This window comes from Equus quagga, chromosome 4 (genome assembly GCF_021613505.1).
Source record: "Equus quagga isolate Etosha38 chromosome 4, UCLA_HA_Equagga_1.0, whole genome shotgun sequence".
Classification (NCBI taxonomy): Eukaryota; Metazoa; Chordata; class Mammalia; order Perissodactyla; family Equidae; genus Equus; species Equus quagga.
Genome location: NC_060270.1, coordinates 51,892,595 through 52,180,952, shown reverse-complemented (window position 1 = coordinate 52,180,952; position 288,358 = coordinate 51,892,595). Strand labels below are relative to the sequence as shown.

General features: G+C 36.7%; 1 protein-coding gene across 12 annotated transcripts; it reads right to left on the bottom strand.

Annotated features, from left to right (window-relative positions):
• Positions 1-163,927: 163,927 nt before the first annotated feature.
• ZBBX (zinc finger B-box domain containing) lies at positions 163,928-272,765 on the bottom strand. 12 transcript variants are annotated; one of them, XM_046657796.1, is made up of 22 exons: positions 272,714-272,765; positions 271,226-271,340; positions 270,814-270,894; positions 265,727-265,843; positions 262,185-262,298; positions 259,692-259,782; positions 253,361-253,409; positions 252,456-252,565; positions 245,656-245,751; positions 222,178-222,337; positions 217,132-217,302; positions 209,581-209,701; positions 202,994-203,103; positions 202,509-202,609; positions 201,266-201,345; positions 199,483-199,622; positions 194,007-194,314; positions 190,434-190,587; positions 189,554-189,670; positions 175,862-176,119; positions 165,969-166,107; positions 163,928-164,206 (listed from the first exon to the last, which is right to left on the bottom strand). In XM_046657796.1, the coding sequence occupies exons 4-22, from the start codon at positions 265,792-265,794 to the stop codon at positions 164,080-164,082; spliced, it is 2,514 nt and encodes an 837-aa protein (XP_046513752.1). In that variant the 5' UTR covers positions 265,795-265,843; positions 270,814-270,894; positions 271,226-271,340; positions 272,714-272,765; the 3' UTR covers positions 163,928-164,079. The 12 variants fall into 12 exon arrangements, with proteins under 12 accessions (XP_046513752.1, XP_046513743.1, XP_046513749.1 ...); XM_046657787.1 differs by having other exon boundaries at positions 217,132-217,306; positions 222,182-222,337; XM_046657793.1 differs by lacking the exon at positions 270,814-270,894 and having other exon boundaries at positions 217,132-217,306; positions 222,182-222,337; positions 271,207-271,340.
• Positions 272,766-288,358: the final 15,593 nt, after the last annotated feature.

Below are 288,358 nucleotides of genomic sequence, written 5' to 3'. Positions count from 1 at the left end.
ACCTTCCATTTACGTTTCCAATAAACTCATGTCATGGGAGTTGCCATGGTTCATAATCTGAAAGTTTATTAATCTGTAATGTCATGCAATTGATACATGGATCTCAAACTGCAAATGGAAAAGGGATGAGTTTAGTGTGTTAAGAAGCTCAAGCAACCTAGATTTGTGTTACACCAATTTAACACATAAACTACCCATCTCCCCACAGAGACAACTGTTGCACTGTCAAGCATTTGAAGTTTCTAGTGTATGCCCTTATGCAATTTCTAATAGTAAACAGAGTGTGTACAATATGCCAGGCACAATTCCAAGAAATTTGTCTCTATGAATTTACTTAGTCAGTATAATAATCCTATGGTGTAGCTTACTAATGATTTCTACATCAAAAAACTGAGTCACAATGACAGAGAAATTAAGTAATTTGCTCAGGTTCCCACAGCTAGTGATGGTAGAACCAGGATTCAGACCCAGCTTTTAGGAACAAAGCCTTTACCACTACCTTTTACTAATTTTCTGCATAGAGTGTGATAAACACATATTAACGAAGTAGTCTTCTAGCTGCTTTGTGTACTTCTTTTTTTGCATTAATTTCTCCTTACTTCAGCGCTTCTATGGTGCAGCTCAGGGACTCATCTTTCTAAAACACAGGTCTGAACACATAATTTTATTGTACAAAAGTAATCCGATGGCTCCTCACTAACTCTTTAAAAAGTAAAAAATTCTTCTTGCAACCTATCCCACTTCTCCCTCTGCCTTGCTCCATCTCTTTGCGATGTGGTGCTATTTGCTGTTCCAAGAACACATGAGGGCAGTAGACAATAATGGGCCCAGTGGATGGAGGATCTATTTTGTTCCAGTGCTGGGCTGGGGAGCTATAGATCTGAAGATATCCCAGCTCTGAAACTTCACTTTGATTATGTTACAAGGGAAAACACACAGCTCTCCTATTTCCTCCACTAGGGCAAAGGGCTGTTGTTCCTTCAAAATGCAGTTCAGTCCCTAATGATGTTTAAATAAATTCAGATTCTTGAAATTAACCAGACCCATGCAACCCATTACAGATAAGTTTTCCTGTGGCAGATTTCCACAAAGGGTATGTGTGTCTCTGCACACGTGTGTGTATGTGTGTGTGTGCATGTGAATGTGTGTGCACATGCGTGTTTGTGTTTGAGAGAGAGTCTTGTAACTATGGAGTGCTTGTTTTATTCCTAGTGCCCTGCTAAGGATTTACCTGTTCTGTGCCTTCACAGTAACGTGATGAAATAGGTATCAATATCCCCATTTCGTGAGTGAAAAAAATAAAGCTCTGAATATATGAGATAACAGAAAGAATACAAAAATGGGACTTGCCAAAGGATTAAAATAACTTGACAGTCTTTAAATTATACATAGATTCTTTAGTGATGACTTAAAATGCCAGATAATAAGTTATTAGCAACTAATAGTCTCTCTGAGACTTTCATTCATCTTAAAGCAAACACCTCTATTGCAAAATTTAAGTTTAATATAATTTTAAGGCAGCAATACAACACCCAAACAAATTATCTGAAGATATTGAGTAAACATCTGTACTTTAGGCGAGCTTGAGATTTGCCATTAATAATTGACAAAGCAAGTAATTTTATTGTTACGAATTTAATTTAGAGTACATTTATGTTTTCAGATTTTTCTACTTTGTTATGTAGTTCTGTACTTTTTTTAAAGACTTCCATTAAAATTATTTCTGTTTATGAGGTAGGCATGGGGTTTTTCGGAATGTGTAAGAGACAGCACCCCCTACCTGTTATTTAAGCCAGTGTGTTCTTAAGCACCTCCCATTCTCTTTGATGGTACACTGCAGTGTGTCTCATAGAACACCCTTTTTAAAAACCTTCAGTTTCTTTTGTCAGAGATTAGAGCATTTGATGTCACATATAGACAATAAAATCCTTTTTATCTCAGTGGTATTTCATTATACTTTGTGACTTAGAAACAAAACGGGCTTAAAGTCAAGCCAAGACACATCTTTAAGATTGCTATGATAATGCTAATATGCCCTTTAAAATTGAGGCTGGCTGGGAAATTGAAAGAGTGACAAGTGGAACCAACTTGCATCAAACTGGCATGACACCAGACATTGGCATGGCCTAAGTGACAGCTGCAGCATCTGGAGAGAGCTTGATAAGAAAATCCTGTTATAATACTAAGCTGGTTTTCCTTAAATTACATCTTACATGATTTCATAGGTGCCATATTTTATTTTAGAACAAAATGCTTTTCTTTTGAAACTGAAATACTCTCGTCCTTAAGCAAATGTGAAGGAAGTGGTATTTGGCTGTCCTTTGGCAAAAGAAAAAACCATGTATATTTAATTAGGCTCTTTACCTGAGGTATTTTTGTTATGAGAACAGTGTGTGAGACTATAACTTTAGGTAGCAACGTAAATGCTATGGAAGCATTCAAAGCAAAGAGTTTAACAAAAAAGCTGCTGTCTGTGACAGTTGTTACAACACACTTAGAAGTCCTGGATGGCAAGTGGATGAAGTCGAACCAAGTTTCAGTTTCACTCCCGATTTCTTTTGACAGAAAGTCAACGGGGTAACTACTCAGGTCTTCTGGGTTATGGAGTATGATAAGGAGGCTCCCCCCCACCCCCACTGCCACCCCTGAGAGCTTGACTTCATTGCAGTGGGAAATACGCTAGCCAAAGACTTCTCTATCATCATAGCAGCCTGTAGATTCAGGCTGTGGGTCTACATTGAAGGAGATGGCTTCTTTAAAGCAAAATGCCCCTCCTCCTGGGGACCAAAAGGACAAATGGTATCCCTTCTCTTCTTCATTCATTCAGTATGAGCTTATTAAACAACCACTCTATGACAGGCAATGTGATTCTGTGATTTCAACTTCTGTCATATAAAATTAGTATCATATGGACTCTCCCTCAGCTCACAGGCCACTAAAAAAGGAGCTACATAAATAGACAGTTGCAATACGGTGTAATAAGAGCATCAACAGAAACATGTACAAAGAGTTCCCACCGCTGCAGCCCTTCTTGGCTTTCCAACCATGTGGAAGATGTACATTCTTCATTTTTGAAAATTTCAGATCTTTTCTCCTAATTTAAGGGAAACTCTTCCTTAAAAATGTGTGAGCAGTTCTGACCTACAGCTCTTCTGAATTTTGATTCATCCTTTGTAAACACTAATATTTGATATGTCATTTCTATAGAAAAGTCCAAATTCAAGAATTAGATGATGTACAATCTAAGTGAAAATAAGATAGATCCTGGAAAATTTCTAGAAAGTGATCTGACATATTGTACATTTTTTTAAAAAATCACAAATATTGTTATAAGAGAGAAGTTATAGTGATTGGAGTATGTAAATTTATTACTTTAGCTTTCTTAAATATTTTCTGAAGTGAAGTAGAGTATACCAAAGAAATAAATTAATACAGAACTAAGATATAAAAAAATGAATACAGGATTATGATATGATCATTGTGCTCATAGTAAGAAGATAAACAATGAAAAGAATATAATCAGACAGAAAGCTAAAAATAAATTCTTACAGATGGCTTATCTGATACAGGTAACAAATTATTAGCCGCTGGCAACAGTTCATCCACAAACCAGAGTTGACAATAATCTCTAATACACATAATAATAACATTTAATAATATCAATATCCTAGGCATATTATCTTTCATAGACCCATAAGTGGAGAGAGTTGGTGTCTTGTAGGTGACTTATCATAAAGTCTCAGTGAGGATCCTAGAAAACGCTCACTTCAGAGATGAATGCCACTTTTTCTTCCTTGGTCCACATACACCACTCTACCGTCTTAGCAAATCTTATGCCAAAGTTCAAATACTTCTGTTCCTTGTGCTATATGTCCTGTATTTCAAGGGCGTTTAATGACGCTTGCTCAATCAACTAGTTGATCCAAAAACATTGTACAGGAATTAGAGGCAAGTCAGAAGGTAAAACTTCTACTCAAGCTTCTGCCTCCCACCACCATCTGAAAGAGGGCCCCTCTGTATTGTAGTTATACTCACAAAAGGAAAAGGGACGTTTTCTAGACAGCTTGCTCAAAGCCCTAATATTTAAACCTATTTCACTGACTACTGATTAGGAATACTCCCCTATAAAGTATTCATAACCTACTGCAGGAATTTATTCATCTTAGTATGTCATGAATGTATTGCAATTAGACATTTTTATTTTTACTAATACTTTCTGTTCCTACCTTGTGGTTTTGAAAAAAGAGAGCCAGACATAAAGAGCGAAATAGAGAGGCTTCTTGTCATCCCGATTTTCATAAATTCCTTACTGCAAATTTTGCTTCTGACTTTAATTAAGGTGTCTTGTAGTTCTCACGTTTTGTCAGCTAGCATGGACATCCTAGCTCTCTGCCACTAGGGGGTCATAATGCATCCCAGTGCTCACATTAAAATGCATTCTGAGAAAATGAAATTCCTGTCACCTGGAGTTTTCCCTCCCGCTCTCACTATTCCTGGGTTTTTTTTTTCCTTTGTGATTTTTATTGTAGAATCATCTTTTTATACCACCAATGGGACTGCTACATTGTGGCAACAAAGGAACTATCTATCAGATAATGCACACTGGCTAAGAAAGAAAAAAGCATCAGCTGAGTTGGGGATATTATCTATATCCTCTACCTCGACCCAGTCTCATCCGTTCTTTTGTCCTGAGCCAATTACACTCTGCCTGAACTTATGAACAGCTTCTTCTCTTGACCAAGCTCAATGCATATTGCATGACTCCAACCAATTTTAGCTGGTTGTGTCCCCAGGCAGACACACATATTATTTGTTCCTTTGGATGAATAGTCATTCAGCAACCATTACCCAGTGCTTTCAAAGTGCCTCAGGACAAGAATAACATCCAGAAATAAGTATGGACATCCACACACTGCCAGCTGTTTATTCACTACATGACTACAACACTGTGTGCTCTAATCCACCATGCCAATTCGAAAATAGTTTAGTCATTTTAACGGGGGAAAAAAATCTCATTGGCGATATATATATAGTTGCCTAATAACAACTATTCCCAATTCTTTCCCTAAAAGTCCCAGATTCTCTTCTATTATCAAGAATCCGTGAACTTATTAGAGTTCATGCACTTTCAAGACAGAGGACAAGAATTTGACTGGAGCATGCCAATCATGGTCATTTCATTTACCTTACTTGTGAACAGTTGAGTCATGGACATGGAACCCAATTCTGGTCAATGGACACAGAGTAAAATTCTCTGGGTTTTTTAGGAAAGGGCTACTGGTTAAGAAAATGAGATGTAAAGGATGAAAATCTTCTCTTCTTAAGTATAAGTCATCAAGTCTGCAAGAGATGCCTGGAAATACTAGAGCTATCACGTAACTATGAGGGGAAGCTTATTCACATGCTGAACAAGTCAGATTAGGAGCATGGATAGTGCCAGCACCAGCAGCCCTGATGAGGTCCTTGAACAGCTGAATTAACCAACCACAGATACTGCTTACCTCTGGTGTTCTTATCAGGTAAGCATATAAATGTCCTACTTTTTGTGAGTGATAAAAAGTGGGTAAATTTGCCACTTTTAGTTGGATTTTCTAGTACTTGTAGCTAAAAACATTTTAGCAAGCATAGCCTGCATATCCAGTTTACTATATTTTTTCTTCTGCTATTATCAAAATTTCAAAGTTCAACCATTCTCACTGTGATGGGAATAAGGATGAGCAATCACCTACTTCTCTAAATTTTATGAAGCAAACATTATATCTATGTCTCCTCTCCTATTATGACAGCTAAATAAAAAAAAAAAACATCTTATCTATGATAGAATTTTGTAAAATCAGAGTATTAAAACTAGAATAAGTCACTAAGGAAGATGCCAATACCGGGGCAGAAAATAAGTCACCCAGTACAGAAATGTCTGGAGCCATTGCTAAAGAAACCCTGGAGGGCTCAGAGAAGCCAGTAACAAGGAATAGCAAGGTGGAATTTGGGTGCTCTAACACTGGCATGGGGAACTGGGCAGGACTGACTACATTATTTCTGTGGCTCCCCATGGAAAGTAAAAATGCAGGGCCCCTTTGTTCAGGAATTGATAAGACTTTCAAGACAGAGACAGCAGAAGCACTAAACCAAGCATGGAGTCCTAGAAGGATCCTTAGAAAGAGTATGACCCTCAGCAACTTCATGGGTTGCACATCCATGCAGCCAGTCTGGAAGCGGAATATACCTAAGAAATATGACTCTTTCCAGTCCATATAAAGGGGTTGAGGTGGGGAAGACATGGTAATGAGGTTATTGGTACAAAATGGGAGTGAGCACCAGAAAAACTTTTTTAGCTAGAGTTTATTTCCACTCCAGAGCAAGGAATCTAGAGGGGCAGTGGTGCATAAACAGTTCTAGAGCTAACCTTACCGTAGACTCTTTCGCATTTTAGATGAAAAAATCAGAATATAAAATGTAATTCAAATAATGAGGAAATATTTGATGTATAACGTTAATTTAGACAGCTTGATGTAAAATTACATGTATCTATATTTTTGGAGTTTATATATAGACTTAAATGAAGTCTATCAAAATGTGTTATGTTATGTTACGTTGTTATGTATGTGTATTAGGTTACTAAGCTACCTTAAGAAAGTATCACTAACTAAGAGTCTTAAAAAACACAAATCCATTGTCTCACAGTTCTGGAGGCTAGAAGTCTGAAATCAAGATATTGGCAAAGTTGGTTTCTTCTGAGAGCTGTGAGGGAAGGATGTGTTCGGGCCTCTCAACTTGGCTTACAGATGGCTGTCTTCATATTCCCATGGCATAAGGAGATCAGGAGACTCAGAGGACACACAGCTAGGATGTACGGAGCATTCTCTCTGTATGCAGGTCTGTCTCTAAATTTTCCCTTTTATAAGGGCACCAGTCATATTGGATTAGGGCCCACTCTAATGACCTCACTTTACCTTGACTAAATCTGTAAAGACCTTATCTCCAAATAAGGTCACATTCTGAGGAACTAGGTTAGAACTTCAACATATGAATTAGGGCACAGGGGGGACATAATTTAATCCATATGATAGTTTAACGATACAATGGAATATCTTTTATTCTTTATGTATTTTCATGACTCGCGAAGGTTATTCAATCAGTTTTATAATAAGAAAAAATGTTATGAAAATACAGAGTTTAACGATGCTCTAAATAAAAGGCTAAAGAAAATCCCAATAATAGGATATCAACTAATTATAACAGAAAAGTCTTGGTGAGGAATATGAGGAAATAACATACGATTCGTAAGAAAAGACTATCACGTAGGATGAATCATTTTGTAGCTAGATTGGTAATTCATTGGAGTAAAAGATTTCTCTAAAAGATTTTCACACCCTTAATAATGATGCCAACTCTCAAACTTTATCCTCTTCTACACAACTTCTCTCCCCACTATGCTGATCCACGATTCCAGCTCTAGATACACAACTACACCACACAACTACCCAGTCCAACTTCCAGAATCCCAAACCAATTGCATCCAACACATTCTAAGGAACATCTTCACAGTCTACACAACACAATATAGGATATATTTGTTCATGGGTTTTTGAGTGGAGCAACCTGTGAATATATTCAAATTGGAGGCTGAATTGTTAGGAAACTAATTAAGCTTTGCTCTATTCCATTTGTACAGACTCAATCCACACCTCTCCATTTGACTATGTGATATCTTACAGGAAACAAACAACACGGTCCAAGAACATAAGCTACTTGATCAGCTAACCGATGTAATTCCTAGGAAGAATTAAACACACACACACACACACACATACGCACACAGCTACCAAACATATAAAGTTTCAACAAATGCCAAGATCACTAACAAACATTTTGGATACATTTCAAAAGAAGTTACAGGAACATGTCACCCATCAAAATCAAAACACTTAGCTGTCACTGAAATTTCACAAGACAAATTGGAGCTGCCAAAATCTTATAGAAATACCATCCACTTCCAGAATGAATATAGTCTTTGCACTGCTTGTTAGCTTAAGAACAACAAAAATATAGATGAAAACTATAAATATAAAGTTAGACTCTTCTAAGGGCTTAATTGCTCACGATTATGATTTTCTATATACTATCATATATTTTAGTTGACATTAACAACAGTTTACTTCAAACTGACACTCATAATATAAAGCAGCAATTATAGTTGGAGATATCATCTATTAAATCATATCCTCACAATGTCATTTGTTTGTTTGCCATTAGGGAAGGCCGCATTTGCTTGTTACATTTATTTTTTTTCAAATATCATATCCTCCATTACAATGTGACAATATGGAAGTTGATGTACCTCCTATATAGGGTTTCAATATTTATAAAGTCAGGAAATGCTAATTCTTTGGAGCCTGAAGTTGGATGACATCTTCATATTGAATCAATGTCATTTACTTTTCAATGAAGATTTGAGTGGCTACTATGTGTAAAGCACTGTTAAACATTCTGCACAAGTTAAAAATATACAGCCCTCTCCATTCTTGAAAACAATCACAATCTAATAGAAGCAATAAGGGATAGGAAAATTATGTTACCAAACAATGTCACTGCTTCATAATTGATGCAAATAAATAATTATAAGGTTTAAATGATGGGGAACATTTTTCTGTGCAGTGTGATTGTGAAAACCTTCACACAGAAAGTGCAAGGTCTTAAAGGATGGGAAGGATTTACATAGAAGCTCGTGAATAAGATGGAACTTCTGACAAATGGAGTATTTTCAGCCAATTCATAGGAGGAGCAAAGGACAAGAAGTATTTGAGAAACAACCAGAATTATAGTTAGACTGGAAGAGAAGGAGGCTGAAAATTAGGAGCGCCAAAATCACAAAATAGGAAAAGGAGAGAGATGGCAAAAGAGCAAGGTACGGCTGAAGCAAAGGAAGGCAAAAATGCATCTCCCACAAGGAGCCTTCACTCTGTAATTTGACGTTTTGTCCCTTGACTTTCAAGTCGGGGTGGGTTTGCTTGCAAGAAGTACTGTCGACAGTTATTTACACCGTCTGTTTTTGAAAGATAGAGAATTCACGTGCACACATACAAAACTTCTCCATTAGGTATGTTCCTCAGCAGCATAGAGATTTCTGAAATTTCACAATTTCTAATTCCTTTTCTCTGTGATGAAAACACTTTATAACAAAAGAACATTTTACGTATGGTAAAAGTGAGTTTACAGGTCATTTTTTTTTTGGAAATGGGAGTTTTATCTGGATTAGAAATAAGACATAATTATAGAAATAACACAAATTAAAAGAACTCCTCCCTTTTATTAGTCCAGGTTTTAGAGGAAATTCTTATGTCCAAACTTCTGGACTCAAAATTCGGGTTTTCAGCAGATTAATCAATTATGCTTTCACACACACAATAGCTCCATTACCGTTAATTTTAGCCATAAATTGAGTAAGTCTTGATATAGTCAACACAAATCAGCAGGCAACTCTGAGTTCCAATGAAGAACCAAAATTTACATTTATCTGCTATACTGCATTTGTCAGAATGATGAAATAGTTTGTCTTTATACTAACAGTTAACTCAATATTTTCAAAAGAGAACAGAAAACATAATTGGTAACTGACTAAGCACTGTTTTTTTCCCAAAATGTTTAAATTCTGTCTCATTTCCTCATCTTGTATTCTTAATAGATACCATTTCTACTAGATGTCTTATATTTCTAATACTACAATACTGTCTCTCTGATATCAAATTAGTTACTTAAAAATAGCTCTATGGGGCCTGCCCGGTGGCATAGCAGTTAAGTTCTGTGCTCCACTTCAGTGGCCTGGGGTTCACGGGTTCAGATCCCAGGAGCCAACCTGCACATCGTTTATCAAGCCATGCTGTGACAGGCATCCCACATATAAAGTAGAGGAAGATGGGCATGGATGTTGGCTCAGGGCCAGTCTTCCTCAGCAAAAAGAGGAAGATTAGTGGCGAATATTAGCTCAGGGCTAATCTTCTTAAAAAAAAAGAAAAGAAAACAACTCTATGACCTTCGGTAGTCATATAAGACTTCTGAGCCTCAGTTTTCCTATTAAGAAAAAAATGTAACACTATTTATATGAGCATTCCATGTATCATTCCATGATTCTGAATTTCTACATTTTAACTTACTTCTATGAAAAATGACAATCTTTTGTTGCTCCTTTGAGTGGCAGATTGTACCATTTATCCATCATGATAATTAAAGTGATGACCAAGACTAGATTTGCAAGCGCACATTTTGGTGTGAATACATTTCTCAGTCCTCACGCTCTGACCTGGGAGGATGCACCAGCACGCTCACGCCAGCCACTGAGTTTAGGATGTGTTCTGCCTGTAAGAATCCTAGATTTTCATTCACAATGGTTTTATCAGCTTCCACAGCTGCTGGATAATGCAAGCTCCTAAGAGGCTCTAAGAGGCACTTAGACACCTGTCAAACCAGGTGCACTGGGACAGCAATTGCCTAAGAAATATCTAGGTGGCATGGAGCCAACTCCTTCTCCACCTTAAAAAAAAAAAAAACAAAAAGGCTAATGTGATCACATTTAAGTAACAGACCCTTACCAATCAGGAATTTTTATGGGCACTGAAAAGACAGAAAAGTGTGCTTTTTAAAAATCTGAAGTGAGGCTAGGTCAGAATCCAGAAATGAAGCTTACTCAGCCTGTTCTGAAATGTTACCTAGTTGTTAATCATTAATGAGACTCTAAATTTATGAAACCTTGAAGTAAAGCAGAAGACTAAGATTTTGGCATCAAGCTTCATTTGAATCAACTTTCTGGAGAAAAAACAGCTCAGTAAGTTTGACTGCAGTCTGCTGGGGCAACCCCAGGGCATTGGCGTTGTTCTGTAAAATCACACTATATCATCTGCATATATGTGCACTGAGGAGAAAACACATTAGACTCTAAGATAATCGTCAAGCAGAGAAAATAAAATACACCCTCAGGTGTCCCATTTGTAATTCCCTTGAATCTATGCTCACATGGCTTTCTTTCCTGTACAATATCTCAAGGTAATGCAAACCACTTTATGAGTAACTACACGGCCCCAAATCCCTGAAGTTTCGTACGAGTAATTTACAGCCAGCTAAAGCGAATGCCTTAGGGCGGTCAATAAAAATTGCTCCTGTCACACAGTCTTCAACTATTGCGTCGGAGATACCACGGGCGCCACATCCTGGGTGATTGGTTCATGTAGAGCCTGACAAGAAAAGACTCAGCAAGTCCTTTGGTTGCAGATAGTTTGAAATGTATACATATACATTTTTCTCTTTTGAAACAGAATCAAAATACACCTTTGCTGAATCAAGTCTCTTAATTTCCTTTCTGTGGAGGTGAACCTCAGGGCCACATCTCCCAAGCCAAATGAGGAAAGATCTCAGAACAGAGGTACTTACCTCCACTGTGAAAGGACGTGCCAAGTGAAGAAATGTAGGCTTTTCACTGAGATTGTATCTCAATTTAGTGTTCACCAGGAAAAAATTCCAAAGCATCTAATGCATAAATCAATCTCCCTTCACCAAATAACCACAGTAACCATTCCCGTGTGCATTTATGAGCATGAAGTCACAGCCAACACCTTCACCAAAAGAGGCCATGGTGAAAGAAAGAACAATAATAATCTGGTGTTTGTCATCAGGGTTTACTGTCTTAAATGTTTACAGCTAACTATTTAAAAAGATTTTTCATATATTTATGAAAATATCTATATTGTTTAGTTATTTATCTCCATTCTCTAAGGAAACCTTTCCAGATAGTTCCAGAGATGAATTCCCTAGTTGTGTAAATATTAAATAGAAGAGCTGGCAGGTCTCAGTCTTCTGACCACAAACACTATGTGTGTTAGGATTTGCCAGAGAAACATAATCAAGAGGATACATATAGATATATATAAGGAGATTTAACATGAGAATTATGATTACGGAGGTCGAAATATGTCACAATATGCCATAGGCAAGTTGGAGAACCAGAAAATCTGGAGAGATAATTCAGTATGAGTCAGAAGGTCTGAGAACCAGGGAGCTGCTGGCATAAGTCCTGGAGCCCAATGACCCAAGAACCAGCAGCTTTGACAGACACTGTTATGATATGCAAAACACAAGCCACAAAGTAGAAGAAAATATTTGCAAAACAGATTATCTGAAAAAGAATTATTTTTGGGGGGGAGAGGAGATGAGGACTGGCTTTGAGTTAACATTTGTTGCCGATCTTCCTCTTTTTGCTTGAGGAAGATGATCCCTGAGCTGACATCCATGCAGTCTTCCTCTACTTTATACATGGGATGCCACCACAGCATGGCTTGATGAACTGTGTATAGGTCTGCGTCCAGGATGTGAACCTGGGAACCCAAAGCCACTGAAGCAGAGCGCATGAATTTAACCACTACCACTGGGCCAGCCCCAAGAATTCTTAAAATGAACAATAATAAAATAAACAACTCAATTAAAAAATTAGCAAAAGATCTAAACAGACATCCCACAAAGAAGGTATACAGATGTCAAATAAGCATGTGAAAGATGCTCAACATCATTTGTCATTAGGGAATGTCAAGTTAACATGAGATACCCTACATACCTGTTAGAATGGCTGAAATACAAAAACAAACAAATATCTGACAAAACCAATTGCTGCTGAGGATGCAGAGCAACAGGAATGCTCCTTCACTGCTGCTGATAATGCAAAATGGTACAGCCACTTTTGAAGATACTTGGACAGTTTCTTACAAAGGTAAAAATAGTCTTATTATGCAATCAAACATTCACACTACTAGATAGCTACCCAATTGATTTGAAAATTCATGTCCACACGAAAATCTAAACATAAAAATTCATAGCAGTATTATTCATAATTGGCCCAAACTGGAAGCAATCAAGATGGCTTTCAACAGATGACTGGATAAGCATGATACTGTAATGGTGAATACATGCTACTATGCATTTGTCAAATCCAGAAGAACTTTGTAGAATGAAGAATGAATCTCAATGTTTACACATTTTTAATATGATTTCAAACATTAGAGAAATCTTGTGATGGAAGACAAAATTGAAGAAACAATCTAACAGTATTAAATAACGTATGACACAACCTCACTGAACAGAATAGGGAATAAGGTGTTTACATATCAGACTTAGGAAATGAATAGTCTGAAAGACTAAGAGCAAAAGAAATGTACATAAGAATTGTGCTCTAGTTGATGAAGTTGTCCCCCATTGGGGTACAGGTTAATGATGCAGATAACATTACACATTTATATTGAAATTAAATTAAGTAAATAGATAGCGGATGGTGGGAACCAGGGGTCTCATTGTTGGAGGGGGAATTTACAGGTAAGCAAGAAGTAGAGGCTATAATGATCTAAGTGGTAATGGGTTAAACACATCAATATGAAATCATGTTTGTGCTAATATAGATAAATATAGAAATATTTATAGATATTGGGTTAGTATAGACGTATGTATTTCTTTTGCTCTTTCAGCTGAGAGAGCCTAGAAGCAATTACAACCCAGAAACAATGAGCACTCCTAGTGCCCAGATCTTTCTTTCTAATATCGTTTTCCAATATGAGGAACTGGGTTTTCTTAGAGAAATGGCTGATTTTAAGACTTGGCAGACAATACAAAAGATGAGCCTGAAGCATTTGGTAGTGCCAAAAAGTAAAAAGTGCTAAAAGATTCCCACAATGGTGGAGTTATGTCAAAGGGATATAGGACTCAACTCAAAGAGTTCCCAATGGCCAAATCTGGAGGAATTTAAGCCTCAAAATAAAGAAAGTAGTATTGGATTACAACCCAAATATAGAATAAATATCCATATGTCTATACCAATGTAAATGATTGAACAAATAAATAAATGGGTGAGAATAGACAAATCTCCCGAGAAGAATAATTCCAAAGATCAAGATGTTCAATTATTGAACAGAAAGGATAGTGCAATGGACTGAATGTTTGTGTCCTACACAAAATACGTATGTTGAAATCCTAACCCCCAAGGTAGGGCTTTGGGGAAGTAATTAATTCGTGAGGGTAGACCCTCATGAATGGGATTAGTGCCCTTATAAAAAGGACCCAAGAGAGCACTCTCTTCCTGTTTCTACTGTGTGAGGATGCAATGAGAAGATGGCACAATGCTCAACAGATTTGAATAGACATATCTCCAAAGAAGATAATAAATGGCCAATAAGCACATGAAAAGATGTTCAACATCATTAGTTATTAGGGAAAAACAAAACAAATCAAAACCATGATAAGATACCACTTTATATCCATTAGGATGCCTAAAATCAAAAAGACAGACAATAACAAGTATTGGCAAAGATGTGGAAAAATGGGAACCCTCACATCTCACTGGTGTGATTGTAAAATGGTTCAGCCACTTTGAAAAACAGTTTAGCAACTCCTCAGTGTTAAATGTAGAAGTGCCAATTGTCATATGCCCTGGCAATTCTACTTCTAAGAGTATACTCAATAGAATTGAAAAAAATACGTAGCACATCTGCGGATTTGGGTATTAGGAGTTTTATCTTTGGAGCAAGCTTAATTAAGAAAAAACTACATACCAAAGATATAGTATCTTGACATACTCCCCATTAGAAATGCCTTCACTAAAATCTAACTGTATTCCTTATGTTAACAGAGAAATTAAGGAACATCCAAAACTGAGTTCTAATTACATTAAAGACAATTAACTTATGGAACACACACTTGCACACATACCACTCTTAGGCAACCTAGAGTGATTTCACAAATAATACTTGAAAGTAATTTATGCATGGTTTTTTAGAAGACTACTCTTATATTTAAACCTGGTTATTTTTATTTTGATGATTTATAATATAAAAATCAAAATAACTTAAATTATATAATTCATAAATGTCTCAATGATCTGTGGTCATCATTAAAATTTATCATACTTCTTGCTGGAAGATGGTTAAATAAACTTTTAGACTGACGTAAGACCATTTTGAAACAAAGCTAGACTATCTATGGATATCGAAACGATTTCCTACATGGAAGAGGGAAAACATTGTTTTGGTTTAAATGTTATTTTTCTCCACTTCCATCAAGGTTGAATTAACAAAGATGCTATTTACAAACCAAAAGGAAAGCAGAATACACGCATGCTTGAACTGTCTACTAAATTTCAAATATATACTTTTAACTACCTGCAAGTTGAACGTATTGATTTGAGTATCAACTTTTACATATTCCAAACAAAATTCATTATCTTTCTTACAACATGTTCTTCTCTTATCATCCCTGTCTTAACTAAGAGCATCAAATTGGTTTAGCCAATTATCTGTGTAAGTCATAGAGTCTTTCTAGTTCATTCTGACATGTCTCTTGACCAATTCTCCAAGTCAGTAGCAAGGAAGGTTGGATAAAGTCATAGGATACTGCACATGATATGTAGGAAGAAATAGTTACTTTCTATATGGATAGTTCAAGGAATATAGCTTTATTTTCATGCCCATGAAAGTTGTGATTGTGTACAATTTTGCCACAGATTTTTAGATATCTGAACTTTTTTTAATTTCCTTTACTATATCAACAGATTTGAGTAGCCTTCCCTGCTTCCCCCAAGTTTTTCTTCTAAGAGTTTGGTCTCTGTAGATACAGGCCCAGGTGTGGCCTATTTTGCGAGTAAATATTAGTCTTAAAGATCAAACATGCAGTTTTAATCATAATTTTCTCTCTAATATAAATAAAAAGATGGCTTCTTCCATGTTTTAAGTATATGGTGTTTGCTATTTTTAATCTTACCAAAATATATTGAAAATAGCACACCTTCTTCAATTTCCTCATTTCAATCACTCTCTTATTTTATATATTCTTTTATAATTTCTACAGGGGGTTTAATTCTGCTAGAAACCAAGAATACATCAGGATCACCCTAGTATCCATAATCTCTTTTGGAAAAACAACTTGCCCACAATTAAATTGAATGTTAACCCTCCTCTTATTGTTTCAAGCAGCTAAAGTGTCCTTCCTATAAGAAAATGGAGAAGTGGCCATTTTCATGCTACAAGAAATATTATATCATCCAAAAAAATAGACAAGTAGTGAGTCCATCCATTTTTATTCTTAAGAGAAAGATAAATGCTATCAGATAAATACTATCATACAAAATATCTTTTCTTCACTAAAGTTGTAGCTTAGAGAACTATAAATGGGATAATGTTATTTTTAAATAGTAGACACCTATAATATTTTCAAAGTAAATATATAGTGAAATGGACAGCTAAACATATCATTACTAACCTCACAGAAATGTGTGCTGAAGAGAATGATAAATGAAACTGGGCAATATATACAGAGCATTTACCATACCAAGGCAATGTGCCAGGGATTATTGAGATGTAGACATCATCCATCTTTAAGACAACATGGAATATGATAAGAGTCGAACAGCAAAATACTTAAATAACCACTCAGAACAACTGTGGTAAGGATGTCATTTAAAATGCACTGATAAATATTGCCATAGGAAATCATAGAAGAGAATTATCACTTCAGACTAAGGTCATCAAGGAGAGCATCAGGAATTTAAATTTGAACTAACTCTTGTGCAACATTGGATTTACATAGGAACCAAAGAAATCAAGAAAATAGAAATTTAAGAAAATTGTTGCTATATACAAGTATTGAGCAACAAACAACAATGTAACATGACAGATGTAGAAATGGAGTGAAATTATAAAAAGAATATTTAGGGATGAAAATATCTGGTTATACAGTTTTAAACAACCAGTCACTCTTCCAGGTAAATGAAGTATTAGGAAATTTACAGCAAAAATTAACAAAAGAAGAATTTGAAAGAAAAAAAGACTTGATTGTTATTAATGATTTTAACAATTCACAGCCAGATCTCCTGCTCACATCTTCTTTTCCGTGCAGCACTCACAGACTCAGTGGGATTGTGTTGCCCATGAGAAGCAGAGGCTACAGATGGGAAAAAAATGCAAGCCACCTCTCTAAACAAGCATTGAATCAATTGCTCCTCAGCTGATATTTTTCCTCCTTGCTGTCTCAGGAACTTATTTCTGTACAGTTGAATGAGTAATTCTATCAGTTCAGCAAGGGCTCAACAATCTGACTTCTATTCATACTTCATTAGAAATAAAATACTAGAGCAACAAAAAGATTTTATAATTTTACACGTCTGGATGTTTCAAAGATAGATTGTCCCCTGGATATTCCTCTTCGACACTTTGAACAGCATGCTTTTCCAGAAGGGAACTTATTTTCTCAAGTTTCCAGTAATTGGTATTTTGAATCACAGGATGCCAGAATTCTCAAACTAAATATTGGAAATTGAAATCTATACACTGGTACTGACTTCTGCTGTAATCCTATAGTGCAGAAAATTTGTTGAAATTATCTCATAAAGACAATACGTTAAGAATTTGGGCATAATTTTCTTTTTTCTCCATTTATTTTATTATTTTTCCAAATAAATGATGTGTTTTTACTTTAATAAGATAATATCTCAGCACATACATGTATAGTTAAGGATTTCTCAACAGGCTTAAGAGAAAGAAAAAAGAAAAAAAAAGAAATTGACTCTTGAATATGCATTGCTTTCTATTAGTTTAAAGAAGTAAATTTTCAGCTCAAATTAATATGTAGAATTACCTAGGACAGAATCTTGAGTATATGTAAGTATCATAATGGGATATGCCTCATACTAAATTCAAAAACCAGTTCAGTTATGCTGAACTGATAAACTTTAAATCAGTTTATATTTTAAAATGCTACCTATTGTATTAAATTCAAAATATACAGTCAGATTGAGTGACCATAGTGATGTCTCAATACTAGTAACTAACATTTGGATAGCAGCTTTTGTTTTTGTTTTGTTGCTATATACAATTTTCAAAGCATCTTCCACAAGAAAATTTCCAACCAGTTCTGCCTGCTGTTTCGTTTCCATGTGGTATCTTCATCTAAAAGGATCTCACTGAAGAAATTTGCCATTTCTTATAGCCCTGATTCTCCTCTGCCATCAAAATTATAGATTTTAAAATGGCACAGAGATTTTTTTAAAAAAATCAGAATAACTAAGTACATTTATCTTGACTGGTTCCCTAATTTATTTTACTTTTTCACATGGGAAGTAAAGTTTAAATCTACTTGGACCTATCTGAAAATAATCAAAGCTTCTGGACCTCAGTGATGTAGGAAGCACATGTTTCAGTTCTTCACAAATATGATGACTTAAGTTTCTGTGAATGTGTTTCATGATACTCAAGAAATACCTTAAAGTGTGTCTGTGCCACAGGCAGTATGGCAAAGGTCAATACATCATACAACGAAAAATAAAAAGAGCTCTCCAAGCTTTTACTTTAAAAGATTCTACAGAAATTTAAGTTGAGTGTTAAGAAATAATGACTTTTAAAAGTTTGAAAACAAAAGCTTAGGAAACAAAATATTTACAATGCTTATCTAAATAGTTGTATCTGGATATAGAATGAATTTCATGGATAAGAAATATAGAGCATCCAAGACGACAGGAATGGAAAACAGAACAGTGATTGCCAGGAATCGGGGGTGGAATGAAGAGTTGACTACAGAAGGACACCATGAGGCAGTTTTGGGGAAATGGGACTGCTCCACATCATGACTGTGAAGACATACATGAGTCTATGTATTTGTCAAACCCATAGTATTGTACGCCGCAAACTGTAAATTTTACTGTATAAATGAAAAATAAAAATATTGATGAGAGGTTTCCTAAATGTAGAAAATCTGATATTCTTTGTTAGTGCTAGATATTAGTTAGTACTAGATACAAGTGGGCCAAATAGTCATTCTATTTGTTGTGCTTTGTCCCTGTTTTTCCCCACAGCCTCAGGATGCAACACCTTAATCTTCAGTGAAGACAGAAAAGCCTCAATATCAATGTGGATGAGATAAAAAAACAAAACTACAATTAAAAAACCCTCTCTAAGGGCCAGCATGGCGGAACAGCAGTTAAGTTCACTTGTTCCACTTCAGTTGCCCAGGATTCGCCGGTTTGGATCCAGGGTGTGGACCTACACACTGTTTGGCAAGCCATGCTGTGGCAGGCATCCCACATATAAAGTAGAGGAAGATGGGCACGGATGTTAGCTCCGGGCCAGCCTTCCTCAGCAAAAAGAGGAGGATTGGTGGCAGATGTTAGCTCAGGGCTAATCTTCCTCAAAAAAAAAAAAAACAAACAACCCTCTCATCATTCTCTTCATGCACCAATCTCCCGAAGATAATGGTGCAAATAATGACGTCATAAGAAATAAAAAACCTAACACTTGTTTGTTGTTCTTCTTTATAAAATGCTAAGTTATCTCACCTTCAGAATAAAATATTATTAGTTAAATCATGTATAAAAACAAAAACCACTTCGGAACACTCATATTTTTTGCTTGGAGCATAAAATGGCACAACCATGTTGGAAAGTACTCTGACAGTTTTTTAAAAGAATTAAACAAATACATGTCATAAGACCCAGCAATTTCAGCCCTAAAGTTTATCAAAAGAAATAAAGACTTGTGAACTAATATTCATCACATCTTTATCCGTAATGAACAACAATCCAAAGGCCCATTGATAGGTGAACGAATAAGCAAACTGTGGACTGTTTGTACAGTAGAATACTACCTAATAATAAAAAGAACAAATTACTGACACAGGCTTCTAAAATGATGAATTCTAAAAGCATTGAGCTAAGTGAAAGAATCCAGGTGCAAAAGCATACATACTATGTGGTTCTACTTATGGAAAATGCAAACTGATCTATAGTGACAGAAAGCAGATAAGTGGTTGTCTAGGGACTTGGAGTGAGGAGGTTGGCCTTAAAGGGGCGGAAGTATTTGGGGGGAGATAATGGAAACGTTCTAAATATTGATTTGGGTGGTGGTTACAAAAGTATGTAACCACTTGTTAGAATTAATTGAACTGCATATTTAAAGTGGGACCATCTTAGTGTACATAAACTATACCTCAACAAAGTTAATTTAAAAAGTTTAAATTAGATCTTGAAACTAGATCTACATTTCAAAATACCATTTTCCAACAAAAGGATTCAGAGCTCATGAAGAACTGGTTGATTCTAGGTCCTGCAACGTCCTGCAGTACCAGAAAATAAGAAAGTTCTAAAATGAAAGAAAGAAAGGAAGAGAGAGGCATAAGGACCGAGCTGAAAGAATTCACCACAATGCTCAAAGTCTGAACCTGAGAAACAAAATAACACAGTAGTGAATATAACCCAAAGAATTCTTTAAGAACGAGTCCACGCTGATATAAATAAAAAGTCAAAAAGCAAATGGCACATAAGTTGCAACCCTTTCCTATAGAAGAATTACAATTAATAAATATATAAGGAATCAAGGAAATAGAAAATATCCATTAGAATACCATAGTTATAATTGTCACAGATAATATACAATGATAAATGCTAAAATGAGCAGACAACAGTTTAAGCAAAAAGGATATTTGCATAGCTCCAAAGTATCTCTCGCAATATATTTAGTAATTCCAAAGGGAAGATTGCTAAATTTATGGCATGGAATCCTGGTAGACATCCCCTTAGCCAAAGGATGAAGAATAATATCACGTATGAGTATGAGTATAAAGACATTCTGACATCATATGCTTTCTGATATATTGCACTGAGACCTCTCCTCTGTGATATTCTTCCTAACACAGAACCTCAGTCTAACTATGAGAAAACATCAAACAAGCCCAAATTGAGAAGTATTCTACACAATAATTGACCAGTACTCTTCACAAGTGTCAAGATCATGAAAGACAGAAAACCTGAGGAATTGTCATAGATTAGAAAAGACTAATGAGACACGGCCACTAAATGCAATGTGGGATCCTGAAGTGACTCCTGGCACAGAAAAGGGACCTTAATGGAAAGCCTCGTGAAATCTGAATAAATTCTGTACTTCAGTTAATCGTATTATGCTAAGGTTAATTTCCTAGTTTTGATAAATTTTCTATGGTAAATTTTCATATCATGAAGTTTTTGCAACTCCTCTGAAAGACTAAAATTAAAGCAAAATATTTACTGTTAAAAAAATTTAAATATTATTGGTGATCCTCCATGTTTCCAAAAATATATAGAAAATTAGAACCTTAGCAAATATTCAGTGAATTGGCTTTTCTTCTTTGAACCAAATTAATCGATTAAAATTATACACTGAATTATTACTTTGTGCTAAACAGAGAGCTGGTTTCCCATGGAAAGGAAATAAAACATCTTGACTTATAAGAAGATTCCACTACAGTTTATTCATTCAAAAGTTATCTAACATCTACCATAAAAAATATCCTATGTGAAAATATTCATAAAAAAGCAAATTTAAAATGGTCAGCAAGTACAATACAGCTTGATAGGACCCACGGATGTCATTCAAAAGTGGCCATAAAAAATTTTGTTCTTAAAATTCTTTCCTGTTGCTTTAAGACAACTGGATTTAAAATTCATATAAAATGGTGTTATTAAAAATTATTGTTTGACTACATACATATGTCTGGTTATATATATGGTGACATAATATGCAATCATTATTCTCACCAATTTATACCACTTGAAAGAGTTTCCACTTGTTAGGAATTAAGTTTTAGAAATACCTTTACATTATACCTAGCTTTAGTTAGAAAACATCAAACCAATGACAACAAAAATAACTACAATTGCAGAAGAAAAAAAGTAGGACAAAGCTTGTGTATTATTAGCTTTTCTTTAATCAATAAACTTAAAAGGGCACAGAAACACGATTGCTTATTTTAAGTAGTGTTTTTGTTTGTTTTCTGTTTTGTCTAAATGCCTTTCTTATGTGCAATACATAGCTAGGTTTTATTTTTCAACCCAATCTGACAGTCTCTACCTCTCAATAGAGGATTTCAGACCACTTGTATTTAATATAACAATTAATCCATTTCCTTCAAGTAATAAAACACTTTACACTTTATCAATTGTTCCCTCTTTCTCCATTTTCCTTATTTTTATAAATCGTTCTTGAATGTTAAGTTCCTTGCCAAAGAAGCACGAATACAAAAAAAAAAAAAAAATGAAGAACTGCTTTACATTTATTCATCGGATATTCTGCAACTTTGAACGATAAGAAGGCTTGCATTAAACAGCCTGGAATTTCACCCCTTGATTTGTCCAAAAACAAAAACATCCTCATTGCAGTGTCCTGTTACATTGCTTATTCTACTATTAAACAAAAGAAATAGCAGCCAATGTTAAGTTGTGTACCCTGGGAAAAGTTGAACTCTTTTGTAGCTTTAAGCAGAGAAAAAAAGATGCAGCTATGTCACTGTAGAATGTCATCCACTTAAATATCTCTGAAGTTTCTTCTATAACATTGGAGCAAATTATCAAGGAAGTTGGCAACTCTGTCATTTTCCCGCAGAAGCAATAATTTGGAGCTATTGATTTCTCTCCATCCAGCCCCATCTTGTTTTAATGCATTATGTGCTGCTGATGGCATCACAAAATCCTTCCTGTTTTAAGCACTCCTTTTTGAAATTTCAGAGTTTGTCAAGTTCCTCAAAATTTTAAATTTTGTTTGTTTTAGCAGTCAAATTTGACTGGGAAAAAAACCCAGTACTCTGTGAAGATAAAGCCCCTGTGACCATATCTGCCTTTTCTACTTTGGTAAAGAAAGAAGATTCATACTTCATTATCTCTCTATTTTATGCTTTGGTACCAAAGACTCTGCCAATATTCCTGAAAGAAATTTATCAACTGCCCAGAAAGGGTTTAACTTTATCTGAAGAAGGGCCTACAGAAATCATCTTGTATAGTTTTCTAGAAAAGAAATCATAACATGAAGTTCTTCACTGTTACATAAAACTATCATTAAACTTTGATCAGAAATGTTATTGTAAAAAGAGAAAAAGGAGAGTTTAATCTCTAAACAATTCGACAGAGAGGAATGGATTCATAGCCTCATTTTCTTAGCAGATGTTGTTATAAGATCTTAATTCCGAGGTAAATCGTTGAATTAAGTCTCTTCTAAAACCATTAGAGACATCAAAAAAAATGAGGTTTTTGGCCACAGCGTTCCATTGTGTTGGATATTGAAGTCAGACAATTATGTGAACTTTTTCCCAAGCTTAAAAAAAGAGTTTCTGAGTAGCTGATGTGTATGGTGACAATGCTATGTCTATTTCTCCCCAAGTGGAAATCCACAGAACTTATAAACGCTGAAGAAATTTTACTTCTGTTCAGACAAAATTAAAGTTACAATATGGATTTAAGATCATTTTCTTATTGATCTAGATAACTCACATCAGTGAGACAAGTCTTTCCAAAATGATGTCACTGGTTTATAGACAAAGAAAATTGTTCAACATAAATTCATGGTTCAGAATTAGAGTCCAATGTTCCTTAACATAATCTTTCTTCATCTGATGAAGTTGGCCATGTGAAATTTGGGAGCTATTTGTTTGTTTTCCTCTGTGTGTAAGATTTTATGTTAGTACTTGCTATAATCGAAATGCAAACAAAATTTATGTGATATCAAAGATGTTATATAAGAAATTGGTCAATAATGTTTTACTCTTTCTTTCATTTTTTCCCCATCCCAGGTGCTCAACCTTCCCTGATGCCTCTGAAGAATGTGTTTCCTAATCTTGTCTAGTAATAATTTGCAGTGATACCACAGACAAAGTATTGCAAATCCTGTTTTATTTACACTGAAATGGCAAAGTAGTCAGTGGGAGAAACAATAGGAACCCAGAAGTTCTCAAATACACAAAATTGAATTTGCACACTTATACAAGTTTTTAAAATCTTCTTTACTCTCTTTTTTGCTAAGGAAGATTCACCCTGAGTTAACATTTGTTGCCAATCTTCCTCTTTTTGCATGTAAGCCACCACCACAGCATGGCCATTGACAGAGGAGTGGTGTAGGTCCGTGCCTGGGAAGTGAACCTGGGCCACCAAAGTGGAAAGCGCCGAACTTGAGCTGGCCCTACTCTTTTGATTTAAGTAAGCCACATCAGTAAAACCATATTTCAATCTTTTCTTTTTCTCTTCACATGCTACTTTCTTAGGGTGGTGTCTCCCCCACCACCACCCCACCACACATTGTCTCACTGTGCTCTAAAAGTCAATACCCAAGTGATACTTTGGGTCTATATCTTTGTCACCATGTGAATAAAGACATGAATGGTTTGCTGTCTTTCTCTTCTGTTTGACACCTGAATGATCCCTAATAATGATAACCCTAAAACTACTTGATTTTCTTGCAAGTGTATGAACAGCCTATTGTAGTTCTTTAAAACATAATATTCAAATTAAAACTTTATTTAAATTATAGATAAATAAATTTTTTTAAAGTATAGTATGCTTTGAGACAGACATTTATTTTTATCTAAAAGACATCAGTGTTAAACTGAGCTACAATTTTCTTCACTGTCATACTTTTAGCTCTGTTATTTTGTAAAAACAATGTCTACTTTTTCAGACATATTATATGAATATTGACATGCTAATACATTATGTTGTTCAATTATAATCCCCATAATTTTACCCACCCAAAATTTCAAATACATTTCATGCTGAACCAAAGCATCTCTATTATTGTCATTTACTTTTGAACAGAATTAAAGTTTAGGTTGGGGCTTATTTTCACAGTTTGAATTTCATTTTATTCAAGAAACTGCAATTGTATTTTGCTTGAAAAATGAGAGAGAGAAATCTAATCCCTTGTAAAGATTGCTTTTATACCCTACTTATATAAAGGGAAATATTTTTTATTTTTATGAAAACTTTCTATCAAATCTTTTAATTTCACATTCACCGTGACAGATTTGTCACTGTTTTAAAAAAATATCATTTTACTTGGACCAATTATCATATTCCTCTTAGAGAAAGTTGACCTGTCGTTGTGGTATATACTTTTAAAAGTAATTTAACTTGCATTATTGCATTTGATATTGACAATAAACCTACAATGGAGTGGATCAATCCTCACTAGCTAACTTTTTCAGCACCTTCCATAATTTCCCAATTTTACAAGTAATAACACAGAATTAATGAGAATAAAGAGCTTGCTTATAGGTGTACAGCTACGAAAAGAGGACTTTAGACTAATCTTTGTCTCTCTGCAACAAAATCTTCCCTTCCCCACATCCCTCTTTTATTGTGTGAGAGAAGGGAAGAAATGGGGTTCATTATCCATTAATTGTTCCAGCATAATCTCCCCACAGTGAATAATTTAATTACTTTTAATATCTACTTAAAATCTATCAATACTACAAATGAAGGAACTAGAAGAGTCATCAGATACATTTTACAATTTTATATAAATCCTATAGTATTTCATACATGAAATTAAATCAAAACCACTTACTTTTCTTTTACTATCCCTGAAGATAACAGATACTTTACATATAAATTATCAAAACCAGATCAAATCTTTCTTTCCCTAACCTACATATCTGAGTCAGTTGAGATAATGTTTCAGCCAGAAACATGCCATTATCTAGATAATTTATTTGATTTAAAGCATGCTATTGATTCTTAAACTGTACAAAATCACTAAAGACCAACCCAGAAAATCATTCTAAAAAGCTTTCTAAATTTCTGTTTTTCAGGCTGTATGCACATTTTGCTTTTTATGATATTTAATGCTTCTTTGTATCAATATGCAGTTCATTCACAGAGATTATTTTGTTTGTTTAATTGTTAAAGAACAATTGTTGGTGTGTTTTATTGGTTTGCTTAGTTTTGGAGGTGGAATGGAATGGACACTCAGAAGACCTTTATCCTATCTTTGTTACTTACTCTCAGAAAGGCCAACAAGAGGTCTGCAAACTTTTTCTGTAAAGTGTCAGTAGTAAATACTTTAGACTTTGAGGAAGGAAAGGGAAAATTGAAGATATTGTGTGGGTACTGACATAACCATTTAAATGTAGCCATTTACAAACATTCAGGTACAAAAGCCCACAGAGATCTGGATTTGGTCTCAGTCACAGATTGCTGGCTCCTGCTTTAGGCAATTGATTAAATCTCTTTGAGTGCCAGTTTTCTAATCTATAAAGTAAAAGGCTGATAAGAGCTCTCTGACAGGAAGATGGAAATTTGAAAAAAGCGTGAGATTCAGTTTTGAATCCTGCTTCTACTGGTTTCTTGCAAAGCCCATTCTCAATAAAGACTGCCAAATCTTCCTTGTTGCTAAATCCAGTGTTTGTTTCTAGTCCTCGTCTGATCCCTATGCAACCTTTGGCTCTGCTGATGAGCCTTTCATCCTTGAAAAGCACTTTTGTCTTGGCATCTAGGACAACATCTTCTCCTTATTACTTTCTTCCTACATCCCTAGAAATCCATTGTTCAACTCCACAATAAGCCCCTCTTCCACTATCCCTCTGTTAAGTAGTGGTGTTTCTCCATGTTACGTCCGTCCCAGATCCCCTTTGTATTTCATTCTTCCTCAGAGATCTCATCTACTCTACACAACTTCAATCATCATCTTTATGTCTGGTGACTCGCTCGTTCTAAACTTCAGTTAAATTCCCTTAAATTCCCTTGTTCCTGATATCCAGATGATTACCACGTCTGGAGATTCTTACTTCCTGAATACTACTCCATTCATCTCAAGTTTCTTGGAATCAGGGCACACCCTCCTGGAAGCTGCAGTTGGATTTTAGCTTGTACCTTTTGAGTTGCCAGACTCCTTCTACTTCCCTACAAATTCAACGCTGTGATTAAAGGACATTGATGATATTTTCTCCAGGTTTCCCGGGTATTTTGGAGAGAAAACATTTTTGTTTATTTGTTTTTTCCAGATTATTTCATATGCCAAATTGCTTGAAACAGAATCTCAACATTTATTTCCTAATCACTGAAAAGTATATTTCATTTGCTGCATATGAACAATTGATCATTTTTATCTCCTTAACTATTTATGTATGTATATTTGTATGTAGGTGTTTACTGATTTGGTAGAGTCTTTCAGGGAGGCTCAATCCCGGGGACTCTCCATAACTTCACTCAGTCCTTAGGAAAATTCACTATCCTTGACACTACAACCTGGTGAAGAGAAACGTGGGCTTCTCGCACTGCTGCCCTCTCTTTTCAGGCTGCCATTACAGGACTGTTTCAACCAGCCTGCAAGACTGAGATACAGGAACTCAAACTACAAGTACACACAAAGAACCTCTAGTCCTGTACTGACAGTAATAAAGAGCAGGTCTGAATTAGAAGTTCAGAAGAAAAGCATTTTCCATGCGAACTCCCCTTCAGTTGGGTCTGGGTACAGAGCATGCCCCATCCCATGCCCCAGAGCAAATTCCCTGAAAATTCCCTTCAAAGAAATCTTTCTGACCTATGAACTTTTCATCTTCTCTAATACAGGCTGCATATAGGGTTTTATGGTGATTCAGGATCTGCTTTATTATTTTTTACTAAATCTCATGGGGATCAAAGGCCTTTGAAACTTTGTGTCTCTCTTTTAAAGGGAGAAGGTAAGAATATCTTCATTTGCCATAGGATAGTTACATCTTGTTATGCAGGAGCTTGGCATTATAATTGCAGTTACATTGAAGTTCAAATATCTATACAAGGATGTTTATGGATGCTCAATAGCCAAACATTTCATCATTTCACCAACCTGGCCATTAATCTATTGTCTCTTAGCTCTAAATCCACCCATCTAGATTACGCTTTTTTAGGCTAGGACTGGGACTCTGCCAAATATATTTTTCTTTGGACTACTAGCTTTCGGTCAGGTTCTGACAGTGGAGGGCGCTAGAGGAAAATGTGAAGGCAGTAGCAGCACTTGACCGCATCCTCCAGCTTCCTCTGGACTCTCACAGCCAGCCTCATCACTTACCCTCTGTCACAGCAGCAGCGGCAGTTGGCAGCACCCTTCCTCAAGGTCTGAGTCCCAGCTTCATTGGGCTTCTCCCCAAGATTCCAGATTCTGAGAAAATCCATCTGTTCCCTGGGGGTGACAGCTGCTTCCTGCTACTGTTTCCCTAATGTTTCCCTTTTGCTGTTTCAGCCCACCAGACCTATGTTCCTATAGCTCCTTTTATCAAAATCCTCTGTTGAAATGTCCAGTGTGGTTTTTAGTTTCCTGTCAGAACCTTGGCTGATATAAAGGAAGGGCTAGATTTTACTTAAATTGAGGTTGTAAAAGTATTGTTAAGGAAAATATCAAGACAGTAGTAGATTTTTGAAAGCAGAGCAGGAGGCATAGAGTAATAATCATAATTTCAAAAACAAGGGCTACACGGTTGAGTGTCTACTGATGGTCAACATTGTGCTAAGAGCTTGATGTTTATTAAATCCTCACAAAAGTACTGCAAGGCAGGATCACTATCTCTACTTCACAGGTGAGCAAACTGAGGGTTAGAGAGGTAAGCGACTTGCACAAAATCACCAAGCATGTAAGCGGCAGAGTTAAAACTGAGGCCCAGTTCTATCTGACTCCAAATGATGCCACTCACCAAAGGAAGGCATCATTAGAAAGACAGACAGAAGGGCTATGAGTTCGCCTATTAAAAGGTGCCACACAGCTAAATAGGAATGAAAGAATTAAGAGAAATATTGATTAAAAGGTTTGCCTGTTTTTTTTTGAGGAAGATTATCCCCGATCTAATATCTGCTGCCAATCCCCCTCTTTTTGCTGAGGAAGATGCCCTGAGCTAACATCCGTGTCCATCTTCCTCTACTTTATATGTGGGACTCCTGCCACAGCATGGCTTGCCAAGCGGTGCCGTGTTTGCACCTGGGATCCAGACTGGTGAACCCCAGGCCACCAAAGCAGAAGGTGCACACTTAATGGCTGCGCCACCAGGCCAGACCATAAAAGGTTTGCTTTTTCGACAGTAAGTATATATTATAAGTTTGGAGAAAGCAAGAAATGTACCAGTTGGAGACTGTGAGAATGGAAGTCTGAGAGTGCAAGGAACACACTTGAGATCAAAGGGACATGTCTTACTTGGGGACACTTGTTTGAGTTCATTTGAATACATAATTTTGATTTAATAATGGCTACTTCAGGCAAATTCACTTCACATCATATATTCATGTTCCACTACAAAAGATTGTAAAGTGGAAAGAATTAATCTACTTCTAGGGAACTTCTCCAATTACTTAGAGGCCAGACTCTGTAGTTAGTCAAAAGAACTCAGTTACTTAAGGGAGGATGTAATTCCAAATCTGGGATCTGGGACTTGGAACCAGGGGCAGAATTTGGGCGTTAGTTGTGGCGACAACAATAGGAGAGCAAGCCCAGCCAGGACATTGGTTAGAATAACAATGGCATGGAAAAGCCATTGCAGAACCATTGGAAAGAGAATGGATCAGGGCATTTTCCATAACAGTAACAGCATTGGGTGACAGCATTTGTGATGTGCAAGTACTTCGTTATTCCAATGGCTGATGTGGATAGAAAGATATGATATAAGGGGAGTTATACTAGAGTCTAGATAAAGTGTATTCTACTGTCATATACCCTGCATTCTGGCCATATGTAACCTCTCTCCTAAGTATCCAGTGCATCATGGACACACCTTGAAGGACTATCTGAATAGAATGCTGTAACCAAATCCTCCATCTGATCAACATTTACTCATCCTCAATGCCAAATCAGATTTTTTCTGTTTGATGAAACTATTCTAGGAACTATCGGGAAAAATTTGTTATTCCTCCGTTTTCCCCTAGCAGTTTGTCAAAATCTCTTTTGTTCTACTTGTCATGTTGCACACACTTAATTATTCCTATTCCTTCCCCCAACATTCCAGCTACAGACAACAAATATGTCTTCTTCATTTTCTAAACTTACATAAAATAATGTCTTGCGAAAGATAGTAGCAAAATAAGATAGAACTCTTCCCTCACCAATAAGTACTTGTTGACAAATTAATAAAATGAGTTAATAAATTAATTAAGTACATAAATGTAAGTTGGTTATCTGATTACAAAGAACAAACTATTCTATTGCCAATTAAATATAAAGTCAAATACACAGAGGAATGAATAATCACAAAAACCCAGAAACAATTGTTCTAAATGCCTCAATTTTCTAATTTTAAAATATAGCCAATTAAAGCAGAGCTATACCTTAATGATTTCTAGTAAATTAAGCAACTTGGGTATTCAACCATGCTGTTTAATTACCTGTGTCCTTAAGTGTTACCAATTATCTATCCCCTTTTATATGAAAAATATGGCTGTAAGTCAATAAAGCACAACTCCTTCTCGACAAGGAAAGTGAACAGCTAATTAGTGAAGAGGATAAAACTGCTTTGTTTTGGATGAGCAAAGTGGCATTCAGCAGCACCTAGAATATGGATGGAGAAATAAGTAATTTGGGGTAAAAAGGTTCTTGAACTAATGACTTCTATGTATTACCACCAAAAAATGTGGGCTAATGTATCCTTTGGCAGGGAGTAGACAGCACAGGAAACTGAAAAACACTCAAATAAATGTAGTTTATTTGTATTGCTTTTGCTACAACTGAATTTCTTTCTCTCAAGTTTTCCACGATAGTGTCATTAGTGATCAAACAGGAATACTAGTGTTCTGATTACTCCAGATAACCAATGTGTCTGAACCATGAGGTTTATTCAGTGATGCTTACTCAGTTAATCCTTCTTCAGTTTTGAATAGTTTGGTCCTCTTCACCTGTCTGGCAATATCTCTCCATTTCTTAAAATCTCAAAATATGAGGTTGATCAAACACAAAGAAAAGAGGTTTTGTAAATAACCCTTTTGTTGGAAATTGTAACTGAAAATAAGTTTTATACTACCAACTCTTTCTTCTTCTTCATCCTCCTGTATCTTAAATATTTCGGTTTCTGACTTGCCAGTTGAAAGATTTGGAATATTTAATGTGTCCCTTTCATGATAATGAGGTATGAGTGAAGAGATAAATATTCATTCTGAAAACTAGTTATTTCCTGATGTTAGGCTAGAACTATGAGGTTCTCAGATACAATTAAACTATCACCCCTGACACTTGACCAGTGATTCATCTACTCAGCAAGCTTCTGTCAAGCATCTAAAAGGCTTAAGAGCCAGTCCCTGCCAGAAAGGAGCAGTGTCCTAGTGCAAGAGGAGGCATAAAGTGGCGGAAAGCACCAAGTGTGGGCTGAGGACAATGAAGTTATAGAATTATTTAACCTCTTCAAGGATGCTTGCCTCATCATCTAAAAATGAGAATATTAGTATCAACTTTACAGGGTGTGTTGTGAGGGTTAAAGATGATAATTTTTCTAAACCATTTGGTTTCGCAGCGATTGCACCTTATCATAGCAGCCATACTTTCCCGGGCATGCTACATTTCCCAGTTTTATGTGGAGTAAGTTGTGGCCACATGCCTAAGTTCTGGCTAATGATGTTAATCAGAAATATTATGTGTGATTTATGGAAATTATCCTTCCAAGGGGTACAGTCATCTTTTCCTTCTCACTTCCTTCTGGCTTGATTATAATCATGTTGGGTATAGCTCAAGCAGCCGTGTTGGATTGTGAGGGGCTCATGAAAGATAATAGAGCAGAAAAACAGAAAGAATTTAGTTCTCTGTAATCACGATGTTCTATACCCTATTCTGGACTCCTTATATGTGCAAGAAATAAAAATTTCTATCTTTATTTTACATGCCTTTATTTGTTTCTTTGTCCCTATGCATTCAACATAGCCTAGTACAAACTAGTAGAATTTACAACTCCTATAATCTCAGGGTGATTTTAAAAGAGCAGAAATTGAAGACAAGGAGATCAGCTATGAGACTCTTATACTTGCTATGACAAAATATCTTAAATACACAAATCAGAACAGTCGCAAATGGGATTGGAGATTACATGGCTAAATGAAAAAATATTGCAGAGGTAGAATAGACAGGCACAAGCCTTTCAAGAGGCTAAGATGGCGATATGGAGCAATATATGCCTGAGATTTTACCCAGAGTGGCAGGCAATATATGGCATTCTTCAGAAGAGGGAATTAAGAGTAATGAAGCTGTTGTGGAAGAAAATAGAAAGCGATTCTGGACACCTTGAGTTTGGTATGCTGGCACAGTATCTTGGTGAAAATGTGAAGCAGTTATCCTAGTCATACTTCTGCATGGTGTAAACTAAGGTTCCAGTCAATTTGTTATAATTATGCATTAATTCATTTAAAGCTTTTCTAAGCGCTTACTTTTTACTAGACACCATTTGGGCCCCTGGGATACAGCAGTGTCCTTGTCCTCAATATGGCTCATTCTAAGAATCAGCACATTTAACTCTCTTCTAGGACACAAAGAAGATAACTTCATTTTACAGAGTTCTTCGTTGTTATGAAAGCATAGTAATTGCACTGATACCTTACATTATCCAGTATCTTAGCCAAACTTTACTTTTTAATGTAATTTCATTTTTATTCTGTTATACCATGAAGGAGCTAGTTGCTTAACCTTGAAATTTTCAAAATGAAAGAGTAATAGAAATAAGATGCAAGACAGAAACTAAAGGAAACAGCCTTACACATTCCACTGATTTTAAGCAATAATTTCCTGAGTAAAATCTGGAGCAGCACTTTGAAATTGTAGACATTAATAAAGCCCATTTCTTCCCCTTGCTAGCAATTTGGAGAGTGTACCTGTATTATTGGAAGCATAAATTCAGCTAGAGAACCATGTAAACAGCTCTCTTAATATTTATTACCTTCTTTCTTTGTTTCATGAGGTTTCAGCAAAGGTCCTTATTTTGGTCAAGGGAAAAAAAACTTAAAAGCATATAATTCTGAGATTGTTGAAAAGTAAATGATTATTCTTCAGTAAAACACACGTTTGTGTTGGTTTTTTTGGTTTATAATGGTTTCATTAATCGCTTCCAACATTTTCCACGTTCTTCAACTATTTTAGCTATACAGTACTCTCCAAATTGAGAATCAGTAATACTTCATTGCTGCAATTGTATAACAGAAATATTAAACTATAGTTTAGGACTAGCTTCTGACTAGATAAATGGGTTTGAACCAAGTCATAAACTTCAGATGACTGAGCAGCTCAGTTCACTAAAATATTTATGTCTAGCTTTAAACATTCCATAAAAATACCAACTTTGGCTCCCTGAACCCTTCTAACATTTTAAAGGTTGACATACCAGTTGCTTTGGGAGGCTTTGAGTAAACTTTTTTATAACTACCTAAGTTGCTTATTTCACACACAAACCGTAGGTCACAAAGTCACTTGTATTGATGTGACGCGCCCAGTGCACTACTGGGTTGCCTGTTGTGCATTTAAACAATTAGGAGGGAAGCATTAGTTTACACATTGAGATCAATAGCCCATATTCACTGCTTCAGATTGGCCGATAGTCTCATCATTTTTTGAAGGACAACAAGTAAGCTTGAGGAGAATATTAATTACAACTGCAATACCTGCCATTTTTAGGACAAATTTATGCTTTTTAAAGTGTTTCCTCATTTTCAACCCTACAACATTCTGTGAGATAACATTTAAACAGAACCAAGTCATGGATATAATTGAGAACGTCATCTTAAAAAAATACATAAGAATTTTATTCATCATATAATATTTTATATTACTTATGGAAATAAGTGTGTGGGGCCTGTTATTTTGTACTTAAAATATGTTTTCTTGGATACATTATTCATGGTATAATATTCAGTTATGCCTTCCTGATATGTCTATTCAGCAGTTAGTGGCTATAAAGCAAGTGCATAAAATATGCATAGGTAATATTTTTTTTCAAACTCCAAGAAACAGGATCACAAGTTACAAATCATTAATTTATGTATATATTTGTTTCAGATTGATTTGCTTTTTAATAATTTACTGAATTTGAGAGGGCATGGTTATGATAGAATAGATTCTGATATGTTATGAAGTCTGAAAAGAGATAAGCAGCCTGACTCCGGCCTAGGTCGTGATGGCAATTAACAGACAAGGCAGGAGATGAGGGCTTTTGCCATTTCATAGCTGAATGACCTTGAACAACCTTTCCATAGTTAGAAGTATCAATTTCCTTCTTTGAAAATATATTCCTGCCGACATCGCAGGAAAAGTATGGGTCTCAGGTATGATAATTTATATCAAAGCACTTTACATTTCAAGCACATGAAAAAAATGCAAGTTATTAATACTATTGCTGTGTTGTTACTACATTTTTGTAGCTCACTGGAGAGTAATAATATGCTACTCTTCCAGAAAGGACAGTCAAGCTCATCTCTACTCATTGCCCTGTGAACTGAATTTCCTCATCCATGACATCTGATCCTATTTCTCTTCTGTCCACATATTCCTAGTCTGTCATTATAGTACTTGTCAGGGAAATGATAAGTTAGTTGACTTTGATGGCTCCAAAAAGTGATTTTACCCAAAACTTCGGTTCCGAGACTTTGGGTGGGGCTCTCTGAGCTGTTCCCTGGAATATGTTCTCTAGCATCTTATCAAGGAAGTAACAAATATACTTAAAAACTGAGAAGGGATTTACAACCCAGCTGTGACTCACCATCTCCTTTTGTCTTTTTCTACCCACCTCTTCTATCGTTGATAGAAGCTCCTCTTCTATCACTATTGTTTTTTGATATAGGTCTGTGCTTGAGTCAAGCTTGAAGGAAAAGTTAAGACATCCACAAATTCTAAAAACATTCCATGTGTTATTTGTCTCACTACTTTTGTCTAAAAGAAAAGTAATTTCAAGAGAATTGACCAACACTGTTAAATGACATTTGGTTAATGTTATATTTATTAGGAATGTGGCTTTTCCCAATTTTCTTTTTTCTCATCTTGATAGTTGAGAAAATGTCAGACTCTGAGGTCAAATTCAAACTTTAAGATCTTAGATTTTTCAAGGTATCCCTGTTCAGATTTCTCCTGAAGAATAGATTCATCAGTTAATTATTTAAGAAGAAATTAGTAAACATTGATATAAGCATTGAAACAAATAATCTTTTCAGTTACAATTTTACTGTTCCCTAAGAGCATATTTCTTTTAACATGGGTCTTCTTTTTCCTGCCTCAATTTTTTTCCTACTCAACTCTTTTCCTGAATCAAGAGATTTTTAAATTTATCCCAGCACCCATGTTATTATCATTTTCCTTAGGACTTTTATTCAAAATGGCAATGCCCATTTTAAAAATTAATAAAAGTGCATAGTGTATAAAACACTTTCCCTTGTTAGCACTGAAATAATTTGGGACTGCTGACAGATGATGAAAGGCTGATTTGTAAATTATCAGAGACATTCCTATCTAAACATATGGTCATATTCTTTATCTAAACATATAATGTGTGTTACATATCCATTTCAAAAGTGATCTAAAACCTGTTCATTCAATCTTTTCATAACATAATCATAGAACACTTACTAGTTTTATAGCACTGTACTACATAGAGGCTAACTGGCATATAGAGAAATTGCAAAATATGGCCTTTGCCGTTTCAGAATGTACCATATAAATGGAGAGAAGACACAAACAGCCACACTCACTCACGTTGGCTGCAGGAGCTATGACATTTTGCTCACTACTCCTCTACACGGTGCCTGACACATAGTGAACACTCAGTAAAGATTTTGAATGAGTAAATAAACAAATGACATAACAAAAAGAGTGAGGTTAATTGTGTGGGCTCTATGAAGAAAGAAAAAAGGTGATAGCTATGTAAGTTGGAGCCAAAAAATACTACATGGAGAAGACCCACAGATCGTATTTGTCTAGATGTGAAATGGGAAAATGTATTTCAAGTGGAAATTATTTCAGAAGATGGGAGATGGTGAAGTGTTTCTCTCTCTGTTTATGTCAGCCAACGAAGTGTTCACTACCCAGACTCTAGCCCAACAAAACTCTGCATGTGCTCTTTTCTGACCCCATTTGCCTCTACTTCCTGTCTCATGATCTTTTTCGGTGCACTCTCTGGAATTCACAGCCAAATCTCTTGTAACCTTAGTTTCTCTGGACGTTTTCTTCACGTTCTTGCTCTAACCAAACTGGTTCTCCCCTGGAGATGTTGCTTACCCAGAACCCCTCTTTCCATCATATTACTACAACCTCTCCTTGTTACAATCCCCTCCAGACAGCTTGGGTCACATCTATGAAGATTTTTAGCTCCAGTATAATAGTTGCTTTATTTGACATAGTTCTTATAATTAATAGTGACTCTAATATTAACATAGAGTATATTTCCAGCATGCTGGGTTCCAAGCTTACTGATTTCTTCTCTTCTAATAAACTGGTTCTTCACTTTTTTCTTAGCTTCTCACTCCCATTATCATACCCTATACTTTGTCATTAAGAGCAAAGTTAACATCTTTATAGCCTCAATTTCCATCAACCCATTTTCTCCTTTCTCACATCCTAACCTTTCTCACTGTTTTTTCTCGTTGATCCTCTTCTTGACCTCTAGATGCCAGAATGCCCAGAGCTTGGTCCTTATATATACTACCTTATCTCTCTATGCTTGCTCTCCAAGTGACTTCGTCCAATCTCACAATTTTTAATACTACTCCAAACTTTAGAATCAAATATCCAAGAGTCTTGACACGTTCACATGAAAGTCTAATAGATATCCCACAGTCAACATGTCCAGAACAAGACTCCTGGTTTTTTTTTATCCAGACCTTCTCCTCCCCCAGTGTTTCTTATCTCAATGGATGTCAATTACATCCTTCCAGTTGCTCAGGCTGAAAACGGTGCAGTTGTTCTTGATTCTTCTCCTTCTTTCACACTCCACATTCCAGCTATTGAATTCCACATTCAAACTATATTATTTATATTCCCAAAATTGTGTTTCTCTATTGCTCCCATCCTCGTCTGAGACAATATCTTTCCCCGGTATTATTCAAATAGTTCCCACATGGTGCCCCTGCTCCTGCCTCTGTCACTCTGTAGACCACATAGTATCCATAATGAGTCTTTCGATATTTAAGCCAGATCATGTTAGTCCTCTGCTTAAAAAAATCCAATCTTTTCCTATTTCACTCAGAATAAAGGCCAAAATTCTTACAAAGGACTATACGCCCTGAATTTTCTGACTTCCCTATTATTTATATGACCTAATCAACTAATAGCCCCCTGCCCACTCCCTTCTAGCCAAGGTGAACTCACTGCTGCTCTTCACCCACGCCAGGCCCATTTCTACCTCAGGGTCTTCGACTTGCATTTTTTTGGCCTGTAACACTGCTTCCCCAGATATCCACATGTCTCACTTCCACACCTGCTTCAGGCATCTGCACAAAAATCTCGTGAAGATATCTCCACTTCCCCCCAATGAGACCTTCCTTACAAACTATCTGAAATTCTACTCTCTTAGCACTCTTTATCCCCTTTCCCTTCCATTTCTTTTCTTCATAAAATTTATCACCTTTGACATGATATATATATATATATATATTATTTATTAAATTTCTTGTCTCTTTCTTCCAAGTTGGAATGTAAGCATTACGATGGACAAATTTTACCTGTTTTATTCTCCTGCCATATCCACAGTGCCTAGTACAGAATCTGGCATGTAATAAATGTTCTTTTTTAATTAATTATTTAATTAATGAGTGAATGGAAAAATAGTGAATGGTAAAAGGTGAGGATTACAGCAGAGTTAGATAGAGTCTTTATTACCAGGCTAAAGAACTAAGATTTTATGTCTTGCAAAACTATCCACTCCCCTACATCTCTAGTGCTTTCACCATTTCCCACTCTTAAAATTGTCTCCAGCCTTCTTTTTTTCAACTACCAAAGTCATTTTATTTCTAAAAGAAAAATGTTTCCATGTCACTCACATTCTTAAAGACTTTTATTGGCTTCCTATTTCCCAGTGGATTAAATACAAATTCCTTTTGGTATTTCAGGACAGAAATAAGACTGTCTCAGATAGCATCCTGGAAAGATATTTTTACCAAGTTTGCCACCAGTATATACCAGAATATTTATTGCATTAGCTAGGAAACTCTTCTTAGTCTAGTTAACAATAATGCTACCCTAATCTGTTCTTTAACTCATTTGTTTATCTTTACATGCAATAAAAATATAGTTGAGATTGATAGTATGGAATGAAAATTCTGTATAATTCTGTATAGCTAGCTGCATAATTGTAAAGAACCACTTGTACTATTGTGCAATTCTCATATTAATTATAAGAAATTGATGGAAACATTCCGCTCAATGTGGCTAAGGAAAGTTTCTATTCTGCTCCAAGATAGGTTTTCTTCTTTTCCTTCCTTTTTTGTTTTTCTTTTTTTGGCCGTTATTCTGTGTGCCCCTCTCTCTTAAGGCAACATTGTACTCTTTCTAGAGGCTCCTTCTCTGTGTCAGTATTCTTATTTCTATTTGCAGAATAATCTCGATTTTTACCCTAAAACACAGCGTTTTGTAATGGTTTGCTGAGGAGGATTTGCTTTCTTTCAGTGCCAACTATAAATATTTTACCACAAATTTTATTTACAATTTCAGACAGCTCTTGTAATTGCATGATACTCTGGCACTAATTTTTCTCTCTTTAATTTTAATTCATATTTCTTTATACATACTTCCTTATCATCTGGATACAACCCTTGCCTCAGGGACACTACTCATCTTTCCTAAAACACTGGACACTACTACACTTCATTAGCATCACAGTTGATTTTGTTTTTTATTTATAACTTATAATTTACTTGATCCTTTCTGGCTCAATTCCATTGAAAAAATAATGCTCAATACCTAGCTGACACCATTCTTACATTTTACCTGTTTTAGTCAATAGCTTTATGTTGGTACTATTAAGGATTATGCATATTAATATCTAGTGGTTGGCACCATACCAAATACAAAATAAGCACCTCAAAAATATTTGTTAAATTAGCTTGTAGTAATTAAGAAATGTGGAGTTTCTGTTACTTCTAATGGCTGACTATCTAATTGATACCAACATTCCCATTACGGATAATTAGAAAAGATGTCCAAAAAAGAAAGCAAGAAAATAAAACAAAATCGGATTAAAGGCATGAGAGTACTAACTGAGTACCAGGGAACTGAGCCAGAGAATTAGAGCCTCGTTTTTCCCTGAGGGCAGATGGGAATTCAGGAGGATGAAGCTGACAGGTCAAGAAGCTGAGTAGCTTCTTACATAGTTATAGGACTAAGCCAACTGGACAAGGTGTATAAAGCCTGCCAAGATGGGGAGAGACACCCTGGACGAGAGACTAGCATAGCTGTATCACAAAAGAAATTATTCAAGTTGCCAATGGGAGAACGAAAAGCACTATAAGTTACCACTACATGACATCTAGTTTGGCCAAAATTGAAAGGCCGAAACCAAAATTATTGACAAGAATGTGCAACAATAAGAACTTTCAAACACTCCTGCTTGAGGATATAAATTGCTGTAATTACTTTGGAAAAGTTTGAGATTATCCACTCAAGTTGTATATATATATAGATGCAACCCAATGACCCTGAGTCTGCTATTGGTATCTACACAACATAATACATGTACACAAAGAGGCATATAAAAGCATGTTCATAGCAGTATTATTTATACTAGCCTCAAACTAAAAACCACCGTAATATGCATCCGGGGTACAATGGAGAAACAAATTCTGATAGAGTGATAAAATGGACTACTATATAGGAATGAAAATAAATGAACTACAGAAACATTCAAGAACATGGATGAAGCTCACAATGTTGAGTGAAAAATATAGTCACAGAAGAATACATTCTATATTATTCTATTTATTGAATTTTCAAACAGCAGGCAAAACTAAATCAGAATGTTTAGGGATGCAATCAAAGAAATAGTAACTACTAAAGTCAAAATAGTAATTACCTTTATGTGTGGGAATTGGGGGTAGAGATTGCAAGGTTTCATGAAGGAGTCTTCTGAAATGCAGATAGATTTTTAGTTTTTAAACTGATAGTGGTTACAAGGGTGTTTGCCTTGTAACAACATTTTTGTTTTGTGAACCCTTTTATATCTGTTTTATACTGCAGCTGAAATAATTATTTTTGGAGAAGAACATGAGGAGTAATTGGAATATTTTATGGAAGCAATTATATATTGGAGAGACTAAGAATGGCAACCTATTTAAAAGAGCGTTGGCAACTCCCAGGTCATCACGAGAGTAAGATCCTTGTTTTTTTGGACTTCACTCTACTCTTTTCATGAAGGAAGGGAGAAAGAAAGAAAAGTAGGAAGGAAGGGGGGAGGCAGGAAGGAAGTCATATTCTTAAAGTACATGAAATCCTATGTATAGTGATTTGAGTCACAAGTGGCATCAGAATGGGGAAAAAGCATTATATTCAGAAATGTGTTAGAACTGTCAAAAAAGACATGAGCTATGTTGTGAAACAGATGTTACAATTCCGTGTTTTTTTATGGTGATGAAATCTCTATTCTCCCTTAAAAATAGACCGTTTCAAAGAAAAGATTGGAGGGGGCCCACATTGTGCCATCTCGTGGAGAAATTAACACAGTTCAGTCCAAGGTTTCTGTGACTTCAACCCCCTACACTGACCCACAACTATCCCACAAACTATTTTTCATAAATGCTGTGCCTATATTTTAAACACAGAGGAGTTTTCCTGAGTCTTCTCTAAAATGATCTGCATGACATTTTGGTGTAATCCATAGAAAAGTCAGTCAGAGCCAAGCGGGAGGGTCACATGTTTTGTTAGACTCTCCTTTCCAAAGCAGCAAGTGTGATTGGCACAATAGGCTACGCTCCCATGATATTAGGCTACGATCCACATGATATTTATTCCTCCAAAGATCACATGTTCAACAATAGCTAGAAGATAAAAAAAATTTTAAACTATGCAGATATTATTTAATAGGTCCTTTCCTCGATCTAAACACCCAAAGTATTACTGCTTAAAAACAAGAAATTTTATGTGTTTAAAGTTGGTACCATCAGAGAGTAAAACATAGTGCCCATAAAAACTGAGTGATTATCTTTATCTCAATTTCCTTCCACCATTGTGAAAAATAATATTGCTTTTCGGTAATCTATTTCACAATCACAGCAGGATATTGAAGTCCTTAATTTTCACTTGCTTTGTCGTGGCAGAAATTTAGTAACATGGGATAAATAACAATATGTAAATGTTGATATGCCGCTAATGTAAGTCAGGTATAGATGAAACTTATTCTCTTCTCATTCACAACAAAAGCACTTTAAATCTCCCATGCAGAAAAATTACAAATAAAGTGTATAGATACTTTATCCTTAAAGACGGAGAACATAACTCCCTATTCTAAGTGCATAGTGACTTTCTTCCAAAAAGTACAATATGGAAAAGGAGGGGAAAAAAAGATTAACCTTACAGAAAGAAATAGGCAAATGCTTCTCCAGCCAGGTGAGTAAGGTTAATATCAGCAGTCATATTGACAGTAGGCAACCTTGATATGATGTGATGAGAAAGGCACTTCGCCTCTGTGGTCTTCCTCCTAAAAAACATATACTCTAGTCTAATTATGAGAAATCTTAGAAAATCCCCAAAGAGAGATATTCTACAAAGTTCCTGACTAGTAATCCTCAAAACTGTCAAGATCATCAAAAACAAGGAACATCTGAGAAACTGTCACAACCAAGATGAGCCCAAGGCGACATGATTAATAAATGTAACATGATGTCCTGGATAGGCTCCTCAAATAGGAGAAAGACAGTAGGGAAAAACTGAGAAAATCTGACTAAAGTATACAGTTTACTTAATAACGATGTGTTGATATACGTCCATTACTTGTGACAAAAGTACTACATTAATAAAAGATGTTAATAATAGGGGAAACTGGGTATATGGTACCCAAGAACTCTTTGTATTATCTTTACAATAGTTCCTTTAGCCTAAAATTGTTCTAAAATTAAAAATTTATTTTAAAAATATGTATAGTTTATCCCAAGCCCAGATTAGTTATGAGAAAAGATCTAGAGACTGGTAAGTGAGGGTTGTGTTCATTGAATATCTAAAGATGAGATTATTTGGGTATATGTTATCTTTAAGGAATCATTAGGATATCTAAGTGAGAGTTCCAGGACAACATTAATAAATTAGGAGTAATGTGTAAAGTAGAGATACAGAATTTGGAATATTCAGAATAGAGAAGAATTAGGGATAAGTGAGAAGATAAAGGAGTTTAATGAGCAAAGAAAAGAAGGTGAATGACAAAGCTTGGGGATGGCTTTCATTGGACCAGTAGAAGAAACACTTGGAAGGATTCTAAAAAAAGAAAGAGGAAAGATGTAACTAGAATGATGCAGAGGCACAGAAGGCAAGAGAGAAAAGAGTTTTAAGAACAAGAGGATGCTAATCACTGCCATGAGCTGAGTGAGCAAGTAGTTATGATAAGGATTATGGAAAACTGGTCATGCAAAGGTCATTGCTTTGTTCAGTAGACTAGTGGAGTAGAAGCTTGACTCAAGGAAGTGAGGACTGAACAGAAAATGAGAAAGAGATAGTAATTTAGTAAAGTGATATGTCTTATAGTCAATTCAGGCTGCTACAACAAAATACCTTAGACTAGGTGGCTTAAACAACGACATTTATTTCTCACGGTTCCAGTGGCTGAGAGTTCCAAGATCAAGGTGTTAGCAGATTCAGTGTCTGATGTGAACCCTCTACCTGGCTTACAGATGGCCACCTTCTTGCTTTATCCTCACATGGAGAAGACAGAGAGTCTCTTCCTCTTTTTATAAGGGCATAATCGCATCATGAGGACCCTCCTGTTCTAATCTAACCCCAACTATCTCCCAAAGGCCCTCTGCCCAAATATCATTACGTCGGGAATTAGGGCTTCAAAAAATGAATTTTGGGGGAACAAAAACATTCGGTCCACAGCAAGTGCTGATAGTCTTGTAAAATGTAATTTGAATTTTTCCTACTCAAAGTGTACCATGGACCAGCTATCACCTGGGAGCCTCTCAGAAATGTGAAAATTCAGGCTCATCTCAGACATTTTTAATCAGGATGTGCACTGTAGCAAGATGTCCTGATGATCACAGTGTACTTTAAAGTCTGAGAAACACTGGGTTATACTATTATTTCAAGAAGTGTAGCAACATCAAGATGGAGAAAAAAATCAGAATTTAAGTGAGAAATGGATTTTAAGATTTTTTTTTACTGTTAGAAGAGAAAACACATAAAGCATATTTGTAGGTGAGAGGAAGAAACAAGTGTGGAGGCAAAGACATTAAAGAAATGAACACAATGCATAAAACACTGCCCATAATATTCCTCATCATAACTGTTCTTTCCCATCTTTATTCATCATCTCATAACCATTCTTTCCACTGGGGCTTTGCCATGTGCAGTAATTGAAAGAGGAGATTCTGAGGGAAAGGGGGGTTCACCTAATCTCTTGGCCTTGGTTATCCAAGGTCTTCTGTAAATTCCCTGAATTTCAACTTCTCTTTTGCTCTCCTGAAAATGAGGACACTAAAGAAACATCTATGCAAGGAAATAAAAGTTCAATAAGAAATGTTTTCTAACTTTAATGGCACCTAGTTAGCATTAAGTAGAGGAGCATAAAAAAGACAGCTATTCCATTTGAACTCTCCTTATAGAAAATGCTTTACAATCTAACTTTCCTAACTAATTGTAATCTCTTATGGATCCCCAGAGAGATTCACAGACCTGTCTTAATCTGCTTATTAGGAGGCCGGCAATGTGCTGCTAGGTTTTTTGGAGTGCCTTCTCTGAGAAAGTGTTTAATACCAAGTGTTTCCCTTAGGGTGGTCTCTAAATAAATTTTAATGAACAGGATAGTATATATAACATTCCTATGGAGACCTGATGAGCACTAAGATAGTTTAAGAAAAAACACATTGTCATTGATATCCATTGGCTTGAATTAGAAAAAGGAGCAAGAGTCTCTGCATTGGAAACTAGGAAATCAAAGTTATCAGCTTAATTCTATGACTGTGGACTTTTTATTTTCTTCTCAAAGATTCAGTGTTCTCATCTGTAAAATGGGAAGATTGAACTAAATATGAATTAGCAAACTGGGAACCCTGAGAGTAGATGTGTCTCACATGGGTGTTTTGACTTGTAGTATTTTATATTTGAGCAAGGATTTAAAATAGATAGATTCAACTCAATAATCTGAATTATAGGATTTTCTTGAAATAATAGAAGATATAGTATTATTGGCTTCAGTTTTCACATGACAACAATCAGCTGAAATTGATTACCGCTATAGAGGGGCTATGAAAATGCCCTGCTCAGATTCCCTCTTCAGAGCCAACCAAACCATCACCCTGCACCCAATCTCTACTGGAATATCAATACTAACAGGACATACCTGTGCCCCACATTGAGAATTGCCTTTAACCAGCTGCAAGGAACTATCTGACTCAAGACTCTATCCCTCCCAGTAAGGACCCTTAGCCATTGACTGAGGCCCGGTTCCTTTCCATCAATTGAGGACAACTCTGAAGGAACATCCCAGCTTTAGAGCTCTCCATGGAATCAGATGAGATCTATGCTCAATCCTGCCTTCCCCATTTTCTTACAAATGCATCTCCTAGGAGCCCATCCCAGAAAGTCTACATGTCATTCTTTTCCTCACAGTCTGTTTCCAGGGACCCAAGGTAAGGTGCACATCTCCAATTTGACCAAGCTGCCACCACTCATTAATTTTTCCTAGTTATAGAAGCTAAAGTTCCATTTCTATTTATGAACACTCTCCCACTGTTGTTTTCCTCATAGTAAAGAAAAATTAATCCTTATTCAAGCGTGTGTCACATATGGGACAATTGAGGACAGGAGGGTCACAGGACTCTTTATTCATCATTCTTTACTCATGCTTCCCCAGGAATTTGAATTTATGATCCCGGACTGGATTTTTCTAATCCTTTCCAGGATTCTAAGCTCTCATGTCATATCTGTCTTGTAAGTAAGAGCAATTTTAGTACAAAGAAGTGACTAGAACTGTGGATTTCCAAGATTCAGCAAGATGCAGCACTCTCTTCCAGCTAAGAGCAGAGTTGAGGTTAAGCAGTAGCATCTAAGACCGTAAAGAACAAGCACAAGGAATATTCTATATGACAATTGCTTCAGGACCAATTATGCAGTGCAGCTGGGACATGTTTTTCCCTTTCATCTAGATTATATAATGACCAGTGAAAAAGAGCAAACAACCTAATAATATAGTCCAAGGATAGAGACCCTTGCTATATCCAGTAAGTAGGTCTCTAACCCATTTACACTCACCAACAGTTTTGCAAATAACTTTCAAATATGAATGCTCATTTCGACAACATCCCTGTCAAGAAGATATTTTTAGCCCCATTTACAGATGACAAATAAGAAGTTTGGAGAAATCAAATCTTCTGCACAGCTGGTAAATAGCAGAGCAGGGGCTGCATGTGCATATTCCAAGCTTAGACTATTTGACTCCGTCTCAATTGTGGAAAATACAGTCCAGGATGCTAGTGTTCTTCAGAATCTCTCTGGAGTTGTCAGAACTTTCCAGACTTGGTGATTATATCTAGGTGACTAAATTGGCATCGTGGCAAATCTTAGACTTTGTGATTTTGTTTCTCCTCTATATGTCCAGTCTAGCATCTATCGAAGTATGGTTAGCCATATAAGATTTGCTTTATAATCTCTACAGTACTGTTCAAATATAAGGCATTATCATTACCACTGTTTCTAACCTGCTCAAAATAAATAAATAAAAGTCAGCTGCAATAATAATTTATTCTAGGAGTGAACTCATTGCCTGGAAAGAGTCCTATTTTCCCTGTATCTTTAGCAGGGAGAGGGAAAAAAGTTGGACCATAAAAGCGAAAATAAGAAACTCTCTGTACAACATATATACACATTTTTATCTATCTATATATGTAGTTATTATTATACATATAATTATTTTGAGTATTTCAAATTGGATATATGTATATATTATTTATGTGTATATATATGTATCTGAGTGAGCAAATCAGATTAGATAGTGCTACTCTCAAAAGGGTTTATCACAGTGTTATTGAGTAGTGAAAAACATAAAATGACCCAAATGTGCAACTTAAGAGAATCAGTTTGCGAAATTTTGTCAAGCCAACAAAATGGATTGTCATGTTGTCCTTAAAATTATATTTATGAAGCAACTTCATGACATGAGCAAAGAGAAAATGATAAGAGAAAAAAAAGCAGACTGTAATTTGGCACAAACGGGATTTCAACTTGTTTAAAGAACAATTCAGGGGCCAGCCTGGTGGCGCAGTGGCTAAGTGCGCACATTCCGCTTCAGCTGCCCGGGGTTCACCGGTTCAGATCCCAGGTGCGGACATGGCACCACTTGGCAAGCCATGCTGTGGCAGACGTCCCACATATAAAGTAGAGGACGATGGGGATGGATGTTAGCTCAGGGCCAGTCTCCTCAGCAAAAAGAGGAGGATTGGCAGCAGATGTCAGCTCAGGGCTAATCTTCCTCAAAAAAATTTTAAAAAAGAACAATTCAGTAAAAGCTGGAAAGAAATGTGCTACCTTTTATAACCTAGGTATCCTTTAAAATGCTGTGTCCTGTAAAATGTTATAATAACCTATTTACAGGGTTGCTGAGAGAAACAAATGAGGAGGGACGCAACACAGCACAGTGGATGTATCTTCGGAGTTCTAACAGGAAAGAGATGGCACTCTCAAAGCGCGTAATTGAAGATAATTTGATAAAGGAACTATTTACCAAAGTGAGGCCAGGGTATAGGAAAACACAAAGGAAAGCAGAGCAATGCAGGACCAGTAAAAGTCAGGGCACAATTATCTCCTCTGGAGACGAGGGTGTAGTCTCCAAAACCCTGAAGCAAAGAGATCTGTGTGCAAAGGATTGGTCCACAGCAGCTCTGGCCTTCTGTGAAGGAGGGCAGCCAGAAAGAAAGCTGGGGTACAAAACCCTGACAGCGCACTCTTCCTTCCCTCCATAAGGCGCTACCTCCCAGAGCAGAGAGCAGGATGGAGAAAAGTGGAAGGAGAACTAGGCGGATCAATGGAAGTTATTCCACGCAGTTCATCTTTTTTGCCCTTTCCATCCACTTTTGCCCTTCACTCAGTGAAAATGTGTGTCCCCAACACAGTGATAATACAAAGTCCCATCGACTTTATCCATGTGAGATTTGTTGTTTGAAATCCAGTGTGAAGGATGAGGTACTCTGAAAGTTCACAAATGCTTATACTGGAAAAAAACCCATGAACAGAAAAGGTACCTGAAAGATGTGTCCCTCCCTGAAATGATGGACAGGTTCCAGTATGATCAATGTGCCATCAGTTGTTTCTAAAATAAAAAAAGCTTGAAAATAAGTGGTAAGGGGATCTGAGAAAAGGAGAGGAGTTAGTTACCTTGATGCTCTCAACTGGATTGGCAGGGGATGGCTCAGTCCCTTGACCCAAGGCTCAGGTTCTGTCAGGTAGCTTTATCTACTCAGTTTCCAGGTTCCAGTGACCATTGCCTCTTCTTATCTCTTCAGCCCTAGTGATGACATGCACTATCTCTTGTGGGTTTCCAAACACCCTGCTCAGGTGATAGTAAATAGACCTTTTGTTAAACTCTCTTCAAATTACCCAATCTGAGTTTGATGTCTGATATCTTTTCCAGTACTGACTGATAGAATAATTGGAACCAGCACTGGCCTCAGGAAACATAATGTCAAATGAAATCCTGGGACCGAGTTGCTTATATATTTGAGAAGTATAGGGATAATCCCTTTGGCAAAAGGAAATGAGTAATGGGTAATCCATGGCAGGTGGTGGCATTACAATAAATCATATTACCACTGCTGGTGGCTTGGTATCTTATTCTGCTTGGCTGCCATAACAAAATACCACAGGTTAGATGATTTAAACAACAGCAATTTATCTTCTCGCAGTTCTGGATACTAGAAGTCTATGACTGAGGTGCCAGCACGGTCAGTTTCTGGTGAGAGCTATCTTTCTGGCTTGTAGACAGCTACCTTCTCACTGTGTGCTCACATGGCCTTTCTTGGTGTGAGCATGTGGAGAGACAGCTCTAACGTCTTTTCCTCTTCTAATAAGGACACTATCTCCATTTGATTAGGGTTTATGACTTCATTTAAACTTTATCACCTCCACACAAGCCCTATCTCTAAATATGGTCACATTGGGGGTTAGGGCTTTGAAACGTGAATTTTTGGAGGACACAAACATTCAATCCATGACACTTAGCATGCAGTGCAAAGTGAAGGCAAGAAGAAATCAAATAGCTGTGGTACTAGGTTGCAATTTCAATAATAATAACAAGATATCGATTACAAAATATGGTGGCATAATCTAACTTTTGAAGTCCTGGAGAGTGTACAAGAAGGAAAGGAGAAATTGAGAGGTATGACTGTTCAACAAGGAATGCAAGTGGACAATTAGAAAGCTTCTTTGGGAGCTCTGAAGAGTCTTCAATCTCAAGCTCAAGATCTGATTATAATAGAGATTTAGTGCCAATTAAATGTTCAATCCAGCCAGCTAAGAGCACTAGTAGGAAATGAACGGGATGCTGAGACAAGGATAGAAACATGTGGGCAGTCATAGACAAGGCTGAAAACTGAAATTATAAATCATTTTGAAACTCCCTTGCCAGATGAGGTATAACCAACCACTCTCCTTTTGTGATGGAACCAGCATTTTCTGAAATAAAACTCTTTCAGTGTTTGTAATTGGGACAGTTGACTCACTGCCTCTAGATCCATGATGGGAATCAGGTTCCTGAATAGCCCAGATATAGAAGTACAAAGTTTGACCCAAGAAGAGATAGCCTATATTAAGAAAGAACTACAGTAATTCACGAATCTGTATGGGCAGAAGTACACAGAGTATGCATGGGAGTAGATGCTAAGAGTGGTAGACAAAGCAAGATGAAATAAAAATCTTGATTGGTACAACTTAATTGACAAGAGTGGGCTCATCCAAGATTCAGGATTTGATATGTTGGCTTGAGGATTAAAATTCTCCAATGTTGGCTAACTGAAGCCTGGATTCAATGGAAGCTTATAGTTATGACGCTACAGTGCCAGAATTTTGGTGCATACTGTAGTCTTTCTATTTGAAGTGCTGTAAGCAAACCAGTAGAATAAACCTCACCTGAAATCTTGTGAAAAATGCAGAATGCTTGGCCCCAAATTCCATCTATTGAATCAGAATCTGCATTCTAACAAAATTCCCATGTGGTTTCTATGCACCTTAAAACTTAAGAAGCACTTCAGGTAAACAAAATAAAGGTTTAACCTGAGAAAACTCAGCTAATCACACCCTGTTGGGAGACAATTTTCCATCATTCTCTTGCATTTCTGAGTGTTTTGTGGACAGAGACAGTGACTGCCTTTGTTTCCGACTATTTTTCCAAGGATGTTTGTATAGTGAACAGCCTGAGGAAAGAGAGATATTGTTCCCTCTGGAGAAAAAGTCAGAAATGCTTACTATGCCATATAATAAAGTTAATGTCTCCTGCTGGAGCAAAAGGCAGGCAGGTTTCACTGTAAATGAGTTGGGTTCGCCAAGTTGAGTTCCTTTCCTACACCTCAACCACTGCACAAGCAGGTATCATCTGTTCCTCTTCCAATCACCAGGGAACTGGAATAAGAAAATGCTAATTCTTTGATTAGTGTTACTGTTGTGAGAAATAAGGCCTTTTGAATCTGACACAGGAGTCTCATGTCATCTGCCAGCATCCACGAGTGGGCTAACTTGTTAGCTTGCAAGTAGCGTAAAATCTCAGACCCTTCCCAGTTCTAGACAGTTATATCAACAAGAATAAGATGCTGATGGAGGCATGGCTTTCCAAAAGAGGAAAAATGAGGGACTTTCAAGTCAATAAATGCGATTTGAGGTAAGCCCATAGGAACCAGACAATAAATGATCTTCCAGTTTATTGCTTGTTTATGAGGAAGAATTGGAGAGGGGATTGTAGTCAAGTACAAGTAAATGTGTTCAAAGACGACTGACCTAATTGTTCTAACTGTCCTCTAAGTGGCAGTATTTCCTTGCCAATATGATGGTCAGCCTCAGGACCACCCCATTGTAACTAGTACTAAGATCTGTCCAGGCTGGCAGAAGTTTCTGACACCCTTCAGAAAACAGTTACAGAGAAACACGCTTAAACCGAGAGTGCAAGGAGGGAAATCTATGACCATTATTGGCTGAAATCAGGTGAATCATTGGAACTTTGGCTGCTTTGCTTGGGAGATGTGGTAGTGGAATGTGTAATGCCTATTAAGAAAGAAGGCAACAGCTGGGCCATCTTAGGATTCAGCCCCTCCTGCAGTCTATCATGCCAACCTTCAATCCACTTGATGAAGACAGTAAAAGTTCTTCAAGACTTTTGCAGTAAATATTGGCTGTTCTAAGGAAGCTTTGGCCTTCAGATTTCCCTGAAACAAACCCCTGTGGTAAACCTCAAATGAGGAATTGAAAAGTATTCAAGCTCTTACTGTCCTAGATTGAGTTTGACTGTGGATGAAGATGACCTGCTGGAGAATGAGAAACTGACTCAAAGAAATCTAGATAAATTTTTGCTGTCAGTTCTACCATCCTGAAAATCTTCCTTTGCCCTTATTTTAAAATTAGACAATAACTTCAAAGATGTTCTCGTGACACAAGGAAAGAAAATGCCTCACTTTTAAGGTGGACTGCTTTTAAAAAGTAACCACGGTGCAAATCAAGCCCAAGACAGACAAAGGACAAAGCCCTGGAGCCCCAGCCAGAGAGCAACTTGGCCGTGGCTGCTGAGTCAAGGGGTCCTCAAAGTAGTAATAATGACCTTGCTGCCCGTGTAGAGCTGTGAGTGGACTGAAAATATTGGCAATGTGTTTGGTTGAGCTGTAAGTAGCATCAACACTGCTGGAAATCACATGTCAATGTGCCTTGCTTACCAGCAAGAACTCCTCTCTCTCATTCCCCCTCTATTCTAAGGTGAGTTACTTTAAGAAGGAAGATGATTAAGGGTGGGGATGAAGTCTCTTATCCCAAGAGGAACCAGAGGCTCTAAGCACCCATTCGAGTATGATTGGGAACTTTGGTGAAGGGAGGAATTGAAACTTAACTTTCCATCACAAGATAGTTTAGAAGAACCCTGATTTTCATGATATTTAACATAGTGTTTAAGTTTGGGCTTTGGACTCAATCAGATCTGTAGCTAGCTGTTGGACCTTACATCAGATGTTAAACCCTACTACATCTCAGTTGTTTCATTATAAATTGAAAACATTAATAGTGCCTATTTTATGGGATGACTGTGAAGACTGTGCATAAAGTTCTTAGCATATTGTCTGCCTGGCACATAGTATAGTCTGTTCTCAATCAACACTGTCTATTATTTTCATATATATAAAATGTATTATGTAAAATGTGTTGTAGATCTGGCTTCATGATAATTTCGCCATTGATAAGTTATGGTAGACAAAGTCTCCTACCACTGCTATAGTAAAAATGCAGTTTGTACTGCAAATTATCATCATGCTATAAAATTAGTATGAATATAAACTCCAAAGATTTAGTGTAGACATTATATTTATGAAAGTTAACATATTAATAAATTTATAATCCCTGGGAATTAAAAATTATGGTGTAGATTGGTTTATATTGACATGAAAAGATGATTGTGAAGTATTGCTTAGGAGGAGAAAAGCAGATTGCAAATTTTCAATGATAATATGATCATATTTCTACAGATAGAGAATTGTACAGAGAAAGGGTGAGAAACGGTGCATGTCTGCATATCTGTATAGGAGTAGTCTAGAAAGATATGCTGTAGATTATAACTTTGGCTCTCCTTGGGGATAGAATTGAGAAATATTTGTATTTTCTTTTATGTCTCTTCATAACTGTTAAAATCCTTTACAACAAGCATAATTTATATACAAAAAAACTTGTAATGCTTTTTCATTATAGAAAAAGTAAATTTTTATTTAGCACACATCTTTCTGAAAGTCATACAGTAAGTGAGCTATGTGCACAATCTAGAATACTTCTATAATTCCTATTATTTTTCATATATTTCTCATATATGACTCCCCAAATCCTTCTGAATACACAGAATAAGCATAATCCCAATTTAACAGGTAAAGAAATGACTCAGGAGGGCTGGTCCCATGGCCATCAAGCCATGCTGTGCCAGTGATCTGTACAAAATAGAGGAAAATTGGCACAGATGTTAGCTCAGAGTGAGTCTTCCTCACCAAAAGAATGAAAAAACAAAAAAACAAATGATTCAGAAATATTTAGGTTCAATTTCTTTATTTTCTATTTTCCTCAAAAAGCCTCAATGCTTTTTAGTAACACGAACAAGGCCAGGACAAGCACAAGGAGTGCTGCATGCTGATCTAATACTTTTTCCATCATTTCACAAGCATTGGCTTATTAGAAATTTACACGAAGGGGCAGTCAGAGGACTAGGAGTAAATTGACATGTCTATGTACCATTTGCTGTGTGAAGCTTTTGTTAAAAAGAGAGAATATATGGAGAAGAAGGAGTTAAAGTGTCTGTGATCCACTCATTCCCATTACCAGTGGAACACTCCTGCAGAAAAGAGAAGAAGGCAGGACATAAGCCTAATGCCCTTGCTAACAACTTTCCAGACCTCTATGTAAATAGAATAATGATATGTGCTAAAAGGAGAATCTTTATCCATGGACTCTTTATCCATGTTCTTTACAGGATGCCGGTGGCTTAGGATTGCTCATAGTTCAGAAACTCGAAATCTATAGATGTATGAAGCTTGGCTTCATGGACGGTGTTACATAAACTATGGTATAAAATGGAGAGAACTACAATCCTCCTGTGTGTGAGGGGATAATCTCTCACTTGGAGACTGTGTTTACTCTCAGCCAGAGAGCACATGTCCAATGTAGGAAGGAAGGACCGAGGAAGCTGCCCTCAATGTCCCCGACTTCTCCCTACTCCCTCTTAATTGCCTTAAGATTGAAAATAGGCAATATTTTTGATTCGTGTCAGTCAGATTTGAAAATACAATCCTTTATGTTAGCTCAAAAAGAGAGTTAAAAAAGAACAAATGAAAATACATCCTTAGCAGTACATTTCTCCAAATAGGAGATGTGATTTAAAAATGCAAGAAAAAAATGGGTATTGATGTAGAACTTACCATGTGTCAGGAGCTTTCTCTATGTTGCTTCTCTATACTACCTACCATGCCAGGTAGGCAGAATCGTTCCCATCTTCATATAAAATTAATAAGACATAAAGAATTTTTTTTAAATGTACAACCTTTCTCAGCTACTAAGTCAGGGATCTGGCATTCTAACCTAAATCTAACGCTCTACCTCTTTTTACTGCCTCCTAGGAGGAAGGTAAGTCTCTGATCACCCTTTGCACGGGTTGAATTCAAGAACCAGTTGTCTACTTTAGAACCTGATGTGAAATCCCAAATGTGTTAGAAAGCAATATGTTTTGCAGCCCCGTACTTATCCCCTTCTAAGCTTCATATGTCCAACAAGTAACTTCTTTGCCTTTGATTACATGTCCAGCACTAGGGTCCAGGACTCAGGAAGATGAAATGATTCTCCATCTAATAAAAGTTCCTTCGATGACATTCAGCACCCACTCTTGAAAAAGGCACTGTAAATTACACTTTGACATTTCTTTTACTTTACACCAAAAAAATAAATAAATAAACCTCATGACTTTTAATGAAATGGATATAGGTTTTGACCTGGTAGTAGGTCAGAACTGAAAGAAGTCATCTACAAAGCTTTTGAAGGAGTTTGAGTGAAATTACTTCATGTTTCTTTCTCTAAAAATAGAGTCAAACTTCTGTGCTCCATAGGTAGAAATTTTTCCTCTTTTTTGACATATGATCCAGGGGGATTTATAATGCTTCTGTAGAAAAATTAATTCTGGAGAGGCTGAGATGATGAATAATTACAAGTAACAGAGTTCTCTTCTTTTGATGCTATTCCCAGTTACTTCTAATTCTGAATAAATAAATATTTCTGGGAACAGAAGGGCAGTTGAGGAGTAGGTGCAGGTAGGAGTGTGTCATGTTATACAACTGCAGGATTCATCTACAAGTGGGCGTTGTGCCACGAAACGGAAATCCACAGGTCAGCAGATGGCATCAATCTGTAAGCAAGGGCATTCAGGCCATATTATAATCACACTTAAAATATATGATATAATTCAGAGGAAAAAAAGATAATTCTCTTGTTCCTCCATGATTTTCACTATTTTCCAGCATTCGCAGAGCCTATGTGTGTTAAAAAAAAAAAAAAAAAAAAAAAAAAGAAGGAAAGAAAAGAAAAAACACACAGTGAACATATCACAAATGGCAGAAAATCTAAAGCAGTGATCAAAATATACAACTTCTGGATGATCTGGTCTAGGACCTTTTAGAAGAAATGTTTCTAATATGGCAAAACTGATTCTTTTTTGCTGTTGTTAACTGTTTTTTCATAAATTAATGGTGAGGTACTAGTTACCTCATCCAAAACAAGCTCATTTGATTATTGGTATGATTATTCTGGTGTGAAAAGTGGTAAGAGAAGAAGTTTCTGGTTTCACAGCCTTCTGCCCCAGTGTGGATGCATTCACATGCTGAGAATTCTTTCAGAAATATCAAAGTAATTGACTCAATTCACTATTATGGCATGTATGACTTGCTTTTTTGAATTGAGGAAAAAAGTCCTTCTGAGGCTCAGAAGTTGAGAAGAGCATTAGTAGGGCAGAAACAGAAGTCTCTGCTTGTAATAATCCATCTTCTGTAGGTTTTTCCTTGTATAGGCCCTTAAAGTGTGATATTTGCTCCAAAATGTTTTTCACATAATCCATTTTATAAAGTTATAAAATGACGGAGGAATGATGCGTTGTCCATGTTTGTCAAATAGATAGATGTGAAGTTAGGAAATATATATAAAAAGAGACAGAGAGACAGTGAGAGAGAGAAAGAGTGAAAGACAGAGAGAATTTTGTTTGGTGCTTCTCATGGTAAACCGAAGAGAATTTAAGCCATGCCTGAGTGATGTTTTCTCTGAGGCTGTGCAGTCATTATCCCAAAATGGCTTTTTTCCTTTCTCCCTGACTTTCTTGCTGCTTCAGTTCCTATTTGGAACTGAAATTAGTTATGCTATTGAATGTGACTATCAGCGACCAGATTCTCCCGTCTTCTCAATGCTTTTCTGGGGACCCATCTTAGACCAGATTCTTTTTGCTGTTGGAAACTGACACAGGCGCTCAAATAAAGTTCCTACCTAAGTTGTCTTATTTGAAGAGATCACGTTAAAAGACCACAGAGAGTGGGGACCAAGGAAGGGAATGATGGAAGAAGTATTTCATTATATCAAGTTTAAGTAGTCTACTCATTTTCTACAAAAGGAAAACAAGCAGAAAACCTTCATGTTTCTAATATACTAGTCAGTGTAGTCTGTCCTCTCTCATCCAACATCACTCCATTCTCTCTAAATACTTTTTATGAAATTCAGCTGGTTTAAAACTGATTCGTTGTTTATAGCCTACGTCCTCTCAGGTTATCCCAGTCTAGTGAAGGATGTAACGGTTGACTCAGACAGCCAACAGATCTGAAAATCCCTGACTCTTCTCTCTCCTTCATATGTGACATCTAGTCACCAACTAGGTCCGGTGGTTCTTGCTCCAGTATGGCTCTTTTATATTTCTCCTTTTAACCCCTACTGCATCAACTGCCTTTCAACCCCTATCATTTCTCACCTGTACAAAAGCAGCCTCTGAACAGGTAACTCTATCTCCTCAATCTTTTCTCTCCGTGGCGGCCAGAATGATTTGTCTAAAATCATATTCTGTTACTCCGTGTTTAAAATCATTTAGAAATACTAGGGCACTCTCCGCCTAAAGTGCAAGTGTCTTAAATGTTGTGCATTATCTTATGGGCTCTGCCTATACCCACAGGCTCCTTGCTTGAGAGGAAATATCACTCTTAATTGGCGTATCTTTCTAGCAATTGAGCACTGTAAAAAACAAAAGTGACTCACTATATGTGAATATTATCCCTTTATTATAGGTCATATGAAACATATTTTGGGACTCTAAGATTTTCATGCAGGAAGTACCAGGAATGAAGTAACAATACCCATGAAGGACTAATTAGGCAGAGGGAGAAGTTGAACTGTGAAGCATAGCAATAGAGCCTTGGTCAATCCTGCAGCAAGTTTTGAGCTGGGATTGCCTTCAAAGTTTTCCATAATGGAGGAGAGGAGCCAAGTGTTTGTGACCCCACATGTTCCGGGCATTAAATATTGGCTGCTTCTGGGGAGAAGTATGACCTGGGTGAACCAGCTTCCTTCAAGTGAGGGAAAAATTCCTAGAAAAGGATTTAGCTTTGAGTCATCTGCCTTCAATACTAACAGCAGCTGGGAGAATACGTACCTAGGTCATAAAGGAGCAGCTGGATATAGCATCCCATGGCCACTACCTCTAACCAGAACGTCTTTATTTCAGCAGTTATTGGGATTTAAAGTTGTTCCTAGCATGACCTTAAGGAGAGTAAAATTCTAAATTTAAAATGGGGATAAATGCTACAGATAATCGTCCTGAAGCCCTATAAAGCTTGATCATGATTTTCAACACAAATATTGAGAAAAATAGAGTGAAAATTGAGCTAACCATTCATGTCCAGCTGTGTTGACCTCATGAGGTAGATTGTTAGTAAGGTCAATTCTCAGATTTCCTTTTTTCCCAAGATTTCTATAAATGTAGAATGAGAACTTGGGCTTTCAAAGAGTACCTGAGAAACTGAAACATCCTTGTATCTTGGTCAATCCCATTAATAACACATTCCCCCATTATTGCTCTCTACAAGAGATTTTCTGCCATAGTTGATGTTACATTTAAATTCTAGAAATCAATCAAAATTTTAAAGTTTATTTTGAATCTATTTTCTGCACTGAAAATTGTCTGAAAATGTACAAATAAATATATGTTGCTAATTATTACTTATTATTAATAATTATTACACACCCTATTGAATAAAATGCAATTAGAATTTAGGTTGAATTACTCACTATCACTCACACATCTTAAGTCAAGCATACGTACAAACAAAGAATGCAGAGAATTGTCTCTCAATGATTGTGTGAAAGACAGTGTGAATTAAGGATGCCCCTCACCCAACATACACATCTTTCTCCACAAAGAGGAAATGCATAGTCAGTTGCCTGGTACTGAGAGTGCTATAGGAGAAAGACACTCCTTAGAGTCTATATGTAAAGACAGCTACTAATAAGAATGAATGCAATAAAACTGCAGCAAGGGAATTTTGGAAAGCAGAATCAGCATGTAGATTCTTTTGAGCACTGAGATCAGAGCTAACAGGATATTCTCAAATTTTTAAATAAGAACAAGGAGACACTTTCTTAAATTTTTCAACCTCTTTGAAGAATAACAATCACAATAAAACCTATATTTTCTTAGCAATATATAGCTTCTAATCCTGTTGTAGCCTGCTCAGACAAAGCTCCCTAAAACTCTTCAGACAAAGATTACCAATGACCACCTAACTTGCAAATGCAATGGACTTTTCTCCATCCTCACCTGATTTTACCCCTCCACTGATTTCAATACTGTGAATGAATATGTAAACAAATACACACAAACACCTGCACACATGCAGACATGTATTTTTGGTTTTGAGGTGATTTTTGTTTGTTTTTTAGTTAAAGTTGGAGCCTTTATTTAATCATACATGTTAAAAATGACTGAAGCTAATATAATTAAAATCAATTGTGTTCCAATATATACACGTATTTTTGGAAGAACATATAACAAAGGGACTTTTAAATTTAATAGTGAAGCATAAGTATGTTTTACTTCTATAATTTAAAAAGCAACCCAAACAGATTTCAAACCCTGGAAAAATGTGATGCACTCATGGTCTTCTCTGCAGGCTGGACTGGTTTATTACTCTATTTAGTTTCAGCTGACCCCCACATCTTTCATGATTGACTCAAACTTTCAAAGAAGCCTACACCACAGTCAGTAATGAGAAAAGAGAAAGCCATTAGATTTGATGTTATATACCAGAAGTTCTTATTCACTCTATGGATCACTGACCAAAGGCCACAAAATTTCCAAATTGAAACCATGAATGAGAAGAAAAGTTAGCCGCTGACTGGGGCACCTTTGTCCTGATACACAGCAGCCCCTTCCTCTCGGGTTTGATGTGCCTCGGCAATGTTATTTTGGGTTAGTTACTAGGCAACTGTCTATGAGTCATGGGAGAGCACTCGGTGGCACCATCATCCGTGTCATCTTTCAATAGACCTCACACAATAACTAAACACCAGTCACCTTTTCTCCACAAAAGCCCATGTCAAAAATCAAGAAGCTGGGTTGCGTAGGATGGTTTTATATCATAGGAGTCATAATTGGCTTTCATGTAATGTTAGAAATATATATCAATAAGACTATTATGGAAATAAATGGCTTACTAAAAGGGAGTCAGCAATAAGGCGTATGAAGTAAAAATAAATAGAAATCCCTAAGATGAGGTGGTCAATAAATAAGGTACCTCTGGAAGATTAGTATCTCAAGTCTCCAGGATACAGCCAGCGAAATCAGTTACTGTCTTCAGTGCACTGAAATAGTCAATTTGATTTTTCCTTCCCTGATGTTTAAGACAACATATCCTATAATCTCAGTGGAGACAAACACCTTCTCTCTGTCACTTTTAAGCTGACTCAATTATTCCTTTGGTTTAAAATTTTGTTCCATCCTAAAAGATAAAAGTTACTAAGAATTGTTCATTTGGGGTCTGAGAGGGAGCAGGTGGGTAATGAAGGAAATAAAAGCAGACATTTCACAAACAGATATTCAGTTGCCCACTGGACAGTGCCCAATCAGTGTGCCACTGTAAGTGACTTTCAACATTTCACTCTGCTCCTCTTTCCAGATCAATTTTCTCCACTATGAGTACCTACTGCTGTCTAACTATTCTTGCTGAAAATAACCCTCATCTCCTCTTTATTAAGTCCAACCTCATGTGTATGTGACCTGCGCAGTTGCACAGCGTCCCATTCATAGAAGGACCCCACACTTGGTCAAATGCTTCAATATTACTGTTTGAAATTCTTAATAATTTATAAACAATGTGCCCTGTGTTTTCTTTTTTCACTGGGCCCCACAAATCATTTAGCCAGCTCTGCCTTTCATTCCTCACGTGAAATTAGTCACCACTGCTGCCCATTCTACCTCCTAAATTAACCTAAGAACACATCAGTTCTTTACGCCACTTTCATGGTTCAGACCTTCGGCATCCTAAACAGGAATCTGACTGTGACAAGGATTTCAGGGAATTTTTCTCCTTGGTAGTGAACAGAGTCAAGAGTAGGAGGTAGCAGAGAAGAGTTGGAGAAAGAACATTCCAGGCAGCAGAGACAGCCGTGGACAGTTCTGAGGTGTGAAAGAGAATTCAGCTGATGGAGAGAGGCTCCAAAATCCTGGATGCTCCTCTCTATCCCCTCTCCTCTTCTTTGAGTCTCCCCAGGCATGTTATCCAGATCTAGAACATCCAGTTAGAATTTCTCACTCCTGGTCCCATGTACATCTGGATCTAACATGAGATTTTATTATTATTGTTTTTAATCTGGGCACTGTCTCTTACATATAATTTAGTACCTACCTTTGGAATAGCTATTATACATCTAAATGCTCTGCTGTTAGGCCTATTCTACCCCATATAATGGGGGGAGGAGGTCACATAGAGCCTTGTCTTTTAGCATTTTTATGTACATTATTGTGATCTAACCACTACAGACTATGTGTCTCTATTCCTCTGCACAGGCTGCTCTTCTGACCTGTAACTCCCTATCTACACAACCCCCCAAGGAGTTTAACCACCAAATTTCTACCCAACCACTATCTTCTTGGAAAGGCTGAGAGGCATTCCTCTTCTCATTCATGCAACTGTTTTCACATTTCTAGTATAGAACCAGCCACATTTGTTGGATGGTTAGAGGGAGGAAACAAGAGTTCTGGATTCCTAAGGAAAAGGTCTGCAAATTAGCAAGTGAAGGCATTTGAAATGGAAATGCCATAGCCACAAAAGACAACCCACCTTCTTCTCAATTTCCCCTCCATCTTTTCCCCCCACTAGAAATCACCAGGGTACCCTAAATGGGTTGGTGCCAGTCTGAATTGGGCCAACATTTCTCAGGAGAAAAGCCTGAGAGCTCTGCTTCCAGCTCTATGAGAGGAAATTAACCAGAAGTCAGTGAGGTCAGCCACCCCAGCCTCCTGCGGGCCTATCCACTCCCTGCATGTGTAAGGAAAGATCACAGGGTCATCCCTTCCTTTCCCAGCAGAAGCAACAAATTGGTATTTATGCTGGTTCACTGATTCTAAAGGGTCAGGACGAGAGAGCCACAACTCTTTCCAATTACCCAGAATAGCTGAACTCAGCAGACACCAAGAGGGTTCCTCCACAGACCTTCTACAAACAGTCAGCTGTAATGCCGTTACCTATGTATGTACAAAAGACTAAAAGACTAAGTCATTTTCCAAAAAAAAACCAACTTAGATCACACATGAAAGATCTCCTCTTCTCCGTCTTCCTCTCCAAGTGAAATAATTCCCACTAGATCAGCTGTTCTAGAATTAGGAATTCAGAGGTACAATTAAACAAAACCTCAAAATAAAATGTTATAAATTTACTCGGTAAAAGTCAGTGCATTAGTGATTTTATTTATAATCAAATTAAAATATGAAAGAAGAACCATTTTGCATTATTTTTGCATTTTAGTTTCTAACAACATATATGAGAATGTTCACATTACCCCAGGGAACAATATGGGGAAGAAAAGACAAGAGAATCAGCCCTCTCCATTACCCATTTAATCTTTATTCTGAAATTATAAATATATAATGTGAATACATCCAGCAAATTGACATTCAGTGCCAGTAATAACATACCTGATTTCTGTTATTTTGCTGTTTACTTTTTATTTCTATTATATGTTCAAGTTTCTCCTAATTTTTTTATCTCTTTTGAGGTTAAATTCCTGATTCTCACTTCCTGCTTTTAATTTGTTCCCTTTATCAGACACTTTTTTTTTAAATTGATAAACCATGGCATTCTGTAGAAGATGAGAATGTACGGCCATGAGCCAGTTTTACCTTTCAGAGATGAAGTAACATGCTTATTACCACGCAAAAAAAGATCTTGATCACATTATTCTTTTTCTTTTATGGTCATACCACCTTCAACAATGCAAAGTGCATTAAAATACAATTGCATTATGTGACGCCATTAATGACTTCATATTAGAAATATATTCCAAGGAGGCAGGAATACCTTACTCAAGTGCAACTGCTTTTCAAATTCCTTGACATTGAAGATGTCCTAGTACCTTTTGTGGAGAAAATTTATGCACCATATTTAATAGCATCACTTAGTCAGGATGAAATGAACTCCTCTGTGTTGTTCCATACCCAGCGCCTAATGGTGTGCGCCCTGTGCTATCTCCCACCTCATTCACACAGGGAAGCATAATGTCTATATTTTCTAAATTCTCCTCAAATGAGTAACTTAATTATAGCTTACAATTTTTATAGAGAATGTGTAAAGTTGGGTTTAAATAACTGAGATATAAAATTTCTATCCTTATTTTTTACTTTACAATTCCATGCAGAAAAATGACTTCTCTATACTAATTTCTTTATTACTAGTGGTCATTCAAGCCCATCCACAATGCCCTAACTCCCAAAGGCTATTCATTTTGCCTTTATTTTACTTAGAAACAGAATGCTAATCTTAATTCTAACGTATATAAAAATAAGATGACGATGATACTGGAAACACAGCAATAATAATACCAATAGTAACAATAAGAATATAGTAACTAACATTAAGATAGCATTTACTATGTGCCAGGCATTTATATAAGCCTTTTATACATATTAACTCGTCTGCTTGTATAAAGTTGGTACCACAGATCTTTATAGAGTCTTCTACTCAAATTTCATTATTTGTGAAACAATTGAGAGCTCACAACAACACAGGGTCTGCTCTTTCTTCTATGATCTGAATACTTAAAGTAATGCCTACAATGGAAACTTCAAATGGTTCTGCAGTTCTAAGAAGGTATCACTCCATCTGTGGCCACAATAGTACTATTTCCTACTAGCTAATGGCTAATCCCTCTGGGTACCACTCTCACCCTCTCTCCACCTCTCCAGGCAAGCACTACTTCTCCTGTGTACAGTTACTTCCACTAAGACTATCACCTCTGCCAGGCACCAGTGGCCCTGTGTTGGCACTGCTGGCTCCATTAGAACCTTAGTGGGGGCATATCACGTGGAACTACATGAACTGCTGGAATTCATGTGTTGAATGTGGGTCTAATTATGTCTGCATGTATATTATTCTGAATATAGGGTTTATTACTTTTCTTAAAGGTTAAGAACTGCTGCAGAGTTATATGGCAAAGTGGGTAGAACTCTCTTCTCCTGTTCTGCAGTACACTCCCTTAGCAGGAACCAAAGCACCATGGCTTGTGCCCAGTATTTTACAAGGTGTTGATACAAAAAAGTGTTTATTGGTTTCTATTTATACTTCTCCCTCCTTTCTGCAAATCATAAATATGAGTTCAGGCAAGGCTGAGATGGCAGTCCTAGCTGAGAAACAAGCCCCTGTTCTTCCCCAAGAAGCTCCTCCTTTGGAATCAAAGATTTCTTTATTTGACCAAATGTGTAGACTTATTCCCTTTTCCCTTAGGATAAGTTCTTTCTCAGAAGCTCTCAGGTCCTTCAGAAAACATCATTCCAGCAGACCTGTCTCATCAGTTCAGAGCACATGACCAGCCATCTTCACCCAAAAGGTAGCTATGAATTAGGTCTCAAGTAATTTTACTGCATCAGGATAATAATTACTGATTATTAGCAAAATGGTTTTCTCAAAATCAGTAGAATCTATAACTAGGAATTAAGGGTTATTTAATTTAATATTTAACCACTGTCCATGGCATAAACTATAGTACTCACAAAACATGGCTTCCGCCCCTCATCATTCCCTTAATCTCTTGCATCTAAGCTCAGTCATTTAATTAATTCTGGGCAGTGGCTATGATTGGAAGCCAATGCATAGAAGAGTAATGTACAACCTCCCAGTTGCTCTTTCTCTGCCATGACTCAGGTACCATGGTGCAGGTACAAGACGGTAGCCTGGAATCCTGATTTGTAGTATTTGCTGATTTACATGGTGTGAATATTCCCAACATGGCCAATTTCAAGCTATTAATATGAAGTGACTGAATGAGGTCTTGGGAAGACATGAGCAGAATTAGATCTTGACCAGGATATACCAAATCTAGCACACCACTCTAAGCTCCAAAAAGAAGACATACATAATTTTAGGGACAGAGGCAGAAAATATAGCCCTGTAAGACTGAAGTAAATATTCATTATAGATTTGGTTGAGCTTAGACATCTACATAGGTAGCACTGTCTAAGGAATTGAGACGATATCAAAGTACGTTGCATTTGAGATAGTGAATCTATCAAGGGGAGAAGCTTTCATAAATACATTAAAGATAAAACAGGGTGTCTCCCACATGCTGCAAAGGTGTGAACTGAGATTCAGTCAACATTCCACTGAATACGCGTTATGTGCCGGGTAACGCTAGTTATTTTTACATACGTTATCCCATTTCACAGAGAACCCCTTTATCTTATCTCTATTTTGCAGATGAGAAAAAAATGAGGCATAGGCAATTAGCAAGAAATACAAGGGGGATTTGAATTCACCCACTCTGGCTCCAAACTCCACATGCTGCTTCTGGGATGAGACTGTCTCTACAGGCTCAACAAAACAAAACAACAACAACAACAGAACAGTGATTAGAATGTAACTGAAGGAGATCGGGTTTTATTCTGCTCAAGCGTATCTCCTAACACTCAGAAACAATTAGGTAATCACAGTCAAAGAAGCTAGAGACCAAAAAAAGGAAAGAAAAGATTTGGAGTTTCTCATTTCTCTCCCTAACTTCAGTACAATTAGTAAACATTTAAGAAGCTTAAATTGCTTTACTGTTACTTTGTCCATGTGAAAAAGGGAGTTGACTCTAAAGAATCAGTATTCATTATTAATCATAAATTTCTCTAGCATGAAATTTATGATGTACTGTTGCTTTTTTCCAACTACTGTAGTTTGATAGAAACATCCCTTTAAAAGAAATCTCAATTTGCTCTTTGCCCACTCTAAACTCATGGGCTCATGGGGTCCTGAGCATACTCCTCTAACAGAAGGGAGATTTCCTTAGGAAATGTCAAATAGTGATAATTTTGTAAGATAGATCTCCCATTTCGATCTAATAATTTGACATTGTAGTTTATAAATCCGTCCATTTTAGGATGTTTTTGTTGTGTGGATTCAGAAACTGATACCATCTAAAATACTTAAATAAAATAGATTTTCTGATCCTGCAAATTTGAGAGGAGTTCTGGAGCCATGGTGGCCCACAAAGTCTCTGACTCTCTCTCTAAACATCTCATTAGCAGCAACTACAGTTTAGCCATATTTAACTATGAAGACGTGCTAAAAGTTCATTTTAATTTAATTAATTTCCTTATTTTTAAGTTAAACATAGCTAAAGAATTGAATTAACAACTGAATTAAATTTTCTGGAAGAATAGTCGATTTTATTCTCTCTCATGGCATTAGAGACATTCTTCACAATGTCTACCAAGAGCATCATTTTACAATTTGCAAAACTGCCTTGAATTAGTTTCATTTTCAAATGCAAACAGAAGAAGTTTTCTTATTCCCAAAACTCTTTTTAACTTCAGCACGCTGAATAGCAAATTAGTCTCACCTGTGGGTAAGACGACAGGCTGAGCAATGGAAAGTTCATTAAATTGTTCTTTTTGAAGTTCTTCAAGGAGAAGATTACATCCAGCTGCCTGAAGATGGTATGACTCGGCATAAGGTTGAACATGCATTTAACAAATGAGTATAATATCCTTCTTCTGTCTATTCAGAGTTTATAGCGAATGTTGTTGCTTCTCTGAGTTTCTTTTACAAATTTTTTTCAGGCTTTAAGCATGCTAATCTACAATGCCTTTCAGAATGCTACTCCCTGGGTAAATATTTTATTTTCGGAGGGTAACTTACACTTTGTATATTTCACTCTGGGACTTCCCAGACTGACAAACAATTGGCCTAGAACAAGACTGACATTCAGCTTCTTAGGTCCCTAGTCAAATACATCTTAACATCTTCCTATCCTGTACAGAGGGTTTTACTCCTTAAATGGCTTTGAATAATACCTTATGCCATGAGAGCAATAATGCTGCTACTGTCAAGCTATCCTATAAGGTTATGTATAAATGAGAACGTACACTTCCCAAATGGGGTCAAAGTGTTGAGATTATTGGAAATATTAGGATTTATAATCAGGGGTTCTTTATTTTTAGACTCAGCCTTACCACCATTTGTTCTCTGGGCTTATGTAATTCAGTCATCTCTGTAGGACTCAGTTTCCTGACATATAAAATAAGGAGGTTGAATTGAAGTTTCTTTTATAACTGAAACACTAGCAGTTCAAAAATGATGAAACAAGAAGAGATGTGTCTAGGAGTAAACAAGACCAAAGAATTCTAGCTATTTTGACAATTGAGAAAGAATGCCAGCTACCAATGTGCTCTTCAACCATATACTCTTCAGAAAATCTACCTGTAGATACACTCCATTCACTCACACCAAGCCCACAGTACCCCTCACATTCAAAGGAAGGGCCCGTTAGAGAAACAAATCACCATGATGCACAGGAAAATCTTACACATACTTGTCAAACTAATGAAAAATAGAATGGACAAAAAAAATTTCACTAGACATTTGAAGTAAATCCATACCACGTTAGTTAGTGAAAGACCAAGATGAACAAACAGCACAGTTCATGACACTAAAGGAAACAATGCTAATTTAGGGAGGAGAAAGAGATGTTCATACGTTTTAGTTTACTGGCCTTAAAGATATTAGAAATAATATTCTATTCACAAAAGCACAAAATTTAAAAGGGGATATCATATAAGAGAAGCAATTTGTTAAAAGAAAGAATTATTTTCTCCCTCTCTTCCACCTCCCTGCCCCCTAGAATAATTCTTTTCTACCTAGTTTTGAATATTTAGTAAATGTATCTTATGCCTACTTGATATGAATCTCCAGGGATGTTTTCCTAGACATCTTTTTACCTCATTTTCTGTCTCCAACCCCAGCAGGCAGCAACAGTTTAATCTATAATGGGAAAAAAATATTTAATGAATGATAATTAAACCATTTAAGAAAAATATTTAGAGCCAAAAAAGATGTGTTCAGATTGATTAAGCCCACTTAATACCAGACAGAATAATTGAGGGAAAAAATAACAAAACCAAAATAAAATTATACCAGGAACTATTCTGGTAAAATTTCATAATTCAAAGTACAAAACAATTTTTTTAAATAATTAACTCACCCTTATTGCATATCCATTAACATCCTTCAAATTGTTAAATAAAATCAATTTTGTCACTAGAATTCTATACCAGGGAAACTGTCAAGCATATGCGAGGGCATTGTCAGGCATACAAAATAATCCTAAGATTCCCTGTAACAATAAATTGTTCAAAGAGATGTTCCAGAATAAAGAACAAGAAATTCAAGAATAGGCATGACATGAGACACAAGAATCAGTGGCAATAAGGCACTGCAGAAATGTAGAAAGTTTCATTTCTTTGGAAATTTTTTTCTGATCAACAGATTGTTAGAACAATACTTAGAATATTACTTTGAAGAAAAAGAATTAGCACAAGAATTCATTTTCTTATATGTGTGTCTACTTGTTCTACTAGAGTGAATATTTATATAATCATAAGATTTCAGATGACGTATTGGTTTTTTTTTTTTAAAGAATCTATCCATTAGCAAAGGACAGCATAATTAATTAGAGTTACAGAACAGAATGCAAGTCTTCAACTTTCACCATGTAAAAATAATAATATAGTAAAATTCAGAATAGGAAGCAGAAGAGGTGAAAAAAAGGTAAATATGATAATTTCCTTAAAGACTGTCTAAATTTGATAGGTCAAGAAACAGATTTAAGAAAGGTCAAGTAAACCACTACCAAAAACCTAAAAGTAAAAATAAAATTATTAAAAAACATGTAATGAAGAGGAGGGCAGGGTCTAAGATAAAGATACCAAATTTCTTGGACTTCAAGGTGAGGAGTCAATAGATACGATCACAGTTGATCAATCTAGGTGTGGGTATATTGCTGATTAATGATAATCACTAGAAAGACCAAATTCAGCAACCCTTACTTGTTGTCTCTGGGCACTGGGGAAAAGGAATTATGAGTGGGAAAGTGGGAAGTGAGATCATTTTAATTCATACACTTTTATACCATTTGATATTTCTTTAACATAATTTATTTCACAGTATTTTTGAATGGAATACTTATGCAATATTGTGATGTATGAGAAATATACATTTGGTCTTCTTCCTGATTTCTGGCTCACAATTCCTAAAACCCTTGGAATTTCCTGAGAAAAGAAATTGATTGAGGTGTCTTTTGTTATGTTAATGAGGTGACTTTTGGAAAGCACCTAAAGATTGGGGCTGGTTTCCATGAAGTCAACCATTTAATTAGAGGGTTAGAACTTCCAGTCTTACCTCCAGAGAGCAGAGAGGGGTTGAAGATTGGGTTCAAATCCAAAAGGAGAGAGTGTGGAGAGCTTTCGAGTTGGTGAACAGATGGAGGTGCTGATGATGCGGGCTCAGTGAGTCAAGGAGTTGAAAGAAAGATTTCTTGGACTCTCAAGTTCTGGCAGTAGTGCTCCTTTATTCATAGAATTGTATGGAATAGCATGGGGACAGGATCCATGGGCAGTGAAGAGCTGCAATGTGTTGAGAGTTGGGGCTAAATTTATAAGGCATGGGTAGGTGACTTATTTTACTAGACAAAGAAAAGATGATGTAAAAAGTCATTAAATGGTTTCAGTGCAGATGGGGTCTGGTTATTGTGTGGTTGTATAACTTTAGATATAAATCTGGTCATATAAATCGGCATGTAGGCCAGGATGCCCTGGTCTCTCCCTGGGGCAGCCCTAATCCATACCATAAAATCCATTGGGTCATATAGATCAGCATATAGGCCAGGATACCTTGGGCTTTTTTACCTGGGGCAGTCTTGATCCACCTCACTGAGAGAGTGGCACACTGAGAGAGAGCATGACAGCACCATGCCCCTTCCTTTGCTCTATGCAGCTCTCCCATTTGGCTGTTCCTGAGTTATATCCTTTTACAGTAAACTGGTGATCTAGTAAGTAAAATATTTCTCTGAGTTCTGTGAGCAAATTAATCTAACCAGAGGATGTTGTGGGAACGTATGATTTATAGACAGTTGGTCAGAAGTACAGGTAACAACCTGGACTTGTGACTGGAGTCTGAAGTCCAAAAAGGAGGTTGTTGGAACCTCCAATCTGTAGCTGGTTGGTCAGAAGCACAGATAATAGCCTGGGCTTAGAACTGGCATCTGAATTTGGTGGGGGGGAGGTGGTCCTACAGGACTGAACCCTTAACCTGTGGAATCTAATGCTACCGCTTGGTAGAAAATGTCAGAATTGAGAGGAATTTTTAAACACTCTGCTGGTCTGAGAATTGTTTGTTGGTGTGGGGAACCCTCCCCCACAACATTGAAAATTGGGTCTCAGAACACAAAAAGACCTTGGGATGGGAGAATGTCTAAAATGATTTAAATAATATTAATAGCTTATATTGGTGAATTACTTACTTAGTTTATAAAAATATATTCATGTAAATTGTCTTATTTATATCTAACAATTCTTAAGAAAGTTAAGACTCTGGTCACCAATTCCAGTGTCGGCATTTTCCCCACAACACCATGAAATTCTCCAACACTAGCTGGGTGTCCTACAATGCAACTCAATTCTGATGCTATCTACTCATAGATAGCATCAGATACCTTAACCTGAGGCCTTAGTCCTACAAGACTACCCCCCCCAACTTCAGCCCCAAATTACAAGTCCAAGTTGTCACCTGTGTGGCCATAGATAGGAGGTTCCAAGGACTCCCTTGGGTTTGATTAATTTGCTAGAACAGCTCACAGGACTCAGGAAACCAGTTTACTCACTAGATTAATAGCTTATTTATAATAAAAAGGATATCAAAGGATATTAATCAACACCACATGAAGAGGTACATAGGACAAGTTCCCAAACAAAGGGGTTTCTGTCCTTGTGGAGTTTGGGGCCGGGAACAGTGGCTGTGTTCTGGTTCACCAACCCAGAAGCTTTCCAAACCCTCTTTGGGTTTTTATGGAGACTTCTCCACATAGGCACAATTGATTAAATCATTTCCTGTTGGTGATTGGTTCAACCTCCAGCCCTGTTTCCCTTCCCTGAAATCAGGGAGTGGGGTTGAAAGTTTCAACCCTCTGTTCGTGGTTGATGTTCCTGGAAGCCAGCTCCCACCATTGGGTGGTTTCCTGGTCACCTCATTAATGTAACAAAAGACATCTTTATTGCTCTCATCACAGGAAATTCAAAGGATTTTAGAGCTCTGTGTCAGAAATAGAAATAAAGACCAAATACATATATTTCACAATATTACAGAAAGTTTCTATTATTCTTATGTACAATTGAAAGAAAAAGATGACAAGTGTTGGTGACAATATGGAAAAATTAGAACACTTGTATACTGCTGGTGGGAATGTAAAATGATGCAGTGACTATGGAAAACAGAGTGGAGGCTTGCCAAAACATTAAAAATAGAACTATCATATGATCCAGTAATCCCACTTCTGCCGCTATATCCAAAGGAATTGAAATCAAGATCTCAAAGAGATATATGCACACCCATGTTCATCACAGGATTATTCACAATAGCCAAGGCATGGGAACAACCTAAGTGTCCATCAACAGATGATGGATAAAGAGGATGTGGTATATATGTACAATGGAATATTGTTTAGTCTCTAAAAGAAGGAAAACCTTCTATACACAACAATATGGATGACTCTGTAAGACATTATGCTAAGTGAAATGAGTCAGATACAGAAGAAAAAATACTGCATGGTTCCACTTATATAAGATATGTAAACATTCAAACTCATATGAACAGAGAATAAAATAGTGATTACCAGTGGTTAAGGAGAGGGGAAATGGGGAGTTGCTCTTGAAAAGATATAGTTTCAGTTATGCAAGATGAATAAATTCTAGAGATCTGCTGTATTACTGTACTGTATACTTACAAATTTAAGAGGGTAAATTGATGTTGTGTCCTTACCACAGTAAAAAAAAAAAAAAAAAAAAAAAAAAAAGAGTAAAGACATGGGAAAAAAAGATTAGAGGAAAAAAATTGACTTGCCCAAAGTCACACAGCTATTAAATGACAAGGCTGAAGCACAAACCCAGGTCTCTTGTCATTTTTTTGGGCAATTTTAATTTTAGTCAAACTAAGTACCATTGAAGCAAGTTGTCTTATAGTTTTTGTTGTTTTGCTTCATTTTGCTTCAAATTTTCAAGATAATTTGGTGGGGTTTTTTTTTGTCTTTATACAGCACATGTGGATGTGCTTTTTTTTTAATTTTTATTTTTTTCGATGTACATCATATTTCAAATTCTGGATACATTACATCATGTTCACCACCCGAACACTAATTATAGCGGGTCCCCTCACATGTGACCCTAATCACCCCTTTTGCCCTCCCCCCTCCCCCTTCCCCAATGGTAACCACCAGTCCAATCTCCAATGCTATGTGTGTGTTTTTTTGTCTTTTTTATCTTCTACTTATGAGTGAGATCATATGGTATTTGACTTTCTCCCTCTGACTTATTTCACTCAGCATAATACCCTCAAGGTCCATCCATGTTGTCACAAATGGCTGGATTTTGTCGTTTCTTATGGCTGAGTAGCAGTCCATCATGTATAAATACCACATCTTCTTTATCCATTCGTCCCTTGATGGGCATCTAGGTTGCTTCCAAGTCTTGGCTATTGTGTATAATGCCGCAATGAACATAGGGGTGCAAGTATCTTTATGCCTTTGTGTTTTCAAGTTCTTTGGATAAATACCCAGCAGTGGAATAGCTGGATCATATGGTAGATCTATCCTTAATTTTCTGAGGATACTCCAAACTGCTTTCCATAGTGGCTGCACCAGTTTGCACTGCCACCAGCAGTGAACAAGGCTTCCCTTCTCCCCACACCCTCTCCAACATTTGTTGTTTCCTGTCTTGTTAATTATAGCCATTCTGACCTGAGTGAGGTGATACCTCATGGTAGTTTTGATTTGCATTTCCCTGACAGCTAATGATGTTGAGCATCTTTTCATATGCCTGTTGGCTATCTGTATATCTTCTTTGGAGAAATCTCTGTTCAGATCTTTTGCCCATTTTCTAATTGGATTTTTGGTTTTGTTGTTGTTGAGCTGTATGAGTTCTTTGTACATTTTGGATATTAACCCCTTATCTGATATGTGGTTTGCAAATATCTTCTCCCAATTGTTAGGTTGTCTTTTCGTTTTGTTGATGGTTTCCTTTGCTGTGCAGAAACTTTTTAGTTTGATGTAGTCCCATTTCTTCATTTTTTTTTTTGTTTCCCTTGCCTGGTCAGACATGGAACTTGAAAATATGCTGCTCAGACCAATGTCATAGAGCGTACTGCCTATGTTTTCTTCTAGAAGTCTCATGGTTTCGGGTCTTACGTTCAAGTCTTTAAACCACTTTGAGTTGATTTTTCTGCATGGTGCAAGGGAATGGTCTACTTTCATTCTTTTGCATGCAGCTGTCCAGTTTTCCCAACACAATTTATTGAAGAGACTCTCCTTTCTCCATCGTATGCTCTTGGCTCCCTTGTCGAATATTAGCTGTCCATAAACGTTTGGGTTTACTTCTGGGCTCTCAATTTTGTTCCATTGATCTGTGTGTCTGTTTTTGTGCCAGTACCATGCTGTTTTGGTTACTATGGCTTTGTAGTATAATTTGAAATCAGGGAGTGTGATACCTCCAGCTTTGTTCTTTTTTCTCAGGAATCCTTTGGCTATTCGGGGTCTTTTGTTGTTCCATATAAATTTTAGGATTCTTTGTTCTATTTCTGTAAAAGATGTTGTTGGAACTTTGATAGGGATTGCGTTGAATCTATACATTGCTTTAGGAAGTATGGACATTTTAACAATGTTAATTCTTCCAATCCAAGAGCATGGAATATCTTTCCATTTCTTTGTGTCTTCTTCAATTTCTTTCAACAATGTTTTATAGTTTTCGGTGTACAAATCTTTCACCTCTTTCGTTAAGTTTATTCCTAGGTATTTTATTCTTTTTGTTGCAGTTGTAAATGGGATTATATTCTTAATTTCTCTTTCTGCTACTTCGTTGTTAGTGTATAGAAACACAACGGATTTTTGTACATTGATTTTGTACCCCGCAACTTGACTGTATTCCTTTATTATTTCTCAAAGTTTTTTAGTGGACTCTTTAGGGTTTTCTAGATATAAAATCACAAGATAATTTGTAATAACTCTGTCTTATTTGAGTTGCCCCAGAACAAGATTCTGAGACAAAGATTCAAGTACAAGTAGCTTCTTAGAGAGGATATTCCAGAAAACAGCAGTATTAGATAGCAGGGCTGAAATAGGGAAAGGAAACAAGAAGACAAAAGATGTGTTGTCAAGGAAGTTACCACCACAGAAAACTGGAGTGAATTCCTCGGGGCACCCAGGAAAGAATGTGAAATACACACCTCAGGGTATTCTGCAATGGGCAAAGGAGCTGAAGTATTTATTTTCTAAATGCTCCTGGTGAGGGGAGATTCAGTTGGGGACATTTACTACTTGGCATTTCCTGTCGACCCTGCAAGACAGGGCAGGGGTCAATGGGAAGTCGGGCCTGTCAGCACAGAAATGGCAGTACCAAGGACTTCTGGGTGGAAATCTGCTTCAAACTCCCAACTAAATTGTAACATTCCTTGTGAGCAGAATCCATATCTTGTTCTTTATTTCCACCACCTAACATGGGACTGACATTGAATAAATATGTTATAATTCCTCGGGTTGAGAATACTGAAGCATTCTGAATATACCACTGGTTTAGCAGACAGTCTTATTTTACCCAAAGTGAGAAGAGATGTGTACATGCTCTGCTAAAAAATGCAAAAGTTTTCTCTGTTTCATCGATTCCCAGATGCTATTTCACAGACTAGTGCTGGTCCAGAAATAAGTTTTTACCAATCTCTGGCAAACAAGAAAAAAAATGATATTTTCATAGTTTTGTGAGATTTGTAATATTGGACTAAAGAACTGTGACTTGAAATTATCTCTGTCCTGTATTTTTGGTACTAAGATATCATTTTTCTTATGAAATTATAGTGGGGGTAAATGATACTCTATTTTTCCCTTATAATACCTATAGGCTCCTTTCATTTTCCTGAACAAATTTTTTTAAGTGTGGTCATCTGTTATGTAAACCAATTTTTAATTAAAACTGTACTACTTTATAACATAAAAAGTTCTAGAAACCACTGATATATAGGCTATTCCTTAAAAAGACTTTATATACTCATATTACTCTGTTATTTTCCAAATCTAGAATACTTGATGTGATTTCACAAGGTAAATATAGTTATCAGCACCTTTAAAGATGATAAATATGAAATTTGTTTATTCATAGAGAAATTAAAAAATGGACATTTGCTTTGCTATTTTAAGATTATATGGTTAAAAATTAATACCGAGTTTACATCATGATTAATTACCTTTACTTCTATAGGAGGTAAATAAAATGTTTCATTTTAAACATATTACATATGGATTTATTGAGCAGATGGTATACAAAGTAAAATATGCATTTCTTTGAGGAAAAATGATCTTCGTCACATAGTCTTAGTTAAAACTCTGGTGTATACGAGATTAAAATAGACAGATTTTCTAGGTATGAGAAGACATTCAACGAGCATTAATATGAAATCATAACCTCCTTGACTCTTTAAAACAATAACTATATGTAGCCAAAAATGCAGTTTTGTCCACATTGATTGATCTTCCTATATATATAGTTGAATTCCTACCGAATTCCTTTTTATTTATGGAATGTTGAGGACAATGTAAATAATTTAGTGGAAAAATTTGTAAAAATGGTTAACAACAATCTGCATGATATTAGGGAATCTGGCAGAGCTCTCCCTAAGTAAGAGATGGAGCCAGGGCCACCTGGAGATGCAGGTAGATCACACTGTGAGGCTCTAGCCCAATACAGGGAGGCAGAACTGGGTTAAAGTGAACACACACACACACACACACATACACAAATGAAGGAAAAAGAAGTCACCATAGGTTAATTTTTACCTCAGAAGTATGTCTTAAAAGGCAGCTCCAACTTTGTATTTGTAAAGGGACATACTCAAAATATCCTTTCCATTCGTGGATAATATTGTTGATTCATTACTTAGTACACATTCCAGATTTTCTTGTCTTTCAGCAGCTCTGTTTTGGAACTTACCAGATACGTCTTCCTTAAACTTCTCCTGTGTCTCTGTAAGTTAACGCACTCATGAGACAGTGAGCAGGGACTGTATCAGGCAAGGTTTAAGGGCATTTGATGGTTTGGCATCACCTCTGTTTATCTTTCTCAGAAATGTGGCACTCCTTTCCCTCATAGCTAATATTTCTTATGAAATCACCAGAATATGTCAGAGCCTGAGAAAAAGATTAAAAAACCTTGTCTCTAAGCCACATCCACATAATAATGTGAATATATAAATGCATGTGTGGGGGTTTAGAGAGCACTATTATTATTACTCCTATATTATTTGGCAAAGTCATCCAAAAGATTTAATTATCTTCCTAATACATAACTTGCTGTCAAAGATTAAGAATTTAGAGCCCATTTAGTTTTGAAATAATAGATTTTTAAACCCATAAAAGGTACTTGAATAAATAGTTATTTCTTATGAATATTCTCATAAGAAATTATGCTAATGGCAATTGCTAAAGCTAAAAATGGTTGAAAAGAGATTAATTACTTTTAATATGCCATGAGCAACATGGGACTAAAATAGACGATTTTTCAATCTTTCATGCTCAAAGTTTTTATTGATATATTCTTGACAAGAAAGGGAACAAAGAATGACCCTCAGAAGTTTAGAAAAATGTCTTAAGAAGAAACAAAGAATTTTTCAATATGAGTATAAATATTATCATTTATCTTCAACAGGTGCTATGTGAACAAGTGCTCAACAAGTGTGCTATGAAATGCTTTTCTGAAAAATAATTACTTGATTGTAAGCCATCAATATTAAGAAGAAATAGAGCACTTATTCCACCAGATATCAAGGTTTGTTATAAAAGCTGAAGTAATGTGTATGGTATTGTTGCAAAGACAGACAAATAAACCAGTGGAACAAAAAAGAAGGTCCAGAAACAGACTCAAACATGTATCGATACTTCATTGATGACAAGGACAATATTTGATTGGAAAGACAATGGCAAAAAATGACTTCTTCAAAGGATAGTATTGAGTCAATTGTAAAAGAAAAAATAAAATTGACCACTACTTTCAAATATGCTCAAAAATTAATCCCGGGTGGATTATCACTCTAAATGTAATGTATAAAACATGAAATCTTCCAGGGGTAGCATATAAGAATATTTTCATGAACTTGAGGTAAGTAAGAATTTCTTTTTTCTTTATCACTAACCATAAGAAAAGATTGGTGATTGGATTACGCTAAGTCAGAACATCTGTTTGTCCCAAAACACCATTAAGAAAGAGAAAATGCAAACCACAGAATAGAAGAAAATATTTGCAACACATGTAAGTAACAAAGAGCTTGTATATAGTATATATATATATATATATATTGAAAACAACAAACTCCTACAAGTCGATAAGAAATGGTAGATAATCCAATAAAATGAGTAAGAGACTTGAACAGGCATTTCACAAAAGAACATATTCAAATAACCAATAAGAATATAAAGTTGTGATTGATATCACTACCTATCTGAGATATGAAAATTAAAGTCACAACTATATATCATTATATGTGCCCCAAAATGTAAAATTTTAAATCAACAATAGTACCCAAGATTGGAACAGCTGGAGTTATCATACCATGCTTGTGAGTGGAGGACGAGGAAGGTGAGTTCCTAAAACCACCAAATAAAATTTTTTGGTAAGATTGGCTAAAATTTAACACATGCAATTCCTAGAGATGAGCAATTCCAATCAAAATTAAATATTCAAAATTACGTGTGTGTGTGTAATCAAAAACACAAATGTTTATAGCATCATTATTTGTAACAGTCAAAAACTGGGAACAATCTAAATGTATTTCAATTGAAAAATAAAAAAGTCATAGCATTTTCATACAATGAAATACAATAAAACAGTAAAAATACATGAACTGTTATAGGCAACCACATGGATGAACATCACAGCCATACTGCTGAGGAAAGAAGGCAGACACAAAAGAATATATATATGTATAAATGTCATTTATATAAAGTTATGATATTAGAACGCAGAATATTTATTCTTTTGTTTTGCTTTGTTTATGGAGGAGTAGGAAGGAGAGCTGTTAGGTGTTGATAATGTTCTTTATTTTGACTGGAATAGTAGTTATGTGTATGTGATTATATGTTAACTCAGTAAGCTGTACACTTACTATTTTACACTTTTCTGAATGCCTGTTACATTTTAACAGTAAAGTTAATTTTTTAAAAACTCAAGCCTTTGACTACTGCCTCTGGTGAAAGTATAGCAACAAGGATTGCATTTACCCTTCCACCTGAAACAAACGAAAAGAGACCAAATATGAGAAAAAACAACTTTCAAGTCACTGCACATTAGGTAATGAAGGACAGTGATCCCTGAAAGATAGAAAACAAATGAGTGAGCTCTACAATAGCCCCAGCTTACTAACTAAAGAGAGCTTCCAGGAAGAGGAGACAAAGCTGAGAGTAAGGGGACCCTGAGAGGGCTAGAATTGGCATCCAGAGTACTAAACAGGAGAGAGCTATAAAGAAACAGGACCACATTCAGCAGAGTATGGATTGGTGAATGTTTGTGAGGAAACTACCCAAGGCCAGGAAAAGAACCACCTGTAAAGATTAGAGTCAATAGTGCCTGGTGTTTACAAAGGGCCAAAAATAGTGCCTGTTCCAACCATTCAGAATGGAAAATGTCATACTTCATTGGGTGTTTTAGAGTATTGAAAAGGTCTTGCCTCAGGTTTTGTTGTTAGTGTCATCAAGTGGATTTCAAGTCCTAGAGACCTTGTGGACAACAGGAAGGCCTTAAAAGTAAGACCCGAAAGAATTAAACTATTTCCAAGTAACTTAGCTACATCGAAAAACAAATCCCAAGAAAATTTGTAGGAATACTGTAATACTCAGTAATAAACCAGGCAAAAAGCAAAAAGTTTGACATCCAGTCAAATGCAAAGAAGCAATAATGCAACTCATAATGGGGAGAAAAATTAACCTATTTAACCCACTCAGAACTGACCCAGATGTTATAATTAGAAGACAAGGACAATAAAATAGTCATGACTGCATTCTATTTGTTTAAAAAGTTAAGCATAAACGTGGAAGATATAGAAAAGACACAAATTGAACTTTAATAGATGAAAACTACAATACACTGGATGGTTTTGGATTAAAAATAGAGTAGAGGAGAGAAGAAAGTATTAAAGAACTTGAAAACATAGAAATTATCTAAAATGGGGGCCAGCCAGTGGTTAAGTTCGTGTGCTCCGATTTGGCGGCCCAGAGTTTCACCGGTTTAGATCCTGGGCATGGACATGGCACTGCTTGTCAGGCCACGTTGAGGTGATGTCCCACATGCCACAACTAGAAGGACCCACAACTAGAATATACAGCTGTGTACTGGGGGCATTTAGTGAGAAAAAGCAGGGGAAAAAAAACAAAAGAAGATTGGTAACAGTTGTTAGCTCTGGTGCCACTCTTAAAAATAAAAAGAAACTATCTAAGATGAAACAGAGAGAAAAATAATTGATAAAAATGAAAAGAGCACCAATAGCCTGTGGGACAATTCTAAACCTCATAAAATATGTGTAACTGGAGTAGTCAAAGGAGGCAGGGACAGAGAAAAACATATATATAAAGAAATAAAGAATAACATGTTTCCAAATTTGATAAAAATTATAAATCCACAGATGCAAGAAGTTCAAAGCTCCCCAGCACAAGAAATATGAAGAAAATTACAGCAAGGCATATAACACTGAAATTGTTCAAAACCAGTGCTAAAGAGACTATCCTAAAAGCAGTCATAAAAATAAGCAGTGTATACACAGAGGAACAAAGTTAAGAATGACACATATTTCTTGTCAGAAACAATGCAAACAAAAAGATAGTGGAGCAACATTTTTAAATAACCAAAAGATAAAACGTTCAACTTAGAAATATATAGCTGACAAAAACATCTTTCAGAAAAGAGGGCAAAATAAAGACATTCAGACAAACAAAAGCTGAAAGAATTAATCAAAAGCAGACCTACACTATAAGAAATGTCAAAAAAAAGTCCTTCATGCAGAAGGAAAATGATACAAGAGGGAAATATGGATCTATAAAAAAGAATTATAAACAATGGAAATGGTAAGTAACTAAATGGGTAAATGTATAAGGTCTTTTTTTAATAAAATGTAAAAGATAAAAATACGTTTTTTTTTCTTATTGTCTAAACGTCTTTAAAAGAAGGTTGATAACCAGGAATATTGAAAGTGTATATCACAAAACTTGCACACAAATATTCCTATATTAACTAAGTGTGGAAACCCAAATAGTCAACTGAGGAATAACTAAACAAAATGTAGTATATCCGTACAATGGACTATTATTCAGCCATAAAAAGGAATGAAATACTGATTCATGCTACAAAATGGATGAATCTTGAAAATTTTATGCTAAGTAGAAGGCAGACACAAAAAGCCACATATTGTATGATTATATTTATGCGCAATATCCAGAATAGACAAATCCATAGCAACAGAAAGTAGACTAGTGGTTGCCAGGGGCTAGGGTTTGGGGGAATAATGAATGACCACTAATGGATACAGGGTTTATTTTCAGGGTGATGAAAATGTTCTGAATTAGATTTCAATGTTTCCTCAACTTTGTGACTATTCTAAAAACCACTGAATTACACACTTTAAAGGGGTGAACTTTATGGTACACAAAGTGCAGTGTGTTGATAGTGGCTCCCCCAAAATATATTCAAGTCCTAACCCCTGGTACCTGTGAATGTGACTATATTTGGAAGTAGGGTCTTTGGAGAGGGAATTCAGTTAAGGATCTCAAGATAAGATCATCCTGGATCTAGAGTGGGCCCTAAATCCCATGACAGGTGTCTTTATATGAAAAAAGAGAGGGAGATTTGAGACTCTCCCACACACAGGGGAGAAGGTCATGGGAAGATGGAGGAGGAGACTCGAGCTATGCTGTGTCAAGCCAAGGAATGCAAGGAATGTCAGTAGCCACGAGAAGCTTGAAACAGATTCGCCCTCAGAGCCTACAGAAGGAACCAACACTGTTGACGCCTTCATTACTGACTTCTGACTTCCAGAACTGTGAGAGAATAAATTCCTGTTGTTTTAAGAAACCCAGTGTATGGTAATTTGTTACAGCACTCCTAGGAAGCTAAGGCATGAACTATGTGTAAATTAGAAATATTATGTTTGGAAAAAAGATAATTTTTTAAACTAAAACAACAATATAGTGTGGATTATAACATATATACTAGTAAATGTATGAAAACAAGAGCACAAAGTTCTACAGGGCAGAAATAGAAGTATACTACTGTAAGCTTCTTGTATTAGTCTGAGTAGAGCTCCCCAAAATTTCACATCCTTCCTAGAACCTCAGAATGAGACTTTCTTTGGAAATAAGGCTGTTACAGATTTAATTAGTTAAGATGAGATGAGATCATACTTGAGTAAGGTAGGCTCTCCATCCAGTATGACTTCTGTCCTTATAAGAAGAGAATAGACACAGAGACAGACATGCAGGGAAGATGCCATGTGGCAACAGAGTCAGAAATTGGAGTGATACAGCTACAAGCAAGGAACACCAAGGGTTGCCAGCCACTACCAGTAGCCAAGAAGAGGCAAGGAAGGATTCTTCTCAGAATCTCAGGGAAGTATGGCTCTGCTAACACCTTGATTTAGATTTCCAGCCTCCAGGGCTGTAAAAGAAGAAATTTCTAATGATTTAACTCCCAAAGTTTATAGTACCTTGTTTACAACAGTCCCAAGACACTAAATACAGTTCTTACACTGGATGTAAAATGGTATATCACTCGAAGGTAGACTGTGATAAGTTAAAGATGCATTTTAGAAATCCCAAAGCCACCACTAGGAAAAGCACTTGACAAAATCCATATCCATTTCAACTAAAAACCCTCAGAAAACTAGGAATAGAAGGAAACTTCCTCGACATAATAAAGGGCATCCATGATAAACCCACTGCTAACATCACACTTAGCAGTGAAATACCTACAACTTTCCCTCTAAGCTTGGGAACAAGGTAAGGATGTCTGCTATTACCATTTCTAATCAACATTGTATTAAGAGGTCTAACCAGTGTAATATGTAGGGCAAGAAATAGCAATAAAAGACCCCATTTATATAATAAAGGAAGAATTAAAAATGTCTTTATTCAAGCATAATCGTGTGTTAGAAAAACTGATTAAAACTATCAAAAAAAGCCACTCAAACTAAGAAGTGATTTTAGCAATATTTATTTAGCAAGGTTCATTGAGCCTTCTGCTTCCAGATACAAGATCAATATACAAAAATTACCTGCAATTCTATATACTAATATTGAACAATTGAAATTGAAGTTAAAAGAAAAAGTAGTGCCATTTAAAACAGCACTAAAAATATGAAATATTTAGGAATAAATTGGACAAAATATTTTACAGATATGGATATTGAAAACTACAAAATATTGCTGAGAGAAATTAAAAACCTAAGGAAATAGAGAGATATACTTATTCAGGGGGTTTATCACAATATTAATTTCAATATTAATTCCATTAATATACTCAATATTAAAGTCAGTTCTTCCCAAACTGACTATAGATTGATTATAATCCCAATCAAGGAATCAAGTAGTGCTGTATTGGTGTCAAGATAGAGGTTTATCATCCAACAAGTTAAGGAAAAAGAATAGAGTTTCTAGACTCACACGTATATGGACAACTGATTTCTGACAAAAATGAAAGATAATTCAGTGGAGAAAGGATAGTGGATTTTTTTATGCTGGAATAATTGGATATGCATATGCAAAAAAATAAACTTTGATCCATACCTCACAATATATTTAAAAAGTTAACTCAAAATCGACTATAGTCTTAAGTTAAAAATAAAAACTTCTAAAAGAAAATGTAAGACAAAATTCTTGTGAACTTGGTAAGATACTATAAGCACAACCCATAAAAGAAAATAATTGCTATATAGTACTACAACTAAATTAAAAACATCTCTGCTCTTCAAAAAAACACTTTTAAGAGACTGAAATGACAAACCACAGAGAAGGAAACAATAGTTTCAAAGCATACATCTAAAAAGTGACTTTTTTCTAGAGCATGTAAAGAACTTTAAGAACTCAATCCTAAGAAAAGACAATCCAATTTTTAAAAAGACCAAACGGTTTGAACAGATACCTCACCAAAGAAGATGTTTTGATGACAAAGAAGCACGTGAAAAGATGCTCAAAATCATTAGTCATTAAAGAAGTGCAAATTAAAACCATAATGAGAGTTTACTACCTACCTATTATGTACGTCACTACATGTCTCTAATGTTAGAATGACTAACATTACAAACACTGGTGAGTATGAGGAGAAACTGAAACTCTCATACACTATTCATGAGAATGGAAATTGACACAACTGCTTTGTAAAACAGTGTGGCACTTTCTTAGAGTCAAATATATCCCTACTTCATGACTCATCATTTCTCTCCTAGGTATTTCTTTACTCAAGAGAAATAAAATCCTGTGCCTGTGCAAAGACTTACACATGAATGTTCATAGAAGCTTTATTAGTAAAAACCTAAAACTGGAAACAACCCAAATGTCCCTGAACAGGTGAATAGATAAACAAACTGTGGTGCATCCATACAGGGGAATATTACTCAGCAATAAAAAGTGAGGAGCTATCAATACATACTACAACACAGATAAGTCTCAACAAATTATGCTGATTTCTAAAAAAGACAAAAGTGTATATTCTATTATTCCATTTATATGCTATTCTAGAAAATGCAAACTAATTTTGAATGACGGAAAGCAGATCAGCATTCGCCCAGTTGGGGAGGAAAGAGGAGGAATGGATTACATGAGGAAACTCCTGGTCGTGATCAGTATGTTTACTCTGTTTATTGTGGTAAAAAGTTTTGTAGGTATACATAAGTCAAAATATGTTAAATTGTGTACCTTACACATCTACAGCTTTGTGTATGTCAATTTTATTTCAATTTTAAAAAGGCTTTGTACCTTACTAGGTTCTATCCTTGTAATATCTTAATATGTATTCTAGAGAGTTAACGTGTTCACTGGGACCATATCTTCTGAGACTATATGTTCAGCTGCAGAAGATAATGTTCTTATTTGTATTCCTCTTCAATCAGTAAGAAGTAACTTTTGTCTTCAACCAGAGACTGCTCAATCAAATTATGCTCATATGCAATATATGTAACTTCGCTATGGATTGAGAATCTTATTATTGGGTCCCTCAGTCTCTATTCTCAACATCTATACAAACTAATCTCAGTGGGAATAAGTTATTCACTCTGACAAGCAGTTGAGGTAACAGAATACACATTACATCAATCAGCCAAGGTTCCTCATTTCCTCAGCTTCGTTTATTAAGTGACTATGGACAGCCCCTTAACCTCTTTGAGCCTTGGTCACCCACTAGAAATATCAGGAGATTAATTCCTGTCAGAACTATTGCTAAAGCGGATGATTTGTGGGGACACTTCCAGTTCAAACAGCCACAACACTATGTATATCACCAGAATATAAAATTAGACTTTTTAATAAGTCAAGATGATGCAAACAATGATTTTTAGAATAATTTACAGTAAATAGCAGAATTATGTAAGCATCCATAGGAAATTCTTTCTATTTAGGAAATATCTTTCTTTGAAAGACTATAGTTTCTCTTTTTTATTTTTTGAGGAAGATTAGCCCTGAGCTAGCTACTGCCAATCCTCCTCTTTTTGCTGAGGAAGCCTGGCCCTGAGCTAACATCCGTGCCCATCTTCCTCTACTTTATATGTGGGACGCCTGCCACAGTGTGGCCTGCCAAGCGGTGCCATGTCCACACTCAGGATCCGAACCAGCAAACCCCAGGGCCGCTGAATGGGAACTTGTGCACTTAACCGTTGCGCCACTGGGCCGGCCCCTATAGTTTCTCTTAATGTTTATTTTTATGCATCTTTCAGTGAAATTATATAGGAAATATATGAATTTTAAAAATATCGATTTAGAAATTTGCCTAGGTAATATTTCTAAAACTCACCATCCTAACCAGAAAACACACACGTTTAGCAAACACTTTCAGTTGATATTCACAGATTTTATAGCCTTTTGGGGCAGTAAAGGACTTTAGAGATCATACTGTTTTAACCTCATTTGAAGGAGAGAAAAGACTGAATCCCAGAGTGGTTAAACAACAAATCAGACCCTCCACTCTATAGCAGAATTTGCTGTGATGTTCTCATCTACAGAAAATTCATAGAGCAATGAAAAACCCTATTTGTCCTGAAGAAATGTTCAGATAAAGATGTTAAATTCTTACTGTCTCTAAAATAAAAAATTGTCTTACAGAAATTATCAAAATAGACTTGTTCCTGTGGCCATATTTGTCCATTCAACACAGATTCACATTGGAAATATATGATTTGGTGTGCCATCTGCCCAAACATAGCAAGTATGTTCTGAAGGCATCTTTTCGCTTCTGTCACTGTGAATAGTGCAAGCCCATCTATTTTTATCTATGAGAGAGAGGTAACACCCCTATCGACCCCATACAAGCAGATAATCTTTTAAATGAATACTCTACTTTGTATCCAATAATATCGCATGTGTTTCCTGGAAGCTGTTAGTAATTACAGTATTTTATTCTGTCCCTTTGGGAAAAGCATTTAATGCAAACACTAAATGTATTAATGTGCAATAAAATACTAGGATTCATAGCTAGCTCAGTTTGTCTAAGGATATACTTATATTTCCAATTAATAACTCTAACCTGACTAGTAAGTATTTAATGCCATGCTGGGATGAACAGAGACAAAGTAATCATGTATAACCATTCATTGCTCTGTTGCTTTCAAAAAGGAGAAAAATCCCATCCTTGAGCCCCTACTTCTCTTAAATTTTGTTCAACCAAAAAAGTCTAGCACAAATTCAGTACATAATGCGAGGTCAATTGTTAAATATAAAAGTTGTGCATTTCTTAATCCCTTAGAAATATTGTTGTCCATCAGATATGAGTAGTCTAGCAGATGCTGCGTTTTTTCACTGTGCTGTGCCAGTGTAAGTACTACAAAGAGCTCAATTTGTGACTTTCTGGAACCATGTCTGTTTCATTCTGTCCAAGTTCAACAAGAAGAAAAGTTCTGATATTACGAGAAGGGGGGATAGTTTTCTCCTGAGTGCCTTGAAGATCATCGGTCTGTCAGGCCTGATGCAATTTGCTTTGTCAGTGATCCACCATAAAGTCCACTACAATGAAACTGTGTGCACCAACAACCGGGTGGTGTTAATAGGTAAATATACCACATGACAACCATAACCTGAGCCTACAGAAACCTTATATTTCAAAATAAAATCAAATCTAAAGAGAATTAACATAATAATGTGCATTAATATTTTCAGAAATAGTAAGCATATTTTATATTGGCATAGTTTTACCAGTGTACAAAAGGAATTTCCTAAGAGTTGTTCAGCCTGCTATTACCAGTTTTTCTTAGTTTATTATTCCTATCTAATAATATTCTATCCCAGTTTGAATTAATATAAAAGCCAAGCTATTTATGATTTTTTACTTTTCTTTATTTTTCAGTATCTATATACCACATAAGGATAAACAGATTTGTCTAGCCCAAGGTTTTTTTTAAACCTCTATCTCTATGAAGATGGATGCACAAATTCGCAGGTGTTAAATGCATGTGATGTTATTCCTAAGGACCATGTTTCCCTATCAGGCTTTGTTTTCTCGTGCTTTACCACATTTTCCCTTCTACTTCCTTCTGTTGTTTCATACCTATGAGGTCTTTGGTAAACACATCCATCTCTTTCCTGCTCCCCTCTTACTTTGCAAACAAATCAATCTTGGTTTCCTAGGAATCTGCAAATGCCTACATCCCTATTGAGGAGTGGGAAAGAAAGAGGCAGTTTGGAGGAGGGAAGGAGTGGCCCCAGCCAGATACATTGGTTTGGAAAAAGAAAGAACCTCCCGACATTTGGAGGAAGACGGGAACTTTTCAGATAAGAAGATATCTATTTCTTCATGTGTCAATCACTGGGACTTTGAATTAGTGATAACCCACAACAGATCCCAAGAGAAGACCCCCATCCACCTAGATAAAGATGCATACTCTCACCCTGAGTGGAAATAACTCCTTGTAGAAAATCAAAGATTCTATGGAGGCAATCATATCAGAATAGTAGGGGGAAAAGGTAGGGATGAAATGAAAAAAATATATAAATTAGTAATATCGTTAGTCTCTTAGCCAAGACTAGAGTATGCAATAGTTCTTTAATGAAATAGAACCTTACTACGTGCCATTTTTAACGTGTTTTATTTAAAATTTTCAAGGTATATGTAGCTACTTTTGATAAATTCCATGTTATGTGACTGTGGGTTCAGTTATGCTCAAATAATTCTTCTGTTTCATATATTTCCCAAATCTTTGACATATCACCATTGGTAGATATCAAGACTGAATGCATACCACCTAAAAATTTAAGATTCTGGTGCTCAGAGGAGGCAAAGACAGGTAAAGAAAAACTTTAAAGTAAAAAGCAAATGAAAATGGTATTTAAAAGAGCTTTGTATTTCATGAATTAGGCACATTGGAAAGTTAAAAATTATTTATACCAAGGCGCTAATCAGCTCTGCTATATCTTGCCTCAGTTACTTAGAGGATCACTGATTTGTAGAATGGTATAACAAAAACTCACTAGCAATAACAAAATCTATGACATTTTAAAGCATGTGTTTTTTTCAAAATATGGTCCATGAATCACTTGCATAAGAATCTCTGATGTGTGTGTGTGTTTTGTTTTAAAGCAGAGCTCTAGGCCGCCTTCCCAGAGATTTGAAGCGTACCCAGGAAAATGCTCAGGAATCTTCTATTTTAACCAGCTTATCAGATGATTTTTAGGTACCCTTAAAGCTTAAAACTCTGTGCCCACCTAGTTCAGAGATCTTCCTTTGAAAATATAGGAAGCATCCTCTATTTTTGGACTGTACAACTTCACTGACATGTCTTTTAAAAATTGTCTAAATCCATCTCCTAACTCTCTCTCCATCCCCAACTCTCTAACCTAGTATTGTGTTTGTCTTCCTCCACAGTAGTTATTCTTACAAGTCTTTTCTAACTAAAAGCTAAGGTCTGTGAGAGTAGACATACACCTGGCTTAGTCATCTATATCCCCAATACCCCAGTGTAGGTACTGAAAACTTAGTTGTTGATTGAATGAATAGATGAATACACAAAAAAGACAAAAGGATCCATTGAGCATAACTGAGATGACACTTTAGTAATATGCATTTTATTATGGAGTTAAAATAGATATGTGTGTATTTATATGTATATATGTGTGTTTACATATATAAATGACATCTTCACTTTGTGAATGAGAAAATTGGAACACAAAAGCTCATCTGGTTAATTCCACTTCATCCCATGAAGATGGCAGCCTTCTGGGTGCCATTTCCATTGAGGATCTATTGTTCAGTCAACTCCATAATCATCACTCATAACCTCAGGAAGAAAGATGACCTTGGTGCCCTTTTCATAGATTCAGAAACAGAAATATGAAAATTTGGTAATCTATGAGAGAAACATAAGCATCAAACAGAGAAATAAAGAACACACATTGTACATGGTGATCAAATGCTATTCATTCTCCAAACACTAGCACAACTCCTCACTAATTCATGGAGCCACTCCACAGAGTTCCAGCACTGCTGTGAAATCCCATTACATTTTCTTACTGTAGCCAATATGACAATCATACACTTTCTGCCACATATTGTATTTAACATATGGTGTTCTCCATAAATAAACTGCAAGCTGCTTCAGAGGTGAAGGAGTGCATTGTACTTATTGGGATGTTACTTTCCATACCTGCTAGGGTGTAAAACAATGTTAAGTTTGTAGTTGGCTCTCAAGAAATAAATGTTGAAGAAATGAATTGATAAAAGGACTGCACTGGGTTGAGCCAGGCAGAAAGAAACATAAAACATGGAGTGGATTGTCTATAAATAGAGCTATTAAAAACAAGAAAGAGCTTAATTCCTTTCTGTCAAATTATTCAGCTAAATCAGGGTAATTAATTATAATTAGAAAGAAAAGATTATATCTACTCAAAACTATATTTTACTTTCTGTTTTAATTTTTCTATGCTAATGCCATGTAAGTAAAAGTTCTGCTTCTTGACTGCAGCAAATTTACAGGGACAACATGTAAAATGGTTTATATTCTCCACATTTCTAAAATTTATACTTCCATAGAAAATATTTTTAAATAAAATTTCTTAATGCTGAACCGGCTTATCTTAAGTTAAATAGATAAGGCTCAAGACCTCAGGTACAAAGTAAAACTCATCACTGTAAAAGAATAAGACATGTTTCTGTCTGCATTTCCTTGCACAGAAGGATAATCTAGAACACCGAGTTAAAATACATCTGGGGTCAATGAGAATTTCTTCACCACCTCCTGTGAGTTAATGCATTTAACTATAAGGCATTGGGCCTTAATTTTTTGTATCATGAGCTCCTTTAAGAATCCATTGAAAATTACAGATTTCTCCACAGCAAACTGCATGTATACATACAATATTTTTTTAATTGAAGTAACAATGGTTTATAACCTTAAATAGGTTTCAGGTGTACATCATTGTAATTTGACTTCTGTATATACTACATTGGGTTTACCACCAAAAGTCTAGTTTCCATCCATCACTGTACAAAAGACCCCCTTTACTCACTTCACTCTCCCTTCGCATCCTTCTGCCTTTGGGAAGCACCAATCTGTTATCTGTATCTATGTGTTTGTTTGTTTCTTGTTCTCTTTCTTTTATCTTCCACATATGAGTGAAATCGTAACAGCATCTGCCTTTCTCCATCTGACTTCTTTCACTTAACATAGTACCCTCAAGATCTATCCATGTTGTTGCAAATGACAAGTTTTTATCTTTTGTATGGCTGAGTTGTATTCCATTGTACTTATATACCACATCTTCTTTAACTATTCATCCGTTGATGAGCACTTGTTTCTATGTCTTCACTATTGTGAATAATGCTGCAAAGAACATAAGGAGGCAAATATCTTTTCAAATTAGTGTTTTCATATCTACTAATAACAAACAAGCAGAAAGAGAAATCAAGAAACAATCCCATTTTCAACTGCAACAAAAAGAAGAAAGTACCTAGGAATAAATTTAACCAAGGAGGTGAAAGACCTGTACACAGAAAACTATATGACATTGTTGAAAGAAATAGAAGACGACACAAAAAAATGCAAAGATATTCCATGCTTATGGATTGGAACAATTAACATATTTCAAATGTCCATATTACCTAAAGCAATCTACAGATTCAGTGCAATTCCTATTAAAATTCCAACGACATTTTTCACAGAAATAGAACAAAGAATTCTAAAATTCATATGGAACAACAAAAGACCCTGAATAGCAAAAGCTATTGAGAAAAAAAGAACAAAACTGGAAGCATCACACTCCCTGATTTCAAAGTATACTACAAAGTTGTAGTAATCAAAACAGCATGGTACTGGCACAAAAACAAATAAATAGATCAATGGAACAGAATTGAGAGCCCAGAAATAAACCCACTTTTTTATGGACAGCTAATTTTTGACAAAGGAGTCTAGAACATACAATAGAGAAAAGAAAGTCTCTTCAATAAATGGTGCTGGGAAAACTGGACAGTCACATGCAAAAGAATGAAGGTAGACCACTGTCTTATATCATACACAAAAATTAACTCAAAATGGATTAAAGAGTTGAATGTAAGACCTGAAATCATAAAATTCCTAGAAGAAAACTTAGGCAGTATGCTCTTTGGCATTGTTCTTAGCAGTATCTTTTTGAATATGTCTCCTCAGGTGAGGGAAACAAAAGAAAAAATAAGCAAATGAGACTACATCAAACTAAAAGCTTCTGTATAGCAAAGGAAACCATCAACAAAACAAAAAGACAATCTACTGATTGGGAGAAGATATTTGCAAATCGTATAGCTGATACGGGGTTAATATCTAAAATATATAAAGAACTCATATGACTCAACAACAAAATCAAAGAACCCGATTCGAAAAATGAACAGAGGATCTGAACATTTTTCCAAGGGAGACATATACAGATGACCAATAGGTACATGAAAAGATGTTCAACATCACTTATTATTAGGGAAATGCAAATCAAAACCACAATGAGATATCATCTCATGCCTATCAGAATGGCTATAATTAACAAGACAGGAAATAAGTGTTGGTGAGGATGTGAAGAAAAGGTAATCCTTATACATTGCTGTTGGGAATGTAAACTGGTGCAGCCACTATGGCAAACAGTATGGAGATTCTTCAGTAAATTAAGAACAGAACTACCATATGATCCAGCTATGCCACTTCTTGGTATTTATCCAAAGAATACACACAATTTTTTATACAATTTGAGGATATTTTCTGATCCCTTTGACACTCAACTTAAGATTCCCCCTCTGCCTTAGGCTAACCATTCACTTGTAATTGTTAAATAAGGGTGGTTCAACATCTTCTTTTGGCAGCTGAAAAGGCCCTATTTTAAAATTTCTCTCTTCTCTGGTTTCCTGTTCCTACTTGGACAGCCTACTTGAGCATTGCGGGAAAGTTCCCAACTCAACTTTGCACTGCACCTCATAGTATTTCTCTGTATGTCTTGGTTCCTACTCACCAAAATTCCTCTTTTTCTACCATCATTGCTCATGATCCTACTTGACCCAAGTGCATGAGAGTTTTATTCACCATGTCAAACAAATGACTCACCTTGGAAATTTCAACCTCTTATTGATTTTCATTTTTAGACCTAAGACTGTCAGTGACTGATGAATGGATATATGCCAACTACCAAGGTTCCCTGGATGCAAAGTCCTAATGTACTCCATGTAGCGTAGCTAGAATGGGAATTTCTACTTCACCTGAGAAACTTTGTCACCATTGACCAACCATGTTCCCAAGGGGATTTACATTGAATAACATAGAATAAGGGGACATTTGCCTAATCACAACAGAAAATATTAGAGATAAGAAATGGTGTTAACAGCAAATTCTCTTCAGTTCAGAATTTTTTTTTATTTTTTAAATTGCAGAGTTTTCTTTAAGTTGACAAATAGAAATGGCAAGCAATAGGATATATTGGAGTATATGAGGAAGCCATTTGGTGTAAACCTAATTTGGCCTGACATTGTTTTTCCAAAAGAGCCTGACCCATGGCCGTTGAGCATGCATTGTATATCTGCTTTAGACATTCCCTATGGCAAGAGCAAAGGACCTTGAGATAAAGGTGCAACTTCCCTCCCCCTCCCAATATTGGCATTTCCTTAAGGATTAAGCATCTTTCCTTAGGCTAGGAACTGATTGCTGCGCTCACCTGTGACCACCCAGCTCAAGACAATAGACTTGCCTCCTGCTATGCCCTCCAAGATAGCAGACGCCCTACTTGCTGTGTCCTTCAAGCACTATGCCAACAGGGCAATCTTGTGACTATTGTGAGAGGGACATTTCAATCATATGTGAAACATTCTGCTTGGGGGTATATAACCACTCTGTATACCTCACTTCTTTGGTGCCCTTTCTTCCTTTGGGGAGAAATGCCTCGGGCCATGGTCCTCAGATTTTAGCTCAGAATAAACTCACCCAAATTTTCATTTATAGACTGGGTATGGATTATTTTCGTCGACAAAGTGACACTGAGAATAACATTCATGCCTTTAAATTACTGGTTTTTTCCTGCCAACAAAATGAATCATCAAAGAAAATTAATTGCTACACCATCAATGTCTTATTCCATCTGTTTTATTGCATTTATTTTACTGTTGGAAAGTTTGTATTAAAAAAAAGCTTATTTTAAAACATAACAATGAATTCTTGGTATTAAAATATTCCTGCCTTTGCTATCAAGTGATTTGTGAATACTTGAAGATAAATTTGCCTATTTTTCCCAAGCACTGTCTCTCCAATTAAAAGAAAATGATAGTTTTGAGCTTCAAAAGTATTATATTTCAATTTTCTTCAATGTCAATTTTATTGATGAATAAACACGAGAGCATTCATGGTGAGGAAAGAATCTTAATTTTACATATATACAGAGAAAGGGAAAATGGAACTGTTTCCAAGCATAGGAAAATTGGCGTCCACTCACCTCTTCATGTGACAAGTACGGAAAGAGGAATAGCCTTCCTTTCTTTGGGACGCTGAAATTCTAGGTTGATTTAGTAATAAACGGTAAAAATAAATTTGGTATATCCACTCAGGACTCTAAGCTTCAGCTTCTTCACCTGCAAGGTAGAAATGTTCTAGGACTTTGCTACACCATGTGTGGCCTGCAAATCAACATCCCCAGCATCATCTGGGAGCCGGTTAGAAACAGGACCATTCAGGTCCCAGACTCCCCAGAAACATCCAAAATCAGAATACAACTTGTAACAAGATCCCCAGGTGATTGAGATGTACACTCAAGTTTGACAAGCATTGATCAAGATGGTTTCACCAAGACCTGAGGGAAATCAGACTGGGAAAAAAAGGAAACTACCTCTGCATTTGCAAATCCTCCAAGTATTTGACAGAAGTAATGACAGACTCACATTTTCTGTTTATGAGAAAGCACATGTGGCCACTTGTGAGTTCAATTAAGAAATCAAAGACATGGTTTTACAAACAAAAATTTTATATAAAAAAGTCAAGAAAAAAAGAAAAAGAGCTGGACTGAATAAAGTTCTTTGAAAATTTGCCCATTTGTTTTCTGTGACAGGAGAAGATGAAAATAGATTGACTTCTCCAGAAAGATAATAGGGAAAATTTGCCTAAGAGCATACTGATAAGATACGAAAGGAATGAACTAGAACATGGACAGGTAATAAGCAAACTAGCACAGTATAGGAAGGATGTTTCTTTTAATGCCTGAGCATATGTAGCATTGTTATGAATCTCAAAATAGATTTTCCTTTCTTCTGAGGCAATGGCAACTTGTGTAAAACAAAATAAAAGGGAAGAAAGAGCCCATAGTCTAAGGCCAGACTAAGATGCAGAAGCTGCGCTACTTGGCAACTGTGTCGCAAGAATAATAACATTAGGACGATGTCGTCTAAAGGGAGAAATATTTTCTTTCCACTTGCTGACTCTCTGAAACATCTATGAGGGCATAAAGGATGCTGGTAACAATGGAGCAGATGCATCTGAATTGGTCACAGAAAATGTCCCCCAACACGTACCTCAGAAAATTAGCTATATTTTTGCCAAATGTTTCAAACGTGAAAATCTAGTTGAATGCTGTGGTTTGCTTAGTAATTTTTCAATATAAGTGCTTTTTCTTGATTCTTTGGCTATGTACAGCCTATGGGCTTTTGAAAAAAACAATATTTCCGGAAGAAACCAAACAAAGTGAGAGAAAAAATAATTCTTAGCAAAGCAAAGGAAAAGTGAGTGCTGGCTATAGACAGTAATTTCCATCAACAAATGTGTCTGTGCCAGATGGAGACAAAATATATTGTCCCGGGACGGCATGACAGGTTTTGCTTCCCTTGCCTAAGCTGAGAAGTTTGGTATATCTTTATTTAATATCATCAGCAATTTGAGAAAATCAAAAATCTTGGAGAAAGTTCTAATAATAGAAAAGAGGAGGAAAAAAAGACTATCTCTGTGACATTCAGATCAGACTTTCCTAAAGTAGAGACAGAAGCAGCTCAAAAATAGCAATGAAAATGTTTAAACTACACAGGGATGTTTTGGGAATATGGACTGCAAATGTCTAACAAGTCTTGAACATCCCCAGGGCAATCGTATAAAAAAAAGTCAATGCTTCATTTTCTAATATGCTCAGTAACTTTTTGGAAGTCTTTTAAGAACTGGCACAGGCTATTTGCATATGCAGAGGACTCGAACACACTCTGTGTAATAGAATGAGCACTAGGGTTCTCTGACGAGGTCCTTCTGAAGAGCGTTTAAAGGGCACAGTAGTGTGGGCTGCATACGATAGCCTCTTTGAGGAGTAAATTTGGAACAACTTTACACAAATCATGGTATAGACCTGGGAAACCAATTATTGAAAATATATAAACATAGAACAACAATGGTTCCTTGTAAGCAGCAAATCTTCATTACGTCTTTTGGCATTGATTACAGTCACATGATTCATTTTGAATTCTTCTTAGTAATGTGAATTTAATGCATAATTTCTGTGTAATGACTTTTTTTAATTACCACATAATCACGGGTGAAAAAAGTATCTTCCATTTGGTCCATTTTATGAGGCTAAGCGAATAAATCTATAAAATAATTTATTCTGCTAGTTGCTTGGAAACCGTATTGTTGATATGACAACCCTGGCATAATAAATCAAATCACCACTTTCTTTCATTTGCATGTAGAAGTCATATATTTTCGGAAGAAAAGAAGTCCTCTTCCTTTTTGTTATGCTATAGTGACATCTACAGAAAGAAATGAAGAAAAATTGAAAGGACAGAGCTCTTTTGCTGGCTTTCTTCTTTTTTTTTAAATACTCTAACATAAAGTACATTAAAGCTCCCAGCTTTAAGACGTAAATCTAATGTTTCCAACATGGAATCTTTTATAAGTACGCTAAAAATCTCAGAGGGCCTAATTTATAGTAGCTTATAAGTTGTGCTTCCTGAAAATCTAGCTCATAGCAATTTTCTAAATAAAAGTTAGTCATGGTAATTCCAAAAAGAAGTAATTATCTCCTTCATGAGGATCACTGAATACTTGAAATTTTAGAAGATGAGCCTTTGTAGTCAAGTGTAAATAATCACTTATCTTCACAGCTTCAATTAACGTGCTTTACCATACATTTTGCAATCTATTACTATAGATTTAAAAAAAATTTTCCTATACACTTTAAAACTGTTTGAACAAGTAAACCTTTATGCTTAAAGAAAGCAGGAGAGATAACATGTGTACCAATCTCTGTATCAAATAAATTATAAATGAGACTGTGTTTTATTTCTAATCCACCAAACATCTATCTCCTCTGACTACAGAGATTGATCTGAAAGGGAAAAGATCTTAATTCCTATGTTCAAGTGTCCGTAAGTTACTCCACCTGCACCTCGTTAAAAAGAACACGAATAGAAATCATCCTTCTTTTTCTGTCAGGGTCTCTACTACAACAGTGATGTTCAAGAGAAAAATGTCACTTTGAGCAGAACCTATGAAACATCTCTCTTTCCTACAAGGCTTCAGTACAGCCCATGATGACAGGTCTCATTGGGGCTTTTAAGAGGTAGCAAAGTTATACAAAGCAGTATGGCAAAGTCTTTTGTATTAGGGAAAAGAATCTTTCAAAGATTCTGTGTCAGGAATACTTTCTCATTGACTTTATTTCCTTTACCAAACAAGTCAAGGGGAAAGGAGGTGATGACATCGTCCTCTCATCATCATCATTATCATCATTATCATTATGTTGTTATGTATGGGAGAGAATGTGACTGCATGCTCTGGTAGAGATTTATGGCTCTAAAATGGAATGGGGTTGTGAGGAGGCTGGCAAGTGTGAGAGGAATCAGCTGAGAAAGGAAAGAATTTCAGTTCAAGAAAATGAATTAAATTAATTCAACCGGCACTTATGAAACACCTGCTATGTACCTGGCTCTGTGTTCACTGGCAAAGATACAAAGGAAAGTGGAAATGAGACATTCAAAACATGGAAATGATTCCCTGGAATGGTGATGCCCTAAAGGAATCCGTATAGATTTGTCTTAAAGATAGCTAGATATAGATAGATAGATTAGATAGATGATAGACAGATAGGTAGATAGATAGATAGATAGATAGAAAAATAGAACATTTCTCCTCCACAGAAAAAAGTATTTTTGTCCTGGATTTTGTATTTAGCTTTGCAAGAACAGATTTAATTCTTAAAAACAAGTATGATTTAATTCTTAAAAGCAAGTATGATGCAATTTATTATTGTAAATGTGCAGAATTGGTATTTATTAGGGAGGGTTTTGCTTCACTAAAAGCAAAACCCTTGCTTTTCTGCCCCTGGCTTCACACATTTCAAAAGGACACGATTCAATATGTCAGAGGCTTTTTCTTTTGAAGAAAATCTCTTAATCCTGCCTTCATCTAAGCGGCAATGTGCTCATTCCAGTAAACCCCTCTGGAGCATTCTGCACAGCATAGAAAGAAGTCTCCCTTTCACAGGGCTCCTCCGCTCACATCTAGCATTGGTCAGAGCAAAGATCCCAACGCAATTCCAAAGAAATGCTAATGAAAATATTAAATGAAGCAAGAATTGTGGGATGTCAATAAGTGTTGGAGGATGGATGTTGAAGGGTCCGTTATACTATAGTGTACACTTTACTACTGAAAGTTTTTAAAGGAACATTAATTTCACAAAAGTGACTAAGATTCTGACTTTACAACAATTGATCTACTCACTGTTCACCACCAATTTCAAAACCTGTTTACAATGAATTTATACCATTTCTTTTTCAGACATCACTAGATAATAAATCCAATCAGAGATTCTACATCGGGTTTACTCCTCTGAGAGAGGAGCTGGTCAATCATTCAGAAATTAGGAATTATCTATGTGATTGAACTTCTCTCTTTTCAATGACTATCCAACATAACCTGGAAATTGGGCAGTATTATAGCACCTGGCTGGGCTCCTTAGAGTCTGTGCATGGCACAAGTGTGCGAAAAGTCAATACCCAGAATAATCCAACGCACTGGACCCAAGGAGACAAAAAAAGAACTTTCAAAAACCGACTCTGACCTGCCTCTTCCCCATTGACTGTATTTAGACCCTTCTTTCCTTATTTCCTCAATTCTGTCTCTTCTGGCACTCTAATTGATCAGTTATTCTGACTCTTGAACCTCCTATTTCATTTCTTATTTATGGACTGACCTTGCATCTTTGCCTCATGCTTGGAGTTTTGCTTCCTCTGGGGGTGCCTGGGGCCCCCTTCTCTGAGATGCCTTTTGCATTTGTCTGGAATGAGACCCTGCTTTCTGGGCCCTGCCCCCAACCCTGGCTCAGGCCACACTGGTCTGGCTCTGCTGGGAGTTGCATAAGTCAGCAATGTAAACTAACACAGGGAAGCTGGGTTGCTCTCTCACCTCTGCCCTGGAGATTGTTGGTTTATCTGGCAAAGTCAGTGAATTCCTCTGAATATCAGACCTTAAGTTGTGACCCAAAAAATCTATTTTACTAATATTTCACAGGTATTCAAAGAATGAGAGAAGAGCTTTGAAAGACGTAAAAGCAAATGCAAGTTACCAACAGTAGACATTGTGTGGGAAGCCACTCTTGAATCCTAAAGAGTTCCTGTTCTGTTTGTGGAATAGTTACGGCCTCTGAATTCACTTTGCTATTCCTCAGTTTGAGGGTTACAATCCATAAGTACTGTGTGACAGTGTGCAGGAATACAAAACACCATCATATTAAGGTATTCAGATGTCACAATTAGTTTGGACTCTAGAATTCATTCATACAGCTATCCAGCAAATACTTATTCAGTGCCAGTTATCTGCCAGGCCCTATGTGCTAGGCATCTAAGATAGAGGCCCTGCCTTACCAGAGCTTTCTGTCTTTCACAGAAGAGAGGAAAAGAGAAGACAAGTGTGGCTGGAACACCACAGGTGAAGAAAATGTCTCATCAGGGATACAAATTCTCAGGCACGACAGCTGTAAAAATGATTGAGTGACCAAAGAAGCACTGGTTGCATACAACCGATGACTATCTGTAAATAGTTACTGATTTTTTTAATATCTCTCCTATTCTAACATTTAGCTATGTATCAGGTTAAATTATGTGATCTAATTTAATTTGTCTATGAGCAAAATAATTCTCTCTTGTTCATTTTGTGATTGATTTTCAAAATCACCTTGAACTGACTGAAGAATGTTTCATCCTGTTGACCACTCGTCAGTAAGTGACAAGTTCTCTAGTTGTTAATACGCAGCACCATTCGCTTACCCCTAACAGGCTCCTTGATTTATTGGCAAGACATAAGAGCATTTTAGTCATTGAAGTAAAATTATGCAGACAAGTAAAATTATACTTATATTGGATAATTATAATTCATTTCTTACTTTGTGTCAGCAACTGTAATAAGTGTTTTATCAGAGTGAACTTCCCACAGCTAGACCTGGAACCCAGGTTTTCTGATGGTCGATTCAGTGGTCCTACTACCACATCATGCTCCTCTCCCCACCATTTACCATGGTGACATAGACACTTAGTATTTACTACAGCAGGAACACGTAGGAGACCTAGGGATTTTTTGGGACCCACTCGTGTGAAGTCAGGGATAAAGCAGAGGACCACAAGTACAGGCTTATTGGTGAGGAAGACTTCTTGGGGCAGGGCAGCTGTCTGTTCTACGATTAGGACCACTGAAGAGAGAAGTTCTAGACAAAGAAAGGAAATGCATCCTCTGAAAAGCAAAATTGAATTTCACCATGGCTGTCAGCATCCCAAGAGCCTCTCCAAGAAATATATTCCTTCTTAAAAGTCAGGAAAAAAAATCACCATACAGGACCAAATAATTATTCAGTAAATTTGAGCATCAATGAATGATTCAAACTAGGTTGACCATGAGGGTTTAGGAGCACATGGTCAAGGTAAATGATTCCTCCAAATAACTCCTCTCTCTCGGGACTCTGGTTACCACTGGTGACATCTTTGCTTTGTAAGGTAAGGCAAGGGATAGAAAAGAAATCAGTGCCATCTTGTCTCTGTAACAAAAGGAAACCACATTCCACTTGGCTGAAGAAGGGAGGGGTATATTTATTCAAGCAGCAAACCACATCTGCCACTGAGGGAAGGTATTTTATATGTATTGCACAGTTGGTGTCTGAATTGTCATGTGTGTTTTAGATATATCCAGCCATACAATTCCTACAAGACAGAACACCAAACATGAACCATTTTCTGTTTCTACTATATGATGTAGTCTGGAGAAAAGATGAAAATGGGCTGTAATATTCTCATTACATGTACATGAAGTATTTGAGGGGGAGACAGGATTTTTTTTCTAAAGCAGGTAACGTGCCCTAACACTGCCTATAGATTTTAGCTTGATAAGCAAGAATTTAGCTTCCTCTTCTGCACTAGCTAATTAACCATATATCAACTGGAAAGTAGAATTATTTCTAAAGAGGTTCTTCCAAATCATATGTTTATAGTATCATTTGTATAATTACTATTCTACGATCCTATTTGCATTTTATTCAAACATACCATATTACACTTGGCTCTATTCATTCATTCATTCATTTTCCACCCAATTTTCTTTTAGTAACATTGAATAGGCAGTAGAGACACAGTTCTCACAAGAGCTTAGAATCTAGAGGAGGATTAGAGATATTAATTAAATTAATTAAATAATCATGCAAATAAATTTCAAATAACATCCAAGGGAAGTATTTCCAACTGTTAAAATGAGAGATTTTGAGAAAATAGATCGACCTTAGGTGGCCAGGAGAAGGCTTCATCTTGTGTTGGGCAAGAGCAGAAAATAAAATGTTTCTGGTAGAGGAGAGAAGGAAAACGATGAAAGACCAAGAAGTCAGAGTCGTTGGAAAGGGAAGAGGAAGAGGCAGGGACAGTCTAGTCACAAATGAGAATGGAGAAGAAGGTAGGAGGAGGCCAGGCAGGGCTCTGTAAGCTATGATAACCAGGTTCAATTTACCTCCTGGGAAGCAAGGAAATGACATAATCAGATTTGCATTTGCAAAATTTGACTTATCCGCATGTAGAGTATAAGTTGTATTCGGGACAGAGTAGTTGCAAGAACAACTGTGGCTTGAACCAGAATGGTTCTTCCCATGAAAAGAGAATGGAAATCGAAAAGGATTGTATTTGGGAATCTATGAATTTCTTTATCATGTTACTCGAAACTAGTACATTATGATCTCTCAGGAACTCTTGAAATATTCCTGAGTTACCACCAGCTTCCCATTTCCACATCAGCTTACATTGGAACTCTCAGCCCAGAGAGGTGGCTGCCCTGAAGACAAAATTCTTTCCTGTTTTTTTCCTCAGAGGATCTCTGGTTGGAATCACATGATTCAAATTGTAGGTGCTATTACGATTTCTGTCCAGTCTGGGATTTCACTGTCAGCCTCTTCTAGGCCTCGAACACATGTGATTTGAATTTCCAATGCCGTCAATGATTTTTCTCTAATTATATTCACTAGACATTCCAGTGTTCCCAGTGTAGGTATGAGAAAGATAAGAGCAGCAGGATTTTGTCATATGTTGATGACAGACTTTTCTACACTGGAATTGTGTTTGTCTTTGTGATCTCTTTGATATGTAAACGCAAAATTCTCTTAAAGTTGTGTTGTTGAAAATAATAGGTTTCCTTCTTTTTCTGTTTTATTTGCTCCTTTTTTTCCCTTGTTAGGGAGTACATTTCTTAATGATTAATAGCACATAATTCATTTTAAGTGCCTTAACTGTTATTTTTTCCATGTATGTTAGTGTGTGCTAAATACCACCACAAAGAAAGTTTATAGTAGTACAAACTTAGCCCCTCAAAAAAAGCCAATGTTAAACAACACTTATCTTACTAAGAAGCTCAAGAGAAAAAAGTCATGTCTATGAGTTACAATTGCCAATATGTTCAAATTATTGCTATAAAGAATTTACAACTTCTTTCTCTCATGTATATACATATGTATATATACATTTTTTTTATTTTAATTTAATTTCTCAACATGGGACAAGACTGAGTCTTGACAGGATATTTCAAAAGTGTACGCTCTTCAACAATGTTTTGTAATTCATTTATTTAGGAAATCGCAGCTCAGATGCAGCATCTGGTTTTCAGTGAGTTCTGGCTTTTTCCCCATCTTTCCATCTGGATCAACTGAGGTATAAGTCAATCAAGTGTGGAGCCAAAGTTCTCACAGCAAGATAGTGTCTAGTCCTGCAATAAAGCCCAAGATTTCCTATTGCAAGCAGTGTGCCATGAGCCTTCTTTATATAGAGATCTTGTTTTACTAATTCTATTTTTAAAGTATATATTTCCACAACCCTGCCACTGTTAGAATTGCGCATTTGACTGAAGATTGCAGTCATAATAGCCATCATTTTAGAGCATCTGTCACACCACACATCCAAGTTAGCAGTTTTAATATTCAGCAGCATGGCTTTCTTTGAGAAGCATACATCCTGTTTGGAAGACCTCACTATCTAATCCACCACTAAAAAATTGAACAGCAAATGAATCCCTCATAAAGAAGAATGTACAGGATTTTGAGGAAAAGGCCCAAGTCCAAGAACCAGTTCTGGCTCTGTGATCTGAGCAAGGTTTTTAACGCTTCCAGGCTTATGCAACTTCTAAAAAATTGGTGAAACCACTACTGTGCAACTCAAAGTAGTGCTATAAGGGAATAAAATTAAAATTATAGTTTGTTAATAGATACAGAAATACTTTAAATATCGTATGCAGATAATGGCAGTCATTACAGTGGGTTAACTTTATGATGTTGCTGAAAATAGACACGATAAAAGATCGTTGGCTAGTGATTGTATCAAGTTCCTCTTAAACAGTTACATATGGGGTTAAGATCCGACCCAGGATAAACTCATTAAAAATGCAGTGTGTGGGGGCTTTCCTGTTATCTGTGACAGAGAGAGCATTGCCCACCAGACATCCTATGGGCTTACCTACGTTTCCTAGCTTTCTTGCAGTTAGGCAGGTCTTTGTGACTAGGTTCTTATCTACTCTCTCAGTGATAAGGTCAAATGTTTTTGTGGGGCTAATCTGGTAGGTTAGATGATTTTCAAGCAGAATCAGAGATTTAAGAATGGTAAATGACCATCAAATGACAGATAAGAATCCTTCTCACTCTTGGAATTTCCAGCTAAGGAGATCCCTTTGTGTCCTACAATATCCTTCAAAGGGAAAGTGCACTATTTACATAACTGACTGATTTTCTCTTCCAAAATTAGCAAAGATGTAATATTAGCCTCATAATCCCTATATAACATTCTTTCATAAGTGATGATATGAAAATGTAATAATAAAAGTAACTGGAAATAATAATAGCCAAGATTTAATGAGTGCTTATGATTTGCAGGAACCATGCAAAGGATGTTACACGTGTTATTTAATCTCCAAGATGTAGTCTTAATATAGGAAATGTTGCCAGATTGGGAAGAGTTGGATAACTTGGCCTAGGTCAAAAACACAGCTTTTATGTGAAATTATGACTCAATCACTGGCTTTCTGATTCTAAGTCCTAAGTAGTTGCTCTGCTATACCACATTTTGAGTAAAATAGACATTCAAATTTCATGTCATTTCCAAAAATATTAGAGCCAGACTAATATTATGAGCGCAAAGGAGATCACGTGTTAGAAAGAGAGCAGAGATCCTCCTAATTGCTCTCCTTGCTTTCTCCCTCCACTGCAAATGTGTCGTTATTGTCAACTCAGCAGCCAGAATGATCCTTGTAAACCTGAGTCTGGACATGCCACTCCTTTGGCTAAATACTTTCAATGTCTTCTCCTTCAGAATAAAAGTCAAAGTGCTTACAATGTCCAAAAAGTTCTACCTAGTTTGCTCTCACCTTCTACCACTCTCTGAACTCATCTTCTACCTCTTCCCACCTTCACTCCACAGAGCTCTACTGGCCCCGAACACACTCCGCCTCCTCAGGGCCTTTGAATTTGCTGTTCCCACTCTGACTGATATGCTTTTCCCTTGTGATCACATAGCTTGGTTTTTCAACTCCTTGAGGATTTTGGTCAAGTATAACTTTCTCAATGAGACCTTCTCTGACCCCCTATTTATTTACTTATTTCTGCTTTATCTCCCCAAATCCCCCCGGTACATAGTTGTATATCTTAGTTGCATGTCCTTCTAGTTGTCTGACCCCCTATTTAAAATCACAACCCCTCTCTGACTTTTCTTGGTACTCGCTGCACTCTTCTTATAGCATTTACGACCATTGGACGTAGTAGATTTCACTTATTATCTATTTCTTGCTATAAGAACCAAGATCTATGAAAAAAAGGGATTATTTTCTGTCTGTTTTATTTGCTGTTGAATTCCTACTACCTAGAAAGGTGCGTAGCACATAGTAGGTGATAAATAAATACTTGTTGAATGAGTAAAAGAGAATAAATGAGTGAGTGGTGTTCATAAGACCACAATGCACAACATAACACCACTTTTGACTATATTCTATTTTCAAACTGAGAAAAATACGTATTTGAACTGTTAATTGGAAATATGGTCTACAAACCTATGCAAAAATGAACAAAGACTAACCTCAAGGTAATTTTAAATAAAAAAGGACAGAAAGACCTCTCAAAATCACATTTTTAATTATTAAGTGGACAAACTGAGAGTTTACAAAAGAACAAAGATAAAAGATGAACCACTCAGATACCTCAAATATGAAGTGTTGCAAATAGAGCAACTAATAAAGTTACCAACCCAAAATGTCATGTTCAGGAAAATCAAGATTAGTGTCATGCCTTCATTGTTCCCATCAATTGAGAAGTGCAGGAAATGAAGTAAAATTTAACCAGCGACACCAGTGAACAGAGTGACAAGAAGACAGGGGAATAATAGCTCCACAGTCATGACTCATGCACACTTTAATTCAAGCCCATTCTTTACCGGTTTCACATTAAAACCCGAAGCAGAAAGACAAGAGTGAAACACAGATCCTGATGAGTTTTTAACGTGAACATCAGAGAGATTGGAAGTCAGAATGAAGAATGATCCTTAAATAACTTTTGAACAGTCATAAATTCCTCACATTGCCATAAATAGAAAGGAAGGCAAATGAACAAAGTGAGCTGGGGGCTGGGAAAACATTTTTGAAGCAGCATTGTTTTCCCCAACCTTCGTCGACTTGCTTTTCCACTACCTTTCCTTGGCACCCAAACCAACCAAACTTTGTGAACCTGGCTCTCTCACCAGATGGAGTGTTCTCAAGTTCCTCTCTACTACTATCTTCTCCAAGTATAGTTGAGAAAGGCAAAAAACACAGAAAAAAAAAATAGGAAAAAGCATTCCAAAAGCTCGGCAGAGGGAACGGTTCCTTTTATTTTGGCAGTGACGTGCAGCTCCTTGGCAGACGGCACTGCCAGTTAACGTTGTTAGCACTTTGGAATTGTCTATGACTTTTGTCGTGTGTTTAAGCTGATTAGCCCCCTGGGTGACTTTGGCTTCCAAGGCAGCATTTCTTTTGACAGCTTGCTGAGGGTACAGATGTCTGGACAACAGATAAAGGTCTTAACCCTTATTTCTCATTTGGTTTCTGCTCAACTATTTTAATAGCACCTGTGGACTTATAAACAGAAGACAGTGGTTTACAAGGTTTCAAGATATTCATTTACGGGCTAACCGCTATTGGTGAGGGCAAATTTACATCAGTAGATGCACAGCAAAATGTGACTCTTTCTTCACACTCTAACTCCTTTCACATGCTAACCTCTGCAATCTCAAATGGGCTTTAGCCCTTTTGTTTACATTGCTACTGCCCATTCTCCAGCCCGATTACTTACGCCTGAAAACAGAACGAGACTTTTGCCTCATCCCTCATGATATGTGATCATCTTCAGCTTTATATTCTATTGGTTCCCTCTAAATGATAAATACTCCATCCAAACTGGAATGCTTTTTACTTCCTGGTTATGCCCACCACATTCCAGCCTCTGTGCTTTTGTTCATGATTAATCCACCTAATGTATTTATATATAACCCATTGTTCAAAATCAATGTTTTAGCCACAGCTGGCCATTATGAAATATCTAATATATTCTCATAATTTTGATAATTTAACATATCAAGTCCTAGTTCTGTTTTTCAAACATCTTAAATTATTTCCTATATATATTCTCCATCAAATTAACCTTACACACTGCTAACATCTATTTTCCTGAAGGACAAATTTTAACTAGCTATCAAATAAGATTTTAACTTTCATGCCTATAGTCTATAATTGTTATAATAAACTCCTTATTCTCATAATACTTTTGGTGGCTGTGTTTTCCTGACTGAATTATGACTGATACAATATCCAAAGTTTAAAAGCACAAATTCTTTGACCCAATTATTTCTCTTTTATTTATCTATTATAAAAAATATCCATCCAGGGGGCTGGCCCTGTAGCTGAGTGGTTAAGTTTGCGCGCTCTGTTGCAGGCGGCCCAGTGTTTCGTTGGTTCGAATCCTGGGCGCAGACATGGCACTGCTCATCAAACCACGCTGAGGCAGCATCTCACATGCCACAACTAGAAGGACCCACAACGAAGAATATACAACTATGTACTGGGGGCCTTTGGGGAGAAAAAGGAAAAAATAAAATCTTTAAAAAATAAAAAATAAAATAAATATCCATCCATGTACAAAAAGAAAATGGGAGCATTGTGCAACGTTTCACTGTAATAGCAAAAATTAGAAAACATCGAAATATCTATCAAAAATGAAGTGGTTAAATATGTTAGGAAACACTCCTGTTATAGAATACTATGCAGCAATTACAAATAGATCTAGACCTGTCACTGGCAATCATCAATATAGAAAATTTTCAAATATATATTAGAAGTGAAAAATAGCAAGTTGCAAAAAATACATACCATGTGATACAACACAATAAAAATAAATGCATTGAAAAATGTCTGTCAGGCTTTTTGGAAGATGGCAGCATGGGAGAATCCTTAGTTTGCCTCCTTCCATGGACACAACAAGCCTACAACTATCATGGAATAATTTCCTCTGAGAGAGATCGAAAACTGGATGAAAAGAACCTCCACAAGTGACAACACAGAGAAGGGTGGAAGAGACAGGGATACACTCGTGCTAAGGAAGAAACTCACTCTAGTGGCAGTACTTTGCAGTCAGGAGCGATCTCAAAAATACCAAACTTTTCCCAGAGGAGCGAGAGATTCAAGCTCCACGTTAGGCACCCAAGCCCTTAGATCCAACACTAAATAGATGAGACCCCCAAACACCTGGCATTGAAAACCAACGGGGAATATGCCCAGGAAAACTATAGAACTTCAGGGAAAGGAAAACTAGCTCTTGAAGTGCCTATGCACTCAGGGGGCACTAAAACTAGCACAAAATCACCAGATAAAAAGTACATAGTCCATTGGTAAAAACGACTCAATTTCTAAGCTTGGAGCACATCCCAGAGAAGCAGGAGGTTGGTGGGCCCCCCCTTCCAGGGACTGAAACACTGGCAGCAGCTATATCTGTGACCTAGTTCAACTATGCTGACAAAGATGCTGTTAGGTGCCATTTTGGAATTCTTCCTCTAGCCTGTCAGCGTGGAGGCCTGTCCCACCCACTAGTACACCCAAGGAAGTCTTGTGCCTCTGGACCTCACAAACAGCCACACAGGGGATCTGCTCTACCCACAAACATGCCTGAAGTAGTTGCACACTACTGCTCCTGGGGCCTGCTCTGCCCACCAGTGCAACTGAGGTAGTTGCATGCCTCTTGGTAAATGGCTGGCTCACCACTGAGCCAGCAGCAGGCCTGAGCTGCATAGCAAGCTACACCTGGGGCCTGTCCCACCCACCAGCAAACTCACAGCAGTTGTGCACCACCAGGCCTCACAGCCAGCCTCATCAGGGGCCTGTTCCACCCAAGCAGTCACACATCATGGCTGGGCCACATGTCACAACCAGCCAGCTCAGAAACCAGTCCTGCCTATGTGTGCACCTATAAGAATTAAGACCCCACCCCAACATAGGGCACACACAGCCCATACAGGGGATATCTCTGGAGCATTTGGCATGGGTGATGAGAGGGGAGCACACTGCTGGGCCCCATAAGACATCTATTAAATAAAGCCACTTTTCCAAGTTTGGGAGATGTAGCTGGTCTACATAATACATGGAAGTAAGCACAGAGAAGCAGGCAAAATGAGAAGATGGAGGAATACGTTCCAAATAGAAGAATAGGACAAATGCTCAAAAAAAACAAACTAAATGAAACAGATAATTCACCTGATAAACAGTACAAATTAACAGTCATAAGGATTTTCACAGATCTTGGGAGAAGAATACATAAACATAGCGAGAACTTCAACAGAGTTAGAAAGTACAAAAAAGAACTAATCAGAGCTGAATAATGCAACAATTGAAATAAAAATTTCACTAGAGTGAGTCAACAACAGAGGAGATGACACAGAACAGATCAGTGATCTGAATGACAGTGGAAAGGAAATCACTCAAGCTGAACAGAAAAAAGAAAAAAGAATAAGGACAGTTTAAGGGGCCTAGGGACACATCTAGCATACTAACATTGGTATTTTAGGTGTCTAAGAAAGAGAAGAGAGAGACAAAGCAACAGAGAATTTATTTGAAGAAATAATAGCTCACAACTTCTCTAACCTGGGGAAAGAAACAGACATCCAGGTACAGGAAGCACAGAGAATCCCAAACCAGAGGTACCCAAAGAGGCCAGATCCAAAACACGTTATAAGTAAAATATCAAGAATTAGAAATAAAGAGAGAATCTTAAAAGCTGCAAGAGAAAAGTAACAAGTTACGTAGAAGGGAAACCCCATAAGGCTGTCAGCTGACTTCCCAGCAGAAACTTTACAAGCTAGAAGAAAGTGACACAATATATTCAAAGTGCTGAAAGAAAAAACTCTACAACCAGGAGTGCTCTACCCAGCAAGTTTATCATTTGGAATAGAAGGAGAGATAAAGAGTTTTCCAGACAAGCAAAAACTAAGGGAGTTCATAACCACTAACTGTCCTTACAAGAAATGTTAAAGTGATTTCTTTAAGTGGAAAAGGAAATGCCAAAATTAGAAATAAAATAATTATCAAAAAAAATCACTGGTAAAGGTAAATATATACTACAGGTGGTGGATCAACCACTTGTAAAGCTGGTATGAAAGTCAAAAGATAAAAGTACTAAAATCATCTATATTTACAATAAAAGGTTAAGGGATACACAAAATTAAAAGAGGTAAAATATGGTGTCAAAACATAAAACATAGTGGAAGGAATAAAAATACAGGGATTTCAGTACAAGATCAAGCTTAAGAGACCATCAACTTAATATAGATTGCTATATACATGGGCTGATATATATGAACCTCATGAAACCAAAAACCAATAATAAATACACACACAGAAAAGAGAAAGGAACCCAAACATAGCACTAAACAAAGTCACCAAATCACAAGGGAAGAGAGCAAGAGAAGAAAAAAGGAACAGGGAAAAACTATAAAAAGATCCCCAAAAAAGTAACACAATAGCAATAAGTACATACCTATCAAGAGACATAAAGTGCCTGAATGGATAAAAAAACAAGACCCATTTAAATGCTGCATATAAGAGACACACTTCAGATCTAAAGATACTCACATACTGAGAGTGAAGGGATGGAAAAAGATATTCCATGAAAATAGAAACAAAGAAAGCTGAGGTCACAATACTTACATCACAGAAATAGACTCAAACAAAAACTGAAACAAGAGACAAAGAAAGGCATTGCATAATGATAAAGGGAACAATCCAACAAGAGTCTGTAAGACTTCTAAATATCTATGCACTGAACACAGGAGCACCTAAATACATAAAGCAAATGTCAACAGACATAAAAGGAGAAACGGACAGCACACAATAATAGTAGGGGACTTTAACATGCCACTCACATCAATGGATAGATTATCCATACAGAAGATCAATACAGGAAAGTTGGCCTTAAATGACACATTAGAATACATGAGCTGAATACATATATACAAAACATTCCACCCAAATGGCAGAATACACACTCTTCAAATGCACATGGAATATTCTCCAGTGTAGATCACAAGTTTAGCCACAAAACAAGTCTCAATAAATTTAAGAAAATTGAAATAACACTAAGCATTATTTGATACCACCATATTGTTAAACTGGAAATCAACTACAGGAAGAAACCTGAAATGGTGAGATGTATGTGGAGATTAAACAAAATGCTACTGGACAACCAGTGGGTCAATGGGGAAATCAAAGCAGAAACCAAAAAACACCTGGAAGCAAATGAAAATGAAAAGATGACATACCAAAATCTATGCAATACAACAAAAGTAGTACTAAGAAGGAAGTTTATAGCTATACAGGCCTACCTCAAGTAACAAGAAAAATCTCAAGTAAACAATATAACATTTCCCCTAAAGAAACTGGGAAAAGAAGAACAAAGCCCAAAATCAGTAGAAGGAAGGAAATAACAAAAATCAGAGTGGAAATAAATGAAATAGAGATTAAAAAGACAATAGAAAAGATCAGTGAAGCTAAAAGATCCTTCTTTGAAAGATCAACAGAATTGACAAACCTTTAGCTAGACTCACTAAGAAAAAAGAAAGGCTCAAAAATAAAATCAGAAATGAAAGAGGGGGAAATTACAATGTATACCAGAGAAACATAAGGGATTATAAGAGAATACCATGAAAACCTATATGCCAAGAAATTGAATAACCTATAAGAAATGAATAAATTCTTAGAATCATACAACCTTCCAAAACTGAATCAAGAAAAAATAGAGAATCTGAATAGACCAATCACAAATAAAGAGATCAAAACAGTAATCAAAAACAAAAGTCCAGGACCCAGATGGTGAATTCTGCCAAACATTCCAAGAAAGATTAATACCTATCCTTTTCAAACTCTTCAAAAAAATCAAAGAGGCGGGAATACTTCCTAACTCATTCAACTTGTTACCCTGATACCAAAACTGAACAAGGACAACACAAGAAAAGAAAACTACAGGCCAACATTACTGGTGAACATAGATGCAAAAATCTTCAGCAAAATATTAGCAAATTGAATACAACAAAACATTAAAAGAATCATACAGCACAACCAAGTGGCATTTGTTGCAGGAATGCAAGGGTAGTTCAACATCCACAAATCAATCAACGTGATACATGACAGTAACAAAATGAAGAATAAAAATCACATGATCATATAAATAAATTCAGTAAAGGCATTTGAAAATATTCAGTGTCCTTTCATCATAAAAATTTTGAATAAAATGGGTAAAAGGAAAATGTCTTAACATAATAAAGGCCATATACAACAAACCCACAGCTAACACCATATTCAACAGTAAAAAACTGAAAGCTATGACTCTAATATTAGGAATAAGACAAGAATGCTCACTTTCGCCACACATTCCATATAGTATTAGAAGTCCCAGCCAGAGCAATTAGGCAATAAAAAGAAATAAAAGGAATCCAAACAGGAAAGGAAGAAGTAAAACTACACTATTTGCAGATAACATGATTTTATATACATAGAAAACCCTAAAGAGTCCACCAAAAAACTTTTAGAAATAATAAACAAATACAGTAAAGTTGCAGGGTACAAAATCAACATGCAAAAATCAGTTGTATTTATACACTAACAATGTAAAAGCAGAAAGAGAAATCAAGAAAACAATGCATTTACAATTGCAATGAAAAGAATAAAGTATCTAGGAGTAAATTTAACTAAGGAGGTAAAAGACCTGTGCATTGAAAACTGTAGATATTGTTGAAAGAAATGGAAGAAGACACAAAGAAATAGAAGGATATTCTGCGCCCATGGATTGGAAGAATTACTATAGTTAAAATGTCCATATTACCTAAAGCAATCTACAGATTCCTTGCAATCCCTATCAAAATCCCAATGACATTTTTTGTGGAAATACAACAAAGAATTTTAAAATTTACATGGAACAACAAAAGATCCTAGCTAGCCAACACAATCCTGAGGAAAAAGAGTAAAGCCAGAGGTATCACACTCCCTGACTTCAAAATATACTACAAAGCTATAGAAATCAAAACAGCATGGTACCAGCAGAAAATCAGATCAATGGAACACAGATCAACAGAACAGAAGTGGGGGGCCAGCCCAGTGGTGCTGCGTTTAAGGGCACACGTTCCGCTTCTCAGAGACCTGGGTTTCGCCAGTTCGGATCCCCGGTGCGGACATGGCACCGTTTGGCATGCCATGCTGTGGTAGGCGTCCCACATATAAAGCAGAGGAAGATGGGCAAGATGTTAGCTCAGGGCCAGGCTTCCTCAGTAAAAAGAGGAGGACTGGCAGTAGTTAGCTCAGGGCTAATCTTCCTCAAAATAAATTAATAAATAAATAAACAAATGGGACTACATCAAACTAAAGAGCTTCTACATGGCAAAAGAAACCATCAACAAAATGAAAAGGCAACCTTCCAATTAGAAGATATTTTTAAATCGTACATCTGATAAGGGGTTAATATCTGAAATATATAAAGTAGGCATACAACTCAAGAACAAAAAAACAAACAACCTGATTAAAATACAGTCAGAGGATCTGAACAGATATTTCTCCAAAGAAGATATATGAATGGCCAACAGGCAGAGGAAAAGATGTTCACCATCTTTAATTATTGGGGAAATGTAAATCAAAACCACAAAAAAAAAAATCACCTCATGACCATCAGAATGGCTATTATTAAAATGACAAGAAATAAGTATTTGAGGGGATGTGGATAAAAGGGAACACTTGTTCACTTCTGGTGGAAATGCCAATTGGTGCAGCCACTATGGCAAACAGTGTGGAGAGCCCTCAAAAAATTAAAAATAGAGCTATCATATGATTCAGCTATTCCAGTTCTGGATATTTATCCAAAGAACACAAAAATACTTATTCAAAAAGATATATGCACCTCTATGTGCATTGCAGCAGTATTTACAATAGCTAAGACTTGGAAAGACAAATACCATATGATTTCACTCATATGTGGAAGATCAACAAACAAACAAATATAGACACAGAGAACAGTTTGGTGGTTACCTGAGGGGAAGGAGGGAGGGAGAGGGTGAGAGGCGTAATGGGACACATTTGTATGCTGACAGATGCAACTAAACTTTTGGTGGCGAACACGGTGTAGTCTATACAGAAGTCGAAATATAGTGATGTACACTTGAAATTTATATAATGTAATAAACCAATGTTATCTCATTAAAAGAAAAGAAAAACATCTGAAAGAATTTGCCATAAATTGTTATTTCCTGAGAAGAATGTATATTTGAATAATGTAGACAAAGGGATCCTTTCTTTTTTATTTAGTTTACCTTTGTATTTTTGAATTACTTTAAAGAGAATGTATTAAAATATTATGCACTTTTTAAAAACTATATGAAGAATGGCAAATATCTGGCTTTACAGTGGATTGCCTAATGGAGAGTAGATGGATAGACGTGTTATGCTTTGTGTTTGTTTGTCTTTTACTTTACAACCACATCAGAGCAAGGAGCTTATTGGAGTTGGCTAGAATGCTAATGTAATTTTACAGAGCACTGGCAAAAATAGAAAAGTCCTCTCAAGCAGCCCTGATCAAGTCCTGTCTAGGGTATAATCTTCAATTTTGGTTACCACATTTCATGAGGGAAATTAATAACCAGTGTGACTCTGGAGTAAAATAGTAGAATAATCAGTGTGATGGTTAATTTTATATGTCAACTTGACCTAAGTGATGCCCAGATCTGTGCTAAAATATTATTTCTAGGTGTATCGGTGAGGGTGTTCCCAGAAGAGATTAGCATTTGATTTGGTAGACTACGTAAAGAAGATGCCCCTCACTGATGAGGCGGAGTTTCCTCCAATCTGTTGAGGGTCTAAATAAAACAAAAAGACAGAGGAAGGGCATATTTGCTCTGCTCTCCGCTTGAGCCAGGACACCTGTCTTCTGCCTTCACACACCAGCACCATAAAGGGATTTATACCATTAGCCCCCTTGGTTCTCAGGCCTCAGATTTGGACTGGAGCTACAACACCAGCTTTCTTGGCCCTCCAGTTTGCTGATGGCAGATGATGGGACTTCTGAGCCTCCATAATTGTATGAGTCAATGCCTCATAATAAATCTCTTCTATATATCTATATATATCCTGCTGGTCTGTTTCTCTAGAGAACCCTGACTAATACAATCAGGACCTAGAATCCACGTGATATTAAAAACTTTAAACACTGGGACTATTTACACTAAACAAAAGAGGGTTATATCATTTAAGATGTTAGATAGAAAGCAGACTACTTGCATAAACAAACTTCTCATATAACAAGGTAACACAAGGGAGGCAAATTCAGGATTGGCTACTTCAGTCAGCTGTCTCTGATTATCTTAGATTTTCCTCTCGTAGTTGCAAAATGACCCCAAGAAACATATGCTTTGATGGAAACTTTAAAGGCCAGGAAGAAGAGGAGGAGGGTCATTTTTCTTGTATCACTGGTTAAGAATTGTCAAGCAGAACCTCCGCCTGTCCACATGTCAGCCCCCTGTAGAGCAAATGGCCACCTGGTGACAGCATATGAACTAAAAACCTCTAAAACTTATTCCAACTCTAAGGTTCCAGACTCTCCAAGTACCTCCACAGACGTGCTAATCCACACAGGAGAAGCAATCATCAAGTACTGTTAGAGAAGCAGAGTATAAACTTATTTTTAAAGGACCCAAATCCACAACTTGAAGTTAGGTTATCTAGCTAGTAAAAATAAAAACAAAAAGCAGGATACATGCAGTCATGGAATCAAAGTAACATACCAATTTACTAAGACACCTGTAATTGTAGTGATGTCATCTTCAAGGTAGAGAAAAAATAGTCATTTTGCACAGTTACATATGTCACTTAGAAAAGTGATAAAATCTTCCCATGTAAATTTTTTGATAAATCAATTTAAATGTACTATTACTATACCTTGAGATATAAAGCATATCTTCACAGACATTTTTAACTTATTATTTTAAATTCTCATTTTTAAAATTCAGTAGTGTATTCTCAGATTCTCTTATTTCTCCATGTGCTCAGCCAGTTCTTTCCTGTCACCATTATCTACTAAGCCTCCTGACTGCGTGGATCTCATCATTATTTCCAAAGCACATCCACTGAGAAGATGGATTTAGGAGCTAGATGGTGATTATACCACAGTAATTTATAAAGGTCTTTTAAGAATTGGTTCATTTTACATGTGATAATGACCAGCCCACTGAGTTTTACATTATCCACTGTTACCAAACCTGCAGAGATGCTTCACAGGGTTTCAGCCTTAATGACGATGGAAAGGCAGATAGACAGTGGGACGTGTTTATAAAACCTCGACATCTAGTTTATTTACTGAGCTGTAAGCAATGGCCATTACATTGACTTACTCTCCTTCACTTTACCAAACACCCAAAGCTATTTAGTAGGTTCTTCATTATTTCCTTATTAATTTTAAATCCAAGCATTAGATTTATGCTGCACCTCTTAAATATAAAATGCTCTGTTTATATCTTATCTCCTCTATTGACATGTGCTTTATCTATCAGCTGTAAATTGTCATTTAATTTCTAATACATTCTTTATTAAGTTTGACCAGCTTTCTGCTATAAAAGGACACATCTATCCCTCAGACATTAACAGTAATCAACAGCTAGCCAATGACAATAAGCTTGACTTAAATGAAGCTTCTGAGTGATATACGGAGAATACGCAGGGATGAAAACTATTTCTTTGATATCTAAGGCCTGCCAACAAAGTATGATTCATAGCATAATTTTAATTATATTTTTAAAAATTAAATGAATCTTCTTCAATTTTACAAACTTTATCCAAAACTGTATATTATTGAATGTGTCTTTGCTCTTGCATTTTCATTATTAAGCCAAGAGTTGATTCAGGGCATGCAGTGAATTCTGACGCCAGCTATCCAGAATCAGGCCAAACTTCACAGGTTAAGGGCACAATCTTCCATAAGACTGCCCTTACTTCAGACACCAGCCACAAGTCTGGGAGTCCCCAGAGAACCCTCACTTCTGACCGGCTGGCTACAAATTTGGAGTTCTCATTACCCCCTCAGGTTTGATAATTCACTAGAAAGACTCATAGCAAATCACTATACTTAGTGTTATGGTTTTATTACTACGAAAGAATAGAAATCAGAAACAGCCAAAGTGAAATATGCATAGCGTGAGGTCCGAGAATGTTTTAAGAATGAAGCTCTTATTGTCCCCAGAGATGTATTACCCACCTGGCACACTGATGTATGATAATATGCAGAATATTGCCAACAGGGAAGCTCACCCAAGCCTCAATGTCCAGGGTTTTTATTGGGGTTTCATTACATAGACATAACTGATTAAATCATTGGCATTTGGCTGAACTCTATCTCCAGCCCCCCATCCCTCCCCAGAGGTCAGGCTAATAGCACATGGCTCAAAGGCTTAACTCTCTGATCATATGGTTGGTCTTTCCAGTATGGCTAGATCTGTGTCATCTTGTTGGCATAAACTATCTAGGGGTCTACCACGAGTCACCACAACAGCATAAACTGTCAGGTGTAGTCCAAGGAGCCCACCGTGAATAAGACACTCCTATGATTCAGGAAATTTCAAGGATTTAGAAGCTACCTCTCAGGAACTGGAAACAAAGTCCAGCATAATTATTTATTCCAAGGGTTTAGAGGTTAGTTCCCAGGAACCAAGGACCAAGGCTAGCCACATTCTTTATTACAAAGGGCATGGACAAAGAGAGAGATTTTGTAATGTATGTAATTCAAGAATTCTTGGGTCCGTAGAGAAAACTGTCAGCATAGTACACTGAGAACAATAGAATAGACTTCATGTTCAACATTTATCACTTTTTTTTCGTATATCACCTCTCCTCCCATAGCCAGTGGCTTAGTGGGAAGGAAGAATGTTAAATTAAGGGAGCATGTGTCCAATATGCATTTATTAGTTTATAAACCATCAGGGTACAATATTAGTTCACCATATGCAGACCTGGAAGAAGTTTCCTTCTACTGGCTTAGCCAAGCCCAGCTCTTCTTAGGACTTATACTTTGATAGACCATGAAGATTTTTCTTATTGTGACAATAAACTATGTTTTTAGCCTCTAAAGGAACAAACGTCTACTTTTTTTTCTTTTGGTTGTGGTTTTCATTTAATGTATTTTCTTTCTACTTTATGTAAACATTTGAAGCATGTCTGTCCTAAACAGCATGGCCCATTTCTCCTGACAGAATAGTCTGAAGAAACATCATCAAAACAACTAGGAAAAAATAATATTCCAAATAGAAAATACATAGTTTCACGAATATATACCTATCAACATTTTTTTCAGAATCACCATGGAGCTATGATTTTGCATTTGGTCTGTTGTTGTCTAAAAGTAATCCCACATTTTAGAGACAGCTTTCACTAAAGATAAGACCTAGATATTGAAAATCTTGGAATTAGCTTATTTAGCCAGATGCTCTTTATAGCTGAGCTGGATGAACTAACAGGAGTGTTACTTTCTACAACTTCAGGGATAGAGAACACAAAGTCAACCAATGATTTACTTGCTTTTTCATTTGAATATCCATATTTCAAAATCAACCAAAGAACTTGGAGATATTTATAACTCCAATATTAGACCACCTATAAAAAGGCTCAAGAGTAAAACTAATTATGTTAAACTAACTTTTCTATTGAAATGTGGTCACTTAATTAAGGGACATAATTCACAAATCTGCCTGCTTTTTTTCCTAAAAACTGAGACCCAACTCTTGACAGAGTCAGGCAAACAATGACTCTTATCTGAGTGACTGAGAGGCACACCTCATACACACACACACACACACACACACATAAACATATCTATCAGGCAAATGGAAATGCGTTAACGTGGTTCCTCAAGTTGCCATCTTACATTCATCATCAACGACCCATCAGTCATTACCCCTTACAATGTCACTTTAAAGATGCAAGATGCAATCTTGTTTACTGAATTCTTTGAATAAAGTCAATTCTAAATAAAGTCATATAAAATCCCAAGCTGGATCTCTCCTTTGAGGGTCATTACTCTCCTTATTAGGTCACTACAAACAGACCTATTGGTAGTACATAGTGAAAGTAATAATATATTTTTTATTCCACATGTTTGTGCTTCATGGACTCTCCATTTCACTTTTTTGCATTTTCATCCTAAAGTCCAAGACTGTAATGAATGCTATGGTGATTTGTACATACGAATACCTAGAATAGTATGGTTGCTAATAAGTCACAAAAATCATATAAATATGGTCAACATTATTAAAATTATAGAACCAAATATCTTCCAGGTGAAGAAAACTCATCATTCAAAATGCACAGTAGGTAAAGTGATTTTTATGTTCGAAACAGACACGTTTCATTTGAAAATGAATTTTAAGTTGGTGATTTCTATCTAACACAGTTAGGAGAATTTTAATTTGCATTCAAAAATGAACTGCACTTGCAAACAATGCTATACATATATATTGAAGTCTTGTACATCATAACTGTCTTTTAAATTGTCAGAAATGCACTACTTGAGAATTACTCAAAGCAATGTGCAACAATTACCTTATATTAGATTTTGATCAATTGTACAGCATATTTTCCCAAAATTATCAGTCATAAAGAAAAGCCTTCAGCAAAGATTAAACCTAAAAATAGTTTATTGCACCCAAATGTAACCTACAAAAAATAGCTCATTTATGTTTTTCATTCCTCTATATTCAGATGGTTTTCTTGACCTCATTTCTTTTATTGTCTCTAAAGCAGTATACTTGAATATTTTCTGATGTTTTACTTAATTTTTGCAAGACAAAGCTTTCAATGCTGAATAAAGATAGGTAATTATCTAAAAGATATTTTCGCATTTATTTGCCAAAAGTCATTTTTCAGAAGTGCTTTGTTGTTGCAAATGATAACCTGTTGGAATACCATTTCCTTTTAATTAAAGAGCAGTCTGAGTCTTGTGAGAGTTTATGATAAGCAGAAGTAAAATAAGACTATACCTCAAATCTTTCTCAGCCAAACTGATAATAAAATACCTAAAACTCTGAAAGATTAAAAATTGTTCCCAACCAGCCCAGTGGCGAAGTGGTTAAGTTTGCACATTCAGCTTTGGTGACCCAGGGTTTGCCAGTTCGGATCCCGGGTACAGACCTATGCACCGCTTGTCAAGCCATGTTGTGGCAGGTGTCCCACATATGAAGTAGAGGAAGATGGGCATGGATGTTAGCTCAGGGCCAGTCTTCCTCGGAAAAAGAGGAGAATTGGTGGCAGATGTTAGCTCAGGGCTAATCTTCCTAAAAAAACAAAAAGGAAGAATGTGACCTAAATAAAATAAAAAGAATAAAAATTGTGCCAAGAATGAAGAATCAGTTTTGTGGAGCCTCAAATTTATACAATTTGGGGAGGAGGGCTCTAAAAAAAATACATTACGAATACAAAATTAGTCCAAAGAAGGAGTCAGTGAGGGGCCCTCTAGTTTTAGTATTTATTAGGTTCATGGCAAATTCACTCTGATTATTCACTAAAAACATATCGATTTACTTCTTTTTAAACCAGTAAAATCACCAAGTCTACATTATATCTTCTATCATATTTCAACAGATTGAAAATTAAGAATTAAAACCAATTCCAATACGGAAAATGGGCCAAGTGCTGCCAGAAGTAAATATCTTGAAAAATAAAGCTTTGCTATGAATAAAAATATTCTGAGCATTAAGATAAAATGTGATCATTATAGAACTCTAGCCTTCACCTCCCTCCTTTGGAATCCAGACATTAGGGAAGATTGAATGGAAATTTTTCTTCATTTTGTAGGTGGTGTTGTTTGTTTTATTTTGTTTTAAATCCAGCCAAAGAAATTAAAATCCACTGGCCTTTCCAAGTGTCAATAAATCTATGATCAAAATACAGTGAAATCTGAGGTTTCACAAACTTTGAAGTTAAAAGGATAAAAACGACTTGTTTTGGAGCTAAGGTTACAGTCAAATTATGACTCTGCCTCTTACTTCCTCCGTTACCTGAGGATGTAATTTAACCTTCCTTAGATTGAGTTTGTTCATCTGTAGAATGTGGACCATAACCCCTACCTGAAAGTAGTGTTGCAACAATTAGAGATAATAAATGCAAAATTTTTAACATGTGGGAGATTAAGGAAATAGTCATTTCTACTCCTTTAACAGTCAGTAGTATCCTGTAACACTGTCTATAGATAGTTTGACTTCAGCCACATATTTATGTACAACTGATCAAAGCAACTGAAAACACTAGATATGACTCACTCCTACCATTAGCGTTATACGGCTACAGATACGGTGTTTGTAGCTATTGTTTGTCCATGATTCAAATCAGTTTGGTTAGACAGCTTAATTCAAAGTCATATGCAGGTGAAACTTAAAATTCTACTCAAACATTTTGCCATTTTCTAGAAGAAACTAGAGAGACTTATGACTCCTCCTTAAGATGCAGAAAGCTGGGAAGAGATTTGCTTCCACTGTTACAACAAACACAACGAAAAATGCCAGAAAATCAAAAACTTCAAAGCTTTCTTGAACTCGTCAGATAGCTCAGGTCTCAGAGCAAACAACTGACCTGAAATCTAAGGAGAAAGCTGCCTCCAAGAAGAAAAGAGATATGAACGTTTCTTTACCTAGCAGAGAATCTACCTGTTAACAAAGAAGATAGTCAGAAGAATTCAGGTAAAAATTTTAACCCATTTCTAAAGGCCAAGAATGGGCAGGAGTGAGAATATAGAATCCCTAGGAGCCACAGACACAAACTGAATTCACACCTACTCATGGATTCTTCAAAGACCTCAAGTGATGCTCACAGGAAAAACTAGGTAAGGACACAAGGCCTGGGAAGACCTCCAACACCATGCAGATGTTGGAGAGGAAAACAGCAGCGCTGTGGAAAAGGCACAGAGTCCTGGCCAGACTCATCTCATCAATCCCCCCTGAGGATAAAAGACTTAAACATCCGGGGTTAGGGCAGCAAGAACCTCTTGCCTTTAGAGTACTGGTGAAGAACCCTGCAGCTGGGGGAAGGGAACAGAAAAATGACCCTCTATTTTGGGGGGTGTGTTCTTGGACCATACCATTAGATAGTTCAGCAGGTACTTCTTTTTTTTTGCAGAAATTGACAAGATGATTTTAAAATTTGCATGTAAAAGCAAATGAACTGAATTAGCCAAAACAATTTTGAAAAAACAAAAAGTTCAAAGTTCACACTAATTGATTTCTAGACTATAGAGGCAGTCAAGATAATTCCAATGTGAAAAAAAGATAGACCTATGGACAAACAGAACTGAATGGAGAGTGCAGAAATAGAAATAGACCTACACATATATGTTCAACTGATTATCAATAAACGTGCAAGGAAATTCAATGCAAACGATACTGAAAAATTGCATATCCACAGGTAAAACAATAAAGAACTTTCATTTATGCATCTCACCTTTTATAAAAATTAAAAATTGATCATAGAAATAATCCATTGAAGAACAGATTGATAAATTGGTCTTCATCAAAATTTAAAACATCTTCAGGGGCCAACCCCAGTGGCCTATAGGTTAAGATTAGCACATCCTGCTCTGGCAGCCCAGGTTCGGTTCCCAGGCATGGACCTATACCTCTCCGTTAGTGGCCATACTGTGCTGGTGGCCCACATACTAAAATGTAGAGGAAGATTGGCACAGATATTATCTCAGGCAAATCTTCAGCAAAAAAAAAAAACAAAGAAAAATTTAAAACATCTTCAAAAGACAAGGTTAAACAATAAAATGATAAGCCATAAACTAGAGAGAATATTTGCAAGCCACTGATTGAACTGATAAAAAGCCTGTGTCCAAAATATATTAACAACTCTCAAAAGCCAATAAGAAAACCAAATGAGTAAAAGGCTTGAATAGAAATGTCACCAAAAGAGATAGAAGAATGTGAAATAAACCCTTTAAATGATGTTCAATGTCATTAGTAAGAAGGGAAATAGAAATTAAAACTAAAATGAGATACCACTATGCCCATATTACAATGGCTACTGAAATGGATACAAAGTGCTGGTGAGGATGCAGCACCACTAGAACTCTCATACATTTCTGGTAGGGCTAATCTTCTTCAGCAAAAATAAAACAAACAATTTAAAGAGGACCCAGAATCATTGCTAATATATTGGTCATGCTATTATACTATAGTTTTGTAAAACATTACCATTAAGGTAAACTGAACATCTCTCTGTAGTATTTTTTTACAAATGCATCTGAATTTAATATTATGCCATTTAAAATACACAAGAGAAAACCTATACATAAATGTTTATATAGCAACTTTATTTGTCATTGTCCCACACTGAAACCAAACCAAAAGTCCTTCCCCTGGGGAATGGATAAAATAATGGTGGTATATTTATACAAAGGGAAAACAATTAGCATTAAGTAGGAAAGAACTACTGGTACACGCAATAGCATTTTTAAATCTCAAATGCATTGCACTGAGTGAAATAAGCCAGACTCAAAAAACTACATATTCTATAATTCCACTTACGTAACATCATTTCAGAAGAAAAACTACGAAGGAATAAAAAACAAGGCTGGAGATGACGTAATGGTTGACTACTAGGGGCCCGGTGGAATTCCGGGGGTTAGAACTTTTTCTATGTTTTGTTTCATATCTTGACTGTGGTTGTGGTTATACGACTGTATACTTTTTTCAAAATTTCCAGAACTGTAAACTAAATGGGTGGATTTTGCCAGATGTAAACTTTATCTTATTTAAAGAAAATGAACAAAAAAGAAGAAGCCATACCAATTTGACCCTTGGATACTCAAGACTGATTGTGATTATAAAAAGCAGCCCCATTATATAGCCCATAAAAAACATTGAAACCGCAATTACAGCATTCTTTGAAATCACCCACAATCCTGCTATCCAAAGATGTCACATTCTTTCATTTTTCCATGTAATAGCTATATATAATATAATTCTACAACTGAATTCAACACATTTTTTCCCATTTAGAAATAAGCATTTTAAATAGAAATATAATTTGTGATCATCATTTTCCATCTGCACATTATTCCACCTAAAGTATAGTTGACTTAACCTTTCCTCAATAATGGACATTTGGGCTACATTAAAATTGTTCAGTATTATACACAAAACTCCACTGAATATCTTGATACACATAATCAATTTTTCTTTTTCTTTTTCTTTTTTTTTTTACTGAGGAAAATTTAGCCTGAGCTAACACCTGTGCCAATCTTCCTCTATTTTGTCTGTGGGTCACCACCACAGCATGGCTGCTAGTGAGTGGTACAGGTCCACACCTGGAAACAGAACCTGGGCTGCTGAAGCAGAGCACACTGAACTTAACCACTAGGACACGTGGCCAGCCCTTCAATTTTTCTTTTGATTTTTTTTCCCTTGGGGTAAATTTAAATGCATGAAATTATAGCAATGAGCACTTAATTTTCCTTCATAAATATTGTCCATTTTATCTAAAAAGATTTTTGCTTATTTTACTAGCTGCCATGGAAATTGGAACAATTTTATTTTTTTATTTTATTTTGTTTTTTTAAGGTTGGCCCTGAACTAACATCCATTGCTAATCTTCCTTTTCTTTTTCTCCGAAAGCCCCAGTACATAGTTGTATATCCTACTTGTAAGTCATTCTGGTTCTTCTATATGGGATGCCTCCACAGCATGGCCTGATGAGTAGTATGTAGGTCTGTGGCCAGGATCTGAACCAGCGAACCCTGGACTGCCAAAGCGGAGCGTGCAAACCCAACTACTTGGCCATGGGACTGGCCCTGTGGAACAATTTTATAATCTCATATTCACTAATATAAATAAATGTTATATATATAATATTTTTAACTTAATATGTGTGAAATGGGATATTTTACTTTAATTTTCATTTTTCTTGTGTATTACTGATTACATTATTTAAACTTTTATTTCAAGTGTCATATCCATTTGAGGCATGATCTCTCCTCGTCCTTTATCCATATACATTTTTTAAAATATAAGCATAGCAATTTTGTCATGGATAAGCAGTCTTCCCTAAATGTTCTTTTCTAGATTTATGACAAATTATGTTGGGAAACTCTACTAAGTAAAATGAAGCTAGAGACCACGTGTTGTTCATCAGTCACCTGCACAATTGCTACGATATACTAGTACTATAGATACTCGAAAAATACTTATTGGAAGGAAGGAAGGATGGGGAACTGATTCCCCAAGGGAAAAGCAGTTATAAACAAGGAGTAATAATCTTAACAGGCAGGTCTGGGAGAATTGTGTCTGAGATAACCTCTAACATTGATAAGTTATGTGGTCTTTATTCCCTCTTGAATCCCTGTGGCTTAAATCCCATAACACTTCTATTATGTTGCTACAACTACATTGCTGCCTTCTTCTGCTTCAGAAGAACAATTACAAAGAGAAGCACAGATTCAAGATAAATTACTGACCTCAGTAAATTTGTATTCTAACAGCCTAAACAGTTTCTTCAACCAACAATATCAATAAAATGAAGCAGATAATTTTGAGCTGAAGAATCTAAAATAAGCACCCACTTTCGAATATGTTGCTGGTATAGATAAAGGAGTAAAGTCACATTGAACAGGTTGCCATAGTCACTAAACTTTCTCTAGCTTGTCCTATTTTTCTCATTTGAGCTGTCTTTTTGTTACCGAAATTAGGATGTTGCCGTATTTTCCTCCTTTTAAATTTTTACCTATTCAACTTTAAAATGTACTTTCATTTCTAAGGTGAGGATGAAGTATCATCTGTAACTGGAGTACTCTATTTCTATTCAGCAAAAAGTGACAACTCTCAATGTATTTGGCTTTTGGGGTTTTGATTGCTTATTTTGCAGAGAGGAAAAAGTGCTAAAGCAGGGGAAGTTCCCTGCTATAGACTCAACTGCTCAGTGTTGTTTTGTTTTGTTTTGTTTTGTTTTTTAACTTCCCCTCTCCTGTCATTATACCGTACATGCCACAAATCTTACTCAGATGTGGCATTTTTGTTTGTCAAGTGAGATGGTAAATGTAACAAGTACATTTCTGGTAGAATAGTGGGAATAGTGAGGAATCTGTCTTTGACAGGGAGTAGCCAAATCACAGATTGGTGGTTCCATGTGAGAAGTGTACCACATGAACTTACCTTCCCCCACACCACCCCCAAAAGAATAACCCATGGGATATTGGTGGCCCATCTGGAGTGCTCAGAGCCATTTCTGCTTATGCAGGAGGATGGCATGTGTATCAGAGCAAAGCAGGAATAATCCTGGCAAGTTGGAAAATGATAACTGACACTGAAGGTTTTCAGGGAGGCCAGAATCAAACAACATCCCTCTTTTTACTGCGAATGGTAGAGCTCTGCATTCCATTGTTACCCTAAATTCCCTTGGGCTGTAGCTTAGTAAAATGAAAGCAAACATTATTTGCAACATTAGCTATAAGTCATGCAAACTTCAGCAGCTCTGATTTGCATTTGAATAATAAATTGAAATGAGCCCAACAAATACCGAGTCTGCAGCAGACTAATAGTGGAAAATATATACTTAAGGATATTACTGTCGAAGGTGGCAAGGGATACAAATGAATGCTAGAGTTGAGCATAAAACTGTCCAGTATTTCATTTATCAATATTTATGAAAATGTACAACTGATTTATGATTTCTATTTCCTGCATTGAATCACATAAGCGGAACTTACCAGAGAAACCAATTAATATTGAAAATATATTTCATTGTTATATTAACAGTTAGAATGGTGCAAAATAGCAAAATAGCACTCTAGAATTCAGGGATCTCCAGAATGACATACTTTCCAAACTATCTCAAAGACAAAGGAGAGACAATTTGGGATGAAAGGAAAGAAATCATAATAGAGAAAAAATCTGACTCAGATTAAAGACAATGTGGTTAAACTGTGTGAGATCAGTGGACCTACGATAAAAGCAATTATTTGGAGTGAAAACATGGGGAAAGAGACCAAGAAATTTCTTGACATAAGAAAGTAGAGGGTATTGGGGAGAAATTAGTTTATTTGTTCATTCACAGTTTCATTTATCAAAACATTTATTGAGTATCTAATGCTTCTGAGCTGTCTGGTAATATCTTGAGATAAAAAGATAAATATTATAACATATTCATTTTTAAAAGATCTCACAAGTCGGTGGGGAAGATGACATGTAGAGAGATGGTGTAAAACACTGTGGAAAGTCCTGTAACGGGATTATGCACAGGGAAACATTAATAAGGCTTTCAGAGGGACACTAAACTCTTCTGGTCAGCTCTGATGCCTAAGCTAAATCCTAAAGGATGAATAAGTGTTATAAATTATAAATGTTATAATTGTGATCAGTGTTGTCAGCATAAGAAAAACAAAATCCACAATGTAACTTTAAATGTCCATTGTTATGATACCAAGAGTCAGACACACATCTAATATTTATAAGAGATGGTAAGAACACAAACCTATTTCCTTTTCTTTCTGCTGACTCTGAAGACTTGATGACTTTGCTTCAACGTTCATCCTCATGATGGCTTTCCTTCGCTCATTTGCTGCCCAGATGTTTGAGTTAGAATACCTGAATAAACAAGCCTGATTCTCGACCTTGGACTCAGGTAGAGCCTCCAGGTAAAGAAGGCTGTGGTGGGAAAGGTGAAGTGTGTGTGCTTCTTGCTATCAGGCATGTAAGGTCAAGGCTGCTGATTTTTGGCAAAAGGCCCCAGAGGAGGTTGCTGAGGAACCCCTTAAAATTTTAAGGAACAAAATAATTTTCTAGACAAAGGTGAATTTCATACTTTACTCTGTCAATCTTATGAAGGTGATTTCACTTTTTGGATTGAGAAATGTATCAAAGAAATGAGAGTGAGCTTGAAAAATTACTACAGTTTGGGAAATTATAAGAAATCTGAGAATGTCTCTTTCTCAGAATTAAATTTGGTCTGGGTGTCATCTGATATGCAAATGTCATGTTGTGAGTTTGATTACATTGCCAAAAACTCTGACAGGGCAAAGTCCCTGTCCCTTATATTCTCAGATGACCTTATTCCAGAAGGCTGAAAGTCATTTAAAATCCTCACATTTTAGAGAAGAAAACAAACTCCTGTGATGTGAACACAAGGGAGCCACTTGAGAAAATTTCTCTTTCTATGTTGGCATCTAGAGAGTCTTCCTTATGCCTACCCCAGTTAACAGGAAAGTATGTGCCTTCCAAGCTGAAGGATGTCAACCAGCCCAGGAGGAGTGTGTCATACTCTTCAAAGTCTTCAAAATTAAACATTTAAAAAAAAAAATCACCCATTACTTCACCATAATTTTGAAGTATGCTAATAAGTGATTGCCAACAACAAACACAGACCATGCACACACACACACACACCTCAAGTTCCCCTGAAATCCATATTCCAGCGCAAAAACTATAAATAGGTGCAAAAACTATAAATAGGTACAAATCTTCCCAGAGTATTGCCCACTTTATAGAGGCATACACTTTTTTAAAAATTAGACTTTATATTTTAGAACAGTTTTAGGTTCACAGAAAAACTGAGCAGAAGGTAGACAGTTCCCATGTACCTCCTGCCCCCGCGTCTACACAGCCTCTTCCACCATCAACATCCTGCTCCACAATGGAGCATTTGTTACCACTGATGACCCTACAATAACACACCCTTATCGCCAAAAGTCATGGTTTACATTAGGATTCTCTCTTGGTGTTGTACATTCCATGAGTTTGGACATATAAATAAAGACATGTGTTCATCATTATAGCAGACATACACTTTTATTAGATATTTTCCTATTTTACATAGAGATCAGTAATTTCACTTTTCACTGAATATCCATCTGTTTGGGTCCGTATAGACCTACCTTACTTTTTGGTAATGTCATAAACTCTTACAAATATATGTACTTTAATTTATTTAGAAATATTTTATTGATAGACATTTAGGTTTCTAGTAAAGTTTTTTTTAATCACAAACAAGGATCTAGTAAATATTCTTGCTTAAATATATATATATTGGCATTTCATGTATAAAGTTATAGAGATCATGTGCATAAAGTTTAGGTAGTATATAGGGAAAAGATCATGGTTTTGGAACATAAAAAAAGTTCTTTCAATCCCAGTTACATCCATTTGCAATTAAAGCAACTTGGTCAAAAATAATCCCTTCACAAGATTGTAAAGATAAAATACATAAAATTTATTTTGAAAACTGAAAATAATGTATGTTTTTATTACTGGAAGTTCTGTGCAGATTTGAGATGATCAACTTGGTCTGTGGTTACCCCTTCTCTGAAGCAGGGACGTTACTTGAAATTCATACCAAAAAGAGTTGGAGTGGAGTCACAGAACTTCTAGCAACTGGCAAAGGAGGATGCCAGTGAGCTGGACAGCCTTTGAAGTCAACGTCAGAACATCCTCGTGCAAACAATCTACTGGGGTTCCTAAATGAGTTACAGGCATTAGAGTCTGTGCTTCTCTTCATGAAGCCATGGCTCAGTCTGAAATCAGAGCAGACAGCAGAAAAGCTCCAGCATTGTCCTGGAAGCAATGGCTGCCAAGATGAATAGAGTGGCTCCATCATGACAAACTGAAGGAGCAAGAGCCTTGCAGAGACCTAATGAACTTTTTCTATTTTAACTGGAGATCTAGGAGTATCCCTCCTAAAAGTTAGGATTAGGGAAATCCCAAACAGGTTTTGTCACCCAATTTCTGAAGTTCAAGAGAAACAGGCTGCCCCTGCTGACAAGGGCACACACATATTAATTCAGGCTGCATGTGTTGTTCAATGCAGAGGAGACAGAAAATTCATAAATTAGGAAGCTCCACAGGCTTTGCCACTCAAGGGGGAACCTTTCCCTCTCCATCACCGCACTCTTACATCTTTCTCCCTCTCAGGAGTATTAGGAAGAGATCTTGTGATCTTATTGCACAGGCATTCATTTACCTCTCCTCCAAAGAGAAGCAGTGGCTTTTCTGGTTGGTGAAACTGGTGCACAGAGCAGAGAGCCATCAAAGCCCAGTCCACATGCGCCTCCACTTGGTACCCAGTCTGCCCCATATACTGCTCACTCCCCCACACTGTAAGTAGCCTGTGCAGGGGTGGAAGGGAGACCTGCATTAGCTGGCTTCTCGGCCTATGACTGCATGAGTGAATCAATTCATGGAAAAGGAAGCAGGATCCACTTTGATCTCAAGTCCAAGATTGGTTCCCCAAACTATTTGGAAGAGAGTAAAAGTGGTGTTTTGCTCTTGGACTCTTGTGTGTATTTCTCAACTGGTTCAGAATTTGGAAGTGAGTGAGAGGTATGTGAAACTGAACAACTGCAAAGGATGTGGCAATGATCAGCCAGAGAGCTGTCTATGACCAAAATCATTTAGGCTGAAGTGGAAGAAAAGCCATGACTTCATCATCAGACTTAACTGATTTCTGCTCTAGCCTCTAGCACTCATTTCCTTCTGGTGGACATATTTTACTATTTCAACTGCTGGCTTGGGCTCCACAGAACCACAAGGACTTGTTATCACCTTAGGCAGCAAAAATTTAAGGGAACCTGAGTCTAACCCTTAGAACTAGAGGCAGGTTCACCATGGAGCTAATGAAGCTCAAGCTCCAGGCCCTTCCCTTGCACAGGTACTTTCCAAGGCTCAGTGCATTCCCCTTTTGAAACAGTGAGAGGTAGCAATGACCCTGGCCAAGCATCAAAACTTATGGGACACTCTTCCCTTCCTGGGGATTACCTTACCAGGTCCTGGGCAGCAGGAAGTGTCAGCGAGCTTTTAGCACTATCTCCACTCAGTCCCCCGCAAAACCCGCCCCTGCAGTTTTCTTTGAGCAACCATACTCCAACTTTGATCCCAAGGAGAAGAATGTGAATTAGATTCTGCTTGGTCCATGGCAACCTCCTCCCTAAAGAATGGCCAAAGATGAGGAGGTGATGATTTTGAGAGAGTTACCAGAGACAACAAGGACCTAGTTGAGCTGGACCAGCTGTAGCATCAGAGGTCATTCCAAGGAAGAGTGAAGGCTTGGAGTTCTCTAAGGACTTGCCCTAGACAAGGAGTCCAAGAGCAACCAACTACAGAAGTCACAGTTGTGGGATTATCAATAATGAAATGTGAAAATAACAATAAACACATTTTGATTAACCAAGCTATAGTAAATTCTTTTCTTTTCTCAATAATGAAAACAATATTTTAAAAAATCATTGTCGTATGAACAGGCAATCATAGATTATGCCAAACAGTGTAGAAAATATATTATAGAGATATAGCAAGTAGTTAATAAGATTTTATGTTAATAAATATCCATTTTACTGGATTTGCGGCAGTTTTGATATTTGTCAGCTTTTTAAAATTTGTAGTTTGCTTTGATTTCTTCTCATTCTAATAAATTTTCATTTTCCAATCAAATTCTATATTGAAAAATATGCATTTTTAAGAAGGGCTTCAAAAATTGTATAAACTTTTGATACCCACAAAATCTGCATCTACCTCTGCTCAGAACTAAGCATAACGATACCTCTGATGCTAGATGATCCATGGCTTAGTAATCTACTCTTATTATTTATTATTTCTCTATATCCTCATTAAAAACTGAAAACTACCTTTGGATACTCACCTGTGAGCCTTGGGATACAATTGTCTCTGGATAGCTTGTTATGTTAATATAAATGTAAATAGCAACTATTTCGGGCACCTATTATCTCACGTTAGCCATTCTTGCATTGTTATAGCATGTGCTTCAGATGCTGGGTGCTGGCCAGCCGATGACCTGTTTTCAGCTGTTGCAGAGTTTGTTGCTCAGTACACATTTTAGGGATAAATCTAATTTCAGGTCCCATCCCCTGCACCTTGTTCAGACACAAATATCAAGACTTCCTTCTCAGATATGAAAAGAGAGCTTTGATTATCTATTGCTGTGTAACAAACTACCTCAATGCTTAGTGCCTTAAACAATGTCCATTTTATCTTTCACCCCATTTCTGCGGGTTTACTGTGCTCTACTGGGTGATTCTTCTGTACCAGATGATGTGAGCTGGGCTATAATCATCTGAGGGTTTGATTAGATTGGATCATCTGAAATGGCTCATCACATGGGCTCCAGCATCAACCAGCAGCCCATCTGGCCTATGGACCAGAACACCTTCACACAGTCTCTTGATATGTTCCGGGTTCTAGCAGTGTGGTGTCCAGAGTCGAAGGAGTATTCCAAGAGTGTCATTCTAAGATTAAGAAAGCAGAAACTTGCAGTCCTCATAAAGTCTAGGCCTAGACCTGTCATATTCTAAGGGGAAATAAAGTCAACATCTCAATGGAAAGAGTGACAAAGAATTTGTAGCCATTTTTAATCCACCAGGCAAGGACATATAGTAGCCAGATCCCAAAAATTTACCATTAAAGCCCCAACAGCAGTTTTTATGTAATTTTAGTGGCTACTAGGTGAATATTTTTCTCTTTTGTATATTTGTCTTTGAATTCTGCCTGAAATTGTGTAATCTTGGAATGGATTAAATTAGAGTAGATTTCCCTGTGCTAAAGGACAATTTGATGACTCCTTATCCTCCCAGCATCTATTTCTCCTGTCTAACACAGTATTATTTTCCTAATGAGAAAAGAAATGTTAAGAGTAAAGTTAATCAATATCATTGAATGTAAATTCATTATTACCTCTTGGGTTAATCTTTCAAATTGACTTGACTCCAGTCAATAAGAGATTGATGTTAATAAATGCGATTTTGAGTAACTGTGAACTGAAGAGTTTCCTTCCTATCTAGAATAAAATAATATGAAGAATCCTAAAAAGAAATATAAATGTTCTTAATAACCTAGAAACAAAATATATGCCAAACTAATCCTTTTCCAAATAACATTTTACATAGAAATTCAAGATGTGTGGCTTTGTTGAAAGTATACATTTAATCAGCATCACTCTTAATCACAATGAAATTTAATAAAATAAATTTCCTTCCTGGTAGATGTAGTAATTCTTATACTGCAGAGTTGCACCATCTGTTCTGACATTAACATTTGGGGAGATTTCTTAGAAAACAGATTTACCAAGTCACCATATATGCTGTTAAAAATGAAGCCACAATGGTAGCCTTTAAATGCATCAAATTTGATGTTTATAACAGCCTAAAGAAAGCCCCAAGCCATCTCTACATGCCAAAGAGTCTGAAGCAGCAGTTTCCAATATAAACTAATCAAGAGCTGTCACAGGAGTTCATACCACCTGGCATCACATAAACCCATCTTCACTTAACGCTGAAGTTCAGGAGTTTCACCATCTCTAGATTAACTCGTGTTGGGGTTCCACGGTGTAAGCAATCAAATGACACATGCACACTGCAAGACGTGGTATGTCTGAAATCACTGAAGACATTTCCAAATGTTTCCTCATCCCATTGTTGTTAAAGTTACTACGGCTGCTATATATTCTTCTGCATGACATCGATCACATAGTGATGTTGCTGAAACCTGTCATGAGGAGTGTTGCCTTCCCATAGGCAGTTTCTTTAGCCATTGCAAAAACACCTTTGTCTGTGGTATAACTGAGAGAACAACTCATTAGAACAAACTGGGAACCAGAATGTGGAAGCTGCACAGGGACTCAATTCTGGTTCACCAAGATCCAGATATTACATTGATTCTGAAAGTCATAAATGTAAATTTCTGGACCAAGCAGAAAATTTAAAACAACTCTAATCATCTTGTAAAAAGTCCTTTTACTACTAAGTAGGTCATTATACCACATCAGTTTGCTAGTATTAGAGACACTGCTGAGATATGATCCCACCCTTGCTCTATCTAAAATCAGCTTGGGATTTGTATCCCATATGTTTTTGAATTAAGCAGGAGATTCTGAAGTAAACACATAACAAGTGGACCCTTATCCACAGCCCAATCTTACCAACAAGTGATGATGACTAAGGTGGCAATATCAAGGATAGTAAAATGATTCTCATTCAATAATAATTCAATTTCAGCATCACCATTGACAATAGAAGCTCCTAGGGTATCAGGATTCCAGGTTATGTTAGAATATTTTGATCACTGACTGAACAGGAGGCAAACATTTAAAACATATTTAAAAACGTAAGTTATGCTTGGGTTTTTTTTTTTTAAAAAATGGGAAATTGTAACTTTCAGTATCACGTTCTGAAGCTAACACACCGATGCTATTGAATCATCCAAGGAAAAACGTCTTTGATGAAATAGCCCCAGTGAGTAGCCATGCCAAGCCTTCCTAAGGTTACATAATTTCTCTCATTATTTTCTTCCTTTGAAGACAACCAAAGCAAAGCTGTTTCATTGACTATTGACATTATAAGAAAATGCCAGGGGCTGACCCGATGGAGCAGCAGTTAAGTTTGCACATTCCGCTTCAGTGGCTCGGGGTTGGCCACTTCAGATCCGGGGTGCGGACCTATGCACGGCTTATCAAGCCGTGCTGGGGTAGGCGTCTCACATATAAAATAGAGGAAGATGGGCACAGATGTTAGCTCAGGGCCAATCTTCCTCAGCAAAAAGAGGAGGATTGGTGGCAGATGTTAGCTCAGGGCTAATCTTCCTCAAAAAAGGAAAGAAAGAAAATGCCAAAACACCAAATAGGCACTGATATAACTGTAAGAGCAGAAACTGCTGGTATATTGAAATGAATGCAATGCACTATTTCTCTCCAGAGATCCTTTCCTTTCAGTGCAAGAGGAACATTCAGCCAAAGATTGCCCGATGGCATTAGTTGCACACTACTCAAGAAAAATGATATCTACGGAATAGAAGTATACAAACATGGACAGGAGGTAAGAATTTCCACAGTCAGGTCTACAATTCAGCCTTTAAAATCAGTGTGGAATGCAAACCTCTTTGTGATTTATTTTCTAATCTCTTTGTTAGGTCACCATCTATCCACTGCTGGAATTTACTGCCCAGTATTTATGTCCACATGCTCTTCTCATGCATGGAAGACCAGTCTCTAATGTTGAATCCTGATTCTTCTATCATCTGGCTATGTCCAGATTATGCCATGCAACTCCCTTAGAAGTTCTAATTCATCAATTTCAATCTATTAAATTACATAGTTAACTACATGGAACCCCAGATTGACAGGTGTCTGAGAGTATATACAACAGGGAAAATTCCAAAGAATTTTCTGCTGTTAACAAGCTGTCCAAATGATTTATATTACCAAGAAAAGATGATTTTATTTTAAAAATTAAATTGTTATCAAAGAAAATGGTCATTAAATCTTGCTACACTATAGATATTACACTCTATTGTTTACACAAAAATTATAAGAAATAATACTGACATATGAGGACTACAGTTTTGTCCAGATATTTTATACGACGTTGTATAGTCCTTGTCTCTACATAGGAAATAGGTAAAAAGCCTCAGTTATGTATTTGTATTTGATTTTGGAGGACCATTAGCAAAGGAAAACTTTTTTATGCCATTATTTTCTTTGACAGCCACATTTTGAACAAGGGAGTCAAGTAATATCATTAGAGGGTTTTTTTTTTGAAGATTGGTACCTGAGCTAACAACTGTTGCCAATCTTTATTTTCTTTCTCCCCAAATCCCCCCCAGTTCATAGTTGTGTACTTTAATTGTGGGTCTTTCTAGTTGTGGCAGAGTTTTTATATTTTTTATATGAGTTGCTATTTTCAGGTATCTCCTAGCCCTACCTATAAAATGCTTAATTTTTTAAATGTGTATAGAGACAAATATATTTAATAGTGACTATTTTCATTTTCTTGGTCTTGGACCATCATCCCAGCCAACTTAAGTCTGTTTTCCATTTTTTTTTTAATTTAACTTTCACTATCTTTTTATCTTTTTATTTTTTCTTTCACTTTTATTGAGATATAATGATGTACATCACTGTATAAGTTTAATGACAGTGTAATGACTTGACTTACATATATTGTGAAATGATTACCACAAGTTTAGTTAACATTCATGACCTCATAGAGATACAAAAAAAAAGAAAAGAAAACACTTTTTTCCTTGTGATGAGAACTTTTAGGATCTACTCTCTTAGCAACTAAGAAATACAGCAGTGTTAACTACAGTCATCATATTGTACATTACATTCCCAGCTGTATTTATCTTATAACTGGAAGTTTCTACCTTTTGGCCACCTTCATTCAGTTCCCCCATCCCCACCTCTGGGAACCACAAATCTCATCTCTTTAAGAAAAACTTCTTGAGTCTTGTAAATATTTTATGGTTTTCTACACATTATTATTTCTAATAACGCTGCTTTTACCACAATTACAGTGTGGACATTTTTAATATAAGAAATCTTACCTGAGCTATCACCATCAGGACTCATTTATATAAAGCAGTCTACAAAGGCAAGGCACATTGTTGGATGAAATAAATAATAATTATTACCGTTTCTCCATCTCTCAACATGTCATTCTTTGTTTAATTACCATCATCAGTCCTACTAAGTTACTAATTAAGTTATACCTCAAGATTTGCCTCAAACATCTTCACCCAGACTGAGCAGGCTTTAGAGAAATATGTAAATACCTATGCACATGTGCATGCACACACACACATAATCTGGATATTTCTGTCTTTACCTCCTTGTCATAATCCTTTTTGCAATAAGCATTCATCTTTTCTAGTTTTCTAGTTCTGATCAAACTGGTCCAAGGTAAATGTCTGTGTCCATGGTACCAGTCTTGCAGCCTGATCTGTGAGTCCCCTGTAAGTACCAGTGTACTCATGGGCTATTGTAGAAGAATTTTGTTAATCAACCATGAGGGAATTAGTCCTAAGATTCATTGCTTAATAAAAACAGGGCCATTTGAAGGATCTCTTCTAGAAGATTGACATTGACTTTCCTATAATATTATTTGAGAATTAGCCAAGACCCAAAACGGAAAGAAAACATTGCAACCCTTCTCCACACATCTCGGTTACCTGAAAAAGAGCGTCCTGGTACTGTTATATCTAGCATTATAGAAGCAGTTTCTCAGAATCATCCTTATGCTTTCTCCTTTGGGTTTGCTGTATTGTTTTACATGCTTAAGTGAATGTGGGTAGAGTTGGTATAAGAGCATTATTAACCCTAAAGAGGTCTCCTTTCCTTTGTCTGTTTTATTGTCACAGAAACATGGCTATCATAATACAATAATTAAAAAAAAATATAATATTCTTTTTTTTTATCCAATGAGCCACCCTATGCCTTTGATTGGAGCATTTAGTCCATTAACATTTAAGTAGCTATTGATAAATATGTATTTATTGACATTTTGGTACTTTTTTTCTGAGTGTTTTAGTTGTTCCTCTCTGTTCCTTTCTTCGTCTCTTGCTCTCTCCCCTTGTGGTTTGATGGCTTTCTTTAGTAATATGTTTGATTCCTTTTCTCTTACTTTTTTGTTTACTTATTATAGGTTTCTGGTTTGTGATTACCATGAAGTTCCTATATAACATTCTACCCATATAGCAATCTATATTGAGTTGATAGTCTCTTTAGCTTGACCTCTTTCTAAAAGCTCTACACTTGGGCTGGCCCGGTGGTGCAGTGGTTACATGCACACGTTCTGCTTCGGCGGTCTGGGGTTCGCCAGTTTGGATCCTGGGTGCGGACATGGCACCACTTGGCAAGCCATGCTGTGGTAGACATCCCACATATAAAGTAGAGGACGATGGGCATGGATGTTAGCTCAGGGCCAGTCTTCCTCAGCAAAAAGAGGAGGATTGGCAGCAGATGTTAGCTCAGGGCTAATCTTTCTCAAAAAAAAAGTAATAATAAAAGCTCTACTCTTTTACTCCCCTCCTCCCACATTTTGTTTTTGATATCATATATAACCTCTTATTGTGTGTTTGTCTATCCATTACCGTCTTATCATGGAAATAGGTAATTTTAGCACTTTTGTCTTTTGACCTTCATGTTATCTTCATAGGTGGTTGATCTGCTACCTTTACGATACTTTTGCCTTTACCAGTGATTTTATTGCCTGGTTGGGTTTTTTTTTTTATAGTTTTCTTATCCCTATTTGTGGTCTTCTCTTTTCCACTTAAATAAATCCCTTCAGCCTTTCTTGTAGAACTGTCTTCTTGGTGATAAACCTCTTTAATTTTTGCTTATCTGGGAAGCTGTTTATCTCTCCTTCCATTCTGACAGATAACTTTGATGGATAGAGTATTCTTGGCTGTAGGTTTTTCTTCTTTCAGCACTTTAAATATGTCATGTCTTTCCCTTCCAGCCCATAGGGTTTTGCCCAAGAAGTCCGTCAATAGCCTTATGGGTTTTCCTTTATATGTCACTTGTTACCTTTCTTTTTTTTCTTTTTTTTTTTTTTTTTAGGATTCTCTCTTTATCTTTAATTTTGAACATTTTAATTATAATGTGTCTTAGTGTGGGCCCCTTTGAGTTTATTTTGTTTGGTGCTGTCTATACTTCCTGTACTTGGATGTCTGTTTCCTTCCTTAGGTTAGGAAAGTTTTCAACTAGTATTTCTTCAAGAAGATTCTCTGTCCCTTTGTTTCTCTCTTGTCCTTTTGGGACATCTATAATACAAATGTTAGCGTGCTTGATATTGTCCCAGAGTTCTCTTAGACTGTTCTCATTCTTTTTAATTCTTTTTTCTTTTATCTGTTCAGGTTGGGTGATTTCCTCTAGGCTTGTGTCCAGCTCACTGATCTGTTCTTCTGTATCATCTACTCTACTATTGAGTCCTTGTAGTGAATTTTTCATTTCCAGTATTGTATTCTTCATTTCTGATTGGTTCTTTGCTATATTTTCTAATTCTTTGTTGATGTTCTCACTGTGTTCATCCAGTCTTCTCCCAATATCAGTGAGCATCCTTATGAGATTTTGTTTGAACTCTTTGTCACATAGATTGCTTATTTCTGCTTCATTTAGTTCTTTTTCCGGGGTTTTGTCCTGTTCCTTTGCTTGGAATGTATTCCTTTGCCTCCTCATTGTGTCTCTTTCTCTGTGCTTATATCTATGTATTAGATGAGTCAGCTATGTCTCCTGATCTTGGAGAAGTGGCCTTATGTAAGAGATGCCTTTTGAGGCCCAGCAATGTGCTTCTCTCTTGTCACCAGTCCAAATGATCCAGATTGACCCCTTTGTGGGCTACTTGTGTCCTTCTGCTGTGGCAGGGTACTCCTACTGCAGGTTTCTCTTACTGCAGGGAAAGAGTCTAGTCTTTCCCTCCCTGACCGACTGTTTGTAATCAGCTTTGGGGAGCCCCAGCCCCATTGGATATAACGTCTAATAGCACACTCCTGTTGCAGTTTTCCTATTAATTGGGTAGGTACCCAGTGTAGCTGGTTGCTAGGCTCAGAGGCTTGCAAAGCTGTTGTCAGCACCATCAGGATTGCAGCTGAGTGGGGCTGGCCCCAGGCATGGGCACACCCAACTCTTTTCAGGCTTTGGTAGGTAGGGCTGATACTCTTTGTGGCTATTTGTGAAGCACAGGTCTTCTGCCACTAATATGCCCCCCCAACAGGTCCACACACACTGTCAACACAGTCCTGGCCCATGCACACTTCTTGGCCCCCTGGAGCATATCCAGTTGCTCCACTGCAGAGGCCCCCACCTCTCCACCATGCCCCCCACAGTTCACCTGGTCCTCATACAGACCTTTCCACACAGAGACAGAAACACTCACCTGCTTGTAGAGGATCAAGGCACCCAGTCTATGCAGGCCAACAAGTAGCCTGGGGGCTTTCTGTTGGATGGGGCCTGTCCCTAGGGTGGGCTTCCTGCCCTGGTTGAACTGGATTAAATCTGGCTCTAATGAGTGTGGCAGACCCTTGGGCTAACAGGCTAGGGGAAGAACTTCAATGATGTCTGCCAGCATCTGTGTCAGCATGCCTGCATTAGGTAACAACAATGGCAGCCACCAATGTCTCAGTCTCTGGAGAGGTCTCACCTCTCACTGAGATTCACCCGGAGCCTGCTGGGTGAGTCTGTTTTCACCAAAGGACTGTGCAGCCTTCTTTCTGGTGATTTTAGGTTGCTCTCTTACATGGGTGAATTTGTGCATGGGCCCTTTAAGAGCCAGGTTTTTTCAGCTTTCTTCCAATAGCTTTTCTGGGGATATTCTCCACTGCAGTTAATAGCCAGAGAATCCAGATAGTAGGACACTCATCTCCGTTGTGCTGAGACTGAAGGATGCTTATTGCACTAACAGGCCCCTGCTCAGGACCCCACTCCTCAAGGAAGAGCTGCATACCTTAGGATGGCTCCCACTTGGCCAGCTGAGAAACTGTGGCTCACAAAGGTGGCTTTTTTTCTCTCCAGAAGGAATTTCTGCCTCTTCCGCCTCAGTTAGGACAGTCTCTTGTTGTGGGGGCTCTTTTTATTCAGATTTCAGTTTTCTCTCCAGGGTAATTTTTCCAAAAATAGATGTAATCTGGTTGTATTCATGGGAGTGATGCAGGATCAATGAGCCGAGGAGTTGAAAGAAAAATTTCTTGGACTCTCAAGGTCTGGCAGTAGTGTTCCTTTTATTTCAGAGAATAGCATGGAGTAGCATGAGGACAGGACTCATGGGCAATAAAGAGTTGCAAGCATGGGCGTGGGACCCATGGGTAGCAAAGAGCTGCAAACATGGGCTGAGGGTAGAGCTAAATTTAAGGCATAGGTGTGTGAGTTATCTCTTTATAAGACAAAGGGAGGATTATGTGAAAAAGTCTTTAAAATGGTATCAGTGTAGGTGAGGTCTGGTTATTGGGTGGTCCTATAACTTTTGATAAGAATCAGATCTGATCAGGTCAGGATGTCACATGCTTCCCAAGGATGATATAGATCAGTATATAGGGCAGGATGCCTTGGGCTTTTCTCCCTGGGACAGCCTTGATCCTCATCAGGAGGAGGTGAGTTCAGAGTCTGCCTACACTGCCATCTTGATGAGATCTCTATAATATTCTTGAAACATATTTAGTGGAATGGAGATATTACCAAAATTTTGGTCTCTGACCCCAATGCCGATCCAAATAATGATAACAGAGTTTTGAGCATAAAAGGAAAGTCTTTAGTTTGCCAGGGAGAGGGAGCAGAGCAAGGGCTAGTCCTCGAAAATTTATAGCTCCCCCTTAAGAAACGGGTAGGGGTTTTTATTTGGCATTTTAGGTAGGGGACAGGGGCCATGGACTCCTTGGTCAGTGTTTTCGCATTGGTCTGTATCTTGGGCTGCTTCCAGTGGAAGAGACAAGGGATTTCTCAGATGAGTGTCCTTGGCTATTTATCTCCATGGTGAAAGGTAGACTCTGACATCAGGCAGCTGAGGAGTGGGGCCTGGAAAGCTTTGGCTTCTTGATATTCTCTGGACATTAGTTTCTCTGTAAAAGAACTTCAAGTTCCTGTGATTAGTTACAACTTTAGTGGGAGCCCAGCATGAGGCCATCTGGACTTTAACCACTTTAATTTCTATTTGGTTATAAAATTCAGAGAGTCACAGGTTAAAGAAACAAACATTTACATATGCGTGTAACTAAAGACCCAGGGAACTGGGAATGTGTGCTTTTAGTTTTAACCCATACATGCTGGGTTCACTGTAGGGGAGCCAATGTCAGGGCTGATATTAATGAAGAGCCGGTAACAGAGACAAGAAAATCAACAGTACTTACTTATTAGATCTGAAGGTGATATACCTCTTTTAAAGGTCAATTAAAAATTTGTTGGCATAGATCCTAGGACTATTTCGAGAGATGAAAGTTAAAAAAAATGAAAGCCATAAAATAGTAGAGGTTATGTTTTAGGAATTGGAAGATTAAATGGAAAAGGTCCTGTCTAAATGGTCCCATTTAAAATGATGTCAGGTTTCCAGGCAAATAAAAAAGATAAAAATACTTATCAGATCTGAATGGAAACACAAAGCTTTAAAAACCACTGGGCAAAAGCATAACTGGTTCTTGAGTTAGGCATTTTGAGCAATTCATTAAAACTTCAGCTGCTGGGTTTGTTAATGACATAATGTACCTTCAAAAGTGATCTCTACCTGTCAGGCAGGCAGGGGTTATCTTTGTCACACAGGATTCAAAAGTTTGGGCAAGTCTTTAATTCAGTAAAAAATAAATGAAAGCGAAGGTCATTTGGCAGGAGTGCATGCAGATCTAACCTTTCTGGAAAGCAATTTAATGACATTTATTTTAAAATGAAAAGCTTTTAAAATATGCATTCACTTTATTTTTGTTTCCACTTTCCCAAAAGCAGTGGGAGAGAAAGAAAAGAAAAACCATGAGATAAAGTTTGAGGCACAAATAGTTTGTTTGGGAGGTGATTTCCGGAAGCATGTTAGAAAGTGGGGAAGTGTGTGAGGGAAGCAAGCGAAGCCGACGAACAGTGAATTAATGAGTAGGTTACCTCTGTGGGCAAGTAGGTCCCAATCCTGTTGGGGACCATCTGAGAGACTGGAATATGCCTCATGATTGTACCACTGAGAACTGATGAAGCTGGCAGATTTATCCACCAACTCTCATGTCTTGTTGATTTACGGTCATTCCAAGGACATGAACTTTCTGGTTCATCTGGCTCTGTGATGCCGCATAGTCTAGCTACAGCATCCAGAGAAAACTATCAGGCAGAGAGATACAGGAAACCATCAGGCCATATAAGAATTGTATACAGTTGAACTCCTGGTAGGCAAAGAGGATATAGGTGAGGCATTGAAGCCATCTTCTCTGTTCTTTAACCCAGGACTTGCATGTAGAAGTTTATTCTTCCATCACGCTCTCACAGTGGGTAGAGGAACGCTAGCAGTAGAATTCCTAAAAGCTTTTGTTATATGCACACAGTTAGGTAAGAAACAAGTTGATCTTTGTTTAATGTTAGATTCTATCAAAAAGCCATCTCTTCCCACAATCAATTCAAATTTCTGTTGGAATTATGGTCAATTAAATAATTTGCTTTACAAATATATAGCTATAGTCACAACACATTCTGCTGTCATGAAATGCCTGATAATATGACCAAAGGACTATTCTTAGGAGACTGAAGAGATCCTCCACACAGTTGCCAGATTTGGCAAAAAAAAAAGTACGGGACACCCAGTGTGTTAGTCTCCTGGGCTAACAAAGTACCACAAGCTGAGTGGTTTAAAACAGCAGAAATTTATTTTTTCACAGTTTTGGAAACTAAAAGTTTGAAATCAAGGTATCAGCAGGGCCACGCTCTCTCCACAGGTTCTTGGAAAGAATGTTTTTTTGATTCTTCTAGTTTCCAGTGGTTGCTGGCAATCCTTGGTGTTCCTTGGCTTATAGAGCCAAGGTAAAGACTCCAGTCTCTGCCTCTGTCTTCACATGGCCTTCTCCCCTCAGTGTCTGTATTTCTTCTTATAAGGATAGCAATGATTGGGTTTAAGAACCACAACTATCCAGGATGATCTCATCTTGACTTGATCATATCTGCAGACTCTATTTCCAAATAAGGTCACATTCACAGGTTCCACGTCGCATGAAGCAGGGGGGATCACAATTCAATCCAATACACTCAGTTAAATTGGAACTTCAAATAAACAATGAATATTGCCTCAAATATTGCATGAGACACACTTATACTAAAATTATTTGGTTCTCATTTGAAATTAAAATTTAATTGGATGTCCTGTTTTGGTTTTATTTGGTGAGGAAAGTTGGTGCTGAGCTGACATCTGTTTCCAATCTTCCCCTTTGTGCTTGAGGAAGATTGTCTCTGAGCTAACATCTGTGCCAATATTCCTCTATTTTGTATGTGGACACTGCCACAGCATGGCTTGGCAAGCAGTGTGTAGGTCTCGCCCAGGATCGAACCCACAAACCCCAGGCCACAGAAGTGGAGCACATGAACTTAACCACTACACCACTGGGCCAGCCCTGGATGTCCTGTATTTTCATCTGGAAAGCTTATTCCTAGAAGGCATTCAGATTCTTCAACATCACCTCATTTCTACATGCCTTTTGAAAAGGCTCAGTTTCTGAAACTGGAACTGAAATTAAAGAAACGTGTCAAAGATTCTCAGGTTGTCCCAGGGCCTGAATTCTAATCCACCTTCTCTAAATAATTGCATAAGTATATGGTTCAACCTTTTCATCCTTTGCTTCACTTTCTCTTGGAGTCTGAAGTTGTAATGAATTCCACTTAATAAATATTTATTGAGTTATTCAAAATATATGAGAATATATGCTAATTATGAGTATAGACACTCAGTCAGATGGTAGAGAAAGAAAAGTTAAAGGTGCCTCACCTACAGAGAACCTACAAGTTAGTTGTAGTGATGAGGAAGACATCTCCTAAATAACTCTTTCAAGGCAGAGTATGTGCCACCAAAGAAGTATAAGCCAAGTGGAAGGAACCTCAACTAATTGTTATCCCACCCATTCTGGAAGTTTTAGGTCAAGTTTTACCGAGACGTAGCCTTGCAATTAGGCCTTAGAATATGAATAGGATGGAAATATGAAGGTAGGTGGGAGAGAACATCCTAGGTATGGAGAAAAACTTGACCAAAGGTAGGAGTCATTAGCCTGTTTAAGGATGAATGAGTCACCTAACACAGTGGTTCCCAAACTTCATTGTCTGTGAGAATTCTCTGTATTCTGAATTCTTGTAGTTCATCCCAAAAGGTGTTGATTCAGTGGTCCAAGAGGATGCAGTTTTCAGAAAAGCACCCTGGGAATTGCAAAGTACAATATAGACCCAGATGAGCAGTGGCTTAAACACAATCTAATTTTTATGTTTGGTTCACATAACAGTCCAAGGTCAATGTGGTAGGCTAGGCTGGATTTGGTAGGAGTAAATTAAAAGGGGAAATCTATTTTGTATTTCCATAACACAAGTTATTTTTAGATCTACTGAGTGATCTGAGAATTTTATAGTCAAGAAATTTTCCATTAATACAAGTTCCCTTTTTCCTTCCTTCCACAAATACTAAAAAACTTTTCCTGTTATGTATTCTTCATTCAACAGTTAAAAAGTCAAAGAATAATCCCCATTCAAAACTAATTTGTAAGTGCCCCATGACTGATGGTTTCCAATTAGTAACATAAAATGAAGAAGATTTAATGTTCACAGGTCTAAAACATGAAGAAAACTATACTAATTGGTTATTTATTTTAGGGTACTGATATAGATGAGTCAGGAACACATGAAGTAAATTTCACTAAAATAGAGGAACTGGCTAACTTTCCATGTAAATCACCAAAAGAAAAAGTCTAAAAATAACAGTTTAAATAACTAAAAATAACAGTGTGAGTCAAACTCCGGGAAATGTAGACTGTTGTTTGTTGTGTCTCTGCATTTCAAATAATGTTTAGGAGAAAAAAATCTTATTCCTCATAACAGAAAAAATATGCAACTCTGCACATAGGAAAGTGAACTTTTAGAGAGACGTTCCCTGACAGTATGGAAAATGAGTAAGGTCTTTAACTGGGAAATTTCTTGTTCTCTTTATTTTAGGAAGATCTCACAACATTTTCATGCCAGGTGTGATGTTCGTGTAAGCAGAGGACCAAGAAGGTATTATCTGTTTGAAAACGTCAATGTAGTTCTCATCTACACATCAAGTGATAATGATAACTAACATTTGCAGAATATGAAGCACACGTGCCTGCTCTGTTACATTTGATCCCTAACAGACGTGGTGGGTGGGGAGAGATGGGGGCTACTGTTAGCATTACCTTTACCATACAGGTAATCAGTCTGAGGATTAAGAAGGTCACTGGAGATATCCAAGGTCACTTGACTTCTTAGTAAGAGAAGCAGGGCTTAAACCCGATTCTCCTGATTAACAATCCAGTGGTCTTCCTACCACGCTATGAAGTTCTATTGTTTCTGGAAAAGCTTATCTTTATGAAATAATGTACCAAATAATGTACCAGACCAGAGAATGGGCAATTGTTCTCTTTGCCCCAGATTTCTGAGAAGTATTATTGAGATGTGGGTTAAATAGCTGAGGAGAAGCTGTTGGAGAAATGCAACTTTTATGAGGATTTAATATCTCTGTGGTTTTGTTTTAAAATAACTTAGTAAGCTGCACTAATCAAGATAATCAAGTAATGATCTATGAAATTCTATTTTAAAGCAAACCTGTTAAAGAATCCAAAGATAAAATCTAAGACTAGTAAACTCCAGCTAGTAATCCTCCCTATAGTTTTAATGAAATTCAAACCAAGTCAGAAATGAAGGGTTTAAAGAAGAAAGCATAAACGTTGATTCTGCTGAGTTTCATTTCAAATCAAGTCTTGCTAGCAGTGTTTTAAAATCCTGAAATTGGAGGTCCATATGACAGGCCTTTAACTGTCATCGAGATAATGAGGCACCGCTGCACTTAAGCAACATTGTTCACTGTGGGAGGGGTGATGCCTGTTTACCACTCTTAGTTGGAATAAACTGTCAGTGTTATTGTACCTCAGATAATCAACCCAATAGTTTCATAGTCAGACCATCTTAAGGGACCCATGGTGTCATTAATTCTCACCTTTGAGAGTTCTTTAGCAAACAGGAGTAAAAGTTGAACGTCTAACAATAGGGAACAGTTAATTAAATTATGATGTGTCCCTATAGTGGCATATTGTCTCATGAAGAACTTTTATTGACATGGCAACGTGTTTTGATCTAATATTAATTGTGGAAAAAACATTATACCAAAGAATTAGTTTGAGAAGTGTGCCTTAACAAAATACCTCAGACTGAGTGGTTTAAGTAAGAGAAATCAATTTTCTCACAGTTCTGGAGGCTAGAAATCCGAGATCAAGGTGTTGGTAGGTTTGGTTTCTCCTGAGTCCTCTCTCTTAGGCCTGCCGATGGTGGTCTTCTTTCTGTGTCCTCTCATGACCTTTTCTCTGTGCATGCTCACCCCTAGTGTCTCTTTCTTTGCTTATAAGGACACCAGTCATAGTGGATAAGGACCCTATATTAACAGCCTCATTCAACTTAATCACCTCTCTAAAGACTATCCCCAAATAAGGTCACATTCTGAGGTAATAGGAGTTAGGACTTCACCATATGAATTTGAGGGACACTATTTAGTCCATAACACCAATTATATGCAGAATGGTTTTTCTCTGGCTATCTGTGTGTATATGTTATGACAAAAATTAAAATGAAATATGACCAGAAGTTAACAGAAATAAATGAGTGAGGTAAGTAAAGTTAATTTTATTTTCATCCTTATGTTCTTCTGAATTTTAAAGCAATGGATGTTCATTTAAACAGGAATGAATCAAACTGCTAGTCATGAAATATCAGGGCATCTGATTTTAAACCATAACGGTCAACCAAAGAACTTTCACACTAATCTGTTTATATCAATGATTATCTTTTCCTTTTTTTCTTTCGTTTTCTTTTTTTTAAACTATAAACTATTTCTTCAACAAAAGTCTTAGACAGTAGCCCTAGATGTAACGTTGGCAAAAGCAGAACTACTCTAGTTGATACAAGGTCATTTTCTTTGTAACCTGTAGAGAATTCTGTGTTACACACAGTAAATTTTTAAGTACCTTGAGGGCATAGACTCTTATTCATCTTTGAAACTTTTAATCCCTAGCATAGTGCCTTCAACTGGACACATACTCAATAAATATGTCAAAAGACAAGGCACTCAAGTATCTCATAGCTATTCCTTAACTAAGAAGACAGAAAGTGTACTGGATTTGAATCAAAGCAATTTGGTTCAAGTCCTTGTTCTGCTGAATATCGCAGGGGTAATTTTTAGCAATCCACGTAATTTCCCTGTGCTTTGGTTTCCTCATGTGTTTGTAATGCAGGAGAAAAATCAATTTTCTTAACAGCTGGTCCAGGTCCAGAGAGAGAATTGCCTTTGTTTAGAAAAGGTCTGTGATAAGACACTTGGGATAGAAGATAAGATCTTGAGAGCAGGAGCCAAGACCAAAAACAAAAAGGAAGGCTTAGTTTCTTTGCACAAGAAAATGAGATAAAGTTGGTCCTTACTATTAAAGGGAGAGTGAAAAGAGAAATAAGAATCAAAGAAGAAATATTAGGGGAGAGAGAGATGACAGCAAGACGACAAGCGTATGGGGGCAAAACACAAGATGTTGCAGGCATTAGAAACCTCTGTGGCAGGGTGGGGGAAAGGTTTAATATATAATTTTAAGTTGTTTGCTGTATAAGGTGAAATTTGATCCTTCATTAAAATCCTCAAATTTCAATAGAACTTCTATTACACTAAAAAGTTTTTTCTTGATGGTTGATGGTAAATAGTGGGAGTTGTGGAAGGAGGAGGGATGACTCAACGAGAAAGGGCAAGTCCTTCTCAGGAGCAGGGTGAAGGAGCTAAAGCCACCATGAGGATGCAAGCCATGAGGAATTTGCGAAAACGTTTAAGAAGGGCTTTGGGCTTCCACAATCCATGATCGATCTTGTCAGATCTTAAGTGTTTTTGAGATCTCAAGTAAAATGTGGGTCATGTTAAATGGGATAATTATGTACCACTGCTGACTTGATAGAATTACTGTGTGAGTCAAATGAGATAATAATAAGAGTTAACATTTATACAGGACTTACTATATGCCAAGCACTTTTGGAAGCACCCTAAATATTTTTACTCTTTAAGCCCTCACAAGAATGTCACGAGGTTCCTACTGTATGTTTTGCCTGTTTTTGTAGAACAGAAGTAACTTGCCCTCATTCGCAGAGCTAATAAGTAATTGGTGAAGCCAGGATTCAAAACCTGTAATAACTACACTACTGTAACCCAGAATAAAATAGAAATTTATATAAATAAGTATCTTGTAAGAAATGTAAAACATGACTCTCTGATTTTTAGACAGATTGGGCAGTTAGAGTTAGGAAGAGAAAGGGTGGGAGAAGTACATAGGACTTGTTCCACCTCTCTTGAATTAATAATGACCTCCCAGGTGTAAGGTCATGTGGTTTTCCCTAACATGGCCCCTCAGCTTGGAACATCCTTCTGCTTGTGTTATGGAGATCGTGTCAGACATAGGAATTGAGACACAGGGAGGGATTGTGTGTGAAATTCAGTCCTATATTCATTATCCAAGCCATGTGTCCATTGGGCTGTAGCTACTCAATGAGGATACCTTTTTAAGTCTCACACAAAGGTGCTTATAGTCCAGCAGTGGGTCCTCCTACCTCTCCTTCTTAACCTGACAATCATCTACTCATGATTAGAGACTCCCTCGCCACCCCTCACCTGGCCCTCCCCTCAGACTCCTCACCACATGCCATCCCTGACATTCTGCTAGAGTTGACAGCTATGCTATCCTCTCCCCCAACCTTTGTATGTAAGCTCCTTGAAGCCAATAGCTTATTGGTTCCTAAGTCCAAAATGCCCATCAACGTGCTATGAACACAGTTGGTCCTCAATAAGAAGGTTTTTTGAATAAAGAACAAAATATATTTTTCTTGGGAGAGACATGCTAGGAAACCATAAGTCACACATCCTGAAAGGGATATTTTTGTGTGAAAATCTGGAGTTGAAATTCAGTTTTATCTCTGACTCTGAATAACTCAATGACTTTGGGCCAGTCACTTAACCTTTCTGGCTCTCAAGTTTCCTTTACAAAATTATTGGTTTGGGTTAAATTGATCTTTCAGGTCAATTCTAGCTCCTAACTTTCTAACACCCTTTCTCTTCTGTCAGAAGTATGATTGATGAACAAACATCCCTTATAACCCATTGATCAACTTGGAAATTCAGGCAATGTGTCTACCTTTAAATTATTATTTTATTTTTCTTAAGTTCAAATATTCACAGTCTTTGAGAATTCATAACTCCTCTTCTGTTTTACTCATGCTAAATGTGTTCCTACCCAGCTCCATGATCCAACATGTATGTCCTTATTACTAATGGCTCCACATATAAACTATGTAATATTAAAAGATAATGATTTCTCTACAACAGCTAATTGTTCCAATTATTCGTTTTGAAATACTAAAAAAAACTTTAGCAGTAGATGAGAGTGAAATGGCTGGAGATTTTAATGCCTTAAGCACTTTAACCTTATCCAATAGCTTAGGTCGATCTGTTTGGCAGACATGCCAACAGGAGGGAACATAGCCGTGGGAAACAAGATATTAACAGGCTCAAATGCATGGCAATTAGCAGTCCATTATCTCCATATCAGGGCTAGATTGGTTTCCCAATAAGCCTCTTGATTAGCCAGCCATCACATTCCAATGCAAATCAACTAAGGACATTTTACTGTATTATTTCCAGACTTCTTAGAAATAAATTGATTTATGTTTGCTTAATTCCATGTATTTTTGATAAACTGGCATACTTTAAGTTCTTGTTGTTCTATAGATATGATAATATCATTTCTGAACGATATCAAACCACAAAAGAAAGCAATATAAATCTCAGATTAATCTAATTTTATAGTTAGTAAAAGTGAAAAATCATCATGAAATAGTGGGAGTAGGTAGTTTTAACCCTGGCAAAAAATATACTTGGGAAATATTATGGCATAAATTAAATGTAGAATTATATAAAATGTTCTTTTTTAAGTTTGTCACTTGTTATAACATCCCTGTAAATGACAGCACCATCTCCCAATCTGACTTAAAACAAGAGAGCCATCTTCCCCTGCTCCCTCGCTCGTCCATCACATCCAAGCTGTAGCCAGTCTAGTCTAGCATTCCATTCTTTCCACCGCCAGAGATATGATGTCCTCCACAAAACTTACATCCACTTTTCCCCTGAAAGAAATCTTTAGAAAAATGGCAGCCTTCAAAGTAAGTCCAGATGCAAGAAGACTTCGTGTGGAAGCAGTGTGGTTCTTCCACAGTTGCAACTGAGTAAGTGGAACTGAAAGGATATATGTTGATATGGAATAAACACAAAGAGAAGGATGAGGCAGTAAACTCTAGGAGACTGGAGAAACTGTAGGCTCTCATAAAGATGAGGGATTGGGATGTAAACCAAGTTTAACCAGCTATCAGAGAGAAAGGGCCCCAGCTGAAAACCAAGTTTCATGATATGATTATTGCCGCTGCCACTACTGCTTCTTTTCCCCTGCATTATGACTACATCATTTTGTAAGTTTTTTAATGCTTGTCATATATTGAGTACTTTGCAAAACACTGCGAAAATAGTTTCTCTTGTTTTCACCATCCTCACAAATGGTAGGCGTAACTGCTCCTATAGTACATATGGGATAAAAGAGGGTAAGAAAGACTAAGATGGCTCTAACATATTCCCCCTCCAGCCCTAACACAGACCCAGAAGCCCTTGCTGATAGGCTCTCACTTGTTTTGCAACTGCTGAAAAACACAGAGACCGAGCCCTGACTATGATGAATAACCGAGCAATTAATCTGGCTTGGACAATAATCATGTCACTGGTCGTCTAGACTGACTTGACTATCAGAGTGGCTCTGAAAGTCTTTCATCTCTCTCTACACCATGCATCTTTCTACTCAAAATATCACCTTAGTCAAGATCAATTTCATCAAGGCATCAGGAACTCTGTGCTGTCTTGAAACCCACCCAAATGGAGTCACTCTGTGTCACTAACGTACCTAAACATCTGGAATCCTGTTCTGAGGATTGAGGATCCAGAAATTACATTGGGGATGTCATGGGACACTAGAGTTTTTCAGGTGCTTTATTACTCAGACTAGGTGTTCTTCTTGCTGCCTGAATTCAGGTGAACAGCATCCCAGTTACCTAAATGACACCTTTCAATTACAAAAAGATATCCAGCTGGATGTAGAGCCCTCATGAGGGCCTGTAGCTTGTCAAGTAGAGTACAAGTTGGATTTTAACCCCTGTTCCTCCCCTTGATCCAGCAGAGATTGCACAACCATACATAACAATGCTGCCAGTGAACTTGGTGAAAAGCCCATTAGAGGGGCCAAGCATTGCTATATACTATCAGTAATAACAATAAAATAATAGTAATAATGAAACAGTTAGAGCCAGGTCTTTAAAGACTTCCTGATTTTTCAATATGAGATGGCTTTCTACAACAACAATACAACCAGGCCCAGATCTGGACATACCACACACAACTATAGGTCTTTTTTAATCTCCACATAAATACCTTTTTTTTCCTGTTATCGGCTAATAAAATGCAATCGTAGCAATTTTCTGGACTCCTGGGAATAATCAAGTGATGACACCATGTTTCTCTCAAGAATAGTAAGAAAAGGGTAGCTAATCTGTAGTATTCTGAGAAGGCTCAAATCCTGAGACCCATGTGATCCTAGGAAGGCTGGAACCATTGTTACACCTAACAAGTGAAGAGCACTGGGAAAGAGTTAGCATTTAGCAACATAATCTCTTGCCAATTTATTAGAAAATCTGTTGAGAATGATAAATCTAATCTAGAAATATTTGTCATTGTCTTTTCCTTTGTTTTTCTCTTTCACACACACTAGACTGTAAGATCATTGAGGAAAGGAAAGTATTTTCTTTATCTTTGGGCTATCTGTGTCCAGAATAATGCCTCGGACATCCTAGGCTTTTAGAACATAGAGGGCAAATGAATGAACAAATAAATTAATAAAGGCCATGATATTATTTGAAGTAAAAGAAAGAACAGAGTCTATAGGATTATTTTAGCTCATCTACTCCAGATTTCATGGGAAGAGCCCCCTTATTGCTAGTACTTTTTCTTTATTGGCAATTAACTCAAAAAAGCATGAGTTCATCCCACGTACTCAGTGTCCTAAAAAGTGGAATTAAAGATAGCTGTGTGTGAGAACTGGGAATCCAGCCCTGCCAGGCTTTAGAAGTGGTTGTATAGAGAAATTATTGCAACCATTCTGGGATTTAAACAAGTGCCATAAAGTCTTAAATAAAGTAACCCAACTATATTTTTCTCTAGATCCAGCAAAGCCCACCATAACCTCTTCCCTGGACTAGTGTAGCTATATAGACTCTAAACCACTCTCCCACTTACAATCTTGCTCCACAATAATCAGTTCTCCACAGAGAAGCAAGACTGAGGTTTTGAACTCTAAATTCAGTCATATCACTTGACTCCTTAAAACCCTCCAATGGCGTCCTATTGCCCTTAAAATGAAATGTAAATACCAGCCTACATTTTTGGCCTCATTTACAACCACTCTCCTCGACTCTCCATCATTTTCAGGTGACACCAATCTTCTGTATGTTCCTAGAAAATTCCAAGCTCACTCTTGTCCGTGTGTGTTGTTCTCTCTGACTAGAACCTTCTTCCTCTCATCTCATTCCCTTATTCACATGGCTAGCTTTTTCTCATCCTTCAGATCTCAGCTAAAATATCACCTCTTCATAAAATACTTTCTTGATTATCTAAATTAGCTCCCTAACTCTTCTTTTTCTTTGTTTAGCCAAAGAAATATGAATAGAAGTGACATGTGTCACTTCTGGTCAGAAGTCTAAAGAGGAAGTATCTGATTGCCTCATCCTCCTTTTCTGTGCCATAGTAACTGATAGTGTTCCAGATGGGGGAGATTTCATCAGCCTACATCCTCAAATGACAGTGATGTGGAGCAGAGCGTTAGCAAAGCAGCAATGGATATACAGCCCGAGTTGTATTAATCCACTAATTTTCAGGGCATGTTTGCTGTTGCAGCATAATGCAGTTTGTCCTAACAAATGCACCTTGGAATCCTGCTTACTTTTTTACGTCTCTAATCACAATCTATAATTACTTGTTGTTTTTCTTAGAGTTAGACTACCCTGTCAGAATGTAAGTTTCATGAGAACTAGAACCTATTATGTGCTTACACAAGATTGAATACGATGTACATGCTAAATAAGTATTTGATGAATATAGGAGTGAATCCAGGTCCTGTATTACTGTAGATGCTGCTCACTGGAAAGGAAGCATACAGATCTCCACTCACAAGGCTAGGAGTGGCACTTTTTGTTCATTGCCTTAACTCTGGCTAGAGAGAAGCCCACAGGAATGACAGAACTACATTTTGCGTAATTTCTTCTACTTCTAACCAAAGCAGGGGACAGCTAACCCTTCTGGTAGGTTAATCCTACACACATTCTGAGTCCCTTCCTGTCCTCCCTTTGGCCACAGTTTGTTATTCAGATATCTCAGCATCAAGTCCACCTTGACCTTAGTCCAATCTAACCTTGGGTCTCATGCAGCAGCCTTGAAACTTGTTCATGTGTGGACTCATTTAAAACTCTAAAGAGAGCCATGGACTCTTTCCACAGTACAATATTATGCAAGTTTACAATTTCATAGGATTCACAAACTCCCTGAAGTTTCTCAGGGAGAAATTTCCTGCATATTCTGAAGACCTCAAGCTAAGAAATGGAATTCAACCTAATTCTCTGACCAAGCCTCAATGTATCCCATTTCCTGATCCTGTTTTGATGATTTGTTCAGTCTTGCCATGGTCCTGCCTTGATGTTACTCTATTTACTGTACTGAATACCAGACAGAAGGCAAGGGCTCAGCTAACTGCTCCTCCCATTCATTTCCAGTGTGTCTGCTGTAAGGCTGGATCACTCTCCTTGCCTATAGCTGGATGATGGCCCATTCCCTGTGCCCTGTGCCTGTCGTACCAGGAGAATAAATCTTCAATCTAGGTCCTGGACTCTCCTGACCTGTGTAAGTCCACCCCAAAAACATCTTCAAACTCTCTAAAAGTGAAAAACTCATCTGATACTGAGTACTTCTTAAATGAAAAGACTTTTAAAACCTCTTATTTGTTCAGCTTCTTACAATGAGTGAATGAAAATAGGTTTTAGAGTCACTTCACACATTAAGAGGTTACCTCTTAAACTCTTTTCAGCAGAACTAGAGGCTACAGACTTAAAGTGCTTCTTATATTGATAAAATGAAAGTGCACTATCAGAACAATGACTCAGCTTCTGAGTCGAGCTGAGTTTTTCCAAAACAAGGTACTCCGCAGTCCATCTTGTGCACTTGTGCATTATGCTGCACTAAGCATGTACACAGTGCTATTCCACTCAATTAAAATAATAGTCATAAGGACTCATTTCTCATTATAGCACACTCATAATTGGAATAGCGCTATTTAAACATTTTAGATGAGAAAACTTTGGTGAGAAAAATCATATACAAAAGAGTATAAGGAAGATAGAAGGAGAGTTTCTGTGAACGAAACTTGGGTTGGGATTGCAAACCTACTCTCTGATGCCCTCCACCCTGACAGGTCTTCTTGGAACCACCAGTGCTTCATGGAGCAGAGTTTGAAGCAAATTAAAGTAAAATATTTTTCTCTCTGTTGAATGTAAGCTGCATACGGTGACACAGGAGATAAATATCTCCACAAACAGTGCAGATAATGCTTCCTATCTTCCACAAAATCAAAAAAGAAGACAACCCATGACCTTATCACTCATTTTGCTAGAGGTCTCTGGTGATGACTGTTTTCCCAGCAATTTGAGAAGCTAAATAATCACATTGTTGTTATGCTGAATGACATACCCCTGGCCATGTATGGCTGGCTTCAGCTCTTCTATCCTAGAGGGATATCCCTTGTTCTTTTTCCATCCTGTCATCACTACTTAATGTATCACTTGACAAACAGACTCTATAGCTTTCTGTTCCTCTGGGATACACTGTCAAGTCCCTAGAGCCTAGAAAAATGTACTGATCCCTGATGTCAAACCTTAAGACGTAGGCCTGCCTGGTGGTGCAGCAGTTAAGTGTGAATGTTCCGCTTCGGTGGCCCTGGGGTTTCGCCGGTTCAGATCCCTGGTGTGGACATGGCACTGCTTGGCAAGCCATGCTGTGGTAGGTATCCCTCATATAAAGAAGGGGGAGATGGGCACGATGTTAGGTCATGGCCAGTCTTCCTCAGCAAAAAGAGGAGGATTGGCAGCAGATGTTAGCTCATGGCTAATCTTCCTCAAAAAAAATAAAAGTTAAAAAAAAATCTTGAGATAACCTAAGCACGTGGAAATTTAGATTCTTCCATCTTCAGGCTGTAAATTGCCTGAATACAGAACTGAATGATAATTAATGCACTTATTAATAAGAAACCCCCAAAGACAATTTTTGCCCTCTGTTTATGGGTTATTTCTGCCACATAAGTTTTGCCAGGAATGCTTTTCACCCTTCACCCAACTCTCTTAGTTAAATGACTAAAATCTAACTCTCTCCCAAGACCCAAATTGAACATCACTTCTTCTGTGAAGACTTCCTTAACACAAATCTCACAGAGGTGAGGTCAATCTGCATTCACAGTGCAATTATTTGTCTGTCAGTCCTATCAGACCATAAATTCCTTGAGGCGGGATTCATACTTTATTCATTTATGTCCCAAAGCCCACCTGAGGGCATAGCGTATAATGGATTGTCAAAAATGTGTATTAGGTGGATAATACTATTGATATAAATGAGGTGCCTCACAGAATTGTTTTGCGGGCAGATGATGATGATGACCTGATGATCCAAGTGGTAGCTAAGCCTACAGCCAAGGACAAAAAGGGCACATGCTAGATTTAGCATCCCCACCTGCCACCTCCCATGCACTAACAAAACTATATATTCCATCTTTTGAAGAAAAATGGCCCTGTAATGCTAGGAGTAAAAATATTATCGCATATCTAGATTTTGCTTTTGATATTCTATTTAACCACAAACTATTGAATATCTAATAGGTTCAAGACAATGTAGGAGACTAAAAAAATTTTCCTCCAGGAAACACGTTTTTAAGAATTAAACAATGACTTACCTATAATAAGGCTATATTCAGATATTTTACCTCAAAACCCCTAGATCCAACCCTAACACCTAAAGTTAAGATCTGGCTCATAAATCAATGGTAAACTACCTTTTAAAAGTTCACTGAAGTGGGAAGAAGTAGAAAGGGTGTATTGTAATAACATGTTGACCAACAGGCTCTGGAATTAGAAGGCCTTTTTTTTTTTTTTTTTTGAGGAAGATTAGCCCTGAGCTAACTACTGCCAATCCTCCTCTTTTTGCTGAGGAAGACTGGCCCTGAGCTAACATCCGTGTCCATCTTCCTCTACTTTATATATGGGACGCCTACCACAGCATGGCTTTTTGCCAAGTGGTGCTATGTCTGCACCCAGGATCCCAACCGGCAAACCCCAGGCTGCTGAGAAGCTGAATATGCGAACTTAACAGCTGCGCCACGGGGCCGGCCCCATGAAGGCCTATATTTGTAATCCACCATCCTCACTTACTAGCCTGGGAACTTTGGGCACATTATTTAGTCATTTTGCCTCTGTTTCCTCACACATAAAATGGGGGCTACGAATAGTACTTACCATGTGGGGGGTTGTTGTGAAGCGATGAAAGATGCTTACAATACATTCTAGGTGCTCAATATATATTATGAAGTTACTGCTGACAGTTTTCCCTATCAACTGCTCTGTCTACAGACTTTTGCAAAGAAAACATTCCTTCATTCAATCAATATTCACTAATGAATAATGATATTCACTAATGACTGTTCTCTGTGCCAGACACACTCTGGTACCATGGTTACGAGTGAGAGAGCCTGTGCGTTCAGAAAGCTTACATTCTAATGGAGGATCCTAGTACAAAGGTGAACAAATGCTTTCTGTAGAGTATTGAGGGAAAAGTTAATGTAGAAGGGGATAGAGTGAAGAGGTGTATGGCTTCTTTCGATATAGTGGCCAATGGAACTTCTCTGAGAGATATTTGAAGTGATGTCTGAAATTGAAGAGGGGGAGCCATGCAAGGATCTAGGGGGAAAGTGTTACAGAGGGAGAGTGAGTGCGAAGGTCCTAAAGCTAGAACCTCCTTGAGTTCAAACAGCTCTTAAAGCTAGAATCTTCTTGAGTCCAAACAGCAGCAAGCAGGCCAGTGGGCTCAGAGCAGGGTGAGCTCAAGGAAGACGGGCAGGCATTGAGGCCCTAGAGCTAGGTAGGGGCCTGATCACACGAGGCCTTTGTGGCCATTAGGAAACTCTGGCTTTAGTTCTAACTGGAACATGAGGCCAGTGGGGGAGTTTGCACTGTGGAGGCATGTAGCCTAGGCCGCCAAATTGGAGCAAGCAAACTTAACCGCCACGCCACGGGGTCCACCCCTGATCTTCATTTTTAAAAGACAACTTCAGCTGTTTCATGAAGTAGAGATCTTGGGTCAAGTTTGAGAGGAGTGAAGTGGGTTAGGTGGGAGTGGTGGAGGCAGTTAGATGGGGCAATTTTCAGGGTATATTTTAAGATGAAGTTAACAAGACTTACTGCAGAATGGACATGCAAGGGAAAGGAAGGTTCAAAGGTGACTCCTAGTGTCTTTGGCCCAAGCAATTAAGTAAACAGCCCTGTCACCTAAAAAATGGGGAACACCAAAGAGGAGCCAGTTTGTGAAGAAAAATTCACAGTTGTGTTTTGTGCATGTCAGTATCTCACTTTGGAGGTAAGGGGTGATTTTAAAGGTGAAATTATGTATTTCAGCTTGGAGACGAGCACTCAGAGTGTAGATATAAAGGAGGTCACAAGATTGTGCCCTGAGCACATTGACATTCAAAAGCTGGGAAAAGGAGAAGGAATTTCAGACAACACTGTGAAGGAGCACTCAGCAAGATAAAAAGGATATCAGGAGAGTGTGGTGTCCCCAAGGATATGTGAAGAAGAGTTTTAAGGACCATGGAGTAGTCAACCACCTCAAACGATGCTGCGAGGCTAAGATGAGCTCTGAGAAATATGGAGGTCACTACTGAGAAGAATATCACAATCAAGTGGTGAGAACAAGAGCCTAATTTCATAGGCAAAGAGAACACAGGAGGTGAGGAAATGGAAGTGGTGTATAGACATCCCTTTTGAGGAATTTACTATGGAAGGAGCAAAAATGATTGCGAGGGGAATGGCTAAAGAGGATATGGGTTCAAAGATATCTATTTTTGAATGGAAGATATAACAGTACGCTGTCCCCACTCTAAGAGGAACTTTTGGATTGAACAAGAGATGGGAATTCTATCTCCTTTATAAACGAGTCTCCCACCAAATCTGGGGTGGTTATTTGTTCCAAGAAATTAGATAGTTAACCTGGATGTAAACTTTGCACAGTTGAGATTCCTTAAAGAAAATGAAAAAACACATTTCCTCTTCTGAGGTAACGGTTATGTTGACCGGTATTGTGGAATCAAGGAGAATAATTTCTCTAAATCTAATTGAAGAACTGAAGCATTTCTAGTTTTACATTCTAGAACAGGAAATACCATGCAATAAAGAATTGGCCATTTGGTATGGTTATAGTTTATCATTTTTGTTTATAGAAAAATAAAATTTCATCTATTCAAAGAAGTCTCAGTGAATCAGAAACTTTAATTCATGAAAAGACAGAAAGTAATTTTTAGAAATATGGAAAATTAAGTCGAGACTGTTTTTGACTAGCTTTATGTCAAAATTGTCTTTTACATAATAGTGCAATGATGTGTTTCACTAATACCAACTAAATGTGTTTTTAATGATGTTATAATAAACCTAACATCTTGAGAGGAGAGTGATGCTGTCAAAGTATAATTGTTTCAAACTTGCAGAATAAACCATGTACCCCCAGCACAATGTTTATTTGCAGATAAATGGCTCATTTTCACCTTGGCATTTATCTGATAGCGGAAGGAGAGATATCCTTGTAAAGTTCCATTATCATTATCCCTATTTTAATCACAAGCATCTGGTTGAGGTTTAGTTTCTCTTCTATAAAGAAGAAAATGTGGCCATTTCAAGAACGAATCAAGGGGAATCTGTGTGAGACAGGCTTGAGCTCCCATCAGAATCATCTCGCCCTGGATGCTGGACAAGCCAAGGCAAGTCACCTGCCACGTTTGTAATACTACTTTTGAAAGTCTGCTGGGACCTCCAGAGAAACTTGCCCTGAGGGTAATTCGGTGTGAAATTTCCCTTCACAGCTGTCAAGTAGATCAGTCCTGGAAATGAAAAAGTGGCTATGATGAGGACATTAGAGAACAAAATTAGGACGAAGCTCCAGGTTACTCATTTCCAGCAATGGCTCTTTGAGAATGAATTGATATTTACACTCGAGCCACATGTGAGAGGACCGCCTTGAGGAGGTCTAGTGAGAGGACCTGCGTTTCAGGTTAATGCTGTGTGAGCCTGGAGGTACTACCTGAACTGTTCCCATACAGTCACGCTGGTCCTGATGTACCACCAGCCCTTAATACCCTTTCCTGTACTGTCCCCCTCCTCACACCCATCCCAACATTTAGAACTCTGTCCTACAAACCTTCTCCCTTGACACTGAGTTTCTTCCCTGAGCGTCTTTCAGAGAAGTCTGTGGCATATCAGATCCACTTCACTTTTTAAAGACTACCTTAAATCATAGCCCTGGGCCTGCTGAGATACAGAGGCCATGTTTTACAAGAAATTGTTCTTCCCTCTCTCCACTTCCTCCCTCGCCGTGGGCTGGCAACAATTGCTTGGGTCCCAACCCAGCCCTGGGTCCTCCTTAGGTTATCATGTTGTGTGGCTTGAAAAATATAAACTGGACAAAAACTTCTCTCTCTGGATTTAGAATTGAAAAACCAATTCAAGGGACTGAAACAGGTAGTTGTCTGAGTAGAACTGAGAGGAAGGCTATGAGGCAGTGAGAGCCCTGAATGAACCATAATAAATGAAATCCTTGGGCATAAGTGGAAATTATGGGTGAACACAAGACACCAGTCAGTAGGGGAAAAAATAGAGCTAATGCTCCCCAAAAAGCAAGAACCTATGAGCATCCACAGCCACCCTGAAGGAGAGCTGCCTCAGGTCCAGGAAGCCTCAATTCCTGTGAAGTCAACTCTTCTATAGTTCCTGTTCTTGGATTTTTACACAACTCTACTTATCACTAAAATAAACGCACTTTACTTTCAGTATCTTGAGTGGGTTTCCGTACTTGAAGAAAAAAATATCTTACTAGAAGTCAGGAATATAGACAGCTGCCTAACGTTGGATAATTTTTGGATAACTTTCAGTGAATTGAAGAGGAGAAACTATCTTCTCTTTCCATGGTTCTCTGGAGTCTGGTCTTACAGCAAAGAGATGTAAATCTAGTCACTTATCTTAACAACATAACATTCTGTGAGAACATAAAGCTAAGAACATGGGCCTGAGAGGAGGCCCAGAGTTCTTCTAGGACTCTAGGCCATAGATCTCCAACTTTTGTGGCAGAATTTTCTTCAACCTTACAAATAACCTGATATAAAAAAATTCAAGCATAAAAGCTTTTGTTCAGCAATTCAGCCCCCGATCATATTCCTCCCCCAAATCAAGAAACCCTAAGAGTTCCCAGAACTCAGTTTGAAAGCAATTAATGTCCCATCTTATACATGGACTGTAAAGGATTTAAGCACTGCTATATGAGACTGTAACCATGGGGTTTTATCTCTGAGACCATCTGTCATCTCTGGCTCTACTGTCCTAATCAATTTTCCTATAAGAAGAAACTATTTTATATTTGTTCTCTATGTATTCTTGTGAAAATTTGCAACATCACAGGTTTCAAAATACCCTAATATTGGAACATTCATTTGATGTAAATATTTCATATCGTAGTATTTTTAACAGAGTGTATTGAAAGTCTTTGCCAAAGCAGATTGAGTTTGGACATCAGCCCAGAGACTGAACTTTAAAGAGAAGTCCTAAGGTGAAAACTTGAAGCTGAATAATGATGAGGTCTATGTTTGCGTAACTAAAGTATGTCTTTCAGACTAAAAAAGAGGAATGGTCCATGTAAGAAATTGAGTGATTTAAGTCTAAAGGTGTCTCTTAAATTTGACTTATTTAAATCTCAAAATGTTGGTTTCTACCACATATTTCCAACCACATTAACTTCAAAATGCATATATTCTGAAAGCAAGCAGCTGTGGATCAGTACTGAGGATAACGTGACAGGCTAGGATAGAGACACCAGTTGCCTTCAGTATCCACTCTCCCCATATTCCCCGGCAACACAACCCCAATTTTATTCTGAGCAGCAATGTGCCCCCTTAAGCAACTACATTTCCAAATTCCTTTGCATCTAGACTTGGCTAAGTTCTGGCCAATAAGATGTAAGCGGAAGTGATGTGTGAGACTTCCAGGAAGACTGGTTTACAGGAAGCTGCCTCAGCTGGGAGGTACCTATTTCGCTCTCCCCACTTTTCCCCTTCTTGATGACTTGAACCCAGATTGTGATGGCTGGAGATCTACAACCATCTTGGATGATGAGGTGACCCAGAGGATGGAAACAACATAGTAAGAGGTAGTTACCATACTAACTCTTGACTGCCTACTCCCAGACTTTACATACAAGAGAAATAAATTTCTATGTTATTCCATGGTTATTTGGTGTTAATTGATTCAGTAGACTCACTTACAAGGTATTCTTCCAGGGCTATGGCATAGGTGATCAGAAGAGAAAGTAAATGTGATGAGTACTTTTGAAAAGCAAAATGGGCATCTGTTCATCTCCCACCTGCACCTGCAGGTCTCATTTAATAAGTCCAGAAGCTGTTTTAGAACAGTGACATTGTTTAAATAAACAATAACAAAACTGTTATCCTATAAAAATATGACAATTACCTAAAAAAATGTGAAATTATATCAAAATTTACCCTAAAACATCACTTTCATATTTATGTTGAATATATAAGGTTTGGTTAATTGTAAAATAGGGAGGAAGTACATTTCCCCTCTTGGAAATCTTTCTAAGCATTTGCATTTAGAATAATGTATACTTGTTTTCTGGATAGAAAGCAGTACATATAGTTTCCTTCTAGAAGTAAGAGCACATAGACAGCCCTTTCAGAACTATGTTTCCATAACTGTTAGTGTCTATAAGTATTTGAAAAAAGATACAGAAGATAACTCCATCAATCAATTAATTCTTTTCATTTTAAACATAACTGTCACTTCATGGAGAACATTAGGAATATCCTCTCCTTTCCCTTAAATATGGAAGACATTTGCATTAAAAGAGGAGAATTTTTATTTCCTTAGAGTTAATCTATGCCTCCTGGTTATTCCTCAGCTCAAGTCATAATCCTGTTTGCAACATCATAATCATTTACCCAGCAAACAATCAGGGTGTCACTAACAAAGAATTATGACTTTAGGTGGGGGATAAACTACAGGCACAGATGAACTCTGAGGAAATAAAGATTGCTTTCATGCAAATGTGGCTAGTAATAAATAACCAGGGATGAAAATTATGATGAAATAGAATATCCTATAAAAACAGATTTGGGGAGGTATAAACAGTATGTTTTTAAAATGTCTCCTCTCTGGAAGTATGATGCACAGCGTGTTTATAAAGTACCAGAGCAATTTTAATATTTAAAAACTCTGAATTTGCACATGATAGAAGAAACCTATAAAAATAGGGAAGAATGTTTCAGAAAGATTTTTAATAAAATAAATTTACATATTTAGGTTGCAACATAAATACTAGCTTTATACATCTTTCAATCTAATTGTCCAACTCACTAAAAGTATTCTCCACTTTTAATATTGAGTGATTTTTGTGGACCATTTATGTCAACTTGATCCTAAATTCATTAATGGATCCATCCATTAATTTGTCTGTATGTTCAATGATTGTAGCTTAAAGTTATAAAAGTCATGATAATAAGCATGGCACAGCACATTCCAGTTCCAAATGTACTTTTGCGTTCACTACTGCATTTGATTCTCCCAACATTCCTTTGAGCTAAGTAAAGTCAATATTGTTTTTGTCATTTCATGATGAGGAAACACATTCAAATAAGTGATCTGCCAGTTAGTAAATAGTGTAAACTGATATTCTGTTCTTCTCTCACTACATGTGTCATACTGTCTCCCCTTGGGAAGAGACAGCTTATCAGTTGCATCCTGAACATTCATTCATTCATTTATTCATTCATTACTAATGACCAGCCAGTCTGAGCTCAGCATATGCTAGGGGCCAAGCGTACAGTGCTGAACAAATAGACATAATCCATGCTATACCGAAATTCACAGTATGGTTGAGAGACACACCTTCAAAAAACACACAAATAAGTTAATAACTATAAGTGCTATGAAGTAAAAAGTAGGATGACATGAGAAAGAAGATAGGAAATGGGGCAAGGGGAGTTAATTTAGATAAAACTTAGAGGAATCTCATTGAGAAGGTACAGTCTGAGACCTTAGAAATGAGAAATAGCATGTGGCCAAAATCAAGATGAGATAAGCTTTACTCAAGATCTTTCCAACAAATGAATCATAGGGACAAAGAGAAATGTTTTTTCTGAACCTTCTGCATCAAGGCATTATTTAAAATATCCCAGTGCCCTATTACAGAGAGGGAGCCATTTTGTGACATTCATTGTTGTGTTGTGTGACATACTCAGAGTGTGCAAGATGTCAATGACTTCAATGAACGTCAAACAACATATTAAAAGTATAAACTATAATGTCAATTTGTTTTCATCATGTGTATGTCCAGAGCCATAAAATTATAAAATTTCATATGGCTGTTACACCACCAAACTACTAAATCTCAACATGCATGGAAAGTCATGTGATCTTTTGTCCGATAGTTGCTAGAGACACACTGCTAACTCTAGTACTAGGAATATGGCCGTGATTCCTCTGGACTGTCTGAAATTCTCTCAACTCCACAGTCAGAACTAGGTGCATGCCTTTGAGATTTTAAGCTTGAGCTTCAAAATGAGAGAACACATTGAAGCTGCTTCAGGCAAAGGCTCTAATCCTATTTAGTTCTTATCTCCTCGTTAGACTAATGGCAAAGGAATTAAGGAAATTTTCTAAATGTGTGGTTACGGGAAGCAAATAAAGGCAAAAGGGGGTCTACTTTGCTCTGCCACAGGGGACCCTCATATTTAATTCTGAAGTCATATTGGAAGTCAAATGACAATGTCAATAGTACACTCCTTATCTCAAAGTCTTGCCAGAAATGCACTGATGACACTAATTATCAGCTCAACTTTTGTTTAAAAATTCTTACATTGTAAAAGGTAATGGCATCTTCTGAAATCTCTTTCTGAGCTAGCTCATAAAAGACTCAAGCTATGACTGAATACACTGAAGAAATAATAGTGGTCCTACTTCCCTAACAAGAATAGGGCAACACTCCCTTCCACTTTGTTTAAGAAACACACTGGAGTTTTATAAATTGTACCCAGAGAAACAATTTTCTTCTTCATCAGAAGGGAAAAGAAAGATGCCTTAGAGCAAAAGAGGGTAGGGAGAGTCAAGAAACTTTAAACTTGAGCAGACATGCTGGAAAGGAAAATAAGATCTTTTCCTATCCTAAGAGGTGAACAGCAAGCCCCATTTTAACTACAGATACTAAAATTCAGAAAGCTAGCAGCCTCAGGATGGGATGCCAGAGGGCTTTTGACACAAATGATGAAGCTTCAAGGGTGACTCACCCTCTTCTCTGTGGGATTGTGACAGAGGAAGTGCTAAGAGGATGGTAAAAATAATTGAGGAGTCACACTCTTAATTTTAAGGTATTTATTTCTTTTGAAAATTCTGATAATATGATTGGCTTTTCTGATTGCTTATTGTTCACTTATGTTAATCATTTTTAACAAAGAGCATTTTTATATTAAAAGATATAGAAATGGCCATAGGTCTCTTCATCATTTTCTAGCATCAGTAGAGGATGTGGGTATGATGCCAATACAATTTACTGATGCAATGGACAAAGTATCAAAGATAAATTTACACTAAACTACCATCAGTCTTGTAAAAGGGATTACTACCCAGAATTATGGAGACGATGAAAGAGTTTGAACCCTAAGATATGACTATGCTGTGGTGATGGCATAACCAACCCGCAGGGATGTTTTTCTAAGTCAACAAATTCCTTAAGAGGTAATTGTCCTAAAATGTCACAAAGTGACATCTATAAAAGTGTTCCACCCCCCATGTCTTCTTCTGCTCTTTTTTAAGCCCTTGAATTACAAGATCATGTAAAACCTTGACCACCACCGACCCCAGGATCTATTACTACCCAAGACTAGCAAAACACTTCCAAGTGTGTTATTTTCTTTGGCTGTCACAATGGTCCTTCAAACTGACTGTAGTAGTCATGGTTCTCCAGAGAAACAGAGCCAATTGTGCAGGCTAGCAAATCCAAAATCTATGGGCAGCCGAGCAGGCTGGAGGCCCAGGGAAGAGCTGATGTTGCTGTTTGAGTCCCAAGGCAGTCTGAAAGCAGAATTCCTTCTTCCTTGGAGTCCTTCAGTCTTTTTTCTATTAAGGGCCTCAAACTGATGGGATGAGACCCTACCCACATTGTGGAGGGCAATCTGCTTTACTCAAAGTCTATTGATTTAAATGTTAATCTCATCTAAAAACTATCTTTGTAGAAACATCTAGAATAATGTTTGGCCAAATATCTGGGTACCATACCCTAGTCAAGTTGACACACAAAATTAACCATCGTACTGACTCACCCAAAATAAAACTCTTTTGGGGCCTTTTCCATGTTTTACTAGAACAGAGAATTACAAGTATTGCAGCCACTTTATTTGGGCTCCTCTTTTTCTCTTCTAGCAGCAACTTTTGAAGCTACCAGAACTTCTATAAATGTCAAAAACACTAACAGAAAAGAAAACTGTAATTACCAAAGTAAAAAATGGATGCCAAGCACAATTAATGCTACTGCCAAATATGACTTGGCCATCAAATGTACCCTCTTATTGATGACATAATTATTTAAAATATAATTTAACAATTAAATATCACTTCAAATGTAATCATGTTCTATCCTATGGTAGATTCTAGAGACACAGCTATAACTGTTATTTTTTAAAATTCACCAAATTTTACTAATATGATCTGCAATATAGATTAGTGTTTGACATATAATATATCATTTGGAAGAAAAATCCCTTAAACTTATAATTTCAGTAACTTTTATTAGTCTGTAAACCTGGAAATATCAGAGACATTAATAATCAAGATCTCTTGGACAGGTAATCACTTGGTTGCATTTTCAGTTGTTTGTTTTACTCTGGGTGTAAAATGGAAACAGTAGTGAGCAAATATCCTTAGGTACTCTTTGACCATGGAAGTGTGATGACATGTTGCTTGTCAAGAAAATCTTCTTCCTCCTCATCTGTGCTGCTCTCAGAAAGTGTCAGCGAAGACTGAATTTCGGTATCTTTTTCAGAAGAGCTGGAAATACATTGAAAGATCAATACACAATATACAGAACCAAATTTCAACTCTTCATTTATCTTCTGATCAATACTCCATACATTGAAGTCATTGGAGACAGGCAGATATGTGCAGGCCATCTCAGACCGGGGCCATCATTTTCAATGTGTCCAATATACCAAGCCTCCTTTTAATGAAAAATTATCATCATTCTCCCTCTCCCAAGAAATGAAGCCACAGTGGAATCAAGGAGAGAAGATTTTATGGTCTCTGGTTGTGTCTTTCATTAATGATTCAGAAGGCACTTCAGAAACTTGCAGAGCCTCAGGGTCATCATTAAGAACATTCATCATTACCTTCACTGTTTAATACAATCCCAATGAACAGACTGCCAGATAAATCACCTCTTTTGTGTACAGTAAATTAGGACGTTGTGGATAGCCAGTGAAGATAGGTCGAAACCAAAATTAATGACAGCAATTATTTGTTTTATTTTGTTGTGTTTCATTGTGGAGAGGAGCGTTGGAACCTCTAGCACACAGGTGTCTGGAGTTTGGGAAGAGGCAGCGTGGGAGAACAGAGAGGAGCCTGCATAATTTCAGATTCTTTGGTACAAGTTATCTAGATTTTCAGCCCATGTACGCCACTAAATAATATAAAATACTTCACCCCGTGATGGATATAACTGCTGTTTGAGTCCTTTTTTATCCCTAACACAGGCTAAACCAGCAGTTCTTTAAACGCTGGTCTGTGGACCAGTGTATATCCGTGATAGAACATTTTCCCTGGTCTAAGAAGAGAAGAGAAAATAAGGACTTTTTCATGATATTTTTAATTTTAAAGATCTGTTAGAATGTTCCCCTTATACTTTTAATATTAAATGTCCTTTCTTTAATGAAACAATGGTGAGAGGATGTGGAAGGTTTAGTTACTTTGTTTTTAATGACATTTTAAAGGAAAAGATAGCAACTTTATATTGATCCCTCTTTTTTAAAAATGTAAGTGGAGTTAGAAATGCAAAAATCCAAGAACCACAGCTAAACGGTTTCCTCTTTCAGAAAGGCAGACTAAGAGACTCTTGATTCCCTTTTACTGCAATATTAGACTAGAAATGAAAGGAATTTACAATCCAATGGATTTTTATTTTACATTTATGTTAGTCCTTCTAGAAGGGACCCTTCTCCTCCTTTTTCAAGAAATGCCAGTATGTCAATAGTAGTCTGACATGGTAGACTACTTTTCTGAAGCATTTATTACTATAACCTATGTTCCTTATAAACCAATCAGCATCCCTAAATGTTCTCATCTTTTGTGAGGAAAGAATGAAATGATACAGATTAAAATACCCTATCATTAACAATCTAGACTCGATTTCAAGAAAGAAACTTCTCAATATTCTATTCTGAAAACTTTATTCACTTTACGATTTCATTAATGCATATTTATGGGACTTATTAGCTTAATTAATGCAAATAAGGCAATTGTTTTTCAATATAAGAAGAAATGCTGAAGGATTATTAAATTCCAAATGTCTTTTCATTTTTCTGTCACACATTGTGCAGCAGAGAATTATCTCTTTACATTAAAGTAACACCCTCATAAGCCTTTTACTAAATCCTGATAATAGGTCAGCAAAGGACCCAAACATTTTACAAAGAATGGCCATATAAAGTACACACATGAGGACAATTTTTCTTCATATAGTAAAGATAACTAGTTGGGGCTTGTCAAAATTTTTACTATCTACTATCTTTACATATAAGCTGCAGGCCTAACCTACCTCAGGTCCTCAGCTCCACAGGGACCCCTCGCACGTGATGTCTTAAGGAAATCCAGGGTAGTCTGACTTATATTCAGCGAATTGTTGTTGAAGGCTGCTAACTCTTCTGAGGTTAGGCTGTGAAGTTTTTCTGAAGGATCTGAAACATTTTATTTCATGCATCATCAGCACATAAATTCAAGAAACAAATGCACAGTACATGGTGCTGAAAGTTTATCCAGAGGAAACTACAAGCAGCATGAAGAAAGTGAGCACAGATTTTTAATCATCACTCAATTTTCTAATGTTTGTGGGGTGGGCAGAGTGTGAGGTAAATTTGATCTGAGATTCCAAATTAGAGTATGGATATCAAGTCACTTTAATCATGTGGATTTTTTTTGGTGAATTCCCCAATTATTTTTTTCAGTTTAATAGAGATATAATTGACATGCAACATTGTGTAAATTTAAAGTGTAAAATGTGTTGATTTGATACACTCAAATATGGCAAAATGATTACCATCACAGCATTAGCTAACATCTCTATCACATCACACAATTACCATTTCTTTTTTGTGGTGAGAACATTTAAGATCTACTCTCTTAGCAACTTTCAAGTATGCAATAGAATATTATTAACTATAATCATTATGCTGTATATTAGATTCCCAGGACTCATTCACCTTATAACCGGATGTTCGTTCTCTTTGAACATCTCCCCTTCTCCCCGACCCCCCAGGCCCCAGCAACCACCATTCCAGTGTCTGTTTCTATGAGTGAGTTCAGCTTTTTTTAGATTCCACACATAAGTGATACTACATGGTATACATTATATTTAAGAAATATGTCAAATGTCCTGAGAATTCACAAAATTCCAAAGAAAATCAAGTGATCTTCTTTAAAGTTAGAATAGTGCACAACTCAACTTGTCTGAGTGTTAACCACTTTATTATCTCTTTTGTCTTCTAAGAAATAAAAGCTTTACCCCAACACAGTCTGAGGCAAAGGTTAGTCTTGACAAAGCTGCCCTTTCTTTTTCTGCCTCCTTGCTTTGTTTGGGCAGAAAATAGCCATTTGTATGTGAAAGGGGGAAGCCTTGATCCTCTCCCTTCTCCTGGAGCTGGCCTATGAGTCAGCCTAGGTCAGGACAAAGAGTGCAAGTTAAGGAAGCAAATGCACAGATGACTTAATGATTGTTTGACTTTACCATGGTGTGAAAGCAGTACATACTCAGTAGAAACTACACTTTGAATTTTGAATTTTGATCTTTTCCCAGGCTAAGGATCCTCTCTTGTGATGCTGGGCAGCGGCCGTGAGCCGCAGCTCCCAGTTAGCCATGTGTTTACGAGGGTAAACAACTCATATGCTTCCAACCATTCTGTTCCCAGACAGCCATTCTGTTGTTCACGTTCAGCACATTGTTTAATAAACTACATGTGATATTCAACACTTTACTATAAAATAGGCTTTGCGTTATAAGATTATGCCCAACTGTAGGCTAACGTAATTGTTCTGAGCACATTTAAGGGAGGCTAGGCTAAGCTATGATCTTTGGTAGGCTAGGTATATTAAATGCATTTTCAACTTACAATATTTTCAACTTATGATGGATTTATTACTACGTAATCCCATCATAAGTTGATGAAGATCTGTATAAGCAAACATATCTTTATATAAACTACCAATACGTCAAGTATAATAATAAATATGATTACTGTATTAATGCCTTCTTTTTGTCATTGACAAAGTTGCAACAGCCATCGAACTTATACATAAGATTATGCCATGATGACTTTACAACTGTTAAAATTACTGGGTGCTACTCTTTCCTTCACTCTTATGAAAGTGCCAAGTAAATAGCCTCCTGATTAGAAGGACCAAACACCAAACTACATGCATTCTACACTTTACTGAAGAGTTGGGGTTTTTTTTAGTGCTTAGTGTTAACTTGAAGTCTTTGAGCAAGCAGATTTCTCTTCTCAAAGTAATTTAGATTATTACTCCTGCTGCAAGAAGGCTTCGATACATTTACAACCGGAAGTGCCCTTTAAATTATTTATCCCAGTGACTTTCAAATTACGATACACCGATAAATTCGGTACTCAGAGATGAGGCTCCTGCTCCCACCACCCCAAAGCAATCAAGACAGCTTAACTTGGTCTCATTTAACTTTGGGAGCTCTATAGAAGATTAATTTTGGGAAAAACCAGATTCCTCAGCCAGCATTTTTGTTCAGTTCCCACTTGTGGGAGATTAGGAAACTGAAGGCCCACAGGAGATCGGTAATTTGTTGAAATTCACACAACCACATAGTAGAAGAACTGGAATTAGACCAGAGCTCTTTTAGTTCACCGATATCACCAATAACTATGCTCCAGGATCTAATTCTTTAGCTTTAGGCTACTATCTTCTCTGCTATTTTTCCACAAGGTAAAAGAAGATAGTTATGCAAAGTACCTTAACATGCCCCAATGACAGGGAACTTTACCTGTTGGAAAGTAGTCAGTTCAGGCTTTGGAAAATCTAGAGTAGAACTACAGTAATGAAACCCAATAGCGGTGCTTAGACCTAAAGAATACCACCAGGAGAGGTATCCAACCTCTGTTAGCCTTTGAGTCCTCACTGAATGAGCACAGAGTTAATTCAGATTGTACAAACAGAATGGGGCTATTTTTGTATAACTGTTAATTCTCAAAGTTATATTTCAGAATACCTTGGGAAGTTAACAGGAGCAAAGGTGACATCACTTGATTTTCAAGGCACAGAAAAATAAAATTGCTTACAAAAACCTTATTGCAGGTTAGTGTTAAACCTAAAAGGCCAATTGTCCAAAAACTTAAGTCTCCTGATTTTTTTCACACAGGACTAGGGAAGACTGGATTGACATTTATACTGGAAATTTTACTTTATAACTGTCGAGTCAGTTTTCCATCCCTAGAGTAAGACTGTATGTTCTCGGATCATTGATGAATCTCTTAAATACAATAATAATGAATTAGACAAAGGGGGAAAGTTGACTAAAATGCAAAGTTCTAAGGTATATTTCTAAAACTCAAGTCATTTAAAACACATACATAAAACTTTATCCCACAGGGAAAGAACACTCATATAAATAAAGAAAATGAAGGAAAAATGAAAGGAAGAACCAGAGAAACAGGTTAAAGATTTCAAAGAATGGAAACAAAGCAGATAGGTGATTTCCCAATAAGGAACCAAAAGGAAAAACAACGACGACAAAAATTTCTAAAGGACTATCTAGCGTAGCAACAGACAAATGATGTACCGATATTTAGGAAGTGTGACAACCAGGACACTCACCCTGTAACCTGTGAGCCCCACCCCAGCCCTCAGCCTCTTGTTTTCCTTTCCTTTCCTCTATCTTCCTTTTACCTTCATTCTGCCCACATCTTCGCCCTTTCAAGTAGTCACAATAGTGATTTGAAGTAAGGATTTGGCAGTGAGACAAAGGAGTGGGGCCAACCTGCCTGGACTTGTGCCTGGCTCTTCTTTGCACCCGGGGGAGACGGGGGCAGTTTCTGCGCCACCCAGAGCCTCAGATACTGTATCCACAAAGGGGAGATTAAGAGTAGCACCTGCCCCTACCACCTCCCAGGGTAGCTATGAAGAGCAAATGGAGCAACCTCATATCTAAAAACAAACAGTGACTATTATTACTCATTGAGTGGTTTCATATTCCTTATATCAGAATTTTTTTTTAATATGTTGACTTTCACTTGTATGTAGCACTCAACTTTTTCCTGAAATTCAAAGGCACAAAAGATTGCCATTCTAGCCCATTTTAACCTGTCTTTACAAGAGTTATTTAGTTAATTTGCTAACTACAAATCCTGAATTGCAGTTTCACAGTTGAATATCTTACTTGATGGTCAACCTCTGAACAGAGGCTCTAACCACTCAGGAAGCCACTGCCTCACTATTCCACTTCACAGACAGCATGGCTACGTCTGCTAGGACCGGGGAGATTTTTTTTCTTTTTTGTTTAAGAAAAAGTACTTTCCTCTCTTTAATTACCTGGCTCAGTTAACTACCTATGGACCCACACAAACACAGGATTGCTGTGGGAATTTCAGGACCACAAAGACTCTTAAACCACAAATCAGAACAAGTTGGAAACAAATGAGTCATTTTTAACTACTGAAAAGCTGAATGCTTTAAAGTGCATCATTACTGATACTTTCTCATAATGCATATCTTCTGATATTTTCCAAATTTCTTCAGGTTAGAACAATATCTGAGAACCGACAAAGTGCCTTAGTAATTAAGTTATACCTGGTATGTTGAGCTTTTTAAGGAAGTGACTGTAGTGTTATTTACAAAGATATTTCTGGAAGGAATAAGAATATGGCAAGAACTATAGCTAACTGTCATCCTCAAAGTGGTCTAGAATAAGACATAGTTTTAGAATGGAAACAGCTTTTAGATGTTTCTGACTAAAAACTGGACTTACCATGAGCACATTACCTTACTGTATGTAGAAAGCTCCACCCACTGGTTCCTTATATAATTTAACAGATTTTTCAGGACTTATTATGCTAGGCACTGTTAAGAGTGTGTGTGTGTATGTGTGTGGAGAGAAAGAGAAATAAATTTTCATAAATACAATATTTAGTACATAACTGAGTTCAGTCACCAATTTTATGATACAGCCTATTATTATCCCCATCTTTCATATATAGAAACTGATGCAAAGTGAGGTTAAGAAAGTAAGTCATCCAACATCACGAAGCTAGTAAGGGTTGGTTTCAAGTTCTAAAACCGGACTCCTGCCCCAGAGCCTGGCTCTCAACCACCTGTTTTGTTGACCCATCTCCTGACGCAGCAGGAAGTTGTGTCTGCAACCTGCACACACAGGTCCCCTGCCCTGCCCACCCCGCCTGCTTCTGACATGGCTGCAATATCAGCCACAGCAATCTGAATCAAAGGAGAGACACTTCATGTAGTTATTTCCTGTCTTGTCTTCTCCCCGCTCCTTGGCACGGCTGTTTTCCACAGAACTTAGAGGAAGTGGACGTATCCTAGAGCTAACAGAAAACAAGTCAGAAAGGTTGCTGCTAACAAAAATGCAGCTTTCACAGCGATATAAACACATTTACATTTGTATAAGAGTCGAATTGCGTAGCTGTGCCTGTGTGAGACCAAACTTCATGAAGCGATTTTCCAAACGGCACCGTTAAGTAGTGAAATGTGGTGCAATTTTTCTGCCCATTGATGCTAAACAGAATACAAAAGCCTTGTGCAGATTCAGTGAATTTTCTAGAATAGGGCCTGATTTCAACACAGCATCTGTCGCCTCACTGACTGTTGGGTTGATTCAGTTGATGTGCCGTCCTCTTTCTTCCTCAGCTCCAGGTGAGTGTCTCAAAGCTGTGCCCTCAACCAAAGCCACTCTTTCCAAACAGAAAGAGAGCCATCCCCAGTCAAGTGTGTGGAAGTGATTGCGTTCTATTCCTGGACCATCAGAAAAGCCATTCACAGAATCCGCAGTGTGTGCCCACTTTCAGAAACAAAAAGTGATGTATTCTAGTAAAAATACTGGTGTTGGTGTATGAGAAAATGGGTGACATAGGGAAACAATGAAGCATGTTAGATCAAAAGTGATAAAGGAAATGGGAAAGCTGAGTGGTTGGAAACAAAAAAAAGACTACTGTTTGTAAAGTACTGTATTTCATTTGTAAATAATGGAACTCATCAATTTATCAGAATAAGAAGTGCTCATTTTCTGATTAAAAACTGTATGCTTATCCTTTTAGATCCAGTTCAGGCTTCATTTTAGAATTGATCTTTAATGTGAGAATTACCTCCAAGGAGATTTACATTTAGTAATTTAGAGTAAAGCAAAGGAATGATGGGTGGGTAAAGATGGGTCATATACTCTCCTCCTTCAACCTCTAATGAAATAAATAGAAAAAGCAGAAAAATAAAAAGTCAAATAAAATAAAATCATAAAAGGAACCAAATGAAAAAAGGATACAAGTTCACATAATGAACTTTGACAAAGGGCAACCAAAGAAATAAACAGAAGATTCACTGAGGTGTACTGCTGTCCAACGCCCCCACCCCACCCAATACACACACCAAACTAGTAATAGCAAAAGGCGAGTCATCTAAAGTTCTGACAAGTCTCACCAGAAACACATTAATTTGGAGAAAAGCAGGTGAAGGGGAAGTAAGGAGAAAATATTTGAAATATTTTTTAAAGCCCCTAAATACCCACCATAAGACCTTAGCGGAGGCAAGAAAATTGCAAACTCGTAGGTGTCCCTACAGGGACAGAACACACTGGAAACCAGGTCCAGTGAAGTTTGGCATTTAATAAAATCTAGAAAAAGACAAGAGAGCCCAGATCCTCCAACAAAGGAGGCTGAGCTCCCAGTCCTTCGTCTATCCTCCCCATGCCTTCGAGCCAGCAGGATACAAAAAAGAGCACATTACCCAACCCGCAAAGGTGGCTCCAAAGAGAAGACTGACAGATCTCAGGACAGGCGGAGAGCATTTCAGGGAGAATGCAGGCTCACTATCCCAGAAAAGACGGAGGATAAGAGCAGAGCCACTCACAGTAAGGCTGAGCACGTAAGATACAAAGAAAGGACAGTAACTAGCCATGCAAACAAACGGACTAGAATCCAGGAATCCATAGCACGCAAAACCTGATTGAACAAAAGACCAATCTGGTAGAAAACAGATCAAGACCATAAGAAAATTTCCCAGAAGTCTCTCGGTTACAAAAGGAATAACAAAAGCAACATTTTTAAAAACAGTAAAACTAATCTCAAAGATCAACCAACAATACATCAGACATCACAAAGGAAAATAGTAAATGGTCACCTGTTCCTGGATTGGCTCCTGTACCAGAAAAAAACAAGCTATAATGGACTTCATTGAGACAATTTAAAAAATTTTGATATGCACTATAGATTATATTGTATCAATGTTAAATTTCCTGATTTTGATCATCGTACTATGATTATGTAGGAGAATGTCCTTGCTCATGGGAAATACACACTGAAATATATTTTGGGGAAGGGTCATGATGTTTATAACTTCCTTTCCAATAGTTCAGAAAAAAAGAGCAGTGTGTGTGTGTGTGTGTGTGTGTGTGTGTGCACGCCCATGCGCGTGCGTGCATATATGTAAATAGGCCAAAAGACAAACAGGTAGTGAACTGGTAAAGTGTGCATTGGCATTTTTTGTACTATTCTTCCGTTCTTGCAAATTTTCTGTAACTTTGAAATTATATCAAAGTAAAAAATTACCAAAAAACATGTCAAAGCAATACCTGTAGAGAGCTAATTTATTGTCGATCAATAAAGAATGAACTATAACCAGCTGAAAATTGAAATTCTGATATAATAGTCAAGCTTGAGATAATCATAGTAAATGCAAAAGAAAATAAAAACTGGTTAAAACAGTTGCAGAAAATATAACTAAATACATTGTACAAAGAGGATCCAACATAGACAAAATAGGTTTCTCAGCAGGAGAAAGCCAAATGGAACAGAAAAGCAATTCAAATATGCGATAGAAAATTTCTCTGAAAATAAAGAAGAACTTATTTTGCAGACAGAAAGAGAACCCTATGTTTTAAGAAATGCTTAATTATTGACATGGAAACACAATCCTGGGTCCATTTATCAAATTTCAAAGATTCAGAAAAAAAATTTCAAATATCCCATCAGGAAAGAAGCCTGTCACATACAAGAGAGAGGAGGAGTCAAAAATCAAGGCGACCTCAAACTATTCACAGTAGAATGCAGATCGAGAAAACAACAAATTGGGACATACAAGGTTGAAGAGAAAAGTGACACAAAGAAATTACCCTCAGCCCCTTTGTCATTCCTGCCTTCCCAAACAGCAAAGCACTCAAGGAATGGAGCACCCATGAGCCCTACTGGGGGGAAAACACTGACAATTAAATTCAATCAAACAAAAGTTAAATGGAAAAACTTTGGCCTGGGGTCCACCAGTTCAGATCCCGGGTGCAGACATGGCACTGCTCATCAAGCCATGCTGTGGCAGGCATCCCGCATATAAAGTAGAGGAAGATGGGCACGGATGTTAGCTCAGGGATAGTCTTCCTCAGTGAAAAGAGGAGGATTGGCAGCAGTTAGCTCAAGGCTGATCTTCCTCAAAAAAACTAAAAATAAAAACTAAAGGACTAATAGCAGCATATTCATGGACCAAAGACAATAGAGAAAAGTCTACTATGTGCAGAGGAAAAAAAATGAGATCCACTAAATTAATCTAGCTAACTTGTCAATCAACCACAAAGATAAAAGACAGATGTTCTCAAGAATGCCACAATCAAACCTTCTAGAGATCAATCTAAATAAAAAAATTCCCTAATTGCGAAGTCATAGTAAAAATGCTGGTGCTGATTACTTAATCCATATGCATTTTCACTAGGAAAAAGAAAATAAAATGAAACCTTGAAAAAATGAAAAATTATAACATAACTATAACAGGAATGTATTTAATACTATCTACAATCACATGTGGTTAAAAACAGTAAGAAATAAGTCCTTGTCTTTTACCATAGGGATTTAATCATTACTGTCTAAAACTAAGTCATGTAGTTAAAAATGGCCTCAATTGCTTACTGTTTCTTTTCATCTTTTTTCTTAGTTTTTAAAGGGATATTTGCAAAAATTACAGGTTAGACCATATAAAATTAACAATATTCCACTGTCTTTTGTCTACAAAAGGGCAATTTCATATGGTTTAACTTAACAATTTTGCAGTGAAAAAATACTTATCTAAAATGTCCAATTTCCTGTAGTTTCATTTCAACTTTTAAGTTGGATAAATATATATATAATTTTAAAAAAATAGAGAGCATGTCTATTTTTTATAAAATTATTACTATTTTTCCTTCAATCTATTCATCCTTCTAACTATATAGTCTTATATGTATACTTAAGATATAAACAGATGTTTGAAATGCTGCTTATCAAATGTTAATGGTTGTTTTCGGAGTGGTAAGACTTTGTGGGGATTTTGGCTTCCTTTTTTGTGTTTTTTTGTGTTGCTTGAATTTTTCAAAACCAAGATGTATTCTTTTCAGGAAAATAGCAAAGTCACTATTCTAAGGTGAAAAAGGGAGGATATTACTAAAAAAGAACAAAAGCAAAAAAAAACAAGGGAGGAGCATGTGTGGAATACACAGGCCTAGAGGTTTCTGGCCTGCCTCTTGGATCTGCAGCTGGCTTCTATCAAATTGCATGAACAACTTTCTGATGAAAATTAAGAGGACTATTTCCCCTGACGTTCTGTTACTGAACCAGATCTCTACATGTTCAAGAATAGGGCTGTGATTTGCTAGACTTCATCCTTTGAGGTTTAGGAAATAGAACGCATGAATATAATTGCTCTTCAAACAGGTCTGCCAGCCAGCAGCACTGGCATCAACTGGGTACTTGTTAGATGTGCAGAATCTCAGGCCCCACCCATGCATAGTGAATCAGAATCTTCATTTTAACAAGATCCTCCGGGGATCTGTGTACACACGGCAGCTTGAGAAATATTTCTTTAAAAGATCTGACAGCTCAATCTCCCAACAAGGGTCTTGAGCAGTAGCTTTCATAAAGCTACAGGGATTAGCTACTCAGTCGGTTTGTAGAAAGGAGAAAAAAAATTTTATCTGTCCACACAAAGGTCCTTATGCCGCAATTTAACTGCGTACCATGTGGGCTAAGGGGACTACCTCTGGTGTGGCTGGGCATTCACATATTTTATGACATTTTCAGGGTGATATCACAGGATATCCAAGAAAACAGACAAAAAAAGTTGATGGTATGAAGAGAGAAAGAGAAAGGCTTGTTTTTTTGGAGCACAATATGAAGAATCAGGCAGAAGACTGAGTTAACATTGTGTACACTGAAAAAAAAATAGTATTACCTGCAAGATTTCTCATCACATTTAATTCTTTTTCCAAACTGTCTAAGGTTTGTTGATCAGCAGTGCCATCTAAGAAAGGCTCATTGTGGTCAGTAATATCAATGTATTCAATTTCCGAAATTTCAGAAGCAGCTCTAGATAATGATGGAGCAGCTGCACTTCTTGATCGAGGACGAGGGGAGGAAAGGCAGCTGGAGCTTCTTTTAACAGAGTTGGAAAGTGGTAAATTTGCCATTGAAGGTCTCTGTGATGTCTGACCTAAAATGAAAAATGAAAAAATTGAAATCAACTGTTTTTAAAACTCTGAACGAGTGCTTAAAGATACAAAATACCAGTCTGTGAACTTAGATCAGTAAAATTCATGCAACAGAGTTTATGAGAAAGTGAACTTTACATTATCATCCATTCTGGTTTACCACAATTTGTTAATCTCAAGTCACTTTTGCTATGTCATAAAGAACGGTTCTGGGTTATTTTCCCCTAATTTCTCTACATTCAGAAAAAGACAAACTAATTTTAATATTAACTAGAGCAAAATCATCTGTAAACCAAGTCAATTCCAGAACAATTCAACACTCAATCTTATAATCTATCCCATAGCCAACCACTGTGCCAAGTTTCTTAAATTCTAGGACGATACCACACTGTGCCTTGTTAGAGAAAAAACCTTTAGGATAAACATGGTACCACTTCTTAGTGAACCAATTTACTTGATGATATGTAATATTTTTCTATTAAAACAAATATGGAGAAAAAATAGGCTAGTATGCAAAATCTTTTAGAAAAACACAAGCTTTAAAGGAACTGAGATCACATCTCTCATTTTCCTGAGTTGACTCTCTGCTGCTTTATAGGGTACTTTACTGGAAAAGTTCCAGAAGCACACATCTAAGCCAGGTTATTACTTTGTTTCACTAAGGCAGTCATCATTTTGTCTTGACCTATTTCAAAGGTTGATTTAGTTGGTTTCTTCAGCATGTATGTTTCTTTCATAGTAGGAAAAAGAAATCCCTTCAAATCTTACTCTAACACAACATAACTATATATATATGTATATATACATCATTTGGTATTGCTCACAAGATCCTTTAATAAAGGCCAAGGGAATATTTAAGGTACAAATTTAGAAATTCATAGTGCAGATATATTTTTAAATGTACTGAATCATTGTTCTGATTTAGCTAAGTATATATATATTAAATATAAATAATTTATAAGATAACCTTGCATTCCCTTAACACAAATTTACTTTGTATAAAATATTGGATTCTTTAAAGAAATGCATTGTCATTAACATAAAAATCATCATTTGACTGAACATACGCCGTATAATATTATGCCCACTCTATTGACTCAGAGGAAAATGTAAAACTCAGAAGAGTAGCTACAGACAGCTGTCATGTCTCAATATTTAATAACTACTGAGTTTGTCTTTTTTTTTTAATGTAAAAGATCTCCTTTGAATGTAGCCAGTACCCAAAGAAGAATCTTAATGCAGTATGTAATTATTTAAGCAATTAAAACTGACTAAGGTAAGTCCCAAAGGGCACCAATTTTAATGAACATTTCAGAAATCAATTTTGAAAACAACTTTTGTTGGAATGAAATTATGAATAAATTAAAATAAGACTCTGACCTTTTTGTGTCTATTTGCATTCAGAGACAATTTTGAAGAAAAATAACTGATAAAAATGTGCCTATGCTTTAAGAAAAATAAATGTAAATATCCCTAAGAATTATTATTATTTTTTTTAAGATTGGCACCTGAGCTAACAACTGTTGCCAATCTTTTTTTTTTTTGTTTTATGCTTTATCTCCCCAAATCCCCCCGGTACATAGTTGTGTATCTTAGTTGTGGGTCCTTCTAGTTGTGGTATGTGGGAGGCCACCTCAATGTGGCCTGACAAGTGGTGCCATGTCCTCACCCAGGATCCGAACCAGTGAAACCCTGGGCTGCTGCAGTGGAGCACACGAACTTAAACACTCGGCCACGGGGCTGGCCCCCCTAGGAATTATTTTAATGCTAAAATTTGGAATGATTTCCCTCTTGTAGTATGTAAATAATCAATATTTTATTCACAGCCATCAAAAAAAGCAACTTTCCATTTCTGCATCCTGAAGCAGTGGTCAGAACAGCAATAGTCAAAACACAGGTCAGTGAGTATAACAGTGGTTCAACTATATAAATTGAAACTTTCAGATCTATGGAGAAAATCATACCCTTCTACCTGTATTGTGCTTTGTCTCAGTCAAGTAAAAATAAAAGAAACTTAGAACTCCTATTAAAATAAAACAAACACATGGAAGATGAAAGAGCTGGACTTCTGCCAACACAGGCAAATATGAGGTGAGAAAAATTTGACATAATGCAGATGCCCTTCGGAAAATTCAGGAGAGTACAAACACTTGCTAAACTCGTCTAACAACATCTGGTTGCCACAGTGTTAGAGGTTAATTGATCCCAACTGACAAAAAAATGTACACTGGGGATGGGTTGGACTTATGATTAGCACACAGCAAAGAGACAGACCATCTTTCTTACTGGAAAGAAGTTCAAAGTGTAATTGAAAGTACCTAAAACATAGAAAGAGACAGAAGAGCCTTCAGTTTGGTCCTTGATCTGATTTATTTATTTAGTTCATTCAGGAGAGTATGTCATTCCCTCTAATGTTTCCTGTATAAGCTTATTAATGTCATTGCTAGGGTTAAGATTTGAAACACAGTGAAGGCTGGCACTAATGAAAAATTCCAGGATTGAAGGGATCATTCTGTAATTTTTTAAAAGTCCAGTTTGTAGATTAAAAACATAAATTCATTTTGGAGTAACTTGTGCCATCACTGGCAACGTAATCTTAGGAAATTATAGGTTAACATTGATCACAGTTACACTCTAAATATAACAAAAGAAATTGTCCTTGGTATTAGCTAAAGAATATATGTGCTCTATGATTATGAGACCAAGCCAAATATTGGGAAAATAGAATAAAAGGGTGCCAATGGACACAAGAATGCTGATAAGGACATGAAAAATATGAATCACTCACTGAACAGTATTTAATACAACAATAATTGTTATTGCAATTCTAAGTATAAACATTAGAAGTGGATGAAACATAAGCAGAGCAACACGCTTTTTACATAGTGTTTCAATAACAACGTTCTGATCAAAGGACTCAATATTTTATTCCTGAATAAAAGTTGCAAAACATTTTTCTCTTTTGATATTCTTGCTCCACTGTGTGATTTACTGAGAAGTTATACATGAAAAAGAAAAATGTATTTTCTAAGAGTTCTTGAAACATACATGGAAATTTTATTTAGCAGCATGGTTTAGTAGAAACTTATTGTCTAGTCTTACTGAATTAGAAACCAGCCTGTGACCTGAGATATAAAAATTCATATTTCACCTGTAAAATTAAGGAGTTAGAATGATGTCTCAAATCCCCTCAACTCTAAGAACCTATGAATTAATACCCAATCCAACTTAATTTTCAAATCATTTTGAAATCCTAAAACTGCCAGGCACTGTGTTGGGATCAGCGTATTCAAAAGTGACTAACGAGAGATCTCATCAAGATGATGGCGTAGGCAGACTCTGAACTGACCTCGTCACACAAACACAGCGAGGTTACAACTATTCTTGGAAAAATTACCCTGGAGAGAAAACTGAAAATTGAATAAAAAGAACCCCCACAACAAGGTACAGTCATGACTGAGGTGGAAGAGGCAGAACTTCCTTCTGGAGAGAACAAAGCCACCTTTGTGAACCGTGGACCTTCACAGCTGGCTGGGCGGGAGCTGCCCTAAGTATGGAGAAGTGGGGACCTTAATGGGGGTACATTACTGATATAAGCATCCTTCAGACTCAGCACAACTGAGACGAGTGTCCTACTATCTGGCTTCCTGCCTCTTAACTGCAACTGGGGATACCCCTAGAAAAGCTATCAGAGGAAAGCTAGAAAAAACCTGGCTCTTAAAGGGCCCGTGAACAAACTCACTCATCTCAGAGAGCAACCTAAAATCGCCAAAAAGGCAGCTGCACAGTCCATTGATGAAAAGAACTCACCTGGTAGGCTCTGGGTGGATCTCGGTGAGAAGAGAGATCTCTCCAGAGACTGAGACTTTGGTGGCAGCCATTTGTTGAGACCTAATACAGGCGTGCTGACACAGAGGCTGGCAGATGCCATTGAAGTTCTTCCCCTAGCATGATAGCCCAGGGGTCTGCCACACCCACTAGAGTGCAGATTTAATCCAGTTTAGCCAGGGCAGGAAACCCAGCCTAGAGACCAGCCCTACCCAACAGCAAGTCCTCAGTCTGCTTGTTGGCCTGCATAGACTGGGAGCCTTGATCCTCTACAGGCAGGTAAGTGTGTCCACCTCTGTGGGGCAGGGCCTGTGTGAGTACTAGGTGAACTGTGGGGGCCATTGGTGGTGAGGTGGAGGGCCTCTGCAGTTCGACAACTGGGTATGCTCCAGGAGGTCAGGAAGTGTGCACAGACCAGGGCTGTATTGACACTGTGTGTGGACCTGTGGCAGGGTGGGGCTTATCAGTAGCAGAAGACCTGTGCTTCACAATCAGCCACAAAAAGGATTGACTCTACCTTCCAAAGCCTGAAACAATTGGGAGCTCCCATGCCTAGGGCCAGCCCCACTCAGCTGCAACCCTAAGAGAGCTGACAATAGCCTTGCAGGCCTGAGGCCTACAGCAACTGTAAGCCCCTGAGCTTAGCAACCAGGTAGACTGGGTAAATACTCAATTAACAGGAAAACTGAAACAGGAGTGTGCTATTAGACCTTTCATCCAACGGTTCTGAGCCTCCCCAAGCCCAAGTCACAAACAGCTGGTCAGGGAGGGAAAGACGAGACTCCCTGGGTGCCTGGAGTAAGCACAACCCTGCCACAGCAGAAGGACACAAGTAGCCCAAACAGGAGAGTCACTCCTGGATCATTTGGACCAGTGATGAGAGGGAAGCACACTGCTGAGCCTCAAAAAGCTTCTCTTACATAAGGACACTTCTCCAAGATCGGAAGACATATCTGACTCACCTAATACATAGCTATAAGCACAGAGAAAGAGTCATAATGAGGAGGCAAAGGAATACATTCCAAGCCAGGGAACAGGACAAAAACCCAGAAAAAGAACTAAATGAAAGAGAAAGAAGCAATTTACCTGACAAAGAGTTCAAACAAAAACTCTTAAGGATGCTAGCTGATATGGGAAGAAGACTGGATGAACACAGTGAGAACATCAACAAAGAATTGGAAAATACAAAAAAGAAACAATCAGAAATGAAGAATACAATACTGAAAATGAAAAATTGACTAGAGGGACTCAATAGCAGAGTAGATGATACAGAAGAATGGATCAGCGAGCTGGACACAAGACTAGAGGAAATCACCTAAGCTGAACAGATCAAAGAAAAAAGAATTAGACAGAATGAGAACAGCCTAGTGGAACTCTGGGACAATATCAAGTGCACTAACACTTGTATTATAGGTGTCCCAGAAGGACAAGAGAGAGACAAAGGTGTAGACAAGCTATTTGAAGAAATACTAGCTGAAAACTTTCCTAACCTAAGGAAAGAAACAGACATCCAAGTACAGGAGCTCAAAGAGCACCAAACAAGATAAACCCACAGAGGCACACACCAAGACACATTATAATTAAAATGTACAAAAGTAAAGATAAAGAGAGAAACATAAAAGTGGCAAGAGAAAGACAACAAGTGACATACAAAAGAAAGTACATAAGGCTATCGGTGGACTTCTCAGCCAAAACCCTACAGGGTAGAAGGGAGTGGCATGACATATTTAAAGTGTGAAAGGAAAAAACCTACAGCCAAGAATACTCTATCCATCAAAGTTATCTGTCAGAATGGAAGGAGAGAGAAAGAGCTTCCCAGATGAGCAAAAATTAAGAGTTTATCACCAAGACACCAGTTCTACAAGAAATGCTGAAGGGACTTATTTAAGTGGGAAAGAGAAGACCACAAATAGAGATAAGAAAATTAAAAAAAAAAAAAAACAGGCAATAAAATCACTATCACTGGTAAAGGCAAAAATACAGTAAAGGTAGCAGATCAACCACCTGTGAAGATGATATATAGGTTAAAAGACAAAAGTACTAAAGTTACCTATTTCAATGTTAAGAAGGTAATGGATAGACACACACAAAACAAGAGATGAGATTTGATTTCAAAAACATAAAATGTGGGAGGTGGGGATTAAAAGAGTAGAGCTTTTAGAAAGAGCTCAAGCTAAAAAGAATATCAACTCAATCTAGACTGCTATATACATAGAATATTATACAGAAACCTCATGGTCATCACAAACTAGAAACCTATAATAAGTAAACAAATAAGTAAGAGGAAATAAATCAAGCATATTACTAAAGAAAGTCATCAAACCACAAGGGAAGAGAGCAAGAGAAGAAAGGAAGAGAGAAGAACTACTAAAACACCCAGAAAAAAGAAAGTAACAAAATGGCAATAAATACATATTTATCAATAGCTACTTTAAATGTCAACAGACTAATTACTGAATCAAAAGACATAGGGTGACCGACTGGATGAAAAAACAAGATCCATATTTATACGGCATACAAGAGACACACTTCAGCACTAAAAACACTCACAAACTGAAGGTGAAAGGAGGAAAAAGATACTCCATGCAAATGGCACAGAAAAGAATGAGAGGGTAGCAATACGTATATCAGACAAAATAGACTTTAAAACAAAACCATAACAAGAGACAAAGAAGGACACTACATAATGATAAAGGGAATAATCAAACAAGGTGATATAACACTTGTAAATATGTATGCACCCAACATAGGAGCACCTAAATATATAAAGCAACTATTAACAGACATAAAAGGAGAAATAGACAGTAACACAGTAATAGTAGGGGACTTTAACACTCCACTTACACTGATGGATAGATCATCCAAATAGAAGATCAATAAGGAAACACCGGCCGTAAACGACACCTCAGACCAGATAGACTTAGTAGATACATATAGAACATTCCATCCAAAAACCACAAAATACACATTCTTTTCAAATGTACATGGAACATTCTCCAGGATTGATCATATATTAGACCACAAAACAAGTCTCAATTTAAGAAGATTTAAGAAATTTTCTTGAATTTAAGAAAATTTAAGAAGAGTGAAATAATACCAACCATTTTTCTGACCACCAAGGTATGAAACTAAAAATCAACTACAGGAAGAAAATCAGAAAAGCCACAAAAATGTAGAGATTAAACAAAATGCTACTGAACAACGATTGGGTCAATGAAGAAATCAAAGGAGAAATCAAAAAAATACCTAGAGACAAATGAAAATGAAAATATGACATGCCAAAATCTATGGGATACAACAATAGTGGTTCTAAGAAGAAACTTTATAGCAATTCAGGCCTATCTCAACAAACAAGAAAAATTCCAAATAAATGATCTAACAGTGCACCTAAAGGAACTGGAAACAGAAGTACAAACAAAGCCCAAATATAGCAGAAGGAAGGAAATAATAAAAATCAAAGCAGAAATAAATGAAATAGAGAATAAAAAAACAATAACAAAAATTAATGAAACCAAGATCTGGTTATTTGAAAAGATAAAAAAATTTGACAAACCTTTAGCTAGACTCATCAAGAAAAAGAGAGAGAAGGCTCAAATAAATAAAATCAGAAATGAAAGAGGAGAAATTACAATGGACACTGCAGAAATACAAAAGATTACAAGAGAATACTATGAAAAGCTATACTCCAACAAATTGGATAATCATGAAGAAATGGATAAATTCTTAGAATCATACAGACTTCCAAAACTAGATCAAGAAGAAGTAGAGAATTTGAATAAACCAATCACCAGTAAAGAGATTGAAACAGTAATCAAAAACCTCCCAAAAAATAAAAGTCCAGGACCAGATGGCTTCCCTGGTGAATTCTACCAAACTTTCAAAGAGGACTTAATGCCTATCCTTCTCAAACTCCTCCAAAAAACTGATGAGGAGAGGAGGTTTCCTAACTTATTCTACAAAGCCAACATTATCCTGATACCAAAACCAGACAAGGACAACACAAAAAAAGAAAATTACAGGCCAATATCGCTGACGAACATCGATGCAAAAATCCTCAACAAAATACTAGCAAATCGAATACAACAATACATTAAAAAGATCATACATCATGATCAAGTGGGTTTTATTCCAGGGATGCAGGGATGGTTCAAAATCTGCAAATCAAACAATGTGATACACCACATTAACAAAATGAAGAGTAAAAATCACGTGCTCATCTCAATAGATGCAGATAAAGCATTTGACAAGATACAGCATCCATTTACGAAAAAAACTCTAAATAAACTGGATATAGAAGGAAAATACCTCAATATAATAAAGGCCATATATGACAAACCCACAGCTAATATTCTCAATGGAGAAAAACTGAACACTATCCCTCTAGGAACAGGAACCAGACAAGGATGCCCATTGTCACCACTCTTATCTAACGTAGTACTGGAAATCCTAGCCAGAGCAATCAGGCAACAAAAATAAATAAAAGGGATCCACATTAGACAGGAAGAAGTGAAACTGTCACTATTTGTGGATGACATGATTTTATATATAGAAAACCCTAAAGAATCCACGAAAAAAATTTAGAAATAATAAATGAATACAGTCAAGTCACAGGATACAAAATCAACATACAAAACTCAGTTGCCTTTCTATACACTAACAATGAAGTAGCAGAAAGAGAAATTAAGAATACAATCTCAACTACAATTACAACATAAAGAATAGAATACCTAGGAATAAACTTAACCAAAGAGCTGAAAGATCTGTACACCAAAAACTATAAACCAATGCTGAAAGAAATTGAAGAAGACACAGAAATGGAAAGATATTCTGTGCTCTTGGATTGGAAGAATTAACATCCTTAAAATGTCTATACTTCTTAAAGCAACCTATAGATTCCATGCAATCCCTATCAAAGTTCCAATAACATTTTTCACAGAAACAGAACAAAGAATCCTAAAATTTATCTGGAACAACAAAAGACCCCGAATAGCCAAAGGAATCCTGAGGGAAAAAAACAAAGCTGGAGGTATCACACTCCCTGATTTCAAAATATACTACCAACCTCTAGCAACCAAAACAGCATGGTGCTGGCACAAAAATAGACACATAGATCAATGGAACACAACCAAGAGCCCAGAAATAAGCCCACACATCAACGGACAGCTAATTTTAGACAAGGGAGCCAAGAGCATACAATGGAGAAAGGAGAATCTCTTCAATAAATGGTGTTGGGAAAACTGGACAGCCACATGCAAAAGAATGAAAGTAGACCATTCCCTTACACCATGCACAAAAATCAACTCAAAATGGATTAAAGACTTGAATGTAACACATGAAACTTCTGGAAGAAATCATAGTCAGCTTGCTCTTTGACATCGGTCTTAGCAGCACATTTTCAAGTACCATGTCTGACTGGGAAAGTGAAACAAAAGAAAAAATGAACAAATGGGACTACATCAAACTAAAAAGTTTCTGCACGGCAAAGGAAACCATCAACAAAACGAAAAGATAACCTAACAATTGGAAAAAGATATTTGCAAACCATATATCAGATAAGGGGTTAATATCCAAAATATACAAAGAAGTCATATGTCTCAACAACAAAAAAGCCAACAACCCAATTAAAAAATGGGCAAAAGATCTGAACAGAGATTTCTCCAAAGAAGATATACAGATGGCCAACAGGTACATGAAAATATGTTCAACATCATTAACTATCAGGGAAATGCAAATCAAAACTACAATGAGATACCACCTCATTCTGGTCAGAATGGCTATAACTAACAAGACAGGAAACAACAAGTTTTGGAGGGGAAGCGAACGCTTGTGCACTGCTGGTGGGAGTGCAAACTGGTGCAGCCACTATGGAAAACAGTATGGAGTTTCCACAGAAAATTAAGACTAGATCTACCATATGATCCAGCTATTCCACTGCTGGGTATTTATCCAAAGAACTTGAAAACACAAATGTGTAATGCACCCCTATGTTCATCCCAGCATTATTCACAATAGCCAAGACTTGGAAGCAACCTGGGTACCCATCAAGGGATGAATGGATAAGGAAGATGTGGTATATGTACACAATGGACTACTACTCAGCCATAAGAAAGGATGAAATCCAGCCATTTGTGACAACATGAATAGACCTTGAGGGAATTATGCTGAGTGAAATAAGTCAGAGGGAGAATGTCAAATACCATATGATCTCACTCATAAGTAGAACGTAAAAGCAACGACAAACAAACACATAGAAACAGAGATTGGATTGATGGTTACCAGAGGAGAAGAGGGGAGGGAGGAGGGGGGAAAGGGTTAATTAGGCACACATGTGTGGTGATGGATTATAATTGGTCTTTGGGTGGTGAATATGATGTAAGCTACACAGAATTCAAAATATATTACGATATACATCTGACAATTATATAATGTTATAATCCAATGTCACTGCTATAAAAACAAAAATTAAAATTAAAACAAAAAAAAACAAAAACAAAAACAAAAGTGAATGAGACTTTGCTCCTCCCTTCAAGTTGCACTCCAAACACCACACAGCCCTGCCATCCTGCTTCACTCATTCACAAACACTTCCTAAGCGCTGACAATGTACCAGGCTGTTTTCCATCACTGAGAATACACCAATGAACAGGACAGGTTAGGTCCTTGCTTTCTTTCTTACCAAGGGCAGGGTGAGCAGAAAATAAACAAGTAAAATAATTTCATCTAAGGATAGGTTCTATGAGAAAGATACAAGAACGTAAACATGATCCAGGTACTCAAGAGGTGAGCATTGGATACCGTGGTTTCAGAAGGCCTCTCTAAGGAGGCAGCATTCAAGCTGAGATGGAATAATGAGAAAGAATCAATCATACGCAAAAGGGTGTGAAGATGGAGAGAGAAGCTGCAGAGCATTCTGGACCAGAGGGAAGAGCAAATTCTAAAGCTATGAAGTGAGTAAGGGTAAAGCCTAAGAACAGAAAGAAAGCCAGTGTGGCTGTAATGTGCGAGAAGATGCGGTTAGGAGAGAGGGCAGGGCCAACTCAGGTACTGCTGTGTGATGCATGATAAGGAACATAATTTTTTTCTATCTTATATAAGAAGCTATGGAATGCTTTTAAGCAGGAGATTGACAAGACACAATTTATGGTTTAAGTTTGCAGAAAATGTGATTCACTCCTTATAAACTATAAACAAATTTATGACTATAAATATAAACAATTCACTCACTAACTAAAAGCAGTAGAATAAGACGGAAATTAATCATAGCAACATATTTTGGAGAGAGGCATAAGAGAAACTGAGAGACTAATGAGAGATGATGGACAACTGGCTTGGGCTCATCTTGAGCAATAAAGATAGAAGTGGTTAGATTTGGGATCAGTTTCAGAACTGAAATCAGCAGGATTTAGGAGTGAATAGGATGTGGTGGGTAAGAAAGAGTCAAGATGACTCCAGGTTTCAGACTCATCAACGTTTGCATGACTGTGTTATACAGAGACAGGAAAATGGAGCAGGGGAGGAGTAGGTTTTGGCAGGGGGCAGGGAGAATCAATGGATGCTGCTAAACACACGTCTTCATAGCTGTCATGTTTTTACATTCACAAACTTAAAAATCTTACAGAGATAGGAATTCCTTTATAAACTGGCATCAGTTCAGAATATAAGATTTCTATAACTTGTGGCATAACCAGGAAAGTTTTATTTTCATTTCAGGCCACTACCTCTGTCCAGAAAGTCATTTCCTCTGCTCCTAACTGGTAAATCTTATTAATTCTTTAAGATTCAGCTGAAATGTCACATAGTCTCTAATATTTGCATATCTACGCTTTTCAATGGCAAAGCAATTATTCTACCATCTCCATTCCTAAAAGACTGAAGAAGTAACTATCTCATGTACTATCATTAATTACCTATCAATTTCCAAAATTGATAAGTAATCTACATTACTCCTAGTCCTTTTATACAACTTATATAAGCGTAATTTAAGTGTTTCTATATATATAACGGTTATCTCAAATATGATCTTTGGACTGTCTACATCAGCACAACATGAAGTTGTTGATAAAATGAATGCAAATTCCTGGACCTTATCTCAGCCTGAATGAATCAGAATCTCTAATAGCGAAGGGGAGAGATCCACATTACAACAGCCTTCCCCAGTGATGATGCTCACACTGGCCTTTGAGAACCCCTGCACTGAACTCTAAGCTCCTGGGCTACGGGATGGGGCCTCATTTTGTATCATCAGTGTCTGGCCATGCCTGGCCTAAGATAGGTGCTCCTGCAAATGTCTTTTATAGTAAACTGTTGATTTCAACTGATCACTCCAAACTGATACTTAAAGGCATTTGGCTACTTATTTATAAAGATCTGCCGTAGTAACAAATTTCTCATAGCATAAATGTGAACATGTTTTCATCAGTATACAGTGACTTAAAACAGTTCCTTTGACTGCCTCAGAAGAAGCATCCAGAATTTCTGAAGCTGCTCTAAACACTGATGTGAGAATAGGTACCTAATTATAGCGCCAAAAAACATTCATCATAAATGGATTTTTTTTTACTAAAAAACAACCTTTTAAATCTGACAGTGTCTCAACATAAATGCATACGGAAAGGATCTAAGCTAGCCAAGGAGTTTTAATCATAGGGTTCAGGGCAAGAGAGAAATATAAATCTTACATATTTGGAAAAATCGTATGTAGTTAAATTTCTGGCTTGAAGATGGCCTTCAAATGCAGACAAATAGCTTCCTTTATCAAGTGTTCCTGCTAAACCGTGAGCTCCTAAGTTCAGGGAACATGACTTACGCTTCCCTTTTCCCCCAGGGCCCAGCACAGTGGCAACACACTCAACACATGTGTGTTGAATTGCCTCAATTCATTAGTCATCTACGGCAACTTCATACAAAATTCAGCAAAAAGTAAATCTACTTTAGTAGATATTATCAGATAACAATAATGACCTAATAATACTGCTGATTTTAATGATGTCAAAATTGTCTGCATACACTCACTAGAAAAATATTACAACGAGCATTCAACATGTCAAATAGTTACCCTATAGACAATCTTGCAATTATTTTGGTTAGAGAATGGAGTTAACTGAAATCAAGATTCCAGGGTTAACACACTCAGCATTAGTTTTAGAACAGAGGTGTCTTAACCACGGCTACAAGTCCCAATTTTAACCTAAGCCATTCATTTCACAAATGGCTACGTCTGATCGTAATATGAACCAAGTGGAAGAGTATGCAAACTCTAGGATAAATACACTGTTTCTTGAAAGTGTAATGAAACCGAGTATGTATTTTATAAAGGTTGTTCAAAATATACACCATTATCTTGAGCTACATTTTAAAAATATTATTTCCTATAACATTGTTACAGAAAATAACTAAGACTGTAACTCATGTTTTTGAGAAGAACACAGTAATGAGCGCTGTTGTTTTTTTGGTTTAGGAAGAAAAGTCCAGGACAGTTAGTTAACATGAGTAAGTTTAAATTATGAAAGTGTGAAAGCTCATTTTCAGGTGCCTAATAAACTGCTAAGCTACAAACTAATAAACAAAGTAAGCCATCAATGAGCACTGCGGCCTCTGGCGACTCTTACCCGTCTTCTGCTGAGTACCGATTGATGACGGGGTCTGGGCTCTCTGCAGAACACCCAGGGCAACTCTGTCATCAGCATACGCGCTTATGCTACACTCTGGGACCCATTCTCTGTCCCCTAAGACAGAAAAATGGCAAAATAATATACATTTGAAAAAGGAGAAAACTCCCTGCTGTTGCTTTATTATGTTTATTGTCTTACTGGATAATATTCAGCTAAAAGCAACATTTACAACAGTGAGGTATATATTATAAAATACAAAATCTCATAATTATCCAATAAAAACCATTAGATTCACCTAGCTTAATAAAAAGAAAAATAAACTCTGCAAAGATATTACACACACACATTTAGATGGAAACAAATCATTTTAAAAGTATATGACAGTATAACATAAAGTATACTAGTTAGTACATGAATAGACACATTTGAATACACAGGAAATCTAAGAATATAGGTGACACCAAGACCTAGCTTTCAAAAGGAATTTATAGGTATGTCTCAGAAAGCTCACAGACCCTGAAATTTTGAGATTTGCTTTTAAGATGGCATTTAGGAGTTATCATACACTACTTAAAAGTTAATAAAGTCATTCAAAGAATTTCTATTACACAATTTAGTAAGGGCTACATTTCTAAAAGTAATTTCTCCCCAGTCTCATTATAGTTATGTTCTCTCACATTCTGATAGTAGCCTTAGACATAAATATGTGGCAACTCATACAGGGCTAATAATTTCAGCTAGGGAAGTAGAACATGATTTTATTTGTTGAACAGAATTGCCCAGTATTTCCTAAGATGAGGATGAACTGTTTTAAAAAAATGTGTGGGAAAACTATTAAGTTGGTCCATGGGCGATCTGATTTCATGTCTGAATTTACCTGCAATTGTAATCCTAGCACTGGAATAGCTGCGTTCTAAGCTAGGAGAAGGAAGTAAGTTGAGTCTTTCACTTTTATCAAAAACAAAGAATCTTTCAAGTCCTTGATATTGTTCACTTATAGGCTTACTTCTGAGGGCTATTTCTTGTAACAACTAGGAAACAAAATATTCAACAGAATTACGTTTTTTATCTCATCAAGGCGAAGCAGCACATTCGTTCATTGACACCTACTGTGTTCTTGACATGGATTCTGCCCTCATCAGGTTTAGGTTCTAGTAGTGGAGACATAAATAACACAACATTTATATAGAGTAGGTTCTGAAAAATGTGTAAAACTCAATTATTACGGTAATTATCTAAAAGCTGCCATCAATCTAAGGAGGACAGAAGTTCATGAAACAAAGGTTTTCTTTTTCCTTTCTTTCCTTTATTTTCTTCCCTCAGTGTCTTTGCATATAAATTACTCTGAAAAATAGAGTCTCTCTCATATGCTGTGCTTTTGAACTAGTGTCTTTGTCTATACATAAAATAATCTCAAAGATGAAAGTAAAATACTGATGGGAATAAATCTGATCTGACCATGGTCATAAATCCAAGTTAACAAAGTACTCATCGTGAAGCAAATATGCAAGTAGAAAACAGACAAGAGCGAGCTAAGTAATTTGTAAAGTTTATAGAGCTAGACGCTAGCAGACCTCGGTTTTGAATATAGATCTGTCTGATTTGGAGTCTAGGCTGATTCCACCACCCTATGAATTCATGTTTTGATGTGCTTTCATCTTAGGGAAGAATTTAAATGGGATTAAAAGCACATGAGTCTAGTAGGAAACAGATTAGAGACTCAGTCACGAGAGCTTTAGATGGACTTAAAATATAACCAGAGTGGCTATAAGCATTTAACAGTTCCCTAATGGATCTAATTAGTGCCCAAATGCAGTGTTTCAAGGGGGTAACCAAAACAAAGAAAATTACTATAACTCTATCCAAATTTATAAGTCATATAATAGATAAATTACAAAACCAAGCTGGTGATCAATAAAGCATTTCTTTCAAAGACAAATCTAAGTCCTCTCTACTCTTGACATCTTCACTGGCTCTTCTAGACGCTGATTACCAATTCACAGAACCCTTTCAGCTCCAGTGGAGCCCATATTTGGTCTAGACAATTGCAAATCTGAAAAGGTGTTTTAAAGCCTTGGTTGACAGATAAGAACAACGAGAGTGGGTGTGTTTGTTTTTTCCAAACTCACAAAGTTAACTATTAGTAGTTTCACAACCAGAACCAAGTGCCCCTGACTTGTCCATGTTCTTCCTGGCACGCGACCCTACCTCACTGCTGCTGCTCGACAAGTTAGTACTTAATTCCACAGGCAGTGCCACCTTTATGTAGGACTCAATTTCTGAAAAGTGAAGCGCAAAATGAACTTTCTTACACTCCATTTGGAAGTCAAGAAACGTCATTGCTGAAAATTGCCCCTACTGCTCACTCTTGAATTTTTTACTGGAGCACAACAGATTTCTAAGGAGTTTCTGCTCAGGGAATGACTTTGACTAGGAAAGGAGGAGAATAAAAACAGTTCTTGTCTAGTCATTAGGGATGAAAAGAAAGTAGATTCTACCACTATATATAAAGCACCGGGCTCCATGATGTAATCATTTACACTTACTTTTTACATTAATGGTAGAAGGGATCAAAATATGATTAGCAGTTTTTTAACATTTCAATGTTGATTATGCAATATGTAGATATGTACAACACATAACTTGACCACACAATTTAATGTCAGTAATTTAAAAGACTTGCTTCAGATATCTATATATTAGACTTTATGAGCTAATTGTATTATTGCATTGAAGTCTGCATATTCTATTCCAGTACAGGTTTTAGACTTTTGTTATACCTGAGTGTATCCATAAAAAGTTACGATTGTCTTAAATGTTTCCAAAAATGCTACCAGACTCATACTCCATGTGTTCTTTTACATTTAAATTTTAACATGTTTTTAAGATCTATCCATGTTCATAAAAGTAGCTCTATTTCATTCATTTTAACTGCTACATTGCTTTCCATTATATGAATTACCATAGATTATGTATCTGTGAGTTTTTTCTAAATGCCTTTTATTAGATTATAGAAGATAAATTCTCGCCCTGGGGCAAAGGTCAGGAAGGCTGACGTCCAGTATAGAAGAAGTGGGTTCACCGTGCTCAGGATTCTTCCTCCTATAAGCCAGCACCCTGCTTGTGCAGATGGCACCTCACCCTCTTCATGATGCCCTGTGGAACCTGAGAAATTAGAGTCCCTGTTGTTCTGTTTGCAGAAAGTCCTTCTAGGATCAATTGTTTTCTCCATTAGAGGAGGGGATAGAAAAGCCCATGTGCAGTGGGGCTTTATTTTGGGGGATCTAATATCGGCTAAATTGTGGGAATGTCTTTCTAGGAGGGATTGGGATTTACTTTTGCCAGACACATCAGAATATCAAAAGGCATGGATGAACATTGTGAATTTCCTGGCTTGGAGATTCTGAGCAAGAAATGTACATTCAAATTCTATACCTATGCTAAAGCAAGGCCCAAGATATCCATTTTTCGGGTAAGATGTTTATTGACTTGGCCCAGATCCCCTGCAGACATCCTTTTCCTTTCATCTTGCTGCACCTGTGAGAATGTTTCCTAGTGTATTCCTCCAATGACTGAGCAGACTTTAGGGATCTAAGGTTTTTGCAGAGATCTCAGTTCCAATTTCCCACTTCAAAAACGGAGAATACCTGTCATGAAGTGGGCTCAGAAATCCAATGCCCCAGACAGAAGCAGCAGCAGCTCAAGTATTCATTCTCTTACTTTTTTGGTCCCACTTTCAGTTCAGTCATCAGAGAGATTCATTTCAAATAACTTTAAAGCATTGTTAAAATATTTGACTGGCCCAATTTCCAAAAAATTTAACATTTGAATTACCCAATTTCCAAATCATTTATTATTCATAATCATGATTACCTAAGATTTTTAGTATATAGAACAGAGATTCAAATATAATTTTAAAGTTTGGCAATAGTGCAATAATGAGTTAATTTACCCTTTTTTTCCTCTAAGAAGAAACAAAAACTACACCCGTTTCTTTATTAGCAATATTCTTGAAAGAATTATCTTTTAAACCTTAAATTGACGTTAAGCCACAAAAACTGATTCTATCTACATATCTGTATTTATTTCAGTTTAACCAGTGAATATACAGTAAAAAGCTAGATGGAATTTCTTATACTAAGTTAATCATAATAATGAATTTCATTTAGAAAGTAAAAGCACTCTTAGCATGGTGCATGAGATGGGTCTTAAAGTATTATTTGTCATAGAAAACTATATGTTATAACGACATTTACTTTATTAGAATTTGTTTCATAGTCATTAACATTCTTTCCCATATGAGTCACTCTTCTATTATCTTGTGATAATACAAGGTAACATATTTTAATTTCAACAGGAAGTAGCATTTAAGAATACATTGTGTCAGTATGAAATTTTCTTATGATGTTTCCTATAAAATTTTCAATATAATAACATAATAGAGATTTACCAGTGGTGACTCTGTAGGTTTAGAATCTTCAAAGTTTGGCCTCTCATGCAGATTGCTAAATTCCAAGGATTCTTTGATGTCTTGAGATAATTTCTCCTTACTGGAAGGATTTTCTAAATCTATATTTGGCAAAGAATCCTTGCCCCTAAGTGATATGCAGGAGTCAACAGATTTTTTATTACTTTCTGTATCTATACTTTGCTCTCTGAAAGTTCTTTCCAAAAAGCTGCTTTCTCCTAATTTTTCAACCGCAGGAGAATAAACATCAGGATCCACAATGATGTCACAATCTGTATTTGAAGTTCCTGCTATTGAAAACACACATTTACAGAAGTTAAATAAATTTAAGCAAATAAACTGATTAAACTGTTCATAAACAAAAAGTTCTGTGGTGTCAACTTTTACCAGTAAACACTTTTATCAACATTTCTTTTTTTTTTTTTTTTCTGCTTTATTTCCCAAACACCCCCCCGCCCGCCCCCCGTACGTAGTTGTATATCTTAGTTGCAGGTCCTTCTAGTTGTGGGATGTGGGACGCCGCCTCAACGTGGCCTGACCAGCGGTGCCATGTCCGTGCCCAGGATCTGAACCCTGGGCCGCCGCAGCGGAGCGCGGGAACTTAACCACTCGGCCACAGAGCCGGCCCCTCAACATTTCTTTATTGAGTTCTCAGTGTTAAAATACTTTTACTCTGTTTATGTTCATAAATGATAATCATAGTTTACTTATATATACATTCGAACCTGAGTGAGACCAATGAAGGGAGCTAAGATTTTGTTTTGTAATGAAATCTTGAAATTGAGGCAAACTTTTATTTCAGCCTGTAGTTCAATTCCCACTTTCCTAGCCTCTCACCCACTCAAGTTTTACAATAGCAATTTATGAGACAAAATGCAGAGGGAACCTTATTTCCACGTTTTACTTCTTTTCCTTAGCATGCCTAGTGCTGAGCAGAGGGCAGAGGGAAATCTGCCAGATGAAAGAGCAGCAGCAGTTAGGGGCACAGAAAATGATTAAGCTGGGACACCTGCCTCTGGAAAGCCACAAAATGAGCACGATTATATTAGTCACCTACTTCATTAAGTCTGCTTTAAATAAATCACTCAGTTTAGATCACTGGTTTTCAACCTGGCGGCACAATGGAATCATCTGAAGGTACTGTTTAAAAGTGTCAGGGTATGAGCCTGACCCCAAACCAATTAAATCAGACTCTGGCAGTGGGACTCAAGCATTGTTTTGGTGTTCTCCCCCCTCCAGCAAATTCTCCAGGTGATGATAATATGCAGCCAGGGTTGTGAAACATTGGGCTAAATTTTCTGAAGAAGGAAAAGTCTTTAAAAAGCTTGCACCATATTGCTTTCAATCAAAATAAAAATGTGTATACCATTATCAAGATTGAATACTGCTTCATCTGATTATAACTATTCTCTTTCCAATATAAATATCTCATCTCTATAAATAGACCATCTAAAATAGTAGAGGCTATGACTAAAATAGTCTCTAGTGATGTAAATTCTGCCTTGCAGCCTAAAAGACCTGTTGCAATCAAAGGTTTATAAAATTCTGCAATTATACATAGTATTTAGAACTTTCACTTCTAACAACTATCACCTCTTAAATTCTGTGAGAAATGCAATAACTTATAAAAACTTTATAAAGGGTACTTAATGAAACTTCCATAATAATGATGTACTTCCCTTCTAAACTTGAATAGAAATTATCTGATTTTTTTGGTAGAAATGGATGCTGTTTCCTATATTTAAATGTCTAAAACTAACCACCATAATATTTTTTCAAGATTGCAAACTTCCACTATTAGGATCTATTGCTGCTGAAAGTGACGAAACAGCCTGTTAATAATGTTTAAAATGCAATGCAGAAAGTATAGGTATGATTTAATTTAGTCTAGTCATTGGAAGCCCTGTTAAGTCATAAAAATTAGATATCTTGGCTCAACATCAAAAATCAATTAATCTAACGTCACATCAACAGGCTAAAGAAGAGAAATTAGAAGATTGTATCAATAGATGCAGAAAAAGAATTTGACAAAATCTAACACTTACTCATGATAAAAAAAAATCTCTCAGAAAACTAGCAATAGAGGGGAACTTCCTCAACTCAATAAAGACTACCTACAAAGAACCTATAGTAACATCATACTTAATGGTGAGAAGCTAGACGCTTCACCCCTAAGATAAGGAATGAGGTAAGGATGTCCCCTCTTACCACTCTTTTTTCAACATCCTACTGGGAGTCTTAGCTAATGCAATAAGACAATAAGAGGAAATGAAAAGTATACAGATTGGGAAGGGAGAAATAAATCTGATTTTGATGACATGATTGTCTATGTAGAAAATCCGAAGAATCTACAAAAGCAAAACAAAACTCCTGGAACTAATAAACAATTTTAGCAAGTTTTTAGGATACAAGGTCAACATACAAAAATCAATCACTTTCCTATATGCCAACAATGAACAAGTGGAATTTGAAATTAAATACGCAATACCCTTACATTAGCATTGAAAAATGAGATACTTAGGTATAAATCTAACAAAATACATACAAGACCTATATGAGGAAAACTACAAAACTGTGATGAAATAAATACAACAAGAACCAAATAACTGGAGAGATAGTCCATGTTCATGGATAGGAAGACTCAATATTGTCAAGATGTCAGTTCTTCCCAACTTGATCAGAAGATTCAATGCAATCTCAATCAAAATCCCAGCAAGTCATATGGAAAGTTTATATGGAGAGGCAAAAGACTCAGAGTAGCCAACGAAATATTGAAGGAGTAAACTGAAGTCAGAGGACTGACACTATACTACTTCAAGAATTACCATACAACTATTGTAATCAAGACAGTGTGGTATTAGCAAAAGTACAGAAAAATAGATCAATGGAACAAAATGGAGAATCCATAAATAGACCCACATAAATGTAGTCAACTAATCTTTGACAGAAGAGCAAAGGCAATACAATGGAGAAAAGATAGTCTTTTCAACAAGCAGTGCTGGAACAACCAGACGTCCACATGCAAAAAAATGAATCTGGACATAGACCCTTTATCCTTCACAAAAATTAACTTAAAATGGATCATAGATCTAAATGTAAAATGCAAAACTAAAATCCCTAGAACACAGGAGAAAATCTAGATGATCTCAGGTACGGTGATGACTTTTTCAGTTACAGCCCAAAAGGCACGATCCATGAAAGAAATAACTGGTAAGTTGGATTTTATTAAAATTAAAAACTTCTGTTCTATGAAAGACACTGCCAAGAGAATGAGAAGACAAGCCACAGACTGGGAGAAAATATTTGCAAAACACATATCTGATAAAGTACTGTTACCCAAAATATACAAAAGAATTCTTAAATATCAATAGTAAAAAACACAACCCAATTAAAAAATGGGCCACAGATCTTAACAGATACCTTATCAAAGAAGATAGTACACAGTAAACAAGCACATGAAAATATACTTAAACTCATATGTCATTAGGGAATTGCAAATGAAAACAACAAAGAGATATCACTACACAATAATTAGAACAGCAAAAGTCCAAAATATTGACAACACCAAATGCTGGAGAGGATGTGGAGAACAGAAACTCTCATTAATTGCTGGTGGGAATGCAAAATCATACAGCTACTTTGGAAGACAGTTTGGTGGTTTCTTATAAAACTAAACATACTATTACCACACGATCCAATAATCATGCTCCTTAGTATTTACCCAAATTGAAAACTTATGTCCAAACAAAAACCTACACGCAGATGTGTATAGCAGCTTTATTCATAATTTCCAAAACTTGGAAGCAACTATATGTCCTTACGTAAGTGAATGTATAAGTTAGGGTACATCCAAACAATAGAATATTATTCAGCACTAAAAGAAAATGAGCTATCAAGGCATGAAAAGACATGGAGGCACTTTAAATGCATATTACTAAGTGAAAAAGGAAAATCTGAGACGGCTCCATACTATATGCGTCCAACTATATAACATTCTGGAAAAGGGAAAACTATAGAGACAGTAAAAAGATCAGTAGTTGCTAGGGGTGAGAGGGGACAGAAACTATAAAAAGCAGAGCCTGTGCTCTGTGAAGGTAATCTAGGGTTTTTAGGGCAGTGAAACAATTTTGTTTTGTACTGTAATGGTGGATACACGTCATTATACATTGTCCAAACCCATAGAATGTATAACACCAAAAGTGAACCCTAATGTAAACTATGGACTTTGGGTGATAATGATGTGTCATGTACATTTGTTGATTGCAACAAATATACTACTCTGGTTTTGGGATGTTGATTGAGGAGGAGAAACTATGGCTTTGTTGGGGCAGAAGGCATATGGGAACTCTGTACTTCCTGCTCAATTTTGCTGTAAACCTAAAACTTCTCTAAAAAATAAAGTCTATTCGAAAAAATTAAGTATTTTTAAAGTAACACATATAGGTATTTATGTTCGCCATTTTCTCAAAGGCAACTGGGACACCATACACCAGGTGGGCGAAAAAAATACCTTCTGGATTAGAAATACAGAGCCCTGTAAAGTCCGAAGTTCCCATGTGGGTATCATTCATAGTCAGTCATAATGATTTACAGGCTTAGTATTTGAAGATGTCAAAACCAGCAGGATTACCACAAATCACTGTTCTCTACCATCTGCTACCCAATCAGAAGGTAATCACCAATTTTACAAGTATTTTAAACAACAGTCTTAGTATCTCTCACATCCTTCACATAAGATATATTTATTGTTTTTTCTGAAAATCCTAAGTAGATCAAGCATAATATTTGAAAGGCAAATTGAAAGTAATCTAGTTCCTATATTTTAATTTAGGAAAATGAGGTCTAAGAAAGGAAGTGACATATCCAAGGTCACACAGCGATTTAAGACAGAAATGGAAACAACATCTGACTCCCAGGATACTTTGCTGTGACTGTCTTTAAACGATGATCTTACCATCTGGAGATTGAAAACAGACAGTCGCACACAGCATTCTAATCTATAGATCCCAAGCGAATGACCAGTAATAGCAATGTAGGTAAACAAACAAGATGATTTGTTTTATTTTGGTTTTATCACTTATGTGAAACTCTACATCAAATCTGAATATCTTGGGAAAAGATTTAACACAAGGGAGAACAACAGGGGGCCAATCAGACTTTTGTCACTAAAAATTCATCCATATAACCTTTTAAATGCTAGCTCCATCCATAATAACTTTTAGAGAGACCTATATTGGTGCTTTTTCTTCCAAATACAAACACTGTTGTCTATTGACTGAAAAGAGTATTTTCTAGAAAACTATATATTTTCAATAAATTTTCTTCTGAGTAGTAAATTTTCTGGGTTTACAATGAACAGCATTATAGGCAAATCTTTTGTATACTGCAATACTCAATTGGTTTTATTAAATTACCAATGTTCATTGTTAACAATATTAAGCAAAAGAAAAAAACTTACCTTTTGAATTATCTTTGCCATAAGAAGAGCTATTGCTCAAATGAAGACGTAAGAGGTCTGTTTTTCCCTTGGTGAAAACATGATGTTGATGGATGTCGTTTTCATACAGAAAAGTATTCTGATAATCATGAAATGAGCAACTTTCATGTTTAGGGACAGGCAAAATAACAGAATTTAAAGAAATCATATTAAAAAAGAAAGAAAAAGTACAAGCTTATTAAAGCAAATATAGTAAAACCTTCATGGAATAGAGTTATTCATATTAACAATATTTATTTTAACCTTACTGCGGACACATTCTAAACTACAAGTAACTAAACAGTGTGATGGATGTAAAAGAAATAAGCAACTGGGCCAAATCTGATTAACTGCAAAATTTCAATTGAAAGTTTCTTTTTTAAATCATTCTGAAATACTTTTTGCTCCTTGTATTCTTTCTTCTAAAAATGGAGTTATCTTTCAAGCTCATTAAAATCCAGGTTGTGTTACTTACATAAACTTTTTATTTGTTCATGAATGAACTAAAAGAGCTAAAAAGCCGTATATGGTATTTATGTTTAAATTTCTCATGATGATTACTATATACTAGCATAGTTATAATTTAAATAATATTTTCTATGAATTGAATAATATATTTAAAAATACCTAATAGTTACGTAAGCTCTATATAGTACTATCACAAAAACTCATGGATTTTGCTTAACCAGAAGGTCTCCTTGTGTCACTTATGATCCTTTAAGTCTCTTCTTAGAAAAGAAGCTCTATGGGCACCTCCAAACCTGAGCTGCAAAACTATTGCCACACCATGATCAGTAGCTTTTTCTGCCTTCTCTAACACCATACATGGTGAGGCGGTCAAAGCAAAGACTTCAGATAAGATATATAAAAGTATGAAACTAGAGAACAGGAATGCCGTTCATTTCCTTTGGGATACAGTAGTAGATATAAACCTCTAATCTACTGACTAGAATGTTGTCTCCTGCCAAAAGCAGTTTGCTGCTAGATGTCTGGGTCTATTTGTCCAAACATGGGGCTTTTCGAGTCCAAGGGCATCACTTACGCCTGTTGCTCTTACAAAATGCTGACAGGGGCCTACGTTGATGTGAATATATAAACAAAGAATCGGTCTAGGGGCTGCTTAACAGGAACCTCATTTTGGTGTTTACCCAATTTAATGCTCTGTAGTCAAAACACTTGAAATCCTAGCTAAAGTTTCAACATCAAAGGGGACTTGGAATAATTTTTAACCTTACTAACAGACACAACCAGATACTATTTTTTATTTGGAAATGACAAAATTCTACAAAACAGCTACAAAGTGAACCATTATTCTTCATGTATTTGCTTTATCACACAGTGAACATAATAGGAAGTAATCTATAGTTTCGTAGCTCTTTTTGTCTCTCAACCTAATTATACCTGTTTTTATTTAGGGTTCATAACAAAGCGAAGTAAGGAAAATCCACGGAGTATCTTTGGAGAAAAGAAAGCTCCTACGAAATAAGACATGCTCAGCCATTTCAAATAATAATCCCTAAATTCAGAAGCATCAATTAAATAATCCAGATATGGAGTATAAATCTATTATAGAAAATATTCCAACTATTGAATGCCAACAAATATTGGCACTATTGTACACAAATTGAAACATGGCTTAAGTAAAACATATTCTAAACATACTTTAAAGTCACATGTTTTTTATGTATGAATTTCTCATTTAAAGAGACAGCTGATTTTTTTCTTGGTTTTTAATACACATCAAAGCACGTTAGAAATGTCTTACCTTTGCTGGCTGTCTGCATCAGCTAACTCAACTTTGTAAGGCACGAAGTTCCCTGGATCTTCAATGTCCTCTTCGCAAGTCTTATTAAATGCATGTTATATAATGTTAGTATGTTCAATAAATTTACTATACATTAACCAGCTAACTTGTGGGTAACATTTAGAGAATTTTCCTGCTATAAATATTGTCATGAGCTCTCTGACCATATGCCATAGAACACGAGTTCTAAGAGAACTAAATATATTCATCAGATATTTGTTGAGGGCATTTGCAGTCAGTCACTTTATCATTACTGTCATATCTAGAACCAACAATAACAACTTATGTCTCATTATGTAACTACTAAGTGCCGAGGAGATTAGTGACTAAGATGTTGCTACTTCTCTGGCCAGCATGTTGTAAGTTTACTCTCGGCATCAACACTTTAATGACAAGCACATACACATATATATGCATGTGCAGATGTATTTATTTGTTCAATATCTTGAATTTATCCAGAGGAGAAATAAAAATGTTGCTAGGTACACACACAGAGACACACACACACAAAGCGGAAGCTACTAACATGAAGAAAGTAGTATTAAAAAGGCATTTCCTCCAAGCTGGTCTTTTTCTGTGACAATAACAGTAACAGCAATATTGAAGAGAAGTGGGCCATTCAGCTACTGGATAACTAGACAGAGATGTACTGAGTTTGTCACAATTTAAACCTTTTACCTGGAGCTCTAGCACTGAGCAGCTCCAGCTCTAGCTGGTTCTACCTAGCATCTACTAGAAATTTGTATTCAAGTCATTGTTAGACTAAATCCCTTAAATCTTAATACTGTTTTTCCTTTAAATAGAAAATAATATTAATTGACATTCAAGAAACTAAATGTATACAAATTTTGTTAAACAGATGCCATATAATGAGACTAATCTCGTTTAAAAGCCTGATAACATAAAGAACTAAATAAAACAAACACTAAACTACTTTTCTATAAAAGAGTGAAATGTCTTTTCATCTCCCATACCACATGCTTCCTAAAAGATGACACAGTAATCAATTCAGCTCACAAATTTACTGTCTACATTAAAAATAATACTCTATTTTTTCCTATTAGAGTGTTTCAATTTAAACAGTTGTAAATTTCCTATTAAGCTATGTTGAATTATGAAAGAAATTTTGTTGAAAATAGCATATAGTTGTAACTATATGAGTTTCCTGTTTGTTAAGTAATATGAATGGTCATTATGCACTTACATCATCTAGTTCGACTATTTTTAAAGATGGTTCAGGCCTCTCTACGTTTATTTCTTCTACTGGCAGAAAAAGAGCTGGCTGTTGTACTTTGGTCTCCTCAACTAGGAAATAAGATTAGAAAATAATATCATCAAAGAACATACCTTACCTCATAATTTCCTATCTTCAAATAATATAGCCAACAATAAAAAATTAGTGTTCTCCTGTACATCCACACAAAGATTTAAATGCCGTCAATTTCCCTAGCTCAAGTTAAATATACATCTTCTTAACATTCAACTTTTAAGTGAAACTATTTAAATTAAGGCAAAGTAAATCTAGAGAATGGGAAGAAGAGTGTGGGTGATTTTGATCTGGAGACAAAGGCTACATTGTCCAATTGAGAATGATACAGCAAAGAAAACCAAAAGCAGATGCTGATCAATGCTTACTGTATATAATTTGAAATAATAAATTTGAAAATATCTAATCAGGGCTGAGCTAACCATCACTATCTTCATCATTTTCATTCTGAGAACACTGTGCCTCACTGGCGGTTTTACACTGAGGTATGAATGTCTCCAGCAGCATGTTTCGAAGTTGCTCCTGTGGAGTTCTACAAAACAAGAAAAAAGCAATTAAAAGACTAACATACATTATCTGAAACTTGCCCAGACAAGATCTTGATTTATTTCACAAACAAGTGAGTCTACAAAATTAATGATGAAACCGTAGCTGCACCTCTAATTCAGGGAAGAAAAGTATATTTATATAACAGTATCTTAATCCACTAAAATAATTTAGTAAATCAAATTAACATCAAAGATTTTTTAATTGCGTATACTACTGTTTTTCATTTAGGATGAAAATCAAAGTTATGAGAGAAGTCAGCGTTCTTGCAAAAGCCACATGGAGTCCATGAAACATACCACGCTATTTAAAAAGCTAATTTATGCATGTGTGTTGTGTCTCACAGCCTTGGCATTATATTGATAAGCTCTAAGAGAATCTAAAGACACTTTTCTAAATTTCCACCATGCAAAATAGGATGATAAAATAGGCTCCCATGAGATGAATCTGAGGTATTCCGGCTTTGGCATGTATCAACCAATTTACCATGAGGTTTGATATGATGTCTCATGTTGGGGGCAACGAAGCACAGGAATTCTCAGAGATCAAGAGTGTGCATTTGGTTCCAGAGGATATTCCCAAATTATTGGGGAGGGGCTCACTTTTAAATCAAGAATATAAGTAGTGCACAGCCCTCCTAGACCATGCAAACTCAGAGTCCCCACATAAAAGCAGGACCTTCTTAACGATATTAGTAGGTAACATCCATACAAAATTTAAAATGCACCCGGCTCTGTTCTAAACAATTTGGGTTATTAAATCTTAATAAATAATTAAATAGGCACTATATTATAAATATTAAATATTAAATAGGCACTAGTATTATCTTAATTTTACAGAAGAGGAAACTGAGGCACAAAGAAGTAAACCAATTTGTTCAAAGTCATTCAGGTAGTAAATGCAGAAAAGAAATTTGAACCCAAGTAGTCTGCCTCCCCGAGCCCATGTTCTTAATAATTACTCTAGATTTCCTCTTTTACAATTTGCAAAGGCACTAAATATTTAATAATCTCCTGCAATCTATGGTTATGTGCATTTTCCCGATATATGTAATGTATATATGAGAAAACTCCAAACTATTTATATATCTTTCAGCTTTGTGTCTCAACAAATTTGATAAGCATGCCATCGTACATACACAATTTAATTAAATGATAGAAAATATTAGAGTGAAACTCAAAGACAAACTGGCACCTGGATACACTGCACTAAAAATTCAATCATATATACACGTAAATGTATTATTATCCAGATGCTCCTTCTTCATGGAATGAAAACTTATCTAATTTTTCATAAGTAAAGCCCTGAATCAAAGACTTATAGAGTCTAAATAACAAAGTGTTAGAGCTGAAGGGGCCCTACAGATTGTTCATTCTAAACTCAATACTTTGCAGACAAGAAAACATGAACCAAGAGACCTTAAGTGATTCTTCCATGAACAACTAGTCAGTCAATGAATTAAATTTGCCTTCTGGATACTGGGACCCTCGCACCAATGCTTTATTAAAAGATCATGCCACATTAATAAAGGATGAAATATCTTTTAGAATAGGATTATCTCACCAGATTTTTTGCTTTTAAAATTTAAACAAATTTATCAAGCATTGACCAGCTCATTTCAGAAAACTTTTGATGAGTGGTTCTAAATTTATTCTGTGAATCAGTGTTAGGCTGTTTGCATCAGAATCACTATAAAAGATCTTCTTTAAATGCAGAGCATCATACAGATCCTTAAAAACACTGATTTTTAGGTCTGTCTGGGGTTGGGTTGAGGAATTGGTATTCTAAAAACTTGCCCCTGGCCCTTCTGATGATCAGCTAGAATTGAGGCGTACATGTAATGAAGAGTGGGGGAATTAGAGTAGGGGTACCAGTTCATTGCTAATATACATTCTTAAAATACTCTAAATCCACATCTTATGCTCTCTTTCAAGAAACTTTCCAAGCATTTAAAAGATCCACTGGATATATTAAGACCATTATTAAGATCTATCAACACTCATGTATTGGTTGCAGGTAAAATACAAAAATGCTACTGTCCAAATCAGAAAAGAAATTCAAAAACAATGTACAATAGATCATATATTTATAAGCCTATTATAAAACATCGTAATGAGAGGCAAAAATAAAGTGTATACTGTGTTCATGGTTATCAACATGGGAAACTTTTCCAAAGCAGAGCATCAGAAATTTGTGAATTGTAAAGGGATAGCCCTACACTAGCATCTGTAATTAAGACATAAAGAATTAACTCAAAAAATGATTACTGTTAAAAAATAACTGTGTAGGGCCAGCCCAGTGGTGCAGCAGTTAAGTACACATGTTCTGCTTTGGCGGCCTGGGGTTTGCCGGTTGGGGATCCTGGGTGAGGACATGGCACCGCTTGGCAAGCCATGCTGTGGCAGGCGTCCCACATATAAAGTTGGGGAAGATGGGCCCAGATGTTAGCTCAGGGCCAGTCTTCCTCAGCAAAAAGAGGAGGATTGGCAAAGGATGTTAGCTCAGGGCTAATCTTCCTCAAAAAAGAAAAAGAAAATTAAAAAAGAAAAACTGAGTAAATAAGACCCTAGTAATTGTGTTCACTAACTCTTCTTTTCTGCTAAAGAAATTTGCCAATGGTCAGTATTCAGCATAGCTCCAGACTTCATGTGCCTGTGATTAAAGCTTCTTATATTGTCCAAGTACAAATGATGGTGGTCATTTAATACCAAAATTGTGCTTCTTTTACTGTATAAAAAACTCAATGTGAAAGGCAGCCACCAAAAAAGATGTGACCTTGGGATTACTTTTATGTACTAATTCCTAAGCTAGAAAGTGGCAACTGACAAGTATCCACTACTGAGTTTCACACCTGAAGGACTGTTACGGGTGTCATACTTTAAAAGAGATAGAGACAACTTCGAAGGTAGTTACACAGGAATAACCAGAACAGTATATGAATGAACTCAAAACCCTGCCACATAAACCACAATGGGATATGAATATGTACCTATTAAAATGAACACCAACAGAAAAATATTCAAAAGTAAACAGGCACTGGGAAAGACGGAGAGCAACTCGAACTCTCCCGCGTTGCAGGAAGGAATGCAAAATTGTGCAGTTGCTTGGAGAATAGTTTGGCAGTTTCCCGTAAAGACACACATGCACTTACCACACAAGCCAGTCGTCCCAGTCCCGGGCGTTTACCCAGGGAATTAAAAATTTCTATTCAAACAAAAACCTATATACAGATGTTTATAACAGATTCAGTCACAACTGCCAAAAACTATAAATCATCAAGGTTTCCTTCAACATATGAGTGAATAAACTGTATATCACCATGATGAAATACTACTCCACAGTACAAACGAATATATTTTGATTAACTCAAGAACATGGATGAATCTTAAAGGCATTTTGCTAAATGAAGGACACAAAAGGCCGGATACTGTAGACTAACGATATAAAGCACTGTACACAAACAAGTTACTCTATCATTGGCAAATTTGCTTCTCACAGTGAAGTTAGTTAGCAGTTTTGAAACTACTGGATATACATATACACTAGGGTTGATAAATTAATTAATATATCACAGATGATGAGGGCCAGGATTCTCACTGTAGGTGAACAAAACTACAAATAAGCAGAGAGAGAATGTAAATGAACCGTGCGATGCTGGTTTGCAGTCAGAGGTATGAGTGTGAACTCATAGATGATGTGAGCTCAACTCATAGATAAACACTCACGTAAAGTGTTCACTTTAATGGATGTTCTGTTAGATAGGCACAGAAATAAATTTAGATGCATGTGCATACTGGGGTAGTGTACATACATATCTACCTGTTCTCTGAGAAGGCCTAGACTCTGACACCTGAGTAGCAATGAGCACACCTCGACTGCAGATCTTGGTTTCTGAACACCATTCTCCAATAAAAGGAATCAGGATTCTTTGGAGAAATGATTCCTGGGGCAGGGAAGTGCATCTTGAGTGCCAGAAAAATAAAAAGATGTTCAACGCAAACCAACCAACCAACAAAAAAAGGATAAGGAAAGGTTGAAAGGACAGAGAAGTCAACCTGAAAGAGCACTAAATGATCAAAGGAGGAAGTATTTGAGCCAGAAAATAAACAAAAATAGTATTGCATACTAATCTTAAAAATAAAAAAAGTCATGAGTCCACATAAATAAACAATTGAAGAAATGAATGAAAGTAGGAAAAGGGGTATTCTTCCTGGAAGAATTAATAATTAATAAACTATATTAATTTATCAATCTAGTAAATTATATGATTAATTGGAGCAGGAAATAGAAATAGGGAAATAGAAAATCACCAATAGAACAGGAGAGTAATAATTGTTGCAGGCAAAATCCACTGATAAATACTAAAATTAGTGGGTGAAAGTTTAGGAGAAAATGAGATTTTACATCATCTCAAAATATCTCCCCAAAAATATTTGTTAATTACTATGATGTGAATGTTTGTGCTCTCCCTCAAACTCATATGTTGAAATCTTATCGCCCATTGTGATGGTATTAATAGGGAGGGCCTATAGGGTCGATTAGATCAGGAAGGCAGATTCCCAGATGGGATTAGCACTCTTATAAAAGAGCCCAGAAAGAGTCATGTGAGGACACAGAGAAAAGAGGGACATCTGTGAGTCAGGACACAGGTTGTCACCAGATTTTGAATCTGTTGGTACCTTAATCTGGACCCCCCCCAACCTCCAGAACTCTGAGAAATAAATATTTGTTGTTTATAAGTCACCCAGTCTATGGTATTCTGTTACAGTAGCCCAAATGGACCAAGACATTAATTATAAAGGGAAAAGAGTGATTTTACAGAGGAGAAACTTAGCAAGCACCACGTTAACTATGTGTTCAAGGTTAACATGCTGGTAATGAGATATACTGACAACATGATCCTGTGATATCATGCCCTGAGAAGGGCATATCCTCTCTGAGGTATTCTTCCTCAAAATGCAACCTTAATCTAATTATGAAAAAATATCAAATAGACCCAAATTGAGTACAATCTATGAAACACCTGGCAGGTGCTCTTCAAAAATGTCAAGTGCATGAAATAAAAGGAAAGACAGAGGAATTGTAATAAATAAGGAGATATGACAAAAACGCAACGTGGCATCCTGGATTGGATCCTACAGCAGAATAAGGATGTTAGTGAAAAAACTGATGAAATTCAAATAAAGTCTGTAGTTCAGTTAATAACATTATTGGTTTTGATTTCTTGGTTTCTGTGGTTATGCAAGATGTTACCATTAGGGAAAGCTGAATGAATGATATATGGGAATCCCTTATACTATTTTGCAGTTCTTCTGTATGTCTTACTGCAAAATGAAAAATTTAAAAGGCAAAAATCTGCCATATGAAAAACAGGTGAAGAGGCATGGGGTAGATATTAACCTGTCACACACAAGCTTCAAGGGAGACATGAGGGCTGATTTCAAAAATCTGAAGTGAATGCCATGGAGAGGATAAATTCAGTTTGCTCTATATTGGCTTAATTGGTAGAATTATGACCAAGTTTAGAAACGAGCCAGAGACAGATCATAGCTCATTAGGAGATTTTATAGCAGGCAGAATGTTCCAAAGATGGAATGGGCCACCTCCTGGGTGGTTTTGTATGACTGAAGGTGAAGCAAGGGCTTGATGACCATTCCTCAGGTACATTCTAGACAGGTCCTCCAACACCTCACTCCTCAAAATGTGGTTCAGAGACCAGAGTCATCCACACCAGTATCACCTGGGAGCTGTTAGAAATTCAAAATCTCAGGCCCCGCCCAGACCTACTGAAGGAGAATCTGTATTTTACCAGAGTCTCTAGGTGATTCATAGGCACAACGAAGTGGGGACAGCACTGTTGCTGGACAACTGAGCTGATGGCCTTTAAAAGCACCTCTCAATTAGTTCATATGATGGTAAAACGATGAATGACTCTAATGTACTCAGTCATCATTGTGGTTTACTATTTTAACAGTTTAGTTTTTAAACAACATGTGAAATGATGCATCTAATGCTGTAGTCTTTGAATAAAATATACTTGAATATTATTATTAAAACTACAAAATTAAAGGTCTAATTAACTTAAAAGTAGATTCGGAATAGTAGAGCCTTGAAAGTTTATGCTAATGTAAAAGAACTGACAGCAATATTCCTTCAAAGTAATCTTTCATTTATCACATTATTTTTGCTATTCTTAAATGCTATGCCATATTTGTGCCTTTTCCCCACACATACATTTCCATTTCTCAAGGCAAACTCTAAATTAATGACTTAGCATATACATAAATAGAATTAAAATTCTTATTAGAACAGTGGAAACGTCCTAGGGATTTAATATTGCTTTAAAATTATTTATGCAAATATGAAGCACACATACAAAATTGTTACAGAAAGCATGTCACACAGCAAGGAGCATAAATAGCTTTTATCCTTCTTGTTAATAATGCAAAAATTCAGAAAATACCTCCTGTGTTTTTTAAGCCATAATTTTTCCATATAGGATAAACTGTCTTCTTTAAATTCAATCTTAAGTGGCTCTCTCCAAATTTTTAGATTAGTTTGTACTTCACATTCTTCCAGTGAGTCTATAAAAATAAACATAATGTGCATAAGTAATGTAACCTCATCTAGAAATTACTACATCTTCTCTCAAGATACAAAACCTACCATTTTTGAGGCAAATATGCTTTGATATTTATCTATATAATCAATAATTCTAGGTTAAAATAATGAAAAATATTGAACTTGGTGATTTATTAAATGACCATATATTTTTCTTCAATAATCCCTTGAAATGAAAGGATGTTATGATTCACAAAGTTTTTTAAAGCAACTAATTCTTTTAAATAATAAAAACAAATACAAATAGATTCATTATATATTCTATAAATGCACACACACATAAAGGTATGGATTATAGCCACTGACAATAATATTTACACATTATGGGAAACAGAAAATAAATAACTCAGAACAGCACCTGCAGGAGACAACTGTCCTCAAGAATTTATATCTACACGGCAGTTTACTTCCAGATGTTTCTGAAGTACTACTAAATTAAAATGACTATTGAGAGAGTTCTAAAACTGATGGAGATTTCTGGGAAAGAAAGTAGTGTAAATCAGGGATTACTAGTCTCTCCACTCTCCCAGATATCACCCCTCTCTCAAAACTGACCAGCATAGGGGGAGAAATGTTGGAGGAGAAGAAAGGAGAGTGATAAAGATAGAAAACATTATTTTTATAGACTTCAAAACTACAGAACAGTCACAATCTCACTACAGACTTCAATGATTAGCTTCCAGAAACAGCCAAATGTCAGCAACAGAAATAAACTAAAAGAATGTAACTCTTCTTCTTCCCAAAGACTAGAGCAGCACTGAAGAAAGCAATTGGAGAAAGTCCTGAGAAAAACCACCAGAATGCATTAAAGTGAAAGAGCAGGAGTCAAGGACGTGAGCAAGTAAGTCATGGGGAAAAGGAGATCCCTCCACTATGAGTCCCCGTTTCCACTGCAAAACAAAATATTTCTTGACAGTGAAGCTGAAAGAAAAACTGAATACTCACTGTTTTTTACTGCGTATGTCATAGAGAAGAGCCACGGGGCTTGAGAGATAACCCCCAAATCTAGGATGATGAGGAGGAAGGAAGAAAAGCAGCTGGCCTGTGATTCACTCTTCTCCCATTACCAATGACACAGTCCCAGGAAAGCAGGATAGCAGATGACCTGGGTTAATTTGCTTGTAAATATGTTAATAACTGTTGACCTTCTGGCAAATAGATTAATGCTATTTGCTAGAAGGAGAATCTTTAGCTACGCAATGCATTTAGCACGACAGCCCTTGTGCAGGATTGCTTATAGAAAACAAAGCTAGAACACACGGACTTGTAAGGTACATCTCCCTGAAAAATGCCACAGAAGCTATGTAACTGGGGTTTTCATTTGCTCCCCTGTCTCATGGGTCACTGGCTACTTTTTGTGAGAATTTGTGTGAGATGTCCCTTTGTTCATATTGATGGGATGGTGGGTATTTTCCTTAATAGATAGTGCAAAAGTGTTAACGGGAAAATATGCCTGACATGTTTGAAGAACAGACAGGAGGCCAGTGTGGCTGAAACAGAGCAAGCCAGGAGGAGAATAACAGGAGATGAGATTACAGAGATAATGGACTTCCGATCACATGGAAACTTCTAGGCCATTGTAAGTACTTACTTGCCTTTCACATAGAAGGAAAACAACCTTTAGAGGACAGTAAAATAAAATCAAGTTAGAAATCAGTAACAGAAATAACTAGAACACTTGGAAACTGAAAGAACATTACAAAGCTAAAAGGCCAAGAAACATATCAAAGATGCTCATTGTTATTTTTAATGAGGTACACAAATTAAATATACCATTTCATCTCCATCAGGCCAGCAAAAATTTTTTGATCTGACAATGTAAGTGCTGGCGATTATGGAGAGCAACCAAACCTCTTATGCAGGTAGGAATGCAAACTGATACAAATACTATGGTAAATAATTCAGCTTTATCTAGTATCATTGAAGACACGCACACCCTGTGACCCAGCTATTCCACTCCCAGGAATAGACATCCTAGAAATGCATGTTTGTGTGTACCAGAGACCCATACAAGAATATTCATAATAGCATTGTTCGTAACGGCAAAAGTGGGAAACAACCCAAACAACTATCAACATTTAAACAGGTAAATAGTGGTATATTCATATAACAGAAGACTATTAAACAGTGAAAATGAATGAAATACAACTATGCACATCTTCTTGGGTAAGTCTCAGTAAAATAATATTGAGTGAAATAAACAAGTTGCAAAATAATACATATACTATCTTTCTATTTACATAACATCTAATACATGCAAAATTAACAATAGATTGTTTAGAGATACACACATGCAGTAAGCTGCAAAGAAATCAAGAGAATGAAAAAACACAAAACTCAGGTTAGTGATAATCTCTTAGAGGGGAGAGAACAGGTGCTTACTGTTTCATTTTTCTCCATAAGCTATATAAATTTTACAAATGTTATTTTATATCTACTTAATACCTTAGGAAAAGGAAAACATTTACAAACATATACACATAATACATACACAAAAACATCATTTATATAATACTCTGGGACAAAAAACTCACATATTATATCAACAAACATCCTCGTCTTAATGATCCTCCACAGCAGCCACGCTGTTAACCTCACTTCTTTATTTAAAAACACTATCTTCCATTGGCTTTTACAATAATATGCTTTACCAACTTTCCTCCTATATCTATGACATTCTGTCTTCTTTACAGGCTTATCTTTCCAGGCCACTAAATGTAATTCCTCTCTAGTCTGTTGGGCTATAACACTCCTTTCTTGCTCTTTAAGGTTCAGTCATCCACAATTATCTTTAGTTCCGTTAACACAATATGTTCCCTCCACCACAGACCCTTTGCACATACTATTTTCTGTCCTTATTCTTCAATTCATTTTCTAGACCTCAATTCAAATCTTTGTTTCTTATAAATCCTTTTTCTGACCACCTGTATCAGTCGAGATCCTGACAGGAAAAAGAATACTCAAGGGGGTAATTCAAAGAAGGTCAAATGAAGGGACTAATCACCATTTGATAGGGTTAAGGAAACAAGTGATGTTGAAGTATCCAGAGACTGAAAACAGTGGAAAGCTGTTACCAACCCTAGGTTTGAAAGGACAAAATAAGAGAACTGTTATAAAGTCATTGAAAGCAGTGGCTGTGGGAGAGATCATCTGAGTGGCGTTAATAACATAGGTAGAGAACACAGACTGCAAAATCAGTGGGCAATATCAAGACAATCAACGTCTTTTCAGACTATATAATGTTGGAAAGCAGGAGAGTTAATGTAGGTCTGGAGGAAGGTTGTGAAGGTAGACTGTTATCCCTGACATATGAAATCAAACTATTTCTGATTAACGTTACTAATAGAAATAGAAGAGGATATATTTGATAGGTGAGGGATCAGAAGCTACAGCCCACAGGTCAAATCTGGCCCACTAACTGTTTTTGCACGGCTTTCGAGCTAAGAGTGATTTTAAGTGATTGAAAAAGTCAAAAGAAGAATAATATACTATGACATGTAGTAACAACAGGAAATTCAAATTTCAGTGTCCATAAATAAAGTCTTTTTGGAATATAGCCACGTTCATTTGTTTATGTATCGTCTATGACTGCTTTCACACTATAATTGCAGAGTTGAGTAGTTGAGTAGTTCTGAATGACTCTCAAAACCTAAACTATTTATCTGGCCCTTTACAGAAAACTTTACCAAGCCATGTACTAGGTCCATAGCTGCCCATGCAGTCACACAGAATGTGTTGGTTTTCTCCAGTAAAGACACTATATCCAGAAAAGCAAATGCGATTGGCATCATCATCATCTGATCAAGTTCACTATAACCAGTAGTCATTCTGCGAGACCACTGGCTTTTGCACCAAAAAGGCAAATTAAATGGAAATATAATAAAAAGAAGTATTCCTGCATCTTTCAGTCTTTGATGGTGGCATTAATCTCTGCTATCCCCAGAAATGTAGTATTGCCTTCTGGCATGCAATTTTAGCATAGTAGTTGGTGGCAGGGGACAATTCTAGGGTCTTCTACTTATGTGTTACCATAGCAATCTTTATGCCACAGATCAGACTACCCATATAGAGATTCTGTCTGTTAGTAAGTATATCCATTCCTACTATACATTTAAGACTGGACAAATAACCACATAATGGTCCCACAGTCCCAATGCATTACCATTAGACAGAATCAAGACAAGACTTCATTGATCACTTCACTTCCACAAACCCCTAAGACTGACTGGTGGACTATGGTGGTATTTAGAGTCTCCAGGGATAAGTGTCAGCTCAGAGCTAGAATCTAATAACTCCTTTGAAGGTCTGGACATTGCCTTTCCTCACTGCATGTTTATTCTGGTAAATAGCCATAAGTTCTGTGGTAAAGGCTTGGAGGAAGATATATAGTGTGCCCCTGTGGCCATACTACAAAATCCTTAAAAAGATTCAGCCTCTATCTCAATTAAGAGGCTCGAGATCTGTGGACTGGCTTAGGTCTAGGAACTTTATAAAAACTCTGAATCCCCAAAATGGTGGCTCAAGTTGAGTCTCTGCCCAGAGACAGAAATGTTCTACTCATAAAAGTAAAACAAGAAACTGTACAACTTTTTCATTCCTAGGTATCCCAATTAGCATCACAGATCTCTGTGAATTGAAATATTCTGATTACTACTCTTCCCTGCCCCTTATTTTGGTAATTTTTCCACCACAACTTTGATGATTATGTGCCAACACCTGGACTCTACCAATCCAGGTTTTCATTATTCCTTTGAAAATAGGCAGCTCAATTCACTTAAAGCATCTCCTTCCACAACTATCTTCAGCCTATAGAGGAAAGCCCACAACAAACCTTTTTCAGGATACTGGTGCTTAATATCTCAGCAATGAGAGAGTCCTCTGGGCCCTCATAGATGGTAGAGTTAAACCTGCATGAGCAGGTTGTACATTATCAATTCCAACATTTCTGTCTTCCAGAGCCTTCAAATTTCTTCCCCTACAAAACGTCAGGGAAGTTCCAGTATCTCAATCTCATAAACTGAAAAATCAAGTCCAGGCTTCAATTAACCAGTTTAGTAGGTGGATTGTTAATGTCATTGCCGAAGAGCTTGAGCCAACAGATTAAGACTCAAATCCTATGCGAGTACATCTATACTGATAAATTCAACCTCATCTAATCTGATATTTAGCTTCCTTAATCCAACATTCTTCAAATCTCTTCCTCTAATTGCTTCCCAGATTCATGTGATACAAGTTGACAAAATACTGCAACTTCCTCAGTGCGTGGTAATTTTCATGGGTGTAGGTATTGCACTTCTCCATCCAGGGTATGCTGATCATTCGATTGAATCTCTGACCTCCACTTGGACTGTGAGTGCCAGAAGAGATTGTCATTGCTTTTGCACATCACTTTCCCCCACAGCACATAATATGTACTCATTATTTGTTGATGGAATGATAATAACAGAGGAATGTTTTCTTCCCTTAACATTTAAAACATTACTTATACCTAAATATTGGCAAATAATGAAGAACAAAATTTATTGGCAAAAAATAAAAATAGCCAACAACATTTCACAAGTGTTAGTGAAAAGCCAGTTAAAGATGAAAGTCATTTACTGTCTATCAAATTGTCTAAAGTTAAAGAACTATATATATGGGTAAATAGCCATCTCACGCATTGTCAGTGGGAGCATGACTGACACAGTCATCATTTTAGTGGACAATTTGACAATATTCATCAAAATTTTATAAAATAAGTCACCTCTAACACAACATTTCTAGATTTAGAAATTCATTTTAAGGCAATCATACAAGTGCACCAATAGCTAAGATGATCATCATAACTTCTTTACAATAGTGAGAATTAGAAATGAAATAGCCATCAATAAAGGTCTAATTAAGTAAATTATGGCATAGAGAACACTATTCAAGTTACAAATGATGACATGTATCTATATTTATATGAAAAGTTGTCCATGACAGAATCTAAGGGAAAATGCAAGTTAACAAATAGCATATACAGTATTACCCCATTTATGCTTGTGTGTGTGTGTGTGTGTGTGTGTGTATGTGTGTGTAATGATGTGTATTAAAAATTTGGACCAAAATGTTAACATTTATTATCTCTAGATGGGAGGATTAGGATATTTTCATGTTCTTCTCGGTAACTTTTTATATAACAAAATCTGTTAAAATAATCATATTACTTTCATAATATAGTCATTTCCACTATGAAAAACAAAAATTTTAAATGGTTTTGGATTTCTCTAATCTAATCTGATTTAATTTATCAAATCAGTCCCAGTATTATTTTAAATACTACGTATTTCAAAAAGGACAATTAAAAAGGTATTTCCATGGAAGTCAATTCATTTCAGAGTAGAAAAGAAAAATAAATCAAAATATGAAAATACAAATAAAAAGCACATAAAATAACACTGCCAAAGGGAGGTATATTTAGGTACATACTAAAAAGAGAGTATACAAATGAAGTCTTGGAAATGTTAATGAAATTGACGAATCGTGAGCAAATATAGAAAAAAATATTTGAAAGAGAGAACATTATTTAGTAAAAACTCCAATTCTAGTTGGCAAGATGGTGTGTGATACCTTGATATTAAGAATTACTCTACGTTATAAAGGAGGAATAATCAGGAGAGTTCCTTCACTGGAAAAGAATGAAATGAAATAATAAAATTGGATGCTGTCAACCAAGATACATGATTAAAATTTATCATCTATCATTATATTTTCAATGAAAAGCAACTGGAAGTCTCTAAAAGATTCTGAGTAATAAAATTAATAAATCACACACTTTAAAAGCACATGAAAATTCTCAAGAGATACCAGGAAACTTAAAGCAAAGATACGGTACACTCCAGTCATCCAGATCTTCAATGTCTAGAACATGGGTGCGAAATCATCACACAGAAATAAAAACAAGAAATATTTCTTCCAAAAGAAAGAAAAACAAAACACAAATCAATTCTCCCTCTAAAGTCCGCAGTAGCCCTTGAAATATATTTTAAGACATTCATATAAAAAAACACTTTACCTCTCTATCTCACAGATGGTCCCATTTTATGTTTTGTAATTACATCTCAAAAAGGAATAGTTGTCCTCGTAAAAATTTCCTGGTAGGAGAGGGGGAGCTGAAAGAATCTAGTTTGCCATTCATTCAACAGCCTGTATTTGTCAGAAACAAACACAAAGACCCCCAGTGGCCAGTATTCATACATATTAAACCACTAAACAATAGTCACACAGCGAGTACTCCCTTGGGGAGTTTTATCAAACTGCTATCCCTATGTTACTAGTTTTTGAACATTCCATCTATATTCACAGAGAATGGAGATAAATAAAATAAACTCAGCTTTACCTTACAACATTCATTTTATAAAGATAGGTGTACCTGCTTTTGCTGCTTGTAAGTTCTGTTTCTCATTGTCATCATGATGTCCAGTTCCATGTTGATTTAAAACTTCCTGAAAGGACTGGGCAGATGCTTCTTCATCAAATGATCCTCCACACAAGAGCCTATCTCTTGGATTTGTACATTCTGCTCTTCTTGTTGTTGAAATTTCTACCTAAATTAATTAAAAATCTATCTAAGTATGCTTTACTAAATTTTCTGTATCTTAAAAGACAGGTAGCGTTAATTATCAGGTATTATGAATCACACATTGTTCTGTAACTTGAGTGTTTTTAAGTTGTACTTATTTGTTTGCTTTATTGACTTCTTTAAAACTCCATTGACAATTATAAACGGTCTCTTCAGAAATTATTAAAACTAGAGCCTACAGGACTGAAGATTTACCACTAGTTATTCATCAGTGTTCTCCCTGGAAAGCTGCAACAGCCTTGTATCTAATCCTGCTTCTCAATCGCCTGCTCCCTGCAACCTCCCACAGCAGAAAGAGCAGTTTCTGAACACGAAATATGATCATGTCACTCCCCTGCTCAAAACCCTCCAAGGATACTCTACGAAACCCCCAGTTCCTACTAGGACCTACGAGGCCTTACACAACTGCGTACTCCTCTGCCTTCTACTTCACCTCCTTCAGCTCTCTCCTTCACTCACCCTGCTCCAGCCAAACATATTCCTGCAGTTCTGGGAACCCATCAAGCACATTCCCACTGAGGGCCTTGCACTAGCTATACGCAGTGCCTGGAATGGTCCTTCTCCATATCCTCACATACCCATTCCACTCATTTCATTTGGTCTCTGCTTAAATGTCAATCAAAGAGGTCTTTGCTGATGACTCTAAAAAAAATTAACCCCTTTGTCCCCCACTTTCTAATCCCTTATCTGCTTTATTTTTCTCCCTGTAATGTATCTCCACGCAAATTTACTAATGTTCATTTGTTTATTGCCTGTCTCTCTCCACTAGAATTTAATGAGGTCAGGGATTTTGTCTTTTTCCTCAGTGCCAAGAGTAGAGCCTGGTATAAAGGAGGAGGTCATTCAAAGTTAGTTGAATGAATGAACAAATTAATTAGCACATATGAAACACTGCATGCTTCTCAGCTAAATGATGGGGGAAAGGATGAACTCAGTACAAAATAGAGATCCACTGTGGAAACAGAGAAGAAAATAAAGGTAGGATTTGGCAGTTATCCAGTGAATCGGAGAAAACAGCCAAGTTAGGAAACCAAAGCAAAATAAATTCCACACCAATGCTGAATTATCAAATGTGGATTACCTACACTGATCAAATTACTAAATCTCCATTGTCTCTTCTAGATATAAGAGTGGAATCCTCTGTGTTAAGCCCTTAATTGCAAAATAAACAGGCAGATTGTTAAAGTACAGTTGAGAGAAGATTGCTAAACATGTGTACAAAAAAATTTAAATAATAAAATGAAAAGCATCTGGGAAGGTGGCCAGAGACTGTGCTAACTGTTGGCCACAGAAACACAGGTTAATAAGTCCACAGCAGAGACAGATGCAAGGAGCAGCTATTTAACTCAGATAAACAAGAATTCTACGGGCAGAAAGTGGCAGGGGCAGTATTTCAGAGACAGGGAATGGTACATATGCTAAGACATGGAGTCAAACAGCACAGTGGCATGGAACTGTAAGTAGTTGTGTTGCTCCAGCAAAAAGTGAGTTATGAGAAAATAAAAAGGGTGGAAAGACAAGCAGGGGCAGATCATAAGGATCTTGCCTGCCATATAGAGGAACTTAGGTTTAAACATGTTGGAAACACAAAGCCATTGAAGAGTCCCACACAGTAGTGTGGGAGAGAGAGAAATCGGGGAATAGTGAGTTTGGATGCAAAGAAACTAAGTAAAACAATAACCATTTGGCAATATCTATCAACATTACAAATGCAAAACCCTCTTTATCTAGGAATTTCAGGATTTTATCATATGGATACACCTACATAAAGGCAAAACAACACTTTTCAAAATTATTCATTATTTATACCATAGTTTGTACTAGCAAAAGATTGAAACAGTGTGAATGTGGATCACTGAAAAGTAGATTTTAAGAAGTCATTTCATATCTAATAAATGGAGTATTTTACAACCACTATATAGAATGAGAAGACTGTAGAATGTGCTTATATAGATATTAAAACCATATTATTAAGTGTAAAAAGCATGTTTGCATGGCAGTATGTAACATATTAATATTTGTGTAAAGAAATACATACATACAAAACTGGAATGATTATTAACTTCTAGAAGGGGAGGGAATGAAATGCACTTTCCTCTTTATAAACCTTTTGCACTTTAAGAAAAAGTTAGTTTCAGTACTTGGAATTGCAATAAGGATAGAAGTGATCAAATATTCAAGATAGCTTTTAGATTGTAGACTGAATGGGACACGGTAACTGAACGGATGTGCGGAGGAGGAGGAGAAAGGACTATAGAAAATAACTGTTCCTGCTAGGAGATTGGCTGCCACCAATAGCATCTGTAGGTTTTGGGGGAGAGGTGATGAATTTAGCTTGAAAATACTGAGTTTTAGAATTATGTGTGAAGGTATTTGCAGGTATCTAGTAAGTGATACATGACTATGTTCATGTATGTATGCTACACTCATGAAGGAGTACTGAAAACCCAGTGCTTAATACAAAATGTTTAAAGTTTGCAGTGGTTCCAGAAGCTCTCCAGGGACTCTCCCTTCCAAGCAATAAATCAGAGATATAAGACATTTGCGTTTTATAGCTATGCCTTTGGAATACTTGCCTTCTACATAGTGGTGGTAGGAGAAGGAAAAGTCAGAGGATTGTACACTGGCTTTTAAATGTTTCAGCCCACAACTGTTATATGTCACTTCCACTCAGAGCCTGCCCAATTCCAAAGGGACTAGGAAATTTGAAGGAGCACATGGGATCCAGTGTAGTACATTCATTACCCCTCCAGGCCACATGATATCCTTGCAAGATATGTTTTCATATCCTCACTTTCCAGAAGAGGAAATGGAGGATCAAAAAGGCTAAGTAAATGGCCCTATATTTCAGGACTGTAAGAAAACCAGGGTCAAACCCAGGTTTCCGTGTCTAAAATGGAAACTCTTTCATGAACTGCATCCTTTTCCAAGGATATCCATTGGCTTGAATTCATAGGAAAAGCTCGAAGACACTTTAACACTTTAACACTATTTTAACTCTTCCAGGCATTCGAATTGCTTGATACCAGATTCCTGGACCCTAACCCAGCTGTACAAAAATCAAAATTTGAGTGGCAGACCAGGAATGAACATTTTTAACAAACTCACTCAGTGCTTGTGATACTTAAACCACTGCTCTTCAGCACAGAGGAGGACCAAGCATCCGAGGAGGGCATCTCTTCAGTATGCGTACTGTGTATGGGTGCACCCCTGGGGGTCGATAGCAGTGAGCCCAACCAGGAGTGTTCACCAGAATCACTGAGCAGCTGTTAAAACCACACACACCTGGACCCAACCACAGAGACACTGAACTCAGTTATGTTTCTTTAACATTTCTTCAACTTGATTCCAACATATACTCCTGGAAGAAACCACTGAATTAATGGTTTTTAAGTTAAGACAAGAGATGGCAGGCCCATATAGCATACACAGTTACCTTTGGGGACAAGAGGCAGCATTTATTGTAGGGATTAAAATTAGCACAGGCAAAGGAGTAAGCCCTATAGCTGTCTGGTGGGGCTAGTTACTTAACTCCTTTCTGCCTTTCTCATCTGTTAAATGGGGTAATAATGATGCAAAACTTATGTGATTATTGGATAAGGTGAATAAAGGATTAAGCACGATTCCTAGCATAAGGTGTTTAATAAATGTTAACTGTTGAATTATCACTATTTTTATTGATAGGATAAATTAGATAAAATGGCAGGCATGAAGGAGTAAGCCTTGAAACCACAGCCTGTGTGTAGTGATTAAAAGCAAGTACTTTGGAGTCATAAGTTCCAGGTTCAAATCTAAGTTCCACTGTCAATGATACCTTGGGCAATTCAAAAAAAACTGTTCTTCGCCACTATTTTCTCATCTTAAAATAAAAGGAATAATTAAGAAATAAAAAAAGACATAATACATGTAAAATATTTAGGAGAGTCTCTGGCACATAGTCAGTCCTCAACATTGTTATTATAATGATAAGGATGTAACCCATTCAGTGATTCTTCACAAACACCCTTGGCAGGGCTTCTAGAAAGCAAAATCCATGCAACTATGTTGACGTTCCTGGACAATTCAAGCATAATTTCTCTGCTGGAAAGAGGTCCTGCAAGCATAGAGCACCTGTTCTTTTATAAAAGTTCTATGACCAGAGGTTTGGAACTCAACAGACTGGAATTTAAGCCCGACTCTGTCACCAAGTAACAAGCAGTGTGACTTTGGCCAACTTATCCACTATTTCTGAACTGTAGTGAAAAGGTAAGTGGCAACTAAAAACAGGAAGACTCTTACACAGATCAAAATTTGAGAAAGTTTGTTTCTTGCTAAAGAATCAATACAAGTCTATAATAAAAATATAGACATGAGCTGACAAAAGCTTATCTAGCACACCACAGCATCAGTAGTCAATCCGAATAACTACCAGAATGTGTTATAAATCCAATTTAAAACAACTGTGAAATTGCCTGTCACCTAAAACACTTGGCAAGGTTTGGTAGATTTAGCTTCCTCAGAGTCCTGATTAATACGAATTTGTTATATTGCATTGTGCTATATTTTTTATGTTTCTTCTCAACACTCATTCATTTCCTGATGTGTTGGAAATGCCCAGAAAGCCACATTCATTCATCAAAGAATCATTCATCAAAAAAATCAGCATTCAGTGGAATCAAAGTAATCTGCTTAAAAAGATTTTTACAGCCAAGATATGTTTGATTCATTAAAGAACAAATTCATATTAAACAATAATGTGATAAAAAACCTTTAAAACTCTACAGCTCCAGTGAAGTATATGAATGATGGTCTCCATGATTATATATGACAGAAAATGTCTACAATAGTTTCCTCAGCTTACCTCAGAGCTGCTCCCCTGCAAAAGAGATTTGGGTTTATGCTGACTTTTACTAATCTTTTTTGTTGAATGATTCTCTCCCTTGGGTTCATCTGGATTAACTTCCTTTATAAACCGATGGGCAACATCCAATACATTAGATAACATTTGAGATTTTGCCTATTAACAAATAAATAAAATATGATTAAAAAGCCTAATATGTCAACCTAAGTAAATTAGATACATCAGATCATATCTTCATTATTCTATGCCTCCTAAAATCCAATAAATTTTATTTAATATTTAAAAAGACAAATTGACGTTTATATCAACCAATATAACAGTGACAGCTGCCATCTATTGAGGGGCTAGTTTGGGTTCATACTATCCTAAGTATCTTAAAAACAAACCATATTTAATTCTCAAAGCAACTCTAAGGCATAACCATTTTTATCTCTGTTTTAGGGATAAAGAAACTAAAGCTTTGAGAGTTTAAATAACTTGCCCCTGGTCACCTGGTGAGTGGGTGGCAGAGCTGAGAAGTGACCAAGGTGTGTATAATTCTGATGACTCATAGCCTTTCCACAAGGTCAACCCCCAAAAGATATATGTGTTATTTTGTGCATATCACGGCTAAAGAACTGAATATAGCTAATCTAGTAGGAGCTTGAATGAGCAGTAATGAATATTCCTTGGTGATGAAATGTCTTTAGAAAGTATTAACTATTCAAAAGTGCACATCAGGAAGTGTCTCCGCACATGGCTCCCTAGTAAACTCCAAGGCATCCCTGGTCTCTTGTGTTGTGTCTTTGCTCATAACTTTCACGTAGCAGGAAGGCCCTCTCTCCCTTACTCCTTTCGTTGCCTGTAGACTTCTACTTCTCCTTCTGGACTCATCCTGAGTTACTCCCGCAGGTCCAGGAAACTATCCCCTCCCTCCTCCCTCAGCTGGGAGGTGCCCATCCTCTGTAACCTCTACCAGCTCATATAATATTGATTTTACACCACCTTTTGGCGTCTATCTATCCCATCATACTATAAAATCTCACAGAAGGAAAAATCACATCTTCTTAAATCTTTGTGTGGCTACCACAGTGCCTGGCTGATAACATTTGGTGAAAATGAGGTGTTGGGGGAGGAAGAGGAAGAACTGCAGAATTAGAATAAATAATTGAGAAAAATAATTCAAAAAACATTTTCGTGTGCCTTCAGAGTGGCTGCAAAGGAAGAGGCAAATCTCAGGGAGGCCCTGTTCTCTGAGGGGTGTCTATCAGCAACTACCCTGGTCCGCCAAGGCCCCTGCAGAATTCTGGATCCCATTGGAGCTTGCACCGAACTCCAGGGGGAAGATGCAGACCCTTCAGAGGCTCTCTGAGGACCTGGCACTGGGAACACAGCAATAGGTCTCACTTCTTACCAAATGGCCTCAAGATAGAGAAACACTTCAGCAAGAATCAGAAATAATTATTTTGTACTCTCCCATGAAAATATTCCTATTTTCAAATTGTCATCTAGCTACCTAATTAAATAGCTAAGATTACATTGAAATTTTGCAGTTCTGACCTTTTGTAAATCTGTTAAGATTCACCACAATCTGATTCTAGAAATAAATCAGTGAACATCAAATTAACTAATACATCACACTGAATTAACAAATTATCTATGAAAAATGACTAACATGACCTATGCACATATATTGCTGTCTGTATACAAACCTATAGTATCTGCTCCAACTTTTCCCAGTGATCATCAAACAGCCTATATAGAGCTACGTAATCCTTATTTTTAAAAGAAATTCAAGCTAACGGTAATGCTTCATCCTTCCAGAAATACTTGTAGTTTAAAAAATGTCTTTTAAACAGAATAATTTAATCTAGGTCTGATCTTAAATTCCCCAGAATAAAGATCTGTTGATTTCAAAGGTGGTTAAAATGTCTAGTTTTCATTTTACATTTTTAAAAATCTCAAAAACAATAGTATTGATTTTATATGAAATGATAAAGATAGAAATATCATTGAAAGATATATGTTTATTTAAATAACACAAAGCAAAGGTTATTTCTGTCCTAGAATGAATCTTGCTATCAATGTTCCACTAACTTTTATGACATTTTTAGGTAGCATATTACGAGATTCTGAAATGGCCAAAAGAAGTTGATTTTATCCTTAAGTTAAACTTACTGTTAAAAAATAAGATAAACATCATGGATAATTGATAAAATGGAAAGCTATATCTAAATATCTTAAAGCTCTGTTAATTAAGTGTAAATAAACTGCCAATAAATGGAAATTTTCTTTCCTAGAACATCTTAAATTTAAGTATTACTTTCCTCAGTTGTAAGAGTGTATATGCTTATTTTACTTTTCTTGTTCTTAAAATAATCATGCAAGGAGAGGGAACAGATATTATGACCCCATTGCACAGACGGGGAAACGCAAGCTTATAAAGCTTAGGTCAAAGCCAAATGGATACAAAATGTTGGGGCTTGAATTAGAAACAGGCTCTGTCTTCTTCTAGCCTAATCTCTTTTCCCTGCTGGATTATGTTAATTCATAAAATGTGTTTTACTTTTGATTTCCTGAAACTTAAAATATATTACATTGATCTCTAATAGATATAAACATTGTTCCTTCCTTTAAAGAAAAACAAAACTCTAATTCTATACAAATGTTTATGCAGGGATTAGGTTGTTTAGTTTTGGTTTCAATTTATTTTGCTTCTTTATTTTCATCTTTGACCAAAAACTAGCAAATTGAAGGGAGGAACAGAGATTCTCCTTTCACTCATCTCCTCTGTCACCTCCTACTGGGGAGTGGGGTGGTTGGAAGGCAAGATGAATGTTGAAAAAAACAGAACTTTTGAACAACAAAGTTAAACATATTCTATAAGAGTAGAATTATAGAACAAACTTAAACCATCTCTCTCTTAATTAAGAGGTGTAAAATTTAATAGAATCATTAACATTAGAAAATTTAACAGAATCATTAACATTAGAAATTTACCACAGTACTATAACATGCTATTTTACAAAAAGTGCTTAAATGTTCTTTGATAAGTGAATAATATATTACCAATACGTTAATGGTTTGCAACTTCCTGTTCTCCAGACCCATCTCACACACTCACTCCAGAGAAGAGTGAACAACTAATTGCAAGACACTCACGTCTCTCCACCTAGCCATGTTGCCCCTTGAACCTGGAGGGAGCTCTGTGATATTTTAATAGAATGTGAGAGTAATAATGAGTTTCACTTTCATTGGCAAGGTAGTAAGAAACAGGTGTGCCTTCTCTACGCTTTTTACTGTTGAGCAATCTGGATAAAAAGATGTACAGTGACCTTGAAAGTAACATATCGAAGATGGTGGTGTTACAGATAACAGTCCCCAAATCGTTGCTTAAGAGGGAGATATCTTAGGAACACCCATATTGAATTCCTAGGTGAGTAAGAAATAAACGTTTACTGTTTTAAGCCACTGAGATTTGGAGTTCTTCTTTACAGCAGCGATCATTACCCTAACATATTGGCTCAGTTTTGGAAACTTCCCCTAATTGGGTATTCTGTTTCAGCTAGCAAAAAAAAAAAAAAAAAAAAAAAAGTCTTAAAAAGGTGTTTCCCATGAATAACATACATAAATATATTATTTCCATGTCTTGCCAAAGTTTTTCCTCTCTACTTGGAAAGGCTAGCTTTTCTACTACAATTCTTATCATTTTAGGCTCAGATCAAATGTTATCCAATTCCAATGTATGTCCAATGGCATTATAAACACAAATTCAAAACAGCAAATTGTTTAATCTCTCTGAGACGAAGTTTTCTTCCTCAACTAACCACAGCAAAATTAACGTCTTCTGTATGCTCTTATAACTCCTTGCTTACACCAATACCAGAGCTTTGCTCCTCAATGTGTGATCCATAAATCAGCAGCATCTCTATCACCTGGAAACTTGCTAAAAATATGAAATCTCAGGTCCCATTCAGACTCACTGAATCAGAACCTGCAGTGTAAAATGTAACTTGAAAGCACGTTAAGGTTTGAGTATCAGTGTGTCAGAACACTTATCAGTCAGTCATATTACAACTGGTTGAATATGTCTTCTCTTGTGTGATTACAAATTCCTTGAGAGAGGGGACCATGTCTTGTTCTGTCTTATATCCCACATTCTATGTCACCCTCTTTCAGTTCTTCTCCCTGCAGCACTGTCCTTCACACTTCGCAGCTAGAATATTACTTGATTCTGGTTAAGTACTTGAGAAATGTTGGCTGAGTCAAATTTAACTGGCTTACTGAGATAAAAATGACTAACAATTCTATTTGAACATTCCTTCCTGATACCCAAGCTATCTAAGTCAGTGTCAACACAAGCAAACCAATGGCACTATTAATAATAGCATGAAAAGCCAAATAATTTACCTCTCTAATCCTGAGTGTTTGCACCTGTAAAATGAAGCCACTATCTACCTTTCAGAGCTATTCTGAAGAATATACATCCTGTATGAAAAACACCTAGCAGAGTAATGACATGAAGTAGTGAATTTAAATGATTGCTACCATTTTATCTGGATAGCAATATACTACTTCTCTCTAAGAGAAATAGTTCAAATATGCAGTAAATAGAATTCTTACCAAATTCAATAGACAGAGGTGAGACTTCTAACTATGCATATAACGAAGAGGTCAGTAAATAATTCTGTCCTCATGAAACAAATGTTAAACTGAATAAATTTGATAAAAACTATTCCGGGGTTCTGGAAACCAACCGAAAGCAAACAAATTGAGAAGTGTTTACTCAAGAGAAACTGCTAGGACATTAGTGAAGAACAGCAAGAGTCTATGGTTTCCTTGCGTGGGGCTGCTCCTATCTTCCATCTCCCTTCCCAAGTTTGTCAATATCACAAGGGCAAGACTGTCCTTACTGCACAAGGAGTGTGCCTGATTCCAAGCAGAGGGAAGAATCTTGCAGCTGCAGTTGCATTATCAATAAACTAGCAAACTTGGTTATAAATGAATGGGGAAAACCTACAGCTCTGATAGCCTGAGATTTTGACCTCAGTAGGGGTAAGCAGTGGACCAACCAAACACATAATGGAATCATCCTGAAAATGAGAGAGCTATAGAAGAGCTGATTAAGAAATGGAAATCATAAAAAAGAACAAAATGACAATTCTTGAGTATGACCTAAATAGGCTAACAAGAGATTTGAAATGGAAGAAGGAAGATTCAGTGAACTTGAAGATAGATCAAGATAAATTATCCAGTTTGACAAGTAAAAGGTAAAAGACTGAAGACAATGAACACAGCCTCAGAGACCTACGGACAGCACCAAGTATACTATCATAAATTTAGTGGACCTGGAATTTGCAATTTAAAATTTTCATTAAAAAAATAAAGTCAAGGGCTGGCCACATGGCATAGGGGTTATGTTCGCGCACTCTGCTTCGGCAGCCCAGGATTCACTGGTTCTGATCCTGGGGGCGGACCTATGCACTGCTTATCAAGCCCTGCTGTGGCAGGCATTCCACATATAAAGTAGAGGAAGATGGGTGCAGATGTTAGCTCAGGATCAATCTTCCTCAGCTAAAAGAGGAGGATTGGTGGCAAATGTTAGCTCAGGGCTAATCTTCCTCAAAATAAATAAATAAGATAAAATAAAGTCATAGACTATGAGAAAATATTTGAAAGTCATATATCTGATAGAGACACACATCCAGAATGTATAAAGAAATCTTAAATCTCCATAACACAAAGACAAATAACCTAATTTTAAAGTGGCCAAACATTTCTCCAAAGATATACAGAGGGCTAATAAGCACATGAAAAAATGTTCAATTAGTCATTAGAGAAATGCAAATTAAAACCACAATAAGATATCATTACACACATACTAGAATAGCTACAATGCAAAAGACTGACAATCGAGTTTTGGCAAAGATCTAGAGAAAAGGAAACACATGTTGCTGGTGGGAATGTAAAATGGCAGAGAGACTTTGGAAAATAGTTCTGTAGTTTCTTAAAAAGTTAACAGACTCAACAATTCCATTCCTAGGTACCCACCCAAAAACAATGAAAATATGAGTCTACACAAAGATTTGTACACGAATATTCATAGCAGCATTATTCTAATAGACAAAAAGTCTAAACAATCCATATGTCCATTAATTGATGACTGAATAGACAAAATATGATATAGCCATAGAACAGAATATTATTCGACATTAAAAAGGAATGAACTACTATGATGAACATGAAACAATACTGAAGTACCTCAGAAACATTTTGCTGAGTGAAAGAAGTCAGACACAAAAGATTACATAGGAATGATTCCATTTATAGGAAATTTCTAGAAAAGACAAATCTATAGAGACAGAAAGTAGATCAGTGGTTGCCCGGGGCTGAAAGTGGGAGCAATGGTTGATCACAAAAAACCACCAGAAAACTTTGTGGTGTGATGGAAATCTTCTAAAACTCAATTGCGGTGATGTCACTGACTAATTGCCCTGAGAAATTCAAGGATGGGTTTGGAAGCATTTAACTGTTTCTCCAAATTGTTTTTTTTCCTTTTGTTATGTAAAGGAGATGCAATCACCAAACTCCCTGAGCCAGACCAAGCCTCAGCACAAGAGCTACCCTATGATCTTTGCCTTATTTTTAATGCTAAGATCTCTCCAGGAGGAATTTAGGCCTTATTACCATAATCTGCAGTGTATGGGGAAGCATGTTTTCCAACTGAGCCTGCACAAGCAAATACCCACCTCTCCCTTTTAAATATTCACTCCCCATCCGAAATAAAAGGTCCCTGCTTCCTTTTGTTCCGGAAGCTATGACTTTGGAAATGATTCCACATGGCCTCCTATTTGCCGCAAATATACTTTACTTTGTGTGACGACTACTTCTGGTGGAGAGTCTGATTTAACTTGCCAGGAGGAGAACCCACTTTGGTTTTGGTAACAGTGACACACAGGTTTGTAAATGTACTTTAAAAATCATTGAATTGTACAGTTACAATGTGAATTTCATAGTATGTAAATTAAACCTTGATAAAAGGAGTGTGAACTGAAAAATAAATTAATAAACAAGTCGCATCCTGCCTCACTATGGCTGACTGCAGCAGAGGCTTGTCCTAGGGTGAAGGCTCAGTTCCCAGGAATGTCCCCGTCTATGGTAATTCCTCCCTGACCCACAGCAGTGCTCATCTTCACTAGCCCCACCATGGACGACATAATTACTCCACATATCTCTGCCCTCTGAGTTATGTTCACTGGACAAGAAGTGAGCACCAGGCTGAGTTTATGAGAATTTAGATTTGGAATCAAGAAAGAGACATTTGGTCTCTCTCTCAGTGATCCTCTAAGTATGAAACTTCATAATTTGTTAATTATAAAAAGAAAGAATTAAGTAGTTATACAGAGAGGCAGAAAAATAAAGGTGAAAGTGGAAAAAGAAGTCAGCCTGGACTCTCAGCAGCTTTCCAGTTTCCGGTCCTGGTTCTTACTGTGACTCAGCCATGTCATCCCCACTCCCATACAATGAGACAGCTGTGAGGCCTTTAGCAACAAGGAAAAATTCTTTTTTGTTCAAGCTAGTATAAAGAGACCTAACTAATACAAAGATCGGTGCTTCCCAACTGGTGCAAGTTTGAAAATGTGGGGAGGTGTTTTGGGTTTTCCCATTTGTCGGAGAGCACTACTGACATTGAATGGGTGATAACTAGGCTTATGAATATTCCGAAATGTGAGGAAAGATACACCTCGAGAAGAAAAGTTACTGCCCAAAATACTCAAGAGCATTCCCACTGAGAAATCGTAACAAAGACCTAACCTTAAATTAGCAGTATTTTTTAAAATTACAGAAATCCAGTGTTAAAAATAAAACCACAGACCCAAAATAGTGTCACTTGTGCTAACGCCCATGATACCAAACCTACATTTAATACCTGATCTAACTGCATTTCAACCTCTCCCAGAAAACTAACTTTAAGCAGCCAGTCTGAAACTTTCCGGTCATGACCAATGAGGTAATCTGTTTCATAGGCCTTTCCATCCTTCAGAGGGAGACCAGGTAATCTGCACGACAAAACCTTTGCCATTCCCTTCCCCCAGAAGAAGATGGCCTGGCCTAAAAATAGTCCTTTCTTTTCTTTTGCCAATAACTCCTCTGTCCCACCCTCCTGCCTAGAAAAAACCTTCCATTTGATCCAATCTCTCATAGCACCCTTCTAGTTGCTAGAGGGGATGCTGTCCTATTCATGAACTGCTTAATAAAGCCAATTAGATCTTCAAAATTATTCGGTTGAATTTTGTTTTTTGGTGAGAAAGATTGGCCCTGAGCTAACATCTGTTGCCAGTCTTCCTCTTTTTGCTTGAGGAAGATTGTCCTTGAGCAACATGTGTGCTAATCTTCCTTTATTTTGTGTTTTGTTTTGTGGGGTTTTTTGGTGTTTTGGGTTTTTTTTTTTTGTTTTAGAGGAAGATTAACCCTGACTTAAAATCTGCTGCCAATCCTCCTCTATTTTGCTGAGAAAGACTGGCCCTGAGCTAACATCCATGCCCATCTTCTTCTACTTTATATATGGGACACCCACCACAGCCTGGCTTGACAAGCAGTGCATAGGTCCTCATGGGGATCCGAACCTTCAAACCAGGAGCTGCTGAAGCAGAATGTGCAAACTTAACTGCTGTGCCTCTGGGCTGGCCCCGATCTTCTTCTATTTTGTATGTGGGATGCCACCACAACATGGCCTGATGAGCAGTGCCATGTCCATGCCAGGGATCCAAACCTGCAAACCCTGGGCCACTGAAGCAGAGCGTGCAAACTTAACCACTATGCCACTGGGCTGGCCCCAAATTTTGTTTTTTAACACCAGTAAAAATAAATCATAATCCTACCATATTAAAAAGTAAGGAATAGAGTTTCCTTATCATCCATGAATGGTAATTCCCAGGGGTAACCACTATTAACAGTTTGGTATATTTCCTGCAGCCTTTTGTGTCTGCTTAAAAGGATACATATAGATTTGCAACACAAAACACATTATATTTCACTTAATAATATAAAAACTATTGTTTCAAGTAATAAATCAATTAACAAGACTGTGAAGGTTATTGTTATAAAATATTTAAAAGATAACCATTCATATCAAGTATCATAACACTATACCATGTATAAATGATGTTTTCAAATTTTAAAGCTCAACCTAAAGATCATTCACTTTCCATCTTCTAAATATGAAAATTTAAACATAGCAATACTAATAGGTAGCAACAGGAGGAGGAGGAGAGTAGAAATAAATAAAATTACCTGTGGAACTGCTCTACCTGCTAAAAATGTTTAAAAATCAAACCAAAACAACCTTCAGGGCACATAGTACATCATATATCTCACTGTAGGATAGAAGCTTCAACTAAAGCCAAAGAATGTGATTTACTGCCGGCATTTCCAGATTCCCCCACATCCTTCACTGCACTGTGTGATGGTAGGATTTCATCTGGTAACTGTTCTAAATTCTCACCTGAACTTTTTTTTCTCCCTAGAATGATATTATCTTTCAAATTACACTCTAGAAGAATTCATCACTCTGACAATGTATCATTAATCAAAGTAAAGAGGGTTGATATTTTATAGCATTTTGGAATGGATGGCACCTTGTACAAGTTAAGGTCCAAGAGTAAAAGTTTTAGTTTAGTTAGAAAAATGATATACTTTGTGGTAGTGTCAGTGCTTCAAAACTCTAACTACCATCATCATCCCCAATCCTGGCTATCCATCAATAAATATTAATGATCACGGTGACATAGCCAGCTCTCCCTTATGTGATCCAGAAGTTCTAGCTGGAAGAAGTTCGCACATAGTTCAGACCTACGTTACTTCCTAAATTTGAAAAAAAAGAAAGAACACTGGAATCTCTCTTTTCATGGTGTTAACTTTTGTTGATTTTCCAGGTGCAAAATTTTAGAAGGTATTTATTGTAACCACAGCCTTACATTAAAAACTAAAAATTCTAATTTCTGCAGATGAGTTGTGTTACTTTGTTAATAGATAGAGAGAGACACACACACACAGAGGAAGAAGCATGTTACAGCAAAACTCAAGAAACATTCTGAATTCATTGGTTGCTGTGATTGTTGAATATAGTTGGAACTTGGATAGCCTTTAACTTTAAAATCATTTCAAGAAGATCAAAGTATGCACTAATGGAATTTTTAAGTTATATCCACATAAAATCTCCTTTTTGGGGACTCTCTCCCCTCCAAACTACAACAAAGGATTGGAAAAACTGAATTTCAGCCAGTGACCCTAAGGCCAGACGGTCAGAAAACTACAGAAACAAGACGAACGAGGACAGAGAGGCTGCAGCCAGCCTCAGAGGAGCTGGAACAGGGTAAGAGAGAACATTGCTCCCTCCCCTAGAGACTGGGACCACTGGCGCAGGTGAGGGAAGGAGTGGGGGAGGGGCCACGTGACCGGGGGATCATCCAGGATTCCCACCACCAGTGCAGTGGAAACCCGCTGACAGGGGAAAGCTTCCATGTGCCGGGACCCCATCAAGCCAGGGCCCCGGGAGACCAGAGAATGAGAGCTGATCGGAATCCAGATTGGCACGCAGAGAAAGTGCCCCTCCTCCCCCAACCCCTGCTGGGCACCGCCATCTTGCCTGAAGGTGGAGAGCTCAGAATGCACAACTCTTAACCCCCATCTAGTGGCGACAGGCTGTAACTGCAACCGAATGCTACCATCATGTGCAAAAAACACTCCTCTACCATCCAGAAACTTATGAAAGCTCCAGACCAGAAGGAGAACAATAAAAGCACAGAATTAAGTCCTGAGGACTTGGAAATAGGTAAACTAAGTGAAAATGAGTTCAGAGTAGCTATCATCAAAAAACTCAACGAGGTAGAGGGAAAGATAAAGAAACAAGTCAACAAGTTCTGGAGTTACTTCGCAAAAGAGATTGAAACTATAAAGAAGAATCAATCAGAAATGCTAGAGATGAAAAATACAATGGACCGGATAAAACAGAATATGGATTCCCTGAATGCCTGTGTAGACACCATAGAGGAGCAAATGAGCATAATCGAAGATAGACAGGCTGAATGGCTCCAGACAGAGGACGAAAGAGAACTAAGGATTAAAAAGCATGAGGAAAATATCAGAGAAATATCGAATTCAATGAGGAGAATGAATTTAAGAATCATTGGAATTCCTGAGAACGTGGAAGAGGAAAATGGAGCAGAAAGTGTCCTTAATGAAATTATAGAAGAGAACTTCCCAAATCTAGGGATTGAGGGAGAAATGTGTGTGGAGGAAGTTTTCAGATCTCCTAGATTTGTCAATGTGAAAAGACCTACTGCAAGGCATATAGTAGTAAAAATGGCAAAAATGAAAGACAAAGAAAGAATACTCAGGGCAGCAAGACAGAAGAAAATAACCTATAAAGGAACTCGTATCAGACTTTCAGCAGATTTCTTTACAGAAACCTTACAAGCCAGGAGAGAATGGAGTGACATATTCAAAACTTTAAAATACAAAAATCTTCAGCCAAGAATACTGTATCCAGCAAAAATATCCTTCAGATATGAGGGAGAAATTAGATCTTTTCCAGACAAACAAAAGTTAAGGGAATTTGTGGGGCTGGCCCCGTGGCCGAGTGGTTGAGTTCGTGCGCTCCGCTGCAGGCGGCCCAGTGTATCGTTGGTTCGAATCCTGGGCGCGGACGTGGCACTGCTCATTGGACCGCGCTGGGGCAGCGTCCCACATGCCACAACTAGAAGAACCCACAATGAAGAATACACAACTATGTACCGGGGGGGCTTTGGGGAGAAAAAGGAAAAAATAAAATCTTTAAAAAAAAAAAAAAAGTTAAGGGAATTTGTAACCAAAAGTCCTCCACTACAAGAAATCCTCAAGAAGGCTCTCATACCTGACAAAAGAAAAAAAGGGAGAAAGGGGTCACAAACCACAGAGTAGGGAGACAGGTAGAACCAGAATAGAATAGCAAATATTCAACTATAGCATTAGGATAAAGGTAAGAAAACCACCAAAGTAAAAACGATCTTATCACTCTAACTACAAACTCATAACACTAGTTGGAATAAGAGATGAAAATAATAATTTAGGAAGGGAAAAGCAAAGGGACTAAATCAGTCTAGGCCAAGCAAGTAAGAGACCACCAGAGAATAGACTATATTATAAAAACTTCAGGGTAGCCACTCAACTAAAAGACAGAACAGACCTACAAAATATAAATAAGGAAAAATCTAAGAAACCCAGCATAAGAAACTGCAGAAGTCAATGCGTAGGCTAAAACACACAGGACGAGAAACAAAGGTAACACAGGAAAACCAGATAATGAGTGACAGAATGACAGCATTAAGCCCACAGGCATCAATAATCACCCTCAATGTAAACGGATTGAACTCTCCAATAAAAAGACACAGAGTTGCAAAATGGATTAAAGAACAAGATCCAACAATTTGTTGCCTCCAGGAAACACACCTCAGCCCCAAGGACAAACACAGGTTCAGAGTGCAGGGGTGGAAGACAATACTTCAAGCTAATAGCAAGAAAAAGAAAGCAGGTGTTGAGGTACTTACATCAGACAAAACGGATTTCAAAATAAGGCAGGTAAAGAGAGACACAGAGGGACAATATATAATGATCAAAGGGACACTTCATCAAGAAGAAATAACGCTTATAAATATCTATGCACCCAACACAGGAGCACCAAAGTTCATAAAGCAACTATTAACAGACCTAAAGGAAGATGTTAAAAACAACACAATAATAGTAGGGGACCTCAACACCCCACTCCCATCAATGGACAGATCATCCAGACAGAAAATCAACAAGGAAATAGTGGAGCTAAACGAAAAACTAAAACAATTGGACTTAATAGACATATATAGAACACTTCATCCAAAAACAGCAGAATACACATTCCTCTCAAGTGCACATGGAACATCCTCAAGGATAGACCATATGCTGGGAAACAAGGCAAGCCTCTACAAATTTATAGACCATATGTTGGGAAACAAGGCAAGCCTCTACAAATTTAAAAAAAAAATTGAAATAATAACAAGCACCTTCTCCAATCATAATGCTATAAGGCTAGAAATTAATTACAAGAAAAAAGCTGAGAAAGGCACAAGGATGTGGAGACTAAACAATACACTACTGAACAAACAATGGATCATTGAAGAAATTAAAGAAGAAATCAAAAAATACCTGGAGACAAATGAAAATGATAGCATGCCATACCAATTCATATGGGATACAGCAAAAACTGTATTAAGAGGAAAATTCATCACAATACAGACACATCTTAACAAACAAGAAAAATCCCAAAATAAGCAATCTTAAACTACACCTAACCGAATTAGAGAAAGAAGAACAAACAAAGCCCAAAGTCAGCAGAAGGAGAGAAATAATAAAAATCAGAGCAGAAATAAATTCTATTGAAACGAAAAAGGCAGTAGAAAGGATCAATGAAACAAAGAGCTGGTTCTTTGAGAAGATAAATAAAATTGACAAACCCCTAGCCAGACTTACAAAGAAAAAAAGTGAGAAAGCTCAAATAAACAAAATCAGAAATGAAAGAGGAGGAATAACAACAGACTCTGCAGAAATACAACGGATCATAAGAGAATACTATGAAAAATTATATGCCAACAAAATGGATAACCTAGAGGAAATGGATAAATTCTTGGACTCCTACAATCTCCCAAAGCTCACTCAAGAAGAAGCAGACAATTTGAACAGACCAATCACAAGGAAAGAGATTGAAACAGCAATCAAAACATCCCAAAGAATAAAACCCCAGGACCGGATGGCTTTCCTGGGGAATTCTACCAAACTTTCAGAGAGGATTTAATACCTATCCTTTTCAAGCTATTCCAAAAAATTAGGTAGTTATTATTCCTTTTCTACGTAACTCCCAACTCAGAGAGATTTAGTCTGACTGGTTATTATTATGTTGAGGTAGTTCCCTTCAATGCCCGTTTTGTTCAGAGTTTTTATCATAAATGGCTGTTGAATCTTGTCAAATGCTTTCTCTGCATCTATTGAGATGATCATGTGGTTTTTATTCCTCAGTTTGTTGATGTGGTGTATCACGTTGATTGATTTGCAGATGTTGAACCATCCCTGTGTCCCTGGTATGAATCCCACTTGATCATGATGTATGATCCTTTTGATGAATTGCTGAATTCTGGTTGCCAAAATTTTGTTTAGAATTTTTGCATCTACGTTCATCAGCGATATTGTCCTGTAGTTCTCTTTTTTCATGGTGTCCTTCTCAGGCTTTGGTATCAGCGTGCTGTTGGCCTCATAGAATGTGTTAGGAAGTGTTCCATCCTCCCTAACTACACCAGATATAAAAATTCCTCAGATTATCATGGATCTATGACAAGATGCAATAAACCATTAAATTTCTGCTTAGTAAAAATACCTTTGCAAAGGAAAGGAAATTTACTTACAAAAATATATAATTTGGGCATCTTAATCCATTAAACAAGAATGAAAAAGATGAGCTTTACCCCCAAATTTTTCCACACTATTAAAATATGTCTTTTATTGTTAGAGAAAATTGTCATCTTGCTTTTCTGATGAATCCATCTTTACAGATAATCTTAGTACAAGTTTGTTCTCTAAAAATGAGCTTTACCCTAGAGTTAACTCTGAATTTTCTATGCAAGTTGAAGAAAAAGATATCCATAAATCATTTGGCCAAAGGTTTCATCTACTCTTAGTATCAAAAGAAAGAGAGAAAAAAGTTAACTTCAGTCCAGTTGGAAAGGTAAAGAAGCAAAAGTCAGGAATTTCCATATAATGGACAACTGGAAAAGAAAAACACAGTTTGAGTAAAAGTCCCCATATAGATACATGAAGAAACAGGAGAAAACTAAATATTTACAGCGTAAAAGAAAATGCAACAGGGGAACTCACAACAGAGTGTTCTGCTCATCATGGTCTAAAAACAGATACGGAATTTGGTATAAAAAACTACTTATTCAAGCTAGATAGGAATCAAATCCTGGAAGTGTGAAATTCATATGGCTGAAGTTTATTGCTTATCTCAGCAGCATTTAAGTGTAACTTTAAGTGGAACTTAAAGGACCCTTAGATTTATCTTTCCTTGAAAGGTCTAAAGAAAACCACAGGTTTTAATGAAATATTTATGTATTATTATTCCCTCTTGACACATAAAGAGATAATAAAAATAAGCAAGGCACTGGACACATGCCCCTGATTATAAATGCAGTTTACTATTCAATAGATAGTAAATTTTGAATTAAACTCCTCTGGACTCAATATTTAGTACTATCATAAAGTAACATGAGGGAGTGGCACAGTGGTTAAGTGCACACTTTCCACTTCGGTGGCCCGGGGTTCACTGGTTCGGATCCCGGGTGCAGACATGGCACCACTTGGCAAGCCATGCTGTGGTAGGCATCCCACGTATAAAGTAGAGGAAGATGGGCATGAATGTTAGCTCAGGGCCAGTCTTCCTCAGCAAATTGAGGAGGATTGGAAGTAGTTAGCTCAGGGCTAATCTTCCTAGGAAAAAATAAATAAATAAAGTAACATGAAGTAATGAAATCAAATGCCCTTAATACAGTTAAAGTATTTTAAAATAAGACAATATAGCATATAAATGTACTGGTTCAAAAGGTAACATTATCAAAAATTTTTAAATCCTTGGTTTTAAGAAAAACAACAAAAAGTCATCTCAGTCTAAATAATTGCACTTTTCAAATTTTATTACGGTGTTACAAAATTCTATTTAGAGAGCAATCTTAAAAGTGAGTCAGAATAACAACAAGAACATAACGCGGGAAATTCACATCTGAATCCGCTTTCTATCTGCAGTTTGGACACCATATAACTAGGAACTATACTAATTATCTTAGCAAGTCTTTACTGTTGTTTCCAACTAATATTACATGTATAATGAATCCAGACGAGTTCACTGCTTTCACCAATTACTCATATTTGAGCTACACGAGGAACAAATGATTTTATATGCAATGCTTTGAATAACAGATTTTTAGGCATAAAAGAAAAAATTCAGTAACAAATAACAGTCAGTAATTTGTCATATTTGGCATTTATATATAATAATACTGTTACATCATAATTGCGTGATTTTTTTTCTCCTCTTTGTGAGGAAGATTGGCCCTGAACTAACATCTGCTGCCAATCTACCTCTTTATGCTTGAGGAAGATTGTTGCTGAGCTAACATCTACCCCAGTCTTCCTCCGCTTTATGTGGGATGCCACCACAGAGTGGCTTGACAAGAGGTGCTAGGTCCCTGCTGGGATCCGAACACATGAACTCCAGGCCCCCAAAGCAGAGCGCATGAACTTAACCACTACACCACCGGGCTGTCCACACAATTGGCTGATTTTTATCCCGTGAAGACCAATGAACACGAAATATAATAAACTACCATAAAATTTGTCAGACTCCATGAAAAACTGTAAGGTAACAGAAGTAGCCCCTGCAAATGATAAAGGCTCCTCAAACATCTAGCATCAATGTGATTGATCAAAGGTTGAGACAAGTGGCTAAACTGAGATCTTTATGGTCCCTTCCAATACTGAGACTCTATCATTCCCAATCTGGACAAAGAGGAAGCCTGTATTTCCCTAAAAATTTACTGTTTTTGTCACAAAAGATTTCCAAAGTGTATATTACTATAATACTTCTGAAAACAGCCCTAAAACTAAAGTAACAATTTCATCAATTATTTAGACTTGTTATCATTAATATATTTTGTTTTCTAGGTTCTAAATTTAGATGTGTAGGAATTGTGTTGAATTTCTACAAATGCTATATCCTGACTAGTAAAACCTAATGAATGGAGCACCTATAATGAGCAGAATTCTTTTATATTTGTTGTTATTTAATCTGATCCTCACAACAATCCTGCAAGTTTCCGAACTTGTATAAATGAGTTTTATCTTAAAGATCCCTTTAACATAAATATATTACAGAAACACTCTCCTTTCCCTTTGAGAGGGATTCGGGCCATCTCTGCAATAAACCCTTGCACTGCATCTACCCTCTCCACTGTGTCCATTTATCTGTCTCTTGCCTGTATAATATACTCCCCAAAACACTTATGTTCTCCAGCTCTTCACTGATGGTAACAAAAGCCCTACTCTCCCTTTTCCGTACCCCTTTCAAACGTCATCTTTTCCATTGCCCTAGCATTTTTTGGTACTGGTATCTAAAAAGTCATCCTCACAGATGTGGTTTCACTGAAGTACAGGCTATTAAACTGTCCCATATCTAGGTCTTCTCAAAAATTCTTGTCAATATTTCTCCAAGGAAGACATACAAATGGCCAATAAGTACATGAAAAGATGTTCAATATCATGAGTAATCAGGGAAATGCAAATCAAAACCACAATGAGATAACACATGCCCACTAGAATGCTAGAAAAGTTGGGCAGGACACAGAAATATCAGAATTCTCATACTCTGCTGATGGCAGTATAAAATGGAGTAGCCACTTTGGAAAACAATCTGGCAGTTCCTCAGACAATTAAAGATAGCATTATCACATGACCCAGCAATTCCACTATTAGAGATATATCTAAGAGACATAAAAACATATGTTCACAAAAAACCTGTTCAAAAATGTTCATAGCAGCATTGTTTATAAATAGTCAAAAGGTAGAAACAACCAAATGTCCATCAAATGATGAATGGATAAAAAATGTGGTATATCCATATAATGGAATGTTCTTCAGCTATAAAAATAACTGAAGTACTAATACGTGCCACAACATGGATGAACCTTGAAAACATTATACTAAGTAAAAGCCAGACATAAAAGACCACATGTTATATGATTCAATTTATATTAAGTGTCTAGAATAGGCTAATCTATAGAGATGGAAAGCAGATCAGTGGTTGCCAGGGGATTGGCGGGGGAGGGTATAGAGGGATGGATGTAGTAGCAAAAGGGTCTGGTGTTTCTTTTTGAAGTGATGGAAATGTTCTACAATGAATTGTACTGACAGTTACACATATCTGTGGATATTCTAAAATTCATTGACTTGTACACTTTAAATGGATAAATTGTATGGCATGTGAATTATATCTCAAAAAAGCTGTTTTTTAAAAACTCTTGTCAATGATGTCTGTACAAGTGTTCTTCATTTATCTTTTGAGTATCCCACTATTCTATTTTTTGAAATTCTGGTTAATCAGACATTTTACTGGAATGCCCACCAGAGTCTGTCTGGGCTAACTAAACTTGCAGACTCTTGAGGCCGTCATCAAACCGCTCTTGGCACTGGTCTACTCAGAAGAAGAACAGGAACAACAGTTTGCCAACAGCACAGCATGAACTGTTCTTTTTTGGTGGGAGTCTTGCAGCAGTTCACACAGAAGAACAGCTCACACAGATGAAGGACATACCTGGCTTAGAAGCCCTATTTTCCACCAGAGTCAGTCCCCACCTGCATGGCTTCCAGAGCCCCACAGCAGACGTGCCAGCTACAAAGCTTACCACACTCAGGGAGCTCTGGCTTTCTCCAAGGATATACGGTTCTCTCGTTTAGACGCAATTGCCAATCAGGAGTCATACTTCCATAAGTATGCTGTCTAGGAACACAATTGACATCCCTACCTTTATCTGTTTCCCAGGGAAAGAACTAGAAAGTTAACTAAAGTTCGAATTCTCATACAGAAGAGAAAAAGCTTTTGTTAACATTTCACCAACATAACACATTAGCATACCATAAGCTCTTCTTATTACCCAATCTCTGGTTTTAAAATTCAGAAAAAAATTAACTTCGCTACTTAAAATAGTTTTAAATTATTTCAGCAGCTTGATCATATCATTAGGGATTCATTCACATTTTCATTCATTCAAAAATTGATTTGTATGTGCCAGGCACAACGTCAAGTACTGAAACTACAGTAATGAACACGATAGAAACAGCCCCTCTCCTCACAGGATTTGAAACTTATCAGAAAATATAAGAGAGAGAATAGTCAATAACAATAAGGTTTTAAAAACCCCTTGACAGAAGAAGTGCAAAATGACAATCATATTGAAGGGCAATGAACACAGACTTGTAACACAGGAAATTAACAGTATTCCCCTTAAAGAAATAGGAGAAAAACATGCCAACACTCAGTTGTCTATAAATATTTTAAATATTTTATTTCCTTAACTGCAATATTAACTAATACTAATAAGTAGCAAATTTATACTTTTTTTAAGAATATTTACATCACCTGGACTCTAAAATCATGTGAATTGTGATAATTCCTTTTTGAGGGAACATTTACTCCCCATCCTTGTATTTCCATCTTATTGGTGAGACTTTGGGAGAAGAAAGTGAGAATGTGCACCTCCTCCCCTTCTGGGTACTCTAAGAGCTGCCGGCCCAGAGAAGGATGGATTCTGGCCTAGACATCCATTAAGGAATTTTACTGGGTCAGCCTTGCCCTGACAAAGGGAAATGTCTATACTTTTTTGGGGGTGTGAGACCGGGGGAACAGCAAATAAAGTTCAACTCAAGAAAGAATCAGGAAGCTGAATTTGTCTGAACACCCATGCCACAACCACCAATTCTGATTTATCAATAATAAAACTGACATTTTGATTTCTACTTTTTGACTCTAATATCTATTTCTCACTTGATTCAGAATTTGGAAAATGAAGAAAGAGGTGTTATATATTGCCCTTCAAAAATAGCAGCAGACTCTAAAATTAGGCCAACAATTATCTGTAATTTCACTCTGAATTACATATTGTCATGGGTCAGGTTCCTCAGGAAACAAATTCTGAATTTGCCTGCATGACTTTTACTGGGGAGTGTCCTGAGAAGAACCCCTGTGGGCAAGTGAAAGCAGGAGAATTGGGCAAAGAGGAAAGCTGGATTCAATGCAATTGTCAGTCCCAAGGGAGAAGTTGTAATGGCCATCAGAGTCATCCCCAAATGAGGCAAGGGATCTGCTAGGAATTTGTACTCTCACATAGGCCAGAAATTGGACCAGAAAGTGGGCTGCCTCCAGGGATGGAGTATAATCTAGGAAGTGACAGGTCCCTTTGAGCAAACGCAATTCCTGGGGAGAGACTCAACTATGATCCATCTGCAGGTGACACTCCAGGTAGCTGAGGCAGTGAGTGTCTCTGTCCTAAAGAGGAGTATCTGGGTGGCACAGGATCTACCATATGTGTATGCGCAACATTTAAAATGGAGCACATTAAGATCACCCAAGTGAGTAACCATGATATTATCAAAAATGGCTAGCTATGACCTAAAAATACTGTCTTATTCTGACCAGTAACAGAATGATGATAGTGTGAGCCTCAAAGCTGATATTGGTCATTGTCAACTAAAAGAAAAAGTCTACCATAAAGTCAGTAAGCATGAATCGTATTCTGATGATAACTCAGTTCTGCCTGGCAATTATTTTCCTGTAGGTATGTTCAAGTAAATATATATTCCCACTGGCATCCATATTTATATAGGCACATCTTTCTCTGGAGATAAGAAAGTAAAGAGGCTGCAGATAAATGCTTCATACCAGAAAACAGGGAAATCCTACCTCAATTATCCCTTCTTTCTTTACTAACCTCCCCCCTTCCCAAGGTCTCTCCTTCCAGTTAAGAAAATCTCCTTCCAATTAAGAAAATATATTTATCAAAATCTGTTAATGATTTACTTAATCCGGCCTCCCTTTGTGCGTGTCAGACTTCACAATAGAATACCTTTTGCTTGTTTCCCCCCTCCCATTGTTTATTCTCTCTGATTAACCTCATCTTTTCTGCTTGATCATATGTTGTTAAAAGGAAATAGGAATGTCCAGTATATTAAGACGTTATTTTTCATCAATGTGAGGCTCCTCCACTGAAAAAAACTTTTGTTGCAACTCTCAGTGTCGAAAATTATTCTAAATGTAGTAGAATTTCCATTCTTAGTAACTCCCCTCATGCATTTACACTTTCTTTTGCACATAATTAACTGCTTAACAGAGGTTGGAGAAGGCAAAAAAACTTGTGTTAGAATCACTGCCAAGTATAAATCATTCATAAATCAAAAGAAAGGTCCTCTGAAATTATAATCTTAGTCAATATGGAAATGGTAGTAGTTTGCCTTCAATTTTTCAGGGATTTCTCTCTTAAGTAAAACAAGATATGCTAATAATAAATGGTCCCTCTTGACTGCGAAATTTGCAAGAACACATGGGCAATAAGATGAGGCTGAAATGGTTTACAAACATCAAATTTGGCTATACTTTATAATAACCAGAAATGCCAGCATAGGTTAAAGAATATAAAGTATGGCAACCATTAGCCTAGAATGCTAGCTTTTCATGTAGTAATGCTTAATATTCAAATACCAAATGTCTACCCTAACTTCTCAGATTAGATATGAGTTCAACAGTCAACAAAAATGTTTCATGACTGTAACAGCTACAAAATATTTGTGAAAACACTGAATGACTGGGTGATAATGGCGAAACGGAAAGAGAGATCCACACAGAGCCGACAAACGGTCACCAGACCAAGACACAGCAGCAACCAGAACTTCAGGGCACAGGGTGAAAGGAGGGAGAACGACGAAAACAAGGAGAACAAAAGCAAAGGGGAAAGAATTAAAGGGTTAAACAGAGGACAGAAATAGGACAAAAATGGCAGATGGCTAAAGGGACAATTGATTAAAGTCAAGAAGTGATGACAGAGAATAGGTAAGGCCATGATATAGGAGAAAAATGAAATACCAAGCAGAAGAGCAAATCTCTTAGGAGGAACGTGTAGCTAAGCATAGTACATTAGCTGGTTGAGACCTTTGTCTTACTAACTGTTATAATAGCTAAGAGTCAAAATAATGGGCAGGAGTCATCAGTACACAGTGAGACTGTGTTCACCGTACTCTACAAAGATGGGAGGGCGTATGTCATACATTTTGAAATAGTTTCCTTTAAAAAAACTTTTAAATTTTTTGCTGAGTGAATAAGTAGACAAATTTCCTTGAATTATGTAGAAAAAATGATATCCTTCAAAGTATATCCTTACTTAGCAATGTGGGTAGATGAAATGACATTATATAAAAAGAGTAACAAACAAAGGGAAGGCAAGAGAGAAGAGAATCAGACTTGGATAAATCTGGAAGGTCAAATACTGAGGTGAGGGAAGGAGCCACGTCTCATTCTCCTTTGTATCTCACACCAACCAGCACAGCGCCTAAATTCAGTGATAATCAGAAAATGTGCTGAATAAATCATGGAATGGAAAATTCCTAATATGAACTCACAGTGGGGTAATTACACATTTTACCCTTAAAATGGACTGCTTTTATTTAAATTTTATATTATTCCTATATTAACAATCACACTCACTTTTTTATAAATTCATTTTCATTTCTATGACTGTCCCATTGTGCAATCCTGAGGGAGAGGTGTAAGAGGTGGTGGTTTTTTGTTTTCTCTCCATCATTTCTGCCCGGACCCTCCAAACATTAAGTAGCCAGTGGAAAGTAACTGAGTGGTAAACACTGACATGAGGAAGGTCTATTTTATGTTTTGTGGTTATCATGACTTTGGTCACCAGCATCCTTGAGAGCTACCAATATTTATCTTGAAGCAACATGTTAAGATTAAAATCTACCAGTGATCTTTGTACATACAGATTTGATCTTCTCCCTCTCTTTACCTACAAGATAATATTAAAGTCTTTAACCCATCACACCAGGTCCTTGGTTCTCACTTTTACCTTCAGGTCCTTAAAAGCAGGACTTTAGTGACACTCATCTGTGTAAGGTCACTGCCTAGCACAGACCTGGCTTTCTGAAAAGTATTCAATAAATATTTGTTGAATAAATTACTGTAAAATGAATGAAATCTATGATAAATCAATGCATTATTAAATGTTATTGGTATAATGTCTTATGCATATTTAGCCATATTTATTGCTTAAGCATTAGAACAACAAAGCCATCTGACAAGTTTGAGTTTAGGTATTTCGAAAAACAATGACTATATGAGGATAAATAAAATCTTCTGATACGTAGGAGGAAAAGTAGAAAGCTGAGAGATAAGCTTATTTGAATAATAACAAGAGAAGACAAATAAAAGACTAATTTTTTAAAATAAACATGAAAATGTAAGAGATTTCTATTTATAAACTTGATAGAAATAAAAATAAGCCATGTGTTTATTTTAAAAAACAATAGAAAAAACTGTTGTCTAATTTTTAAATGTAAAGTTCACAGACAGGATGCATAATCTAAAAACTCTAATCAAGCTAAGTGTTTCAGGAACTATATTAAAACAGTTTAAATAGCAAAATAGAATCCAAATTAGTGTTCAGTAAAATAATTTCAAGATATATGTAAAGACTGTCTATACATAATATAATTTTAGAAATTAACATAAATCATCCTAAATTCTAGATAATTAAATATGTTTTAAATGTCTTTGTGTTGAAACATTTTATAAATACACTGCAAGTAAAGCATTTTGAAGACATTACCTGCAAAAGAGTTGTTCTGTGGAGCTTCAGTGCCCCCTTCTGGTGAATTTTAGCGAAGCATCCTGAACAATAATCTTCCCCACATTCAAGGCATACCTTGAAAGATAATAAAAATCATACAATCTTAGAATATGGCTTTGAGAACATATTTGTGTAAATATTTCATTGTTCTCATCTTTATTTCTTTAATTACACACCTAGATGTCATCAGAATTGAGAAGCCCGAGGAAACTTGTCCCAGTTAAGATTTAACTCTGAGAAAAACTTGTAAACTAATTACTCTTGTATCAAAATACATATAATAGCAACAATGTAGGTTTTAGATATATGTGTTAGACGTATGTATGTGTGTATAATTTCTGAATAAGTCATATAAGAATCAGCAGCCTCAGGTCAAACTTCTTGACCTAGTAAAAACTCAACAGCGTTATCTCTGGGTCACAACTATATTTTTACGAATTCTTTTACCATTCTTTATGGATTTACATGGTACAACTATAAAAATTATACGTATACTATTTGCCTCTAAAAGTACCCATACAATTCCTTGAATGGGATTTCTTCAATGATGATTCTTAAAACATGGTTTTAAAATTGTTCTTAGAAGATTCCTAAGGAAAGAAAGTAAAAAAAAAAAAAAAAAAACAACATGACGGAAATGCATCAAAATGTCAGCAATGTTTATGACTGGTGAAATGATTATGGGCAAGTTTATATTTACCTTCCAAATTCTCTATGGTGTTAAAATGTAAATTTTAAAAAATTTAGGGACAAATTGAATAATGTGATATACCTTTATCTATGATGGTACCAAGCAACACTGAAAGTAAAGAGAAAATGGAATTTTCACTGTAAGTGAAATTACTATCGTGCAGTCGTACAGCCACTTCAGCACTCTTTACAATATGACAATAGTAGTGGAAACGGCTAAGATCCCTCATTTTCTTGAGTTTGGCCTCGATTGAGAACGACCAGTAGCATAAATCATTGTGAGGACTTGGAGAGATGCTGTCAGAAAGTCTGAGTCAAGGAGCTCACATTCCCTTGACACCTCTTCCATTTCCTCTCCCCTTGGGGAGCCCACGACCATTCTCCCCCTCCTTCCTCTCTCCTCATATCAGGGAATAATAAGCATAAAGCAGTTGCCACAGACTGGGGAAGGGTCGACCAAGCTCTTCTGCTTGTACTGGTCAATGGTGACTGAAATGTGCAATACAGTGATGCTTCTCAAACTGCACTGTGCATATGAATCACCTAGAACTTTGTTACAGTGCAGACTCTGGTTCAGGAAGTCTGGACTGCCACCTGAGATCCTGCATTCTAACAATGTCCCAGGTGACGCCCAGGCAGCTGCTGGTGTGCAGACCACACATTGAGTAACAAGACACTAGGATGCATAGGATGTAGAAAAGGAAACTAAACTCTTATTCAAAACTCAATAGGAGACTTTGAAGCCCAATAATTTTTTAAAAATTGTTACAAGCCCCCATGATGACAATAATTTAGCCAGGTTTATTAAATATAAAATGATTAGTACAACACTAAAAAAAGGTTAAAAGAGTGCGAAATTTTATATAACTAAAATGAAACTAAAAAGGAAGGCTAGAATCAAATAATAACAACAACATTCACAACTTGTAGTGAGGGCTTACTCTCACTGTTCTAAGGGTTTTACATGTGCCATCTTATTTAATCCTTGCAACAGCATCTCCATCGCGAAGATGAGGTAACAAAAGAACATGATGATTGGAAATTTGTCCAGTTGGACAGGTAATAGAGCCAGGATTGCATCCCCACAGTCCGGCCGAAAGCTCAAGCTCTTACCCATGACCCACATTACAAATCATTAAATCAATCATTGACCATTAATTGCAGCCGTGATCGTTTATTGAAAAACCTTGATAAAATCTGCAATTTAAAAATCCAACATTTCAAATGACTACATGGTCTGGTATTTGTCAAAATCTGAATGTGTTTTTTCAAATATGATTAGCTAAAAGGCACCGGATTTTTTACTTAAGCAGAAAAAAAATAAACACCATCCCTACTATGGGAACTAGTCCTACCTACCAACCCTTGTTTCAAGAGCTACAGTCTCTTAGAGAAATGATGGTGATAACATCATCTAAATCCATAATTTTTCAAGTGCAAAATCAATTGAAAAGCTATAATGTCACATACATATATGGTAGTATTATTGTATTGCTGTAGATTACAAAATGTATTCTGCTTAATTTTTATTTTACATATCTGCTAACATTTTAATGAATTTCTCATAAATATTTGGCATTGTTTTTACAATGTAATATAGAGGGCTAAAAACCAGTTTCAGTGTATAATTCTAAGCCAAGTATTTGTTAACAACAGACTTTTAATGAAAATAGCCAAATGGATGTTGTTGACTGGAAGATCAAAGGTGGAGATGCAGAATAAGCTTATATATTTTGTTAGACAAGCATATATGGATTTAAATGGGGTTGAAATGACCACCAACTGGAAAATATTTTTAGGCAGTTTGTAAAACTGGCAGGAACATACTACAAACTACTAGATAAGGACTCCATTCCACCACACGTGCTTCTTTGATGGTGGAATACCCAAGTGCAGTTTTAGCAAATACATACACTAAGCTTTCAGAATCCACCTAGTTTAATTAAATTTCCACATTTGCCAAATTAATATATAATTTTTAACTATCCATTTCACTTTTACCATGTAAGACTAGCCTAAAGCTACTGGAATTTCTTTTTAAAAAATAAGAAATTTGGAAGTTTGGGGTTTTATTTTTACCCTCAATACATGTGAGTGCATTAGGACATGAGAAAATGTGCCAACAATACAATACATATAATTTTTTGTCTCCTCTTAATGTGCCGGGCACAATGTTAAATACTTCACACACACTAACCATTCTCCTCAATAACTTTGAGGTATAGACTACTGTTATTTCTATTATCTCATTTTACAAATGAGAAAACAGAAATACAAAGGAATTAAGTCATTTGCTAAAGGTCACATAGCTAATAACAAGGAAAGTTGAGATTCAAATCCCTCAAACACAAGCTCTTAACCCCTACTCCCCATACACAGTTTTCCCTATGATAAGATATAGAAAGGTTGACTCTAATTATCGAGTCAGCATTACCATTGAGGATGAGGGAAGCTAAGAGCACAAGAAAGCTCAGAGTTTAACACTACCACTGTCTACTTCATTAGATCTGCCGCGCCTGGACTTTTAAATAACTTATTGTTGTGCTTTAACAAGTATCATGAGACATTATTTCCATTTCAATTCAAAGAACATCCTTTCTTAAAACTTAGCAAAATTCTTTAAGAACATGTAGGGCCTAAATCTTGGCTTCTATATATGATAGTTTTCAGGTAAATCAGTTTTATAATTCCTGCACACATCGTCACTCTCATCTGCTTTCCAGCCAAGGCACATGACATTTGTCTCGTCTGGGATGTTCTTTTCTTGCTTTTCCTTCTCTCTGAAAAAACAGATCCTTTATTTCTCGGTCAGATCTTATCTCCATATACCATAGTGTTCAAATTCCACGGCCTTTAAACAGTGCTCAACATAGGCTAGGATTCACAAGAAATACTGACTCATAGATCCTACATGATCATCCACAGTGGACCCCAACAACTTAATTCAGCCAGTAAGCGCCTTTTAGTTTTCATACTTCCAACTCCATGAATATTAGCATTTCTCTATATTTTTTAAACATTTCTGAATAAATACAATTTGAGTCCTTAAATTATTGTCCACCACTAAATCAAATCATATAAGAAAATAGTATGATGTAATAGAACATTATACCAAGAACCAGGGTTTTACATTTAATATTGTTATTAGCTCTTTATTAAATTGACAGCATTCTACCCCTTTGAGCCCAGTTAAAACTGCCATGAAATAAGGCTAGTAACACAGTTTTAAATCAAAAGTGATTATGGCCAAATTCTCTGAAACTATAACAAATTTTAGTTATAGTAATCTACAAATATTAGTTATAATCATTCAATTCTTTGGGGGAAAACTTCTTCCTACGTGTGTGTAATATTTTAAATTGCAAATGATATTGGAGTACCTTCAATACTAAGTGAAAGGAAGATATATCTAATGTCTATATTACAGAAAAGTTTTAAAGAAATGATTCATTCGACAAATATTTTTGAGTGGCTACTAAATTGCAGGCATAATTCTAGGTGGTGGGCACACAGCAGTGAACAAAACTAAATCCTTACTCTCATGAAGTTTATATTGTCGGTGGGTGGAAAAGAGTCAAATATATAACAAAGGATGATAAATGCTATGCAGATGAATTTAGCAGCTTCACCAAACTACAGAGTGCAATTCAGCTATTGTTATTTTATAAAGGACTATCAGGGTAGGTAACATTTGAGTTGACTTTTATTGATACGATAAGGAGACTGTGGGAGGAGAAAATTTGCTGGAGAGATATTAAGGGTTCAATTTTGATTTCTGTTAGACACTCAAGTAGAGGTAAGGATGAAGTAGTTTGAGTCGAAAGTTCAGGGGAGAGGTATGAGTTAGAGATGCAAATTTGGGAACCATCAATGTAGAGATGGTCTTTAAAACCAAAAAGTGGATGAAATTACCTAAAGAGTAAGCACGGATAGACTAGAGAAGAAGCCTAAGGCCCGAGCCTGTGGCACTCCAATGTTAAGGGGTCAAGAAAACAGAAAATCAATAAAAAAAAAAGACTGAGAAGCTAGCAAAGGAAAATGAAACCAAGAGAGAATGGTGTGCCAGAGGAAGTCAAGGGAAGAGTCATCGCAGAGGGGAGGGATACTGTATCAAACATTATGGATAGATTAAGATAAGAATGGAGAATTGGCCACCATACTTACTCTATGTCTCTTACACTACGTACTCTAGTGGGAGTCACTAGAGACCTTGATAGGAACTGTTGCTGGACAGTAGTGGAGACCTAATACTCAATGGTGAGGGTTCAAGAGAGAATGAGAATTTAGGAATTCCCTTTCTGGATACATACTCAGAAGAACCGAAAGCAGGAACCTGGACAGGGATTTGTACACTCATGTTCAGAGTGCCATTATTCACAAAAGCTAAAGGGTGAAAACAAGCCATGTGTCCCTTGGTGGATGAATGGATAAAGAAAATGTGGAAAATACATACAATAGAATATTATTCAGCCTTAAAAAGGAAGGGAATTCTGACATATGCTACAAGATGGATGAACACTGAAGACATTATGATAGGTGAAATAAGCTGGGGACAGAAGGAGAAATACTGTATGGTTCCACTTAGGCGATGTACCCAGAAGGGTCAAATTCATACATAGAGACAGAAAATAGAATGGTGGGGGCCAGCCCGGTGGCTCAGCAATTAAGTGCACACATTCCACTTTGGTGGCCCGGGGTTCACCAGTTTGGATCCCAGGTGCAGACATGGCACTGCTTGTCAAGCCATGCTGTGGTAGGCATCCCACATATAAAGTAGAGGAAGATGGGCATGGACGTTCGCTCAGGGCCAGTCTTCCTCAGCAAAAAAAAAAAAAAGGAGTCTTGGTGGCAGATGTTAGCTCAGGGGTAATTTTCCTCAGAAAAAAAGAAAGAAAATAGAATGGTGATTGTCAAGGGCCGAGGGGAGAGGGGAATGGGGAGTTCTTTTTTTAACAAGTACAGAGTTTCATTTCTGCAAGGTGAAAAGAGTTCTGAGGTTGGACAGTGGTGATGGTAGCACAACAATGGAATGTACTTAATGCCACAGAACTGTACTCTTAAAATCGCTAAGATGGTAGCTTTTAAATTATGGTATATTTTACTATAACTGTTTAGAAAGTTCATGAAATTAACAGCAACGAAAAGTTAGAGAGCTGTCAAAAAGTACTATTTTTTGCACTTTTTTTCAATTTCACTTCATAACTTTTGAAGGAAAATAAATAAATACCACTTGAGGGAAAAACAAAAAGACCTTGTTGATAAATGTCCACAGAACCCTTAAACATAATAGTAGAAAAACCCTGAAACAATTCAAGCGTCATTCACCATGTCAATAAATAAACCGATGTTGGCATATCTGTACAATGGAATACGACTCAGCAATACTCATGAACAAACTCCTGATAAATGTAACAACATGGATGAATCTCCATGTGGAGCAAAGGAAGATATATATATTACACAGGAAAATGTATACCATACCATTTCATCTACATAAAGTTCAAGAATAGGCACCACTAAATGTATGGTGCTAAAACTCAGAGCAGCGGTGGGCTTTGTAGTGGGGATTAATTGGAAAAGGCACAAGGAACTGCCAGGGGTATTCTGTTATCTTGATGGAGGGGTATACATTTGTCAAAAGGCATCTAATTGTACAACTAAGATCTGTCCATTTCACAGTACATAAATTATAGCTTAATAAAAGAAGAGAGAGAACGGGAGGAGAGAATATGATGACGGCAAATGTAAAAAACTCCAGAAATTTTACTAAAAGGGCTACAGAGGGAGATGTGGGGGTCAAAGAAGAATTTTTGTTGTAGTTTTGGTTTGGGAAATGCTGCAGCAGGTTTGTGTGCTGATGTGCATGATCCAAGGGAGAGAGAATAAGAGTCATGTGATGCCCTTACACAGGAATGAGAGGATGACTTCAGGGCATCATGTAGGTGTTGGCCTTACCTGGCAGCATGCACACTGCACCTTTCCTAACAGTAAGGAAGGGAAAGTATACGGCTACCACAGCAGGTCAAGCTGGGGAGGAGTGTGAGACCACGCGCAAGTTCTATTCCAGTATCTTATTACAGTATACGTACTAGCAGAGCAGCTTTGTTCTCGCACTGTCCACAAACCTTCCCTTTTATCTTGGGTTTTTCACTTTCAGGAGAATTTGCCATTTTACAATTAAGTGGTTGTTTCACCGGCTCTGAAACAACAAAAAACGTCAAACCAATCACATTAAAATACGATGTTCAGCTTTCTGATTGATAACAATGAAATTATGCACATTTCGAAACTCTCAAACAACATTTAAATATCAGTTGTCCAATAAGAAGGCATGTACTCAAATCTAATGTTCACAGTAGACTGGGGAGCCATGGTCCCCCTCCTGCCCCATGACCACAGGACCACACACATCCACCCACAGGGCATTCTGTCCCGTCTCTGGATCAAACTGAAGCCCACACAGAACAGCTTCCATAATAAATGTTATATATATTTCTAGAACTTGTTCTGCCAAATTATCTCAACCATTAAAATTAAATGTTCATCCTCTTAAAAAATCTTAAATTATTATAAATTCAAAATTGATTTTTTGTTTTTGCTATTGTCAAAAAATTTATTAAAATGTAAAGTAATTTTTCAATATCCTTTTAATCTCCTAGAGTGAAATTTCACTTTATACATTTATACTGATAAATTCTCTTCCTGGTTAAAAGACTGCGTTGATAAACTTTAAGAAACAGTGCTATGAAAGTCCTCACTTTGGAAAAACTCTATTACTATAATCGTATTCTAAGTTGACATTTTCTAACATAAAATAAGGCCCCTCCCCCCCAAAAAAACATAAATCAAATGTGTTTTGAATATCAAACATAAAGTGTCATCATTTGGCGATTTAGAATCTTTATGCTGCCTGAACAATTCTAGCACTTAAATTTCTTACGTAAAAGAAAGATTACATCTTTAGAGTCTAATAATATAGTAGTAAACTGTTTACCTTGAAGCTGCTCCTTCAGTAATTTTAATTTCACTTTTCCAGCAGAAAACTGTATTAATGAAATAGATATTATTTGTCAGGTATGCATTCTCTTATTCAAAGAAATTTTAAGTTACTAACAAAAATATTAGAAAGCCATAACGTTTTGGTGCATCTTGAACAAAACATTTTTTTAAAGAATAATATAAAATTAATAGGAGATTATCATGAAAACATGTATAGACCTTTTAATTAAATTAAGAGAAAATTCATAAAAAGAAAATAAATTGTGGAAATATATATAAGCCCATTTTTAAAGTATGTCATAAGTTATTTTTTAAACAAAAACTCTTTATATACCATCATGACATGATTTGGGGAAAGCACTAGTATTCAAATATTATAAGGGCTCAGCAAGCCTTTTCTATCTCTGATCTTTCTGAAACACGCACAATCTAATATTTCTGTAGACTGAATCTAAACTGGATCCTTACTGAGCTACCCTGCTTACATAACTGTGGAAGCCAATATTATTATCTTATTTGCCCAATTTAGAGAACTACATGTTTAAGCATCATAGACAACCTTCAAATATATTATTTGTGATCCCTGACTTTCCCCAATTGTAGCCAAAAAAATTGAGTAAGTAAGATTCACTGCTAGATATTTCAAATAAATAATCACTTAAAATCCTTGGATCTTAAGATTTTAAGAAATAAAACAGATGCCAATTGCTTGCCAACATACTTGCCGTGGTCTTAATAAAATCAACAAAGTACAGAAACGAGCACGGAGGATGGTACCCATTTACACAGACACTGTCAATTGATGTCTAGTTTTCAATTTGCAATTTGCATGCTCAATTGCCCAATTTGTACATGAGAATATGAGAACAATGGTTGCCTCTATGTCTGTGGCTGTACCAACTGCAGTCATCTCTGAAAATTCAGGCCTAATTATTCTCAGTGAATCTGGTGGTTTTGCTTCAAAAGGACATTTGTTGTTCACATTTTTTAAGCAGCTGCTCAGATGCTATGTACCAAACACAGAAGAAAAGAAAATAAGATTGAGATAATCAATTTTTATGTGAATCACACTTTTATTTTTAAACTGGCAATGTTATACAAGTTACAGATAATTTAATCTCATTTTTCATAACCAAATTATCCAATATTATTACCTTAATGATACATCTGAATTGCAATATGATCAATGCGGTTGTAGGTTACCTGGGCAGAATGGATGTGCCAAAGCAAACTAAACCCATTATTAGGGAAATTTTATAATTTGTTTTTATTATTGTGAATAATATCTTTCTGCCTATAAATATAGCCATATTTACTTCAGATGATTCAAACTGCATAAAAATATTTCAATGAACAAGCTGCCAGCTGCTATTTTTAGGCAAACAGAATTTCCTCCTAAGTCTGATTTTTATCTGTTTGGGGAAGAGTTGAGAGTAGAGTAGAAGCGGACCAGGGATACACACACACACATATCCGTATACACACACACACATATATACATATATATGACTGTATGTATATGCATATGTATGTATATCCAAAACATCAGGAATTCAATATACTGAAGCTTATGCCTTATTAACCCACTTACGCCTCCACCAATAGACATTGAAGAGGTGCCAGGATCCAGGGCAGCTTAGTGGCTCTACCATACAGACACATCTGGACCATTGGGGTCAGACTATGCCGTCATTATCAGCCTCTCTGGCATTCACAAACACCTCCAAACTCCCACCAATGCCCTAATCTGCCATGCTAGGCCCACATTCCTCCCAGAAGACACATTTTCATATATTCTCATTCTTAATTCGATTAGCTACTTAACCTTTGCCATTCTCTTCTACTTTTCCTTCCATCCAGGCTCCCTGTCATCCACGGAACCCTTATTAAATAGTCATTTAATTGTCTTATGCCTTAAACCTTTCCTAAAACTCTCTCTTCCAAACGTTCACATTAACTGGACCCACCTCTCCTAAGATAAAACCTTCTCTACAGAACTCTCCAGAGAAACTAGCTCCATTTCTACTCCCTTTCACTCACCAGGAGAGAAGGAAATTTTTCTCCCTGTTTGCTCCTCAATACTGCTTCCAGAATATTGCTTCACTCTCATCCTTCAGCAAAGTTGTCTCTGCTGAAGGTCCTCACCATCCACTTATTGCCTTTATCAATATCCAGGATCCTCTTCCACCTGACCTTCGCCAATCTGCTCAGTATTTCTCTCCATCACAATTCCGGGTGATGACCGTGGGGATTTCAATGACCCTGTTCACCTGACATCCTGATGCTGAAAACCCTCCAACATGCTGATTACTGTGAACATCTAAGAGCCTCTTCAGCCACCTGACCATTATGACCAAATCTTGAACCTAAGCAGCACTCTGAATGGCCACACCTTCAAAATCCCAAACTCAGAGTTTCTCAGTGCTTACCATGGTCATGTACCTCCTTCCTCTCAGACCTCTGACATCTGCCTCCCATTGTGATGAAATAATACTGACTGGAGCCCCTACAAATCCAGGCTGAATAACCCCAGTGGGCTCTTAGGGCTCTTCAGCCATCCATTTATTCATTTGCTGCTAAACCTTAATCATGATTCCCACAGCGGCTACTCCAAACCTTCTGCATTCCAAAAACTCAAATTCAACCCCACTTCCCTTCCTTAATCTGAGCAGATGATCTTGCTTTCAAATTTACCAAGAATGTTGAGGCTAAGATTTTTCCACAGCTTGCTGCCTCATGACCTGTCAAATGCAACCTCGAAAAATTTACCTTTACTGCCACCTGTTTTCTCTGCCATCTTTCTTGTCTCAGAGAAAAGGTGCCGTCCTCCCCTTGGTTAAGGTCTCCTTAATGAGCCATCTCTTCAAGGCTACACCCCTAGCAACTGGCACCTCTCTCATTTGCATCTTCAATCTTTCCTCCACTAGTGAATCCACCACTCAGCTGCAAACTGGCCCACATCTTCTTCCTGATTCTAAAAAACAACATAATAAAGTCTGTCCTTGATCCTGTTAAACCCTTGAGAGGTCACACTGCTCTCATGTTCACTGCAACATTAGTCTACTCATTGCCACTACCTTTCTTTCTCAACCACTTGAAATACATTTTTACATCTAACAATGACCCAATCATCAACTCAAATTCAGTGTTTATAAAAATTCTCATTCTCCATAAATAAACATTTTAATGTGATTTTCAGTTAATGTTACAATTGGTTTCACACATATTATCTCACACATTGCTTCAAACTGAAGTAGTTAGCAAGAATTGTTAGCATGTGTACAAATATGGTAACAAAAGCTCATAAAGTTTAAGTGACTTGCCTAAAATCACAGAGCTAATGAAATAAGTCAGGATTTTAATCTATATGGTCTAACACAGAGTTTCTTGATCTTGGTACCACTGACATTTTAGGCCAAATAATTCTCTGTTGTGGGGGCTGTCCAATGCATTGTAGGATGTGTAACAACACCCCTGGCCCATAGCCACTACATATCATTATCAAAAACCTCTCTTAGTAAAGAGAACTAAAAATGTCTGCAGACGTTACCACATGTCTCCTGGAGGCAAAATTTCCCCCTGTTGAGGAACACTGGTCTAAAACTGTACTCTCACTTTTTCACTACACAATGTGTCAGACAATGTTGACTTCTCTGTATTTTCTAAAACCACTCTCCTTTACTTTCGTCGTCTATGAAACTATATTTCTTTGATTCTACTTCTACCATCCTTTCCCTTCTCAGCCTCCCTTTGCTGGAGAGCTGGCAAATCACCTTAGAACCAGCCTGAATGCCTGCATTCCAAATCTTGGCCCCGACACTTGACCTTGAGCAAGTTATTAAACTACATTGACGTTAAATTACTTCATCCATGGAACTGGAAAAATAACAACTGGCTCTTAAGAGTGATATGATCACTTAATGAGATAAAACAGGAAAAGCAGCTGAACTGTTGGCTGGCATCAAACAGACCGTGAGTAATATTAAAGTTTTCTTTGCCTCTTTGTTCCTTATCCTCCACACCTGCCCTCCATGAGCTTTATCCTTGACATCTTTCTCCTCCTTTTTATAACTTCTTACGGAGCACATCTACTCTCTCAGCTTCAATTAACACATGAAAATTCAAAAAGACCTCTAAATCTTTGAAATTTGCTAAGAGACTAGAACTTAAATGTTCTCACTAAAAAAAAGTCAATAAAAAGGGTAAATATGTGAGGTGATGACTGTGTTAACTCGATGGGGGGAGTCTTTTCACAATGTATACATTTATCAAGTCATCATGTTGGACTTTTTAAATACGTTACAATTTTGTTTATCATTTATACCTAAATAAAGCTGGGAAAAGAAAGAGAGAGAGAGAGAGGGAAGGAGGGAGAGAGTAAGAAAGGGAAAGAAAGAAAGGAAGCTAGCTAGCTCTAAATCTATACCCTAGAATTTTTTCCCAACTCCCTTCTTTATTCTATCTCCTAGGCAATCCAGTCTGGAATATCAGTTATATATTTGACTTCCTCTCTTCTTTTCTCACTGTTTTTTGGCTCCGTATTTTCCTTTATACTTTTTCTGCTATGTTCTAATTCAGACTCTTCTCATCTGACTTCTGGATTCTTTCAACAGTCTTCTAAATAGTCTCTCTGCCTCTATGCCAGTAGCCTCCAAAGAAGCATGCATGCCTGAGGGAGCTCAGGAAAAGACCAAAGAGTAGAAAAGAAGCATCTATTTATGTTTATATCATCCTTGACTAATTTCCATATTTTGTTTCACAATGCACATATTAATAAACTAGTATGTATATAAATAAATTCTATTTATGAATAAAACAAAAAGTTCATGAATAGATAGTCCATGCCTAAAATATATTCTTAATTGATGTGATGCGTGATCAAAAGAGTTTGGATAGCATGTGCTCTACACGCTAGTTATAAACTCCAAATGCACTGAGAATTTGAACAAGATCAGCCATCATAAATCATTACCTTAATCTTGCCTCCCTCCTGCTCAAAAGCTATCGGGGATTCCCTTCACCCAGGGAAAAAGCCGAGTCTCCAAGTCTAGTATTCAAGGCCCTCTCTGCTCCTGCCCAATCTCACTTTCTACACCCACCTGCTACAGCTCCCCAGCCCCATGCCTTCACCCCCCTCCTCAATTATGAGGTTTGTGGGGGCTGGAATTCTGATTCATTCATCACTTTTTCCTTACAAATACATTTAACAGACTCTCAAATATTTGTAGAACTAAACTATTATTTCCCAAGTACAGATGGCTCATGCACTAAATGGTCATGGCAAAAATTCCACACTGATTTTTCCCATAAATATTTTCATATGTGCATCGTCTTTCGCATTAGATGAGTCTCTCCTTGAGAACAAGGATAACTCACTGTAATAAGACAAAGGCACTTAATAAATGCTATTGAATAAATAAGTCAATAATCACAAAGAGTCTGCATTGTTAATATATTATATTTACGATAACATCTGAAACATGTAACACTATCTCAGAATGAAAAATGGAAAGTGGATTATAAAACTTTTAATCCAAAAATTAAGGAAACATATCTCACTAACAGAATGACACTAAAGAATAAAATGCTTTTTTGGAGCCAAAAAGGTTAGAAGTGCCAAGTAAGATGTTTGTAGGTGCCAACTGGCCCAATGAAAGTTTAATATAGGTATATAAAAAAGCAAAAGCTATATAAGTTAAAACTTACAAAGTCATGGATCTTGTACTAAAGAGTCCAGAAGCAAAACCATTTTCTTTACATAAAGCCACTCATCTGGTTTTAATCTTAAATATAACGTAATGTTATATTTTACAATACACAATAAAGACAAAGCAATTCCATAGCTCAGAAATCTGAAACCATGTTTTCCTTGGGTATCTTCACATATGGAATCAACAATTTATGAATAACAATTATTATTCAAGCAGAACATAAAAACATTAAACAAATATGATATAATAAAAAAAACAGAAAATAGTCTGTCCTTTGTTATATCAAATAACTTGGCTTTCACCTCAATACAGGTCTACATTGTTCTGTTTCACATACTTGAAACCAGAACTGAACTGAACGGAAAAATTCGGTTTAGAAAATTCAACTCAAGGTGAATTTTTAAAAATCAACTTGCAGATGAAAAACAAAAACATATCTAAATAGTGCAAGCTGCATATTAACTCATAAGAAATTAATCAAGATCTGATAATACACGAAGCTGTTAAAACAAGAACAGCAGTTTCTTAAGTATGAAAGGAAATGCAAGATCTGAAAAAATAATTTGTATCTTCTTACTTAGCAAATTGCCTGAGAATCAAATGGTATTTTCTTACCTTAATAATATTTCCTTTAATTTGCGACATCATGTGTGATTGATTACCCAATTTGCCCACTTGTCCAGATTTCCAGTGATATCCACTTGACCTTCAATATATATAAACAGAAGACAAAATGTGATTACTAAACATATTTCTCCTTTTAATGAAAACAAATATGTTTTCCCTATTTCAGAAAATGGAAATTCAGTTGTTAACATGTAACAGACCACCACAAAATGAAAATGAAATATCAATAATGCCACAATATCCTCAGTAATCCTAAAATATAGCTCTACCATATTTGGAACTTTCGAGGAGGAAAGAATAACAGCGAAATGTTCAAACACAGAGGAAGAATTCCATTTTTTAGACATTTACAATGACCAAAGATAGCTTTGCTGATTTACAGAAAACTTTACAGATTGTCGTGCAGTTTTAGGGTCCACAAATGTAAAGAGGATAAGGAAGCAAACCAATATGCAAAAATGTTCAGCATATCTATTAAGTAACGAATTCATTATCAAGACTTTAAATTAGTTCCCACGTTGAAAGGTAAGAGAGATTTCAAAGAAGGTAGACTGTTTAGTTTTACAGTTTTCAAAGCATTTTTATTAGAGCCTCACAAAATTTTTTGAAGTCAACAGGGCAGTGACTCCAATTCCCATTTAAAAAATAATGTGACAAAAACTTGCCCAAGGTCACACAGAGAATAAATAATAAAGCCAAGATTAGAACACTGGACTTCCATCTTCTGACCAGTGAGTGGCAGGTTCTCATTCTGGCTATGACATTTACTATCTGTATGACCTTAGAAAAGCATTTAACTATTCTGAAAACTCAGTCAAGCTTTAGACCATTTTTTAAAAACATCTATAAATTCATCAGTTGAGGAAAACTCACTCTTGGGAGCTGATTTCAAAAACTCTGATTCCCAGATGTATTCATCATCTACCAAAAAATACAAACTAAGTCCAAAGCAGTGGAGGTTAAAAATAAAAAAAAAAAACTGGCAGTTGTATCATTAATAGAAGAGCAGCAAGACACACAACAAACTTTGTCACCTGGGATGACGTACAACATTGAGATGCAATGATTAAACCAATGCTCTGGTTACTAGAGAGAGTGTGTGTATGTGTCATGCATAGTTTTCAAAGAGTTAGACTCTAAAGATAAATACTACTGAAACTATAATAAACACTTGAATTTTCTTTAATGGCTCAGAAGGTGCTTCAGAGAAATTTGATGGTCATCACTTTGAGCACCAAATAAAAAAGCAAATTTAATATACAAAGAGTCTGGTAATATTTACTACCAGTAAAAGCACATGAAAGATGCAATCTCATTCTCTGTAGCAGAAAGTTATACACTTTTGAAGCCTATTTGGAAGACAATTTCTCCAATGTCTCCCAAAATGTAAACTGCGCAAATACTTTGACCTGAAATTACACAAGTAAGAATTTATCCCATAGACACTATTGCATATGTAAGCAAAAATACATGTAGAAGCAAATTCGTACACCATGTATAATCACAAAATACTGAAAAATTAATAAAGCTCTGTAAAGAATGCTATTACATCCACACAAAGAAATACTATGTAGACATTAAAAGAATGAGATCAATGTGTGCTGATGTGGCAAGAGCACTAAGACAGATTAAGAAAAGGAGAGAGTGAATCAATTCACTTATTTTTACAGATGACCTCATTTGTAAAAGTGTAAAAGGCACATCAGATACACACATATTCATACACACATATATATATATATATATATATATATATACATACAGAGGAGTGTAGAAAGATAAGACATTTGTAGGGAAAAAAATTTTAATTGTTAAAAGTGGTGCTGGAAAATGGGCTGGGAGTCAGCCTAGAGCTAAGAAGAGCTAATTTCCATTTTATAATTATCAGGTCTATTTGACTTTTATCATATTTATTATTTTTATAAAAAAGCAAAATTCTCACTAAAATTAGCACAGATATGCAAGCATAACAGTAGAGAGTTCTTGTTAATAAAATTTCAGCTAAAGTTCATTTGCTAAAAATATTTCAAACATACTTGAGGGTTCAAATGATTCTTATATATGGACATGTAAACTCCAGCCACCAAAAATCTTTTAATAAATAAAAATGACCCTAACCATAAACTGGCAATCTCCTGTTGATGGCAGTTTTACGAGAGCAACATGCAAATTCTGCATTGCTGCCCTAAGCATTCCAGATTATAAATGGTTCAGAGGAGTAATATAAGAAGAGAAATAAGAAAGCGTGAGGCTAAATAAGGTTTAGAGGAAACCAAAGTAATGGCAATTTTTAAAAGCAACATGCATTATATAAGGGACATGAGTAGAAAAAGTAGGGAAAATTTAATATTGCCTGTTCATCCAGAAAAGCCAAAAATTATTCTTTCATGACAGATCTTTACTGAAATGAAAAGAATATTTGAAATAGTTTTTTATGTAATTCAGTTTATTTCTCTAAAAGTCTCTAAAAATGTCACCCACTCTCTTTCTTCCTTTTCTTTGCTCCTTGTTGATTGGAACTCCTGTAGTTTCTTTTCCATCTCTTGGTTCTCCAACTCTAACCGTACTTTCTCCATCCTCAGTTCTTGAGCATCTCTGAATAAGATTTAAATACAGAAGGTTCATTTGGAGTAAACAAACAAACAAAAAACAAGACAAAATAATTTTACATCGTTTTTCAACCTTAATTAAAATTATGAATAGGGGTCAGGCTGGTGGCGCAGTGGTTAAGTTCTCATGTTCTGCTTCGGCAGCCCAGGGTTCACCAGTTCGGTGCCTGGGCGCGGACCTAAGCATGGCTTGTCAGGCCATGCTGTGGTAGGTGTACCATATATAAAGTAGAGGAAGATGGGCACGGATGTTAGCTCAGGGCCAGTCTTCCTCAGCAAAGAGGAGGCTTGGTGGCAGATGTGAGTTCAGGGCTAATCTTCCTCAAAAACAAACAAACAAATAAATAAATAAAAACAATTATGAATAATAAATGTGATGAAGTATTTTAACTACTTCCTTTGTACTTGTTTGAAATATGGTTTTTAAAGTTAGATTTGCCTTTTATTAATATTCTCCTTAAGTAAGGTATCTCTTCAAATCTCAGACACTTGGATTTCCTATTACCTTGCTAGAGGTTTCAAATCACAGTTCACTTTCTATATGAGCTATGTTTTTATATATGCACAAATATCCATGACACAAATAGAAAACAAAAGAAAAATTATTTTATAATTTTCGTACTGTCTTTCCTCTAAAGAATTCAAGTAGTTTGAAGCATAGTATTTAAAATAACAATTTTTTGTGTATAGACAGAATACATATTCTGCTGAACTAACCAGCTTGAAAAGCTTCAATAAATGTCTACATTTATGTAATGTGTGTATAATAAAAAAAGAATTAAGAGCCTTTTGGGGGCCTATTAGGAACAATGCATCTATTAAAGTTTTGGTACAGGGCCATCAAACGAATTAAATGGGACCTGAGCCAAGCACCACCTATTGTTTCCTCTGAAGGAAAGCAATAAGAGAACTTTCTGAGGACAGAGCAGAACCCCCTAATAGATTCTTGTGCAAGAGATTTTGATAATAATATCTGAAGCTCGTCAAGCATTTGACACAAGCCATTTTCTTCTCTTTATAAGTCTGCTGTCTTGTCAGCATTAGTCAATGATTCTCTCTTTCACAGGTTTAAGCCAACCTAGTTCTCTGGCTTTTATTATCTATCATGAGCTTAAATGTCTCCCTTTACTTTCACATTAGTGTTTTACAATAATCAAGTAGTGTGGCACCATGAATGCCGCGGCAAGGGACCAAAAGAAGAAAAGGGAAAATCAGAAAAGGGAAAACTCATTTATAGAGGTGATGAGGAGACACCAGAGAGCAAGTGGGCCAAAGATATGTCCCTAAGTGGACATAATCCAGGGAGATGCATAGAAAGTGATAGGAGGCAAAGTCTGTCCAGAAGGTTCAGAGAAGCTGGCAAAGATACTGAGGCAGAGGAATTATTCTCATTATATCTGCTCCACAAGAAGTAATTCAACCCATGCTACACAAAAGCACTGTAGTAGGTGATAGGATATGAGACCCAGTGGAACTTCCAGTAAAGAGAGGAACACAGACAAGCACAAAGGTAATTGAAACATAGTCTGATGGTGCTCTCAGTGGAGAAGTCCAAGAAGATGCATGACCAAGTGGCCAAGTTATGGTGGGATGCTTTGGGTCTGGAAGAGGACAAAGGATTTTCCTGGAGACAGCCTTGGACAGAGAGCCGGACAGACCAGCAAGGCCCTGAGGAAAACTAAGGCTGATCTTGTAGAGGCCTTATCAGCACAACAAATCCAAGGGTTAGAAACGACCTATTGAAATGGGTTGGGGGCTGGCAAAGAGTAGAGAGGAGCTGGAGAACACCAAAACGTCAGACAATTGTTAAGACAACGTCAAATGAAAATAGGTTAGATCAAGGAAAGGGTGAGAAAGGGAATTCCAGGATAATTACTGTAAAGGGGTGTTCCCATTCTAGTTTTTATGGGTTGTGGGTCATGGGTGGATCAGGGAGACATAGAGGTCAGGGAATGGTGATTCCTCCTCATCTCCAAGATAAATTCCAAACTTTCTAGTGTGACATACAAGTTAATTTACTATCTATGCAACCCTGCCCTTCTCTCCAACTTTGCTGTATAAATCTTAGCCAACTGGATATGTCTGAAAGTCCCCAAACTATGTGGCCCCTATGCCTTTGCACAAGCTTCACCCGGTAACTACCCAGCTAACTACATCTTTCAGGCAAGGCTTGGAGACCTCCTCACCCCTGCCCCAGCAGTTTGGGCCATGTTCTTATAGCCGCGGTGCTTTCACATCACACCGTGTTTCATACCATATTGTAAATGTAATTTTTCTTATTCACACCCTCTACAAGCTACCTGACAGCAACAATGGTGACTTCCTACTTCTGTAACCCACAATTTCCCAGCACAGTGTGTAGAATATGTGGACTTAATAAATGTTTGTTGGATGAACGCTAATGTTTATAGGTATATGCACAGAGACTGGAAACATCACCAAAATCATATAATGCATGGCCTCTTCTCTTTGGGCATAAAAAAGGGAAAATTGGTAATACTAGGAACTGGATAGCTGCCCTCTCCACCAAAAATGGTAAACCTAACAATGATAATGCCATATATTTGTACAACATTTTCCAGTTTAACACAATGCTTTTACACACAGTATCTCAAAAGTGAAGAGAGAATTAAGAAAGCTCTGAAGTCATTGAATAACCACAGGATTATTGATCTGGATCAGGGAATTCAGAAACTAAAATTAAAAATCGACAGTCTGTCCCCATCCCAGGCTGGCTGGCTCTTAGAGATATCCGAGAGGAAGGCCTTGGGAATTTCCAGTGACTCTAGATGATCTCAAAGGGAAACAGTATATTGAAGCTTCAGTACCCCTGCCATGTGATGAAATTCCCAGGATGCCCAGAAGTGCTTGGCTCTGGCTGACTGCATCTACCAGGCAATCTAGGACAGAAGGGACCCTTCCTAAGAAAGGTAAATTCAACTTAATGTCCTTTAATTATGCAAAGTGCTAAGGTAGTTAGTGCTTTCTATTCCCTGTTTAAAGTTCTCTTACCCTAAAACACTCCCTAAATTTCAGTTTCTTTAGGGTGATTCTTTTTTAATTTTGAATAAGTATTATAAAAATACTTGTAACTTTCTGTTATATTGCTTCAAAAGTTAATGAGTCCAGCCTTCATTTATAACTTTTCACTTCAATTCTTGCGGCATAAATATTTTTAGTCCTCATTTTTTAAACTGTTACAGATTTATAATGTTGCAAACCTATTCTCTTATAGAGAATATAAGATATTCTCTTATAGACAAAAATACAGCAATGTGAAGAAAATGGAGATAAGAATTCGCAAAATTTGAGTTCAACTCTAAACAGCCTCATGTAAAAAGAATATTTTAAATCACAATATACAGAAACTTTAGCAATTATTTCTATTTAAGTAATAAATATAAATGCACTTACTTATATTTTAGCTTTACAGAATTTCCAGGTTTTCCCCATGGAAGAACTACAAAATCTTTGGTGTTCATGATTACCTTCTTAATATCATCTAAAAATTATTGTGATTCGTGAAAACTTCTGAAAAAGTAACAGACAAAAGAATTATGCCAGAGGTAAAGCAATTAAGTTACAAATTTGAAAATACATATAATTCAGGAAAATTTTACAAACAGAAATCATCATGAGGGAAGAGGTTGAACGAAAGGCTAAACAACAAAACTCATTATATATACTAAATGTATTATAAATTACATAAATATTTATATATCAATAAAGTTATAAATATAACATATCTGATGGAACTAAAATTTTACCGATAATTATATAGCAAAAGACTGGAGAAATATTCAACTGAAAGTGAAGAATGCATTCATTAAGACAAATAGAGAACATGTTCTGGTTCTTTCTTCCAGTTAAGGTCATAAAAATAAATATCAGGTATTTGTTCCCATCCAGAAATAATATTCAAGGCTAAATATAGTGAAAAGAGAAGAACCTTAGAGATACAATCCAACTCAAAAACTTTTTTTTACATATACGGTAATGTAAAATGAGAAGTGAGGTACGTAATAATTATCCAAAGGCATTGTAATATCCTAATTTATCAAAGAAAATTTTAATGATGCTCTTTGCCTAAGATGGAAAATTAGCATATTTAGAAAGAATTTTTCAACAAGAAATGAAACAAAAAAGATTTTCTGCCTAACTCCAAGTTAACCAGAAAATTAAATTATTCAGAACACCCTATTTCCTGAGTATCACCATTATTCATGGTTCTGTAATAATTTACTCTGTAATGTTGAATTACTGAATCACACACACAACTATCAGACTTTTGTATGAACAAAATTTCCAAATTCCAAATGCTCTTAAAGAAATATAAGAGGCAATATCACAGAGTCCATAGTCTTAAATGCCCAAACCATTTGATCCTGTAGATTTATATGTGTGTTCCTACGTGCTCATAACCCCCATAACTATTTATTAAGGCCCTGCTATATGCAAAGTACTGCACTGAGAGGCATGAAGGACTCAAGGCCCAAGGAGATTTGTTTTCTGGGCTCAAATGGCATAGAGTCAAATAGGGCATGTAAGACATGTATATAAAGGCCGTAAAACAAGGTAGAAATTATAAATGCCATAAGACTTATAGATGTAATAATATAAGAAATGAGAGAAAGGACAGAATTCCAACTGGCTAGCCCGTAAAGTGGGGCTTTAAGGAGAAGGGGGGATGATATGTGAAGAGATGGATTGGATGAGGACACTGTGAGAAAGAACAGCTCTTGAATGAAGACTCATGAATGATGCCATTTGGTTGATGCTCAGGTTACATTGAGGGGGTAAAATATGGGTAGGTTTGGAAATGTAGGCTGTGGCCCAATAATGTGTGGCTTTAAATGTCAAGTTAAAGCATTTTGAATTTATTCTGCAGTTACTGAGTCACTGAAAGTTTTAGAAAGAAGAACAGAAAATAAGTCTAGAAGCTTTGCTCAAAGACTTAAAGAGAGAAGGCATCAGTATACCAGTAAACAAGTGGAAGGCTATTGTGACACCAAAGTCTACACAACTGAATGAGTAGTTCTTCAGTATGACTCCTTTTGGGAGACTATCTCATAATTTCAATGATGCAACCACTGATTTGAGCATTTTTGGAATGCCTCTTTTGAAATTGCCTGCAGAGTCCATCATACACCCAACAAACACACAAATCTACTTTGCTGTGCCTCATTTAAAGCTAAAAATGATATTGTCCAGCAGGAGAAACTATTTTATTCACTGAAGTCTAGTTTCAAACTACATTACCTCCCAAAATCAAATCTAGCCTGAAGTGGTAGATTTTCACTACCTTAGAGGAAATTCTGAAGGAATTTATTTTCTGAGGATAATTCTAAAATGGAGTTATACAAAATAAATTTAAGCAATTTAGTGGTTGCATCATAGGACTAAGTATATGTGTGCCTTCGATCAACTAACATTTATTTAGCTGCTCACTTGTGACTCCTATGAAGGGTACTGAAGTCACAACGGCAAATAAGGCAAGGCACCTTTCTCAAAGAACACACAAAGGGAAAGCCACACAAACAATGACAATACCATGGGACATTTTGACAGAGGAAGTACTTAGGAGGGACATCACACTCAGACTCATTTCTCAACCACCAAGTCCTGTCTCTCAAAGCTAAAATCAGTGTCAAAGAGAACTAAAGGTGCCACAGGAACGGAAAACTAAGATTCGGTTTGCTTTTGAAGAGAGAGGATGAATCTTCTGCTCCTTCTTATTAAGTAAAATCTTTGTCTCACTTTTATCAAACAGAGCCTACAAAAGCTACCTTTAAAAAACCTCCAGGAATGATCTTGCTCATATAACACAGAGTCTATATCCCTTTTTGATCATAAGCAGAAAATCCAACTGCTGGACCCTACTCTACTGCCAATAAGTTTTTCACGAAAAGTTCCATGATGTTATCATTACCATTATCATTAAAAAAAAAACAGAATCCCCAAAGTTACTGTGATTAATTAAAATAATTTAATTGCCATAATTTCATTTATGCACTGAAATATACAACTTTATATGTGTATGTGCATTTGCACAAAGCTGAACTGATACACAAAAACTGAAATGAATGAAAGAAAAGTCTATAAATTTCATTAGGATGGATGATTCAGATTTATAGCTCTCCTGATAATGTGATTTAACCAATAAATGGTCTTATTCAGGGGGCATTTCACTTCACTAAATGCAATTAGTAAGGCTTCTTCTCAAAGGTTTTATAAAGTCACCCATAAGCCAATTTTCTTGTATGAAGAAAAAAGGAAGACTATAATTGTGAGTCATGCTGTTCTGCCTCTTTCCTTGGGTAAAACCAAGAGAGAACTACTCACCTCTCTTGGGACAGCCAGGATATAACAATGTCAGCAGGAAGAATAGCAAAGCACAAAACTTTAGCTGCCTAAAGGAACCAGGGGATACAGATAACTCTCTGTTATGAAAACCTCATCATTCCACCTGTCCTTGGCCACTCAGTTTTCTTCTTATAATTAAATATCGAAAGTTTAGTAGTTATTTGGAAAATTTTATAGTTGCCTAATTTATTAGACTGCATCATTTTTCTCTCCCCAACCTTATTCCTCCCCACAATATATACACAAAATGACCCAAAATTGGCCATAACTGTTTGATGATCCTTCTACACAAGTTCTCATTCTGGGAATGCGACCCAAGCATCAAGGCCTGCTACTACAAAATGGAAACAAGGAAATTACGATGATCTATTAATCTAGAAATTTATCTAGAAAGTCAGAGCATTCATCAAGAGCTGCCCTAGTCTCCCAGAAAATTTATCATCACACCATTGGCAGAATGGGAGGTTTGGAAACCAATGTTTTCAAGATGAGCCACTTTTTGTAACTTAAAACTTATCTAAGGTTAGTTGATTCTTCTAATAACTCAGATCATCTTAGACCTGAAAACTTAAAAACCAATAAATAAGGATTTTTCCTTACTTTTGCACATATTATCAAAGGGTTTAATAAGCAAGCTCTTTTGGATGTATTAACATGTTTACCACAGTACTTAGAAATCAGAGACCCAAGCGAGAAACATTAAATGAAAATGAATTTAAATAAAAATAGTAGTTTTAAACTCTTAAAAGAATTATACTTTTAATATTTTCTCTGACATTATCCTTATTCTAAATAAATATATTTTAAAATCTTAAAAGAAAAACCAAGGAAAAGACAGATAATTCATGATCCCTAACATAATATTTTGGGCTTGTGTGGGCAACTAAACAAATATATGCCATTTTCTCCTAGCACAAGCCCTAAAGGTAAATCAGGTATTGACTTCCAAGCTGCACTCAGTCGTTCAGCCAACCAACTTATCTGATAATTAAACACTGCTTCAGGATGCTAAATGGTACCCAAGTCATCACTTTTTACCCTCTATGGTGCAGATTCCCTTGAGAATAACTGAGAAAGTTTGCCTTTAGACATTAAGGGGTAAGTTTTCCTTTCAAAATATCTTCCAACTAAAAATGATAAATAATACTAAAAGACACTGGGCTTAAGTTCAGAAGACCTTTGCGTCAGTTGATCTCTGAGCTTCAGTTTATCCACGTATAAAACGGTGAGGATCCCCCCCTAATTTGCAGGATATCACACAAAAGGTCTCTGATTTGTGGCCTCTAAAGCAGTGGGTTTGAAAGGGCCTGGAGAGAGCTCGGGTTCAGGGAAGTGGGCAGCCTTAAAGATAGCCTCGAGAAGGCAATGAGGGGAGCATCATGACCTACAGCCTCTCTGATTTCATCTACTTTACACAGTTAGCCTCTGGGTCAGACTTAAGATAAAGAAACTCTTCTTCAGCTTAAAAAAAAAAAAAACAGTTTGAAAGGCACAGTAAAGCAATATACAATTATTATTAGTTCTGTATCAACTAAAAACTTTATATGACTACAAATAGCAATGAAAGTATTAAATTTATAAATTATACCTTTCAGAAACCTAAGCCCTTTTATATTTTTATAGTTGATCTATCCCACCCATTACCATACAATCCACTATTACCTTAGGTGCTCCCTTGTGAATATCTTAGGGATGGAAAATTAAGGCATCCGTCCAAGATTGATGACACAACCAGAAATTACAGTTTCATTCCCAGTCCTGTTAGCTCCTCTTAAGCCTTGAAATATAAGTATTGTTCTGCACACTTAAAATGATTAATTCATATCATTCAGATTTTCTTCCTTTCATACTCTTAACTTGTCATAAAAAGGAAATTTAGAGAAAGAACTGTTTGACATCAAATATTTTTTAAATTTTGCAGCAATATATTTAAACACCATTGAAAACCTTTTGGGTGTCAAATTGCTCCCATGTAATAGGAGCTCACAAATTTTTGTCTCTAAATAGTTCCCCAGACCTATAGGGAAAAAAACCCCAAAAAACAAAAAACCCAGCTGTTCTGTTTGGTACTTAGGATCTTCCATTATGCATCCTAATCTTCCCAAGCCTTATGCTTTACTTTCCACTTCTCTGCTCACCAAGTTTTACCCTCTTCGATGCCCAGTTGTCAGGCCACTTCTATCATGAAGAGAGCTTCCAACAAAAGTGAGCTTCTCCATCTGTAAGAACACCATGTGCATTACACTCATTTGCTATTATATGCTGCCTTTTGTTATTTTTTGCTGCTTTGCTTATATAGGCGATGTTTCCCATAGCACCCCAAATATTTGAGGACCGTCCTACCACTGGTCTTTGAATCCCCAGCAATTAGTAGAGTGTCTACACATAAGGTACTGCCAATGATAATGTACTAAGTTTCAAGCATTTAATTTTTTCTACTGCTTTGAATTTATTGCACAATCAACCTTATGAAAAAAAATCTCTCTAAACAAACACACCTCTTTCCCACTTCAACAGATTTTTTTGTTTACCTTTTTCCATCCATCTTACCAAAGTTTAATGAGCATTCAACAAATGTACATTTTCTATGCCAGGTATGAGGCTAAGCACTGAGGAACAAGGTGAACCAGACAGGTATGGTACCAATCTTCACTCAACTTACACTCTGGTGAAAGAAGTAGGAAAAAAGTAAAAAGCAAATAAAAAATTGGAGGACGTATTAAGTGTTTTGAAGGAAACAAACAAAGGACCAATGCAGTTTCAAATAATTAATTTGTAATGAGGCTGGCTCTGATATCAGTTGCTCTACATCAAACCCAGCATACACGGGATTAAAACCAAAGCACTCTTTCCCTGCTTACTCCCCGGCTCCAGAATCCGCTGTACACCATAGACACGAACAGCCAAGGGTGCCCACCTGCAAATTCCCTTATCACCCTCCTTCCTGTAAGCAGCCTCCCAAGGCCCAATGCAGGCTGGTGGGAAAGCTCCAACCAGCAAGGGCACGGACTGCCCACCCCTGCGCCTCTCTACAAGCAGCTACATTCCTCACAAACGTTTAAAACCCCTGGTCTCCCATCTTTCCGGGAGGCAAGATGAAACAAGGCAAATTTGAGGGCTCTCTCTCATCTCCCAGCAGATATCACCCAAAATAAAAACCCTTTCCTTGCCACAAGCCTGGCATTCCGGTTTTTATTTGGCCCCTCTTGTGTGGCTGGTAAAGAACCTATGTTTGTAAGTGGTAACAGTAATACAGCTGGCAATAATATAAGAGGTCAGGGCAAGACTTTCTGTAGTCTATAGGATGCTAGAGGAAAGTGGAGGGGTTTTTGTTTTTGTTTTCCATAAGCATACAGTTTGCATAGTTTCAATCCTGGGTAGCTTCAACTGTATGCGATTTGTTTTTTTAATGAGTCTTGCTAACTCTGGATTTAAAAAGTCAGGCTATAAAAAATATATATAACTGAACCTATATATCTGAGCACCTCTAATTCTGATTTGGGGAAGAAGAAAAAACTTCCACAGCTTCAGATTTTTCAGGAAAGCGGCATCCCTCACCATGACCTTTATCTGGGCAGCGTGGACTTTTGGAATGAAGTGGGTGCATGTGGCCGCCCAGACAGAAGGAAGGTTACAAAAGGGGATGTGATGAGGGTTTGTCAGGGCACCAAATTTTTCATAAGGCGCAAGTGACTTCGAAAGATACAAGAAGCTAGCATCTGAAAAGGGCGGGTTGTAGGAGGGGTACAACTGACCGAAGCCCCGGTTTCCTGTCTGGGGTTCACCCTCTTCATATCTCAATTAGCATCTACGGGCTGGGAAGTCTTTTGTTTATACAAAAGAAGACTTTCAACTCCTGAGGTCAAGGCCGCAGCCTGCAGCCCGCGCGAGCCTGGCACTGTGTCGGGCACAGGGCAGCGGCTGAGCAAACACCTGCTGGGGCGGCCCCCCAGCTCCACCCTGAGCCCAGTCTCCCTTCCCGCCCGCCGCCTCCGGGCACCGCCGCCCGCCGCCGCCCTCGGCCACCGGCCGACCCACCTGCAGACCCCAGCCGCGGGTGCCACCGCCGCCGGCCTCAGCAGCTGCCCAGAGCTTCCGCCTTGGTCTCCATGGTTACCGCGTTATCTGGGTACCCATAGCAACCAGAATGCTTGGTCCTGCTTCTGCCGGCCAGCAGAGGGAGCCAGAGAGCCTGGGAGCCCGACAGAGAGAGAAAGAGACAGAAAGGAGGGAGGGAAAAGGGCCTTCTCAGGAAGGAAAGGGAGTTCAGAACTCCCACATATGTGCTCTGTTCAGTCGCCTGTCAAAGGTTACAGGAGGCAAAGCCAAGACTAGAATCTGAGTCTCTTGACAACCCAGAACTCTCTTTTATTTATTCCAGATGTATGACCCACAGGGGTGTGTGAGTGTAATATACAGAAAAAGAGGCAGAGAAAGACAGATATGTAAGCAACCTACACTTCCCAGACTTTTCTGTTCCAAAGGGAGTCACTTGTGGTGAACTTATTTTTGGTTTCCTAAATATGCTGTCGTTTTTCAATTTCTGTTTTTATATGCTGCAACTAGGATGTGTGGTTGGTTCTGCAGCCGGTGGTCTAAAAACCTTCTATGGTTGTCCACATTGTATCTATCTTGTTACTGGACTAATAATCTCAACGATTACAGTTAAGATACTAACCTATGCACCAATGCTTTCCATATTAATGTGCCTGACAATACTCATCTAAGAACATACTTAATGTTGCCCCTTGGCAGATTCAGTTAAATAAGATTTTGACTAGCATAGATAAGAAACAACAAGGATAGTCTCGTGGCCATGACTCCGAGCTTTCAAATTGAGGCAGATCTAGTCTGAGTCCTGGTTCTGCCACAACTCACCTGCTGTGTGATCTTGAGCGAGTTATAAAACCTAGTTTGATTGGTTAAATGAGATAACAGTACACTTAGTCCATACATAGTATAGTATGGAAAAGTAAATAGCAATGTACGTTAAGTCTTTAGCACTAAGTCAGACCCATAGTAGGCACTTAATAAACGGTAAAATATGTGGTGGTGGTGCAGCTATGTTGGTTATCTTTTTTTTTTAAAGATTTTATTGTTTTTCCTTTTTCTCCCCAAAGCCCCCCTGTACATAGTTGTATATTCTTACTTGTGGGTCCTTCTAGTTGTGGCATGTGGGACACCACCTCAGCGTGGTTTGATGAGCAGTGCCTTGTCCGCACCCAGAATTCGAACCAACGAAACACTGGGCCGCTTGCAGCGGAGCGCGCGAACTTAACCACTCGGCCACGGGGCCAGCCCCCTGTTGGTTGTTATCTTAGTGCTTGTGGTACAAATTCACAAAATCCTTCCTTTAAATTTAACACAATGACAAGTTTCAAATAGACATGTAATACTACCAGAATTTTCTTGTGCAGAACTGTGTTTCCCAGACAGGTATGCTCTTGGAATTACCAGGAAAGATATTTTCAGCATGCATCCATTTATTCAACAAATATTTATTGAAAGTTCACTGTTCTAGGTCCCAAAATTACTGGAATGGAGAAAACATAGCCCCTCCTATTGTCAAACTTATGTTTTAATGGAGGCAGAAAGGTAACAAACATAAATATGTCAGGTGCTTTGAAGAAAATAAAGCAGAATAAAGAAATAAAAAATTAGAGTTCAAATTTAGGTTGGATTTTCAGGGAAGCCTCTGAATGCAGGGAGAGAGGAAGATATGGGGCAGTTGGGGCAAGGAACATTCCAGACAGAGAGAACAGTAAACAAATTTCAGTTCTGACCCAATCAAGAGCAGTATTTGTATAAAACCTCTCGTCACTTCTGTACAGCACTGTTTGACTTCAAAAAAAGGTTCTTACAATGCGTTTACTCATGCAATAGTAAAATAGAACTCATAAAAAGAATGTACGAAATATTCTGGCACTTTTCAAAAGCATTGAAAGGACATTGTCTTACTTATATTTAGGAAAATATCTTAGCTTATGTGAAATTATCCAAAACAAAGTAGAGCCAAGTTCCATAGTCAAATGAAAAATATGAAGAGCTTGTCTTTCAGAACCATGATTAGTGCCAAAATGAAATGAAACGTAAAAACAACGACACCTCTAGAGTACAACATCCTCTCCGCTGAAGCAGCGCGCATTGAACTGACATACTAGCAATTCTGTGAATAGTTCACCACGTCTGCATCAGAAGCACAGTATTCCTGAGGGTTTTTGCAAATTCATGCTTCATTGTGCCAGAGTGAAGACAAGATTTGAACGCAAGTTTTCTGCGCTAGGGATATTCATTTTAAAGAGGTAAAAATTACCCACAACGAAAAAATTGAGAGCACAGACTTACTGAATTCAAAGGATAGTGCAAGGTCATGCTTACAAAGACACATTCTCTCTCTCACTCTTTCTCTCTCTCTCTCACACACACACACACACACACTTCCATTAAGCAAGCCCTACTCATTAAGTAACATTATCTTGAACTTGGTAGTCTGCCTGGAGGGAAATTGTGGCAGGCCTCAGGACTTTCTGGTCACTCACAGATAATAAAAGTTCTGGATGAGTAATAAAAATGCTCAGTCCCACATAATTGTCAAAACCTTGCATGTGATTTGGCCTTAAAGTTTTCCCATTTCACAGTGGTTGGGCCTGCTGGATGCAGAGAAGCCTGAAGTCAAAGACCCATCAAGAACAGGCTTGTGTTTCTATTCTTCATCATCCATTCTTACTTCAGTCTTATTAATTGCCTACATTGGAATGACAAGAAAGGATAAGGACTAACGCAGAAAAGTTCTAACTTTATTGGTGCTGAGTCTGCCAGGCGTTTAGAGCAGGCCATTTTCCAGAGGCCACCCTGCCCCCATGTACTGGGGAGCTCTTCCCTGCGTTCGTCTAGAGGCCGGTGATGCGTTCTCTTCAGACCTCCGCTGCCTGAGTCCCTAGGCATCAAGTGATTACTCTCATTTCAGTCTGCAAGGTCTCAGTGGTCCTCCTGGACATAATTTTCAATGACTCACTTTCTCTTACATTTTTTCATGTCCATGTCTGACCTACAGAAAATCTCTTGCACTCTTTGCCCTACCATGCTGTGGGTGTGCAAGACAGTCAACACACTCACCTCTCTTTGGCTCATGTACCAGCAACCGCCAACCTAACAGTTGCATTTTCTTACTCCTCAGATGGGAGTCAAAAACCAGCCCACTGTACCCACAACTGCAGGGACCCTTTGATGTACATCTTACCAGGCTTGAAATGGCAGCCAGGGACTGTTGACAAACATGATCTAAAACTTGGAAATAAGGCAAAGGAATAACTCCATGTCTTTTCAAAGGCGTACTAGAACACTGTGTAAGATCCCACTCGAAGCTCATTTTATTCTCAAGGAAAATGTACCTTTGTGTGATTATCATTTACTATTCGTAAGACTCTGATTTTGTAAAGTTACATGTTAATGTGTGGGGTTTTTTCATCTACATCTTTTTCATTTGCATCGAGGTATGTAAATAATTTCTGTCCTTCACATGAAATAATTCCAAAAGTTATAGTTTTATTACCCTGTAGTACATTAACCAGTTTTACATCTAACCTAGAAATCTTGTACCAATGTTTTTTGTCAACATCTGTATATAGTCAGCCTATCCAATTGTTTTTTTTTTAATAAAGATTAGCCCTGAGTTAACATCTGCTGCCAATCCTCCTCTTTTTGCTGAGGACGATTGGTCCTGAGCTAACATACATACCCATCTTCCTCTATTTTATATGTGGGATGCCTGCCACAGCACAGCTTGATAAGCAGTGCATAGGTCCACATCCGGGATCTGAACCAGCAAACCCCAGGCCGCTGAAGTGGAGTGTGCAAACTTAACCACCATGCCACTGGGCCAGCCCCAGCTATCCCATTTTTTTGAACCGGCTCTACCATTCTTGTGGTTCCTTCCTTAATTAGTAAACTGTGGAACATGTACATTCTGTATTTATAAGACATCATATACTTAACTATTGAAATTATATTTTGATAGTACCAAGCCTTCCTCTTTGGAGGGAAGATGGAACACGTAGTATACCAGTAGCTTTCTAAAAGTTCTCTTTCAGTCACTACTATTGGCCCCTCAAACTGTTTTATAGGCAGAGGTTGGTGGTCAGTTCGAGATGGCAAAATGAATTTTCTACCATTTTCTTTTTACAAGTCCTGCAATGTAGCCCCAGTTTGAAATGGGGCACCTACTTTCTTCATGCCTTGGCAGACACTGAATATAACATCTATTATATATGTATGGGATTTTTCAAATTTTCAAGGATAGCTGAGCTTTAGAGGCAACAGAAAATTACAAAAAGATTTCTCAAAAACCTAAATTAGTATGATATAAATATATTTAAATGCATCTTCAGGGTTAAACCTAATGAAGGAAAAAGAAGAAAATTATAATTAGAAGGTGACATTGTCCTTTATGATTTTTCTCAGCATTGTAATTTCTGGCTGTCACCCATGACACAGAATTCTTCAGCAAATAAATTTCCATAACACAAGGCAATTATTACTGATGTTTCACAAGTGGAGGAAAATCATCAGGGCTTATGATAAATTTCTGCTCCTTGCAATGTGTGGTTCTTTCTCAGTTGAAAAATAAATGTATAGGCTTGCTGGATGGGCAACACTTCATTTAACCAGCATTTATTCACCACCTGCTCTATCACAGGCACTGCCCTAAGATGGATACAAAAGGGAACAAAGACCACACGTCTGCCCCTGAGGAATGCACTCTCTATTGAGGGGAGTGAGAGTTTGCAAATAATTGATATGTAATGGATCCAGTGCTGTGTACACCAAGTACCGGAGCATGACATCTTTGTGGCACGGTCAGACTTTCTGGGTGGTTCAAGCATATTCTATGTGGAAGGGAAATGAAGATGAAAAACTGTGCTGTGGTCAAATTTAAAAGCCCCTCAGACATTACCCTGTCCACAATAGAAGCTCCAAAACAGTTCTTAAAACAAAAATAATCATCTCAGTACGCTTATAGCAACATCTTTCAAAGGTAATTCTGGTGGCAATGTGAAGATAGAGCAAAAGGAGAAGATGGAGACAAAGAGACAAGTTTAAAATATGGTTATATTAGTCCAAGATTAAGAGATAAATCTGGGTAAATCAATACAGAGGACACAGGCCAAGTGAAATGAATTCAAATGGGTTTTATAAACTCCAACAGAATTCAAGGCAAGAAGTGCGATTGGTTAGGAACAAGGAGCTGTTCACAAAGAATGGGGACAGAGGAGGTGCTGCAGAAATGAGTTCAGTTTTTAAGGTTTTACTTTTGAGAAAGCAATAAGAAGTAATAAAAATTAAAATATAGGTCTAGTTACTGGGAAAGCGATGGAGGCTGGCCATATATATCAGGGTGTCATCAGCATATAGATAGTAACCAAAGGTAAAGGAAGAGCAGAAATTGTCCTGAGAACATTCAAAAAACTGTGGAAGAGGTGATGTTGAGAGAAACATTCATCCAGCATTCCTAAAAGAGAGTGGGGGTGAAATCCATACTTAGCCTTTTTTATCCAGCAATGTTTATTGCAGGGTCCTCACAAATGAGCCCAATGACCTGAATGAATTTATTAATGTGATCCTCAATTATTCTCAGTGTTATTCATACATTTACTGCAGACAAGCATATACTATACCCAGTGGTAAGAAAAAACAAATGAACTGGCATTGGTCCCTGAAACTTATGTTGCGAGTATCATTACACCTACGTACAATTCATGTAAATAGGTCCAGAGAAGGTGAAGATAGACCTCACCTGATGAGATCTCTGGAAAGACATTGGGAAAAGAGAATACTTTGTTCAAACATAATGTAATTTTCTTTCGTTTTTTACCATATCCTGTAATTTAACACGAGATTAGTATTCTTGGTTCCATCCAAGGATTGATAAACAGCTATAGTGGACGTCAGTAATCTGCCCTTCCTCCCCCTATGTTTGCCTAGCAGCAATCTGTGAGCCATGGCAGTCATGTTTTCTTGCAGGATCCAGCCCATCTTGTAATTATTTCTTGGACAGGAGTCCAAATTGGACCAGTCAGATTCTTTCTTGTGAGAATGTGGAGTTGAGACTGAGGGAGAGATTTTTGGGTAGCGATAGTTTGCCATTTGGACCACAGGAAGAGAAAAAGGGTGAAAGGAAGGGAAAAAAAGAAGGAGGGAGCGGGGGAATTTTCTGGAAGCTTTCCCTTTCCTGAGGACTAGCTACATCCTAGTTCTTGAGTTCCATGATACACCCCTATATCCTTAAAATAAATTTCCCTTTGTTTCTCAAACTAACATGGCTTGGTTTCAGTTGGGCAGAAGGATCTTGACTAAGATGACTGCCAGAAGAATTGAAATATAGAGTAACTTTTTTGATAAGGTAAGTCCAAAGTGTATATTCCTAAAGAATTCTTTTAACCAACAGTAAAACATGAATCTATGTCTCTCATCATCTTGAATTAATATTCCTACATAGACAAAGATAGGAGAGTCATCTGGCATTCTTTTGAAGCCACTCTCTCAAAATGAGCTAAAACCTCTTGTTTATTTTTTGATCAGTTTAATTTCTTAGTTTATTGGCTTTAACTTTAGCTGTGCCAATTTTGTTAGCAGACAATTATTTATAATTGATGTAGCTTTAGGGAAAAGCTAATCTTAAAAAGAAAAAAGCTGGCATTTCAGAGAAAAAGTCATTCATTTCTGATCCTTGCCAAGTTTTAATAAGTATATCCTACTGTCTTCTTGAGATTTATGCACTGTTAGCTGTACTTCATTTGGAAAATTTGCATTTTTCTCTTCTGCACTCAAGCTGGGAGGCACAAAACAAGAGTTACAGGTTTGTTTGACATGAGATGTAACAACAATTTTCTTTCATCAACTTTATTCTTCTATAGTTGTGATCCCCAAGGGCAGATTTTTCATCAGATTTTGTGAAACACTTTATAATAGCAGCCTTACTTTTGCAGAAGTTGCTCCCAAAACATTCCAAAGGAGCTGTCACAACTCTCTCCACCATAGAACAAACTAGATTTCACATTCTTATGCCCACTGTGAATGAACATGACCTATGTACCCATCTTCACGATAACCCAGAAAACCATATGCGTCTAATGTAACTAGCTTTTGTGATGCTCATTCAGAAATTTACCAAATACTTATTGATGACCTACTATGTCCCAGGTACTTTGGTAGATAATGGCTGCAACCATGAACAAGACAGATTTGTGTTCTATTCTTGTGGAAAAATTGTCTATATGGGAGATATAGACAGAAATTCAGAATAATAACTGCTAAAACTGTGTGAGAACATGATACTGTGAGAGCAGAGAGGAAGGATACTAACCCAACAGTTGGGGCTGAAGAAATGCTTCTCAGCATAAGTGATGCCCTATCTAGGTTAAGTAGGAGCTCCAGACTGGTTTAGGGGGATGAGTGAAATTAGGGAGTTTTCTGGGTCAAAAAAAAAGCATGTGCAAACTCCCCCTCTGCGAGTTAGAATATGGGAAGTTTAGAGAATCTGTAAGTTTCCAGCAATACTGAAATATGAAAGGGCCTTAGGAGAAGAGGGAAGAAAAGAAGGGAGAGTCATAGGACTCTGGCAAAGGAGAGACTAATTAAGAGGCCATTGCTACAGTCTGATAGATACTAGTGGCCTAGGCCAAGACAGAGGAAGTAAGATTAAAGGAAAGTGAGATAATCCAGTATTTACATTGAGAAATTCATCTGTGGACTTGGAATTGATTAGATGAGAGGCTGAGGACTGAAGGATGATCTTCAATATTTACGGGACTGAAGATAGATAGAATAAAAAATGATGCAAACTACAGTGAATTAGGGAACATTCATTTATTCATTTAACACATATTATTAAGTACCTAGCTTATACCGGGTATTGTTTTGGGAGCAGAACATTGAACAACACAGACAAGCTCTTTGTCTTAATTGACTTTGTATTTTACTGGAAAAAAAATGATATGCACATAAACCAGTTTTGGTTTACTCCATGATGGGAGTAAAACAAACCAACAGAAAGGATATTTTCCTAGGTTGAGACTCCGTTGTAGGTAGAATAATCACAGAAAACCTTTCTGAGGAAGTGACATTTGCAATGAGCCCATCTGGATAAGGAGCCATGGGCAGATCTGAAATGTGTCTGCAAGAAGAATATCAATGTTCTGGAGTGGAGAGAATGAGGGTGTGGTAAATAAGGGGAAAGAAGAGATAAGACTACATGGAAAGGTAGACAGGAAGACAGGAGATGAAGGCCAAAATAAGGGATTTGGATCCTATTCCAATTAATACAAAAAGTGATGATTGAGTTTTTAAGCAGAGAAGTGATAAATGATTTATATTTTTAAGAGATGACATTGGTGACCAGAGAAGATTGGACATATGAATCTAAAATATAAACAGAGAGACAAGTGAGAAGGCTAATGCAATAGTCCAAGGAAGACAATCACTAAGTGATTGTATTAAGGACGTAATCATTGTATTAAGATATAGGATGGCTGCTTTGACAAGATCCAACACAACAGGAGATTAAATGAGATAAACATTGACTGCTCTCTCACTCAGCAATTAAGTGCAGGCAATCCAGAATGTGATGGGGTCTCCATAGTAAAAGGGATCTAGGATCCTTCTATTATGTTGTTCTGCCTTCCTCATTCTTGACTTTCACTTAATGGTCTAAGATGATCGACCCAGCTTCTGCCATCATGTTAGCATTCAAGCCACTGAGATTCCTACAAGAAAGGAGAAATGGGAAAGTGAAGGTACACCGTTTGTTCAGCTGCTTTTTGTTTTGTTTTGTTTTGTTTTTAACAAATTTTATTTTTAGATCAGTTTGAGGTTCACAAGAAAGTTGAGCATAAGGTACAAAGATTTTTATATACTCTCTGCCCCCAGGCATGCACACACTCCCTCATTATCTACATCTCATAGCAGAATGGTACATTTGTTACAACTGATGAACCTACATTGACACGTCATTATCATCCAAAGTCCATAGTTTTCAGGAGGGTTCACTCTTGGTGTTGTACGTTGTATAAGTTTGAATAAATGTATAATGGCATGTATCCACCATTACAATATTATACAGAGTAGTTTCACTTCTCCAAAAATCTCCTATGCTCTCCCTTGCATCCTTCCCTCTTCCTTAACCCCTGGCAACCACTGATAATTTTATTGTCCCCATAGTTTTGCCTTTTCCAGAATGCCATATAGTTGGAATCATACAGTATGTAGCCTTTTCAGATTGGCTTCTTTCACTTAGTAATATGCATTTAAAATAACTCCACATCTTTTCATGGCATAATTTCTTTTGAGTTCTGAATAAGATTTCATTGGCTGGATGTACCACAGTTTATCTATCCAGTCACCCCACATCTCAGTTACTTCTAAGTTTCAGCAACAATGAGTAAAGCTGCTATAAACAACTGTGTGCAGGTTTTTGTGTGGTTGTAAGTTTTCAACTCCTTTTGATAAATACCAAGAAGCATGATTACTGGATGTATGGTAAAAGTATGTTTTGTTTTGTAAGAAACTGCCAAACTGTCTTCCAAAGTAGCCATACCATTTTGCATTCCCATGAGCAATAATGAGAATTCCTGTTGCTTTACGTCCTTGCCAGCATTTGATGTTGTCAGTGTTCTGGATTTTGGCCACTCTAATAGGAGTGAAGTGGTATCTTATTGCTGTTTTGATTCGCATTTCCCTGATGACATATGATGTGGAGCATCTTTTTATACACTTATTTGCCATCTGACATCTTTTTTGGTGAGGTGTCTGTTAAGGTCTTTGGCCTACTTTTTAGTTGGATTGTTTGTTTTCTAATTGTTGAGTTTTAAGAGTTCTTTGTATGTTTTAGATAACAATTCTTTATTAGATGCGTGTTTTGCAAATATTTCCTCCCAGTTTGTGGCTTGTCATCTCATTCTCTTTACAACATGTTCTTCAGAGCAGAAGTTTTTAATTTTAATGAACTTGAGCTTATCAGTTCTTCCTTTCGTGGATAGTGCCTTTGGTGCTGTATCTAAAAATTCATCACTAAACACAAGGTCATCTAGATTTTCTCCTATGCTATCTTCTAGAGGTTTTATAGTTTTGCATTTTACAGTTAGGTCTGTGATCTTTCTTGAGTTAATTTTTATGAAAGGTATAAGGTCTTTGTCTAGCGTCATTTTTCTTGCATGTGGATGTCTAGTTGTTCCAGCACCGTATGAGGAATCTTTTCTCCATTATATTGTCTTTGCTGCTTTCTCAAAGATTAGTTGATTATATTTATGTGGGGCTATTTCTGGGTTCTGTTCTGGTTCACTGATCTATTTGTTTATTCTTTCACCAAGACTACAGTGTCTTGATTGCTATAGTTTTATAGCAAAGTCTTGAAGTTGGGTGTCAGTCCTCCAACTTTATTCTTCTTCAATATAGAGTTGACCATTATGGGTCTTTTACCTCTCTAAAAAACTTCAGAATCAGTTGTTGATATCTGTAAAAAAAAAAAAAACTTGCTGGAAGTTTGATTGGGATTGCCTTGAATCTATAGATTATGTTGAGAAGACCTGAGATGTTGAGAATAAGTCTTTCTATTCGTGAACATGGAATATCACTCCATTTATTTAGATCTTCTTTGACTTCATTAATCAGAGTTTTGTACTTGTCCTCGTGTAGATCTTTTACATATTTTCTTCGATTCACACCTAAGTATTTCACTTTTGGAGTGCTAATGTAAATGGTATTGTGTTTTTAATTTCAAATTCTACTTGTTCACTGCTGCTATATAGGAAAGCTATTGAGTTTTGTATATTAACCTTGTATCCTGCAAATTTGCTATAATTACTTTTTTGTTACAAGAGATCTTTTCTTTTTTTGTTGATTCTTTTAGATTTTCTGCATAGACAATCAAGTCATATGCGAACAAAGACAGTTTCATTTCTTCCTTACCAATCTGTAAACCTTTTATTTCCTTTTCTTGATTAGCTAAGATTTCCAGTACAATGTTGAAAAGCCATAGTGAGAGAGAACATCCTTGCTTTTCCTGCTTTTAGTGGGAAAGCTTCAAATTTCTGATCATCACGTATAATGTTAACTGTAGGTTTTTTATAGATATCTTTATTAAGTTGAGGAAGTTCCCCTCTATTCCTAGATTACTGAGAGTTTTTATCATGAATGACTATTGGATTTGGTCAAATTCTTTTTATGCATCTATTGATGAAAATTAAAATAATAAGCTGTTTTATTTTACTGTGGAAAAAAGTAGTAGTAAATACTGGTGAGATTGCAGTAAAACTGGTATGCTCACTTCTTTGGGGGACGATGTCTTGTGAATTACTTTTTAAACTGATCCATGTTATTTTTTTCTATCTGTTGCTCTTGCTCTTTGTTCTTATTTTTGTCTTTCACTCTTTCTACTTTTTGTGGTTTTAATTGAACATTTTATATGATTCCATTTTCTCTCCTCTCAGTATATCAGTTATACCTTGTTTTATGTTGTTTAGTAATTGTCGTAAAGTTCAAAATATGCTTTTACAACTAACCCAAGTCTACTTTCAAACAACACATGCTGCTTCACGGGCACTGTGAGTACCTTATAACAACAAAATAATCCAAATTTCTCCCTTACTTTCATTGTATCATTGCTGCCATCATTTAGTTTATACGTAAGCATACATAAGTAAATATATATATTATTATATAAACATATATTGCTTATTTAATATACCTATGTTTACATAATTGAATACATTGTTGCCATTTTCATTTTGAACAAACTGTTATCTGTTCAATCAATTAGGAATAAGAAAAATGAAAGTTTTTCTTTTACCTTCACTTATTTTACTCTGATGCTCTTCTTCTTTATGTAAATCTGTTTCTGACCTATATCATTTTCCTTCTCTCTAAGGAACTTCTTTTAACATTTCTTTCATGGCAAGTCTACTAGAAACAAATTTCTCAATTTTTGTTTGTCTGAGAAAGTCTTTATTTCTCCTTTCCTCTTGAAGGATAATTCTAGGTTAACTCTTGAAGGTACAGAATTCTAGGTTGGTGGAGTTTTTTCTCAATACTTTAAATGTTTCACCCTACTCTCTTGTAGCTTTCATGGTTTCTAAGGAGAAATCAATATAATTCTTATCTTTGCTCCTCTATAAGTAGGGTGTTTCTCTCTCCGGATTTTTTAAAGATTTTTTTCTTTATCTTGATTTTCTATAATTTTAAAATGATAAACCTAGGTATAGTTTTAGCATGTATTCTTCTTGGTGTTGTCTGAGATTCCTAGGTCTGTAGTTTTGTGTCTGACATTAATTTGGGGGAAATTCTTAGACATTATTGTTCAAATATTTCTTTTGTTCCTTTTTTTCTTTTTTTCTCTTTCTGGAATTCTCATTACACGTATGTTACACCTTCTATAGGTGTCCCAAAGCTCTTAGATAGTCTTTTCTGTATTTCTAGTCCTTTTTCCATTTGCGTTTCAGTTTTGGAGGTTTGTATTGAGATAGCTTCATGCTCAGAGATTCTTTCCTCAGCCAAGTGCAATCTACTAATAAGCTCATCAAAGACATTATTCATTTCTGTTACAGTGTTTTTATTTCTAGAATTTCTTTTTTGTCCTTTCCTAGAATGTCCATCTCTGTGCTTGTATTGGTCATCTGTTCTCACATGATGTTTGCTTTATCCATTAAAGCCCTTAGCAAATTAACCATAGTTGTCATAAATTCCCAGTCTGATAATTCCTGCATGCCTGCCATTTCTGAGTCTGGCTCTGATGCTTGCTTTGTCTCTTCAAACTATAATTTTGCCTTTTAGTATGTCTTGTCATTTTTTTCTTGATGGCTAGACGTCGTATACTGTATAAAAGGAACTGCTATAAATAGGCCTTTAGTAAGGTGGTTGTGAGATACGGGAGGAGGGGAAATATTGAAGTCTTATGATTAGGTCTCGGTCCTTTAGTGAGCCTGTGTCCCTGGTCTGTGAACTTCCCACCTGCTTCTCAGTTGTTTCCTTTCCTCTTTAGGCGGGATAAGACGTCTAGAGCCAGCTGGAGCTGAGTATTTCCCTTTCACCCTGTGGAAAGCTGGAGCCAGCTGGAGTTGGGTATTTCCCCTCCCCAGATCAGTTAGGCTCTGATAAAACCCCAGCAGGTTAGGCTCTGGTTAAATAATTTCTACTAAGGATAGACCTCGTTGAGAAGAATAGAATGCTCTGGTATATTTCAAGATGGTTCCTTTCTCTTCTGACTGCTGGAAGCATGAGGGGATTTTCCTCCAGTATTCACTGTGAGAACCTGGTGGAACTTCAGGAGGCAAAACTCACTAAGTGTGGAGTCCGTCCAATGACTATGTCTCCCTAGAGTTTTTACCTCTCTAAATTGTCCACACTGCACTTCCAGCAATTCTTCAAATACAGTTCAGGTTTCTCTATCCTGGCCCTGGTTCCCAGGGAGGTTTCTGTTCCATTAAGTAGTGATTTTCTGTATTTGCCTATACTTTGGGGCAGTAGTTTGCCCTGTGACCTCGCTTTTCTCATAGATTGTTGATTTTTCAATTCGTTCAGCTTTTTACTTGTTGTTAGGACTGAATGGTGACTTCCAAGCTTCTTACACGCCAGACTAGAAGCCAGAATCCTCTGTTTTTTAAATAATTCATATATGAAAATCATATCTTAGATTTGCATTTACTTCATAGTGAGTTTGAACATTTTCTAATGGCCTTTTGTATTTCTGAGAATTGCTTCTTTTCAACATGATTGATTTTTAATTATTATCATTTAGTCTCTACTATAACTCAGGCTATCTTTTCTTCTACCCAACTTTATTGAGGTATATACAATGTACATGCAATAAACTACTCACAATTTAAGCTTACAGTCAGTAGGTTTTGACATATGTATAAACCTTGCAACTACCACTAAAATAAAGATATAGAAAATACATGTCATCCCCAACATTTCCCATTTGCCTATTTTCAGTCAATACCCCCAGACACCACTGGTCTGCTTTCTGCACTGTGGAATACTTTTTCCTGTTCTAGGATTCGTTATAAATGTAAGCATGCAGTTTGTACAGTTTTGTGCAAGGCTTCTTTCACTCGGCATAATGTTTCTGAAATTTTTCTATCCTGACCTGTGTATCAGTAGTTTGTTCCCTTTTGTTGCTGAGAACCATTCCATTTGGGTAGATACACCATAATTTGTTTTTATATTCATCTTTTAATGGACATTTGATTGTGTCTAATTTTCATTCTTATGAATAAAGTTGCTATAAATATTTGTGTGCAAGTCTTTGTACAGACATGTGTTTTCATTTCCCTTCAGTCAAATATTTTCCTTTATCTTAAGTAAATATCTAGAGTTGAATTGCTAGGTCACGTGGTAAGCTTATATTTAACTTCATAAGGAATTGCCAGACTGTTTTCCAAAATATTTCCACCAGCAAATGTATGAAAGTCCCAGTTGCCACTCCACTTCTTTCATGAGCATGACCTGAAAGCTGCAAATATGGCTTCAGTCCATATCCCATTAAACAGGACTGAGTCACGTGACCACCCCTGACTACATGGAGGGCTGGAAGTATAGTGTATAGCTGGGATGCCAGGGGCCCATCTAAAACTCAGAATTTTTATTACAGAAATAAAGACAAAGTGAAAATGTTGAGGACTGACTTCATGAGAAGGGGAAAAATCAAAGCTGGCTTCTGGATTTTGAGTGGACGTTGGTGCCACTAACTGCTTTGACATGTTAAATTTGAGATGTTAGAGATCCAAGTGGATGGATGAATAAACTGTTCTCTATACCCATGCTGGTATATTTCCAGCAGGGATCAAAGCTGGAAATACAAATTTGAGAATCATCAGCATATGGATGGAATTTAAAGCAATGGGATGGGATGAGACAAACTAAGGAGTAAATGTAAGCTATGGTTTCCATCGGATGATGAAATGATTTCACAAACTGTTTTCAGAAACCAAGCTAAGTATACGTATAGCTAGCAGAATGTTAGTTAGCCTAAAACAAAACAAAACAAAAAACACTTTTACCCTTCTTTCTTAGTAATTAAGTACCACTTAAGAATTACATTTTCCAGCCTCTTTTAAAGCTAGATGTGACTATATGGCTAAATTTTTACCAATGGAATGTGAGTGACACAGTCCCCCTGCCAGTCTGGTTGCCCATCTTCAGACAGACTCTTACATAAGAGGAAAAATTAACTTCCATCTTATTTAAGCCACTATATTTGAATTTTTTAAGCAGCTTAAGCCTAAATTTAACTGATTTATAAAGCATATCCAATTACTTCTTATGCTCAACTAAACAAATATCCATTGCCAATAATCTCCAATTATTTTATTCATTTTTATTGATTTTATCACAATCATTTTTTTTTTGCATTACTTATTTGGTTTTAGTTTTCAAGAAGTGTTAGGTTGCCAGTATTTCTAAACTGCTCCAAGAAAGAATTACATTATCTTGCAGAATATTAATGAATATTTTCTTCGTGTGCTTGTAATTCTTTCCAGTCATTGCTTCAATTAATTCTTGATGCTAAAGTTTAAAAAAAACCTAATGTGATTGTCCTTATTTCTCTGAAGAAGAAACTGAAGTAGAGATATTAAATTATTTGCTCATAATAGCAAACTAAGTTAATGGAAAAAGGTGGAAGTAAAATGCAAT

Bases quoted from the DNA above. Each gene is read 5' to 3' on its own strand.
- ZBBX (XM_046657793.1), bottom strand. From the start codon at position 265,794: ATGAACACCAAAGATTTTGTAGTTCTTCCATGGGGAAAACCTGGAAAT. The intron at 253,410-259,691 runs GTAAGAAAATAC...TCATTAATACAG, and splicing joins TTAAAGGAAATATTATTAAG to TTTTCTGCTGGAAAAGTGAA. The intron at 245,752-252,455 runs GTACGTATACTG...TTATCTTTCAAG, and splicing joins AGAACAAAGCTGCTCTGCTA to GTATGCCTTGAATGTGGGGA.